The sequence below is a fragment of the Lepidochelys olivacea genome (assembly GCF_965140295.1).
Source record: "Lepidochelys olivacea isolate rLepOli2 genome assembly, chromosome: 5".
NCBI lineage: Eukaryota > Metazoa > Chordata > Testudines > Cheloniidae > Lepidochelys > Lepidochelys olivacea.
This window is the reverse complement of record NC_140415.1, coordinates 84,695,562-84,967,040: the sequence shown is the minus strand read 5'-3', so window position 1 is coordinate 84,967,040 and position 271,479 is coordinate 84,695,562. Positions and strand designations below refer to the sequence as shown.

The 271,479-nt window shown below is 40.2% G+C and overlaps 1 protein-coding gene across 3 annotated transcripts; it reads right to left on the bottom strand.

Moving 5' to 3' along the window:
• Window positions 1-72,257: 72,257 nt before the first annotated feature.
• AUH (AU RNA binding methylglutaconyl-CoA hydratase) lies at window positions 72,258-259,534 on the bottom strand. 3 transcript variants are annotated; one of them, XM_084627716.1, is made up of 11 exons: window positions 259,206-259,534; window positions 246,372-246,439; window positions 246,191-246,278; window positions 228,147-228,197; window positions 209,641-209,727; window positions 178,177-178,269; window positions 177,118-177,174; window positions 86,763-86,950; window positions 78,676-78,726; window positions 75,442-75,489; window positions 72,258-73,667 (listed from the first exon to the last, which is right to left on the bottom strand). In XM_084627716.1, exons 1-11 carry the CDS (start codon window positions 259,411-259,413, stop codon window positions 73,590-73,592), a joined length of 1,017 nt encoding a protein of 338 aa, XP_084483842.1. In that variant the 5' UTR covers window positions 259,414-259,534; the 3' UTR covers window positions 72,258-73,589. The 3 variants fall into 3 exon arrangements, with proteins under 3 accessions (XP_084483842.1, XP_084483843.1, XP_084483844.1); XM_084627718.1 differs by lacking the exon at window positions 228,147-228,197 and having other exon boundaries at window positions 72,260-73,667; window positions 259,206-259,506; XM_084627717.1 differs by lacking the exons at window positions 228,147-228,197; window positions 246,191-246,278; window positions 246,372-246,439 and having other exon boundaries at window positions 72,259-73,667; window positions 259,206-259,529.
• Between the last annotated feature and the right edge of the window lie 11,945 nt (window positions 259,535-271,479).

The window sequence follows — 271,479 nt, the reverse complement described above, 5'->3', positions numbered from 1 at the left end:
TCCATCCTGTCTTGACCACAGTTTCAACATGAACCCTGATGCTGAAGGAGCAATTAAGATTGACTTCCAAAATTTCACACCACCAATGGCCATATTTCCTAAATAATAGTTGTATCCCAACCAACATCATGCATCTCAGAGTGCTTCTCCCTACCCAGGAATACCATACCCTGATAAAAACATAGGATAGCAAGTAAATGCCAAGGCACTACTCACACTGGAACAATTGAAAAGGAGGAAGAGAATTGTGCCTCATCAATATACTGAGGATATCCCAAGCTATGCCTGTGGGTGACTCCCCTTTGTGGGCTTGTATGCATATTGAACTATTTGGAAAACAAATGGGATTCAGCATCCTATAGGGATTTAATGAGCATTTGCCCATAACTACTCCAAAAACCCTCTTATTCCAGGAATGAGTACAGCCACTCATGAACTAAGACTCCACCAAGGACCATAGCTTCATCATGTCAGAGACTGTTCAAAGATCTCACAATCAGCAAGGAAATTCTTTACTGACCTTTACAAGCAGGACACCATCACATTAGCAAGGCATGATATGATGCCATGAGATAGTCTAAAATCTGATTGAAGAGGGTGGGGTTTAAAGCTCAAGTCCAGATGTCCCTGGAACTCTTCATTTATTATATTCTCAATATAACACATAGCGCACAAAACAAGGAAGTTTGAAACAGATCAGTAGTTACTAGTAGGTGTTCATATTGAGAAAGGGTTTCAGGTAATTGAGCGAAGCTAAGCATAGAAGGCATCCTGCCTTCAGAAAACTGATCCACATGTGATCTGAAGTCACTTCACTTCATGTAACTTGGTCACTGTGTGGCTCACCACTGGCTCTGCATCTATTAAGCATTTATTCCTTTCTCAACAGTTATTGCCCTTGTTCACCTTAAAAATCGTCACGAGCTGCCCACTGGAGCTTGTAGGTTCTTTGAACCAAGTGCACATTTAGCTTGCTGTGTATTTGACTAGCTATGCCTGCATGCACTCTGCATCTATGTTTAGATGTAAACCCATAGACTTAAGGAAATGTTCCACTGCAGATGTTCACTATACTGTTTTAAAATAGCCAATTTCTTTTCAAACCAAACGATACAGTGGTTCTCCAAGAGACAGTGTCCTATGCCCAAACCAAGTTTCAAACGTCAGAGGTTTTTGCAAAGACACCACAAAGAAAATTTTAGCCAAAACTGTGAATGTCTTGGAAAGTTAAAAGTGTGTGACAGCAGACTTTCCAATAATGGAAATTGTTTTAAGAGCTTAAATATAGCGAGTGCTGTAAAGCACCTGCTACATAGCAATAAAAAGAAAAGAGACAAATATAATGTATTGAAAGGCACAATGTATATTTTACTACAACTATGGAGACAAATATTATGAAAATGTGCTTCCCATATCAACAGAATACACAGTTACACCTGTATTGTACACAGTTCACTTGCAATAATCAAATAACCTTTCACAAAAAAGGACTAAACCATGAGTCATGAAGGGCAGTGCCTCAATGAACAGCTTTGATGAGCTTTCCCCTCACAAGAAGGTGGGGCCATTTTGTACATGAGCTCCCATTGTCATCAGCGGTTTGTATAAAGAATTTAAATTACATCATGCTTTATTGTGGATGTTATGAATTTTGCTAAAGATTAATGACTGAGGGATGATGGCCAGATGCAAACCAATACCACAGTAGCTAAAAGATTTTCTTAATATTAAGGAGGCAGGTAACTGCAATGAGCTCCCCGATAGATGGCACTGCTGGGATAAGTTATTTTGTGACCCAGTGTGCAAATCAGCTCCAAGAACAGACTGTTAGGACATACCTTGTATATAGTTATAGACTTCACCATCAGAATGCTGGCATTTTCCAGACTCTCAGCCAAACAATTGCTTAGTGAGATATACACAGCTTATGTCTCCACAATTTCCAAAGGGTTAAAAAGGGCTTAATAACTTGGAGCGTGGGATGCGTTTGTGCTATATTTGGGGAAAGTGCTGAAAAGTAGGTCAGGTGCCACAAGAGTAGCCAGACAGGCTACTGGAAGGGGGAAATCAGCTGTTCTAGGCATTGTAAGTTTAGGCCTGGGCAGTTGCTATGTAAGTAGGAACCCTAAGCCTTCAAACAGAGTAGACCCTCTTACTGTAACTTAATGAGTCTTTTTCATAATTTGCTCTTTGTCATTAGTAGTCGCTGACGTAGCAGTGACAGTTTGGTAGATCTACCTCTCTGTACACATCTGGACTTTTACGGAGACCCACTCAAGGAATTGGAAAAACAGGCACTTAAAATGACAAGTGAAGCACAGTTTAAAGCCCTACATGCACCACAACTTTTAGCTGGTTTTATAAGCAGCTCATGACGTGCTTGGCTCTACACACTGTTTATGTCAACAAACAACTCAGTTAATAGCAGGTTAGTAACTGTGGCTGCCAGCCACGTGCATAGGTTGGCACATGGGTATCTTCCTTTAACTAGGCAAGCACAAGGCAAGGCCAGCTCAAGCACATTTAATTGGCACTAGTTTAATTGGAGCCCCCTCCGAAGCAGCATTCAGTGTCCCCAATGCAGGAAAGATGGGGGAAAGCCAGAAAGCAAGAAGAGACCTTTTCCATCCGAGACACCAACAAGTTTCACAGACTGTCTAAATCAGATCTAAAGTTTGGGATCCCTTACTTCTGCCTGTATAACTAATTTGGCCAGTCCTCCTTCCTCCGATCTCTCTGTGCAGTAGAACATCCCCGTATGTTTTTCCCCACCTGCTGCTTGCTGTGTTTATTTTCCACACTATCTCATCTGCTGAAACCCTGTGGGATTGCCGTCCAGATGACCCCCAGACACACTTACATAAACATGATTAGGCAGTGTGGCAAGTGCAGATATGTAAACATGACTGACAAATGGGTGTGTTCTGCAAAAAGCTTCTGTTTGGACACAACTTAATCATGTTGCAGTGGAGTCAGATGAGAGTGTCATTAACTGGTTACAAAACCACGGCTATACTGGCAGGGCATGAATTGAGTTTTTAAGTGTTATTTGTATAAAGTTCAAAAGCTCGATAAATTGTTTTGGACGAGAGGCCCAGGTTTCCTTGAATAACCAGAGAGAGAGCAAACCCTGGGGGACACATTTTGGAACATTGGTACCTCTATTGTGCCTTAAGATCCCGTGTCTGCACCCACCAGGGTTGACATTAGAGTGGCCACTCATCCATCCCAGAATACTGGACATTCCAGTTCTTCTGGGAACAGTGTGCATTCGCCCCCACCTGCGTGACCCCACCCCTGCCAGTCTTGTATGCACAATGTGTGCAAGATCACAGCACAGGAGGAAGCCACTATGAAGAGTACCCTGTCCTGCCCTCTTCAGCATGATGATGCGAGGTCAAATCCTGGGAGATGCCACTTTGAAGAGTGCACCACCCCACCCCTAACAGCATGACCTCACATGCATGGTCATGCCAGCTGAGCCAAGGCAGCGCACTCTTCAAAATGGCATCCTCCAGCTTATACTGTACAAAATCATATCTGATTTTGTCTCAGTACCAGATGGGGGACAAATCTTAAAAAAGCAGGACTTGTCCCATTTAAAACCAGGCGAATGGCCTGCCTAGATGATGCACAACTCACTAACAGAATTACCAAATGGAATTTCAGAGTTACAGACATGTTAGTCTGTCTTTGCAAAAAGAAAAAGAGTACTTGTGGCACCTTAGAGACTAACCAATTTATTTGAGCATGAGCTTTTGTGAGCTACAGCTCACTTCATCGGATGCATACCGTGGAAACTGCAGTAGACATTATATACACACAGAGACCATGAAACAATACCCCCTCCCACCCCACTGTCCTGCTGGTAATAGCTTATCTAAAGTGATCATCAAGTTGGGCCATTTCCAGCACAAATCCAGGTTTTCTCACCCTCCGCCCCCAGCAGGACAGTGGGGTGGGAGGGGGTATTGTTTCATGGTCTCTGTGTGTATATAATGTCTACTGCAGTTTCCACAGTATGCATCCGATGAAGTGAGCTGTAGCTCACGAAAGCTCATGCTCAAATAAATTGGTTAGTCTCTAAGGTGCCACAAGTACTCCTTTTCTTTTTGCAAATGGAATTTAGTACACAGGGCAAGCCAAATCACATCATAACATAACAGTCTATTTTTGTTCTAGTCTATTTAGCTTCTTATATTATGATCCATACTTCAGTATCTGAGCACCTTCCAGGAGTACATTAGGCAACATGATAACATTTACAATGTGACAACTTGATCACGTATAATGTGCAATCAGAATAAAGTCCAGACCAGTAACTATATATATATATAGTTGATGCTTTAATAGGGACAGTTTCACAAAGCTGCAAACAATTATGAGTCATATCAGCTGGGAGGAAGAATTTAATCAAACAATGTGAATAATAAATGGGAATCATTTAAGAACACCTTACTGGAGGCTGAAAAAGCTACCATCCCACAATTGAGGAAGATGATCATATTGGTTAAAAAAACTGACCTGGTTTAGAGGGGAAGTAAAGACAGCTAACATAAACAAATAAAATAATATAAAACCAATAAAACATATAAAGGGAAAGTGGATAGAAATCAAAAGTTAGGAATTGTAGAAAATTGATAAGGGAAGCAAAGAGGCACAAGGAGAATTTTATGGCCTTCCGAATTAAGGACAATAAGAAGGAGTTTTAAAAATATATTAGGATAAAAAGAATCCTGACAGTGGTATTGGTCCATTACTAAATAGAAATGGTAGAATTATCAATAATAATGCAGAAAAGGCAGAAGTGCTTAATAAATATTTCTGTTTGGGGGGAAAAAACAGATGATACTGTCTCACCATATGGTAATGATTCCAGACTTTCCATTCCATTAGTATCTCTGGAGAATGTTAAGCAGAAGCTACTAAAGTTAAATCAGCAAGATTTAAAGCTCAAGGATTTAAAGCTCAAGTTTAGAGCTCAAGCTACTAAAGTTAAATCAGCAAGTCTAAATAATTTGCACCAAGAGTTTTAAAGGAGCTGTCTGAGGAGCTTATTAACATTGATTTCCAATAGGGCTTGGAACACTGGGGGTGGTCAATAAGAATGGAACAAAGCTAATGTTATGCTATTTTTTAAAAAGGATAAATGTGATGACCTGGGTCATTATAGGCCTGTCACGCCTGATATCAATCCTAGGCAAGATAGTGGACTGGCTGATATATGATTGGATTAATAAAGAAGTAAAGTAGGGTAATGTAAGTAATGCAAATCAATATGGGTTTATGGAAAATAGAATTCTGTCCAAGTAATGATATATTTTTGATAAGATTACAAATTTAGTTGACAAAGGTGTTGATGTAATAGACTTAGACATCTGTAAGCCATTCAACTTGATACTGCATGACATTTTAATTAAAAAACTAGAACAAAATACACATTAAATATACTAGAAACTGGTTAACTGATAGGACTCAAAACGTAATGGTAAATGGGGAATCACAATTGAGTAGCTGTGTTGCCGTGCAGTCCCACAGGTATCAGTTCTTGGCCCAAAGCCATTTAATATTTTTATCAATTACCTGGAAGAAAACATAAAATTGTCACTGACAAATTTTTCGGATGACACAAAAATTGGGGGAATTGATAAATAATGAAAAGGACAGGTCACTGGTTCAGAGCAAGCTGGACCACAAGATAAACTGAGCACAAGCAAACAATATGTGTTTTAACATGGCTAAATGTAAATCTATACAGCTAGGCACAAAGCATGTAGACCATACTTACAGGATGGGGGACTCTATCCTGATAAGCAGTGACTCTGAAAAAGATTTGGGGGTCCTGGTGGATAATCAGCTGAGTATTAGCTCCCTCACTGATTCTGTGGCGAAAAGAGGTATTATGATCCTGGGATGCATGAACAGTGGAAGCTCCAGTTATTTTACTTCTGTATTTGGCACTGCTGCAATCACTGCTGGAATACTATGTCCAGTTCTGGTGCCCACAACTAAAGAAAGATGTTGATAAATTGGAGGGGGTTCAGAGAAGAGCCACAAGAATGATTAAAGGCTTAGAAAAAATGATAAACTCCAAGAGCTCAATCTACTTATTATAACAAAGAGAAGGTTAAGGAGTTGTTTGATTACAGTCTATAAGTATCTCCCTGTGGAACAAGTATTTAATAATGGGCTCTTCAATCTAGCAGAGAAAGATGTAACATGATCTAATGGCTGGAAGCTCAAGCTAGACAAATTCCGACTGGAAATAAGTCATAAATTTTTGAGAGAGAGTAACTAAACACTGGAACAATTTACCAAGGGTTGTGGTGGATTCTCCATCACTGACAATTTTTAAATCAAATTTGGATGTTTTTCTAAAAGACCTGTTCATGGAATTAGTTCCATGGCCTGTATTACAGAGGTGGTCTGGATAGATAATCATAGTGGTCCCTTTTAGCCTTGGAATCTATGAATCTACACAACATCTGTCACATGTTCTCTCACCTTCTCCCCAGGGGGAAAAGCACGTAATAGAATGTCTTGTTTTGGAACTTTTAAAAAAATTATACACACGCACATGTTGATATATGTTTATGTTAGAGAAGTCAAGATCAAAGAAATGAGTCTTGTACTTAGAACAGAAGGTGGTCCTTTAGTTCCTGGGAGAGTTCATTCCATAGTCTCAGACTAGCCCTCAATAAAGTCCTGCCTCCTGCACAGATGAGCGTTACCTTTATTGTAGAGAGTTCTATTGGGAAAGAGGAGCAAAGTTGTCAACCTCAGCTTCCATCCCAGAGCTTTCATCAATCTTTAGATACCCTGGGAGGGACTGTCATGTTAAGCCATGTCGATCCTCCCTCTTCATGAAGGGATAAGCTGTCTTTCTACCTACTTAGAAAACTTACAGGAGCCAACATATTGTGGGTGCAGGGAGGGAAAAGATACAGCTTTCTGTATGTTAAATCCCTTCATACTCCTTTGTCTAATTCCATTCAGGCACACCTGTACTTGATACATTGCTTTTTCATCCACTGTCAGCCATTAGCAAGAGGGTAGAAATATATTTTGACATGTACTTAAAAAGGCCTCTCTCTCTCTTTCTTTTCCCTTCCTCTTCTGTTTCAAAATTTTAGAAGCATTTTTGAATTAAATTTTCCAAATTTGTAAGGTTCAAAGAGGTGGCTTTTATAAAAAAATTAAATCAATTACCTATCTCTGTTGAAAATGATTCTCAATTTAAGCATTTTTCACTTTAGCCTGATTAAATACCAACGAATGAACACGTTGTACGCATAACAAAAGGGTCACACATTCACCAGCAACTGAGAAAATCACCTAGCAATGGAAAAATGTAAGCGTATGGAAGAGGATTGTGCCCAAACAATGGGAGGATTATCAGAAAATAAACTTCAAAAGCTAGCAAAGGGAAAATGCATTCTATCCATGGTGCAATATCTGGATGTATTACAGCACCATCTGTCTAGCTGTCTCTATGAATGCTGCAGCAGGGTAACTATTCCTGTCCCCATCTCTATTAAGGGAAGTACCCGTCTCCTTTTCCATCATCTCCAGATCATATTTGTGAAATGTGGGAGAAGGAAAAGGATAGAGTTTCCCCCCCCCCCCCATCTCTTTTGGCTTGCTGAACTTCACTTGAGAAGTCAACAAGGGAGACAAAGGGTGAGCCCCTCCTCCCTGTCCACACCTTTAAAAATGTCTTCTCTAGCCAATTGACAATCAAGCAGAGTCTGGATTCATTAGTATTCCAGACACACTGCAAAGATTTGCTTTTTCTGATTATTTGAGGAGGAGATGGGCTGAAGGCATTTTATTGAGATGTATACTATAGAGGGAATTTTATTTATAGGTTGATATTTATTAGACCCAGATGAGTTGTTCATTGTGTGACATTATCAAATGCAAGTGATGTAAAATCACCCCGCATGTAACGTGGATGTGCATTGTGTGAGGTTTTAGCAACCAAATTACTAACTGTGTTAGTGAGACAAGGTGTGTGAAGTAATATCTTTTACTGGACCAACTTCTGTAAGTGAGAGGGACAAGCTTTTGTGCCACACATCGCTCTTCTTCAGGTCCGAGAAAGGTACGCCAAGCTTCACAGCTAAATGTAAGATGGAACAGATTGTTTAGCATAAGTAGCTAGAATCTGTGCTAAGGGAACATTCAAGGTAGAGTGTGTCAATATCGTTACAGCACTAATGGGGACACTCAACTTTGCTCCATTATCTGCAGTTTGGTGGCCACTGGTTCTAGGTGGCATCACCTGGAAAGATTCCATGTGGAAGAAAATACATGATAAACCCAATTTCCATCATACCTCAACACACTGTTTAACAGGATTGAAATAATGGTAATCAAATAGCAACAATGTTATTTTAATTTGTAATGGAACCTGGAAGTCAGTCAGTAGCACACATTTGCTTATTCAAAAGTGAAACATTTCTCTTTGCTCTAGTGAATGTAAATAAGATGCTTCACTCTCTAACAGCTAGTTCAGGAAGTGTCACTGATGGGGAGGCTAAGATAAAGAACTGGTGTACACTGACAATCATAAAATAGGGAGAATCCACCGTGAAGGATAACAACATTAGCACACACCGTCTGATTACACAAATGTTGGTATAGGAGCTGCTTCAGGGAGGTGAGTGAGGACTCTTTCTGAAGTCAGTTAGGAGAATAAGTACCCAAGGCCAACTACTTGCTGTCAAAATAGCAAAAACAGAGAAAAAAGTATTTTAGCACATCAGCCATTTTAAACCCACTGAAAAAAACAGAGTTTCTTATAGCTGCAAGTATGCATAGCTCAATTAGCTAGTCATATCACTGGCCATCACCACACACTGTGTGGTGTAAAGCTTACTGCAGTGTTTCCTCCCATGATTTGTTGGCTGACACAATGTTCATGATCAACTGATCTAAGTTCCAGCGCAAATGTTTTCGGTATTGCTGTTGCATCAGTGTCAGAGGGCAAAATATTTTGAGTTTTTCTACTCTGCTTTAATATCTTTCTGGAAGGCACCAACATGAAATGTTCCATACACATCCAGCGTGGAAAGAAACGGCTTCTTCTAAAACAAAGACACATCTGTCACTGTTATACAGTATATGCATTTCCACAGTCTGCAGAGTGGAAAAAGCTCTTTCGGAAAGTAGTTTAAGTTGAGGGAGGCAATAAAAGAACAGCATGAAGCACTCTATAAAATGTCAACAATAATTAACAGAGCGTTTTAAAGTCTGCCAGTGCTTCCCAACAGAAGGCACTATCAGGTGCTGGTTCGGAACCTTCTGACTTTACATTCTCAAGCCCCTGACTTCTAGTGCCGTATGCATATGCCTTTAACACACAGGCTATAAATAATTCCCTTACATTATGGACATTCAGAAACATTTTCCCTCAGTGTGATTTCCTATCAATAGAAAAATGGAGGGGGGAGAGAAAGGAAGCATAGGAGGTGAAGTGAAACATGGATGCAGGAAGACTGGGCTTTGCTACAGACTTGCTGGGTTACAACGGGAAAATCCCACATGTCTTGATTTTTGGGGGCGGTGAGCATCCACTGAGCCCATTGGCTTCAGCAGAGTGGTTGGTGCTTAGCATCCCTGAAAAAACACCACATTAAGCTCTGTACCTCAGCTTCCCCATGGGTGAAATGGCAATAGCTTGCCTCCTTATCTCACCGGGGTATTCCGAAGCTTTATGCATGCCTGAAAAGCTATTTGAAACCCTATTATGGAAGATGCTGTAGGAGTGCCCAGGGGATGAGCTGATGACATTTTCCCTTCCTCTTGTGTTCACAAAACCCAGAAGTGAATTCAGCCCATTACTGCTATGGATCTTCACTCTAAGGATCTCAGACAGCTATATAAGCATTAATGAATTAAGTCTACCAATATTCCTGAGAAGCAGGAAAATATTGTACTCCCCTTTTCACAGGTGGCAAAACTGTAGCCTGGTCTACAGCAGAGAAATCTCCACTGATTGAAAAGCACCTTGTAGCAAAGTACTTCAAATGGTTCTCAGGAGGCAACAACTGGTGCAACTTATCATTGAAATCTGTGGGGTTAAACCTGGAGTCTCAGTTAGCTGAGTGTCAATGACTTGCATGCAAATGCAGATGCAGTGCACTGGCAATCACTGTACTGTCAACACTGATAGCTCCTTCTGCCAGTGAATCTCCTTCATTCACTAGCACCTCTCTGCTGCCCACATCCCCAACAACATTCCCCCTCAGCCCACAAATCCCCCTAGCTATAGTTCCTCCTACTAGCTATGCCCCCACCTACATTATCCCACCTTAGAAATTCCTTCTTCTTCAGCTTTGCAGGCCCTTGGCTAATGATCCCGATGAAATATAGATCAAGGAGGACCACCGCCCCATCTGAATTGGTGTAAGGTTGGCCCTATGGCAGATGCAAGGGCAAACCTTACACCAACTGGGGTTTTTGGAGCATATGCCATTAACTGTTTTACTTAATCTATGCAAAATAGCTGCTAGAAGCACAAATGGCTGAGTGCTCTTGTGTAGACAAGGCTGGAGGCACAGAGCAGTTAAATGACGAGCCCAGTATGCCAATGGCAGAGGTCAGAATAGAACTCAGAGTCCTATCTCTAGACCACATTGTGAGCTCCTTTTAACAGCGGAGAGTAAAACCACTCTGTGCAAGATATATGTCATCATGGAAATTACTCTTGAGTCACAGGCTCCGCATTATCACATCACAGCACGATCAAATGAAAAGGAGATGATGAGCACTGAGGGAAAAAGAATGGTTAGTTTGTGTCATTTACTTCTATGGTCTGCTAGACAAAGTCACAAAGGACAAACATTTTTTTCAGGCAGATGCCCTTTACCCAGACATCAAACACTTCTCATGGGTGTCTGTCACAGACATCTTCCTATCAAAGGCTTGGCATTTGTTAGATGTTTGTCTGGATTTTCCATTACAAAGTTCAAGATGATCGTACTGGGCCACACCAGAATAGCAGCAGAAGCAAGCCAAAGTAGCCAAAATCCAAAATGGTTTAGTGAAACTAATCCAATAGGGTAATGTGATCCCTGACTAACACAAAGGGAGAGTAGAGTTTCTGCAGCCTCAGCAGACATCACGAAGGGAGGAACCACAGATCACTTTCAGGCAGCCTAGCTCTGATACCACTGAACTGTAGGAAAACCAGTGCTAGGAAGTGGGTGCATTCCCTAATGGATTTTACTGTTTGTAAAAACTATGTGTCCCACGAACAAGGCGTGTAGGAGAATACCTTTTCATCTTTACTATTTATTCACTGTGTCCTGTGTATCTATTTTGACATGTATACAAAATGTTCAAATGTATTTAAATATAAACATATTTTATAAGGAGCCAAAGGAGCAGGGACAATAATGAAAAACACCTGGAAGTTAATAAACTTAACATCCTGTTACATGCTACCTCCACCCCTAGAGCAATGTCCATAATGCAGTCACATATTTTTTCCCTCTGTGCACCACATTTGTCAAGGTTCCTTCCCCACTCTGAACTCTAGGGTACAGATGTGGGGACCTGCATGAAAAACCCCCTAAGCTTATTTTTACCAGCTTAGGTTAAAACTTCCCCAAGGTACAAACTATTTTTCCTTTTGCCCCTGGACTTTATTGCTGCCACCACCAAGCATCTAACAAATATATAACAGGGAAAGAGCCCGCTTGGAAACGTTTTTCCCCCCCAAATCCTCCCAAGACCTATGTCATAAATATAAAGGGAAGGGTAAACCCCTTTGAAATCCCTCCTGGCCAGGGGAAAGCTCCTCTCACCTGTAAAGGGTTAAGAAGCTAAAGGTAACCTCGCTGGCACCTGACCAAAATGACCAATGAGGAGACAAGATACTTTCAAAAGCTGGGAGGAGGGAGAGAAACAAAGGGTTTGTGTGTCTGTCTGTAGTCGTCTTGGCCGGGGACAGAACAGGAATGGAGTCTTAGAACTTTTAGTAAGTAATCTAGCTAGGTATGTGTTAGATTATGATTTCTTTAAATGGCTGAGAAAAGAATTGTGCTGAATAGAATAACTATTTCTGACTGTGTATCTTTTTTGTAACTTAAGGTTTTGCCTAGAGGGGTTCTCTATGTTTTTGAATCTAATTACCCTGTAAGATATCTACCATCCTGATTTTACAGGGGGGATTTCTTTATTTCTATTTACTTCTATTTTTTATTAAAAGTCTTCTTGTAAAACACTGAATGCTTTTTTCATTGTTCTCAGATCCAAGGGTTTGGGTCTGTGGTCACCTATGCAAATTGGTGAGGCTTTTTATCCAACATTTCCCAGGAAAGGGGGGGTGCAAGTGTTGGGAGGATTGTTCATTGTTCTTAAGATCCAAGGGTCTGGGTCTGTAGTCACCTAGGCAAATTGGTGAGGCTTTTTACCAAACCTTGTCCAGGAAGTGGGGTGCAAGGTTTTGGGAAGTATTTTGGGGGGAAGGACGCGTCCAAACAGCTCTTCCCCAGTAACCAGTATTAGTTTGGTGGTGGTAGCGGCCATTCCAAGGATAACGGGGGTAATATTTTGTACCTTGGGGAAGTTTTGACCTAAGCTGGTAAAGATAAGCTTAGGAGGTTTTTCATGCAGGTCCCCACATCTGTACCCTAGAGTTCAGAGTGGGGGAGGAACCTTGACAACCTACATCCCCTTTCCTGGGGAAGGCTTGATAAAAATCCTTACCAATTTGCATAGATGAGCACAGACCCAAACCCTTGGATCTTAAGAACAATGAAAAAGCAATCAGATTCTTAAAAGAAGAATTTTAATTGAAGAAAAAGTAAAAGAATCACCTCTGTAAAATCAGGATGGTAAATACCTTACAGGTTAATCAGATTCAAAACACAGAGAATCCCTCTAGGCAAAACCTTAAGTTACAAAAAGACACAAAAACAGGAATATACATTCCATTCAGCACAACTTATTTTATCAACCATTTAAACAAAACAGAATCTAATGCATATCTAACTAGATTGCTTATTAGTGCTTTACAGAAGTTCTGATCTGTATTCCTGCTCTGGTCCCGGCAAAAGCGACACACAGACAGAGAGAACTTTTGTTTCTCCCCTGCTACAGCTTTGAAAGTATCTTATCTCCTCATAGGTCATTTTGGTCAAGTGCCAGTGAGGTTATCCTAGCTTCTTAACCCTTTACAGGTGAAAGGGTTTTTCCTCTGGCCAGGAGGGATTTAAAGGTGTTTACCCTTCCCTTTATATTTATGACAACATTTGAGACCCAACACCCAAAGTACTCTGGCTGGTCTCCTCATTGCCTGAAACATTTTCCTTTCTTTGGCCACAAGCAAGTGGCCGTGGACTAGGAAAGTGCTTCCAGCATCTACCAAGGCCACAGACCATGGTAAGGAGAGAGATACATCCACTGAGAGTTAACCTCCACAGAAAGTTAGGCTATCTGATTCTCTTTCTCATAGGGAGAGGGAAGCCAAAGGTTATGTTATAGGAGTAGGTCAGCTTTCCAGAGCTCTCCAGTGCTAACATTTGGGAGCATCCAAGTCACCTAGGCAGATACCACCACCCCTTCTATTTGAGCTGGCACAGAACATCCCTTAGGAGCTCAGTAAGCCCAAATATTTCCCTTTAGTCACATTCCGTCAGGAGACAGGAAGATTTAACATATCCCTATCCTCAACAATGGAAACAGATGATAGGTGCAGCTGGTAGAGCCTTCCTGGATTCTGAATGGGCATCCTTGTCCTTTCTGGTTCCTCCTTCGTGTCCCAAAGTGTCTTCATTCTTCATTGTGATGGCTCTTCCATCTGTCGAAATAGAGTCTCGTCATGGTGGTTTCTCATGTGACTGAGCCTCCAGATTCTCATCCAGTAATTTCATGGCCTTTACCAGTTTATTCTGATGGTGCTGGCACACCCAAGTCTGCACTCTCCCAGGCAGACTTTTCAAGTATCCTTCCAGCATCAGTATGTCCATTAGTTCCTCTACTATTTCAATCTTGAGTTTGAGTCTATAAATTGCCCAGTCGATCAGCACCAACAAAGAGGTGTAGTACATGCCCACAGACATTTCAAAACCCCCACCAGTACTTCTTCTAACACCATGAATCAGTCCAAACTAACAGTATCCTCACTTAGGCCCCAGTTCAGGGCTGCCAAATGGGTAACTCAGGATACCACTTCTCACTGAGCTGCAGTAGCTGCCTGCGTGAAAACGATCAAGTAAAGCTATGGTTCATTTTCCGGTTCCAGTGTGGATAGGAAACAGCTACATACAAACTAGAGTTTGCTGGCAAATTTCTGAGTCTTTAAAAACTGTTGCTCCTCCTTTTTCATATATTGCAATAAGCCTGGTCAGCAACAGCCTGGGTTTGATGCTGCTGTTGTCTCTGCTGTCCCATTCTAATTTCAGGACCAATTCAGTTTTACCCACTTTGAGCAGAAAGTGTTCAGTTCCACCTCAACATCATCCGTAAGCAGGTGCAGTTCTACTTGCTCTTAACACAGTACGCACACTGGCTAGCTTTCACATTTACCCCTTCCATCTGTCTTTGTCCCTAATTTTAAACCACACCAACCCTCCTTCCCCTCCTGCCCCCACCCCCCCCTTAAAAATTTCTCGTGAATCTGACTGTCCTATTTCCTTTCAGGGCCCTTCTACCCATGCCCCTGCTTCTCTCTGTCTCTGCCTCAAGAGAACTCACACACTTTTACATTCTCGAGTTCGAGCTAATAGGACCAATTTAATCTGACATCAGGTTGAATCAGAAAAGAGCTCTGTATTTCTATGCAGCGTCCTGAAATCTGATTCCCTACAGGTAGTTACACTAATATTTAATTATGGCTCTGTACAGATGTTTTCCACTGTGAGGAAGTCACTGTTACACAGGTTTTACAATTTACCATTGAACATTTAGTACAATGTATATCCCAAACCACTCTCTGCTCCAAACAGTGATGAATATTAAACACTTGGCTTCTATCCTCCATTGTAATGATTCTGACCTGCATGTTACAGAAATAAAGAAACTCAGCACAAACTCTCCTTACTTTACCTGGGGAAAGCAAAAGAAAGAAAAAAATCTTTTTCCAAGAGATTCCAAAAGGAAAGATCAAGATAGCTGGAAAGAATGTGTGGCATGCTGGGAAAATTAGTTTATCCCATCATAAGATCATTAAACTCTGCCTGGATTTTTTCTGAGAGTTTTTTTGTTTGTCAGTTTTGTTTTTTATCTTTTCCACATAATCTGCTTGTTAGTTGGCATATTTTCAGAAAGAACTTTCACATTTAAAAGTGCTATAGTTGTGACTGAAATAAGAGCTTGTTATGCTCAGAAAACCCCTTGGCAAAGTGCCTTTTCAATGATAGAAAATCCAGCTCATTACAGAAGTAACAGTAATGGGAAACTAGTGTAAAGGAGAAAAAGAAAAAAATAGATAAGCATTTCATTCTGGATGTTTTTTCCCTGTGGGACAATATGGCCTCTTGGACCTGTGATGTCACCCCGATCTTTAAGTAATCTAGGGCTCGTCTACACTAAAGGGCTACAACCTCTGTAGTGTGTCTGGTGAAGATGTTCTAAGCCAATGGGAGAGAACTTGCCCATCGATTTAATTACTCCACCTCCACGAGAAGCGGTAGCTATGTCACATCACTTTGTCTACACTGGAATTTAGGTTGGTGTAATTTACGTCATTCAGAGGTGTGTGAATTATTCACCCCGAATGATGTAACTTTTACCAAAGTAAGTGGTAGTGTAGCCAAACCCCTAATCTCCAAACAAATGAGCGTAAAAAGATTTGAAGAAAATATGTTAATAATTAATGGTAGAGATTGGAAGAAACCCAACAATGAAAGCAATTCTTGTTTTCTAACCTGGAGAACAAGTTTTCTATAAACACACACAAGGAAAGAGATTACCACATAATGTAGCAAAGCAATGAAGTGAAACAGGATACACATCCTATACTTGAAAAGGTTTCAGCATTTCAGCTATTCTCAGCCAAGATGCAAGCTGTCTAACAGAGATATATTTGGGATGTAATGTCACAGTAAGTCTGTGGAGATTCATAGATTCCAAGGCCAGAAGGGACTATTGTGATCATCTAGTCTGACCTCCAGTATAACAGGCCAGAGAACTTCCCCAAAATAATTCCTAGATCCCTGCCATTTGATTGTTATAATCTGACAGCATGTGCTTCCAAAATAGGCCTGTTTGTTTCTATAGCTATTCCTGAATGGAAACATCTATCTCATTTGTATTATCTTTCTAGTGCCTTATAAGTCAGCAGTTGCATAATGTTACCATATCAAACCTAATCTTTTTTTTTTTAACTGGATACTTGAATTGCATCGGTACTTTTTAAAGTATGTTGTTTTTGCACTTTCACTTCTAGTTCTCTGACTGAGCCTTTAGTTTAGATATGAGGGTGATGGGTGGAAGTGTGGTTTGGGTTTACATTCAGGTCCAATTTTTTTCTGAACCCTAAAACTTAAAGGCTGGGTGGTTTGGATAAATGGTTCCCATTTTTGGTCCACATCTATATAAAATATGAGGCAGGGGTTTATTTTAAGAAGCTAAAACCAGGATGGTTTGGATATAGGTCTCCAAACAGAAAGTTTGAATTGGAGGATTCAAATACACAGTTCCAGTTTTTCCTCATTCTATTTCTGGGTAGTTTTTATCCTACCTTTTCTGTGATTTTCTATTCTCAGCCATTGTTTACTTCCCTGTGTTTTCAATGGAGCTTAAAATTAAATTAGATTAGTTTTACTTCTGCCTTTGCAAACAAAGGTCCGAAGTCCCATATCCAGGTGTAGTTCAACTCCCAGGCTGAGTCAATGAAGTTAGTCTACATCTGTGTATATGTACTACTTTACACCTGTGTACCTGCTATCAGAATCAGGACCCCTGGCTTCATTTCTCTTTGGAGAGACACAAACAGTACTATGTGGAATAAATTCTGAACTCAGACTGGTGTGTAGCTATTTGATTTTAATGGATTTATTCTGGATTTATGACAGTGTAACTAGAAACAGAATTTGGCCCACAGTGTCTCTCTCTCTCTCTCTCTGCAAAGTCTTCATGGTCAAAATACGGAATTTCATCAAGAGGCAAGTTGGAAATCTGCAAGCTCGCAGCAATTACTTCTTAAAATTACTGCAAACTTTGTTTCCATTGTGTATGTTGATACTGGCAAAATGCTTGTTTTGGTTTTCGGCAGTCATTTGTGCAAGACAGTGCAGCCACTCTGAGCAGATATACATTTGAGAAGGTCATTTTTATTCAAGTGACTCTGGACTGGAAACCTAAATAAATGAATTAAATATGTCAGTGGGCCCATTCTTCCATCCATGCCAACTTATGAATTGTATAGCACTTGCCATTTCAATTAGAGGAAAGAGTCAAACCATGAGTATCTCAGTTGGAGGAAAGAGGATATTGCATTTTCTTCTTAATGAGGAAGACATGGAATGCTGCTGCCTTATAATGGCCAAACACATCCTTGAACTTCAAGATATTCAAAGGCAAGAAAATGGACACAACAAAAGCAGCTCTGAATATTAGATTCACTTTTGCACTTCATACCCAGGCAAAATCCCTATTAATTACACTGGGAGTTTTGCATGAGTAGGGCATGCAGGATCAGGCCCATTATATTGTGGAAGATAGAAATTCATAACTACTTAGAGTGTGCCTTATTACTTTTCATAAAGTAGAGTATGACTACATGCTGCACTCGAAAGTGATATTACAGGGTAAGAAAGTGTGTTTTTAATTTGGCAGGTTTGTAATGTAAAAAGTTACAAAACAAGTCACTTTTGTGAAGTACTTGTCTTTTACACTCATTAGATTGCAATCCAGTGATGACTGAACATGATATTTAAACAGTGGTGATTTGCCAATGAGTTACATGATCAACAAGAACTGTTAATGTTTTTTTATTCTAAACCTTCTCAAAATGTCAAGTGTTCTTGTCAGCTGCGTGGAAGTGGCATAAAAGTAACTTTTGAAGATGCTGTTGATGAGTTACACTGGGGAACACACTATATAGACACTAAAATCATATTCACAATATGTTCTAATCTCTTACTGATGCAAAAGGATTTATGCACTTAATTCACATTCCCATTGATGGCAGTGTAGTATAGCCTGAGTTTTTCCTTACATAAAGACACTGAACACTCTTAGTTAACACCAAATCCTACCTACTTCTTGTATCTATTCAGGCCCTAAGAAAATAAAAAAATAGGACACACCAAGGACATCTCTCTCTACGACCCTGGTCCTGGTGATTCTGACACAGTCCTCATAATAGCACCATTTTTAAAATCTTCTCTGCGCAATTCCAGGGAGCTCCTTCCTATAGAAGTTCACCATATAGTCCCTTATGGGTTATTTCAGAGGAGGGATGATACAGTGGTTATGGCATTGGTATAGGACTCAGGAGATGTGGATTCAATTCTCCGCCCACCACAGAATTTCTGTGTGACCTTAGGTAAGTCACTTAGTGACTCTGTTCCCCATCTGTAAGATGAGGATAATAGTGCTTCTCTACCTCCCAGGGTGTTGTAAAGATACCCACATTAAAAAGTCAGAGGTTTTAGAAGTATCTAAGACATAGACTTACCTAAGACAGAGCAAGAGCCACCACCCAAGCAAACCCTGTTGTTTAATCCCTACAGGTCCTGGTCCACCAACAGTAGATACAGGGGGTAGGCAAAGTGTTGTTGGCCCAGAAGGATCCCTCCTGAAGCCCTATGCTCCAGTATACCCAGTCACAGGAGTTTGTCTTTGTCCAGCTTGTCCTCATCTATCCCTCCACAAATGTGAGTCAACGCCACACCATTCCATTTTGTTGCAAGCACATTCTTTCCATTTCCAGCCACAATGTTTTGTCATGGGATTGGCACAGCATGTTTTCAGGCTACTCAGTGATCGTTTGTGGTCTCTGGGATCCAGTGACTGATGTGGGTTGTCCACCTATTGTCTTGCCTGTGGACTACATGACCTGCCCATCTCCGCTTTGCGTCGTACATCGCCTGCACTACATCGGTCACCTCTGATCTTCTGATTCGCCTTCTGATCTTCTCATTTGGTATTTGATCACATGAGTTTAGGCACATAAATCTCCCATGCCTACTATAAACATGTAAACAGACCCCTAGAGACTCCATTTTTCACTCAGTCTTTCCTCAAGCTGCTATTTAAATCGATGGGTGCTTGTTAATGGGAGTAAAAACGGAACAAGAACTCAGAGCTAGATTATACCTCTATATAAAAATAGGGGCAGGAAACACCACAAGGTTCTCCACAGAGTTTCTTCTCCATTCTTCCTTTGATACAGTGGGGTTTCTCCCTCACATCCTGTGGAAGAAAGTAGTGGTCCACCCCACAAATGCTATAGACCTCAGGCATCCACAAGGAAACACAGTGCTATCCTTGTGAAAGTCCTGTGGTTCCTTGGCAGAACTGTGCTCCATGCTGGACTCACATTTCCAGGAATTCCTGGGTCATAGGTGCCCCTGAAAGTCCCATGTGCAGAGGTGCTCAAGGGAAAGTCAGTACACCTGCTGGCTATATTTACTTTCCTTCCTGATTTCCGCTGGGTGTGGGGCAGAAGGTTGAGGGAAGACAGGGAAAATGCACATGCTCCTCCTTGGTCTGCACATTGCATCTTGAGTCCTTCTGCTCCTGCACTCCATCCACACGGGCCCCTGGACCCACTAGGAACCAGGAGAAAAGGAAAAGCTGCCACAAAGGCAGCTGTCCCCATTTCTGTGCAGAGCAAGAGAGGTCCATGTGAAGATCCAAAAAGCATGAACAGGCCCTGTGAAAGTTATTCAGGATACAGCCTCTAATGAAACAATGAAATACCTATTTTTTCTTAGAAAGAAACAAAGTTTTTCGCTGAATGACACTTCAGTCACTTCAGTCCTGAAATCTGCAAATGCATCTTCCCTATCATCGTGCTAGGCTGAATCAGGACCTTGGCTTAAAAACACACAGGAGCTTTGGTGTATTAACAATCCAGATCTGGAACTGAACTTTGCTGCTTAGATATATCTCTAATCAAAATAGATTAGGTCCGATTCTGTAGCATGCCTCCAGAAGGACCTTCACCTCTGAGCTGCTCTAAGGGTTCCAATGGTTCCATTGTATTTCTTACAGCAGCTTCCACCCCTGAACTACATTGCCATGTGTCCTATCCCAGGGCTTGTGAGGGCAATTTACAGTGACCTTGGTGAGGGAATTTTCCCCTCTCACCACCTGTATCTCTTTTATGGCAGCAGAGAGGGGCTGGAGTGGGGAACAGAATCTGCCACAGTACATGTGCAGAAGTATGTACTGCAAATGCAAATGCTCTAGATACAAAAGTTCTACGGCATAAGGAGGAAAGATAACGCTGGGTGACCACACTGAATTTTCAGGTTTCAGAGTAACAGCCGTGTTAGTCTGTATTCGCAAAAAGAAAAGGAGGACTTGTGGCGCCTTAGAGACTAACCAATTTATTTGAGCATACGCTTTCGTGAGCTACAGCTCACACTGAATTTTAATTTCTAAATCCTATTGATTTCATTTTTTCCAAGCATCATCATAATTTTTATTTTATTTTTTTTATTTATTTGCTGGTGTAACACCATTAACTTCAGTGGATATATTTCTGATTTATACAAGTGCAAACAGAGCAGGAAAAAAATTCTGTCTTTGCAGCATGGTTGTCCTGTGTCAGCCTCCCTGTGGCCAGGGGCATCAAGACATTTGGTTGAGCCCATTTACAAAAGTGAAATATGCTGTGGTGGTGGTGTGTATTGGGCTGCTGAAAGCTACAGTCAGAAGACAAGAACCTGCTTCTGAAGTCTTACAAGATAACACCCGCACTGATGTCGTGGTCCAAGCATTAGAGCGACAGCCTTAGGCCAGAAGGGCAAGATAAGGATTCCACCAGACCCTATTAAAATATCTTTCTTGACTAACGAGTAAGGTTTTTTCCTCAGAGTTTCCCAAAGATTCCTGTATTAAATACTGGATCTTTTGAGACACGTGGCAATATGGTTGTGTGCCAGAGATCTGAATTTGACAGTTTTGTCACACATCACCAGATCCATCCCTTATAAAGAAACGTGTTTGAGCCCAAAATGTCTGCCTGCCTCTGGGCACTACCAGCAGAACTACTGCTTGAGGCTGCCCTTTCGCAAACAAAGATCTGGTTGTGGGAGCGGTTTGTGTATCTGCACTTTAGACATATACGGGGCCAAATTCATCCTTCGGTTATACCACCAGCCACCCAGAGTAACTCCACAGACACACAGATTTGGCCACAATTTGGCCCAGAGCGTATGTGCCAGAGTGTTCACAGAGATGAGCTTTATACATAACTGCACTTCAAGGATATTCTGCAAACAAGCATAAAAATCTAGCTGCAGTGTGAGATTTTATGTCTATTTTTAGTATCTGTAATTTTGTGTCTACATCTTTTCATGTGACCTGTAGCAAATATTACTGCAGGTATTGTTTCCATTAAGTAAGTCTTTCAGAATTTGATTACTTTCAAGAAGCTAACAACTCCTTTGAAATCAGTTAGCAACACTGGTAGCTTCTCCAGAGCAAGGAATCCATGGCCAACCTACTTATCGTTATTTAATCTAAACATAAAGACAGTTACACAAATATAGCAAATATTTTCATAAACATTGGAAGAACCAGTAAGCCACCGATATTTGCTGTGCTTCAAGGTCATTATGTATATTTGATGACTTCTGCTTTTGTAAACATGATGTGCATTATTTGGTTTAAAACCAAATGTGCCATCAGTTAGTTATGATACTTTATAGAATTACAGATTCATTTACAGATATAGATATATACAGCACATGGATTGACGGACATACAAGGATATGCAGCATCTAGGTGAACCCACCTCCAAGAGTACACAGTGTGTGGATTAAATATAAGTGAAACAGTTAGAGCTGCCACATCAAGGTTAATGAGATGCTTTTAGGTTCCCAGTCCATCATCACTTCTTCTGGCTTCTCATGTAAATGGGGCAACTGAGCCAGTTAGTGAGGTTGCGTAGCAGTATACTGTACAGCAGACCATGGCCACCATGCACATTTTCCCATCCTGTCAGCCACACCTAACTAATGCTATCCAGACAATAATAATTTTGGGCAGTTTGGCTCTTCAACTAATTAACTAGAGGGATTGAAATATTCCTCTACAGCATTAAAACAAAGCAGCACCACTCTACCGTCATAATAGTGTTCACAATAAACTTCATGAACGACCAAGCCACTTACCCTGCAAAAAGAAAACCCAACAACAGGACATGTTAGCTGACTTGAGCAGAGTTATTTCCTTTGACTGAGGACAGGTCAGAAGCAAGAAGCTTCTACCAATGATGAAGAATACTTACTTATCATTCATACCTTTATCTTCAGATACTTTAATTAATCCTCACACGCACTGTGGCAGAGAGAATAACTAACTTGGTCAAAGCTACAGACGACGTTAATGTCAAAACTGGGATTAAAATTCAGGAATGTCTAGCTCCCAATCCCGTGCTGAGACTACACCTCTCTCTTTATAATGATAACTGACTGTCACATGCCAATCACGTTTGTTTTCTGGTGCTTTTAAAGGACTCAGTCCTGCTCCCACTAAAGTCAATGCCCAAAATCTGTTGACTCCAGCCTCAGGGACAGGGACGGTGCACAGTCTCTATGCACAGTGTCTAGCATAATGGGCTCCCAGTCTCAACTGGGGCTTCTATACTCTACAGTAATGCAAGCAAAATAATAATGTGGCGGCCAGCATAAAACTGATGTCTGGAAGAGGCCATCTTGCAACCTACAATTATCTGGGTTGTTAATATTTAAAGCTCAAGCATCTGCCAGTTAATAATGTGGTCAATTCAATCATAAAGTAAACTAAAATAAATATTACAGTTTAATAGTATTTTGAATGTAAATGCAAACTTTAAAAAATAAGACTCTTGAAGATAATTATCAATTTCAACTGTTGCCTGACTGACTAGTTCCTGGAGATTTTGTCACGTAGGGCCCAGTTTTCAAAAGAGAGCACAAGTGCAAATGCAGAAATCCACAACTGTACATAATGGGCAGTTGTGCATTACAATTTGGGATGTGCATGTTTAACATACAGATATGTGCTATTACCCAATTTCTGTGTGAAAAATCTGGAATTGTTAATGGCCTAGTTTGCGAAAGGGCTGATCACATGCAGCTCTCATTTACTTCATCTGGAGTATGAAAAACAAGCCCTAAATGACTTGCCCAAGCCCATATAGTGAGTCACTGTCAGTGCCAGGAAGGAAACCCAGAAATTCTCCCAGTCCCTGAGTCCAAACACTAAACACTCTCATCTGTACAATAGGTTGACTCCTCCCTTATTCCTACCTTTATGTATTTTACTCATAAAGTTAAAAAAAATAGGGCATACAAACAGCTCCATCATCTTTAATGAATAGCAAATAATGCCAACTAGGGCAAGTAAATGTGTGAAGCACCACTCGTACACCCAGTAACTTGCATGTGTGTCACAGATGGTTTTATTGAAGAGCCAAAAGAGAGAGAGAGAGAGAGAGAGAGAGAAAAGAAAAAACAAGTTACAAGCCACATGAAAAGAGGCAAAAAGAATTTTGTGGTATAAGAAATTAAAAGAAAAATTCAAAGCCTTTCCCTCTCCTTGAGAACATATAGACTAATCTCTACATAAGTAGAAATAACAGCTCTTTGAAATGGCAATGATTTGCTTGGAAAACATTCATTAAAAACGTCCTGCAATTATTGACTCTATCATTATTTCTTGGCAACATCTGAGTCTTGATGCATCTTGTGTTTTCCATGAAAAGCAAAGCATTGTTTCGGGGAGGAGGAGGAGCCAAGGACACTATATTTGAAATATGCGCTTGGTGACATGAAACTGATTGCCCAAAGGAATCAGGATAATATATATTTGTGTTATTGTACACGTGAGTAGCTTGAATCATGTACTGCTCTCTCTCTTTGTTTGGATTATGCAGCTCGCCTGGGCAGCCATCCAAAAGATTCACATTAAATTCTAGCTATATTCAGCACAAAAGTCATCTAGCATCAGAGGATCAAAGTTACATCAACCAACAAGCACTAAGGAATTGATAAGCCGCTAAAATTAGGTCATCTCCTAGCAGCTGCTTTTGATGGATGAAGTGGAATTTAGCCTCAGGTTTTCTATTTAAAGATCTGTTACAGCATCTTTTCCTGCAGCTACAGTGAGAACACAACAAAGTATAAAGCTTCTGATTAAATGTTTAATCATTTCTATTTACTCTTCTGATTGTTTCTGCCATGCCACAGATTTACAGCAGTCTGTATTTGGAGTTTTGCTAGACATTTTAAACCCACACTGCAATATTTAGAAAGCTTTATATTCCTATCAGGAAAGGCTAACAGGGGATATTTTTCTTCTATTTGGAGTAAATTTTGCAAACATGTTTACTTACTTTAAAGGAGTATATTGGCAAATAATGGGCTTAAAATGAACCTATCTTCAATTGTCTTAATATTGTGTTCCATTACAAAAAAATCTATCACTTCATCATTAGGAAATTTTTAAAATACTAATTTACAAGGATCTACAGGAATCTTTTTGTGTGGTTTTATGCTCTTTTTGTGATCCCTTCAGAAGTTAGCTAATAAAATCTTATTGCGAAAACTGGTTACCTTATCAGTGAGGGTGATTTTCAGACAAAATGGATTCATGCTGACTTCTGCCCCATTACAAAAAAGAAGAAAATCTGAATTGCTAATAGGGACTGATTATAGGATCTAGTGCTAGCCATTCTCTAGAGCAGTGATTCTCAAACTTTTGTACTGGTGACCCGTTTCACACAACAAGCCTCTGAATGTGACCCCACCCCCCTTATAAAGTAAAAACACTTTTTTTATATTTAACACTATTAGAAAAGCAGGAGGTGAAACAGGGTCTGGGCTGGAGGCTGACAGCTTACAACCCCCTATGTAATAACCTCGTGACCCCCTGAGGGGTCACGACCCCCAGTTTGAGAACCCCTGCTCTAGAGCACTGGTTCAAAGAGGAGCCTAAACAGTTAGTGACTGAAAATTGTTAACATGACAACATAGTGTCCTACGTGAGTTAGTGGTTTCAATCTAGTACCAAGACCTCACTATAACCTCAGCCTGCAATTGGCTCCATCATTAGTGTCTTAGCAGAGAGATCAGGGATGAAATGACCATGAAAACTGAAAAAGTCACTTATCAGTAAGAAAAGAAAGCTATGATTACTTGACCTACTAAGACAGGAGGATCTGCTTCATTTCGACTTCCTTTTCTACATGAGAGTAATTGGACTGTCATGCTCATGTCTTCTCTGAAGAGCAGTCTGTCTCATTTCTCTCATTTAAGTGTGCTGAGGGTTTGGCAGGGAACGTTCTGCTCTTCTAAGAGAGAACAAATGCCATTGCAAGACCATTGACAATATTTCATTAGATTGTATGCTTCTCTACTTGTCAGTTTAAAAATCTAAACCAGATCATCACCATTTCCTGGTTATGATTGTGAGTTTATATGACCCCATTCATTAGGCAATTTGTATTACAGAATACCATCCGATTATAAAAATCAAGTAATGAAGGAACAAAGGTGTCTGCTAGACTGTTTGGTTTATGGCAGTGTGCTTTGTGGAATCAACATTATTTGCTGGTCTTTGAGAAAACAGCTACAGTACTTTAAACTAAACTAAAAAAAAAAAAAACAGATGAAAAGAACATTAAGGTTACAAAAGTCAAGCACCCAAGAGTTGGGAAATGCCAGAACTAAGGTTGCCTGTGCAACTTGAATCCACCCCCTCGCACATACGCATTCTGACACAGGTTTTAAGGCTACATGATCACACACGTTTTTTTTGGTAGGATCTCCTGCCTCATTCAGTGAGAGGGAAGCTATTAAATATTTATTTTTACCCTCATCATTCAGTGTGTCCCCCCGGGCTTTATTTACTGTACACCATTCAAAGCCTGTACTGAATTCAGAATTGTTATTATTATTATTTGACTTTTCTATGGTTCTTTCATCATAGTATCTTGTTCTTTACAAACATTAATGAATTTATTTTCACAACATGCAGGCAAGGTATCTCATTTTCAACACACGGGGATCTGAGGCACAGAGCAATTAAGGCCAGAGTTGTCAAAAATGTAAACTAATTTTGAGTGCTTAATTTGAGATGCTTGTGTTCTGATTTTACAGAGAGTTTAGTGTCTTATAGAACTTTATATATGCAGAGCCGAGCTCCCATTGAACTCACTCGCCACGGTGAGGGCTCAGCACTTCTGCAAATCAGACAGACCCCAGAGTTTCAAGTTGGATACCCATAGAATGAGGAACGTTACACTGGTCATCCATCCATATAAAAACTTTGGTTGATATAACTTGCCCAGCATCACACGGAAACTTTGTGGCAGTGTCAGGGATAGAATCTAATTCAGCTGCCTTAACCATGAGACCATCCCTTCTCTTCTTGCAATCCCCTGCCTCATTCACAACACACCTTCCAATTTCTGCAACAAATGAGACGGGTCCTACAGACAACAGTCTCCTTCACTACACAATCCTGATTCATACCCAGAGCAGGTCCCTCTTGCGCACTGAAAGAGGCAGGGGTCCTGTGGGAAAGCTAATATGTGATCATGTAATTAAAGACTATCATAATACATACACACAGGGGAATCTAATTAAGGGCACAAGCAATGTCAATTCTGGCATTTCCTAACTTTTAAGTACTTGCCTTTGCAACCTTAATGTTCTTAGAACATATTTATTTTTATGAAAATTCCTATGCTTAAAAATATATATGTAAAAAAATTCTATCATATGGAACCATATTGACACCCTACATGGGTCATCATCAGGGTTGGGACCTTTAAATCCATAGCAGTCCTCTACCACTCAAGCTAACAGAGTAACTGGCAGTAGAAGGCTATTAACTTGTGTGTGGATCTGCCACCATAGGGGGATGGAGAGACAGACTTTGCTAGGCAGAAAAGGACTGTCAAGACATGGGAATAAGGGGTTCAATATCAGGTTTTGTAGGTGAATCTGCTCAGTGATAACTGACCAGTGTATCTTTGTCTTCCCCAGCCTCTCCTTCTACTCTAATCCACAGCCTCTCCCAATCTCCTGTCCCCTTTGTTTCCATCTCATCTTCTACCCCCTCTCCTCTTGCCCCTGTCCCCTAAATGACCCCCTCAAGGAGTGAACTCACAGCCCTGGCTTTAGCAGGCAAATGCTCAAACCACTGAGCTATGCCTCCCCCCCCCCCCCCAAGACCCATAAGATAGAGAAAATGGTTGAATACGAAGGGGAAAAATCTTACTGTCAGGAAGTTATTAGATTTTGGACCAGACTTCCAAGTGAAATGGTAAAAGCCCCCTTGCTTGACAACCTTGAAACTAGACTGGACAAAACACTGATCCTGCAAGGGCTCCCAGGGGCTAGCCTAGAAAGATGTATCCTAACAGAACTTTTCCAACTCAGATTTCTGGATTCAAACCGGTCTTGTATAGCACAGTTGGAAACATTACAATGATCAGTTATGCCTGGCCATACTGGTCAAAGAACAGAAAATGCACAGCTACCACTGTGGTGCCTTTCACACCTCTTTGCAATGGTAATAGCAGAATATGTGAAGTATCTCACACCCCCCTCCCTTGCCATAGATAGGAGTTATTCAATCATTTATCAAATGTACACAAATTCCTTTTCATATGCAAATATACCATTTGCCTCAGAGCTCTAGCCAAACAGTTGTGCAGTGCTTTGTCATGAAGATAATATCTTTAATCACAGAGTCCCTTGTTTCCATTCTCTTGAACAGGTGTTGCATAATGTCAAAGCTATTGTAACATCATATTTATTTGTTAACGGAGTGTAATGAATATGTTGTAAGGACATGAATGTGTCAGTCTCATGGTTAGGGTTAGTGGTTTCATGTGATGTGGTATGTGTAGGATAATGGCATAGACTCAGAGATGCAGGAGTACATTACAGCAAATTTAACTGATGTGGCCTGTTTTAGCTCTTCTCATTTTTGGAAAGAAGAGAATACATGAAAGACTTCATTGAAAATGAATACGTTGTTCAATGTGGTTAACTCTACACTTTGGCTCCACTCCCATCTCCTTTATAGGTGGAGTCTGTGTGTGACACTTTTCAAAATAGCATCATCTAAATACAACAGATTTATGTCATATCAGAACAGATATATGGGTCCACCTTATCTGGTATCTTGTTTCACACAATGGTCTATCATCAGATGTAGCAGAGAAAGTTGACTCTCTCTCATCCTCAGAATCTAATTTTTAAAATGTGGGTATTTATGGGGAAAGTTAAAAAAGCCTAGCATCTGTAATTACACTAGCAAAGGCAAGCATTGCAAGATCAATCTGTTCTTATGCTTCATGGCATAAGCTGCTCCCAGGCCAGGGACAGTCACCTTCCTCTGAAAGATCTGATGATAGACCATTGTGTGAAACAGGATACCTTACTAGCTAGACCATGTACTTTTTCTGATATGTCATGTATGCACCTACAGCTGAAAGCACTATAACCAGCACTGTTTTCACGGTCCACTTCACCCCTTTCACACACTCAACAATGCCAGCCTAAAGGTCTCTTTCATTTCCTTCTCTTTCCCTGCTATATTCATGTCTTCTCCTATGAAGTCACCCCCTAACCTGGTGTATGAAATGACCTCCAAAAACCCAGAGCAGCAGACCCTACCCTCTCTCATCATTTAAATTCCATCTAAAGACCTACTTCTTCCATAAGACTCATAGATAACAGAACTATGATAAATATTCATTATTATCCATTATTTTATTTATTCTTCCAAATAATTCCAACAGGTTAGAGAGGCATGGGGAAAAGTCATGCAGGTTTGGTTTATATCGTACTTGGCTCATCTACTATAGGTGCTGTATAACTAGAGTTTATAACAATATTGATATTATAGTAGTGCATAAAGGCTCCAACCCAGATCAAGACCTCATTGTGCTGTGGAAACACACTCTGAGCTAGTCCCTGCCCATAGCTATTAGTCAAAAACATCAAAGGGGAGGTCATTTGCCCAGCATCCCACAGCAGCTCATTGATGACAGAGCCAGGACTAGAACTCAGGTCTCCTAGCTTCTAGTCCAGTGCCCTCTCCTCTAGACCATGCTACCTCCCCAGCTGTCTCTCTCCATCTCTCTACCAAACTATTTATCAGCCTTGATAATTGGCCATCATCTAGTTCTCCAGCACAATAAATGCAATGATAAACTAAACATTTTTGTTGTTTGTTTAACTATTGATAATTAGTACCCACTGAATGAATGTTCTTAGGATCTAATGCAATTTAATTGCATAAGTCATTACCTTTTTCTCTGATAATGCCTCAGGTTTATTACCTGTAAAGAGTAACCTCAGGATAGATATTTAAAGCATGTCAGTTATATAAGTCACATGAAAAAATCTCATTACGAAGTGTGCAACTAACAGCAGAATCAGGCTAAAGCTGAAGAACAAATGAAATGCAACCCTTGCTTCAAAGGTAGGGATGCCATGGGTTGCTTAGTGAATACATGGCCTTGAGCAGACTTGGATCTTGGCTATAGCACATGGAGGCTAATTAAAGCCCATTTTCTACCAGAGGTATATCGACAAGCAGGACAAAGGCGGGTCTCACACCTCTCCCTTCCTAAAGAAAGTGAAAAACACTACACAGAGTCCGCCAAACTGATAGTCCTGTTGAACTCATACACAACCCAAGTTTTTCCATTACATACAATTTTGAGACGTGAAGTATCTGTGGTCAATAATCATTTTCTATCAGATTGTCCAGCTCACCCAAACCATTAAATGGTCATATTAGCAGCTCCAAGAGAAGTCACTGATAATTGGTGGGCAAAAATGCTTTGACAACAGCTCATAGCAGGGGAGCAATACCGATTGTATGTGTAAACACAAAACAAAAATATAGACAGATTGATAGAAAGGGGGCAAATTCTATTCCCAATTATATGTGTGTAGATTACTCCAGTTGAATTATCCTGGATCTACACCAGTGTAACTGAGACCAAAATTTGCCCAGTAAGTATAGTGTATTTATCTTATTATAAATAGTCAATAACATGCTTACTGATATCCAATGACTATTAAATTAAAATAGTATAGCAGCTAGAAGGCTAGGAGGCTTTGCTGATGTAGGTTTTCCAGAAACATTTTCCCCTGCAGAAATAGACTGAACAACATGTTCTAATAGTAAAATCAATATCCTCCCTCTATTAATTTAGAAACAATATTTTTCATTCATGGGATTAACCTATTAGGATTGCACTGCATCATTTAAGTGATGATGGGAGCAACATCCCATTTTATGAGGCAATAACACAGGTCCAAAGCCAACCTGTCTTTTATCCTTAATTGGAAAGAAAAACTGGAAATATTACTGGAGAGAAAAAGACCGGGCCCTTCTTTTTCAGCTCTTTCACTAGAAGCCTTTTAATATTTGTTTTCAAATAAAATGATTAAGATTAAAGTCAGTCTAAGTAAATCTGCAGTGGAACAAGAAGCTGTATAGCAGGAGAAGGCACAGAAAGCTCAGCCAATGTAACTCTGGCTTTATGAAAATTCAAATATGTCTGAAGGTTTGGGAATCTACATGAACAGAATGCAACTATGGAAGGTCCCTGGCCTTTTAAAGTGAGGAGACATTAAAATTATTAGAATGCTGAAATGATGTGACCCGCACACACAGATAACAAATTACTTTAAGGAGTCTTAACATCAAGGAAGAATCTTACTGGCAACAAGTGACTGGATTGGTTGAGAGAGTCTAACTGCAGTGTAATTCAGGGCAGAGATACTCTAGCCATTGTGTATAACCCTTAAAATAAACAGAAATAGAGCCAGGATTCCAAAATTATTTTTTAAAAGAGTTCCATAACAACAGTCTCCACCAAGCCAGCTATTAACTGCTCCATAACACTCACTGATAACTCTTAAGGTTTTGCTACCATGATCTCATCCTCAATTTTCATTATAGAATAGACTAAGAGTCAGTTTATAATGCTGAAAAAACTGAGGCCCTAAGTTCAAACAGCACAAAGATATTAGCTGTTGTGTTTCCTTCCATTATGTCCCCAAAGCTGTGTTTCCTTGCTAAGAAATCTTGGAGCTTTCTCTTTTCTTCTATAGAGAAGTCTTGGGTACCTACAGGTTAAAATCAGACTGAATGTAATAACTAGCACGATGAGAATCTCCACATTTGTAAGGCACTATTACTCCTGAAATGCTCAGCAATGACACTTAGAGCAGTGTAATGTGCTGTGTTCACATGCAAGACAGACTTGGTAAGAGATAGGATTCAAGAAACAGGACCCCAAAGCCGAGTTGTTTGTTTGAAACATCTGTTGTTACCTGAGGCTGGCTTAACTAACATGTCATTCATGAAAAAGTGTTAAAATGACTCTAAAGAAGTTTCTTTAATGATATTTACCCATCAGGTTTTATTTATCCATCCTCAGTCAAACACTCCCCAAACTTGTAGCTGACAAGCTATTATTTCACTCAAATTATGCAGTGTTTCCGCAAGAGCTTTCAGATTATAAATGGATTTTGTCCAAACAGGATACTGCCATGTGTCCCCAAATTATCAACTGACCTGTATTAATCCAGAATTTGTGAAAAGTTATTTGGCAAAGCAGCAACAGAGCTATGGGAGCAGAAGCTACACATATTACTGCACCCCAAGCAGAAGTGACAGCACTAAATTTGCATTACGGAGGTATTTCAAAAGGCTATACCTACTGGGTGTAAGTAAAGAACCCAGAGGAAGTGTTAATTGAAAGTCAGAGAGGTAACAAGCTATGAAAATAAGATTAGAAGAGTTCCAAAGAAAAAGACAGGCTCAACACATGACAGAGAAATTATTCATAAGACCAACCACTGTACTTGGAAAAATTCCATAAGCAACTGATTATACCTTAATATATTTATGCTAAATTCAGAACTGTGAAAGACAATTATTGAAGATGCTAAATCCACATACTGTAGAAGCCACATGGGGACAGATTGACCCTGCCTGAAATTCAGGATAAAGTCCAGAGAGGTTCTACTATTTCCTTTTACTTGCCCACTATGCTCCATTTTGACGAGTGGTAGTATGGTCAGTGCCAGCAGAAAGACTTACTGCAACTTGAGACACCCTAAGTAGCAGTTGTTTGAGTGCCATTATGCAAGGCAGGCTTATCTAACTTATAGGTTTTCAGTTTTATTTTTATTTAGTGCCTCTAGTGGTCATGTGATAAAAGAATCTAAAAACCAGCAAACAGATGAAGAACTTTACATCATCTTCAAACATGCTTAGTCTAGTGAGGACCGTTGTGCCTGCCAGAGTGACCACGGTTGATGGCATCGCGCCAGATATTGTGTAGTGAAGTTCCCAGATCTGGCTCGCTCCTGCGAGTTCATGAATCTCTGGGGCAGCCCTGCAAGTGACACCAGATAGGGCCACAGGGTATGACCTTTGCACATGGATGTAGAGCTTGAGAGCACAGTATGCTGGGGTAATTTTGTCCATCCTGGTGACATGGCTGAAGAACATGCAATGCTGCTTTTGAAAATAATGAATGATTGAAGGAGGCCAGATCTTTGTAAGATTGCCCTTGTACAGAGATACTATGACACCATCTTTCCATTTTGCTGGTACTTTTCCTGATGCACACACTATTAATAGATGATGCAGGCTGATGTTCACTGGTTCCAAGGCACCTTTGAGCTACTAAGGTGGAATAGCATCAGATTTCATAGAATATCAGGGTTGGAAGGGACCTTAGGGGATCATCTAGTCCAACCCCCTGCTCAAAGCAGGACCAATCCCCAATTTTTGGCCCAGGTCCCTAAATGGCCCCCTTAAGGAGATGCAGCAGCATGTCCATTCTATAGCTTTTGGATGGTTTTGGTACTTACTCGAGTGATGGAGGACATTACAGAAGCAGCAAATACATGATGATAATAAATTTCTATATAATAAATTGTTCTATTTGTTGTAAGTTTTTTTGATAGTGCCCATCACAGGTGTATCTAAGTAGTAACTGCTGACATTTATATCCCCTGCTCATTCAGAGAAGAACTAATTTGATATATTATTAGTGTGTCTCACTGGAGGATTTGTTGTGACTGGAATTCACAATACTAAATACGGCACCATCCATTTGCATAGTGCTATCGCATTAAATACGTCCAGTGCTGCCATGGGGTTGAGAATATTCTTTGCTCTTTTTCTCCCCTCCCCGTATTACCAACACTGGGATTCTGGTGGCCCCTTCTTGCCCTCCCCATTAGTTTTGCTGGAGCAGTAAGATTAACAACAGTTCTGCAGCACTAGGGGTGGAATCCTATCCCCATTGAAATCAATATAAAAACTCCCATTGACTTCCCAGCAGCCAGGATTTCACTCCACTGCTATTATGTAGTGCAGCAGCCTTTTGTACATCTAGGTGGACTGTTCAAGCCCTATTTCAAATATATTTTAGTTGTAAACCTACCCCAGAAACTGTGGAAGGCCCTGACACCCAAGAGGCTGTGTGGCGGTTGGACCTGCTGCCACCAAACGCAAAAGTGTCAGGCTCCAAGAACTGCCTCCTTACCTTTGTCCTTGATTTGCCTTTAGGAGAGGGACAAGGCAAGAAGTAGTGAGGGCAACATACGAGAGCAGTGGCCAGCAGAGGTGGGGAAAAGCTGCCAAATCCCAGTCTCATTGTAGGTATCTCCTCTTCTTTCTGGGAAGAGGTGAAAACAGCTAGTGGTTTCCTGCAAACTCTTTGTTTGTCTGCCCCCAAACTCCTGTGGTGGCCCTCTGGAGTGGCACTTATGGCAGGCAGACACTCACCCAGGGGATGATCAGGCAATGTTCTCTTTTGGCTGCCACCAGGAAAAATGGGCAAAAGGCACTGAAGAGTGATCAAGGTTCTGAGAATGGGGAGTGGTATGGGAAAAGATCAGCGGGTCAGGGCCACCAAGGACTTGTGCCTTGAGAGGGTGGTGTGGGTTACAGTGAACATGTTGGGTGGGTAGCACAAAGGGAAGGGCATGGGAACAGTGCATTTCAAAGGTGTCTGTGGGTGCCCTACTTAAGTATGGCCTTGGGGTACAATCTGAATATCATTACACCCAACTGGTCTTGAGTTAGTTAGTGGTTTTAAGCAAATCAATTAAACTGTCTGTGTCTTAGTTCCTCCACTTATAAAATGGGGATAATATTTGCTTATCTGCCTCACAGAAGTGTTATGAGGTTTCCTTAATTAAATATCTTCACAGTTCTTTGAAGATGTAAGGCACTATAAAAGTATCATTTGACTATGTACAGTCACATAAGGTGTGCTTTCACTTTTCCCTTCTTCTCTCATTTTATACGCACAATGGTCAGGAAATTCAGTTATGCTCCCCAAAGCATGTGTCATTTTGCCACAAAACACACATATAATAGGAAATGCTACATGTGAGCAAGGAGGACTGAATTATAGTTGATGTGGGAATCATAATCTTGTATATTTGTCTTGTGGGTTTATACAACTTCAAGCATAATATTGTAGGGAGTTCTCAGCAGTTAAGAACCATGCAGTCTTGTAGCTAGCAATCTCATAATTTTGATATATCCTCCCCTGGTTAAGAAGTCAATTGAGTCATGCTGATTTACACCAGCCAAGATTCTGGCCCAGTTAGCACAGCTGCTTAATTTGAAGACTGATTCTTATAAACTGTATTTTCATTTTACTTGCACACACACAGTTATGTTAAGGTGATACTCCTAAATTGAAGGCTCTGTAGAACAGTCCTCATGAATTTACCATGTATTTAGCAACAGCAAATACACTAGATGGAAATGGAGCTGCTCATTCTATTTGTTGTTGTTATCAAAGTACTTAACCTTGTATAAAAGCCCAGCTTTACTTAGCATGGAATAGTTGCCTTCCAGTATTGAAGCCTATGTATTTCTGTGGACCTGTATCCAGCCATTTTAAGTCAACAAACATGTCTTTTCCCTGACCCTTTTGAGCTTTTGTTCAAAAGTCTGAAGGCTGCTTACTGACAAGTGATTTGTTTCCATTAGAACATGCCTCATTCCAGCCATCCGTGACCATTTTGTACTTAGGGCTTTATAAGCAGCACGTCTCAACATTCCTAAAATCCCAGAGAGGATCTGAAAATAGAATAAGAAATGAGCATTTAAATTAAAAGCAACAGCCCTTGCATGAAGCTGCCAGGTTTTTATGGTAGATAGTGTCTTTCTGCCCCCCTTCTTCACAGGATCGTAAGCCGTATTTTCCATAATATTTTGCAATGCCATGGAGGTTTGCATTCACTCATCTATTTATAGGAGTCTGTTTTAAAGTGAAACAGGTGTCAAGTTGAATGAGGTTGTTGCCTGCATACATGTCCTTTCTGGAGAGGGTTGGGGGGAGTTTTACTACTTTCTGCACTTGGGGGATTTACAGTTCTATTGCTAATCTCTCGGTGAAATAGAAAGCAGGGGAAGGGGAACCTAGGTTTCTACTAAGGTCTCACTCCTCACACCATAGGGCCTTTGCTTTTATTTCTTAATTTGTTTAAAGTGAATTTAGTAATTGAGAAAGATGCCAGATGGCCCATCCTGAGGAATTAAATCGTCTATACAGCCACAGAACAGGTTTACCACAGATAGTGGGAATACATGTTCCCACCCAATCCTTGTGCCACTCAACCTTGTCCTAAGAGGATCATCTCTAAGACACAAATGTTAGTCCAATCACCATGCATCTTCAATCCATGGCCTCTCTTATGTTACATTACTCATGTCAAGCCAAGACTACAACTCTGCATTTTTTTATGGACATCTAAGATGTTGAGCTGATTCCCCCACTATTTCCCCTCTTATTGCTGTATTACCCTATTGTAATTTTCCATCTAATGCTCTGTTGAGGTTACTTTTAAATACTTACCTGTGGGCTTTTGTCACCTATCCCCTTTGAATCCATTTTTAAAGCCCTCCTCACTAGGTTGGGAAGTCTGTGTCCAAAGAAGAAGTGGACCCCATCTCTTTCCAGCAGTACTTTTTCCCAGAGCAGCATCCCATTGACACCATTGGTGCAGCCATGCATTCATCACCAGGATGTGTGTGTTCCTGCATGGGCTCTGATGCTCAACTGGGAGGTTGGACAAGAAAACCACCTGCACCCGAATCCTTCATCCTTACTCCCAGAGTGCTAGAGTCACTGCTGGTCTGCTCAGGGTCAAATCTGGCAGTATTATTAGAACCCACGTGGATGAACAACATGAGGTAGTGGTCAGAGGGACACATGAGCCTTAGCAACCCATCTTTCTCTAACAACTTGGATGCAGACTTTAGACAGGCAGCACATCCTGGGACATCAGATCAGATCAGCAGAAGAATGTCTCCATCTACCTCAGGAGGGAGTCCCCAAGCACCACCACCCTACCTCTCCTCCTCTTGGGTGTGATAGCCATGAACCTCCCAGCCTCGGGGGAAGGTGGTTCCTCTTCTTCAGCTACTGGGGGTCTCCTGTTGCCAGTACAGCATACTGTTTTTTGGCCTCAATAGATGGGTGGAAGATGGAGTACTGTCTACTGCCTAAGGTAGCCAGAACCCAGTTTCCTCCCCCAGTTCCCTCCCTGGTCAAAACCAGGATCTGCGTTGAAGCCTTCAGGGTCAGGATGACTGTTTGACCAGGGCTCCTAAAGGTGCAGACAAAGGAAGAGCTAGCAGCATCAACAACTATCCCAAGCTTCAAACTGGATAGGGACTCAATCCTCAGTTGTAGCTAAAGGAATCATTTCCCAGGACAGCAACAGACAGTCTGTGCCACCACTCCTATGCAATATTTCCATCCGCTCATATCCAAGCAAACTCCTCTAGCTTGGATAAAATGAATTGGAACAGAAACAAATATAGCCCCTGGTGGCTGTAACGTTACTGCTGCCCATTTTTAGGGCTTCATCCTTGACACCCTCTCAACCTGACAATTAAAAACCAAGCCCCAAAAGGATCAATTTCTTTGTCACTAATTGCACCTACTGGTCCCTATCTAGGGCTTTCCCCCCATCATCTACTCCCCAGCTCCTACTCACAGTGGTGCCTCTTATACTGGCTCATCCCATCCTACACTTCTATTCAGATTACAGAGATTCTGCCTGTTAACCTCTGCCAAATTTCCTCACCACCTTAAGCTTGAGCGTGACGTATGTCTACGCTGTTCTTTCCATTCATTATGTATTTTCAGTGTCTGAAGAACAATGTGTCTCAAGGGTGGCAGAACTAGACTGAGAGTTCCTTGACACTGGGGAAGTAGTTTGAACAGTGCTGAGCACACTGTCGGTGCTCAATAAATAACAAAATAATAAGTACAATAAAAGCAAGTAACGTGCTGCTAAGGCTGCACGCTCACCTTTCAAAGACGTGTCACCCTTAGGGAGTTCATTTACATTAACATAAATATTCCATTAGTAGAACCATTTATAACATACTTCTCTCTCAAGAGGCATTTAGCAACGTGATTCTTCAACCACTTATGATTGACTAATGTATATCACATTTGAATAATATAATAGGACAACTGAGTTAAGTGATTGACTGCCTGGTGAAAAACAGTGCTAATTTTCATTAAAAGCGAACAGCAGTCTCTTAATTTTCTAGAAAATTTACTGCAGTATTTGGCTTACAAATAAAAATATTTCAAGAAAAAAATTCAAATGCTATATTTGTTTTTTAATGAAAATCTTTGGAATTACCACTTCTGTACCGTTTCCAAGTTATTTCCATGATCCAGAGCCAAGAATAGCCAAGTTCTACATGTTTGATCATTACCATTAACATTACCTAGCAGCAGCTGTGAATGGGACAGTTTTTACACCTGAGGTTAAATCCACCTCTAAAAAAAATTAGAAAAATATATTGGGAAAAACGTTCTTCCTCATGAAATCCTGCACCGATCTCTAAGGGTTGGAAGAGACTTGTTAAGAGAGAGTGAGTAGAATATTAGAGATGGGCTGAGACAAAGTATCTGTTCTGTCTGGGCTACTTGCTGGTGTGATACTTCAGAAACCATTAGTAATAAGGATAGTAACAAGCTGTGGCTATCTGGTTAGATCAAAAATATACCGTGACTAATAAGAAACTCTGCCCACCAGTACCCAAAATAGAATATCTTCCTCCAAATAGAATGTCATCATAAAAAAATCCCACCAAAATGAACAAGGTGGTAGGGGAACAACACTAAGTAAAGAATATATTACAATTTAAGTTTAGCAAGCCTGCTAGGCCAAGCTTCCTACAGAGAAGCTTCGAACACACTCAGCTAGTTTAAAGTGGCAAAGCTCCACTGATTTCCATAAAGCTATGTCAATTCATTACATCTGAGGACCCGGCCCTTGAGATGCACCACTACTCTGATGTTTTACATTACAGCTCACTGAACTAGTGACACCAGATTTCCACTCCAGACAGATGGAAATCTGACATAAGGGTCATTTAAAGTGTAATTATTCCCACTGTATCACAGTTGCAGAACGTTTATTTGTTCTCTGCTGATTTACTGTGAAAATTCAAAAGCTTGACTTCTGCTAAAAATTTAGTGAGGTTCCAGCAATTATATGGAGATGAAATTATATATATATATATATATATATGGAGCCTTGAATTAATGTTCCTATATCCTATAGGAACATTAATTCAAGGTTCCACAAAGAAGTGTTTGCTCTTTTCTTCAGGCTTGCTACCTGTAAATATATCTTCATTTCTTTTCTCATCAGCGTAAGTCTTTGCTTTTGCATAAATTAATTTTTAAAATCCCTAAAATGAAAAAACTTGGAAGAGACATTTTCATTTTAAATCAAATTTAACAATTACTCCTCTACTGTAATAGCTTTAAAGCCACAAAGTGTTTTTACTGAATAAATCACATAATTTCTTATGCTTACAGCAGATGATGTTTCCACAGAATTTCTCCATTGTATTCAGAAAGGTAAACCTCAGAAAAATTACCTGTTTTTAATTAGTTTCTTGGACAGTCATGTAATCTCACTAGAGAACCTTCTTTTAATACAATTAGGCCTTCCGATACTAATGGCGAGCCTTTTTTTTTTTTTTTTACAACACACTTATAGCTGGCTTTATTTAACTTTTTTTTTTTTTTTGAAGAGGGGCCCATTCACTTCTCATATCCCTATTTGTGATCACAATTACTGCAAGTGGGTGAACAACCTGAGTGTTCATTCATGCTAATGGCCATTTGACATTTGTTCTGTCCAATCTGTGCATGTGCATATAAATGCACAATCGCATGTAAAAGGGGACATCCACTTTAAAAAAAGGAAAAAAAAAAGATTTGGCTCTTAAAAGTTACACACAAGGCAAAAGACAAGTTAGGAGTATATATGTATGAGATTTTTCTATGTATAGAGCCTTATAAGTTAAGTGATCTCTACTATCTCCGAGAGTCACGCCAATTACAATCTATTGAGAGTAGGAGTTTTCTTGGCAACAGCTGCTGCAGGAAATTATTTTAGTTTATGTGACCAAGGGTCCAATATTTTCAACTGTGTGTATATAAATTCCCTTTGTTGGCTGAACTACCGGAGCTGCTCTTTCAGGCACTGCTTCAGCAAAGTACCTATGCATACACCTAACTTTAAGTATGCAAGTATGTCACATCCTTAAAGCTAGGCAAATGCTTAAGCTTCTTATTGAATCAGGGCCTTAGTAAAGATAGGTTTACCTACCTTACAATGACTGGAGATCTTTGAAATGCTTTTGTCCATTAGATCCCACTGTAGGTATGTGCACAAGGCCAGAATGGTTTAGCCAGCAATGTCCTTTGGGCTGAGCATGTACCATATGCTCCCTCACACCCCCTTCAGTGATAGTAATAAAGGTAGAGTAGCCCCAGCTACCACTCAGTTCCTTCTCTAATATAGAATATCTAAATAAGGACTCTGTGTCAGTGGGACAGGTGAGCAGGTCGTGGGATCATTGTGGAGAAAGTCATCTCCAGGAACTCCAGTTACTCTAAGTTAAGTAACCTCTCTTTCATCTTTGAACATTTTTCCACATGGCTCCCACTGTAGGTGAATTACTAGCAATTACCTTTCCAGGAGCAGGGAGACAGGAGTCCTATTGAAATAACAATTTTAGGACACCCCCACCAAGTTGGGCATCTGATCCAAAAGCTGGCACACTGGAATAGAGACTGGTAAACATATGGACAGAACTCCAAGTAGCTGCCCTACAAAGCTCAGAAAGAGGGTCTCCCCTGAAACAAGCTACAGCTGTTAACTGAGCCCTAACTCGAGGGGTGTGTGTGTGTGTGTGGAGTATGTAATTTTTATTAAGTATAGAAAATGTTAACGCAATCTGTTTCCTGCTTAGAGAGGTTTTGAGAGGAAACAGCCTGCCCTTTAGACTTATCACTAAAGCCTACAAAAAGTTCGGATGATTTATGAAATGGCTTTGTTGTAGACAGGTAAAAGAAAATAAAGCCTGTGGTGTTTAGCCCCAGGAGGGTCAGGAAACCCTACGGTAAGTGGATTTTCACATAAATAAATTTATACAAAATCATATTTTGGTAAACATTTTTCATGTGGCCTGAACATAATTCTGTCTTCATGACATACAGCCTATGGAGGGCCAACCACCAAAGGCTGAATATCGCTCACCCCGTGAACAGAGTTGATAGTTACCAAAAATGTGGTAGTAACAGAGAAGTGATATAATGAACATGATGACATGAGTACAAAGGAAAGGACCATCAAAGACCACATTCAAGTTCTAGGAAGGAAATGGCTCCTTAACTAGTGGTTCCTTAACCATGAATTGGGCCCTTTAAAAATTCAGAGCTGGGAGAAGTGCGTGAGGGAGAGGAATGGTCCTCAGCAGGTGGGTCATATGCAGATATAGCAGCCAGATGAACTCTAACAATGCTGATAAAGAGTCCTGAATGTATCAAAGACAGCAAGAAGTCCAAGATAGTCGCAATCTAAGAGTCCAAGGGCTGAATGTGTCTCTGAATGGAACACAATGAAAGAAACTTCCATTTAGCTTTATATGTCCTCTAGCAGAGGCCTTTCTGCTCTGAATCAATCTCTTTTACAGCCAGTGAATAGTTTCTGTCCACAAAACGTAGCCAGTTACCCTCCATGCTGTCAGATGTAGACATGCCAGGTCCAGACTTAGCACCAGGCTTTAGTTCTGTGAAATGACACCTGGGAGGTTCAGAAGTAGAAAAGGTGGTCTGATTAACAGATGCATTTGGATGGAATACCAGAACTAATGTGCCCAAGCAGGAACTATCATTACCTAGGCTTTGTCCTGACTTACCTTTCTGAGGCCTCTGGGAATTAGCAGAATGGGAAGAAAGGCATAAAGCCTTCTTTTCCCAACAAAATCTATCTGCCAGAGATCCTGGACTTACTCCTCCTTTATAGCCGAATGCTATAATGTTCACATTGGTAGCAAACAGGTCCATTGAGGAAACCTCCCAATTTAGGAAGGCTTGATCTAGAACCAAGTCTCATAAATGATGGAGCTTTTTCTGCTTAGTTCATCTGCCAAATGGTTTGGGGTATGCAGAAGATGGAGGGCTATCAGGCTGATCTGATGCAGGTGTACCACCTCGTGACATAAAAGGGAGATGATCTCACTCACCCTTATTTACTAGATGAGGAATAATTATTACTCATAATTTGTGTCAGACTGCATTTGGATTGAAATTGGAATTCAATTAAAAGTACAAAAACAGCATTTTAAAACGTTTCTATTAGTTAAATAAAATACTTTAAAGGTGCAGGATGTGACAGAGAGGGCAATTTCCTCCAGTATGCCGGACAAATCTTATTGAATTAAGTTAAAGCTTATTGAATTAAGCTTAAGTATTTTAGGAACTCATTGAATTAAAACACAATGTTTATGTGTTATTGTGGTATTGTATGTAACTTGTCTAGGATTCATAACTAATGTAAATGTTGGGAAGTGTTATGAACTTCAGTGGACTGTTTAAAACAATAGTTTAAACCAATGAGTTAAGAACAAGAATGAACTGTTAGTTGAGTAGGTTTCCTGGGACATATTTAGGAGGAGGGGGATGCAAATCCTCTAGATCCATCCTTGTGAAGCTGTGCCTTGAGCAGGAACCCATTGTCTGGCTGACTACCTATTCAGGGTCTCTTCAAACACCCAAACTGGATAAAAGAGTGACTCTCAGTTCAGAAGGGTGCCTGTTCTGAGCTAACAGATGGTATGGACTTGTGATCATGGAAAAACTTCAGGGTGGGAACTGAAGGACCTTCTACTAGCTAGAGCCCCTTGTTGGAATCAGGGGGTGATTCTCTGGTAAGCTTATTGGCATGTGTGTCCATGGTAGCCAACAGGGGGACAGGAGGAAGGGGATGATTGCTATTGATTTCAGTGGGAACAGGATTAAGCCCTATTGCAAAAGAAGAGGATTTGGATCTGGTTTAGAAAAATAACTGGCAATAGGGAGGGGTGCAGAGAAAAACTGCCATGGGAAGCTTCATGTGAAGGCAGGGGCTTGTGGAATAACCACAGGAAGTGGCTCATGGGACAGTGTGAAACACAGGAAAGATGAAGGGAAGTGGATTGACAGGCATGGGGGCAGAGTGTCAATATGCACAGAAGGTAAAGGATCTGGTCCAAACCACCCCTTGCATGCTATAAACATTTCTAAGAGCAACACTGGGCTCCCTGTGGCAGACAGTTCCAGAAACATCCTGGAGCACTAAGAGTTAATATGCAAGACGCTGTTTAAGCTTGACGTGTCAAGAGAAAAGCAGCTGAAACATATAAAAAACAAAACAAAACAGAAATTCCAGCTCTTAAACCATACAGACACTTAATGCCTGCAACCTGGTTTAAAACAACAAACTCCAAACAGCTGAACGTTCAGGGGACATTTGATCACATACAGTTATGAAACTGTGTCAGAAAATATGAAGCTTTCCAGAGAACTTAGCTTGCAAACTTGCCTGGGGGAAGATGCTCACCAGTTACGTCTGCTAACTACACAAAGTACTTATGCTAAGCAGTGTTTGTAGTAATGGGCTGAGCCACTTTACAATCCTGCAGGTGCTGCTGAACATGGGCAAGCTGGGCAGCCTGTGGGGAGGTCAGGTGCCTTTTCCTGAACATGCCTGGAGAGAGCTGCACTAACTTTTTACGAGGTTCCAATGCAGCTATGTAATACCGATGAGTAATAAACAAAAGCCTTTACTGCAACTACAGTGAGCTCTTATCTGAAGATAATTAAATCCAGCATCCTGCTAAACGGAATTCGAACAAGGAAGAACTTTTAGTGCAAAAACATTCTTCATGAACATTCATTCCATTTACAAATGGCTGCTCAGTTTAACCATATTTGTGCTTCTTTTTATTTGCTAGTCATGTTCTCAGAAATATGCAGGAAATGAGCTGTTCTTGTACAAGTACCCTTATTCATATGCAAACAAGGCTGTTTGTGCACGAATAAGCATGTTCACTTTTATTATTCCTGCAAAAAACATTTTAGCCATCCTGTCAAGAAGCAGAAATACCATGTGACTTAGGTGACCTATTACATTACAAAATTAGGTCATGTCTACACTACATCTTCTTCCCTAACAATTCTCAGTATCGTTATCAACATAGCAACAACAGTGGGATCTCTCGTGTAAACAGGGGGACACCAGCTGCCAGTGTTTTAACCACCATATCTAAATTAGCTGTGAACAGGGTTAGACAACACAGCAGTAACGATTGGTGCTACAAGTTAGTAGGACGGGTGGTAGCACCTTTAGACAACTTTTCCTAAAGTTTCCCAGCATAGTCACAGTCATAGTGATTCCATAAAGTGAACAGTTAGCAAACGGCCCATAGGCTGAAAATTAATTGTCCATACTGTCACAGATACCAGGCTAACTGCACGGCTTACCTCTCCTGATCTCTTCGAGTATACCCTTGCTGTGGTCTCAGGCCTCTGGCCATCAACTTTCTCAGGATGAAATCATGCCATTCTCGTACTCTCCGACTCGTTGCTAAGTTGCAGTCCCCTGTTTATCAACCATGATTTACCTCAGCAGGCCTGGCTTAGGCTCAGACTCTGCAGTTCTGGTCCCTTCTCTGAGAGCAATGACAATGGTACCCAGTGACCAGACAGACTCCTTCAAGCAGAGTATTATTTATTAGAACAAAAGCTATCTGAGAAAACGATCTTAAAAACAAATAAACCAGCCTATACTCATGCCTGCTTTTCCCTAAGGATTACCATTCCCTGGAGCTGGGATGGACCAGTTCCTTCAAACTGCCTCTGCAGAGCCTTTCCCTGTGTCAGTTTGTCTCCCTGGATAGCTTCTGACAATTGACCCTCCTTCTTTTCCTGAGAAGGGTGTTTTAACTATTTAGTGTTCTTTTGATCTCCAGGCTCTCAGCTTCCACAAAACAATGCTTGCAATTTGTTGGAGACAGGATCCTTAAAGCTAACAGTTTGTCCGATTGTCTTTCAATTCTGTGCCTGAGTGTTCTTATCAGGAAAGCGATTGTGTTGCTTTCATGCATAGACCTCATTCAGATACAGTATTATAGGCATATAATAAATAGTCAACTACTCCCAATGTAAGTTAGATCAATACAGTCATAAAGGAAATTTTAACAACCCACTCTAATTATACAGTGCCTTTACTTCCCTGACCAGGTCACACAGCGTTCATAAAATTATTATATCTCAGTCTTCTTGGATTGTATAGCAGTTCCACAACCATGACACACGCTATTCGGAGATTACTAATGAATATCTGTGAAAATATTAAGATGATTTGTGCACTGCAAGAATTATCGATTGCATAATTTATTCACAATGAATAATTCAAACATCAGGAGATGCAAATACTATAATCAGGTAGCATAGGTCCAGCACAACTGCATGTCAAGCAATTATGGCATGCATACATAAAAATACATACATTTTTCCTGATCTTTAGCTTGTAATCGCAATAATAAGTTTAGGAGTACAATGTTTTCAAAGGACTAACTTCTTCTCCCCTAGCTAGTCATTAGTCCCATTAGTATCATTTTTTCAATGGTTGTTTATTTAATTTCCTTAAAAATTAGTTTGACGAGGTCTTTATTTTTAAGTCACTTTTAACTGACCTCTTTAGTCATTTTTACTCATGGTGAGCATGGCTTAGCATCCTTGATCATGTTACCTCATAGATCCTCCTTAATTTATAGGACTTGATTCTCAGAAATGCAGAGCTGCCGCTCCCATTGAAGTCAACAGGAACTGAGTGCACGCTGTACTTTTGAAGTTAGGGTTCATTCTCATTTAGGTAGAGATGATTACATTTCATATTAGTGTGCTAATGTACAATTCAGAAACCTCTCTCCACTATTGTGGTAGTTTCAGTTGACTGCGATGATTTTGCTGCCTGACTTGAATTCCTGATGCGGAGTCCCTCATCTTAGTAGAGGGTTCTTGACTCTGGAATTCACTATCTCTTGCACTGTGCAAGAACCTGAGTTTCGTAACCTATGGGCCTGGTGCTAGACACACACTTTCACCTTGCCCTTTGATTTGAGGTGGCAACTGGGTAAACATTAGTCCACAAAGGAGTGGAAAAAGTAGTATGGCATGTGATCTGCTTAAATTGCAACAGTTCTTTTACAAATTTTATATGCACCCAGATAGTGACCGATATTGCACGCATCAAACAAAACATTAAACTATATTTTTTCCTTTTTTTTAAAAATTACATGAATCTACTTTTGCTGATGGGTAGCTCTAAAGATTGATCTCTATTTAGGAACAGAACACCTATAGCACAGTCAGCAGCAGTGTGACTTTCTCCACAGTATCTCCCCAATGGACACAAGCCTGACAGCCTCTCAGGGTCAGCGCTGGTAAGTCCCCAGCAGTGATGGTGTGATTAAAATAAAAATCACTCAAATCCAAATAGTTTTGAAGCTCAAAAAAGTCCCACTCACCCCTTAATGGTAAAATCCTGAACTAATACCCCAGGCACCATAATCTAAAAACCAGAGCATGCCTAAAAAATCTCTTAAATTTCATTTATTGCCGGGGTTCCCCATGTATTCTGTACATTCAAACAACGCTACTGGGCAGCCCCAAAGCCTGAGTAAAATCAAAGCAGTGGGGTGGAACCCTTTACCCCTGCTGCTGCTGGCCGTGTGTTGGAGTTCCCCACTGCCGTGAATGCTAGGAGTGCAGGGTAGGGCTACTACTCCTTCCTCTTACAGATTTGACTCCAGTGTGAGTTTGGTCTGTGTAAGGCCTGCAGGACTGAAGCCCCAGTGAAAGTGGGCAAAATTAAACTCTGGTGTAAGCCTGGGGAGTTGTACCTGGACCTAATACGTGGGATGTTCTGTTTAGCAGCCACCTTTAAAAAATATTATTATACAGACAAAATATGTTTATCATTCCATGTTCAATCAAAGATGGGGGTTATGTAAAGTGATATAACACACACACACCAAAGAGGTGGATGACTCACTGCCTTTATGCAAACTAAGTTGTATAAGCCTGTTTTTCACAGCAGTTTAAAAAAACCCCATAAACAATGCGTTGAAGTTCTCAGTTATGAAAGTTAAAAATGTTTAATAAAAGCAGAACTCACTCAGCTTTTTCAGGGTCCTTCACACCCACGTCTGGTGCAGTGTTTACTAACTGCTTAAAATAGAAAGTTGGAACTTAATACACCCTTACATTTATCATAGTATTTGAGAATCTATCCAAACACCAAGCATCACGGAATTGGAATTCACTTCAAACAGAATAGCCCTGTAAATAGTCAGATCATCAATTTTACATTTGCAGAGAATGTAATTGTATCCACTGAGATTCCACACCTACTCCAGCTAACAGAGGCAGGGTGGAAAGAGAGAGAGAGAGAGCAAGAGAAAGAAAATTTCACTTTATAGAATATTCCATCCAAACTATTAAGTTCAGGCCAGTTTTAAGATGACAGTTATCATGGGGGTTGTTTCTTTGTAACAAAGATAAAGTGTTTTTCTGTACTTTTTATTTATTATTATTAAACACATTTCTAAGGGACTGATCCCCATAGTATCTGGTTGGCCAAACTTAAGGAGATTAATTCAGCAGTTAATGAATGTGTAACACAAATTGGGCTTCCCAGTAGGTTGTCAGTAGTGTGATCTACAGTAATTAAACAGAGATTCAAGAAAGATGATTACAAATAAGGTAAATGATTTTTTTAATTGCAGTGATTACTACTGAATTTACAAAATCAATAGGATGGCATCAGACCAAAAAATTACAAGAGTCAATCAACCTGCTATCATAGGATCCAATTCTAACTCCCTTACGTCCATGAATAGTCCCATTGATTTGAAATCAGGCCCTACAGGTGCAGGTTCTTTGAATGAAATGTGAAATCAATGGAACTGCTCATAGAGTACGTTTCTGCTCAGCATGACCAAGGGACATAGATCTGTGCTCATCACAAGCATCACTATTCCGGTGACATTGAGCAAACAGCCAAAGCATAGGAACCAGAACAATATGTAAAGTTCCTCTGATCATGCTTATCACAGAGCTGTTCTTGTGGTAAGTAAAGTGGCATTGGAAACAAGGGGGAGTAAGAGAGTATGGCAAGCAAGAACACCAAGGAAAAGGGTAGAGGAGGGGGGCAACAGGAGCCTTGAGAGCCTGGGGAAAGGAACAGGGAACTTGAGGGGAGAAGAAAACATGATTTAAAGACTCAGCTCTATGGATTATATAAAATAAAACAGGCACATTTTGAATTACTAGCTACAATTCTGTCTCAGGGTTCTCGTGCTTATGTATGCCTTGTTGAGGTTTGTTTCTGGTTTTTGACATCAGAAGAACCCACTGATGAAATTCTAGCCCCATACTTCAAAGGCTGCCTGTTTTGTTTTATATAATACACAGACATGAATTCTGGTTCCGTGCCCACTGCCTGTTATTTATTCAACATGACAGCCACACAGAAAGAAGTACAGAATATATTTAGAGGGAATAAAAGCCTAGACACCAATGCCACAAGCCACAGCTCTATGGGTGCGGGAGATATTTTTAGCAAAGCAGTGTTCAATGTTGTGGTAAATCAACATTCTTGATTTGAATAAAAGCATTGGTTTGTGAGCAGCAGAGTTCAAGTCACAGACTGTAAAAACCAAGATCTTGCTCTCTGTCAGTACAGGAGAGTTGGATCAAAATTCGTTTCCAGAGATTTCATTGCTAACCAGACTTCAGGTTTCAGCTCATCTCAGTTTATCACCTTTGAAGAATAGGTTTAGAGTACACTAATAACCTGACAGCATGACTACATTTCCTGCTGCAGACACTGAGAGCTGGTTTGCTATAATTCAGGGACCACTTCTGATCTCACCACCGCTGATTCTACACCGCAGTAACTCAATCGGCTGCAATATTTTATTCCTGATTACTACCAGAGCAACAGAGAGGAATCAGGCCCTCAGATGCTGAAAAAATTCTAAGCACAGGTCTCTGTTTGCCCCTTAACCTTACGTCAGGCTCATTTAATCCTAGATTGGGAGAAAAAAATCCTTCAGAATTCAAGAACACCCTAGGTTTGACCTCAATGAGCAATGAAATGCCTAATAGTATGTATAGTCACAGAAGATCTTTACCCTCACTTTTAAGTATACATCAGTGCAGGACATGACTGAACAGGAAAAAGTACACTAGATAGCAAGAACAACAAGAAAATGTCTCTGAAGAGCTAATGCCAATCAAAAAAACAAAGCAGCTTGGTGAAAAGTGTTCCAATAAGAGAAATAACACTAAAAATTTAGCCAATTAATTTTAGTCACCCACAAATTTTCAGGAAATTTATAAAGTCCAATTGTATAATCAGATATAAAATCAACTTGGCTGACAAAAAAACCAGCATGGCTGAGGAGGACACAAAGGGCCTGGAAGAAACCACAAGATGGAATAAGTCTAAGGTCTAGCGTTAACTTAATCCTTTCACTAGTTGTGCAAAGTAAGTCCAATATCTACACCTACTTTGCAAAAAGCAGTGAAAGGACCAGGTTGTATGTAAAATATTTCTTAGGCCTAGATCCTGTGAAGGCTTTCACATGCTTAACTTTACAGAAGAGTAGTACCAATGAAGCCATGTAAGGTTGGGCACACATACAAGTCTTTGAAAGTAGTGACCTTAGATTATAAACTCTTTGGGACAGGGAATGTGTCTTTCCTGAATGTGTGAATGCTCAGTATAGTATGCGTGATACCAGAGTATGAATAATAATACTATTTCAACATATTAAACTTTTCATTGGAATACTGTCATTTGGAGGAACATCTGATAAAATATCTTCATGCATTCCATTCTTTCTGAGGTAAACTGGAAATGCTAAGTCAGAAATGTTTGACATTTCATTTTTGTGATGATTTCATTTTACTAAAATTAATTTTGCTAAGAAGAGATATAAAAAAAGGTCCTTGTGACTGTAGTTTTAAGGCCTGAAAAAGCAAGAGGAGTTTCAGGTGCTCAGCATGTCTCAGGATAATGTTCTCCATGATGATATTCCTGATAAGCATATTTGCTGCTTATACTTATCTTTAGAAAGAACAGAATCTAGGCTCTCTGTTACCCCAGACTTGAGGTACTATTTCAAGTATATAAGTACTTGTATATATTTATTTCAAGCTTATAAGTACATTCAAGTACTATTTCAAGGATATAAGAATTAAAATAGAATTCAATTATTTAATGAACACAAAGTTGCATTAGATGATTTATCTCTGAACTCTTCACTGATTCTTAAAATCTGTTATGCTGTAAATGTCTTACTGTTTGGTGACTAGAGTATATAGGGCAAAACTGTTACTCTACTCACACTCTGTGTGTGTGTGTGTGTGTGAGAGAGACAGAAGTTGACCAGAAAAAGGAAGGAGGGAGTGAGCATGGGCTTTTCTGTTAACTCTGTTGACAGTACAATTAAGGACATGAATGTGTGTTCTGCAGACATGGTGGTCCAAATACCAAACTACATAGAACCCTGCTAGGATGATATCATGATACTTTTTTAAATAGATGTTTTCTGCATGCTCTTGCTCAGAAAATGAACATGTAGGTCTTACAAGACACCAGGCATTCACCGTCTGAAGTTGGATGTCCCTGATATGGTGACTTTTCTACACAAGCAATGTATTATGGCTGGGGAAACGAATTAGCTGAGTTTTTGGTTGTTATTTTTTTTTCAATCTCAGGAGTGATGGCTGTATGGTGACACATGCAAAATGAGTTTGTGATGTTAATGCAGTCATAGTGGACAAGTGACCACATCATTAAAAACCATCATTATGGACATCCATTTTCAGCAGAATAGCCAAAAGATGAGGATCATGGAGACTGAACCAGCCTTTCAACCCTAGAGGTCTTTCCTGCGTAAATGTTGCTTGGCAGCATCCATTTGAACTATATGTGAATAGAAATAGTATGCAAGCAGCATGGTCCTGTACCAGTCTTTCCAAACAGGGCTTTGTAAACTAGAGCTCCTTTTGCTGGCTCAGTTTAAAGAGCACATGCTATACTTTTAATTGATATTATTCCATTCCAGACATTAAAATCATGTTGAGTCCATGTAACTGATAATGAATTTATTCCACATCTAAAACCAGAGCCTTCAACTAAAGAAGGGAACATTAACAACAAACCTCAGGTCACCTGAGTCAGGTGTGCATTGTGCATGATGCTGCTTTTGAGGACACTGCTAATGTCAACAATTCAAGCAGCCCTCTGTGAACATTTTAAAAATATTAATAAAGGAAAAGTTAGGGCCTGATCCAAAATCTATGGAAGTCTTTCTAGAGATTTCAGTGAGATTTGGATCAGGCACTCAAGGAGAAAGGGATGCCTCTCCCCCAGAATGGATGGATAATCCTAATGGTAATATTACTGGTAATGGGGAATACAAGGCTTATAAATAAGTTGACTGGAGCACTGATGAGAACTGAGAAGAGAGCTGCAGTTTAATGGAACGCTTCGCTGACCCAGTGTTTGCTTTGTTGAATCCTGAGAATGGACATTTGTTAATTTTAGCATGTGCCTTTAGCAAGTACGCATAGGGGTTTACATTTTTGCTGAGCCAGCCTAGATCGGTAATAAAAACGTAGTCACATACAGCAGTGAACTGGCATTTGAGCAACTCAACCCATTTCGTAATCTTTGGACACAACTGAAGCTGTGAGTTCATTTGAATTCAAATATAAAATGATTTGGTGAGCGAGACAACACTACTCTGCAATTTTCTACTTTACATACTTATTAGATAGATATATTTGAACTGCTACTGTATATTGCTGGTGCTGATAAAAATTGTCACACGTGCATACAACACCTCTTTTATCCTCATTTCTGAGGGTAACTGCAAACTCTCATCATCCACATAGTTGGAAGCATAAGCAACAGAATATCTCACTACTGACATATGCAAGACTTGCAGCCCTACAAGTAGGTCCAATGGATATTTAAGAGAACGCTGATGTGAAAAAGATAATAAAGGGGGAAGAATGGATAATCATGGCTGTCAAGTCACACATGCTGTGTGGGTAAGACCTGCCCATCAGTGGCTTCATCTACAGATCCCATTAGCCATCTACAATCTAAGCCCAGATGGTTGTTGGCTGGAGTTGGAGATGAGTTTCTTATCAAGGTTTAGGCATACTTCTATCACCATCTAAGGGAGTCCTGACCACAGAACTCTGCCTTCCTCTTAGCCTAAAGCCCTAAGATAACATTAGGGAAGAGAAGAGGGAGAGATGGGATAACATATCTCCAAATATACATTGCAACAAGCCCATTTAATGTGCTGTAGAAATATGGCACCAGGGTAGAAATGGACTATTTCAGACCTATGGCCAATTGCAGTAGAACTACTACTACGCTTTTCAGAAGATCTCAAAGAGATTTAAAATCATTAAACCTTTCACATCACCCTTCTGAAAAGAGTATTATCTCCATTTACATATGGGGAAAATGAGGCACAGAGCAATTAAGTGACTTACTCAAATTTACACAGCAGCTCAGTGGCAAATTCAGAAGTAGAGCCCAAGAGTCCGTACTGCCAGGCCTACTCTCCAAACCACTAGGTCACATTCTTTCCCCACAGGACACGTGTATGTCTGGCTGACCCCTCCATTATTCCTGTTAATAAAAAGACACTCTTCTAGCAGGAAAGGTGGAATTTTAAGGGCCCCAGACTGTATAAAGCAGGTCAGAGACAGGCAATGAGATGGGGAAATTAGTTCTTTCCATCTGCACAACCCAAGACTGGCTTTTGCCCTGCAGAACCTTAATTGCTGGTGATGATGTACAAGAAGGAAAAATAAACTCTGTAATCTGGGTTTACGTTCATAGAGCTGCTTGTTAGAAACGAAATATCTTTTTGCTTGGAGTTTGAGCATAGTTGCACTGGAATCACTGAGACAAGAAATAAGGAGCCCCACAAAGCCATTTATGACGTTATTTTTCAAGGTCAGAACCACATTTTAACTCAAAACAGCTATTAGAGGCTACACTGCTGTAATGGGATGAGTGCTCCCAACATCCTCCTGAGGGAGAGTGCTCTGCACCTCACAGGATCAGGCCTAGAATTTCCAGCCTCATGTGCACTGAAAAGTTGAGAAATATGCCCTTTATCCAGGAGTCAATTAGGGCTAAATGTTTTGCATGTACCAAAACTGAGCACATTTCTGGCCTATGTTACCTCTGGCAGACACTTACAATCTCCCCCTGGGATAGGCTCCTCAGCCCAGTTCTCTTCCCCACCCCACCCCCGTCAAGACGGCCAGGTTATCCTCTCAAGTAAGGTGGCCCATCTCACCCCAATAAGCACACAGCAACCAGCTGTGATGATATGTTTATTTAGCCTTTGACACACTCTTCTGTTAAAGCCCATCTGACCATGGGGGCCTAGATGTTTTTACAAACACACACACTCACTCACTCACACTCTTCTCTGTGTTTATAATAATTAGCAGTTTTCCCTTAAGGGTAAAATGTTCTGTAGAACAACTGCTCCTTATTATGAAATAATGTAAACGCTGTTGGTGTGGTAACCTTTTGTAACAGTGTTGCATTGTGCAATTAAGGCTGTGTGGTTCACATAGATTACAATGCACCTGGAGACACCAGTAATGTCCTGAAGGCTTGGAACAGTAAATAATATATTTACTTATAAAAAACGATCCAACCCCTAGCACCTGCCTACATCCTTTTACAAGGAGTAATTAATTAGGAAAATGGAGCTCCATGGAGTTTCCCTTACTATAATTATCCACCTGGCTCCACAAACATACTTTTCCCTTTTATTTCCCATTGTTCCCTTCCCCCTATTACCTTGTAAATATTAAAAAATAAAATTAGGACAAAAGACAGTTGTTCCTCTTCCCCCCTTTTCCTTTAAGGAAGTGGGGCTGGATTCTCCAACCCTCACATGTGCTAAGAAGTACTTGCTTACACAAGCAATCCAGACTGTGCACATGAATAAGTGCTACTCAGGACAAGGGTCATAGAACTGGGCTCTGTTCTTTCAGGCTCCTTTGCTTTGCGTTAGCATCTCTTCCTCAGCCCTGCAGCTGAAAATGTAGAAACTTGCCAAATGCTTATGTTAGCAAAATGAGTCCTATTGCCAGGCACATTATATTTTATTTATTTAACAAGGGGGTATTTTTAAGGCAGTCATTGGGATAAACCTGGGCAGCAGCATGAATGAAATAATTCTACAGTATAGAACATTTTTTCACCTCTTCGTTTAATTCCAACAAAGAGCAGAACTGTTCATGGCTAATTTTACAATCTCTGCATAACCAAAGCTTCCATTAAGCACACTGCAGACCACACGGCTGTGCCTGCACGAACACAGCTGGCTCTAGGCTGCAGCCTATCCCATCCCATCAAATATTGGCACTATGGCTGCCTGAGGATCCCATCTCCAGACAGAATAACGGCTTCAATCCCACAGTCACCACATCTCCATCTGGGAGAAGTATAGCCAGTTGTTCAGCTACCTCAGTGTGCCTCCAGGTTTCTTAGTGTCAGAAGGCAAAAAGGGATAATTAGATCATCTAGTCTAACCTCCTGTAGTCTCACAGGCCAGAGGATTTCACCCAGATACTCCTATATTAAGGCCAAAGATTTTAGTAGACCGAAGCATTTCAGTCCTCAGGAGATTTAATTGGGTGCCACAGGCAGAGAGGAGGAAACTGCAGTGCCACCAATGCCCATGACCCCTGCAATGGCAGGGAATTCATTAGGTGAGATATGCCTAGGAGATCCAAGAAGGTGAATCACACCCCATGCTACAGAAGGCAAAAAAAATCCAGAGGTGCTTGCCAATCTGACCTGGGCAAAAATTCCTTCCTGACCCCAAATCTGATTATCAGTTTGACCCTGAGCAAGTGAACAAGACGCTCCAGTCAGGCATCTAGAAAAAGGATTCTCTGAACCATCTGAGAGCCAGGGCCGGCTCCAGGCACCAGCGAACCAAGCAGGTGCCTGGGGCGGCAAACGTAAAGGGGCGGCAAGACGTCGGGCGCTGGGGCGGCAATCCGCCCTCGGCAGCAGTGGGAATTTGGCAGCCGCTCCGTCAGAGCACGTTTCGCACTCGGCAGCAATTCGGCGACAGGGATGTGACTCTTCTTCGGTCGCCGGCAGCAATTCAGCGGCCGCACCATCACTCCGCCTCCATGTTCGGCGGCAAGGTTTTGGTTTTTGGTTTTTTTTTTTTTTTTTGCTGCTTGGGGCTGCAAAAACGCTGGAGCCGGCCCTGCTGACAGCACTAGTCCATCCCACCCAATGACGCATCTCCAATGGTGGCCAATCTCTGATGCTTCAGAGCAGGGTGAAACCCCCCTCCCCCCCTCAGAATATATCTCATGAAATGTACATGGGTGGGGATTCCTCCCTGACCACCCCAAGTGATTGACTGAAACCATGAAGCATGAGATTTGATTATAGTCATTATCTTAATGCAAAGCTGCAAGTGTTACAAGAATGCTGTGGGTTATGTTGCCAATCCTGTTCTCCCCACAGCCTATGAAGGAAGGAATGAACTGGAGACTCAGATTCACAGATTCCAAGGCCAGAGAGGACCATTATGACCCCCCAGCCTGTCCCCCCCTTTCCCCTCACACACACTCACAGACCACAGGATTTCTCCCAGAAGCTAGATTAAAGCATATTGTTCAAAAAGATATACACTCTTGTCTTAAAGACTCCAAGCGATGGTCTACCACTTCCCCTGTTTCAATGCTTAACCGCTCTCACAGCTAAGAAACTACATTGTATTTCAAGATTGGATTTATCTAACATTAACTTCAACTGTCTGGGCTAGGGAGTTCCATTACCAGGTCCTTCTTATCTCAGGGTTTGGGGCTAGTGACATCACTGCAGTATCAAAGTGCTCCTACCAGAAAAACCTGCAGCTAGTGCGAGAGTAGTTTAGAGGCTCTCCAGACAACCGTGCATTACTGCAGGGTTCCAGGGCAATCAGTGCTCGGAGAGTAAAAGTGGTGCAGGTTGGAGCAGGAGCAGGTTTTACAAAGGAGATAAGTCAGGGATAGGTGAAACCTGTGGTAGGAAAGAATGAGGCATATGTGGAGTTGGCAGGCTAACAAAAGTTTTTTGTTTGTTTGTTTTTTGATAGAAAACTCTACTAACACCTCACCCTTGAAATACAAAACTGGAATCTTTGTAAATCAAATTATTTTAATACTGTACTTCTTTTCTTTGCTACTTTTTGTGAAAATGAAGATTGTTCTATGCCATCTTGTCACTTCCTTAATCACATGGAACCACCTAACCCGCCTATGCTTTCTCCTTAAAAGATCAGAACTGCCTGAATCACCTTCAGAAAGATGTTAAGGAATACTATTTTCTTCATTCTCAGACTGAATACTCTAAAAATAATCTATGTTTCTTTGGCTTAAAAAAAGCAACAGTTTTTATCCTCAATTATCTAACTGGTACACTGGTAACAGTGTGATGTGTCCCAGTTTTCCCTCCTCCTGCCTCACTGCTACTGCTGTGAAAGCTGTTGGTTACTCCCATATATATCATTGTCCCTTCCTCAAGCTAATGTCTGGCCTGCATCCTTCCCTTATTATTATTTATTTGTATTACAAATGCAATAGGCACCCTATTGCGCTTGGAGCTGTACAAACATTACAAAACAATCCTGCCTCTGAAGATTTCATAGTCTGCTGCTGCTGCCATCGTCTGTCTTCTGTCCATATTCATTTCCTCTTCTGATCACAGCTTTGCTTCGTCTTCACATCAGAACCCAAATCCACTATCACTTTGACTGCCCCTCCTTGATTACTTCCATGGCCCTTACTACTGGATCATCTTCCCCCAGGACCCAGGAACACCAGGTGAGGGAAAGGAGAGCTGACAGAGTCAGCAGGGGGAGTCAAAGCTTACTAGTATTGTTATGTGGCTGTAGCCCCTGGCAGAGCCATCAATGAGTTGCGCTAGGCACACAGCTTCCAAAGTTTAGTTATGCAGCTGGATTAGGTTTGCAGTAGCTAGTGCAAATGTGCAAGCCTACAGCCATATACCCAACGCTTGTGTGGCTTACTGAGGGCTCAGAATTACTAACAAAATTCTCTCTCTCTCTCTCACTCTCACACACACTTGAAAAACAAAGGATGCTGAATAGAAATCAGATTCTTTAAAGGAATTATGTTTTGGAGCATAACATGTTGAACTCTTTTCTTTAAAATAGCTTATAAATGATGAGACAAAATAAATTCCTGATCCTGACAACTGCTGAGCTCCCTAGACTCCAGTACAGATGCTCTGCACTTACAAGATCTGGCCTTGAGGAATTGAGGTCTCTTGATATAATACTGCCTGATTATATAACTTTCAGTATATTTATATTTTTTACTACAATAGCAACACCCTACCCCAAGGTGACCCAAGAACCTGTTATATGTTCAGCACCCTGCACCTACTGTTCAGGGCTATCTTCACCAATGGTGCCATATAGATAACAATACTTATTCATTTCTTTTACTTGAAAGGCTTATGTTTGATTCCTCTCTGCACAGGAACTGCCCAGAGTGACAATCATCAAGAACTGAGGTAATAGTGCTACACAGTTGACCTATAGGTACTTCTGAAAAATATTATATTTTCTTATTGTTATGTAAGCTGACTAAAAGCACAGTCAACCTCCCCCACTTCTCTGTCATCCAGTAGCTACTTCATCAAACCACAGATCTACTCCAACAAATGATTTTAAAAGAGAAGTAAAAGCCCTAGTTGAATAAAACGTATTATGAAGGCTTTTCCCACACATATAATTCACACTCCCATTTTAGTTTTCATAGTTACACAAAACTGGGTGTGTTTGAATATCTGTTCAGCGGAGCTGAAGCTGTTGATTTCAGGCTCATTCAGAGATTAAAGTGTAATTCATGCAGTTGCTCCACAACATTAATGGAAGAGAAGGTCTCATCAATCTGATAAAGTGTCTTTACAACAACAGATGGTAATTTGTTGACACTTAAAGCTTTAAATGGACTCTCTTACAAAAGCACTTAAAAAGCTTTCTTTTTTTTAAAAAAAAAAATCACAAGTGTACATATACTTTAACCCAAAGAAATTGCTGACAGATTTGTTTTCAGCCCAGCAGAGTAAAGAGCTGACAACATATTTTTGCAGGGTCTGGTAACTTGGGTCTATTTTTAGGCTTTTTTCTTTAAAAAACATACACCAAAATAGCAGTGGGTTTAAAAATCACCATCTGCTTCTAGCAGTGAAATAATTCTCAGCGGAATGGATAGGAGGCATAAAAAATAAACTGATATTCCCCACAGTAAGTCACAATTTTGTATTTCTAAATGGTGTTTATCTAATTACACAATAAAAGAGAGTCTTAGTTCTATTAGCATTTAAGAAGTCTATTGAGCTATTAATTCTTCACCATTATATAAGCTGTTTACAATTCTGTTGCAAATCTCTGACTGGCAAAAGCCACTGTTATTATTTTATAAGTTCAAATAGCCTTTAGGGCACAGAGCTGAGTCCATCTATTCTCCCTGGCTTTAACAGAGGTGGTGAGCGGTGGTGATTTTTTTTTATTGTCTATGTTCTTCCAATATTCTTTTGGTTCTGGGGTTTGGGTGAAACTGATAGAGTTGTAATTTGTAATAATTGTATCTTTAAATAATTTCCAGGGCATAGAACCATAGTTAGGCACTCTTTTTTGTATAAATTAAAATGAAATGTCAATAATAAGATATAAATTTTCTTCTACTGTACTTCATGAAAGATCAATCTATTTTTTCAGGTATTAACATTAATGATTTTAAACTTTGGAAAACTCAGAAAACTACAATGAACTGTTTTAAACATTATACTGCACGGTTTAAAAACTAACCACCTTTTTTAACCTAATGAACATCAGGAAGAAGCATTTCTGTTTATCTAGCTTGTAGCATCATTTAGGTTAAACTTCACACTCCAGTGCAAAGAGATGGCACAAGCATAGGCCCAGAGGTCCATATAATTTAGTATCCTATCTGATGGTGGCAAGTACCAGATTCTTCAGAGGAATGTACATGAAAACAATTATGGAATAAACTGCCTATAGGGAAAGTTTCTTAATCTTTGTCAATCTGTGATTGACTAACATCCGGAGGCATAAGATTATATCTCTCCTAAAAAATAAACTTAAATGTTACAGTCAACACGGCTTTTGTAAAAGGAAACCATGCTTCTCCAATCTATTAGAATTCTTTGAGGAGGTGGCGGGGGGCCAACAAACAAGTGGACAAGGGTGATCCAGTGGATATAGTGTACTTGGACTTTCAGAAAGCTTTTGACAAGCTCCCTTATCAAAGACTCTTAAGCAAAGTAGGCAGTCATGGGATAAGAAAGAAGGCCTTCTTATGGATTAGGAACTGGTTAAAAGATATCAAGGACCTATACGGGGACCAATGCCGGTCCACACATTTATAAATGATCAGGAAAAGGGGGTAAACAATGAGGTAGCAAAGTTTGCTGTTCTGGGTCCAGTTCTTTTCAATATCTTCATCCATGATTTAGATAATGGCATTGAGAGTACACTTATAAAGTTTGTGACCAATGCCAAGTTGAGAGGAGTTGCAAGTGCTTTGAGGGATAGGATTGAAATTCAAAATGATCTGGACAAATTGGAGAAATGATCTGAAGTAAACAGGATGAAATTCAATAAAGACAAATTCCAAGTACTCCAGTTAGGAAGGAACAATTAGTTACAGACATACAGAATGGGAAATGACTGCCTAGGAAGGAGTACTGCAGAAGGGATCTGGGGGTCAGAGTGAATCATAAGCTAAATGAGAGTCAACAGTGTAACACTGTTGTAAAAAAGCAAACATCATTCTGGGATGTATTAGCAGGAGTGTTGTAAGCAAGACAGGAGAAGTAATTCTTCTGCTCTGCTCCACACTGATTAGGTCTGAACTGGAGTACTGTGTCCAGTTCTGGGTGCCACATTTCAGGAAAGATGTGGACACACTGGAGAAAGTCCAGAAAAGACCAACAAAAATGATCTAGAATATATGATTTAGGTCTAGAAAATATGACCTATAAGAGAAGATTGAAAAACTTGGGTTTGTTTAGTTTGGAGAAGAGAAGACAGAGGGGACATGACAACAGTTTTCAAGTACATGAAAAGTTGTTACAAGAAGGAGGGAGGAAAATTGCTCTTGTTAACCTCTGAGAATAGAACAAGAAGCAATGGGCTTAAATTGCAACAAGGGCGGTTTAGGTTGGACATTAGGAAAAACTTCATAACTATCAGGTTGGTTAAGCACTGGAATAAATTGCCTACGGAGGTTGTGGAATCTCCATCATAGGAGATTAAGAGCAGGCTAGACAAACACCCATCAGGGATGCTCTAGATAATACTTGTCCTGCCATGAGTGCAGGGGACTGAACTAGATGACCTCTTGAGGTCCCTTCCAGTCCTATGATTCTATGAAAATTACTCAAGTTAAAGAGTTATAAAGGGATCTTACAAAACTTGGTGAGTGGGTGACAAAATGGCAGATGAGAAACAATATTAGTATGTGCAAAGTAATGCAGTTGGAAAACATAATCCCAACTATACATACAAAATGATCGGGTCTAAATTATTTGTTACCACTGAAGAAAGATCTTGGAGTCATTGTGGACAGGTCTCTAAAAACATCTGCTCAATGTGCAGCAGTCAAAAAAGCTAACAAAATGTTAAGAGCCATTGGGAAAGGGATAGACAGTAAAACAGAAAATGTATTACTTTTAGTATATAAAAGTATATATATATAACTTTAAATACTATATATGTAACTTTTACCATGGTGCGCCCACACCTTGAATATTGTGTGCAATTCTGGTGACCACATCTCAAAAAAGAGACAGAACTGGAAAAATACAGAGAAGGGCAAAAAAATGACTAGAGGGATGGAACACCTTTCATATGAGGAGAGATTAAAAAGAATGGGACTGTTCAACTTAGAAAAGAGACGACTAAGGAGGGATACGATAGAGGTCTGTAAAATCATGAATGGTGTGGAGAAAATGAATAAGGGAGTGTTATTCACCCCTTTCGATAACACAAGAATCAGGGGTCACCCAATGAAATTAAAAAGCAGCCGGTTCAAAACAAACATAAGGAAGTACTTCTGCACGCAACGCACAGTCAAGCTATTGAACTCATTGTCAGGTTATATTGTGAAGAGTAACTGGGTTCAAAAAATAATTAGATACATTAGCCACAATGATCAGGCACGCAACCTCATGCTCTGGATGTGTCTAAACCTCTGACTTCCAGAAGCTGAGACTGGATGACAGGGGATGGATCACTCAATAAATTGCTGTGTTCTGTTCATTCCCTCTGAAGTCTCTGGCACTGGCCACTGTGGAAAGACAGGATACGGAGCTAATAGAACCTTGTTCTGACCCAGCATGGCCATTCTTGTGTTCTTATGTTAGCTTAAATGGTACATAGGACTTTCTGTGGGATCTCTGCAGAGGGGTCAACTTCACTCTAAGTTCACTAAGAGTTTCAGAAAAAAGAATCCGTCCTTTACAGCCAAGATTCCCAGTGACCTCACTGGGGATTGCATATGCATTAAGAATGCAAGACCAGAATAATATTAGAGATGCTAAGTGTGATCCAGCTCCCATTATGTGAATGGAAAAAAACTCCTACTGGCTTGAATGGGAATTAGATTGAACTCTTAGTTTTAAATATTCACAGGTTATATGATATTAATTACTAAGGATAATTTGACTTTTTATGTATGTATTTATTTATTTAGCATATTCACCATTAATGAATGGAGTGAAAATCAAGTCACATCAGAGATTAAAGATAATGTCTATAAAATGGAAGAAAAAAAACACCCTGAAAACCAACCACGAATGAAAACACACCCAAGTACTCTGCTCTAGTCATACAGATCAGTGGTTCTCAAATTTTTTTTTCGCTGACCACTTGAAAATTGCTGAGGGTCTCGGCGGACCACTTAAAGATCTTTCCAAATGTTGTTTGTACCATTAGCTAACTATTGTAAATAAAAAAAACCTTAATAATAATAATAAAGTTTTTTTTCTACAAATAAAAGCAGCCAACTCATATTTTAATATCTGTAGTCTTACCTTTCTAATGTGATGGATGTGCCCTCTCTCCCCTGCCACAGTAGCCCCCAAGCTGGGGCTGGGATGGAGGGGGTCTGTCCCTCTCTCCCCCACCGCAGCAGCCCCGGAGCTGGGGCTGGGAAGGAGGGGGGTCTCTCCCTCGCCACAGAGTTGAGGCTGGGAAGGAGGCCCATCTCTCCCTGGCAGCCGCAGCCCTGGAACTGAGGAAAGTCGCCTTTTTCTGGCCGCTGCAGCCCTGCACATTCCAAATTCCCCCCACCCCCTCTTCTCACCCCACTGCCTGCTCCCACCTACCCCTTATTCCCCCCAAGGCCAGCACCTCACCTTACATGTGCATCTTCTCCAGGTCCAGGCAACTAATTAGTGGAGCCACACCTGCATGGTTCCACTAATTAGGTGGGTGGCCCTTCATTATCTCGTTTGCAGCCACCCAGGCACGCACCTTAGAGGGAAATATCCGTGGACCACCTGAATGGAGCTCCCACAGACCACAGTTTGAGAACCTCTGATATAGATTATTCCAGGTAATAAATCCCCTACCCCCAAATTATGTAAAACATCATTACTAATTGCAGTGCTTCTCTTTGAAACAATATATCATGCAGTAATAGTACTCTCCCCTCCTCTTACTCTATATTATAAGCTTTTGTTATTTAAATGTGATGCTTCCGATTTTGTTAATTACATGGGATCACAGAATGAGATCCCGATTCTGCAATCTGATCCTCACAGGCAGAACCTTACACCCACATGGGGTTCCACTGAAATCAGCTGGATTCTGCACAGGTACTTGTAGCCTGAACCAAACTGCAAGAATCAGGTAGAATGCCTTCACCCTCTGTTGAACTTAGTGGGTGTTCAGGGCACTCAGCTACGCACGGGAGTTGATCAGCAACTTGCACAATTGGACCTTTATAATGGCACATCAGAGCCATAAGATTTCCTTCGATCATCCATGGATTTTAAATAATATGGACTTCATGATGTGAACAAATCTGTTTTGATCTTTTTTAAAAAAAATTAGTACATGTAGGCTATGTATAAATTGACTCTCCATAGTAATTTCCTGCAAGGATTTAAACAGTGAAATCCCAAGGATAAATAAACTAACATTTCTTCCTTTTTTATCTTAAAAGTGTCTAAAATGAATTGGTTGCTAAAGAAACCTGATAGACTTGTGACACACTGTTTTGAAATCCTTAGTGGAGTTCATCTGAAACCTCAGCATAATTGGCATCTTATCTGCGTACTATTCCAGGAAGAAATGCATGGCATTTCGTCATCACAGCTGAAAAACTAGCTGGCTCTGCACGTAGGCTCAGGGAGAACAAGGGCCCTTAGCTATAATGAGACCATGCTGGTAGCTAATGCTTAGTCAGAGTCTGCTTTCTTGAGCATTTGCTACTGCTTGTAGTAATTGGAATGCAGGAAAAGGCACATATTAGAGAACACACGCAAAAAGTCAATGTTTAACTTCTTTATTTGCTTTCAGTTAAGATTATATTCTAAGGAATAGAACACAAGTGGTAATATGGTAATATTCCTAAACCATCCCTCCTAGTAGAATATTAGTCCTAGAGCCCTTACTCATGCATGCAGTTCTATTTAATGTAACTGGACTATTTGCAAGAGTAAGGATTACTCACATAACTGAAACAATGAGGAGTCCGATGGCACCTTAAAGACTAACAGATTTATTTGGGCATAAGCTTTTGTGGGTAAAAAACCCACTTCTTCAGATCAAGGAGTCTCCATGCATCTGAAGAAGTGGGTTTTTACCCACGAAAGCTTATGCCCAAATAAATCTATTAGTCTTTAAGGTGCCACCAGACTCCTCGTTGTTTTTGTGGATACAGACTAACATGGCTACCCCTCTGATACCTGTCACATAACTGAGAGTGTCAAGAGCAGACAGTTTTCAGGCTGGCATTTAATATGACTGAATAAAGGGATTATAATAAACAGTGCTCTCCTTGTGATGGAAAATACAGCATTTCAAAGAAATTCAAAGAGCAAGTTGATGATGTGGGCTGAATTTCTAAGCACGCAAAACAACTTTTTTCCTTAACAAAGCTATGAAATAGTCTGAACACATAGCAATCAATACCAGGTGTAGAAAATAAGGTATTTTGGATGGATCTTCAGGTTTGAGGGAAAGTGGGAAAGGGACAAAATATTTATTTGTATAAGTTTTTGACCTATAGAAAAAGGGAATGGAAAGCCATGGTCATTCAAGGATTAAACATTCACAGCCTCTGCTTGGTAATGAAAACAGCAGGAAAAGCATGGAGTATCATTTAGGAGACCTAATTAGTATTGCCATTAACAGAGTAGAAAACAATGCCCTGCCTATATAGCTGCTTAGAAATATCACATTGATAGGGAAATGGTGAGAGAAGGGGACTGAGAAATTATGGAGATTTTTTTTAAAGTGATCAGTTTTAGCTATGAAAATTTCAGGAATAAAATAATGTAATATTTTATGTAATATTTGTAATGATGTAATATTTAGGAAGAATCAACTAATTTGTGGCCAAATCCTCAATGCCTTGCTGAGTAAAAACTGAGTCTATACTCTGAATCATAGAATATCAGGGCTGGAAGGGACCTCAGGAGGTCAGCTAGTTCAACCCCCTGCTCAAAGCAGGACCAATCCCCAATTTTTGCCCCAGATTCCTAAATGGCTCCTTCAAAGATTGAACGCACAACCTTGGGTTTAGCAGGCCAACGCTCAAACCACTGAGCTATCCCTCCCTCTGAATTTTTTTTTACCCCCTTCCCCCTGCAACTCTGGATGTTTGCCTGAGTAAAAAGTTACCTCAGCATATTGCCTCTAGACTCAGAACATGTTCTTTTTATTTGTATGTATTTGTGAACTATAATCTTATGTAGGGGAGTAGAACCCATGAATTAACACCAGAGTTGCTTCATTTAGGACCAGTGTTCTCTCATAGCAGAATAAATACAGAGCAACTTCAGCATCTTCAGTGGGGCTATTATAGGTTTACCCTGCTATAACTGAGAGCTGAATTAGGCACACACTGGACCAAATGCTGACCTCATTTATATCTGTTTAGCTGCAATGATTTAAATGGGGCTTCACAGAGCTAATACGGGCAGCTTAGCTCATTTGCTGAACACTGGAAAGAGTTGGCCAAGATTTTCTCAGGAAATTCAAACTTACACAAGCAAAAGAAAAACACTGTGAATGAGATGCTGCTGTGTGCAAAAATTAATCTTGGGTGAAACTTTAACCCCTAAAAATAAATCGTGTTTTCAGTTTCCCCAAACAGGCTTCTCTAGTCCACTCTGAAGCTTTAAAGCAGTAGTTAATCATGTACAGTACACAATATTAAGCAAAGAGTTCAGTTATTCCTGAAACATATTATTTTGAGGCTATGTTTGAGTCTTCCATATTTATGTGATGAGAGTTATGTCACAAAGTTAATCATTCCCAGGACACTAGCATTCAGGGTAATGAAAAACTTCTTGTGCAAGCAGTCATTAATCAGGGAGTATAACATTGCATAATGTTTCCGAAGCATGTGTTATGTGATCAGAGTACAAGGCTGCATAATACAGCAAAGTGTTTGTGCCATATGCTGACCTTTTCTAAAACAGAAATGGAGCCATGTGATGAGTCGCTCTTGCCAGCAGTCATTTATTGCCAATAATTAAGTTTGATGATATGAAGAAACACAAACTTCTATTCCTTTGGAGTTCTGAAAGGAAGAAGCTTTGAAGTTCCTGGTTTCTGGCACAGAGTGGAGTATAAATATGGCCAAGTTGGCTTGGATATATTACTGTTGTCCATTATGAACACCACCCCGTTAAACTGGAATCATACACTCAATTCAAGTGGTTACTGGCATTTACGTTAGAGAAAACACATGCCACTTTGCTTTGTGATCCAGAAAAGCATAAAGGTTGTAGGAACAAAACAGCCAAATGTATGAATGCTACCTCAAATCTCAGTACATCACAGTAACATTTGATGTTCTTGAGCAATAATTTAGTAAGAATCTATTACTTAATCTCCCCTACCAGTATTACACAAAAGAACACTTGTGAAACACTCTAAACAAATATGCTGTAATTACAAGAAATAAAAAAAAAGCTTGTGTAGTACAAGATGTTTTTGTTACCCGGAATACACATATCTGTGGAGGTACAGTTTTAATTAGCTATGGAAACAATGCTTTATAAGCTTCAATGAGCAATCTTAAACCTAAGCGTAGCAGATATAGTGTGCATATATACATATATATCATAGATACAAGTACGCATTACACAAAATGATCCAGATCCTCAGGTATGCTGCAACTGCTTTGTGCTTCACTGCTGGTGAAATCTGGCTATGGTGCTGGAATAACCATCTCCAAATGATCACCCTAGCAAAGAGCTATCCTTAGATTGTGTTAGCACAGCATGGAATCTCCCTATGCAATTTCCTGCCCCCAGTATAGGCGGTGTATGGTTGAGGCTTCCTTGCACCTCACTGATCCCCAGCTCCTGTTTTGGCCCTTTAGGACTGTTGGCAGCGGAGACGCTGACTCCAGGGCTGGAGCACCCATGGAAAAAAAATAGTGGGTGCTCAGCCTCCACTGGCAGCCCCCCCAATCAGCCATCCCCCCCACCTCCAGTGCCTCCTGCCCACCAGCAGGCTATGCTGATCAGCTCCTTCCCCTCCACCACCACCCCCAGCTCCTCCCGACTACCAGTGATCAATGGCATGGAGGTGGTGCTGGGGGGAAGGGGAAAGAGTAGGGGTGGGGGGCGCTCTGGGGAAGTGGCGGGGCGGGGACTCGGGGGGGGTTGGAGTGGGGGCAGAGCTTGGGGCACAGCGGGGGTCGAGCACCCCCCCAGCAAATCATAAAGTCGATGCCTCTGGTTGGCAGCTGGTGTAACTAGGGAGACCAGATCAGCACTTCCAGTCTGTAGGCATTAATATGTGTTAAATAGCTCCTATTCTATTCTATTCAGGTTCTTATGCTGTGATCATCACCATAGTATTTGAACACCTTCCAGCAGTGCATGTTCCATCCCAGAGCTGACTGCATTTCAGTGATCAGGGAATTGCTTTTTGATATATCTTACCTGTGGCAGAGTTGTTTTGAAGCTAAATTAACATTTCTAAGATGTAAGAAACTCCAAAATTACAAAGCATTCTAAATTCAGGCACACAGACTGGTATCTAGTGAAAATATTAAAAGGGGGTCTGTAGAAGTGTATTAAAAGTGTAGGAGCTAGAAACTTTGTATAACCCCAAAAATAAATGGGTTATTTGAAACTTCTGCTTAGATCCACTTCTCCACTCCGGCTTGCAAGACATATGTGCTACTGGGTTTCTACTGCTCCTTCCACTGGGCTGGAGATGAAGTTGTGCCAGGAAAGCAAGACCAAAGGTTTCATACAAGTTGCTCTTTGTGTTCCATGCTCCCATGACATCAGCCATTGGGGAACTTTTCATTTTTACTTATTTAATTAAATTTATTATTTATTTATAGTTCATTGATTAAAACAAAAAATAAAATAAAATAAAAATAAAAATGTGGACCTCATAACTAGCACTAATGCTCATCTCACATCTGTATTGTGGAGTGGAAGGCACTGGATTCACAAAGGTACTTAGGTGCCCTGTTACCCAGTGAAATTCTGAGCCATAAGTTAGGCACCCAGACGCCCCATGCATTGTATGGGGAGAGTTAGGCACCTAAGACAGACATTTTTAAAAGTCAGCAGGCTGAGTGAGAGCAGTCTAAGCTAGCCAGAGGAAAGAGGCAGGGCATAGGGGTTGCAGCCTCACAGGTATTCAGGTGTCAAACTGATGGGCTGGAGGAAGGAGACTGTCTCTGTTCGGTATCCTCAGATATGAACCTTCCCCTGGAGTTAGGCACGTGCCTAACTCTATGGGAAGGTTTCTTGCGGCAAACCAGACACAAAGAGAGAGATATCCCCACTCCATTATAGCCAATACCTCTCTGGTCAAAGCACTCATCTGGGGGGTGGAAATTCCAGATTCAATTCCTAGCTCTGCCTGATTTGAAGCAGGGAAGTGAACCTAGGTCTCCCACATGCCAGATGAGCGCCTTACCTACCAGGCTATTGGGTATTCTACTCAGCGAACACCTATGGGATCAGGCCCCACAGGCAAGATAGGTGTGAGAATGCCAAGTTTGAGAATCCCACTTTGGGGCCACAGGCACTTGGGCTTGCACTATGGCTCCAAGCTGTTTGTTAGCTGTGGGGTGGCATCAGGACTTAGGTGACTGTGCACAAGCCAATCAGTGGAAACAGAGCCATCTATGGGGTTAGGTGGCAGCTGAGTAGAGGTTTTGAGAATGTCAGTGTCACCTAAAGAGGCAGTTAGTGGCCTAAGTACCATTGTGAATCTAGCCCCCGGAACCTATGACACGTCAGGTGCAACTGTATGCTGCGACTCTAAGAGGTGCAGCACACAGACAGTTCAGGGTGGGGGGGCTAAGATGGCCTGGTTCTGGCTATTTCGGGGGCCAGCAGTATATGAGGGCCAGACTTAGGTGCAAGGAAATTCCCTCCCTCATCTACTCTAGACTCTGCCTATAGCTCTGACAATTAGCATGGTAACTCAGCTAATCAGATTCGATTTAGAGCCCTATTGTGAGTAAATAACAGCTATAGGACACTGGTTCCACAGAACGTTTTAAAAAATTCCTACTTTCCTAGCATTTCTACTTTTTAGAATGATGGACTTGCAATTCTTACATACCTGGAAAATACAAGTAACAACATTGTGTAACACGAAACACAGCCCCTACCTTATTAAAGATTCTGATACTGGAGACACTACTGGGAACAGTACTTGCTACTGTGAATAATTCCATCAGAGTCAATGGGGCTGTTCTTTTAAGTGCTATCCAACATGACTAAGGATTGGGCCAAAAGTAGCTCCAATCTTGCAGTTTTTACAATGAATTATACCAATTTACAGAAATAGTTTGACAAGTGTTCAATTTTAGGAAGCCAGTGGAACTACTCCTTGGAGCAAGAACTCATCACATGAGTAAGGGATGCAGAACAACACTCTATCTACAAGAGCACTCGCATATGTTTATTTATATTCAGCTGTAATAAAGCACAGCAAACTTTTCCCATACTATTTAAATATTAAACTTTGTCTTCCTGAGATATACTATGCAGAAGATCCAGAAATAGTTTTTTGCAGAACTTGTACCACTGGCATTTGATTTTTTTAAATATGTTATGAAAATTTGAGCCAAAGATGATATCACAAAGTCCCTTATGTTTAAAGGAAAATGTTAAATCAATTAGAGATAGCTGAAATAAAGGAACGATAATTTTTTGTTTCACACCAGTTTGCAGTGTAAGTTCTTTAAATATAAAACAAAACTTGTTCACGTTCTTTTGAAAGTGATTGTATTATGGAGTGTGAAAGCTGGAATGTACTCATTTCTTTAACACAAATATGATGTTATAAACGTTTTACTAATTAACACACGCTTTAGAAATGATAAACAGAGTTGGAATCACTAATCAGGACTTTGAAGTCTTTTGTGCACACACACAAAAGCAATGAAACTTATAACATTCAAAACACAAACTTGCACAGGGAATTCTTTACCAAGTCAAAGGTTTTTCATTTGAGTGCTTTACGTGGAAACCCAACAGAAACTTATTACAACACAAACTGCAGTCAAGTTCAGGGTATTGAAAGGAACTGCTCCAGTCTGACAGGCCAAACAATTTGTATGTATGCATAATGAATTCTGTAAGATTAACAAAAACTACATTGAATTCTATTCAGAAGCTGAAACTGAATGTGATTTGAAGCTATAATATATAAAATAAAATGATAGTTTCAGATTCAGTCTTTCTGTAGAAAATACACAAACCATTTTTATGAACTTGTTAAAACTGTCCTATTAACACTTATTTAAAGTTTTGTGTTCATGGTGATTAAACTAATCTATTCAGGTTCTCATATCATATCCATCACCATGGTACCTGTGCATGTAGAAGAGAATACATGTCCCATGAAATAAAACCAAAAAATAGTAAAATGTACAGGAGGAAAAATGAGTCCTTTAAGAGAGCATGCATGGAGGAGACTCATGACTTTTTCCTTTTCGTTACTGTTTAGCTAAACATACCTCTCATTTGGTTTATCTGCTTATTATTCTATCTCTTCTGATTGTTTAGGGGTAGCTGTCTCTTTTAAAAATTATTGGTAAAAGTATGTATGACAAGCACACCTTGGAACAAACATATCATCACTCCCCACCCATAGTAACTGCATCATTCCCATTATATGGTGTACATCTGTGTCTTGTTGATGGTGTTATTAGTTGTAATGCTTGAGAGATTCAGGCTTTTGGCCCAAAAGAAAGAAATGAAAGCACAATAAATCTGATCATGGGTGAGTGTACAGCAAAGAAACATCTTACAAACAAAAATAAGAAGTGGCTGTGCATGATGTATACTAGTGCTTATTATTTTGAATGCAGTTGGTTAAGAGAGCTGCTGGACAGCTACAGTAAGAATCATGGAGCAGAACTATGAACAAATATCATTGCTTGCAGACTGACTGACTTTTTACTGATTTGACAGAAACACAGACCAAACCGAAATGTTCCATAAACCAACACATTCAAAGTGATCTTTAACTAGCTCAATAACCTCAACAGAGTCTGAAACATTTTGACAGTGGGGAAAAAATTGTCAAGCGACAGAGTGACTTACCGTATATAGTCGTTCATAAGCCAAATATTTGTGGTAAAAACGTGACGCATCAAAGAGCGGGGGTCAGCTTATTAACAGGTCAACACCAAAATTTGATGATTTAAAAAACTTTATGAAATCATTGAATTGAATATCTAATACATTGTCGTTTTGTTTACCTGGAGCATCTGCAGGCACGGAGCCCCTCAGTTCCCTGTGGCCGCTGTTTGCTGTTCCCAGCCAATGGGAGCTGTGGGAAGTGGCACCACTTCCCGCAGCTCCCATTGGCTGGGAATGGCAAACCGTGGCCACTGGGAACTGAGGGGCTCCATGCCTGCAGGTGCTCCAGGTAAACAAAATGTCCCGACTCGCCAGCGGCTTACCCTGACGGGCCGGGAGCCGAAGTTTGCCAACCGCTGAAATATAGGGTTGGCTTATGAAAGGGTCATACGGTTTTTATCATTTTTACTTATCCATCTTGGGGAGGGGGGTCAGCTTATAAACGAACTGGCTTATAATCGAGTATATACGGTAAGTCATTTAGACACTTTTGAAATTTTTACCCAGAGAGTCAATAAGGGTTATTTACAAAATATGTTAGTATAATAGTAATTGAGAAAAGTCAGTGCTTTAAGATTAATTCATTCATGGATTTTAAGGCTAGAATGGACCATTATGATTATCTAGTAAGATCAGCAGCAAACTAGGGTATGTCCACACTGCAGCTGGGAGCAGGCCTCCCAGCCCAGGCAGACAGATTCATGCTAGTAGGATTGGAACTAACATGCTAAAAATAGCTGTGTGAACATTGCAGCTATGGTGGAGACTCAAGCTAGCCACCCAAGCGCAAACCTGCTTCTGAAGTATTATAAATATGAGTTTGTTAAGAGAGGGGATAAAAGATGCTTATGCCCCACACCCCTGCCACAGAACAATCTTTCAGGAAAGCTAAAGAGAGCATATAAGGCACTTATACTGCAGCTAAAAAAGGAGAGACAGAGTGTATGTAATGGAAAACAGAATTCTGCCAGAAACTGACATGGCTGAGCCCCAGTGTTTGAAGGAGTGACAGATAGCAGGTATAATGAGCAGAGGTCAGATTTAGTGAGAGAATTTTTTTCCCCAGTACCCCAATTCAGGAAGCAGAATTCTAATATTGACATTAATTAATCAAGATGAAGTCATCATGATGTTATTTCACTTACAATTTATACATACACAGAGGTCTCGCATATATCTTTTGCTGAATAGTTTTCCCTCAAAACTATTCCAGGATCATGACTTACAAGAACTTTGGAAAAAAGTCTCCATCTTATACTCACTTTGCAATATTATTCAAACTGCTGACTTCAAGAGAAGGACCTCAAAATGCCACAGCATGGCCACATTTTTCCCTGAGAAAAAGGAATGTTGTAACTATTATGACAGCAAAATATTTTACTTAAATCAAACCTCCTAGCCTAAGTCAAGAATTTCCACTGGGTTGAGCAGACTATTTTTTCTGCTATTGTATTTCAAGTCAATAAAATGTTTTCCTATACATGTACTGAAGTTATTTAATCAGTGCTTGTTAGAAAACTAAAGGAAGCTCAATAACCAGACCGTATATCATACTTATGAGACACAAACCATTCAGCATAGCCTTAATATTTTTTCTCCCATTAACATAATTATTTCCTACTCAGTAAAAATGAAAATGACATTTTAGCATTTTGAAAATAGGAGAAAATGACCTCAAAGGCTTTATATGACTATCAAAACACACACCAGTGCTTTATTTGCAAATTATCATGCATGAAATGGTCAACTCAGCAAGTTTATCACTCAGCAAAGTGCGTGGTCCACCAGATATAATCAATTTACATGTAAAGATATGGCTAGATATGAATTTTAATGAGTTCTTGTCATTTCATGTTGATCAGCTGCTATATCACCATAGTTCTGGAGAGTGACCATAGCTAATGTTGCAGAAACAGCAGTACATGCAGAAGTTTCACAAAGACAATGCAAATCAAACATAAAGGAGGTTTTTCCGTATAAGTAAGTTAACATCTGATTGCTAAGCCACATTTACTTACCAGTAAAGTTAACAGAATATTTTAAAGAGGCCATTTTCCATGGCACATATACACATATAGTACACTTCGAAGTCAAGAGGTTTATGTTCCAACAGAGGAAAAGAGCATTTCAATTCAGAGCAGGTGTTTATTAATACAGTATTATTAGAACCTGAAAAATGGTCACACACAAGATCCAGCATTTTGGGGCATAAGGAAACTTTCTAGCTTTAAGAATGTGTTTAACCACAGCTCCACAATAAAAAGTTTAATACAGCCTGGAAATAAAAAAAACAAAACAAATGGGACAAGTGAATTAAAAGTTACTCACTAGTAGACAGTGTTGGTGAGATGATGTTTTGGAGGAATCTGGGATGAGAGGCAAGGTTTACCATATAGCCGTGTGTGACTGAAGGCTGAACATGAATATAGAGTAACACAGAACACCACTGAATAGTAGTCTCAAAATGAAGTTTATCTTACTTATTACAGTATGAGACAAGTAAATACAGTTTATAATCTTTCAAACAATCATTCTTCTGATTTCCACCAACTTTATTAATAATTTACATATTCAGCTAGAATAGACAGTGAACTATGATTTTTGGTTGATATACAGAATCATTTAGAAATCAGATTTGGTATAATTTCACATTTTTGGTGTGTAGAAATCACTTATTTTGATAAAATGGTACAACAGACAAACATTCCATATTACTTTATAGGCTTTGTCTACTAAAAGAATTTACTTTTTCTTAATTGTGGAATGGTTAGTTTCATACATATGAAATAAAAGAAATGCTTATGAACCTGTGACCTTGCAAATATACAGAGCAACCTTCATAACCAATGCTGAGTATGACTTGATACATATTATTGGGCCAGGCACGTCTGGACACATTCCAGATGTTGTAATGTAGGTAGGGTTTGCTTTTACTTTGGTGGTTGTGATATTCCATGCGCTGAGGCAAAGAGCAGCTGAAAGGTCCTTCCAGCCATGTTTATCTCATTTGTATTTTCAAGGCATCAGTTTCTCCTATTCTCCCTTGTAGCGAGGGGGCCTCTTTTCTTTAAAAGCAAGAAGACCTTCAATTCTGTCTTTTGTTGGAATAGTCTACAAAGAACAGATTAACTTTGTATTATCAATACCAAAATTTAAAAAATAATGTATATTGTCACCTTTCTTTAATGGACGCAATCTGCAGACTAAAGTGTAATACAGAAATTACAAAAAAGTGTGAAAACACTCTACACACAACTGATTTACAGACTGTGGGCCAGATCTTCAGTTGGTATAAATCAGTATCGCTCCACAGAAGTTACTTCAGCCATGCTGACTTACACTAGTTGAAGATCTGGCCTTCTGCGTTTTAGGATAATTATTAAACACACTTCTTTCAGTGCTGAAAGAATATTATAGCTCATTAAAGCTATAAAATAAGAAGACCAAAAAAACGTAATTATTTTAAACCCACAGTTATACTTTCCCAGGCGGTTTAACACTGCTGACAGTAGATGCACGCAGAACTATTGGTGAGAGGTGGGCGGGGGGGAAGAGTTAAAATTCTCACAAGTTCTTGAATGATCAACTACAGTGCCTGCAGTATTTCCTTATGTAACATGTAAATACCACCTTTGGAGGGGATATGGCAATGGTTTGAAGAGACTAAAAAGATGCTGAAGTGATGGGCATATTAACAATCCCTCAGATAGAGTAGCCAGATAACAAAACAGGCTCTTGTTCTACTGTCTAAATGATCAAGCCTCATATCACTTTAGGTCGTCATCAAAAGTTTACTCTTTAGTTTGAAACCCTGCTCACACCTATAAAATTAAAACTACATAAAAACTAACCATGCACTGTACGCTTACTTCTAACCATGCAATTCTACTCACACATTTTATAGTCTGACCTCCTGCATAATAGAGCAAAAGGACTTCCAAGTATAAATTCCTGCTTCAACTCAATAGCTGTACTTGATCTAAAGCAGCCAATCCTGATTTTAAAATTTCCAGTGATGAAGAATCCATCACAACACTCTGTACGTTTTTTCAATGATTAATTACCCTCCTGTTAAACAACTGCATCATATTTTTAGTTTGCATTTGTCTAGCTTCAACTTCTAGCCACGGGTTCTTATTATACTTAGATTGAAGAGCCCTCTATTATCAAATTTCAGTTCCCACTGAGGTACTTACAGACTTGGATCAAGTCACCCCTTAATCTTATACACTAAACAGATTGAGCTCCTAAAATCTTCCACTGTAAGACATCTTTTCCAATCATTTAATCATTCTTGTGGCTCTTATCTGAACCCCCTCCAATTGTTCAACATCATTCTTGAAGTGTGGAAACTAGAACTGAACACAGTATTACAGTAGGGGTCATACCAATGCCAAATACAGAAGTAATATAATGACTCTACTCTTACTTAATTACTTACTACTCTTTTTAAGGGGTTGGGATAAAACATGCAGGGAATCTCTTCCCTCTGTGTAGGCATCAAGGCAGAATCTCTCTAGTTTATGGATGAGATTATGGACCAGATCCTCAGGCATTATATATCAGCATATCTCCACTGAAGTCAACAAGGATATATCAATTTACACCATCTGAAGATTTGGCTCTACGTCCAACTTCCGCTTCCTAAATAGCCCCTTTATACAAAGGGCTTGATTTTGTCTTGAACTCCACTTCCTTCTTTAAGATTTCCATGTAAAAAAAACCGAAATGGCTAAGAGGAAGGGTTAAATTTCATATCCAAAATGCTGCTGGGAGAAAATATAAATTATTTTCAAGCTGCATTTCTGTATGAGTTTCAATGCAGGCTTTAACTGAGGGGTTTTGTTTTGTTTTTTGGGATTTTTTGCATAATTGTGTTACATACCTGAGCATAACAGGCTTCTTCAATTGCTAAGCCTGTTACTAAATCGACCTGGGAAACAAAAATTAAATATTGTAAGAGTGAATAACTTTCTGTACATAGCATACACTTTATTCTCTGACAGCTAACTCAAATACTATATTCCTATATCCCAAACATTAAAGCAGTCCAGCAAAGTCCCTCTTCACAGTATCTTTATGCAGAAATTCTTCACTGTCCTGTGGTTATGGTGTAGGGGCAAGGTTGCGGAAGATTGGCGAGGAGCTAAGTGGTGGACTGAGTACGTGACTGGATGTAAGTGGAGGATGCAGGCAGTTTCAATGAACTTTGTCCGACAGACCCTGCTAAAAGATATTGTAGCATAGCTCAGCATATTTTCCCTGTAAACAAGTCAGTTTATGTAATAAGCATAAATCATACATATAAGAATGTAACCAGCTGTTGACCCTATGTAACCTCAAGAAAAGCACGGAGAATATAGCGCTGCAGAGGACTCCCCCTAGGCGGAGTCCTGCCTGGTCAGCTGTCACGAATGGCCAGAGTCCCTGGCAGCCCCTCCGCACGATCTAGGGGCTCCCCATGCAGTTTGGAGCGTAAGTCCTTCCTTCCTTCCTTCCTTCCTTCCTTCCTTCCTTCCTTCCTTCCTTCCTTCCTTCCTTCCTTCCTTCCTTCCTTCAATAAAGCATAGTTTACTATTCTTAGGCCTGAGTGTCCTCCTTTCGCTGGTATCTCCCCCTCGGTCCTTGCGGGCACATATGGGTTGGTCAGTATTTCTGTAATCAGTTTCCTTATTCTGTGATGTAATCACTATTTAATAGACTGTCCGAAATAATAGGTGAATGCACAATGCATTGTCTTACTACAAATTGTCTTTGGCTAAAACCCATTAATTAGCTGCATATTTTAATTGTTTCAGCTATTACTGGGCAGAAACCTAGACTGCATGTAAATCAGTCATTAATTATGTTTTAACAAACAAGTTTTGAAACAGTTATCTTCCAGGATGAGACTTTCAGTATGTAAGGAAAGCACCTAGAACATGATGAGTACTACTGAAATACAAATAATAAGTTGAGATACTTAATTTGAAAAACTAATTATACCTAAGAAGAAGTTACCACCATACAGTATAAAGAGTTATACCTCCTGAAAAGCAGGCCAGATGCTATTTATGTCAATGTTTATTATGGAACTTTATCTTACATTTGCATCAGAGAAGTGCTCATAAAGCCAACCCATTGTTTTGAGAAAACATGTTTGACCCAACTGCAATTTCAACACTTAAAAAAGGGATAATTTCATGATCTTTTCATACTTCAATATATAGTACATAGAGTAAAGACAGCAATCATATACTCAGACATATTTTTGTGAAATATGGTAATACATTGATAAGGTACATATATTCCTGATGTGATATAATATTTCTTCTTCCATTATTTTATTACATAATCTTATTAATACATTTTACTTATATAAATTGTATCATTTTTACATGTCCTTTATTTGCTGTATCAATAATATGCATTGATATATATATATATTTATTGTCAAGTTTATATATATATTGATATATATATATAAACTTGACAATAAATACATTTACATCCATGCATTTTACCTATTATGATTCCAATGTTGTACAATTTAAAATATACTTCAATTTTAACAAACTATTTTAATGAATTGACTGATATATATATATATAAATATGGATGGAAGTCCAATAAATTACAAAGAAATGCTATTACACAGTCAGCAATCACATGGTCAACAAAAGCTTTGGTGGTGCAATAAGACTGCCAATAACGGACAGATTGAATACCCACGCAGACCATCTTAAGGACCTAGCTAGAGACTGATCTGTAGGAGCTTGATCTGCCAGGAACCTATATCTCTTAAGGATTTGTCTTGATGAAAATATATTTCTCCCACATATAAGGATGAAACCAATTGTGATCTTGGACTGCCTCTGGGACCCTCTGAGATTTCTTTGTGTGGTGGCCTGAACAGCTGGCTTTTTTTCCTCCTCCATTATTTCCTCTTCATTTAGCTATCTCCTTTTCATAAGTGCCATCTATTACATCAGCAAGAAGTTTTTCTACTAGTGTCTGAAAGCTGGGACCTTGTGTACCACATGGGGTTTGTCAACAAGGTCATTCTGACTCACCTAACTACTGTGTCTGGTACTTAGAATTTTTCTTTCAAAAGTTTCTCCCTTGTGTACCACTGAATTCAACCTTGGATTTATACCCTTAAAACACTAATTTGTATGTGTGAGCTTAATTTACACCCTTTGTGTACTTTTCAAATTCATCATTAATGTAACCCTACTGAACTCATTTGTTTGACTAGTTGTATGTCAACCTTTAAAACAAACAAACAAAAAACCTAAAACAGAATACATCCTTAACTTATCCTGTTATATTGAGGTTTTACATTGCAAATGAGCTGTGATCACACTCTTCTCTGGGTCAGACTGTACTCTAACTTGTGATGCTGCAAAGATTCATGCCTGTGCTTAACTTTAAGTATCTGAGTCGTCCCATTGAGTTCAGCAGGAGACTCATAGACTTAAACTTAAGCACAAAAGTGTGAGTCTGCTCAGATCTTAATGAACTCTAGAGCTAGATCAATAGAGACCACTCAGGAGTGGTTACTTGGCATGTCTTTTTGCATTTAAATCAGATTCCTGATATTTTGTTAATACTATTCTATTCTATACTAAATTATTATAAGCAGTAATGTCCTTTTTGGCCTTCAGTTTTACTGGAAAACATTTATCCTGTTGATGATGGGATGGATTTTCATATCATTTAGTTTTAAAACAACGATAGTTTTTACAGCATCCTGCACATGAATTTAGGAAAGCTTTCTTCCTCACCCTTTGACATGAACTAGTATTCAACAAGTTGTATGTTTACTTTCTAACATTAATAATTAGCACATTGTATCAGTTATAGCAGAGGTGGAATTACCAAGTTTTGGTACTGTAGTGCCCAGTCAGCATCAACCATATCTTCAGGAGCAGGATGAAATCAATATGAAGTCACAAAAATAAGAACCATTGCTTTACTATAGACTGGATTCAACCAACTAGGTTTTGAAAGACTATATGGTTTGTAATTTAAAACAAGTCTAGAAAAAACATTAATTAATTTTTAACTCTCTATTTTAGGAACTGTTCCCTGCCATCTAGGCTTCCACTCACTGTTACCAACAAATATATATCCTTACCTCCATCCCTTGATTGATTGCCAATTTTGCAACTCTTATTGCTAGAGGTCCCTAAAATTAAAAATAAATTAGATAGATTTACATGTCAGCAGATACAGCAAAATTATGACGTAAAGTGTCTACATATGAATGCTATCATATTAGCACTCTGTAGGCTTTGTCTACACTTTTGAATAAGTAATATGACCATGATACACACTTTCTTCCAAATATATGTTTCTAGAACTAAAAAATCTAAAAGCAGCATATAATTTTCAAAAACGATATGGTACCAAAACAACATAAAAAGTCTAAATTTTAGAGGTGCTGAACACCAGCAGCTCCAATGGACTTAAACTTGAGTTGTGGGTGCTCAACACCTTTAGAAATTAGGTTCAAAGTAACCAAATAATGACTGTACTATAGGACTCTATATGATCTACTATATTATGTCCTCATGAGCATATAATAAAAAGACATGGAAGCACCTCAACAAAAAGAAAATAAATCAAAGCTAGCCTCAAAACTAAAATGCATGAGCTGTAAAACCATGCCAGCAGTCAGATTATGGTTGACCTCTCTCAGACCGTGCAAGGGAGCAAGGGAGACAATGCAAGAAGCTCAGTCTCCCACAGAAGGGCCAGGAATGATAGGAATCCTTTCATTCAGGGGGTGCAGGGCCGGCTCTAGGTTTTTTGCCGCCCCATGCAAAAAAAGTTTTGGCCGCCCCCCTTCCCCCCCTTTTTTTGGCTTTTACACGTTTGCACTTTGCAATGTTTTTGTTTTGTTTTGACTATTTAAAATTTAAAAAAAATGAAAACAGAATTTGTAGTTAGTGAAATAAAACAATTTCCTACTCGTGTAGTCATTTAATTTTAACAAAATCACAACTACAAACAATTTGGGTTCAACTATACACTGTAATGGAAAATATTAGTGTCTTCCGGTTACTCATAAATTAAAAGAATTTATATGAACTGAATTTTTCTGGTTTTTATACATGCGTAGTCTTTTAATAATTCAGTGAAATCTAAATTTTTTGCAATGGTACTTTCAATGAAATTAATGCGAGTCTTGACAAACGATTTTGAGACATGGTGGACCTCAAATAATTTTTTTAGTAATTTCAGTTTTGAGAAACTGTGCTCACCAGAAGCCACTGATACTGGTAATGTTAAAAGAATGCATAATGCTACAGCAGTGTTTATAGTGAAAAAATCATTTCTTGCTATAAATTCTAATACTTTTAGAGGAGAAGTTTTAGGACTTATTAGCTCAGATAAAGGTATTAATTCATCATACATTCTACTCCATCAATGTCAGCAGCGTTATCAGTACTGAGCGCTAAATGTAGGTCTTGGCAGTGCTTCATGAGGTCTTCTTTGGGAAACTGATTTTTAATATTTACAATATCGTATAAAAATTCAAAAGTTTCACAATGACCATGCAACCGATAAAATCATTCTTCAATAGAAGTTATAGCTACATCAAAAATACAATAGAAACATTCAACTTTAAACCTTTCTTTTGGATCGAGAATAGGATCATCATGAGCCTCATAACAAAACTGTCTTGTTTTTTTTCGAGGACGAATGAACGGTTGAGGTGCAAACATCGGTTCAAAATCAAGATCCTCTATTATTGTTGTTGCTTCTTTGACAGTTTCTTCAAATCCTTCATCTGAATGGTACTTTTAAAAATATTCCAGCATTTTATTCAAAATCATCTTTGCCTCGCATATGTCTATGGTTATGTTCTGAAGGCAAATTAATTTGATTTCGAATATTATGCCAAATAACTGCAACATGAAAATGGAAACTGCATCATTTTCTGAGCCAACGTTTCAGCTTCATGTCGAAATGAAGGATCATATAACAAGTCCTGGCTTATTTCCAATAGTGCATTGTAAATCTCTCCTGATGAATATCGGAATGGACTAATAGCATCCTACTTTCCCATCTAGTTTGACTTAGAGGTTTAAGTGTGAGTTTTTGTTCAAGATGCTTCTTCAAGACTGCCCAACGGTGTGTGAAAGCACTAAAAAAGTTGTAAATTGCTTGCACTGTGGTAAAATATGAAACGGCATTTTTAGATGATTTGGTGGCATCACTGACAACCAGATTGAATGAATGCGCATGGCAAGGAATGAAAAAAGCTTTATTATTTAAATTCAATATTCTTTGCTGTTTTCCTGCATGTTGTCCTTGCATGTTTGAGCCGTTATTGTACCCTGGGACATCTGTGAGGGCTTTCCCAGTAGTTTTGTTCACTTGTATAAATTCTAGAAAGTGTTCACAAATTTTCACTTCTGCATTTTCATCAGTTTTCACAAATCGTAAAACTATTGATGTTTGCTTGGTTTTGCTCAGATCTTGAGTACAATCAACTATAACTGAATAATATTTGGCATGTTTCAAATTTGATAAAATTTCATTATGTACTCCATTAGAAATTAATTGTATTATCTCATGTCATAACCATACAGCTAAGGGTAGCCTAGAATTCCTCCTTGCCTGTGAGGGGTTAAGAAGCTCAAATAACCTGGTTGGCATCTGACCAAAAGGACGAATGGAGAAAGAAGATACTTTCAAATATTGTGGGGGGGGGAAGAGGGGGGAAGATTTTGTTTTGTGTGTTCTCTTGGGAAGCACAGAAGCATCAGGTCAGAAAACTCCTTCTCCTATAAACCATCCTAAAAGTCTCTCATATTACAAAAATTGTAAGTAAAAGCCAGGCAAGGCATGTTAGATTATCTTTTGTTTTGCTTGTGAATTTTTCCTCTGCTGGAGGGAGGTTTATTCCTGTGTTTTGTAACTTTGAAACTAAGCCTAGAGGAAGTTCTGCTGTGTTTTTGAATCTTTTGTTATCCTGTAAAGTTATTTTCCATCCTGATTTTACAGAGGTGATTTTTACCTTTTTTTTTTTTTTAAATAAAATCCTTCTTTTAAGAACCTGACTGATTTCTCTATTGTCCTAAGACCCAGGGGTTTGGGTCTTTGATCACTTTGTAACCAATTGGTTAGGATATTATTCTCAAGGGCTTGGGGGAATATTTTGGGGGAATCGGAACTCCAAGTAGTCATTTCCCTGATTCTTTGTTAAATCACTTGGTGGTGGCAGCATACCCTCCAAGAGCAAAGAATTTGTGCCTTGGGGAAGTTTTAACCTAAGCTGGTAGAAATAAGCTTAGGGGGTCTTTCATGTGGGTCCCCACATCTGTACCCTAGAGTTCAGAGTGGGGAGGGAAACCCTGACATGGTGGCAGTGCGCTGGGATCATTCTGAACCAAAACCATAGTAGGATTTTTAAAAGGACATTTTCCCCCCCCCTTTTGGCTGCTTGGAAAGCAGGGAGGTTTTTTTTTTTTTTTTAAGGATTTTTTTTTAAAGCTGGGAGCACCTGGAGTTCTTTTTTCTCTACCTGAGGGCAGGGTAGTTAACCTCCCACAGGGGAATTCACAAGTGTTTTTTTTTTTTTTTCGTTCTAGCTCTCGGGTTAGGCTACATTAAACACAGAAAGGCTAGGATGACTGACAGTGACTTCCAAAAGAAATTAGAATTAGCCAGATTTGAAGCTGATAAGAGACAAAAAGAACATGATAGACGGATGGAGGCAGAAAAAGCTGCCCATGAGAGAGCTATGGAGGCCCAGAGGGAGGCCCAGAAGCATGCTCAGGAGAAGAGGGAAAGAGAGAGGAAGCATGAACTGGAGTTAGAGATGGCAAGGGCTAAGCAAAATATACCAGACAACCCTAGCAATCTTTCTCCAGGTACCCCGCTTCCCATTCCAGAAAGCTCCCCACCTACAAGGTAGGCGATGTTACAGAGGCCTTCATAGAAAATTTTGAAAGGGCCTGCCTTGGGTACAGCATGTCTGTAGACCAGTACATGGTAGAGCTGAGGCCGCAGCTCAGTGGACCCTTAGCAGACGTGGCGGCTGAAATGCCTAAGGAACACATGAACAGTTATGAACTTTTTAAAAAACAGGCTAGAATCAGAATGGAGTAACACCCAAGCATGCCCGTCGGCCATTCAGAGCCCTAAAATGGAAACTGGACATGGCGACATCTCATTTTGTGTATTTTTACCCAAATAATGGGTGTGAATCTCTCCATCTTTCACTCTTCAAACATGCTCAGCCATAACACTGTCAAATTTTTCCAATAACTCAACCTATTTCAAGAAATTTCCATTGTTATTCTCATATAAAATATCCGAGGATCCATGGAATGCAAGGCACTGTTCGGCTAGGAAATTAATGATTGCCAGTAAACGTTCCAACACAGCTTCCCAACATAGAATTTCTGAATTTAGTAGACCTTGCTGTACCGCATCCATTGTTGTACCGGAACGTAATCGGTTTGACAGCTCAATACAATTTGTCAACGAGTGTAAATGATTTTTTGATGTTTCATATTCTTTCAAATGCTGATGCAAATTTTGCCAGTCATTAAAACCTGCAGTTGCCATAAGAATGTCCGAGTTACAGAACAGTTTGCAGCAAAAACAAAAAACTACATCTTTGGTCTGTGAATACACTAACCACAATCTATTAATTTGTTCCACATTTTTCTCTTCATACTGGATGGCATAAATTGATGATTTGACTCATTAAATGGATATTCAAATGTAGGATCTAGTTTTGGAGGACCTTTTTTCACAATAATCATTAGCATTGTATCAGTAATTATTGTCGGTCTAGTACTTGGATTCCATCCTATGTCAGTCTCTCCACCTTCCAATAATTGTTCTTCAGTTTTAGATTTGGATAACAGTTCTTCGTTTCTGGACTCTTCAGCTGAAGAAGTAAATCTTTGGATGGATTGTGATTGTTCGTCTTTATCAGTTAGCTAAGATAATCTTTGGTAGGATTGTTGTTCATCTTTATCAGTTGAAAAAGATAATCTTTGGTTCGATTGGTCTTCATCAGTTGATGAATAATCACTTTCAATGCATTGCTTACAGCTTTCTCTTGATTGTTGACTTTTTAAAAATACTTATTTGACATACGAGATAGTTTTTCTAATTCTTTTTGCCATTTCTCTCTTTGTTCCCGGTAGGCAGCACTGGAAAGCAGTTTTCGTTTTTGTCCTGGCATTTTAGCCCTATAATCACTGGCACCGACGCAACATGGAAATTGGAGCAAATGGCGCCGATAGGGAGGCACAGTGCACACAAGTAATCGTGATTCCTGATTTAATTAATCAATAACCGTTAACGTTTACACATTTACGCACGTTCACATTATGAGTGACCGTATCACGACGTGATACTTTTCACGTCACACTCCTATCACACTACTGGAGATTTTTTTGATCTTCATGTATTATTTTCTTTTTGTACATTTGTGGATTTTTCCGAAAAAAGAAGGATGGCCAGAATGCTGCCCCTGGAAATGTGCCGCCCCAAGCACATGCTTGCTTTGCTGGTGCCTAGAGCTGGTCCAGAGGGGGTACAAGTACTTTGCATAGCTAGGGCCACCACAGGCACTAGCTTCTACAAACACATGTATTGGCCAAAAGAGCTGGTAGGATGCAGAGGGGAGAGGCTAGTGCATTCTCTTCAATGGTTATTTAGAATTGTATATGAGACACGCCATCAGAGCTCCTATTAGAGCAGTTAACCTCTGCACTGTCTCCAGTGTGAGTCTGTGGATACAAATAATAATCCAGGTCCTCTTTCTTTTAAAATGCATTTTTTCATATGTTTGATAATAGGGTTTTAAAAACAAAAAACAATACTTATTTTCAACGGTAGTTAAATTTACTGTATAATTTGCAGTATTTTCCACCCAAAAAGAGGGATTTCTGCAGTTACTGTGGCAAGCCAAATAAAGTGGTGAAGTAAATGAGAATTTTATTTTAAATGAAGCTCAATATAGACCAGGATCTGGATGGGATTAGTCTTCCCGCAGAGCCTTCAACAGGGAAGAGGATTTATCAATAGCTCCCCAAAAACTCAATCATATTCTGGACACACTGGTGATTCCCCCAAAAATCTTCTCTACTGCCCATGTGGAGAGTCTCCTGAAATGTTCCCCTGAAGATATTCCATTTCTGTTGTGAGCTCAGTATCAACCTGCAGTGCTCAAGGACTGTTCATTTCTCAAGGGCTGTGAAGCACATCAAAAGATTATAAATTTGTTATATCAAATAAATATCAAAACAGTTCCTAACCCAAAGAATTTATAGTCTACAGATAGATAAAGAAAAACAAGATACATCTGGGAGATCCAATGGAGTAAGTGTTGTGCACTTAAAATACATATGTGTATGATTATATATATTTCCATTTTAAAAAATTAAAACATCTAGAATCTCAGACATCTGAGATCAAAGAGAAGAAGTGGCATCTTTTGTGGATTGATGGGACGAAGAAGAAAGATACAGATTAGGCCATGATCAGTTTTCTCATGGATACTGGGGTGGGGAGGAGGGAGAGGAGATTGGTGAAGACTGATGTCTAGGGCAGAAAGGGGGCATGTCACAATCAATCATCACCAAGGTTCTTGCAGCTTTTTCCAGAAGGTCACACTGATTTCTTCCTAGAGTTCTGGTGTTTTGGGGATGGAAAACAGTCTAGTTCCCTCACGTTTGCACCCCACAGTGAGGGAGGATGACATGTTGGTGTATTGGTTGATGGTTCAGAAGAGAACAACTATCGGATGCACTGCAAGCAGAAACACTGATATGTGTGCACTTTATTGTGATTGAGAGACAGAGTGGTCAGCTACATAAACAGAGATGGATTAAGAGTTATCGAGGCCCTGGGCACAAAGAACATTTGGGCCCCCCACACCTTGGAGGCCCAGGGGTGCCGGAACCAGAGGGATCCAGGGAGACCATGCCCACTCACTTTTTAACATGGGCATAGTAGCCTCGGGCATGTGCTGAATGGTGGTGGCAGAGGCTGCACTTCGAGGTGGGAGAGCTGATAAGACTTGCCTAGGACAAGGTGGAGGGTCTGGGGCTCCCCACAGTGTCCTTGGCTCCTTGGGCAGTTCTTACCATGGCCCAGCTCCAGTTTCCAGCTTGGCAGTAGGTGGGGCCTCGGGGGAAGAGGTGGAGGAGGGGGTGGATCCCAAGAGGAAGAATAGGAGCAGGGGTGGAGCCACAGTTCCAGCGGCAGTGGCCCCCCACTTTTACATTGGTTCCGGTGCTCCTGTGCGGGCCCCAAATTGGCTAGGGCCCCTGGGCACAGGCCCCATGGATTAATCCTCCACTGTTCAGAAAAGTTCCCCCACCATGCTCCCTGACTGATTGCCATGAAAAATCAGATAGCAGGTTCTCTAGTCAAGGAGAAGCCAATAGTGACATTTCAAAGTAAGGCAACCCATAATTAACTTATATGAAGTTCTCTAATGCTGAATATTTGGAGTATGGCTGTCTGAAAGTAGTCATATTTCAGGTCTCTCTGCCACTGTTACATCAAGTGAAAGGAAAAGAGGGCACGTAACCTTAAGCGGTGCATGAGAATGATGACATCACTGTGCTGGTGTATGTAGTCCAGAAAGCAAATAAATGAGACTTCCAGTAAAAACAATATGTTGCATAAATGGAAAAAGACATTAATTTTGGAAATAAATTTTACTGTTAAGTTTCCAAGGGGATGTTAGTAACAAATGTAAATATGAAAAAGAATGAGGATTTCAACAGTCACAGTGTTCACTTAATGGATTTTGTACAAGCAGAAAATCTGTACATTTTACTATGGCAAATATATTGAGAAATCTAGACTCCCTGAGCCAAAGGATTAAGAGAAAACTTAATATGGCTAGAATAGTAAGGAAGAGGACAGGCCTCTCTTTTCACTTGACCCTTTTGTCTTTCTCCTATCCTCAACTGTTTCCCAAAGTGTTCAATGTTATTTCAATAGTAATATTGTAGTCTCCAGAATTTTTTAATTTGGTAAAAAAAAAATCTGCAATGTTAATTTGAAAGTAAATAGGAACACAAAACTTAACAGTGCAGACATTAAATCGAGAGAATGGTAATTTTCTTCTTGGTTTACCTGGTTCCTTTTCATATTTACTATTTAACCATTGTACTATACTACTGTGAACTAACCCACTCCAAAACAAAATCAAAATACATCTCCATTATGTTGTACCTGAGGTAAAAATTCTTGTGCTAGGGCTAAAGCTCTTCTGTAGGCAGCATCCCCTGATTCATTCTGTTCCACCACATGACTGACCAATCCTATTGATTTTGCTTCTTCGCCATCTACAATACGTGCAGAGAAGATGAGTTCTTTTGCTAGAGATACACCAATCATACGAGGTAACCTCTGTGTCCCGCCTGTAGTTTGTAGAAAATAGAAAATGCAAGCATAAGTTTTATGGAAGTTTAGTCGAAACACTAGATGCTATGCTTTAAATTGCCTGATTTAAACATTGCCATGTTTAAATACATTACAGTTTATTTTGTGTACACACACACAATTTGTACTAAACTATGATATATGTGAACATAGTAAGATTTTGCTATGTGCCTGAATCACTTTTGAAAATGGGGTCTAGGCTCCTAAGTCGCTTAGGCACTTTTGAAACTTTAACCGTATAAAATCTTAGAAAGAGGTTTCTTATTTACTGATAACAGTTAATATAAATACAGTTTCCATTAATCAGAAGCTCATTTATTCATAATAAACCATAACTTAAAAGGACAGCTACTTACTAGTAACTGGTTTTCTACAAGCATTTTTCCTATTTAATCTGTGTATTTATATGGCATCCATAACCACAGTACAACCACTTTTGCAGATCTATCTCTAGGTAACATGCCACAAGACTCCATACTGCGTCCACTGTGGCCAGACATCGATTCTACCCACAGACTCAAGCACAGTAGGCAACATCTATAAAAAGACTATGTCTAGTGTTGCCACCTGGTCGGTTTTGTACTGCCTTGCTGGTGAAAAGATTAATATACCTTTTTTATTTTCTCACTTGGCACACATTAGCGTGCTCTACAATTGACAACCCTGGTAGCCTGGACCGCAGTACCATGTTAGGATAAGGTAAGAAAAGTGATAAAATAACATATAAATACACATATTGTGTTACTGGTTTGGTCTGGTTTTTAAATGAGTCTCTAAAACATTTTTGTAATAACTAGCTCTAGTCAACACTAGGACCCTTTTGGTTGTTGGTGATGGTGTGGCCAGTGGCCAGTTTTTGTTGGTAGGGCTGTAGCCAGTGGCCATTTTGTCTGCGTCTTGGAGGTGGCAACCTTATCCATGGCCCACACTTTTCCACTTCCATCCTGCTGTTTGAAATCTAGCACAGGACTACAAAGCAACAAGGACATAGTGTGACAAGCATGGATCTGTAGAAATAATATTCTCAGAGAGCTTTAGTTAGTGGTAGTTAGCTTTCCTTTCTACTTCAGGAATTACTTCTGTGAATTCCCACTTTCGGGTGATTAACAAGCAGAAACAATTTCCAGAGAGTGGCTGAAGAGTGCTTAATTGTTCAGAGAATAACCAATTTCCCCAAACAATCATGCAATATGAATGAGAGAGTAACACTGAGTACAGCTCTGAACAGAACTCCACATGGAAGCCTTCAACATCTTACAAATAGATATGTCTTTGAAGGCTAACTGTAGAAGTTACCTTTGCTCTAGTAGAATGGGCTCTAAAACTATCTGGGATTGGGACTCTTGCTTTGACATGGCAGGTCTGAATCAAGTATCTAAGACATTTAGGCAAATTTTAAATAGAGATTCTTCCCATCCAGGATTATTTCCACAAACACATGAGAGCACAGGGCAAGAGAGAAAAAGTATGTGTGATGGGGTACTTATGGGGGAAATCCAGGGAGGCAAGTCTGCACCAACTGAATTAACAGGTGTTCAACCAATATAAAATGGATGTAATTTCAATTTTAAAAATGGCAGACTAAATCAATATTTAATTAAAGCCAATCTGTTTCTTTTACTGCTGTTTTCAAAAGTATTTAAATATGTCTCTGGGAGAAAATAAGCTAATTGGAAATAAATCAAAAGCTTTTATGATTCAACTTTCATTTATTTTTATTATGTGCAACCAGCTTTAGCACTACTGTGTTCATTTTCCTAAAAACATACCTGGTTTTCAGTGCAACATTACCCAATACTAAGATGTGGTTGGCAGATTAAAAAATAGTGGCTTGTAACAAAAATTGAGATATGGGCTTTGGCAAAGGGTGGCTATAGCTGCGATAAACATTTTTACATTAATGAAAGTTAAAATAAAATGTCTACAATAGCAGCGAAAGTGGTTGACATCCCACCTTTTCAAAACAATGGACTTGCTAACACAAGAGAATTTTAATCAAATGACCCCAGTGGTAACCCTAGTCTAGATAAAGGGCCAGCAGCTTTCTGAGCTTTTACCACTACATCAGTTAAACCTGATCAGAGCAGCCATTCTATGTTTGTAATTCCAAACAAAAAGAATATAATATCACAGCAGGTTTAACTGAAACAGTGGTAAAAATGCTAGCAGCTGCTGGAGTACACTAGATATCCTACTAGAGTTACCAAAGGTGCAGCTGAATTTTTTTGCTAAAATTATTTTATAACAGCAGGAGAGAAGAATCAAAATAAAGTCCCTCTCCTGAGGTAAGGTTTATTAACAAAAGGTACTTCCACAATCCTTTGAGGGGGTCAACAAGCATGTGGACAAGGGTGATCCAGTGCATATAGTGTACTTAGGTTTTCAGAAAGCCTTTGACAAAGTCCATCACCAAAGGCTCTTAAGCAAAGTAAGCTGTCATGGGATAAGAGGGAAGTCCTTGCCTTGATCAGTAACTGTTTAAAAGATAGGAAACAAAGAGTACGAATAAATGGTCAGTTTTCAGAATGGAAAGAGGAAAATAGTGGTTTCCCTCAGGGGTCTGTACTTGGACCAGTCCTATTTAACATATTCATAAATGATCTGGAGAAAGGGATAAACAGTGAGGTGGCAAAATTGGCAGATAATACAAAACTACTCAAGATAGTTAAGTCCAAAGCAGATTCCAGAGAGTTACAAAGGGATCTCACAAAACTGGGTGACTGAACAACAAAAGGGCAGATGAAATTCAATGTAGATAAATTGAAAGTAATGCACAATGTAAAACATAATCCCAACTAAACATATAAAATGATTGGGTCTAAATTATGTTACCACTCAAAAAAGAGATCTTGGAGTCATTGTGGATAGTTCTCTGAAAACATCCTCATGAAAACTCAATGGAGTCATTGTGGATAGTTCTCTGAAAACATTCTCATGAAAACTCAATGTGCAGCGGCAGTAAAAAAGCAAACACAATGTTGGGAATCATTAGGAAAGGGATAGAACAGAAAATATCATATTGCCTCTATATAAATCCATGGTACGCCCACATCTTGATATTGCATGCTGATGTGGTCACTCCATCTCAAACAAGATATATTGGAATTGGAAAAGGTGCAGAAAAGGGCAACAAATATTATTAGTGGTATGAGACAGCTTCCATATGAGGAGAGATTAATAAAACTGGGAATTTTCAGCTTGTAAAAGAGATGACTGAGGGAGGATATGATAATGGTCTATAAAATCATGACTGGTGTGGAGAAAGTAAATAAAGTGTTATTCACTCCTTCAGATTACACAAGAATCATGGGTCACTCAACGAAATAAATAAGCAGCAGGTTTAAAACAAACATAAGGAAGTAGTTCTGCACACAATGCACAGTCAATCTGTGGAACTCTTTGCCAGACCATATTGTGAAGGACAAGACTATAACAAGGCTAAAAAAAGAACTAGATAAGTTCATGGAGGATAGGTCCACCAATGGCTATTAGCCAGGATTGGCAGGGATGCAAAACCCGGCTCTGAAGTGTTCCTAGTCTCTGTTTGCCAGAAGCTGGGAATGGGCAACAGGGGATGGATCACTTGATGAATGCTTGTTCTGCTCATTCCCTCTGAAGCACCTGGCATTGGCCACTGTCAGAAGACAGGATACTGGACCATTGATGGACCACTGATCTGACCCAGTATGGCTGTTCTTACTTTCTTATGTATGTATATTCCAAAATAATACAAACCTCAAGACTAAGCCATCCAGAGCACATGACTTATGAGGAGAGGCTGTTGGAACTGGGAATGTTCAGTCTGCAGAAGAGAAGAATGAGGGGGCATTTGATAGCTGCTTTCAACTACCTGAAAGGGGGTTCCAAAGAGGATGGACCCAGGCTGTTCTCAGTGGTACCAGATGACAGAACGAGGAGTAGTGGTCTCAAGTTGCAGTGGGGGAGGTTTAGGTTGGATGTTAGGAAAAACTTTTTCACTAGGAAGGTGGTGAACCACTGGAATGGGTTACCTAGGGAGGTGGTGGAATCTCCTTCCTTAGAGGTTTTTAAGGTCAGGCTTGACAAAGCCCTGGCTGGGATGATTTGGTTGGGGATTGGTCCTGCTTTGAGCAGGGGGTTGGACTAAATGACCTCCTGAGGTCCCTTCCAAGCCTGATATTCTATGATCTCATTTTCAGTGGGAGTTACAGACATTGAATATACGCAGGATCAGGCTCAAGATGAGTTAGCATGTCTCTCTCTAAACCTCATCTCTGTGCCAAAAAATGTGAAGATGCTCTTTCAAAAGGATTGCTTAATACACTGCTGTTCTACCATCATCTTGTAAGTTAAATAACATTTTTGCATTCCTACTGTATGTATCTTTTCATTTTTCATCTGAAGAAACTGTCACACTTTAATCAACGTCTATCCTTGTGAACAATCTAAGTGTGCATCAGTACAGAGCTGATGTCTTTTAGAGAAGAACAGGTTCCTCAGAAGTCAAGCTTTTTACCACAGCCTGTAGCAGAAATACAATCTTGAAATACATCAGATTCAGCTTTTGATAAAAAACAAACTCTTTGTCCAAATCCGAAGGTCAGGATTCTTATATCTACTGACTGCACTTCTTCTGTTCCTTCCTTGGTCACTCGTGCTTAATATATTTTCCTACTTATCTATCTTTTCTTCCTTTATTGTTTTATCTTCTCTGTTACTGCCTCTACCAGGAAATGTTGAAAACAAAATTTAATTGAGCAACAATATTTCATAACTTTGACCAAACAATGGATATGTTTAAGCATGAAACAATGCTTATGGATGAAAAATGTTCTCTTGCCAGTATCTTGCACAATAAGGATTAAAGAGCAATACAACAATACACACTGCAAGGCTGTTAAGCAAACGAGCATGTTCTCTGGTTAACACTCACAGAACATTAGCCAACAGTTCAGTGCATCATTCACATACTCAGCAGTAAACACGGCATATATTCAAAAAAGTGTCAAATTCGATCAAAGATGTACATAAGTTACATAAATTTGCAGGGGAAACAGCAAGAGTATACTGTAGAAAGATGTTCTTTTTTGATAATACATACAAAACATATAGTTCCTGCCAACCTCAATCAGAACTAAAGGAAGTAACACCCAATTTTCAAAGGCCCTACTTAAACTAGTCATTTCATCTAAAAGTAGAACGCTACTTGATGAAAGAGTATTGTTGCATTTTTTCAAATTTATTGCCACATTATTTCATGGACTAGTATTCTGGTATTTACTGACTGTGCTGATACAAAATAATTGATCTGCAGCTGCACTATAAATGCATTCTTACCAGAGATACTGCCACTTAATGCAACTGTAAACATCAGGTTTAGATGACACTCCAGCTGATGTGAAAATCAACACTGGAAAAGACATTTAACTAGTGGTATGAAAATTATTAAACAATGGCATTATTTAACAAAATCTTGATTTTCTAGAGAGATATATTTAGTGTCAGTAATTTATCAATTAAAAAATATAAAAATATAGTACACAACTGGTTTGGACTAACGGAATTACATGAACAGTTCCCAAAAGCATATCCAGAATGATGAAGTAACTAGCTTACTGGAAATAGATTAATCATTCTGGCAAAAGATATCTAAAACCAGAAGTTTCTCAAAGTTCAAGGCTCCATCACAACATATTGAGAAAAATCCTGGGGTGAGAAAAAGTCCAATATTTAATTCAATCATACTGTCATTCATTAAACCACGTAAAAATAATGTTATCTTAGTTACACCAACTTTTTTGATTTACATTAGGCTGGCTTAATTGTGATGCATTTCATTTTTTCTTTTAAAAAGGCCACTAAATATTTATAATATTTTATTAATAACTAACGGTGAGCCAAAGTTCATCAGCCACAGACTTCCCAGTTATTCAGGTCAGCCAAGAAATGTCTGGAATCTCTACTTCATGGTTCCCATACAAAAGGAAAGGGGAGTAACAGACTTTCTCCTACTCATTAAGACTGTTATAACAGTGTGAAATACATATATCTACTGTAAATTATTTTCCATCTTCCCTCAACACACAACTATCTGAACTCATAAGTAAGCTACATAGATAAAAGTATGATAGATAAGATAGAAATATACCACCATTTTTAACCATGTTGCTTGTTTTGTTATATAAACACACACATAATTTTTTTTTATTTTTATTTAAATGTATCTGCCATCTATTCACAATTCAAGATACCTCTCCAAATTTAAACATTAAAAATCAAAAATGTATCAATAGAATATTTAGGTTCAAATTTCCCATTACACAACTACCAGTTTACGCCTTGATCCTGCAAAGATTTATGCACATTATTTAAGCTTCTGTTTAAGCCTTTGCAGGATCAGAGCTCTCCCACAAAAGAAAAACTAAAGATCCAACTCAAGTTATATAGCCTAGATCCCAGAAACAGGCCCCACTGGGATTCAAAACTCCTCCTGCTCAAAGGTCCCTGAAACCTGTGGACACCTAAACTCACTTGGTGCCTAAATTTCTGTTGTAGCTGTTCCCTAGGCACCTATGTTTCTAACTCTGGGAATGTGCATTGCTGTCCCACTGTTGGAATCCAGACACCTAAGCTGCAGTATACTTTTTATGCAGGTTGCCCACCACTGCTCTATGGGTATGTCTACACTGCAATTAGACACCTGTGGTTGGCATGTGCCAGCTGACTTGGGCTTGTGGAGCTATTTAATTGCAGCATACATGTTTGGATTTGGGCTAGAACCAAGCTCTAAGACCCTTTGCCCCCTCCCCACAGGGTTCCAAAGGCTGCGCCCAAAAGCCTACACTGCAATAAAAAAGGCCCTCAGCCTGAGCCTCATGAGTATGAGTCAGGTGGCATAGGCCAGCTGCAAGTTTTTAATTGCTCTGTAGATATATCCTGTAACATTTTGTAGCAGTCTTTCATTGCAAACTCTATTCTTGCTAAAAGACCAGGCAGTTTAATTTACAAATCAGACCTTGACTGTCACACACAGTTTTAATCACATATATGTAACTATTACATAGACTTGGTTGATTTAAACATCCTAGAACACTTCAAATCTTCCCCCTTGCTTTTGGTTTTTTTTGGGGGAGAGGGAAGGGGAGTGAAGGGGTGGGAAGGGGGAGGAAGGGCTTAAAAAAAAAAAAGCCAGGAGATTGAATCAGTAGAGGGCCTAAGAATGTGAGAAAGCTTACAAAATGACAAAAGCTTATGTGACTTATTAACATGAGAAACTCAGATGTAAACATGTAAATACACTTTTTAGAATTCATTGGAAGTTAAATATTCATAGGCTTCATATCAGACAGATTAAATGTTTTGAGTAATTTGTAAAAAAAAGATGAGACTTTTTGATAAAAGCAATCACTTTTTTAAGGGGGTATAAGACTAAGAATGGATTCCCTAAATGCAGACATCTGCCCATGTGAAATGCATGAAAACAGAAAATGAATCTGAAAGCTTGTACTTAGAGATAGCAGATTTGAAGGAGTAAAAATGTCTTTGGGGTAAATGAGTCTTCAAAGTTATAGCTGGGGAACAATCAGATCTATTTGCCTGACATTATTAAACATCTGATTCATCAGCTACAGTAGCCACCATTCATATAGTTTGAAATACTTTGACTCCAGGTAGTGACCTAATGATACAATAATAATTAGCTCATCATGACAATGTACAAATTGACAATGCAAGACCACTTTACAAAGAAATTGAGTGAGGAGGAAAATTATACTTAAATATATTTAAATATAACAAATGAGAGTGCCCATGCATATTTCAAAAGCTACCTGCCCTACAATACAATAGCCCTTGGTGGAAATATTGTTTATATTGTTCTGAAATACTACAGTAATAGAAATTAAAAGAAGCCCCACCACACACACACACACACACACTAAAGCACAATCCCCAACTTGGTGCAGATATAAATGAATGGCCCAAGAGAAAGTGCTATCTAGCCTTATTAGAGCTGTGCCCACATATTTGTGAACAGAATCAGCTCTTGGCAGCAACAGTAAGATGGCCTAATGGAATCTACTGTTATTTTGTATGATTTCCAATCACAGGGACTTTAGCCCTAATATTATTTAAGTATTAGAATTTTTACCTGAATTTTAAATAACTGATTTCATACCTTCTATTATCTCAGTCTCGGACTGGTGGTGCTAATAACAAAAACAAGAGAATAGAAATGCGAAAGTCTTGCACAATAATTTAAAATAGAACAAGCAAAATGCATTTAGATTATCACAGGTGGAAAGGGTATTTCATTTTGGTTTACCTGAGAGGATGAACCCACAACCCAAAACTGGGGCATTGTTTTAAAATCAGATAATCTGAAGTCTTAGCTGTCTGTGAACAAGTAGTCAGAAATTTTTCCCTTCCTCAGCTGACCTCCTCCTCAGGGAAATCTATCACTTTTCTCCCACCTGCCATACAAAGAAATTAATCATTTTGCTGAACCCCACAAAAATACAAAAAGTTAATCAGTTTCTTCTACCCCAAGTTTCATCAAATCCATCTGCTCTCAACCCTCCCCACTGAGAAGTCCATCTGCTCCCAGTCCTCCAAAATTAATCTATAAATGCCCACCCCTGAAATTCTCTGACTCATGTGGGGCTACAGAAGGAGGATTTGCTGACCCTTCTGACTACTGATAACAGAAGTCCAGGGAAAAAGTAAAGCAGCAGGCTGTAGCTAGGACTAAAGCTGCATGCTTCAGCAGCCAAGTACCTTGAGCAGCAGCAAATCTGTGGAGAAGGAGAAGTTCTGTAGCTAAGACAATCAGCACAAATAAATGAAGAGGGAACAGACCAGACCAGTATTCCAAAGAAGGGACCACCAGGCAGGTCAGTCAAAGCCCATGTCCAACTACAGAGTAACTCTACTCATGCTGCTAAAGACAAATAATTATTATGGAGAGACTAGCTGCATCACTCAGAATAGTTCAGGCTGAAACAAGACTTGTGTTACAAGGGCATTTCTGACTACCACCTCCTCCAGTCTCTCTAACTTAGTAAAACTACAAACTTCGTGGTAAATCAGAAAACTGGATTTTGAGAAACCACGTCTGATATTTTTAACTAATCCGTTGTTTTGAAATCCTAACTTTATTTTGCTCTATTTCACTTATTACTGTATCTAAAAACTCCAGAATGACCTTCTGTTCTTTGTCTCTATGAAGAGTGGTCCTCTTATTGTTATTTTGCAGATGTGGTTGATACCTGACGAGATATTCACAGCTGCAATTAAGTACATACAATCTGTAGACCACCATGCATACATATTTTATACATTATTTTTGTATGCATATTTTAATTTGTATCTAGAAAGTGGCACTACTTGCCATTTTTGGTAAGGATATCTCTATGCAAGAATAATTACAGGACATATTTGAAATTCTTTATCAATTAAACAAGAAGTCAATATAAACACAAAATACACACAGCTACCGCATGTATTTTATATGACATATTTCATATACCAATTTTATGTGCTTCACTGATTGTGTATGTAACTTAACACAGTTCAGGCCTGAATTTTCAGAGGTAGCAGGGCTTAAATTCTCATAGGTTCCGAAAGCTCCCCCACCCTCCACTCAACAGGCTATAAAAACTCTCAAACTCTGCACCAAAGTAACAGAAATACACCTTCAAAAATGCTATGTAAGGGACTTGCCAAGCATCGCATATGAATTTTATGGCACAGCCAGGGATTGAACCTAGTTTTCCCAAGTCAGTCAATTGTCTTAACCACAAACCACATCTTCTCCTTTCCTTTTCCTCCTAGGTCTAACAGACAACACCTTACTACACAAATATGAATCATTCGCCCATCTAATGCACTAAATGAATCAGAGCACCTGTGGAAAATAGAATATGATCATTTTTCAGAGTAGCAGCCATGTTAGTATGTATCCGCAAAAAGAACAGAAGTACTTGTGGCACCTTAGAGACTAACAAATTTATTAGAGCATAAGCTTTCGTGGGCTACAGCCCACTTCATCGGATGCATAGAATGGAACATATAGTAAGAAGATATATATATACATTCAGAGAAGGTGGAAGTTGCCATACAAACTGTAAGAGGCTAATTAATTAAGATGAGCTATTATCAGCATGAGAAAAACACTTTTGTAGTGATAATCAAGATGGCCCATTTAGACAGTTGACAAGAAGGTGTGAGGATACTTAACATGGGGAAATAGATTCAATATGTGTAATGACACAGCCACTCCCAGTCTCTATTCAAACTCAAGTTAATGGTATCTAGTTTGCATATTAATTCAAGCTCAGCAGTTTCTTGTTGGGAGTCTGTTTTTGAAGCTTTTCTGTTGCAAAATTGCCAACCTTAAGTCTTTTACTGAGTGGCCAGAGAGGTTGAAGTGTTCTCCTACCGGTTTTTGAATGTTATGATTCCGTGTGGCCTACTAAACCCAGGGTTGTGAGTTCAATCCTTGAGGGGGCCATTTCGGAACTGGGGCAAAAATTAGGGATTGGTCCTGCTTTGAGCAGGGGGTTGGACTAGATGACCTCCTGAGGTCCTTGCAACCCTGATATTCTATGCTTCTATGATTCTGATGTCAGATTTGTGTCCATTTATTCTTTTGCGTAGAGACTGTCCGGTTTGGCCAATGTACATGGCAGAGGGGCATTGCTGGCACATTGATGGCATATATCACATTGGTAGATGTGCAGATGAACGAGCCCCTGATGGTGTGGCTAATGTGACTAGCTGTTATGATGGTGTCACTTGAATAAATATGTGGACAGAGTTGGCATTGGGCTTTGTTGCAAGGATAGGTTCCTGGGTTAGTGTTTTTGTTGTGTGATGTGTGGTTGCTGGAGAGTATTTGCTTCAGGTTGGGGGGCTGTATGTAAGTGAGGACTGGTCTGTCTCCCAAGACCTGTGAGAGTGACGGATCATTTTTCAGGATAGGTTGTAAATCTTTGATGATACTCTGAGGTTTTAGTTGAGGGCTGAAGGTGACAGCTAGTGACATTCTGTTATTTTCTTTGTTGGGCCTGTCCTGTAGTAGGTGACTTCTGGGTTCTCTTCTGGCTCTGTCAATCTGTTTTTTCCCTTCAGCAGGTGGGTATTGTAGTTTTAAGAATGCTTGATAGAGATCTTGTAGGTGTTTGTCTCTGTCTGAGGGATTGGAGCAAATGCGGTCGTATCTTAGAGCTTGGCTGTAGACAATGGATCGTGTGGTGTGTCCTGGATGGAAGCTGGAGGCACGCAGGTAAGTACAGCGGTCAGTAGGGTTTCCGGTATAGGGTGGTGTTTATGTGACCATTGCTTATTAGCACAGTAGTGTCCAGGAAATGGACCGCTTGTGTGGACTGGTCCAGGCTGAGGTTGATGGTGGGATGGAAATTGTTGAAATCATGATGCAATTCCTCAAGGGCTTCTTTTCCAGGGGTCTAGATGATGAAGATGTCATCAATGTATTGCAAGTGGAGTAGGGGAGTTAGGGGACGAGAGGTAAGGAAGCGTTGTTCTAAGTCAGCCATAAAAATGTTGGCATACTGTGGGGCCATGCAGGTACCCATAAAGCCTGGAAGAAAGAGAAGCAGCAGCCGAAGAGCCATTTTGCCTGTGTTCTGACAGGAGGGTCAGTTCTATGTACCTGCTTCAGAGTGATGCAGGATGGTCAGTGAGTTAAAGAGTGTACTCAAGACAAACAGAATGTTCCAAGAATTTAGGAGCAAAACTGTAAAAAGTTCTATTGTGCATGCCATAATGGTGATGTTTGCAGTTTATAACTTAGACACATCTGGAACAGAGAAGGCACCACTCTGATCCCAGGAGTATCCCCCTGCTGAATTTTAAATTCCTGAACCAAGCTCCTAAGATGCAAGAGCTCTTCAAAAATACAGAAAAATTAACTAACATCAGTAAAACTGCTTATATATTTCACATTTCTCATTCTCAGAAACCACAGCACCAGTTCCGTGGAAATTTTTTTTATAAGATCAACCCAAGGCAGACAACAGCATGGTAAATTTCAGCGCAACTTGTTATAGTCTGGTAAAGTTATAAGAAAATGAAAAGGGGGGTGGAGTTGAATGGTAAATGTTAGGCAAACTTAATATACAGGTGGTACCAACACCTACTAAATAAAGCATGAATACTGCCTGTTTTGATTACTACAAATGAAGCCACTTCGTGGCATATTTTTTTATTTACTTACACATTCTGTTGAGGTATAATACGATAATAAGGGTTTAGTACATTTGGTGCATTTAAAATGGTCTCCTTTGTCCTGTACTCATTCTGGTGAAATAGTCTGTTATTTTACTTTATTCACATTGGTAACACATGTTTTAAGAAATGGATTTCATTGATTTCACTGTTTTCCAATTAAAATATTTAAAAGGTCTCACTTGAAATTATATAAACAGTTTTTTAATTGTATCCTCAGCAGGCACAAAGCAGTATAGTTCCATTGACTTCAACGGAGCTAAGCCAATTTACACAAACTGAGACTCTGTCCCTACTGTTTATTGCTTCAGAACACTGACATGGTTTTCCTCAATAGTACTGCTCTTCCACTGTCTTCCTTAGTCTATGTCACCTTCTATCCAATTTATAACATCTACAAAAAATAAAGTTGACCACTTATAGGAAATCAAAAAGAAAGAGCTGAAACAAGCAATTGTTTCTAGGCAGTTGCTGTCCAGCTGTTGGGGTGCAAAGGGGAAAGTGACATCACTAAGAAGGGACCTCTGTTACTCATCCTACCTGCTACTGTGACATAATAATGGAGAGTTAAAGTCAGTGACTAGTTCATAAAATAGAATCCAAGAGGTATGTAGATAATGAAAATTTCCCCTCCTGAACCCTCCAAAAGGGAGAAGTGTCAGGATCTGCTTGGTGAGACTGGGGGTAGGGTTGCCATGCAGATGCCCTTGTCATGTCTTCTCCAGAACAGGAGGGTGGGCACCTTTAGACACTTAGGACATTAACGTTCCATTAACATATATTTTATTTTTTCTTTAAACCCTAGATCCATGATACAAGAGAGGTGTTATTTGGAAGTACACAAGCCAGGCGTCAAAAAGTGGTGAATTTATGTCAGTTAAGCACAAAGAGCTAGCATGGTAATTGGGAACAAATTAATATTAAATAAATAATTAAATATTTTAAAAGATCTGTTACACAGTAGATGCCACTGGGGATAGTTTATATAAAACAAACAGGAACCCACACAGCACATGCCTATCACAACACTGATCAATTTGCATGTATGTTGTAACCTTTTCCATTATAACCTGGCTCTAGCACCTCATCCCCCTCTCTAGATGAATACCAATCTGTTGGGAGTTGACTTCCTAAGCTTCCAATCCCCCTGAGTATGGATAGTGACTCATCAATGTTCCTAGCTCTAGGTCTCTGAAGCACTCCCCAGAATACAGACCCTGTGTCTGACATCTTACTTGGACAGTGGGACACTGCAGTCTGGCCGCCTTAGACTCTGGAACAAGTCAGCCCTCCGGAGCTCCCTGTTGCTTTAAACACATTCCCCCTCTGTTCACTTGATTGTGGGAGCTCTGGTTTCTAGTTAAATCCTTCAGGGATAACATGGCAGTTCCTCATGGAATACAGATTTAGGAAAGGAATTTCTCAATCACAATTACTTTACTTTTGAAAGCACACTAAAGAGTTATAGATATTTGGAAAACAACAGAGTTATGAATGCAGCCCCCTTGAGTCTGATCACATCCCTCTCGCAAATTCTGGATTTAGTCAGCAAACTTATGCCAGGAAGCTTGTCCTGCCTTCTTGGACTGGTCTGCTCACATGTTGGTCAGCACCAGTTCAGAGAAGCAGTCACCTTTTAAAAATGTGTATTTCCCCTTCTTCGTTATGTGCTCCAGGCTGAGGAACAGCAGCACATTTTCTCAGCCCGCCTTCTCTGTAGAGTGTTCTTGTGGGTTACTATTATTAATTAGGATTACGTTTGTGCTTGCTAGTCATGGACCAGGACCCCATTATGCTAGGCACTGTACAAACACAAAACAAAAAGATGGGAGGTGGTAGTAGAGAGAGAATCAGAGCTGATGTCTCTCTCATTGTCAGCCCGCGCTGAAGAGTTCCACACGGAAGCATGAAGACAATGTCCAGAACAGATTGATCATGGGTATTTAATCCAACATGAAGGTTACAATGTAAAGTGAAGTTTGCAATGAAGGTTACAATCACAAAATGGCATTCACAAAACAAAATGCAATTCACAATTGGACACAGACATCTCCCCAATCTGTCATATCACCCTTAAGTTGTCTGTCTTTTTAGATGTAAACTCATCAGAATAGGGATCATGCCTTTCTCTTTGTTTGGAAAGCACCTTAGATGCAAAGGGTGTTACTGCAATATAAATATTAATAATAAAGATATGTATTTTGTGGGTTACTTCATTCCCAGCTGACTTCAATGAAGATAGACTTGGTATGAATTTTGCCCAATATATTGATAGCCAAAAGGCTGGATTCTTAGGTACATCAGAGTTCCACTTGGTACTAATGAGATGGAAAGGGTGGGTAGAGACATAAGAGACCTTTATTTTCTCTGATCCTGGGAGCAGCCAGGAACTAATTAAGACCACCTGCAAGTTACTACAGCTGCAAGTCTGCTTCAAATTTATGACAGAATAGGTCCCAGCAGTCAAGATGGACAACCGGAGTGCAGTGTGTTCCTGCCATGCCTCCTCCCAGGTCCTACGTAGATAGAGGTAATTTTAGGTCCCTTATCTGCTGCTGGAGCAGCACAAATGGCATTACCCTGCATCAAGGATTTGGACTTTTTTATATAAAAGATGCACATAATTCTGTACATCTGCAAACACTATACTTCAATGTTTCAGTGTACATCAACATTTCAGACATACCAAAATTTTAAGGTATATCAAGCCACTTTTTCTCTAAATCTCACCTGAAGTCCTTCTTCTCTTTAGCTGATGTTTAACTTTTGCTGTAAAATATTTTGTGATTCTATGAATAAAGACTATTGTACAAAAATAAATTGTATTGCACTGAGCATATAGTACATGACAGTTTACAAGCAGTTTTTGAGGTTACAATGGACCTTTGCTAGCAGGTCTCATTATTAGTGTAACAAGGACTGAAACTTTTAGACTAGCATCAGCTGTACTTAAAGGTCACTCAGATGGACAATTTTGGTTATCAGCATACTGTAATTCTTTAAAACTTGAAGTTAATATTGATAAGGACATACAAACTAGGACTAAGGAACACTAACCAACTTCTTAATCTGCATTAATGATTTAACTTTAAAAAGAAAAAAAAAGACCAAAAGAGTAATTTTAATTGGAAAAAGTATACATACTTTAGGCACACAAGCTGAAAATACTGCCTTTTTGAGCATCTTTAGCACTAAAATACCTAAATATGTTTAGCACTACATTTTAGATAATACACTGGATACTTATGACCTAATCTGGTACTCATTCCTAAATTTATATTGTGAATAGTGAAATATGTGTGATCAGGCCATCTGCCTTAGATGCTTTTATGTCTGCATAAGGTTGGATCAAGGGATAAATGGTTCTTTCATTTTTCATTGTGTATTACCGTGTAGGAATACCCAGAAATCTAAATAGATTAAATACCAATATTATAGCAACCAACAGTGCATGTATTCTGATAAAAAAAGATTTTTCAAAAACACCAGACTATGGACCAGATTTTCAAAGAGCTTCAAACTGGATTCTAAATTTTGTACATACAAATGCCAATTGCATGAGCAAGTTTTAAACATTTGTACATATAAAAACTATGTTTAAAATAAAATACAAAATAGTAAAATAAAACAGACATTTTACTTTTGCTGGGATTTCAGCTTCTCTCTCAACACATAAATTACATGCTTTAAATTTCATATCAACACCATATTCATTCAAACAATACTACAATATAAAAATCATGGACAATGGGGCATAAAATAGGGTGTTAAAATGTTTGATGTAATATTGAATAACAAATCAACATTTTATTGGTGATTATATTAATAGTAATTATAATTAGGGCTGTCAAGTGTTTAAAAATTAATCGTGATTAATTGCACTGTTAAACAATAATAGAATACCATTAATTTAAATATTTTTGGATGTTTTCTACATTTTTAAATATATTGATTTCAATTACAACCTAGAATACAAAGTGTACAGTGCTCACTTTATATTTATTTTTGATTACAAGTATTTGCCCTGTAAAAAACCAAAAGAAATAGTATTTTTCATTTCACCTAATACAAGTACTGTAGTGCAATCTCTTTATCATTTGAAAGTTGAACTTACAAATGTAGAATTATGTGCAAAAAAAGCCTACATTCAAAAATACTTTTTTTAAAAAATTTTGGAGCCTGCATGTCCACTCAGTCCTTTTTCTTGTTCAGCCAATCACTCAGACAAACAAGTTTGTTTACATTTGCAGGAGATGATGCCCACTTCTTGTTTACAATGTCACCTGAAAGTGAGAACAGGTGTTCTCATGGCACTGTTGTAGCTGGTGTCGCAAGATATTTATGTTCCAGATGCGCTAATGATTCATATGTCCCTTCATCCTTCAACCACCATTCCATGGGACATGCTCAATAACAATCCAAAGCAGTGCAGACCGATGCATGTTCATTTTCATCATTTGAGTCAGATGCCACCAGCAGAAGGTTGATTTTCTTTTTTCGTGGTTTGGGTTCTGTAGTTTCTGCATCAGAGTGTTGGTCTTTTAGGACTTCTGAAAGCATGCTCCACACCTCATCCCTGCCAGATTTTGGAAGGTACTTCAGATTCTTAAACCTTGGGTCAAGCGCTGTAGCTCTCTTTAGAAATCTCACATTGGTACCTTCTTTGTGTTTTGTGAAATCTGCAGTGAAAGTGTTCCTAAAATAAATAATGTGCTGGGTCATCATCTCAGATTGCAATAACATGAAATATATGGAAGAATGTGGGTAAAACACAGAGCTGGAAACATACAATTTTCCCCCAAGGAGTTCAGTCACAAATTTAATTAACACATTTTTTTCCATCAGCATGGAAGCATGTCCTCTGGAATGGTAGCCAAAGCTACAAAAGTGCCATGCAAATGCCTGTTCTCACTTTCTGGTGACATTGTAAATAAGAAGAGGACAGCATTATCTTCTGTAAATGTAAACAAATTTGTTTGTCTTAGCAATTGGCTGAACAAGAAGTAGGACTGAATGGACTTGGAGGCTCTGAAGTTTTACATTGTTTTGTTTTTGAGTGCAGTTATGTAACAAAAAAAATCTACAATCTAGCATGGAGGATAGGTCCATCAATGGCTATTAGCCAGGATAGACAGGGATGGTGTCCCTAGTCTCTGTTTGCTAGAAACTGGGAATGGGCTACAGGGGATGGATCACTTGATGATTACCTGTTCTGTTCATTACCTCTGGGGCACCTGGCATTGGCCACTGTCGGAAGACAGGATACTGTGCTAGATGGACCTTTGGTCTGACCCATTATGGCCATTCTTATGTTCTCATTTGCAAATTGCACTTTCATGACAAAGAGATTGCACTACAGTGCTTGTATGAAGTGAATCGAAAAATACTATTTCTTTTATTTATCATTTTTACAGTGCAAATATTTGTAATAAAAAATAATATACACTTTGATTTCAATTACAACACAGAATACAATATATATGAAAATGTAGAAAATATCTAAAATATTTAATAAATTTCAATCAGTATTCTATTGTTTAACAGTGTGATTACAACAGCAATTAATCACAATTAAATATTTTAATCGCGATTAATTTTTGAGTTAATCGCATGAGTTAACTGTGATTAATCAACAGCACTAATTGTCATTACTCAGTTAATAATAACAGTAATGGATGACTGGCCTGGACAGCTTGCAAGCTAAAAGACATATACACAGAAGATGAGAAACTGGATTGTGCTTGTTTCCCTCCTACATAAAAATTATAAACTCACTTCTTGTGTGCCTCACAGAAGTGGGTTTTTAAGAAGCACGTGAATTAGAAGAATGTAGACTTGGTGTTCAGAGGTAAGTTAACTGTGGCACAAAGAGGATAAGTGAATTGCCCAAAGACTCAAACGATCTTGCCTTTTCTCTATTCCTCCCTGCCTCTTCCACTCTCATCTGTGCCTTCTTCTACGTAAACCTATAAGTCTGAAACACTCTCTTTGACCTTGTTTTCTTTGATTCCTTCCTCAAGGCTTTCTGTGGGCATGTGGAATGCTGACACAGAAAAGCAAAGACTACTTCAGCTACTTTGTAACCATTTTAAGAATAAAAAAAGTACTTAAACTTGAAAAAAAAATAGCAAAAGCAAAACAACCTTTGCAATTCAATCTTATCGATTGAGCATTTTCTCTCACCGGCTACTTACCTTCTCTACTACTGAAGTCATACTCTGAAGCTGCTAAGGCATTTTTTAGCTAACACAACTTCTACCTACCCTTGAAGTAGAAAACTGAGGATTCAGCCTGCCCCAGCCAGTACATAGTGCTGCTTCAAGAGCAGCATTCAGGCCAGGCAGCAGCAAACTGAGGCTCCAGCATAAACTACATTCACACAAATAAAGCAAAAACGTAAAGTTCTGTCCACTTCCAACTACCACACCCTCTTTGAAAGAGTCTGCTTGTTCCCTGATGCCTTTAGAACACAATCCTCTCCTATCAATCAACAACAAAAATCAACCCAGCACAATGGATATGTATTAAACATCACTGCCCAATATATTTGCTTTTTTCTTACATCCCATTATTATTTTTCACCTACATACTGTCTACGTACATCCCAATTCTGCAGACTTATGCACGTGGTGAACTTTAAGCAAGTGAGTAGTTCCATTGACTGGGAATGCTGAGTTGTGTCAATCTTTGCAGGGCCCTACTAATAAACTCTTTTGGGCAGAGATGTTCTTTATATTTCTCTGTAAAGGCCACTGCTCATGTTTGATACTAAGTAAATAATTTCTATTATATTGATTGTTATGCAATAGAGCTTAGGTGTCCTAACTGTCACTCATGTGTGTTAGCCAGAAACTCATCTGACCTCCCACTATACAAACAGTGAAGTCGAATAGTGAATAATATAAATTAATGTATTTTATGGAGTTGCAGGAATATTCAGAATTTCATTTGCTACATTTTTCAATCTATTTGGATTTCAAAAGTTTGCAGTTGTGAAATGTTATACTAACAATTCTTACTGTGTAAATAAAAATTAAATAAAATAAATAACAAGCACAGCCATATTGTGACAGCGATCCTATCTCCTATTAGTATGGTACACAATGGGGCTGGCCATGACAGCAGTGTTGTTCCTCCTGGCAGGACAGCCCTGAGTATTATTCTACCCCAAATCCAAAATGCATTTCACACACTTGTCCCTGTACTTCTTGCCCTCCCTTATCAGACCATGGAAGAATAAAGCAGCTTAAAGTGGTAGGTTCAAATAACACAGGAGACTTTTTTTCTATTTCTGAGAATGAAGACAGTTGTGGCTCTCCTTCAACATTCTGTTCTGGATTTGTTCCTCCACTTTTACCTACCATTGGGACCAGAGAATGATGTGGTTTTATTTAACTGTGTGGTATCACAAGGATGTAAGTACTTCCCCCCGTCTAAGACTGAAGCAGCATTTTCTGTAAGTGAAAGTTGTATGTGCATGGTATGCTATGCCTGAACAAATACAGGCTGGGTAATGACAGTCTCTCTCCCTTAATTAACTGGAGAAAAATAAGATGGCTGTAGACCGGGCAAAAAGCTAAAACTTTTGTGTAGGGAACCATCCTGCTTTGGTCAGAGCTTTTCAAGTGACTCACCATGTTGGCAGATGTCAGAACCCTGCATAAAGCTGAAGTTCTGCTCACTCTGTGGTAACTGCATCTCCAACCTTTACATAAGGGATGTGAGAGAGGCTTTCTAGAGAGGGAACTAGGACAGAGCAGGAATTTAGACCATTCACAATGAGCTATTAGGCCTCTTCCTTTTATAACTGTATTAACTATACACTTATCCCATTACAGCAAAAAGATCCAAATTAACTGAATGCTCTGCCCTCCTCTTTTAGTTTAGATGATTTAAACTTCAAAACCATTTCTTAATCTTCAAATGCAAAACAGACCTGCTTTTTTGTTGAAGCAGCATCAGGATAAGAATATTACTTATCAAAAAACATTTAAGAATATTTAAGTCATCCACCAAATACACACATTTATATCATGTAATTAGTGTGTGCTCCTATTTTTCTTTACAGGCACTCAAACCTTTAGGAGTAAGATTTAGTTGTCAACAGAAAACTCAGACAAAAAAGCATATCAGCCATCTGAATAAAGTTGATTTGCCTACTTTCACAGAGCAAAATGTAGACAACAGTAAGATAAACTCTTGCACAGCTAGGCATTGATATCTCTTTTGGCAATCTTTACTTTTAAAAATAAGTTTGTTTTTTATTATGGTTGACAACTGAAAAATAAATCCTTTGTTGTGGATACCAGAATATAGATGATGAAAGAGGGAGGCAAGGAAAGAAGGGAAGCTAATGTTTCTGAATACTGACACAGAGTTTTGTAAGAGCTGGCTCAAATAAGTCTCTGGAGCCACAATGGTTCTGTGACATAACTCAGGAAACAATATTTCATAAATCGTTTTGTCAAACTTCTTTTTACTGTGAGCTGACTAACCCATGTAGCTGTTCTTTTAAGGTGGACTACATAAATGCCAGTTAATTTGTTGAAATTTCCAGAAGCTTAAGAAAAACACACACACACAGATGAGGATGAGTTAACAGTGGCTATGGGAAGCTATTTTACTTCCTGTCTTATTACACTTATAACTGAGTATGAAAAAAAGTGAATAGCAACTATTACATATTGATGGCAGATCTCAAAATGGGTAAACTATTACACCAAATTAGCTAAACTAGATTTCATAAGATTTAATTTTAATGTATTTCAGGTTTAGTGCTGGAGATAAAAAGAATAGATTTTATATTTGTATATTATGTTGGTCTAATGGAGAGCTCCCGAATACTCCCAGCTCCTCTACTAACTATGAGCAAAAACCAGAAGCCCAGCAAAGTACCAACACTTCAATTTTGGAAAAGGGAAGTGTAGGGTGCCTAACTCCTCCTAGCCTCCAACCTTCATGAAAGTTCTTGAGTAGGATCGATGAGCTGTGGTGAGAACCCCACCAGAGCTCTTCAGCTGGAACATGGTGACCATTCAATATAATTAAGATAATGAAGGTGAACTGAGGTTCATTTGTCATTTGTGGCATAAATCAGGGGCTCTATTATCTTCTATGACTATCCTACCTTATATCACTAATTTCTGGAGAAACTCCTCTTTATTTAATTTGTCCTTCTTGGCAAAAGTACCGTATATACTCGTTCATTAGCCCGTTCGTTTATAAGCGGACCCCCCAAGATGGATAGGTACAAATAGTAAAAACTGTTGGCAAACTTTGGCTCCCGGCCCATCAGGGTAAGCCACTGGCGGATTGGGACGTTTTGTTTACCTGGAGCATCTGCAGGCATGGAGCCCCTCAGCTACCTGTGGCTGCAGTTCGCCGTTTCCAGCCAATGGGAGCTGCTGGAAGTGGCACGCTCCAGGTAAACAAAATGACAATGTATTAGATATTCAATTCAATGATTTCATAGAGTTTAAAATGATCAAATTTTGGTGTAGACCCATTTATAAGCCAACCCCTGCTCTTTGATGTGTTGTTTTTTTACCAAAAATATTCGGCTTATGAACGACTATATACGGTACTTAAAAGTTGTTTTGTTGTTTTGTTTTTCCTGCTCCGTTGCAATTTTATCTTCATAATACTAAGTTTCAATCAAGATTATGGTACAGTCTTACCTCCTGTAATGGCACTGGTTTAGGTGACCACAAATTTTAATTTGATTGGAATTGAGTCTAACAGATTTCAATTAGTAATGAAAGAGGTGCCGGGGCTCAAGCAATTTTTTTACTTTCATAACTGATGCAGCAAGCCCAGAGGTGCCAGGGCTATGAACTATCATGCCTAGGGGTGCTGGGGCTCAGCCCTGGCAATTAGGGTTGCCAACTTTCTAATCACACAAAACTGAACACCCCTGGCCTGCCCCTTCCCCAAGGCCCTGTCCCTCCCCTGCTCCGGCTGGGGGTGCGGGCTCTGGGGTGGAGCCGGGGATGAGGGGTTTGGGGTGTGGGAGAAGGCTCTGGGCTGGGACAGGGGGTTGGGGTGTAGGGGGGTATGGGCTCCAGGTGGGAATGAGAAGTTCAGTGTGCAGGAGAGGGCTTTGGGATGGGACAGGGGGTTCGGGTGCGGGGGATGGGGGGGAGGAGGGCTCTGGTTGGGGGTGTGGGCTCTGGGGTGGAGCTGGTGATAAGGGGTTTGGGGTGCAAGAGGGGACTCAGGGCTAGGGCAGGGTGTTGGGGGAGTACAGGTTTTGGGAGGCAGGTTGGGTGTGGGAGGGGACTCTGAGCTGGGGCATGGGGTTAGGGTGAGGGAGAGGGTTCAGGGTGTGGGGTCAGAACAGCACTTACCGCGACTCCAGGGACCTGGTGGCCACTCCCAAGAGTCGTGCAAAGCTAGGGAAGGCAGGGAGCCTGCCTTAGCCCCAGGACCCCGCTGCTCCATCGACCACACTTTAACAGCCCAGTCAATCCCTTTTCGACCGGGCATTCTGGTTGAAAACCAGATGCCTGGCAACCCTACTGGCAAGCTAGGGCACAAATTAAGCACTGGAGTCTAAAGAGTTGTGTTAGATGCTTCATTTTTTGATACTATTGCTTCTCATTTTGTTCCAGTACTGTCAGTTTACAGCCATCAGCAGCTGTACGTGATCATTAGGCCCCATCCCAGTTACTTACAGGCCTTCTTAGAGTTCAGTTTGGGACCCCATGCTTTTAAGAATTGACATTTTCAGATTGGTGTTAATTATTAATTATTATTATACATTATCTGTACCTATTATTTTTATTATTCTGAAGACCAATGCTCCCCTACTTCCAATCTCCATTTATAGCTCCCCGGTTCTGTGCCGGCATTGATACAGCATGAGTTACAGTAGCCTAGAGCAGGGTTTTATCTAACTTATGTTACTGGCATTAAGCTGAGTACTAACATAGTTAAGCAGAGCTCCATCTGCCCTCTGGTACAACCCTCCGCCCCTTGGGATGCTCTCTAAGTTATAGGGAGTTGGAGAACTCTCTGCTGGCCATTTACAGCCACTATTTGGCCCCTTTATTTCACCTGACAAGTACAAAGAAGCTGGTATACAAAGAATCACATTGTAATCGTTGACCTGATGCAGCTCAGGAAATCTTGGTTTGTGGCTTCCAGTGGAAGCTACTCTGCGCATACAGGATTGACGTTGCATATCCTATTTGGACCTAAATATAGTATGATCTTTATTCTGTAATATAAATTGGCTAGGAACACAATTTTGACTACCTACTTTAAGAATTCACCAGCCTTCCCAGTTGTCATCATAACTTACTACTTTGCAATTACGGATATTACAAATCTATTTAAAAATTAACACCAATAAAACTAAAATTTTGATAATTCCTTTTTGTAATTTGATTCTGGACTAAGTCTGATGATCATCAGACTCTCCTCTTTCCTAAATGACTAGGGGTTTGGAGTGTTAATGGATTTAGCTCAAGGCTCATGTTTGCTCTTCCTTTTCCAAAATGTTTGATTTCTACCCATGTCATTTAACACTGTCAAATGTTCATGCATATTTTTGTAAAATATACATAAAATATAGGTCTGATTATTGTAAACATTGGTCTTCTTACTGTTAAGTCTTTCACCACTGTTCATTTAACCTATTATGGATATTTGAGAATATAATATTGCATTTATTTCACTGGGATCCTGATAAACAACATTTAAACTATGAGGCTGCATTACAGACTAAAAAGTTATTGCAAGCTTTCCTCCTCCTATTAAACTTTCACATTTTCACCATATAATATTGATCAATCTGAGAATGGCAACTACTGGACTTCTATTTTATTTTTACAAAACTTAATGTGAATGTTAGCAGACCTGGTAGTAACACTGGTGGGATTTTTTTTGGTAAAATTCAATAGTGTAGACAAAAGCCACATACACTAATAATGGTAGGCTGTGCGCCCAAATGCTTACATAAGTAACAGTAATGGTTTGGACTTAGTGTTTTTCATCTGTAGATTTCTAAGTGCATTACACAGATTGGTAGGTATTACCACTTCACAGAATTCACAACTAAGCACAGAAATCTGAAGCAATTTGTTTGGGGTCACTATAATCTATTGTATGCATCTAGCAGGCTGGAGATCTGGACTCTGTTTCCCAGCTCTGCCACAACTTTATACGTGACTTCAGGAAAACTGATTAATCTCTCTGTGTCTCAGTTAGCCCATCTGTAAAATGGAGATGATAATATTTGACTGTCCCATGGGGTGGGTATGAGGCCTTACTAAATAAGGTTTGAAAAATGTAAAGCATTAACATGGCCATATAGGAAAAACAGACAATGGAACTTCAGGCTTCGAGCACTCTGTTCCTTTCTGCAGGTCAAAGTGGACATTTTGGTGAGCTGGTAACAGCAGATTTCCTAAAACTCTGACCTGTCCTGGGAGGACACTGTGTCCAGGTCAGTTTGGAATCAGGGCTAAGAGAGATATGGGCAGGCAGTAACAAACAGCAAGGGCAAAGTAAGGGGCAACCAACAGTAAAGGGGATAAAGGTAGTAAACAGTGAAGAGTGGTGGGCAGGTGAAGCAGGCAGCAAACAGTGATGGGGGACTCAGGCAGGGCAGGAGAGGCAGGCAGCAAAATGTGGGAGAGAGGAGATCCACAAGGGGGACATGCACTGCAAGGGGGAGTGGATCATGCAAGACAATGGTGGTGGGGATCTAACTCGTCTCTTTCCCAGTCTGGCTCCTCATCCCAAACCCAGTCTTCTCACCCAGACTGTCCTAGTTTCCAATTCCATCTTCTCATCTCAGTGCCAGCCTCCTTGTCCAGTCAGTCCCAGTCTCCCTCTTCCCCCGGTTCTTCATCCGATCTCTCTGTCCCTCAACCCTGGCCCCCAGTTGCTTCCTATACACACACATTCCCCATTCCTACTGGCTCCCAATCCTAGTTTCCCTCCCTGGGATCTTCATCCAATCTCAGTGCCCCCGCTTCTCCCCCTGACTCCTTTTTCCAGTCTTTCTGGGCAGAAAAGTCCAGTTCTCTCTTCATAACCTGGCTCATCATCACATATCTCCCCACTCCTCACCTCCTTCACCCTGTCTCACTGCTTCTCAGTACCATTCTCCTTGCCCAAATAATCCCAATCTCCACCCCCACCATCCACTCATAACCACCTCCTCATTTACTGGCTCCCAATTCTCCCCATTTCCCTTCCCAATTCCCAGTCACAGTCTCCTTGCCCAGCCAGTCACAGTGCTCCCACCCTGGGTTTGAGTCCGCATTGCACTGCCCAGCCAATGGGTCCCACATAGCTCCCTGGGGGAGGGATAGCTCAGTGGTTTGAGCATTGGCCTGCTAAACCCAGGGTAGTGAGTTCAATCCTTGAGGGGGCCATTTAGGGATCAGGGGCAAAAATTGGGGATTGGTCCTGCTTTGAGAAGGGGGTTGGACTAGATGACCTCCTGAGGTCCCTTCCAACCCTGATATTCTATGATACCCTGCCCTAGTCTTCTTGTTCAGGCAATTCCAGTCAGCCCCTCTCACCTCAACTCCTAGTTTCTACCGACCCCCCAGGCTCTTTGTCCCAATCTACTCATCCCACAAAACCAGCTCTTGTCCCCTTGAATCAGGCAGCTTCCTCCTCCATGCTGCCTGGGCCCAGCATGTCACTGAGAGAACAGGGGAGACAGGCTCCCTGTTCTCAGTTCAGATGTCTAGGTCTGGCATGGCCCACAACAGTCCAGAACTCCACCTGCAGGGAAATTTCTGCTCACTCCTGGACTGCAGCATGCTTAGTGAAGATGGACTTTAGCTGCTAAAATTGAACTCTGTATTGAACATGTGCAAACTGTGATTTTGCAGAAGCTTATAACTTGGACAAAACTGGGAAGATTTTCATGGTGATGACCAAAGGCCCATTCCTGACACAGAGGTCATTCCACACCAAATTTCAAATTCCTGCTCCAAAGCATGGGGGTCCTTGACCTTCTCAAAGGAAGGTCAACATAATTTTTTTAATATGGGCCAAACAACATATTTTTCCCTTCCTTTGTTCTCAGAAATGGCTGAACTGTTTTGGCTGCATTTTTATTTTTTTATTTTTTATTTTTTTGAACATTTCACCCTGAGGCAGATACTCGGTCATGAAAATTTTAGCTCAAATGATTAAAGTTTGCCAAAGTTATAAGTAACCAAAAACAGGGTCTTATAATGGAAAGGCAACCTTAATAACAGACAGTGCTAACAAACCCCGCTATAAATAAGCATAAATTTGTTTAGCATAGCTGGAATAGCACAAATTAATTTCAATGAAGAAATAATATTATGTTACAAAAGTAATGTGAATTTTGAAATGTGTTTCTAAAAATGATAGGAATTTAGTTTCCTATATATATCACCTTTGATTTGAGAAAAAACGGGTATAGGAGGCACAGAAGAAGAGATATGTCAAAACCATTAAAATTAGAATGATCTACCATATTACAAAAACAATTTAATGTGTTTACACTGCCATGTCATGTAACACAATGTGATATGGATACATCATCAGAACTCATTACAATGTCATATGAAGTGCAACAAGATTATTATGAGATGCTCTAAGAATGAAATGAAATGTAACAAAGTAATGCAGTGCGTTGATGAAATTTCATCTCCACTTTAAATATTTTAGAGATTTTTCTTTTTACATCCCCAGTTGTCATCATGAAGTTATTTTGTATCTTATCTTAAATACTTCAGTGCTCCAGTTTATCCTCATGACCACAATGGTACAAGGAGGTCAGGACAACCTGCTCTGGATGACAGGAAGCACAAAAATAACTCTGATGGCTAAATATAATATCAACAATAATAATAGATACTGTGGTAATCTCAACAAGATACTATCAGTTTGCTGAAAGTTAAGTGTTGGGGTGGAATCTATTCAGAAATCCCTTTGGTATTCTCTTCACACAGAAGCCTAGAAACTATTTTATTAAATATTAATAACAACATAAAAGACATTTGGGCTTATTTTCATTTTAATTAGCCACAATATATATGCCATTCACTTTGAAACCAAATGCTGTTCCTTTGAATTAACCTGCAGGGGGTACTGGAAAAGTGAGGCAACCAGAATTTAGATATTTCTCCTCTCTCCAAGAGATAATTAACATCTAATCTTTGTAAACCATCCTAACATTACCTGATCCCCATATATGAATCTTATATTGATTCCAAAAATTTAAGCACTATGGGTCTATTATAGCACCAGGTCAGGCATGTCTTATAATCCAGCAGAACTCAGTAATTGAATAAAGATACTAACACTGCATCTAACTGCTGACTCTGCAGAGGGAACAAGAATTCATACTGGATGAGACAAAACTTACAGTAATCACTGAGGGAGGAAACCAAACAAGCATATATAGAGCCAGTTAAATTTTTCAGGGAAAGATCAGGGCGACCAAAGCACAATGACCTAATGCTAGCCAAAGCAGCCCAGGGGAATAAGAAGGGTTTTGGAAAATAATACTGGGATAAAGAATGAGAAAGTTAGATAATCAAAACACAGAAGAAGAAATCAGTGATAATTATAAAGAGGCTGAGATACTTATTTGAATCAATCTTTAATAAGAAAAATAAAGAAAAGCAGATATAAAATATTACCAAGTAATGAAGACTTTTCATTATAACTTATGAGCAAAACAACAATTTTTTCACTAGCCTTATTCTCAAACATCTGAAACATTTTGGCTTAACTGCCCCTCTCCCCACCCCACAAAAAAATCAGTCTGAGACAGACTTGGCATAGAAAATTTCAGTCCAAATTGTTGAAGGTTGGCAAAGTTATAAGCAACTGAAAACAGAATCTTATAATGGGAAGTGTCAAGCAAAGGCAGTGCTATGATCCCTCCCTATAACTTTGCTACGAGCCCTGCCTATAACTAAATACAGATATACACATATATATATACACACACACACACATACGCACATATATACACATTCACACAGGGACAGTGGAAGAGTTTTTCACCTCCGCTCTGGCCCCTGGGCTGCAAGGCCTGTGCTATGCCTAATAAAGGAGCAGAGCAGAATCTCACCCATGGTTCTCAATACCATATGCAAGCCAAAAACCAAACTGACTGAGATCAAAGAAATCTAACGCTTTTGTTGTCTTGTCACAAACTTCCCTAAAAACATGTTCAATCCAATGCTTATGATGCAGAATTTTAAGTGTTTCATAACCTATCATACGTAAGAAAAATGGGTAAGACCTGACAAGTTGAAATTGACAAATGAGAGTCTGGGTTGTTCATATGGCAGTCAAGGACTAATCAGTTTGTAGGTTTGGATACAAGTAAGTTACTGGCAACAAGTAAGTAATTTTGAGAACCTTTTCCATCCACTCTCACTACAATTTTAGTTAATGGAAAACAGCAATTCAATATGAAAGACTATTAGTAACACCGTGAAAAAGATTTCATAAGATCTAATTACAAAGAATCTATTTTTACAAGTTAAAGCACAGTAAACATAATAAAAAGGAAAAATTAACAAAAGACAATTAACAGAGAGCAGCCATCTTGCAGTCTGGTGATGTAGGTTAGGACAAAGGAAACAGCTCACCATTGAAATAAATGAAACATCGGACAATTTCAAAGTTGTTGTAAGGCGATTACTATTTTTTAAAAATTTGGTTAATTTAACAGTAGTTAAACCCTTTAATAATAATAATAAAAAAGCATTAAGAACTTACAACACCTTTGAAAAAATCTGATTTCCCATCCATTCCACTGCAATGGTGAAATGCATTTCTTTATCTCAACCTACTTAACTGGAATAGACTTCTTGCTGCGAAGTATCAGAAAAACATCAGCCCCCACAGAGAATGACTCCATCACTATTCACTGAATGGAGATATGGAAAATGATAAGTATTTCTAAAATCTTTTGAAAAATATTTTTGATATATACAACCTTACGTAGCATGTACTCAATTTAAGTATGCATCACAGTTTTCCTTTAATAAAAACATTGCTTGGATCTCTGTAGGCCAAACATTAAAAAAACAACTAAGAAAAAAATGCATCACAGGACTTATGAATACTTTTAAGTAATAAATTTATTTAAAGGTTTAGGCAAAAAGAGAATGTCTCTTTATTGTAACATATGGCCTTTTAATACTGATTCATAGAATACTAAAATTATCACACAGCTATCAGACCTAAATGAGCACGAGAGTTTGAAACAGATGAGAACCTGAGAACACTTTCCTCTGTTACAATAAAAGACAGTTATCTAACAGTTCTACATATAAGAAGAAATTCACCTCACTGAAGAAGGCCTGCCCTCAGAACTTGACACCACCTAAACCTACTTAAAACCTCAATATAGTGCTTAATTGGGGCTTAAGTGAATGCACAAGGATTTTGCAGGCCATCTGTGCTAGAATGAATTTCATCCAAAGGGCTCTGGTGGTGACAAGGGGCATGCAAAACAGCCCTAGGCACGGAGGTGAATTTCACCCTTTTCAGTATTTCAGTGTATCTGCTGATTAGAGCGGTGTTCTGAACAGCCTAAACTCTTAACTTTGTTCCTGCAACACATTATTTCTCAAATTAAACGTATTATACATGCAAAACTCTCAGACAAGAGCATTTCTAATACACACACTCTCTCTCTCCCCCACACACATACACACACTTAATGCTTCCAAACTACAGAACCATTTAAAGCATTTTAACAATCAAATAAATTTGCTTATAATTAATCTTGTATGTTTATTATACACATAAGTGTATTATATGAACTGCAAATCAAGCCTATTTTAAATATAGTCTTGTTAAAACTACAATGATGAAATTAGGGGGATTTGGGTTTTTTGGTTTTTTTTGGTTAAATACAGAATCCAGTTTAATAGTCAACCAAGACAGTAAATAATTTTTAAATGACTGGTGATTATAATATTGGTTAATAAAGTCAAAACAGCATATAAGACCTAGATGTACAAAACTAACATTAAAAGTTTCATGAAAACACAAAAATGTTTAATACAGTAAATGCACCATCATTTTAAACATTAGCAAAGAGCTTGGACTAAACATTCAATAATCTTCAAGTAGTATGTTACTGGCTTCCCATTGACTTCAATGGACTCTGGATCAGGCCCCAAATGGCTCTCTCCATAGACATACAGCAGACAGATGACATTTTAAAACAGAAAATACTCAGAAAGTGACCTAGCATCTCAAACCACTTTGAGGAAACCTTAATTCAAACTATCACAAAAGCAAAATACCAGATAAAAGAAAGCCGATGAACCGGCTATTGATTGTCTATGTCAGAATTCTCTATAGAAATACGAGCTTTCTTTTTTTCCATCTTGTGTTTCTCTTCTAGTTTTTCTTTATGGGATGAACTATATGTTTTCTATATGTTTTGATGTGCTAGGGTGCCTTCTGAACATTTGCCATTTGAGCTTTTTCTTCTTCTTCTTCTTCTTCTTTTTAAGTACCCAAGAAGCAGGCTGGTTACCCAAATTATTAAAACAGTTTGCCTATCAAGTCACTTCTTTTTACTGGATTTGTTTTAAAAATTAAACTGCTGAGGTTTACTCTCATTTGCATTGATCATAGAAGTATGACATTTCACATTTCTTTTAATTGTTTTTTTTTAAATGTGCCTATACAGAAGTCACCTCCTGCAAATGCTTGGCTCATAAGGGAAGTTCCATAAAATATTTAAAAGAACACAGTATCTGTTTCTAGTAGATGTGCTTACAATGACTAAAAGTTTCTATAGTGACATGTTATCTTCATTACTTAAAGTTCTGACACCATTTCTATTATAAGCACCTATGATTTCAAGGGTCTAGGAAACAATCATGAAAATTTATGCTGAAATATGATGTAGAAAATCTAAGGCCAATAGTAATTGTTTTTAAATCAACTTTTTGATCCCAAATACACAAGGTGGGGGAGGTAAAAAAAAGTATATTCAAGTTTATTGCAGAAAGGAAAGGAAAGGAGAAAAGGCCTCAATGGTAGCACTCTCTGAAATGCTCCCATTCCATGTCTGTGGCCAGTTAAACATGCAGTACTGCAGGGCCTGAATGCGTGGACAAGATGATGGTGCTTTGAGGAGGGATTGTGTGGTTTATTAGTAACTGGAAAACCTTTTGGGAAAGGAGGCGCCTACACAGGATGGGGGGGGGGGGGGCTCCACCTAAACCAAAATGAGCAGACTCTGACCAGCAGAGGAGTTTTTGAACTAATGACTGGGGGAAAGCCGACAAGTGTGGAGGAACACACACTTCAGACAGAGAAATCCTTTACGGGAGGCTTTATTAAAGTGAATAATCTATATCCTAGTAAAGGGGCATAAAAGCTTATGAAGTACCGGTAGGAACTAAAGAGAAACAGTCAAATGAAAAAGAGTCCCATTCAGTTACATCACATGAAGGCAGACAACTAAATGTTGACAAATTTTATAAATACTTCTATACAAATTCTAGAAGTCTAAATAATAAGATGGGTGAACTTTTGTAACTGGTATTAAATGAGGATACTGATATAATAAGCATTCCAGAAACTGGTAGAATGATGATAATCAGTGGGACATGGTAACACCAGCATACAAAATATACAGGAATGACGAAGTAGGTCATGCTAGTGAGGGAGTGGCACTATAGGTGAAATATAGTAAAAATCTTAAATGAATCAAACTGTACCATAAAATATCTACGGATAGAAATTTCATGCTTGAATAATAAGAGTATAACAGAATGAATATACTACTGACCACCTAACCAGAATGGCGATGGTGAGTTTGAAATGCTCAGGGAGATTAGAGAGGCTACATAAAGAGACAACAGATTAATAATGGAGGAGTTCAACTATCCCCATATTGACTGGGTATATGTCACCTCAGGATGGGATGCAGAGATAAAATTTCTAGGCACCATTATGACTGCTTCTTGGAGCTGCTAGCCCTGAAACCCACAAGGGAAGAAGTAATTACTGTGGATACTTATTGTATCCTAAGTGGAGCACAGGATCTGGTCCAAGAGAAGCATATAGCTGAACTGCACAGTAGTAGTGACCATAACATAATTAAATTTAACCTACTAGAGAGGGGAAAATACCAAAGAAACCAACCACAATAGCATTTAACTTCAAAAGGGGGAATTACACAAAAATGAGGAAGCCAGCTAAATGGAAATAAAAAGGAACAGTCACAAGAATGAAATGCCTGCAAGCTGCATGGAAACTATTTTAAAACATCATAGTAGGGACTCAAATTGTATGTATAGTCCAAGTTCAAAAAACAGTTAGAGGACAAAAAAATGACACCATGGCTAAACAACAGAGTAAAGGAGGTAGTTAGAAGCAAAAAGACATCTTTTAAAAATTGGAAGTCAAATGCTACTGAAGAAAACAGAAAGGAGCATAAACTCTGGCAAATCAAGTGTAAAAATATAATTAGGCAGGCCAAAAAAGAATTTGAAGAGCAATTAGCAAAAATCACAAAAACTAACAGAAAAATTTTCTGAAGTACATCAGAAGCAGGAGGTCTGCCAAACAATCAATGGGGCCACTGGATGATCGAGGTGTTAAAGGAGCACTCAAAGATGACCAAGGCCAATGCACAGAAGCTAATGAATTCTTTGCATCAGTCTTCACTGCAGAGGATCTGAGGGTGATTGCCACACTCGAGCCATTCTTCTCAAGAGACAGAATGTGGGACTGTCCCACACTGAAGTGTCAATACAGGGGGTTTTGGAACAAACTGAAAAATTAAACAGTATAAGTCACCAGGATCAGATGGAATTCACCCCAAAATTCTGAAGAAACTCAGATATGAAACTGCAGAAGTACTAACTGTGGTTATGTAATCTATTGCTTAAAAATCAGCCTCCGTTCCATATGACTGGAGGATAGCTAATGTAATGCTGATTTTGAAAAAGGCTTGAGAGGAGATCCTGGCAATTACAGGCTAGTAAACCTAACTTCAGTACCAGGCAAATTGGTTGAAACCATAGCAAAGACCAGAATTATCAGACACATAGATGAACACGGTATGTTGGGGAAGAGTCAACTTGACTTTTGTCAAGGGAAATCATGCTTCACCAATCTAAGAGAATTCTATGAGGGGGTCAAAAAGCATATGGACAAGGGTGATCCAGTATCAGTAACTGGTTAAAAGATAGGAAACAAAGGGTAAGAATGAATGGTCAGTTTTCATGGTGGAGAGAAGTAAATAGAGGGGTCCCCCAAGGATCTATACTAGGACCAGTGCTGTTCCAAATATTAATAAATGATCTGGAAAAAGAGGTAAACGGTAAGGTTGGCAAAGTTTGCAGGGGATACAAAATTACTCAAGATAGTTAAGTCCAATGTTGACTGTGAAGAGTTACAAAGGGATCTCACAAAATTGGGTAAGTGGGTGACAAAAATGGCAGATGAAATTCAATGTTGGTAAGTACAAAATAATATACATTGGAAAACATAATCCCAACTGTACATACGAAATGATGGGGTCTAAATTACCTGTTACCATTCAAGAAAGAGTGTCATTGTGGCTCAGCGTGGCAGTGGCAGTCAAAAATGCTAACCAATTTATTTGAGCATGAGCTTTCGTGAGCTACAGCTCACTTCATCGGATAAGCTCACGAAAGCTTATGTTCAAATAAAATTGGTTAGTCTCTAAGGTGCCACAAGTACTCCTTTTCTTTTTGCGAATACAGACTAACACGGCTGTTACTCTGAAATCTAGTATACAGTATCTGTTTTTTAAAATTCAGAATATATATTTGGACATAATGATCTCAAATGAATATATCTCCACTTGTATTCCATGGAATATTTTTCCTCTTGCATCTTTAGCAACTTTATTGGAAACTGAATTTAAGTGGATCTTAAAATATAGTCCTCGTTCTTAGCCAGGGAGCACTGAGTCTAGCATATACAGTATGAAAGCCATCATGCACTATTCTGAAAAACATGGAGAATTCAAAGACAAACTGAAGAGGAAAATTTCTATTTTTAGTACAACCAATCACAAAACCACAACATTAATAAAACAAATTATATCCCCAGCTCTGGTTCCTTTGCATCACACCAGCTATCCAAGAGCTGGCATAGATGGCTCTACTCTCCCTTGCTTGACGTAAGGGGCATATCAGAAGGCAAAGGGACTGGGACCAGGATTTAGAGCGTTCAGTACCCAGCAGATTCCTGCCCCATCCACAGCTGTGCCAAACAAGCTCTGGCATGGCTGAGGATCTGGAACAACATCTCAAACATAAATCCACAAATTAAATTAAGGCTAACAGAAAACCTTAGTATTTTTCGAGCATGGTCTAGGAAGCACTTCCCAGGTAATTTTCCCCACCCCACTAATGAGAATTATTCTCCAAGGATGAAATCCTACTCACCCTGAAAACAAGGCTGAAGAAGAGGCAAAATGCAATTGTTCCACTGTATGGGCGTGAGGGTAATGGTAAGTGTTGATGTAATATACTTAGACTTCTGTAAAGTATTGGACTTGGCATTTTGATTAAAAAACTTGGAAGATATAAAAATAACATGGCACACATTAAAAGGATTAAAAACTAGCTAACTGATAGGTTTCAAAATGTAATTGTAAACAGGGAATCATCATCAAACAAGTGTGTTTCTAGTAAAGTCCCACAGGGATCAGTTCTTGCTCTATGCTATTTAACATTTGTATTAATGACTAGGGAGAAAACATTAAATCACCACAGATAAAATTTGCAGGTGACACAAACTGTCAACCATCATACCAAAGTGGAAAAATGCACCATCCGCAGAAAGCAAGGAGAAGTGGAGAGGGTTTTGAATGGGCTAGGGGAGGAGCATGGGCATAGCCAGTGGGTCTGTGAACTGCATGGATCCACTCGTCATTGACTTAAGTAGGAAACAAGGAAGCAGGTTTAGACTTTTGGAATATCCTATGGGCTGTATCAGAACCTGCAGAATGATTGCACAGGTATCCTGTATATAGGTTAGTGGAAAGGATTGCATACCCCGAGCCTTGGTATAATCATGTACACAAAATCTACTTGCTTAGGCTTTGCATAGGTCTTGGAAATTTCTCTTTACATATTTTATAAAGTCTGCTTTTTAGCTCCAGCTCCTGTAGAGACAATGCCTTAACAACTTCGCTCAGTAAATTATTTTACTGTCTAACCTCACATATGACTTTTGCACAATTGCACCGGTGTACACATTACCCTACAAATCTGAACTTCACTGAAGAAACTAAAGGACCCTGTCCCAAAGAGCTCAATATAAAACCACATAAGTAAAAAGAAGTACCAATCTTTTTATAGTGACATGTAACATGGCCACTGGGATGTACATGTCTTAACTCTGCCCTCTCCTTCCCTCCAAACAGGATATCATCCTTCCAGCATCTCCTTTTCCAAACTACCCTCTCTCAAACCCACACCTTTGCACCAACCATGTACAATTAATCACGTTGAAAGGCAGTAATTTGGTAATGGGGTGTGTGGAGAAGCGAAAGTTGATGGGGACAGAATTAAGATTGCAGTACATGTTCTATGGTGTATGGTAGCTGGGTAATGATAAGGTGTGAGTCTGAGTCAAGGAGTAAAAGGTTTTTACTATTAGGTATCTTAAATTTTCATTTCCTTGTTCTTGTGGGTGACAACAAGGAATGTTACCATGGATGTAGCAACTCTAACTGCTTCATTACCAAGGTTTTTGTATGTTATGATAATAGCAGTAATAAATGCTTCATTTTTTATATAATGCTTCTCATTTGCAGATCACAGACTTTACACAGAACGGTATCACCGACCCTTTTTTACACCTGGGTAAACTGAAACACAGACTGATGAAGTGACTTGCCCAAGGTCACCCAGCAGGTCAGTGGCAGAGCTGGGAACAGAACTCAAAGTCCTGTGGTTTATCCACTGGAGACACCCTCAGACCGGTTATAAGTATTCTAAAATATCATTAGAATACTTGTAGATATTAAAAAATTGAACAGGACTGAATATTTATACACATTACTTCTTAAATTGGTTAAATATGCAACAAAATGTTGCTGTTTAATGAACTATAAAATATAAAAGGGACAGTGCAACAGATATGTTACAAATTCTTTTATTTTCTACCTATATAAAGTCAGATTTTCAAAGTCAGGCACAACTGCCCACATATACTACTGTGTACATAATTTATGTGCCAGATAGGGGCTTAATGTGCAAATGCAGTACCTGATTTGTATAAAATGTGACCCCTAATATGATTTTGCATTACAGGTTTTAGTGGCAATACATGCAGTCCTTCCCATTTCCATGAAGTCAAAAATCAGATTCTTGAGATACATCATGAGTTATTTTCTTCACAATTGCTACTCCCTCTCACTGAGTCTATGACTTATGCTTAAAGCACCCAGAGTCATCACACAGAAAAATTACTGATCCTATTCTGCTGGCTGGGAATGTACGCTTGTCCATTAACCCCCTGATTCATCGAACACTTTAAATATGTGCTTAAGTTCCACTGAAGTCAATGGGAGTCAAACACTTGTGTAAGTGATTTCCTGAACTGAGATCTTAAGAATAAACATAGATCAAGCCACTGGTATGATACTGCTGTATATATTAGTTAGGATGACCTCTTTTTTTTGCTTAAATTAGATACTTGTCACAGAAGCCCAGAGTTTTCAGCATGGGGGCTTTCCAGGTTATTAAAACTAACGGAAATAGAAAGCATTTTAAAAGGGCAAGCTCAAGATGACTCTTGGCACAATGACATATTGTATTATTGAGATATTTTTCAAAAATCTACTAGAACAAGCAATACAGATGTTTTACTTATTAAATGCAAACTCTGCAGTAATAAAATTTGATGGTAAAAATATGTCAACTTCTACTATGTAGTGCAAATCCTTTGTCAAACACCATCATGTACCCAGAACTCTGAACTGCTGCTGACACTTCATGAGAGAAAATTCTGAAAACAATTTTGTTTTGAGACTGCTTTTACAATCCTCCGTAGGTTTTAGAAATGAAGGCGTTTACATTCCATCTTCTCCATCTCATTTAATATTGCCCTGACTGAGCTAAGTATGGGCCCCAACAGACACTCCTTGAATGCCAATTAACTTTAGTGAGAATTCTGGATGATCAAGAAATGCAGGCGAGGTCCCTGATGTAAGTGGCCAGGGCTATGGAGTACACTTCTCAGATTGCAGAGGCTAGTGGAGGCTTTACCATGCCGCATATGGAAAATATGAGTCATATTTGAGTTAGTTAAAAAGCAGCAGCTATTTTCTTCCTTCTGACTGCTAGCTCATAATCAGTATTAGGGAAAGCTTAGTGTTCCTGAAAGCATTTGAAGTCATCTGGCAAAGCGTTTCTATCCATGGAGAGTCAGAATATTGGACCATCTTATTTAGTCTCCCACTTCCAGTCCAATATGATTTCAGCAACCTATAGCTCACTAACAAGATGAGGGGGAGGGAGGGAGAGAGAGAGAGAGAGACTAAGGGCTTGTCTACACTTACAGTGCTGCTGTAGTGCTTTTTGAAGATGCCACCTATGCTAACGGAATAGATTCTCTCGTTGGTATAGGTACTCCAGCTCCCCGAGAGGCAGTAGCTATGTCAATGGGAGAAGCCCTCTTATCGACATTGTGCTATCTACACCAGGAGTTTGGTCGCTGTAAGTGGGTCACTCAGGAGTGTAGATTTTCCAGAGCTCTGAATGATGTAGTTATACCAACGTAAGTTCATAGTGTAAACCAGGGCTTAGGTATAGATTGTCACAAGCCTTTCCTGAAAACATGGGGGATTGTGGGAGAGAGAGAATAAGAGGAAGAAGCTTCTCCTTTTATATCCCTGTGCAAAAGCTAGCAACAATCAGGATAGGCAACACAAGCTCTCTACTAAGCCAATGCTGCTGCTAAATCTAGCTACCCCAAAAGGAACTGGAAGACTGTGGCCATCTTTCACCTTCCTTGCTCCCCGCATTGGCTAATCGAGTCAACTAGGCATGCTGGACACAAGCAGCATATGTTGTATAGTTTCAAAGAGTTGCAAATCTGATTCATGGGTCACACCCTAAGGAGGAATTCAGGTCAAATCTTCAGGAAGTTCTCCAGTGGCACTTGCTGAAGTGTGACCCTACTCACACTCTGTCTTTCAAACCACAGTCTGACCCTGACGCTCCATAAAGCTTGGAAGCTGGGATTCCAGGCTACTCTCAGGTCATAAAATGGTATTAAGCATTTCTAGCTCTGACAGTTTGAAAAGACAGAGCATATTTGAATTAGGCTGGAAGACAAGCAAGCTAGGAATTAGAATATTAGGATCACATATCTGAGAACCTGCTAGCGCTAGAAACCATACCATAGCCTCATACATTCAAAAAATGACAATCTGAATCCATTTGCATAATCAGTAGTATCCAACCCTGATTATTTTTGAGATATCTGATATTAAGATTTATTATTGGCCCCTAAATCTAACAGCACTGACTATAGCAAGTCCCAGACCTCAGACCAGCGTAACTTTTATTCCTTCACTGAAGTCTGCTTTATGAAAAAGAGAGGACAAGGACTAAAAAAGCACCTTCCATGACTAAACCAGTTATCCAAGCATCATTAGGAGACATGGATGGTGCATTAAGGCATTTTTCTAATCTGTTGTGAAATTTATTTCTCTTTAGGGAAGTGAGGACTTTTATAGTATTTCACATGGGAGTTAAGCTTCTGCTACTGCTAAACCACATGTTCCCTTAGGAGAACCCTACAGGTAAAATGTTACTTATAAAAACCTGAGTGGGGAAACAGTATTAAAGAGCTTATTTACTGGGACACCTTGGGGCTGCCCACTGTAACCCTGTAAATTAGGGAGCCTGCACAGGTGGTTTGTGTTATTATGGAATTGAGCTGGCTGAGAATGGTGTAAATTGGAATTCATATCCAGTGCTTTCTGAAACAACATCACTGGCAGACACAAAAAAATAAAGACCTAAGATCCTGAGAAGTACAAAAAAAAGTCAGAAAAAGAGAGTTCCTAAAAAAATATTTTGCAGTCAGAATTTCTTTACTAAAGTTTCACCTTTCTTACCTAACTATATAAATACACTGATATGTCCTGAAATAATTTTTTATCATTATTATTTGTATTACTGTAGCACCTAAAGGCCCCAGAGCTGGAACCGGGAGCGGGGAGGCAAGCAGCCAGGGATAAAGGGTCCGAGGCTGGGGCCACGGCCGGGAGTGGAAGCCATGGTTGGGGGCCCAGGCTGAGGCTGGGAGTGGAACCGCAGCTGGGACTGAGGCAGAGCTGGGGATGGAGTGGAGCTGGGTGATGCTCCCTCCCCGCCCACCCATGGGGACTGGACCAGGCCCTGCCACACCCCACAAATGTTCTTCCCTGCCTCCCTAGAGGGCATACCCCACAGTTTAGCTGTTCTATACAGACAAGTTGTATGTGACTGTAGGACATCTTGATGTCAACTGCCAAAAGGCACAAGGTACATAGGGGTACAGGATCCCCTGGGTTCACCAGAAGAATGTCAAGTAAAGACTCAAATAAAAGCCTGCGTCACACTGGTCATCATAATCATTGTAAAATGTATGTAAAGAAAATAATACACACACACAATTAAGGATGTGGAAAAAGCTAATGTACTCAATGCTTTTTTTGCCTCTGTCTTCACTAACAAGGTCAGCTCCCAGACTGCTGCGCTGGGCATCACAAAATGGGGAAGAGATGGCCAGCCCTCTGTGGAGATAGAGGTGGTTAGGGACTATTTAGAAAAGCTGGACGTGCACAAGTCCATGGGGCCGGACGAGTTGTATCCGAGAGTGCTGAAGGAATTGGCAGCTGTGATTGCAGAGCCATTGGCCATTATCTTTGAAAACTCGTGGCGAACCGGGGAAGTCCCGGATGACTGGAAAAAGGCTAATGTAGTGCCAATCTTTAAAAAAGGGAAGAAGGAGGATCCTGGGAACTACAGGCCAGTCAGCCTCACTTCAGTCCCTGGAAAAATCATGGAGCAGGTCCTCAAAGAATCAATCCTGAAGCACTTGCATGAGAGGAAAGTGATCAGGAACAGCCAGCATGGATTCACCAAGGGAAGGTCATGCCTGACTAATCTAATCGCCTTTTATGATGAGATTACTGGTTCTGTGGATGAAGGGAAAGCAGTGGATGTATTGTTTCTTGACTTTAGCAAAGCTTTTGACACTGTCTCCCACAGTATTCTTGTCAGCAAGTTAAGGAAGTATGGGCTGGATGAATGCACTACAAGGTGGGTAGAAAGCTGGCTAGATTGTCGGGCTCAACGGGTAGTGATCAATGGCTCCATATCTAGTTGGCAGCCAGTATCAAGTGGAGTACCCCAAGGGTCGGTCCTGGGGCCAGTTTTGTTCAGTATCTTCATAAATGATCTGGAGGATGGTGTGGATTGCACTCTCAGCAAATTTGCGGATGATACTAAACTGGGAGGAGTGGTAGATACGCTGGAGGGGAGGGATAGGATACAGAAAGACCTAGACAAATTGGAGGATTGGGCCAAAAGAAATCTGATGAGGTTCAATAAGGATAAGTGCAGGGTCCTGCACTTGGGACGGAAGAACCCAATGCCCATTACAGACTAGGGACCGAATGGCTAGGCAGCAGTTCTGCGGAAAAGGACCTAGGGGTGACAGTGGACGAGAAGCTGGATATGAGTCAGCAGTGTGCCCTTGTTGCCAAGAAGGCCAATGGCATTTTGGGATGTATAAGTAGGGGCATAGCGAGCAGATCGAGGGACGTGATCGTTCCCCTCTATTCGACATTGGTGAGGCCTCATCTGGAGTACCGTGTCCAGTTTTGGGCCCCACACTTCAAGAAGGATGTGGATAAATTGGAGAGAGTCCAGCAAAGGGCAACAAAAATGATTAGGGGACTGGAACACATAAGTTATGAGGAGAGGCTGAGGGAACTGGGATTGTTTAGCCTGCAGAAGAGAAGAATGAGGGGGGATTTGATAGCTGCTTTCAACTACCTGAAAGGGGGTTCCAAAGAGGATGGCTCTAGACTGTTCTCAATGGTAGCAGATGACAGAACGAGGAGTAATGGTCTCAAGTTGCAGTGGGGGAGGTTTAGATTGGATATTAGGAAAAACTTTTTCACTAAGAGGGTGGTGAAACACTGGAATGCGTTACCTAGGGAGGTGGTAGAATCTCCTTCCTTAGAGGTTTTTAAGGTCAGGCTTGACAAAGCCCTGGCTGGGATGATTTAACTGGGAATTGGTCCTGCTTTGAGCAGGGGGTTGGACTAGATGACCTTCTGGGGTCCCTTCCAACCCTGATATTCTATGATTCTATGATTCTATGATTCTCTAGGTATGTGAGTTGACTCCGGTCACCAAAAGGTTTTCCACATACTTCTGGCAGTCAAGGGGGAAGAGAGGCTTATCTCACTCTGCCCATCATATGCAAACTGCGTACTGTATCATTCGCAATGAATGCACATTTACAGTCTGAGCAAAATGCTAATCAACAGATTACAAGGGCTGGAGGGAAAAACAAAAACAGCAGAAGTTATCCTGTTTAGGAGTAAGACAATGAACTTTTGAAAGTATATCTGTGGTACAGATGAACCTTAGATATTCCTTCAGTCTATGAGGACAAGCTGCCAGCAGGTTTGATCTTTTGAGAGGGGGTCTCAACCAAAGTGGTTGAAAACGCTGGGGAAAGAACTTGGGATACACTATCATGTAGGAGATAGGGAAAATGTCTTGTTAGTTTACTCTCTAGGAGATGTGTTGTGATTTTGTTTTATATGTAATCATTTGTTTCCCATATTCCTACTCTCTATCACTTGAATCTCTGTTCTTTGGAAATAAACTTATACTTGTTTTCACTGTATTTATATCTATATCAAAGTGTTGTGTGTCACGCAAAGTGGCGATCCTGAGTTGAATCTTATAAGCTGGTGTGTCAATACTTCGGGAATAGCTGATCTAAGAGTTCTGTGAGTGTTCAGTGGAACAGGGGCTGAGCACTCCAGAGGGATACCTGGAGGACTCGGGGGCTGGTGTGTGCCTATGAGTAACCTATACAGAGAGAGCAAGGCCTGAGGAAGCCTGGAAGATAGTGCTTATGTTGCCAGAGGCTGGTAGTTTCAGGGCGTTAATCCACAGCAGACACAGAAAAGGTTCCCTCAGGCTAAGGGCAAGTGCTTATGTTGCCAGAGGCTGGTAGTTTCAGGGCGTTAATCCACAGCAGACACAGAAAAGGTTCCCTCAGGCCAAGGGCAGGTTGTGGTAAGGTGCCTCACAACCCAGGTACCCATGGGAAGCACCACAGAGTACAGACGGTGAATGTTCTGCCATGTATCAGGGGGTAGCCGTGTTAGTCTGTATCCACAAAAATAACAAGGAGTCTGGTGGCACCTTAAAGACTAACAGATTTATTTGGGCATAAGCTTTTGTGGGTTAAAAACCACTTCTTCAGATGCATGGAGTGAAAATTACAGATGCAGGCATTATATAATGACACACAAAGAGAAGGGAGTTACCTCACAAGTGGAGAACCCAGTGTTGACAGGGCCAATTCAATCAGGGTGGCTGTAGTCCACTCCCAATAACAGATGAGGAGGTGTCAATTCCAGGAGAGGCAAAGCTGCTTTCGTAATGAGCCAGCCACTCCCAGTCCCTATTCAAGTCCAAATTAATGGTATTAAGATTTGCAAATGAATTTTAGTTCTGCAGTTTCTCTTTGAAGTCTGCTTTTGAAGTTTTTTTGTTGAAGGATGGCTACTTTTATATCTGTTATTGAATGTCCAGGGAGATTGAAGTGTTATCCTACTGGCTTCTGTATGTTACCATTCCTGATGTCTGATTTGTGTCCATTTATTCTTTTATGTAGAGACTGTCCGATTTGGCCAATGTACATGGCAGAGGGGCATTGCTGGCACATGATGGCATATATCACATTAGTAGACATGCAGGTGAATGAGCCTCTGATGGTGTGGCTGATGTAGTTGGGTCCTCTGATGGTGTCGCTAGAACCATCCATCCTTATCGAATTAGCCCTACATCCACCCTGATCGAATTGGCCCCGTCAACACTGGTTCTCCACTTGTGAGGTAACTCCCTTCTCTTCATGTGTCATTATATAATGCCTGCATCTGTAATTTTCACTCCATGCATCTGAAGAAGTTGTTTTTTATCCACAAAAGCTTATGCCCAAATACATCTGTTAGTCTTTAAGGTGCCACTGGACTCCTTAATGTTCTGTAATATAATCTTCAGTATTAACTTTCCAGGGGAGGGGGGTCCTTCCGATATTAGGACAAAAACTATTTCTTTGATTTTTCTCTAGTTCTCAGAGAGCCATATACCAAGTTGCTTAATAGCAAATGAAATAAGAGTAAAAGCAATATGGTCCATCTTAAAACATAGGTATTCTCCAGCTGAAAACTAGCTGAATCTATGCGTACTATAAACCTTCCATTCTACACAAGCCTATCCTTTATATCTTACCTCCCTGGTATAGTTACCTAACTGAATCAAAGAAACAACTAAATCAGATATACAACAAGAAAAATCTACTAACCAGAAAGTCTGGGAAGATTCACAAAAGTTACAAGAATTAGGCCCCCAAAAAATGAGTGCTTGGAGTTAGGCTCCTAAGTGCTGCTTTGAACACTCAAATAAGGAGCTTAAAGCCGAACTTTAGTTACCCGTTTTTGAAAATCTTGGTCATCAATACATAGAATCAGCTAGTTTTTACCTAAGGCATAAGTGTCAAAATTATTTAATACTGTTTTTTTCAAATCTTTATACAAACACTTTTAATAAATTGTGAGCATTTTTAGCACTAACTTGATTGCAATGACTTTTTGGTATACCATCAGGATTGATTTCCTCAAATATAGGCATCACACATATAAATCTAGTATTTACAGCCAACAGAACATTAAAGTGATATTTTGGATAGCTGTGTACTACAACCTGTTCCTTTGTCCTTCAAAAGAGCTTTAATTATGTCTAAGAATTTTTTCCAGTCACTACAATCACTGCTGCAGTATATTTTACAAGTCTGAGAAGAATCATTAAAATCCTTCCTTTAAGTTGCTGACAATCAGATTGCTGAGGCTTATGAATAGGTCTTGAAAAATGTCAAGATTTTCAATGTTAAAGCACCAATAAGACTTCAGTTCAGGTTGACATCAGCAGTCTGCAATTTAGTTACCTACCATTGCCAAAGTCATGGAGAGGTTAACAGAATATTGGGATTTTGACCATCAATCTCTTTGTAGGCTCATCTCAGAAGTTAACCTGTCAAAAAGCCAAGCCTAGCTTCATCAGAATGGCTTGGCACAATATATTTTTTTAAATCAAAACTCCAAAATAAAAGGGAAATTTCATCAGACATACAAATGATTTATTTTAGATTCATGCACAGAAACCACATTTTAGAAATGGTGATAGAATACTCAAGTTGTTCTTCCCCCTTTTCATAATACTGTGAAGTGTTATTTACTATATAACATTGAAATGATGACGCTTTGTTCCCCTTCCACCAAAGAACATCAGAAATGGTTTAATCATAAAATACTTTTGAGTAAAAATACATGTTCCTTTTGCTTCCATTATTTTCTTCCCCATTTCAATAATTAATCTCATAAACATGTATGTGCTTTGGCTTGGCTACAGAAGAATGCAGACTAAAAACACAAAACTTAGCACAGCTGCTAGCAATAAAACATAAAATGCTTCTCAGTGTGGGCTGATTAGGATAAAGGTAAATATAGAAATAATAACATGCATATGTCTGAATTGGGGCTTTGGAATAAAGTTGTTTCATTTATTCCCATAGACTTCCTGACATTCAACAGCCTTCCACAGTGAGATAAGTTACTTACGGTCATTCTCTGAACCACAACTGAATCATACACAACTGAAGTTCCATCCACTGAGATCAAAGCAAAAAATCTTACTTTGCTAAGCATTAAATCATTAAAGTCTAAAACTCACTTTACTTCATCACCTAAGACCTGAAACCTTCAAACAACATTCTAGACTGTCCTCAACCTTAATTCAAAATGCTTCAGGTGCTAACACCTACACAATCTGTGCCTATAAATTGACTTATCATACCCACAGAGCAATTCGTCTCTTTAGACAAATGCTCATGTGATAAAGCAATATCAGGTAAGCAGTCTCTATTTAGGAACTTCATGATTAAATGGCTTTGGGTTCCAGTATTTTAAATTTCTTATTTAAAAAATATTGAAGTTGTCTAATTTAAGACGTCAGCTAAAAAAAAATCAGAGCTTTTTCATATAATGTGCAAGATGAAAAATACAAAATAACTGTCTGCAGTAAGTGAAACAAACATAGTCAGTGTTACGATAGGAATTTTGACTAGCTCATTAATTTGGTTAGTGAGGCTTAAATTGTGTTAAACATATGTCTATTGCATCTATCCAGACTGCTGTAATTAAACTTGCTAGGGTTTATTGCCATAAAATAACTCCACATGAACAGTGCAATATTTTTTAATTTCCTTATATTGAAATTAAATATACATTTAATAATAAAACTAATAAAAGTACCATAAAAAAGACATGAACTGCTATTTTTACAATTCTTCTCTGAATTAGTGTTAGATACAAATTTAACCACCAGAGTTCATAATTCACTGATAAAAATGTTAGCCATCAGTCATGTATTCAGCAGTTTGGTTTTTTGAATGCAATGTTTCCTATACAAAAAGAAAATCCTAATTAAAAATTCTAAAACTATTTGTGTACATTTTAAAAACATCTCAGTGCCACTCAATGTTTTTAAGCTATGACAACGGAAAAATTAACTAGCATTCTGCAGTTTCATACACAGAGAAAGGCAGAGACAACCATTTTTAATTTAGAAACAAGTCAATTACATTTTCATGTAAACTCTTAGAACATATGTAACCAATAAGAATTATAATGGAGCTGAACTGTAGCCTTGCCAAAGTGTTCTACATATACCAGGCAAGATTTAGTTCTAGACCCAGTCTCTTAGAGCTTGAGATAGTAGGAGCTAAGACTATGGAACAAGGAGCATACTGAAATGCCTGTGAGCAGGGACTTCAGGCTGCTGAACGCAAGCCATGTGGTCAGAGCAGGCTACTACTCCAACTGAAAGCTATGGGAATTCTTGCAGTAACTTCCACAAAAAAGAATTGGGTCTGAAGAAGGCATATTGATAAGTTCCTTCTGCAGCTAGGAGGACAGTGAATGCAATATAGAGCCTCAAAGGAAAACAAGTAATAGTAGGGAGAAAATGGTAGAGTCTTATGGTAAGTCTACAACAGAGAAATAAATCATTTGTACTTTAACCAGTTAAATATAACCAATTAAATTCAAACAATTCAGTGCACCCATATTGGCCATGTGGAGCTGGTTTAAGCAGCATTAATGACTGCCCCACATCCATACTATTATCGTCTAAATCAATTCAGGTGCAATACATCCTAGGTACCTACTCAACAATGCACTGGCCAGCCTAGGAATGGAAGGTTGCAGAGTCAGGGGGAGTGTGAAGACCAGAGCCCTCAGCTCCACTTAACTGGCAGCTGCTTTCAGTAAACCACCTATAGTTCATCTACTGAGGATCTCCTTTCAGTATACCTCATCCACACACCTTCTATGCTCCCACATAATCTCTTTCTCTCTCACACAAGCACACAGATGACATCTCCACTAATGCTCTGGTTCAAAATGTCCTCCGCTGGTGAACTAAAGTTGGTTTACTACAGGTGCCCTCTACATATCATCCCCTCTCCTTTGTGTTTCCCCATCCATACTGACCCCTGCCCCCTTTGCTTCAATTCAACCCCAGGCCCAGGGAAAGTATTTATACCTTCTGCACCTTCAGACCAGGACTTGCAGCCAACAAAGCAACTGTAGTGTGTCAGCCACACGTAGAGTCAAATGAATTAATGGTGGATGAAATGAGGGTATGAAGGGCACAGACTGTGGACCCTCAACTGGCACAATATGGAAATTTGATCAACTGAACCAGTTGCTTCACAGCCCTTTCCCTGCCCCCATTGCGCCCAGAGAGGCTACATCTACATTAACTGGTACACTGTGAATGATTCTTGGAAGATTACACTCTCCATCCACTCTGGCATCTGAACAGTTCAAACCGAACTACTTAGGCTTTAACCAATTTGTCAACTTGCCAAGAGGTAGTCCATTCAAACCATTTGGGCATCTGCATTGGAAATGAATCATTTTACACATGTTCAGAGGGCTTTAACCAGCCATGGAACACTGAATTACTCTGGAGAAGATAAAGCAATTCCTTCTGTCAGGAATATAAAGAAAAACTAACACACATACTGGGGGCAATGGAGGGTGGTGAGAAACAACTACATAGCCTATAAAAATTAAAGGCCTGATTTTCAGAAGTGCCCATAAGACACTGAAGTTGAAGGTGGAGCTAGATAGGAAACTGCTTTCCTGTCCCAGGAAAAATTTTGAGGATTTAACATTTTTTTTTCTCATCCTCAATCACCATAAGATGTTTAAATCTAGAAATTCTTTGTAAACTGTTCAGGTGAATAAAAATGTTTCATTTAGATAATTTTAAAATGTTTCAATTTGATTTTGAACTTTTCTTTTATAAATATTTTACTAAAAATTACATTTTAAAATAAAAAGTCATTTTGAACTGAAAAACAGAACTTTTCATTTAGAAAATGTTTTGATTATTTTGAAACTTTTTTCCAAACAAATTTAAGAGGGAAATTTGTCAAAAATGACCTCTCATGAAAAGTTTCCATTTTGAATCAGTACCTTCTACAGAAAAAATGTTTCATTGAAAAATGTCTGAATCTCCAGTTGTAGGTAGTTCGCATTCAGGCCCTAACTACAATTAGTGCTGATAGGAAAAATTGGTATGAAAAGTTGCATGACTGCAAGTTTTAAGCAACAACATACTGACAGGGTACACAGTTAGGTAATCCCCGCACACCTTGGGTGTGTTGAGACACAAGGCTGTTTAAGCTTCACTTAAGAAGCCTGCCTGTCCTGTTAGTGCTGTTTTTTCTTCAAAGAGTTATTTTGTTATCACAGCTTCTCATTTCTATGACAGACTGTGAAACAGAGTTACAACAATTTCAAAGGGTTCTGCTTCTATCAGAGTTACCAGCAATTTTTAAAGCACTTGTTTGTTAAAATGAATTCTACAGTCTTAAACCCACCTAATTATTTATAGCTTTGCTAAATGCTCTTTGCAGAGCAACTTCAATTTCAAAATCTTCCTCTACCTGTGCAGAGTAGAGAGTAATGAAACACGGAATTACTCTCCTGTGAACAGTAGTGTTTGTTGGGGGATAGTGAGACAGAAGTGTATTGAGAGAAGATCATGAGTCATGAAGTCCTCAGTTCTAATCCTAAAATATGAACACAATTCAAAGGCCCCAACTGATGTAAAATGTATCTGCCCACCTCCATGGCTCAGGCCAACTTTAGTACATCAAATTTATGCTCTATTCCCTTCACTGGCTCTTCTTCTAATGCTGCTCCAAGTTCAAGGCCTTGGTCCTAATCTTCATAGCCATACTGTAGCAGGTCCCAACTACATTAGAGACTGCATATTCATCTAGGAAGCTTCAAAATAGCTGTGCTTCAGTGGAATAATGCAGATCACAAAGCCCTAAACAGAGTGCATGAGTGCTTGAGAAAATTAATTATTAGTCAAGATATCCCAATTGTGGATACATTTCCATAATAATTTAGAGGATTCCAGATTCTGATCACTTGTAGAAAATACTGCAAAACTTGCCTCTTCAACACACCTTTTCCACCAGAAACAGAATGATTTTCAAAACAATAGCAAAAACAAACCCCACATACAATTCTGCCCTCTATATAAGATGCATAAAACATCTTAATGTAGTTCGTGTAATTATATACCTAGTCCATTGCTTTCACTGAGCATTCACCAAAATACTGCACCACTGTCCCTGTTTAAAGAAACTGAAACCTGCAAGTACAGTAAACGACACGGTGTAAATATATATATATATATTATATATATATGCCCCCAAGCAAAGATTTCTTTAACAGAAAAAGGGAGAAGAACCAGAGACTCCCTAAAGACCACTACGTATGTTCAGGACTGGCTCTAGGCACCAGCAAAGCAAGCATGTGCTTGGGGCGGCACATTTCCAGGGACGGCATTCCGGCCATCCTTTTTTTTCGGGGCAGTTGCGCTCTCGGAACTGCGCCACTTAGACGGGGCGAGGGTACCGCGCCCCCGGCTGCAGCGGAAAGGGGAAGCCCCAGCCCCGGGATGCTGAGCTGCCAGGGCCCAGCCGCTACCTGGGGAGGAGAGGGTGCGTCCTGCTGGGGAGCCGGCGCTGCGCCGTCTCATCTGTGCACTGGCTGCTGTGCTGCCTTGTGCCATCCCTTACATTGGGGCTTCTCTGCGTGGCCGGGGGGAGGAGGGGGTAAAGCCCCTGCAGGAACTGGGAGAACGTGACATCACTCCCCCACTTCCAGCGCCACCTGCGAGCCCCAGCCCCACCTGAGCTTGGGGCGGCAAAAAACCTAGAGCCGGCCCTGGGTATGTTGCTACTGCAAGTATACTTAATGTGCTCAGATACATAGTGGGATTCCACTGGTAGCTTGGAAAATGTGGTCCTTCTTCTGTTATGACAGCTGCAGAACAGTTACATCCTCCAAAGCTTCTCCAACTTGAAATAATGTTGAAAGCAATACTGGTAAAAGGCATTATTACTACTGCTATTACCAGGCTGGAGATCTTCAATCAGATCATAGCTTCCATCCAACCCATTTTATAAAAGCGAAGGAAGATCTACACCAATAAGATGAACAATGTATATATTTATTTTTATACAAACTGGATTTATCTGTGCACATTTTATAGTAATGGAAAACTGAATATTCACTTATTACTATTAAAGTGTTTATATTCCAGCTGTTAAAACTTATAACATTGCTTTTCTTATAGTGTTAATACACCAAAAAGCTCAGCAGGTAATGAAAAGCTAACAATTAAAATTGTATGTTTAAAGATCTTCTGCAAAGGATATTATACAAACTGGGCTTGTGCCCTCATTTGTTTCCTTATGATGTACAATGAAGGACTGAAAAGTTTCCCCCACTGCTTCCTCCCTCCCCCCCCCCAAAAAAAAATAAATAAAGAGGGCAGGATCTATGTTATAAACATGTTTCCCTCTGATTTTTCACCTTGGATATATCGGGAATGTCAACTGTGTTTTCCCCTATTTTTTGTTGAAGGACTTGTTGAGCGCCTCAAATGATGTATACTGTTAACTTTCCCACCTTCATAAAAGGGGTGGGATATTGAATCTTCAACAAAGGCTTCCTTTCTCCAAAATACCAATTAGTCATTGAAGTAAATAAATGTTAACATAACCAAACAAAAAACAGGTTGTAACAAATCCCTTTCCCTCTCAACTGCTCAGCTTTTAGTCTCTTGCCTCTTGTGATGTTATCATTGCACTAGTTTCTACAGCAAAGAAAACTCATAAAATCAACCCCTACAGGACTTCTTTATACTTCAAAGAAGTAAAATAATGCACAAGCTCAATTTTGCTTTTCTTGAAAGTCACCTTTAAAATTGTAACATAAGTCCCAACTTAGAAGTGCACATGCTAGCTGGAAAAATATTAATTTTTTTAAAATTACTTCTGTAACTTCATTACAAACCAGTTTTTCAAGTACAGATATATCATATTTTCCTACACATAACAAAATTGCCAAGTTCTACTGCACTGTTAAGTATGTTAATATATAATACTCAAGTGCTGATTTGCAAGGCTATAAAACAGGAGGCTGATGATGAGGACCACAGTTCAACCAGTCTTTATCCCAGTGAGACCATGTGATTCATATAATAGACATTTTCTAAATGTCTGAGAAACTATTCCACATAAACTCACCCATAAAAGAAGAATTAAAGTACAATACAAAACCTTCACTGGCCAGAAGGCCTGACGCCCAGAGACCTGAGAGTTGATGGGGTCAAGCAAACAGTGATCTAATACCAAAACTATTTAGTTACAGAGACCTATACGTGAATGCTAAAATGTCCGTCTTATTTGCACATGAACACCGAGTAGAATCGCAATAGAAGAGTTATTTTAGTATGTTGTATACGGGGATTCTCATTTTATGATTAATTTATTAATCTATTTATTTTGTATTAATTCCACTTGTAGTTCCAACAGACTCCAGGAAACGTGCTTTCATTTCAGAAATTTGGGTTCTGCTGAACTCAACGCACTGGAAAGGCCACAAGATATCACAAATTTTAACTCTGTCACCCATGTTTTTTGTTTTTTCCAGAATACCAGGTATCCAGCAGTAGCTAAATCAGCTGTATTAAAATGCCTTGTAATTGAGCTATTTCTAAAACTTTTACATAACCAGTGATAACTAAAATATCAGAGATTCTGTAACAGCAACCAGCAATACTAAGCAAATGTTGATACAACTATTTGCTCTTCAAAGTGAATCTCTACTTTATATATCTTAATACATTATGTGCTGCTTAGATGCACAAAACATCTTAATGTAGTTCATGTAATTATATACCTAGTCTATTGCTTTCACTGAGCATTCATTGCAGTACTGTCCCTGTTTAAAGAAATTCAAATCTGCCAGTACAGTAGATGATGCTGTGTAAAAAGAGCCACATGTCTTTCGTTAGGTACTTGCAGTTTTAGTAGAAATGATGGAAATACTTTTCTCTCTAGACGAAATGCATGTACTATATAAAAGCACACAAATATTTCAGATGCAATATGGCATTATTCAATCTCTACTATATGGTCATCTAGTCTATTCTTAGTCTAACCTATACTACCTCAACTACCTAGCTTCAGTAAAGCATTCACAAACGTCACTTCTGTACCAGCTTACATGAATTTAACCTATGTTATGGACCTCACTAAGTTACATTTCCAAGCATATGGTAAAGCTGTGTGAAATTCCAGTCTAATCATCCTGAATCAATCATGTCTACCAACCATCATGCAAAAGTTCAAGCAACTGAAGCTCTCTGATATAGAGTAGAAATACACAGTAGGGACTCAAGGCAAGGGACATTATCCTTGATCTTAATGTCTCCAAAACTTTTCTGGCAAACTACATTCAAACTAGATGTACTGAAATATGAGAAAGGTAAAGATTGAGTAGATTACAGAAAATGTTGTTTTTAGTTATCTTTTTTTTTAATTCTGAAAGTTAAAAAAGTATGATTAGATAGAAAGAAAGTTTCAACATCTCTCTGGTATCTTGGCACTGCTTATTGAGGATTATTATAATTTTGGTAATTTGCTTCTATCATCTTAAACTATATTTACCAAAACATGACATTATAAGATTGCCTTTCAAAGACATATTACATTGGAGTTCACATACTCATAGACTACAAAGCAAGATGGGACCATTATGATTATCTAGTAGTCTGACCTTCTGCACATTGCAGGCCACAGAACCTAACCCACCCACTCCTGTAATAGACACATCACATCTGGTTGAGTTACTGAAGTTCTCAAATCATGATTTAAAGACTTCAAGTTACATAAAATCCACCATTTACTCTAGTTTAAACCTGAAAGTGACCTGTACCCCATGCTGCAGGGGAAGGCAAAAAAAAACCACAGCGTCTCTGCCAATCTGACCTGGGGGAAAATTCCTTCCCAATTCCATATATGGAGAGCAGTTGGACCCTGAATATGTCGGCAAGACCCACTGCACAGACATCTGGGAAACAATTCTCTGTAGTAACTCAGAGCCCTCCCATCTAGTGTCTTATCTTCAGCCACTGAAAATATTTGCTACTAGCATTTGCAAATGGGCCACATGCCATTTTTGGCAATCTCATCATACCATACACTTATCAAGCTCAGTCTTGAAGCCAGTTAGGTTTTTTTGCCCCCCACTGCTTCCTGTGGAAGGTTATTCCAGAACTGCACTCCTCTGATGGTTAGAAAGCTTTGTCTAATTTCAAGCTTAAACTTGTTGATGAACAGTTTATACCCATTTGTTCTTATGTCCACATTGGCGCTTAACTTGAATAACTCCTCTCCCTCCCTGGTATTTATCCCCCTGATATATTTATAGAAATCAATCATATCTCCTCTCAGTCTTCGTTTTGTTAGGCTAGACAATCCAAGCTGCTTAGGTCTCCTCTCATAAGGTTGGTTTTCCATTCCTTGTGTCATCCTAGTAGCCCTTCTCTGCACTTGTTCCAGTCTGAATTCATTTTTCTTAAAACACGGGAGATCAGAATTGCACACAGTATTCCAGATGAGCTCTCACCAGTGCCTTGTATAATGATACTAACACTGCCCTGTTTCTACTGGAAATACCTCACCCAATGCATCCTAGGACTGTGTTAGCCTTTTTCACGGCCGCATCACAATAGCAGCTCATAGTCATCCTTTGACCAACCAATACACCCAGCTCTTTCTCCTCCTCCTGTCTCTTCCAACTGGTAAGTAGCCAGTTTATAGCAAAAATTCTTGCTGTGAGTCCCTAAGTGCATGACCTTGCAATTTGCACTATTAAATTTCATCCTATTTCTATTACTTCAGTTTTCAAAGTCCTTTGAATCTTCTTGTATGGTATTCTGGTCTCCCTATATATTGGCAATACCTCCCAAGTGTGTGTCATCTGCAAATTTTATTGGCACACTCCCACTTTTTGGGCAAGGTCATTAATTAAACTGTTAAATAAGATTGGTCCCAAGACAGATCCCTGAAGAACTCCACTAGTAACCTCCCTCCAGCCTGCAGCCTTTCAGTATGACCTGTTGTAGTCTCCCCTTTAACCAACTCCTTATCCACGTTTCAATCTTCATATTAATCCCTATCTTCTCCAATTTAACTGTATCAAATGCCTTACTGAAATCCAGATAGATTAGATCTGCTGCATTTCCTTTGTCTAAAAAAAGACTTATCAAAGAAAGTGTTCAGATTGGTCTGGCACCATCTAACCTTTTGTAAAACCATATTGTACTTTATCCCAATTACCATTTATCTCTATGTCCTTAACTACTTTCTCTTTCAAAATTTGTTCCAATACCTTGCATACAATTGATGTCAAACTAACAGGTCTATAGTTTCCTGGATCATTTTTTCCCCTTTCTTAAAAATAGGTACTATATTAGCAATTTTCCAGTCATAGGGTATGACACCCAGGTTTATGGATTCATTAAAAATCCTGGCTATTGGGCTTGCAAGTTCATGTGATAATTCCTTTAATATTATTGGATAAAGATTATCTGGGCCCCCAGATTAGGTCCTATTAAACTTTTTGAGTTTGACTTCCACCTTGGATGGTAGTTTCTGCTTCCACATCCTCATTTGCATTAGTCACTTTGCTACTACCCCTAAACTCCTCATTATCCTTATTAAAAACTGAGGGAAAGTATTCATTTGGGTATTGGCCCACACCTAGATTATCTTTAACCTCTTCCCCCTCCTCAGTGTTTAGCGGCCCCACTTCTTCTTTCCTTGTTTTCTTTTTATTTCTATGGCTATAGAACCTTTTACTATTGGTTTTAATTTGATTTGCAAGGTCCAACTCTGCTTGGCTTTTGGCAGTTCTCACTTTAGCCCTACACTTTCTGACCTTCAAGAGATAGCTTTCCTTGCTTATCCATCCCATCTTCCTTACCTCGTAGGCTTTCTGCTTTTTCTTAATCACCTGTCTGAGATGCTTGCTCATCCTGTTTGGTCTGCAACCCTTCCCTATGAATTTTTTTCCCCTTGCTTAGGGTGCAAGTTCAGATATCTTCTGCAACTTTGATGTAATCTAATTCCAAGCCTCTTCAACATTCAGATCCTTGAGTTCTTCAATTTAATCCAGTTCCCTAACTAATGCCTTTAATTTCATAAAATTTGCCCTTTTGAAATCAAGGAACCTAGTTGCAGACCTATTTTTGTTTATCCTTCTGTGACGTTGCACTCTATATGATTTTATGAAAATATGCTAATGAGTGTTAATATAATGTAACTGGAATATGCTTCATGCAAAAGGTCTCTTGTAAGGTATCGTTACAAAGCTTATAATCTACTGAGTGTGGTATAAATATATCACTGTTGTATCTAAAAGTAGAAATATGAAATATAACTCTGAGGTCCTACTGTAATTATGCAAAGTGTGGGCCATTAATGGTGGTTTGGAATTTTGATGGCTCCCATTAACTATGTCAATTGACTGTAGATGGCTTTGTTTACTTGTAAGTCTTCCTGTATACTTGTGTGCTAGCAAGTGGGCAATGAAGTCTTACAGTGACCTGTGATCATGTCACCTGAACTGGAATTCATCTTTAACCTGGTGCTTTTCCATTTAGAAGGAGGGGTAGGAACCCAGAAAGGGACAAAGGATTCCCGCCTTGTGCAAAAGATATTTAAGGGGGTGGAACAGAACAAAGGGGGCTGCAGTCATGAGAAATCCCCTAGCTACCACCTGAGCTCGAACAAGGGCTATACCAGGGGAAAGAATTGTGCCCAGACTAGGAAGGCATCCAGTCTGTGTTAGAAGCTTATTGAAACATCTCAGAGGGTGAGATTTTATCTGTATTCAGTTTTCTTACTGTATTAGGCTTAGACTTGCGTGTTTTATTTTATTTTGCTTGTTAATTCACTTTGTTCTTTCTGTTATTACTTGGAAACACTTAAACCCTACTTTTTGTATTTAATAAAATCACTTTTTACTTATTAATTAACCCAGAGTATGTATTAATACTGGGGAGGGGGGGAAGGGAGGAACAGCTGTGCATATCTCTCTGTCAGTGTTATAGAGGGCGAACAATTTATGAGTTTACCCTGTATAAGCTTTATACAGGGTAAAACAGATTTATTTGGGTTTGGACCCCGTTGGGAGCTGGGCATCTGAGTGCTGGAGACAGGAACACTTCTCAAGCTGTTTTCAGTTAAGCCTGCAGCTTTTGGGGGATGTTGTTCAGATCTGGGTCTGCGTTTGTAGCAGGCTAGTGTGTCTGGCTCAAACCAGGCAGGGCACTGAAGTCCCAAGCTGCCAAGGAAAACGGGCTCAGAGGTAGTCTCAGCACATTAGCTGGCAGTTCCCAAAGGGTTTTCTGTGATCCAACCCGTCACACCTTCAATCTAGTTTAACCTAAATTAGCTCACGATCACTCACACCAAAGCTGTATTCTGCAACCAGTTCTTCAGTGAGGTCCTCATTAATTACCAATACAAAATCTAACATGGTATCACATTTTGTTGGTTTGGTGACTATTTAGTAAAGAAATCTATCGGCTATACTGTATCAGACCAGTGGTCTGTCTAGTACAGTTTTGTGTGGCTAACAGTGCTCAGTACCAGAAGCGTCAGAGGAATGTGAGACAAATTCTTCAGTAGGCAGTTTTGGAATAATCTGCCTATAGGGCAAGTTTTTCCTTAACTCCATTTAGTTAGTGTTTGGCTTATGAAGTATAGGGGTTTATTTCCTTTCCATTTGTTTAAATTTTTTTTGTAGTCCTTACTATAACAACTTGATATTTTTGTTATATAAATGTCCAATCTTTAATTAATCTTGCTAACCTCTTAGCCTTAAAATCTATCTATCTGGAAAGAATGAGTTCCTCAGCTAATTGTGAGTTGTGTTACAAATCATTTTTAATCATTTTTAAAGTTGCTGAGTTTCAATATAATTTATTATATTAAATCAACCAACTATTTGATTTTGCTGCAAAGCAATATGTCTAATGGCCCTTCTCACAAGGAAAGTGGCTGAGTAAATGGCACTAAAAAATGAGGTAAAAGAAGGGAGATTGATAACCACTAAAGAAATTTGTTTGACTGTTTGGTGGAATATGCAATTTGAAGAACAGAGTGTGATATATATAGATATAAAATTTTTTACAAGTTAAGTTTTGTTTCCTTAAATGAAAGTAAGGCAAGTTTTCACAACACTGATAAAAACCACAAGTAACTTCTGACAAAAAGTGTCTCAATCATTACTAAAAATGAAAATATTAGTCATATGAATGTGTCTAGCATTTAGATGAACTGATATTCTAATGTAGTTCTTGGAAAACATTTTTCTCCTACACACATTCTTATAGCTGATTTTTTTTTCATTATGGAAATGATTACTACTATAATACCACTGCTATATTTCTGCATACTACTACACCACTTCCACATTTCTGTAATGGTTGATATAATTTACTTAAATCAGATGCTCGCACAGATGAAGCTGCATTGCAAATGACAAATATCCCAGTGTCACTATTCCCATAGTTACATAGAATTAGTTCATGGATTATTTTGGATTTGTAAAACATTTAGAAATTTCCTTACTGTTAATCTATTTTATATATGATTAGGTGTTACAAATCATAGAACTTTATTTTTATAGTATCTTTCATGCAAAACTGAATATCCAGACTCTTTTTCACAATACACAACAGTCTATGTCTGACTCCAAATTATATTCACTTCCAAAATCTTCATTAATGCAGAGTTAAAGTTCACCTCATATCCTTCCAGAATGTTGAGTGCACGTAATATTGAAAGCTCTAAAATGAGGAAGGGAAAGTATAACAAACATTTATGAAAACTGGAAAATGCAAAGGTAAGGTACATATCACTTTGACTTCACAACCTTAACTCTTTCCTCTGCATGGCACCCCGCTTCACCGCAACACACATCATAAAACACTATCCTTCCAAATGATTTGGAGCACTGCAGAAAAGAGCCTAAATAAAGTAGAAGAAACTTGTTTTCACTAAGGTAAAAGTTGTGTTTAGGCAGGTTGAGGAAACACCAGCTAGCTACTACGCCTGTCCTATATATACCTGATCACCACTTCGTGTACTTCACAAAAACCACACCAGTACTGCCAGATGTTACCCACCCTTAATCATTGTCTCATTAATTCCCTCTGGAATATCACCTGTACTTACCTGTGAATAAGCTCTGTAATACATCACAGTGCACATGCAGAATGCTCGACACTGGATTTATGGCTTATTACAACAATCTGTATCTCACTAACCCCCACTTTTTGTCCTATGACTGCAGAGGTGTTAACAGGACACTCTACCTTGAATGGTCTGTGAGAATATGTGCTACCTGCTTATGTCCCATCTTGCATTTAGCTGTGACACTCAGAGTACCTTTCCCAGACCTCAAAAGCTTTCCTCTCACCAACAGAAGTTGGCCCAATAAAAGATATTATCTCACCCATTTTTTCTTTCTAATAGCCTGAGACTGATGCAGCTAAAACTACACTGAATACAGAAATCCCAATGGGAGGAACAGACTATTGTGCACCTCTACTTGCACTATCAACATAATTAAGCACAGAGAAGATGGTTCCATGATCTCTCTGGGTGTAGAAAACCCTCTCCTCATATTGCTGAGAGTGCTGTGGCTATGTGCTGCAGGTAACCCCTGTAACCAGTCAATACAGCTATCCCTAACACAGTGAACAGCAGCTGAGAATATAATTCTGTGGGACACAACACACAAAATAGGACATTTTGTTAGTCATTCTTCATGTATGCTTATTATTGGACACCACTGGCTGGACCATTTTATTCCCAGTGACTATTGTCACTTCATAGTTCAGAGATATCCCACCCTCATCCAGCAGCCTTACCTTTGTGTTGCCTTGTTTTCAGAGGTTTTGGTTTGTTTTACTGCAACTCTATTTCCTGCATTTTAAATGTTTAAACACTGGTGCACTTGGCATCACATAGACTTGGTTGGATAAACCATATGACTGCAATATTGGTACAGAGGGGCATAGCTTGTTCAGTAAGGATAGGCAGGGTAAAAAAGGAGGAGGTGTTGCATTATACATCATGAATATACACACGATTCACAAAGAGGTGAAAGGCAGAACACTTGAAAGTCTTTGGGTGAAGATAAAAGGGGAAAACACAGGGGCAATATCACGGTAGGGGTCTATTATAGACCACGATACCAGGAGTAGGAGGTGGATGAGCCACTTCTAGAACAAACAACAGAAATATTCAAAACAGAAATCCTGGTAGTAATAGGGGACTTTACCCAGACATCTGTTGGAAAAATAAAACAGAAAAAACACAATAAATTCTTGGATTGCATAGAATACAACTTCTTGTTTCAAAAAGTGGAGGTAGTAACCAAAGGTAGAGCATTTTAGATATGATTCTGACGAACAGGGAGTAATTGGTTGCAAATCTGAGGGTAGAAGGCAATTTTGGTTAAATTGGTCATGAAATGATAAGACTTCATGATGCTAAGGAAAGGAAGGAGTGAGAGCAGCAGAATAGGGACAAAAGATTTCAAAAAAGCAGACTTTAACAAATTCAGAGAACTGGTAGGTAAGGTCCCATGGGAAGGAAATCTAAGGGGAAAAGGAGCCCAGGATAGCTGCTAGTTTCTCAAAGAGACAATATTAAAGGCAAAACAGCAAACCATCCTGATGTGAAGGAAAAATAGGAAAAATAAGAAGAAGCCAATATGTCTTCACCAGGAGCTCTTTAATTATCTGTAAATCAAAAAGGAATCCCACAAAAGAGGAAACATGGACAAATTGATAAGGATGAGTACAAAAGAAAAGCACAAGCCTGTAGGGACAAAAATAAAAAAAGCTAGGGCACAAAATGAGTTACATCTAGCAAGGGACATAAAAGGCAATATGAAGAGGTTTGATAAAAACATTAGGAGCAAGAGAAAGACAAAGGGGTAGGTCCTCTACTTAGCAGGTAAGGAGAGCTAATAATGGATTATATTAAAAAATGCTGAGGTGGTTAATGCCAGTTTTCCTTCAGTCTTCACTAAAAGAATAAATTGTGACCAGATACTTAAACACAATCAATATTAACAACAAGTGGAAGGAGTGCAATCTAAAACAGGGAAAGAATAGGTTAAAGAATATTTCCATAATTTCTATGTATTCAACTCATCAGGGCCTGATGAAATTCACCCAAGAGTACTTAAAGAACTAGCGGAAGTAAACTTGTAACAGCGAGTGATTTTCTTTGAGAACTCCTGGAGAAAGGATGAGGTTCCAGAGGACTGGAGAAGGGAAAACATAGTACCTATCTTTAAAAAGGGGAACAAAGAGGATCTGAGAATTATAGACGAGTCAGTCTAACTTGGATACCTGGAAAGATACTGGAACGCATTATTAAACAATCAATTTGTAAGTACCTACAGGATAATAAGGTTATAAGTAACAGCCAACATGCATTTGTCAAGAACAAATCATGCCAGACCTACTTTCCTTCTCTGATGGGGTTACTGGTCTAGTAGATGGGGCGGTGGGAGCTGTAGATGTGATGATATATCTTGATTTTAGTAAGGATTTTGACAAAGTCTCACATAACATTTTCCCAAGCAAACTAGGGAAATGTGGTCTAGATTAAACTGCTATAAGGTGGATGCAAAACTGATTGAAAGACCAGGCTCAAAGCACAGTTATCAATGGTTTGCTGTCAGTCTGGGGGGATTTTTCTAGTGGAGGTCTCACAGGGGGTCTATCGTGTGTCTGGTACCATTCAATATTTTCATTGTCACTTAGATAAGGAGTAGAGAGTATGCTTATAAAATCTGAGGATGACACCACGCTAGGAGTAGTTGCTGGCACTATGAAGGACAGGATTAGAATTCAAAATGACCTTGACAAATTGGAGAATTGGTCTGAAATCAGCACGATTAAATTCAATAAAGACAAGTGCAAAATACTACCCTTAGGAAGGAAAAATCAAATGCACCACAACAAAATGAGGAATAACTGGTTACGCAGTAGTACCATTGAAAAGGATCTGGGGGTTACAGTGCATCACAAATTGAATATGTGGTATATTAACAGAAGTGTCATATGTAAGACATGGGAGGTAACTGTTCCACTCTACTTAGCACTAGTAAGGCCTCAGCTGGAGTACTATGTCCAGTTCTTGGCACCGCACTTTCAAAAAGTTGGGGACAAATTGGAGTGTGTTCAGAGGAGAGCAACAAAAATTATAAAAGGTTTAGAACCTCACCTATGATGAAAGGTTAAAAAAACTGGGCATGTTTAGTCTTGAGAAAAGAAGACTGAGAGGTGACCTGATAAGAGAGTCTTCAAATATGTTAAGGGCTGTTATAAAGAGGATGGTGATGAATTGTTCTCCGTGTCCACTGAAAACAGGACAAGAAATAATGGGCTTAATCTGCTGCAAAGGAGATTTAGATTAGATATTAGGAAAAACTTTCTGATTATAAGAATAATTAAGCTCTGGAATAGGCTTCCAAGGGAAGTTGTGGAATCCCCATCACTGGAAATTTTTAAGAACATCTTAGACAAACTCCTGTCAGGAATGGTCTAGGAATACTTGGTCCTGTCTCAGCACAGGGGGCTGGACTAGATGACCTCTTGAGGTGCCTTCCAGACCTACATTTCTATGATTCTATGACATTCTGGAAAGGTAAGAGGCATTGCTGGTCCCTAACTCGAAATTAATTGTGGTTCTGATAGTCAATTTCCCTTGTTTAAGAACATGATGGTAGGGAGGGGCATGATTTTAGAGCCCTTGTTGTGAGGATGGGACACAAGGGGTCTTAATAAACACAGGTTAACTGTGTTATCTATATTTTGTCTTGATTTATGGTGGATTGAAGCAAAACAGGCGTTAGAAACCTCACATCAAGAAGGCTGAGGTTGACAGGTTTTGGGAGCCCACATCAGAAGTCCAACAGTTCCTTACACTAATTGTGGACACTACTTGGCACTATGATAGTTCTGGGATACAGTAACTCCTCACTTAAAGTCATCCCGGTTAACGTTTTTTCGTTATTAGGTTGCTGATATATTAGAGAACATACTTGTTTGAAGTCGTGCAATGTTCCATTATAATGTTGTTTGGCTTGCCCCGTTCTGCCTACCCGGCTTTCCAGCCGGGGAGCAGGCAAGCCCCCAACCTCGCTCCCTGGCAGGAGTTCTGGGTGGGCAGAATGTGGCAAGCCCCCACGCCCTGACCCTGCTACGCCCCTGTCTCAACCAAGCTTCACAACCATCATTGGTAAGTACAGGATTAAATTGTTTGCTTAAAATTATTTAAAACTTATACTGTATATGTATATAATGTCTTTTGTCTGGCAAAAAATTCTTCCCTGGAACCTAACCTCCCCTATTTACATTAATTCTTGTGGAGAAATTGGATTCACTTAACATCATTTCACTTAAAGTAGCATTTTTCAGGAACATAACTACAACATTAAGCAAGGAGTTACTGTACATGAAATTTTCCTTCGTTCATGGTTCTTCCTTCAGAATGTACTTGAAAGAGCAAGACAGTTCCCTCATAAGAATGTACATAAGAATGGCCATACTGGGTCAGACCAAAGGTCCATCTAGCCCAGCATCCTGTCTTCTGACAGTGCCAATGCCAATGCTTCAGAGGGAATGAACAGAACAGGTAATTATCAAGTGATCTTATAGTATATTTATTAACTTGTTATTCTTTGCTCTCTGAGTGCTGAGCAACATGCAGCTTTGTGGCCACAGCTTTATGTACTAGGTGATCTAGCATTCCAAGGAACAGAGTAACAGCTGGCAGGACATTTGGCACTTTCAAGTCCATAGTGTAACTATCCAAGGGGCTTTCTACTGCATAAGTGGTAATAAACCTGGCTGGGAATAAGTTTCAGGGCTGCAACCACTCCAGCAAAAATTCTGACCCATAATTCTTCACTTGTGGTAACAAGTGGGAGCTCCATTGTGGATAGGGTGCTAGTATTTTTACCACTGTGGATCCAGTTCTGTAAAAGACTGACTGGTTTTATTTCCCGTGTATTTAGGTCTAGTGTAGGGTGCCCTAGTGTGTATTGTTTGCTCATTCTATAAAATCTGCAGCAAATTTGACCTACAAGCCATGTGTCATCTTATTCATAGCCAACTTTTCAGCAATTAATTTATGCATCTGGTGTCAAACTTCAGTAGATTTTAATCAACGCCCGACAGCTACCAGTGCTTTTTCAGATAGAGTAATTATAGAAAACAGCATTTAGTCTTAATCTTTCTGCATTTTTTTCTATCCAGAATGCAATCAACAGGATCTTAAATAAGTTCTGGTTTGTTCTCCTCCTTTGATTTTTCTTTTGTATTAAGCAAAATTAAAGTTCAATAAGAACACACAATTTAAATTCAGAAGATAAGGATGGAAATTCACTTTGTTTTTATATTTTATTTCCTATTATAACAAGTGTTGCTCTGATCCCTGCTGTGGCTTTTCTCAGACAAACTTTTTTGGAAATTGCTAGCTAAGTCCACAGAATTTCCATTTGCTGAATTTTATTTCTCCACCACAATATTTTTCTTTATCCTCAAATTTTCTGTGTAACGTTAATGATTGCTCATATCAAAAAAGATGAAGCTACTGCATACACTTCTATGCTATATGTTCTTGGCCAGATTTTTAGAATTGCACTCAGATTTATTGTGACGGTGCATCCAATCTGGGTTATTGCATAAACAAATGGCCAGGTGATCAACTGTTTCTTTGTGTACACAAAAACTATGACTGCATAAGCTTGTTATTACCAGCATAAATTACACACATACAAGTAAAATATCTTGCCATGTATCTTGCCATAAAAATATCTTGCCATGTTTGTTTTCTTTTACTCCAAAAATAAGGGAGTTCAGCAAAAAAGCAGGCAGTTTCTTCTGAAACAATATGACATTAGGAGCATGAGCTATGCTGTTATAATTTGTATCTGTACAAAAAGTACATTTATATAAATTCCTCCTTTTTCATTCAAGAACACTGAAACATTCTATAGACTATAAGGCTTATAACACAGATTATGTCTTCTAACTGAAGCATGAAAGTAGGGGATCCTAGAGACAATGGGTGACCCTTGGCTCCACTGTGTCATCTAGGTGCCAATGTCAACATTTACATCTGAGTCCAGGTCTGGGAGGAAGAGTCCCCTTGCCAGAGTGTCTGGAGGGAATTGAAGTTGTCCTAGCAAGCTCCTGGAGTCCACAGGAAGATTATAGTCGTCCAGTTCAGAGCCACTCTTGCCCACCTTTGGGCCTGGATGTGGCAGTATTGCGTAATACTGTGGCAGGAAGTGGGTTGAAGAAAATGGTTGGTAGAATAGATCAGTTACCAAAAGTTCTAGGGGAGAGGCACGAGAGAAGCATTTTTTGCTATCCTTCCCCAGCTCCTTCTGAGACGAAGCTTCCCCTGTGCACCCAAATCCTCATCCATGTCATTCTGTAGCTTTGAGGAGGCCTGGAAAAAAAGATGGTTCCTGAAAAAGGTTACAGCTTTTTCTAGGAAGGCAAGAAAATATCTAGGGAAGTCTGTACATTTGGAGTTGGAAAAAGCGAATATGAAAATTGTGCATTTGGCTCACCAACACAGGCCTGACTTAAGAGATGAAGAAGGCTCACATATTCATTCATCTATGCTGGCAGAACCTATATCACAATGTTTTTTTTTTCCAGTTTAGACAACATATAAACCCACTCCAATTTTAGCTGTATTTGAGTCTGAGGCAGCAAGGTTGCCCAAGGGAACATCAGATTGATCCTATGACACCATAACTTGTTTCTGCTACAAAGGCTGTGGAGCAGAGAAAGCTTTGGATTTTTGAGCTCTCAGAATCAATAGGGCTGAGGTGGATATAGTATCCTCACCATCCTAAGGGTTACCTCTGCAACTAACTTGAAACCCTAAGGGAACCTATGATCCAGGCATCAGTTCTTAGCCTGTCAGAGCCTCATCAGCTATAGTCTTGTGAACCGAACCCTGGATGCCTGAATTTCTGTTACACAATTTAGCCCAAAGGCATAAGATGGAAGCCCAAGAGAACCTCAACAGGCACTATGCAGGATCAAGGGAACAGAGAGCTCTGGAACCATGCAAATTGGCTTCTAAGATTTCTAATAGTAAAAGAGTCTATGAATGGTTCTACCCCTTTCTACTCACCTACAAGGCGAGAGTCTGATAGATAGAGCTTTGGAAGGAAGGAAAACCCTCTCCCAAAAGCAGGGTGTCAAGTTTTTGCATCTGAAAATGCAAACAGGAAGCACAATGTAAAAACACTATCCTGGAACAAAGAATCACAATCCCAGATCTGATCAAAAGCTTGTAATAGAAAATACATTACATTTCAGTGTTCTGAGGACCTCCAAACCAGATCTGTTTGCTCAGACCCCTAAGTTGGGCACAGAAGCAGTAAGGCAAGAGGTTCTGCAAAGATCATGGTAATGGAAGTACAGTACTGGACTTCATTGATCTGGGTGGATCTGGGGCCTCAGTGGTACAGAACCACAAGACAAGTGACTTAACAATTAAAGGTGCTAGATCCTCACGTTGGCTGGATCCCTTCTTGGCAGTTGTACTTGGTAATCCTTCATGTTGAGCTGTCAAATCTGGATTCAGGTTCTCACCCTAGATCCATGTTTGGCTGCTAGCGCCCAAAGCAGGCTTGATTTCTGGCTCCAGATCCATACTTGTCGGCTACAGATACATGCTCAGTTTGCTTTTGAGGCTTCTTCTTTTTTTTTTTTTTTGGTAGCTCTGTATCTGTGCCCTTTTGTGGCTGCCAAATCCATGCTTCATTGTTTCATCTGGATTTTGCAGTCCCAGATCTATGTTTGGCTGCCAGATCCAGATCAAGACTTTGCCACCTCGGATACATGCTCAGCTGCCAGATCCAGATCCAGGCTGTGCAGCCCAAGTTCTGTGCTTCTCTGCAGGTTCTGATCTGTGTGGCTCTAGATCCCTTGGAAACCAGCTCCAACAACCATAAAACCATTTTAGGCACACAGATAGGTCTCCAAGATCAACCTGGACAGAGCCAGGAACCTTGACAGTAAACAGATTGAGGAGCCTCCCTCACCAGCAGAATTGTGTGAGACAGCCAAACCCTGACCTAAAGCAGTGGTTCTCAAAGCTGGTCCACCGCTTGTTCAGGGAAAGCCCCTGGCGGGCCGGACCGGTTTGTTTACCTGCCGCGTCCGCAGGTTCGGCCGATCACAGCTCCCACTGGCTGCGGTTTGCCGCTCCAGGCCAATGGGGGCTGCGGGAAACTGCGCAGGCCAAGGGATGTGCTGGCCGCCCTTCCCGCAGCCCCCATTGGCCTGGATTGGCGAACCACGGCCAGTGGGAGCCGTGATCGGCCGAACCTGCGGACGCGGCAGGTAAACAAACTGGTCCGGCCCGCCAGGGGCTTTCCCTGAACAAGCGGTGGACCGGCTTTGAGAACCACTGGCCTAGAGGACTATCTTTGAAGCCAATGCTGGATTTATTCACTGATAGTTTAGCTGACTGGGCCTAAGGAGCTTCCTATATTAGCAGGGATGTTTGAGGCAGCCCTCCCACTCTTGCCGGTTCAGACAAAGTCTGTGCTGGACAGGCATCTCTTTTCTTTTAAACAAAAAACCTGACTAACTGACAAGCTATAAACAACATTTCCCCCAAAGGGTAGAATGAGAGGAAAAAAAAGAAAAAACAATGAGGAAAGTGTTGAGGATGCTGTGAACAATCCAAGCTTGCCTCACCTTTGGCAGTTAGAAGGAACTGAGGGGCAGATTGGGGCCGCTCCCCCACCCCCGCCCCCGCTTTTATACCTTCAGAACCTCCAGGATGTGAACGGGAGGAGGGGAAAGTGGCCCTAGTGGACACTGCTGTCCAGAAGCTCGCAGCGCAGGTATCTTGGATGCACAAGTGGGAATATGCAAAGGCTACTCACAGAAGAAACCCAAATACCATGAGACTTGTGATAAAAATCACAAGAGTTGGCAACTCCACCACTGAAGAAGAGATAGGTCAGCACTCAGCACTTTGAAAATCCCACCACTGGCACATTAAGATATTCTTTAATGTTATCTGGCCTGCCTTCATTCCATAGACCAAGAACTATGCAGAGACTAGGCCAGGGGTCTGCAACCTATGCCACTCGTGCCAAAGACGGCATGCGAGCCAATTTTTAACGGCACGCTGCTGTCTGCCGGGGACCCCAGCAGACAGCAGCGTGCCACTAAAAATCCTGCCCGGCCCGGCCCGCTCTTCTCCACCTCCTGCCCACCACTCTCTCCTTGCAGGGCAGGCAAGCTTCTCCCTTCCCCCAGCCTCTTCCCCACAGCATGCTGGGTTCCTGCCCCTCCTTCTCTCCCTCCCTGCGGCCAATCAGCTGACGGCCCTTGCTACGGAGGGGGAGGGGGAGAGGGAAAAGCAGATCTCGTGCTCTCTGCTCTGGGGACCTTGGGGAAGGGGGTGGAATCGGCATATCCCCTCCAGCCCCCTGCTGTGAGCCGCTCAGGGCAGGGGGCTGGGAGCACCCCCACAACCCCAGCCCACACCCCCAGCCCTCTGCCCTGACCCCTGCACCCCCCTCACACACCCCCAGCCCTCTGCCCTCACCCCTGAACCCCCCCCCACACCCCCAGCCCTCTGCCCTGACCCCTGCATCCCCCACACATCCTAGCCCCGTGCCGACCCCTGCACCCCCCACAACCCCAGCCCTGACTCCAGCACCCCCCACAAATACTCAACCCCCCCAGACCTGACTCCTGCACCCTACTCACACACCCCCAGCCCCCTGCCCTGACTCCTGCACCCCCCACACATACCCAGCCCCCCCACACCCCATGCCCTGACTCTTGCACCCCCCACATCCCCACCCTGAGCACCAAACGGGAGTTCCTGCACATACACACACACACACACACTCCCACCTGCACCCCTCCCACCAAATGGGAGCTGCCCAGGTAAGCGCTCCACACCCAAACTTCCTGCCCCAACCCTAAGCCCCCTCCCTCATTCTAGCTCCTGGCCAAACCCTGCACCCCAACCCCCAGCCTGCTCCTTCACCCCAATCCCTGTACTCAGCGCACTCCCACCCTCATTTCAGTGCAGAGAGAGGAAGAGAATGGCTAGAACCAGGGAGAAGGTAGGTACCCACTCTATGTGGACAGGGCCAGGACCCCAGATTGGCAGCGGGGCTGAGCGGGGCTGGACGCAGGGACCCTGGCTGGCAGGAGCCGGCGGACGGACCCCCAGACAGGCAGCAGGCTGAGCGGCAGCAGGCTGAGCCGCTCAGCCCACTGCTAGTCTGGGGTTCCGGCCGCCGGCCCCGCTCAGCCCGTTGCCGGTCTGGAGTTCTGGCTGCCGGCCCCTTGCCAGCCGGGGTTCCAGCCTCAGGCCCCGTTCAGCCCGCTGCCGGCCTAGGTAAATGAAACCCCAGGCGGGCAGCGGGCTGAGCGGGCCAGCGGTGTAAGATCAGCATTTTAATTTGTTTTTAAATGAAGCTTCTTAAACATTTTGGAAACCTTGTTTACATACAATAGTTTAGTTATATAATATATAGACTTATCGCGAGAGACCTTCTAAAAAACGTTAAAATGTATTATTGGCATGCGAAACCTTAAAGTGAATAAATGAAGACTCGACACATCACTTCTAAAAGGTTGCCAACCCCTCGACTAGGCAAACAAAATAACAAGTCTTCACATTAAGATGGAATAATATACTTCCCCTCATAAACCTAACCCCTAATTAGTTGTTTTACCACAAGAACCAATAGTGCATGACACAAATGAACATATACTGTACATAAACCATACTTTATATAACTGTACTCTAAAAAGTGCCTTGAAAAAAATTCTGCTGTGTAACACAAAATAATTCTAGCAACTATATTTTTATTTTATTTGATAAGTTCACAATAGTAAAACTATAATGCATTTTTAACACATTAGATTCTTAAAATAATCTTAGATGCCCTAAAAATACTGCTTCAGATTTTTTCCTCAAAGTTATCCAGAATGTGTGACTAAGATATCCACCAGCAAAAAGTTCTATAAAGCAATCACTTGAGGTTGCTTATCCCCTCAAGATATTTATCAACTACAAATATTTTTCTCTGTTTAAGTAGCTAGTTGGTTTTCGTAAGCAGCTAGGCTCTTCAACATGATCAAAACCAAAATACTACAGTGTATGAAAATCCTGTAACTAATCATCTAATAGAGTGACCATGACTATTGCCAGACGTTTCCTCTGCCTTTGTAAACTAGCGACGGATTGCAGTTATTAACAGGTCAGTGAATAAATTAATTCCAGGGCACTGGAAATTATGTTCGTGAAATGAAAAGTGGCCTTGCTGACATTGCATCGCTATTTCTAGACAGTGTGCTTGAACACAAAATAAATCTCACAACTTGGATGAGTGCCAAAATCCAGTGACCTAGTTTCATTAGGGTGGGAAAAGAATAGCAAGTGGTCCTATGAGGGGAGATTATCAGAATAACTCTATATAGGAGAAGAGTTACATTCCCTAATTTTATTTTATTTTATTTTTACATTACAAATGATCCATTCTGACAGATCACTGAGAATCCCCTCCCACACAAAAAAGGCATGGACTTCGTGAGATCTCTTAGAATTAAAGTTACTTTAACATTACATTACTCACACTGACATCCCTGTATTGCATTCACATGCACTGTATTAGAAGATTTTTTAGAATTACTTTTACTTCTCATTCATAATATCTTAATATTGTTTTAAATCAGATTGTTTTTTTATTTTCCAGTGAAAAATGTAACACTTCATCCTTAAACCAAAGAGAGCATTACTAATAAAAGTATGTCTATTTTTAAATATTCAGCATACAGTAATCTGCTCAGTAATCTTTCTTGATTAAAAATTCCTTGGCTTCTCTTCAAAAAACACACGGAGTGTGGATGAGCTCAACAGCTGCCAACATAATTTTTTCAAGAACTCACCAAGCATTACTGCTTCTATAAAAGGCCCCATTTATAGAATGAAGCATATACTATAGAAATCACCTCCCCTCTCCCATCCCACCACCACCATTTATATTGAGATGAAGACATATTGGTGAGAAGTATCATAACAATAATATGTAGCAAAAATCACTACATCTTAGATTGATCATCTTTTGAAAACCTCTTACTGTCCTCTGCAAATTGCTTTCCATTCACTAGCAAAGTAAAGTACAGAAGATAAATTGGTGTATTATGTAAAAAAGACTGTTCTTGAAAAACTAAAACATTTGCAGGACTTTTTTACTAACCAATTTGGGACTATGACATAATTAACACAAGGTATTGCTTTCAAAGAGGTGTCACTTGCAGCCCAATCCAGCAAATCCTACTCACGCAAGAGGTCCTTAATTACATGAGTATGCCATTGCCTAAAGTGTAACTATTCTCTCATTGCATAAGATTTACTTGTGTGAAGAAAAGACCACATGACAGGTCCAAATTTTGAAAAACAGAAGCATACGATTCTTATTAACCCACTATGATTTACATTACCAGATACACTGCTACTGGACAAAAATCAAAAAAATTTCTCAATTTTTACACAGCCTTTACTCAGGCAAGTTCTCATGGACTTTTATGTGAATTTTTACTGAGTAATGACTTCAGGATTTGTGCCCAATTTTAGAGGGACATTTTGGTACTCAGTGATGTATTTTGGGATTCTGAAAAAGAAGTAACCCTATATTATGTATAAATTTATAACTACCTTTTTTAAAGCTTTTTTAAAGGAAATTAAATTGGAAAGTTTTAGCATTTTGTCTTTGTTCCTTTTATCTATATCTGAGACAACACAGGTTGATAAGACAAGCACAATTTGTCCACATATTGACAACTTTCTGAATAACAAATGTAAGTTTCCTCACTCTTTCTCCTTTACCTCTTGCATCTTCCAGGTTATAGTTTCATGTCTGTGCTAAAGAACGCCAATATTGATTAGTAAAATATTTAATTATCCATAACTTTGCAATAAAAACATTGAAGACAGACAGACAGACAGACAGACAAACAAAAACCCTACAAAATAACAAGGCATCTCCCCAAAAACCCTGCATGGGATTCACCTTAGAATCACAGAATCATAGAATATCAGGGTTGGAAGGGACCTCAGGAGGTTATCTAGTCCAACCCCCTGCTCAAAGCAGGACCAATCCCCAACTAAATCATCATAGCCAGGGCTTTGTCAAGCCTGACCTTGAAAACCTCTAAGGAAGGAGATTCTACCACCTCCCTAGGTAACCCATTCTAGTGCTTCACGACCCTCTTACTGAAAAGGTTTTTCCTAACATCCAATCTAAACCTCCCCCACTGCAACTTGAGACCATTACTCCTCTTTTTGTCATCTGGTACCATTGAGAACAGTCTAGACCCATCCTCTTTGGAACCCTCCTTCAGGGAGCTGAAAACAGCTATCAAATCCCCCCTCATTCTTCTCTTCTGCAGACTAAACAATCCCAGTTCCCTCAGCCTCTCCTCATAAGTTATGTGCTCCAGCCCCCTAATCATTTTTGTTGCCCTCTGCTGGACTCTTTCCAATGTTTCCACATGCCTCTTTTAGTGTGGGGCCCAAAACTGGACACAATACTCCAGATGAGGCCTCACCAATGCCGATTAGAGGGGAATGATCACGTCCCTCGATCTGCTGGCAATGCCCCTACTTATACATCCCAAAATGCTGTTAGCCTTCTTGGCAACAAAGGCACACTATTGACTCATATCCAGCTTCTCGTCCACTGTAACCCGTAGGTCCTTTTCTCCAGAACTGCTGCCTAGCCATTCAGTCCCTAGTCTGTAGCAGTACATGGGATTCTTCCGTCCTAAGTGCAGGACTCTGCACTTGTTCTTGTAGAACCTCATCAGATTTCTTTGGGCCCAATCCTCTAATTTGTCTAGGTCCCTCTGTATCCTATCCCTACCCTCTAGCGTATCTACCACTCCTCCCAGTTTAGTGTCATCTGCAAACTTGCTGAGAGAGCAATCCACACCATCCTCCAGATCATTAATGAAGTTATTGAACAAAACCGCCCCCCAGGACCGACCCTTGGGGCACTCCGTTTGATACCGGCTGCCAACTAGACATGAAGCGATTGATCACTACCCGTTGAGCCTGACGATCTATCCAGCTTTCTATCCACCTTATAGTCCATTCATCCAGCCCATACTTCTTTAACTTGCTGGCAAGAATACTGTGGGAGACCGTATCAAAACCTTCCAATTGTGGGGTCTAACAAACTAATAAGAAACTAGCAGAAAGGACATTCGGTCCTATTGCCAAGTGTTAATAGCTAGCCTTGAAAGAGTAATTTAAAAAACTTTCAATATGTGCAGGACCAGCTTTTTTTTTTTTTTTAAAGTAAGACTTGTCCACACTATTTGCTAAGTTGTGTTTAACACTGTGTGCATTAAGACATTTTATAACCCTATGCGTTTTTCCAGTGTAGACAAGGCCTAAGGACTGGTGGTTGGCAACAACAAATTTCTGCTAGCTTCTGTTTGTACAACAAAGGTGGGTTCAAGCCTTCCCCTGGTCATCTCAGTGGACGAGGAGAAGTAAACATTTCCCATCTTGGTAGATCCACTCCTGGCTTTTCATCTTCATAGGGATTAATCAGTATCTCTACCAGACACTCTCTTCAACCCGCCTGCATTCTCTCTGTCTGTCCTGCCACTAATAAGCACAGCTCTCTCTCTTTTGTGCTTCTGTTACCATAGAGACAAGAAGAATTAAACAGAGCTGCGTTCACTAGCAATCAGTCTGCCAGGGAAACAGAAAGGGAGGGTTGTGGGGAAAAGGGCATTGCAGGGATAATGCTTAATCCTTGCAAGGCTGGTGAACAGGGAATGAACCTCTTCATAAAGATATGGAACCAGAATGGAAAGATGATTTTAAATCTTCATGAGCTAAAGAGTAAAGGATGCTAAGGCTGACAATACTTGAACCTGTATTTTTCTATATTTTCTTTATTGTGTCCTGAACCATTTCACTGGAGAGGGGTCTTGAGTGCCCCAAAAGCATAAGAAATGTATTAAGCCGATTGTGAATTGTCTCCACATAGTTTGCACTCTTCCTAAACTTGGATTTCTATTCAATGTCCCACAGACACTCCTATGCTTCATTATAGAATTGAATTATAAATACAAAAGTTTGGCGTTGCTTAATTTTTCAAACATTCTCCCTTTAGTCATCAGTGTCATGGAAAACTACAATGAAACAATCTCAAAAAGAAACCAGTGACATGGTGCAACCCACACTCACTGAGGCAGAACTTGAATGGGACCTAATGCTGTAGGTGTTATGGAGGAGGGAACAGGTCACACCTTCTATCAGTTATTCATGTAAAGTGAGCAACACATTAGTTTCAAACTGACCAATACAATTTTTGAAAGATATGAGGAGAACTGTGTGAAGAAGAAACAGCTAATGACAACACTACCAAAGGGAAATGAGCTCACCTCTTTTTAACGTATGTTGGGAAAGGAAGAGATTGTAACACAATGGATTCAAGACCCCAAACTTTTGGGTTTAAAATTCTAGCTCAGGTCACAAAAAACAACACTTTGGAGTTCTAATCCTAACCCTGAAGGTACACAGCAAAAAAAAAAAAAATAAAAAGAGTTGTGGCAGCAAGCCTCAGAGCCTGAGTCAACTGAGTTGGACTTGTGGGTCTAAAAATCAGACACTGACTCCGTGGATGCTCTGGGGTGGGAGCATCCATGAGGAAAAAAATAGTAGGTGCTCAGCACCCACCAGCCACAGCTGTTCAGCCAGGGAGCACCCCCCAAGACAACTAGACGTTGGCACCTATGCAAAAAATAGCAGCTTGGGCTCTGAGCTCTGAAACCCAGCAAGGGGGAAACGTCCCTGACCCTGGACTCTAGCCCCAGACCAAACATCTATACCACTATTTTAGCCCTGCAGAGTGAGCCTGAGTCAGTTGACCCAGGGTCTAAAACTAACTGCATGTTTTTTTTCCTGTGTAGATGTACCCTATCTGAACATAGCACCCTGAACTCTGATTCTCTATAAGGAGCAGGTCATTGCACTACCAATAGTTTGGTGAAACATTCTCAGTTTATACATAAAGATGTTGCTATTGTACAATTGTATTTAAAATTTGGTAAACCGATTTTGAATATTAGCATTGTGTGACATTTTAAAACTCTGACTCCACACCAACATCGTTAGAACTGCTCAGAAAGCCAAGTATAAAATGACTCATTTGGTGAAAGTCAGCTTATTTTTATTTAAGAAAAAAGAACAAATCATATGAACCATAATTCTCCATAACCTACTGAGGTAGAACTAATTTACCTCCCGCTATTAGCATTCTACATATTTTGTTTAATTACTTTGAGACAAGAGTGGATGTTCAAAACATCTGTTTTCAACACTATTAGCATTTTTTTTTATTTGAGGCCATTTATTTAACTTGATAAAAAATAAATATTACAAAATATTAACATGCAAATAAGGCTCTATAGATTTGTGTTGATTGAAGAAAAAGCCAATAGATGTTCACATACCAAGTTACTTGTCTTATTACAATACCAAATCATGATAGCTATCATGAATGCTCAACATTGGGACAAGAGACAAAGTGGGTGAAGTAATATCTTTTATCGGACCAACTTCTGTTGGTGCAAGGTACAAACATTCGAGCTTCACAGAACTCTTCTTCAGGTTAGCTCTGTGAAACTCCAAAGCCACTTCCTTCCCCCAGAAAATGAATCTAAAGCAAAACAGATCCACCTTCTATTGATATGTTTTGTTTTCTCATAGTATATACTAAGGACAGAATACAATACTTTAAACAACAACTTCTAATCCGGCTCTTCATTCCGGGAGGATTAAGATGTTAAATTTCTATTTTAGAAATTTGAAAGTTTTTCCCCTAAAAGTTTTCCTTTTCTTCTCACATTTAGCCTGTCATTGTATCATAGAAATTAGAGGTGGAAAAGAGCAATCAAGTCTTCTGTTACATCAGCCTGCCAATGCAGGAGGAGTCTCGGCAGTAAATAAATGATATTTTTCATTATCTGGAAGGCAAAATGTTCTATTTTATTTCAAATATTCTTAAATTAGCATCTGAGCAGAGAAAAATTACAAATTGTTTTTGATGTTGAGAGTCCTGTTTCCCTCCCCTCTCTGCCATTACCAAGTTGTACAATACTTTTCTACTTTAGCAGAAGCTACAGTATTTATAGCTAGAAGATACTCTACCATAAAAATGTGGGTCAAATTTCAGGCTCAAAATACAACAGTCTTTCTTTAACCTTTTACACCTGCATAGTTAGTACAACTGCTGTTTGCATGAATGCATTTTGCATGAGTGTCACATCTGGAAATTCCCCTCGTATCTTACTCATCACAAAAGGAATGCTTTTCAATTTTAAGGCAAATCCATTAATACAGAACTTTATTCTGGTTTTAACTGCGAAAAGGGAATAATTTAAGGGATGCTGAAGATTCACAAAGATCCACTAAGACCAATTAGCACACTTTCCTTCATTTTCTTTTCATACAAAGAATAAAACTACCCATGTTCTTCCTCTATATTCTTAGAATCCACAATCTGATAGCTCTGACTTTCTACAACAGGTTGTCAAATCAGCAAAAATGGTCAAAAATAAGAAAAAAATGAACTGTAAAGTTTTCTGAGGTGACAGTTACCAAACTGGAGAGAAACAAATAACCTTTAAAAGCTTCAATTAATTCTTCACTTGCTCGAAATCTGCACCACACATTCAAGAGACAATAAGTCCTATGTATCTAGGTACATATGCTGTATACAGTTGCATCGCTGGAAAAATTTGAGACTTGTTGAGAAGATGACAAATGATATTTATAGGGTTAAATAAAGCCTTTAGGGTGAAATATTTATCATAATTGCAAAAAATGTCAAGAGTTAATGTACAGAGGAATTTTTTTAAGACACCACTGTTCTTCAAGACTTTGTGGCAGACAGCTGCATAATGAAATAATCCTATTTGAACTAAAGGAAACAATGGTAAAATTTGATCTTTGATGAAATATTGCAAATTAAAATGCCTTTTTAAAGGGTTTAGAAAGCTGTAAGTATGCAACTCCAGTACTAGGATTTCATCTAGTTTGGTCACATTTTCTGTTGACATAACTCCACTGACTTTACTGGTGTTATGCAAGAGCATAGTTTGTGTCTATCGCTGTCAATTTTTCCAAAGAACTCAACACCCCATATGCAATCACACCAAGAATATTCGGTTAGTACCAGAAAGTACCTCCTGTTTTTATCATAACAGTATCCTTACTCTGTCATTTCCTATTAGCTCAGTAAAGTATTTGTGAGTCTACCAGAATTACAAACTAACCAACCACACATTGTTACTCATGTTATGTTCCCACAGTTATGTTCTTTATTAGCACTTTCATGTTCTCATGACACAGCTAAAATCCAGAGCCTCTTAAATAATGTACTACACAAATGGAGGCAGTTCTGCTGACAAGGAACCCTCTGAACATTACAGCTCCCAAAATAAGTTTACAATGCTAACCAAGAGAGAAATAATAGCAATAAACTATAAATCAAAATAATTCAAAACAGCAACAAACTAGAAAAGGGAGAAGTGTTCATATACATGTTCTGAGAAGAAAATTTCCAGATAAGAACAAAATTACCCTATTTTCATATATAGTTTCTGCCTAAGTCAAGAGGTACTACTGGAAATGACATCCAGATACTGAAAGTGTATTTTTCTGTGCTTTAGTTTAGGGCATAGCCATAGGACAGAGATGACTTATGTGGAAAGGAGAGATGAGTTTTATAGGAAATCTAAATCCATGAAGAGTACAACTTTTTCTTGATAAAGCTGAAAAATGGCTTTGAGACAGAGAGGCCAAAAAGCTCCTCAGTCCTCTGAGCAGCAGTAAGACTTGAGAAAGGTTACATTCACTGATACAAAGTGACGTTATCTCATGAGATTCAAAAAGGGGGATTTCATAGGGGTATAGACCAACTAAGTTCAAGTTCCAGCTCATTATAGGTTGTCAGGTGGCAAGTCAAAGTCTGGTGATTGCCTGAGGAAAATCTTGCACTGTGGTAATCGCAGACTAGATTCCCTTGCCAATGTAAGACCTTAAAAGCCCTTAACATTGTGATATGGACCTGGAGAGAGATCAGGTCCAAACCCTTGTGAAGTCACCCAAATTAAATTTTAGATAGTCCCCCTTTCTAGGAGCTGGGGTTTAAACTAGCAAAGAGTTTTTAAATACATGAAGAATACTAGAGACAGATCTTGACTGCACAAGACTGTCCGCCAGTAGAGATGAGTAGCCAAAACCCAAACATTTTAGCTTTCCACAGTGTCTGTTTCACCAATGAAAATATCCCTGGGTCAGAACACAAGATTGGCCCCTGTAACAGAAAGACCTTGTGTGACTGACTGACAATAATCTGTAATATCCCAAATGAAATTTACCAAATTAAGTTAAATCTTATTGAATTGGGTTAGATGCCTTAGGGGTCAATCATATTGAAAATGAAATTGTTTCTGTGTTATTGGAGGACTGCATGTAACTTTTCTAAGGTCTTGACTAATGTAACTGTTAGGAACTTCAAAGTACTTTGGGGGACTATGTGTGTATAGTGGATTTCCTAGGAAGTACCTGGGGGATAAGAGGAATGCAAATGACGCATTTCAAATACATCCTGTAAAAGTTATGCCCTGGGGAAGAAATCCCATCGTCTACTAATTACCTGCTCCTGGAGTTACCCCTGAACTGTGTAAAGGGTGAACTAAATATGTTATGAGTGTGCTAGTTCTAAGCTGAGGCTGTGATGAACTTGTGACCACAAAGGAAACTCCAAAGGACTGCTACTGACGGAGCCCATGTTGGAGTTGGGGTGATGTCTAATTAGCTTGCATGTAGGTTCTTTTATTGTTTTTAATGTTTTCTCAGTAATCCCTTTTACCTTAAGAATAAAGTAGGTTTGCATAGGAAGTGCTGTGTGGTACCAGCTGGTGTCCTTGGGCAACCTGTCTGTGCTGCAAATAACACAATAAAGGCAGGGAACTGCGCAGCTTGGAAATGCCCCAGTTAGACACACGAGCTTCCACCCACGAAAGGCAACGGCGCTGGGGTGCTGGAAGCCTGAGAGCAGGTGCCTTTGCTGGACCACTGAAGGGAAAAACAGGTACAGTGCCAGTTGCCCTGAACTGTGACACCACAGTTACACGTGGGCAGTATCCATGTAAACAGAGGAATATCTCTACTATATGGTAAACCATGTCCTGCTAGGCTAATATGGAGCTATGGACACTATGAAGATTTGTCATTCTGATCTTTATGGCTGCCTTGAAAGGACAGAGACAAGGCATAAAGGGCCTGATTCTCAATTACAGGAAGGCCCATTTACAACTGCCAGACCAGTGTAAACAAGAATCAGGCCCCAAAAAGAGTTCTCATACTCAAAGGAGAATGCATCCACCTTACATGTCTTGTTTTCCAGGTATCTAAAGCAGACGAAGCTTATTGTTGATGAAAGATGGAAAGAGGCCAATCATCTGGCATTCCCATTTGAAAGGACAAAGTGCAAAACTTGTTGATTCTTTTTACATTCAGAGATATTCACATGAGTTTTCTTGTCATCTTAAGTACTTAGCTTTCCTTAGGTAGAAGGAGCCAAATTCACCAAATGGAGTTACACAATGAATCTGACCAGGAAGTTGGGACTGTCAGCTTATTATCTCCATGCAGTGAAGAATTCGCAGTACTTTTGACCTAAAAGAGGGACTCTGTTCCTCTTCACTTCTTTATGTAAGTGAGGAATGTACAGTTGCCACTTTGTATTAACAGAGAGTTGGATTCAGAAGCATTGTGAACATCCTAAGGGTATTTCCTGTGATTCTGAGTTCCAGTCAGTTACTACTGTGTGCTCTTGTGAGGACCATTAGCTCTGATGTGTGGTGGGTCACATAAGCTCCACAGACCTGATGGGTGTCTATTCTGATTTGTTTTAGTACTGGTTCAGTCATTCATCTTCCACCTGATATTCATGTTGAGAGCCCACCACTTTATGAATCATGAATCTCTGGGGACGAGCAGTCCAGGAATTAATTGCATCCTTTTGGTAATCCTAGACAAAAGGAGAATAAGAATAAGAAGGGTCTCAGGTGGATGACAGCTCATCATATACAGCCATTAGAATAGCTTGTTGGAGGATCTGACAAATAGTAATGTTTCTGTGGGAAGGAATAGATATTTGGCCAGAGACTTGATACTGGATACTTCCTTTTGAAAAAAGAAGCCATGTATAGGGCTATGCAGAACCTGGAACATAGGTCACAAGAGATCTTATCCCTATTCATCACAAATCCACAAGTCTAAAAAACAAGAGGAGGCCTGAAATGTGTTACTTTGATCCATGGCGATTAACTGTTGTTAATCTCCCATGTATATTTTTGTGAAACACCTGACACACTAATTGGTGCTTAAACAATAAGGTTGTCCAAATAATGGAAGACATGAAGTCTCTCTTCTCTCATAGAAACCACCATGGCTGACAATGAGCATGGAGAACATATGTGAGGCTGATGAAAGATGAAATGGCAAGGCAACAGATTGGTAGCAAAGACAATCCATTGAGAAGCAGAGGATTCTGAAATGTACCTGTGAGAGGGCAGGGAACATGAAGATACAAATCCATGAAGTCAACTGAACATAGAAAATATTTCATCCCACAATAAATCTTGTATAGGGAGATTTTCCCACATGGAAGAACCTGGTTCATTTGACATATAAAGGAGACATCATATCCCGAAATGGTCAAATACCCTATTCTTCACTGGAACTAGGAAGAACCAAATACAGATCCCTGAAACCTTCGCCTAAATTGGGGATAGCTCTCATACAGCATAGTTTCTGTGTTTGTTCCCAAATACTGTATCTTGTGTTGTTTGAACTATTCTCATAAAAAAGAAGAGAATATTGGTGGGGGCGTTAAGTTTATTAGGTGATCTCATTTTGTGTTTTCAAAGTTGAGAATCCCCTGCGGGATATATGTACTCTTTCAGCCTGTCCCCTCTTAGGCTACGGTCTGAAATACCATGCCCTGCTTCTGTCTGCTGGTGGAAGGACCAGCCCTGATCATTTAATGACTTTTGAGAGCTGAAGAGAGACAATAATATTTTTGGGCTTAGTGGCATGAAAGATTGATTCCTGCTTTTTCACTGAAGTATTTCTCTTCTGGCTTGAGCAACTTATCACAGTCCATTGCCTTCTGAACACCAGTATCCAAGGCTCTTCTAGATATCTTTTGCCCATCAAAGGCAGTATGAACCAATTGAGACCTGAAGACGGACTCTATGTGCTAGAAACCAAGCCAATCCATAGATGGCAGAGCATTGAAGAGAGCAAGTTAGGAACCTAACTGATGTTTTAGGTATATAAGAATGAAACGAAAACAATTCTAGATGGTTCAGACTCTCTGATATGGACTGTATGCAGGGTTTATACCCTGAACCAAACAGCAGTGTGGCTGAGCTGATAAGACTTGGGTCTACATATGAGATACCAGGATTCTATTTCCAGCTCTTCCTGAAGTGACTTTTTACCTTTTTTGTAATTAACTTGCCAAAAACTTTATTAACATAGAAAGAAAAGGAGTACTTGTGGCACCTTAGAGACTAACCAATTTTGGAGATCTTCGAGGTGCTGCGGAGCCTGGATGTGCAGCTGGCGGAGCTGTACCATATGCATCCAATGAAGTGAGCTGTAGCTCACAAAAGCTTATGCTCAAATAAATTGGTTAGTCTCTAAGGTGCCACAAGTACTCCTTTTCTTTTTGCGAATACAGACTAACACAGCTGTTACTCTGAAACCTATTAACACAGAGTTAAGGTTGCCCAGTGCTGCCTCAGGACCATCCAGAATATGGAAAGCTGGCTCCACTTCTCTTCCCCAACCAGTATATCGCTGGATGAAAAGGTGTCCAACCTTCCCCCTCCCTGGCTCCCCTTATCATTCTGCTCTATCAGCGCATCTGAGCTCCCAGAAAGCAAAGGTCCCTCTGATGACAATCCCTTATTCATCAAAGGATCTTAGGAAAAACTGCTTTTGGAAAGTCAGTTGTACCTCAAAGCTCATGTCAATGGACCGGGTTTTCAGAACCAATGTATGAATGGTCATTTACACCCCCGCCCCTGACACTGCTCCAACCACTCCAACATTCCCTCTAGCATTCCCATTACTCTGAGCCCCTCCCATACCCCCACTGCACTAAGTCCAGTTCTACCCCCCCACACACACACACAGACCAGCTCCACCCTCCTCCTTCCCACTCCATGCACCTGTTAACCTGGAGGAGAAGGGAAGGTGGTTGGGTTGTGAAGAATGCATGTACCAGTTGGAGGCAGGAAAGGGAAGGAAAGTAGAGATACAGTGTCCCTGTCTGGGCAGAGTGTATGAGGAAGGGACTCTGTGCATTTATCTGAAGTATAGAAGGCTCAGAGAGGTGTGAAGTGCATCATTCAACTCAATAAGATGTTCTCAACTGAATGAGAATACACCACAGAGATGAATACACTCTGGAATGATAACACTGAGATGTGTGAACTGCTCCACTCATCTCATCCCCACCCCATCTCTGCAGTTTCAGCACTTGTGCGCGTAATGTGCATAGCACACAAATCACCTAAGCAGAGGATTCAACCTCACTGTCCTTGGGATAGCACTTGTACCCTTAAACTACCAAGGGATTACGCTGATCAGTGTGTGTCACTCACAAAAGTTTCAGAGGAAACAACAGCTTGCACAGATGTTTTAAGCAGAGGTAGTAAATGTTTTGTAGTGCAATAATATTTGAAATATTTCTAAACTGGTCTTTAGTCCCATTTAATAGCTGATCTCAGGGACAGTCCATGCTATAAACTAAATGAAGGTGGCCTTAGGATTTTCCCTTAGTCTACACTAAAAAAAAGTGATAAGAATCTTAAAGTGTTATCAGCAGTTCATTTTAGGGGGGCTGACTCAACAACTCGCTTTTCTTTAATCGTATTCAGTCCCACTGTTAAGGAAATGGTTGAGGAGCACAAGTCATGATTACATTACCCTAACTGCTTCCTAGAGTCTCATCTTCCCTCTATTTAATTAATGCTAATTTTCTTGACAATATTTCTCAAGTAAAATCAGAATGTGTGTGTGGATCTTAGAACACTTTGAAATATCAGCTGTTAAAGCAGATTTTGGGCAGGGAGCAAGGAACATGAACAATATACATTCTCTACCAAGGGAAGGATGTGAACTCAGAGTACATGGGTGTTGCTTAGGTTCAGTGGGCACTGCATGTCACCTTGAGCCACGCTGTTACTCTGACATTGGGCTGCCTGCAAAGCTTCTGACTTGCAACAGAGCCCTAGTCTTGATGCACACGTACATTTCCCTTTCTGTGGCATTTCAGTTTAGCTTGAACCAATCTGCAGTTACAATTTAACCCTCAATATCTTACTCAATATTGCTTCTTCAAAAGGGCAGTGGGTGCCATGAACTCACTGAAACCAATCTTGAGCATGTGATATCAGGTTGCAGAAGATGAATACAATAATTTGAGCCACAGGAGTACACAAACCAGATGATTTTGTAAACACATGATTTATTTCAGGGGCCTATGTCTCAGGAACCACCCCCTTGTTTAAATTACTCAAAATAAATCTAATAAATCTAGGTATCTAATAATACAACACACACATACACTTTATAGATAGATAAATTACACATAAAAACACTACTTTAAAAGATAAAAAAACATTATTAAAGTGCAAACTCAAAGAGTAGGAAATGTCAGAATTAGGATTCACTGTGCAACCTTAACTCACCCTCCTTGCATTATGATACCATCATTAATTACACGATCACATACTATTTTTATCCATTCAGTGTACAGGATGGATGGTGCTTGATATTTTTGTTTTCTCCTCATTATTCAGTGTGTCCCCATGCTTTATTTACAATATACAATTCTAACCCTGCTTTCAAGATAGACATATTAAACTTCCTCATGAGTTTTCCTATTGGGCTCATCACGATAGTATCTGAGTGGTTCACAAACATTAATCAATCTATTTTCACAACACTTCTGTGAGGTGAGGCCATGATATTTATTCCCATTTTACAGATGAGGAGCTGAGGGCCAGAGAAATTAAGATCAAAAGTTTTTGCTAATTTTGTGTGCCTAATTTGATATGCCTAGGACCTGATTTTTCAGAGTCATCATTTTCTTTGATTCCCATCCATCAGTTCAGCAGCTATGATGGGACTGAATGAAGTCTTTCCACCACTTTCTATCTTCACCAGCTTCCTTTATCTTTAAATCTTTTTGCTTTATCTCCATTCTTCACCATGTCTATTGATGCATACTTGGTCTTCCTCTATTTTTAGTTCCTTGCACTCTGGTATTTATTGCCATGTATGGTATCCTTTTCAAGTCCATTCCTGACACATGTCCAAATCATCATAGTTGTCTTTCTTGAATTTTCTCTAACAGTGTTGTTTGTTGCCCTACCCATTTTCTTATCAACTTCATTTTTTATTTTCTGCAGTCTTGGAACTCTTAATACTGGCCTTAGCAAATATCTTTCATTCACGGACTTTCCTCACTCCAGTATTCTGACCCATACGGCAGTATTGACACAACAGTTGTCTCATATATGTTGATTTTCATTTTAATCAAAATGTCTTTAGACTTTCAGATCTTGCAGGGTTTTTTTGAATGCCATAGTGGCTAGTCTGATTCTTCTTTTTATGTCATTTTCACGATTCCCATTCTTCAGTACTAGTCCTCCAAAGTACACAAATTCTCCCACTTGTTCTAGTTCTTTGTCTTCAACTTTAATCTTTACCTCTTCCTCTTGTCTTCCAATTGCCATAAATTTTGTCTTCTCCATGCTGATCTTCAGTCTGAATTTTCTGATTTCTTGGTCCATCTTGTCAGTTGTTCTCTGTAAATCCTCCTTAGTCAATGCTATGAGGCCAGTATCATTTGCAAATCTAAAGTTATTTACTGTCCTCCCACATAACATGACTCCTCCCATTTTATCTCTGAGTGTTACCGCCATTACTGCTTCCAGTACCAAGTTGAACAAAGCTGGCAATAGTGTGAATCCTTGCATCACTCCTATGGTCATCCTGAACCATTCCATCAGCTTCTTGTCTATTCTCACTGCTCTCATCAACTTGCCATAGATATTCTCTATCAGCTTGATCAATTTCTTGGGGTGCCAAACATTCTCAAAACTTGCCATAGCCCTTTCTGCCAAATGCTATCAAAAGCCTTTATGAAGTTTATAAAGTTGTTATAGGTTTGGTTGTGTTTGATGTACTTCTGATACCTATCTTATCACAAATACTGATCTACTGTAACAGATCCTGGTCTAAATGTAGCCTGCTCCTCTGCAAGCACCAATTTCACACACTTCATTCTCTGCAATGTGTTGATAAATGATTTTCTGGGCACACTCAATAAGCTGATTCCTCTGTATAAAAAAAGTCATCTAATATATAAACAGTACTATTATCACTTTTCCCCATTCACTAATTTAATAGCTTTTCTCCTCAATTATTTTTGCACCAGGATCGAACGAAAGAGGATTTTTCAGAGTACTTAGCATAATACAGTACTTTATATGTTTAAAGCACCGCTCCCGTTGACTTCAGTTGTAGCAGTAAGTGATCAGCACTTCTGCAAATCAGATCCCAGCGTGATCATGTAATTAATCATGTAATTATGATGATGTAATTAAAGATCATCATAATGTATATACACAATGGGGCTGAATTTAAGGTTGCACAGGCATTATTAATTCTGGCATTTCCTAACTTTTCAAGACTTGACTATTCAATCTTAATCTTGTTTTTTCAGTTTACTTTGTGTGGGTGTCTTCAATTTCCTAGGTTTTAAAAAAAGCTGACTGGAAATAAAGAAGTCTCACCATGTGTCACCAACTACATCTTGGTCATCAGCAAGGTTAGAACCTGTATATTAATCACACAAACCTCTGCTACTTGAGCTAACTCAGTAACTGATAGCAATAGTATGTTTTCCTCCTCTATTTGGAGCAGCTCTAGAGGGAAGATGAATCACTCACTTTGCCAGTGGGTTTCACAGCTACTTGCTGACAGCAAAGGAATGGTGAGACTCGGGAATCTTGGTTCTATTCCAAGCTCTGTAGGGGTGTGAGTCCTAGTGGGCTAGGCTCCCTATTCTCAGTTACAGCCCCACCCTGTCCTGAAGCAACTAGAAGCAGCCATTACTGGGAAAAGTCTGGCTTTGCCCCTGTAGCATGTAGACTCACAGACTTCAAGGCCAGAAGGGACCATCATGATCATCTAGTCTGACTGCCTGCATACTGCAGGCAACAGAGTCCTGTAAAAGACCCATAATCTCTGGCTGAGTTACTGAAGTCCTCAAATCATAATTTAAAGACTTCAAGTTATAAGAGAATACATCATTTACTCTAGTTTAAACCTGCAAGTGTCCTGTACCCCATGCTGCATTGGAAGGCAAAAAGCTCCCAGGGTCTCTGCCAATGTTCCCTCTAATTTTTTCCATCTATGTATGGAATGAATTTTGTTATGTGCACCAATATTAAGGTAATGTGAGGATGTGCGCCACCAGTAGACAAAAAAACCCTAGATATAATATATATTTTTGAAAAGTTACCATAGGGATAATTACTCCAGGCAGGACAGGTTAAGCATTTTAGAACTCACTACTCAAAGAATTAAATTTAAGTGTAAGAGAGAAATAAAAATTATGAAATGCATAGACCAGTCAAAAAACTAAAACAGCAGCACTTCGAAAGAATAAAATTACAGAGAATATACGTGCATTGCAGGAAGTATCACGAAGTAACAACAACAATAACACAAGTATGTGCTGGGAGGTAAGTGTGTGAGAGACAGAGAGAGAATGTGTGTGTGTGTGAGACACACACACAAACACACACAGTGTGTGAATTAGAGACAGAGTGTGTGTGTGCTGGCTGCTGGGGAAGTATATGAGAGACAGTGCGCTGTCTCTTGAAGCGCAGCCACACTCACCAGTCTGAAGGCTCGTTCGGACTGCAACAGACACAAGTTGCCGGATGTGCACAGCTATACCAATCAAATGCACGGCACTCAATTTACTTTTGTGCAGCCACGCAGGCATGCAGCTTAGAGGGAACACTGTTCTCTGCCAATCTGACCCAGGAGAAAATCAGTTAGACTCTAAGCATGTGGGCAAGTCCTACCAGCCAGACACCTGGGAAAGAATTCTCTGTAGTAACTCAGAACCCTCCCCTTCTTGTGTCCCATCACTGGCCATTGAAGATATTTGCTGCTACCAGTCACACATCAGCTATATACCATTGTATGCAGTCTCATCATAATGTCCCCTCCACAAACTTATCAAGCCTAGTCTTGAAGCCAGTTAGGATTTTTGTCCCCACTGCTCCCCTTGGAAGGCTGTTCCGCAACTCCACTCCCCTAATGGTTAGAAACCTTTGTCTAATTTCAAGCTTAAATTTGTTGATGACCAGTTTATATCCATTTGTTCTTGTGTCCACGTTGGTGCTTAACTTAAATAACTCCTCTACCTCCCTGGTATTTATCCCTCTGATGTATTTATGGAGAGCAATCATATCTCCCTCTCAGCCTTCTTTTGGTTAAGCTAAATAAGCCAAACTCTTTGATTCCCCTCTTATAAAGTAGGTTTTCCATTCCTTTGATCATCCTAGTAATCCTTCTCTGCAACTGTTCCAGTTTAAATTCATTTTTGTTAAACATGGGAGCCCAGAACTACACACACTATTCCAGATGAGGTCTCACCAGTGCCTTGTATAATGGTACTAACACTTCCCTGTCTCTATTGGAAATACCTTGCCTGATGCATTCTAGGACTGTATTAGTCTTTTTCACAGCCACATCACATTAGCAGCTCATAGTAATCCTGTGACCAACCAATATACCCAGGTCTTTCTCCTCCTCTGTTGCTTCCAACTGGTAAGTCCCCAGCTTATAGCAAAACGTCTTGTTGATAGTCCCTTTGCACTATTAAATTTCATCTCATTTCTGTTACTCCAGTTTTCAAGGTCCTCCAGAACTTCTCATATGATATTCCAATCCTCCTCCGTATTGGCAATACCTCCCAACTTTGTGTCATCTGCAAATTTTATTAGTACACTCCCATTTTTTGTGCCAAGGTCATTAATGAAACTGTTAAATAAGATTGGTCCCAAGACCAATTCCTGAGGAACTGCACTAGTTACCTCCTTCCAGCCTGGCAGCCTTTCAGTATGACCTGTCTCCCCTTTAACCAATTCCTTATCCACCTTTCAACCCTTATATTAATTCCCACCTTCTCCAATTTAACTGTATCAGATGCCTGATGGAAATCCAGGTAGACTAGATCTACTGCATTTCCTTTGTCTAAAAAGGCAAGTTATCTTATCAAAGAAGGAGATCAATATACCTTTTATAAAACCATGTTATATTTTATCCCAATTACCATTTACCTCTATGTCATTAACTACTTTCTCTTCCAACATTTGTTCTAAGACCTTGCATAAAACTGAGGTGAAACTAACAGGCTTGTCATCTCCTGAATCACTTATTTTCCCTTTCTTAAAAATAGGATCTTTATTAGTAATTCTCCAATCATAGGGTATAACCCCCGAGTTTACAGATTCATTAAAAATCATGGCTAATGGGCTTGCAATTTCATGTGCCAGTTCCTTTAATATTCTTGGATGGAGATTATCCAGGCCCCCTGATTTAATCCTATTAAACTGTTGGAGTTTGACTTCCAACTTGGATGTTGTAATTTCTACTTCCATATCCTTGTTCTCATTAGCCACCCTGCCACAACCCCTAAACTTGTCATTATCCTTATTAAAAACTGAGGCAAAGTATTTGTTGTGGTGTTGGGCCATGCCTAGATTATCTTTAATCTCCACCCCATCCTCAGTGCTTAGTGATCCCACTTTTTCTTTCCATGTTTTCTTTTTATTTATATGGCTATCAAATCTTTTACAATTGGTTTTAATTTTCTTTGCAAGGTCTAACTCTGCTTGGCTTATGGCAGTTCTCACTTTATCCCCACATTCCAAGAGGCAGCTCTCCTTGCTGATCTGTCCCATCCTCCATTCCTCGTAGGCTTTCTGCTTTCTCTTAATCACTGTTTGAAATGTTTGCTCATCCAACTTGGTCTGCAATCCTTCCCTACAGTCACAGTCCAATCACAAGTAGGAGCAGAGAACATATGGAGCATGCTCAGTCACTCTGTAGGGGTGGTGTAAGTGCAGTGTGGTCAACACTAGGAATTGTGAGAGGTTTGAGCAAGCTCAATGAGGATGGAATCTTCGGAGATTTTAGCTGGTAAAATGAAAGAAGTCTCTACCGAGCATGCACAAACTACAATTTTTCAAAGGCTTATAACTCAAGACAGATTTGGGACAGAATCCACGTCTTCATTGCAGACACATCCCTGACAGAAAGGCATGGGGGCACTGGAGCTGTTCAAGGAAAAGCTCACTAGAATTTAACATGGCCAAAACAACATGTTTTTCCCTAGTCTCATTCTTGAAATGACTGAATATCAACCAGCCACTGCTATACTAACTTTGGTTTTCTGCGTCTAGGATGCCATCATCCTCAACACCACCCTGTGGGAGCTCTCTGAAAGAAAAGAACACAGGTAATCAACACCTCCTTCACCTACTCGCACTAAGATCCACTGGTAAGGCAATAATATATCATGATCAACAGCACCACAGACAACTGATAGACCTAAAAATATGTGTATGAATACCTCATCTTCACGCACGGCTAAGAGGGGATCAAACATCAGGATAACCCAGTGCTGTACCTATGACAAACAAAGGTCTGAACTCAAACTGAGAATAAACTAGGAGATCTGAAACACCTAATTAAGCTATTGTGAGATGTCTCATCACAACTTCCTCAATAATCTTAACCAATAATGGAAAATTTGAAACAGGACAAAAAGCATCCAGACTGTCAAATTCAAGTGGTTGTTTCTTATCCAGAGGTTGCACCAATGTTTCCTTAAGGACAGTTGGCACCCTGCTCTCCCTGCTACAAGCATTGACAATTTCCATTAGCAACAGACCTAGTATTTCCCCAACAGCCAGAAAGAACATTACTCCAAAGCTGAAGTAAAAAATTCTCAAAATACTTCCAGCAACATTGGCTAAAGCCCTAGCAGAGAAGTTTTGTTTTCTCAAGATATTGTTCTTCTAGGCAAATAGGACAAAGGCAAATAGCTTGGTTCAAATCAGGGCGCTTTTATCTGGAAAACAAAAATAAATGCCATTCACAGTAGAAGGGACTCAAATCAAACATCATTATTATCCTTTTATTCTTTTCAACCACCCTGAATCCTGAGTAGGGCCAAGTGTCCTTCCAAGTGGAAGAGGGTGTTAAAATAAAATAGTAATCTCTGTCCTCTGAAGATAAAAAAAAAAATCTGAATGAGATAGAGTGATACATACACCACACTTTCACAGTCAGTATCTTCATATAACTGATTAAAAAGCAGTACAAAAGTTGAATTAGTGTCCTAAAGGAACAGATTTAGGAATAGATTGATTTAGTTAGGGTTGGTCCTGCTTTGAGCAGGGCGTTGGATTAGATGACCTCCTGAGGTCTCTTCCAACCCTAATCTTCTATGATGCTAAGACAGTATACAGTGTTGGATCATCAAATTAAATTACCATTTCCGCTATACTAATAGTTACAAATTAATGTTTTTGCACATGCCCCTACACAAATGACATCAGCCTTCAAAGACATTAATCCCATTTACATAACCGTTAAGGCAGGCATCCATTAAAAAAAAAAAAGCCTACATAACTCATTTCTTTAAAGACATCACAAAATCTTTTTACTAATTTTCAGTAGGAAATATGGTTTGAAACTATGTTAATAACACTTAATAAAAAATGCAAAGTTAAACCTAAAATGCATAACCAACAATGCAAAATCACAAGCACCAAGACCACTGGTTAGCAGTTGGGTTATCGTCAGTATTGTACAAGACATAAATTCATACCTGCACCTGGAATGATTGCCAGCTTTGTTTCAACTAGACCCATTTTAGCAGAAGATGCTTGAAAAGAAGCATAAAATGTAATGAGTTCTTGATATAATCTATAGTAAATAATAATTTGAAAAAGTTTATACAAAAGAAGATTCTTTACAACAATCAGTTAATTTATTAAACTTGTCTTCCAAACAACAAACCATCACTTAAAAAAGCATTTGGCTATGGAAATACAGAAAGACACCAAATTGATTTGCATTTATTAAAAGAACTAAGAAGCTATTGCCGTCAAGACAGGCTCTGTACCTCATTAATTTTCACACAGGAAGATTGCTGATGCAAGTAAATTATTTAGATCCAATAATGCAGAGAATTATTTGTAGATTTTAAAGCACTAAAAGAAAGTGGCAATGTTATTATTTAACAACTTGAAATGGTGGGGAAGTCTGTTTCTGACGATTATGAATTCTTTAGCTGACTGACTACTCCCTCAGGGTCAAACAGCTTAATATACTATGAGTATGCTGGCAACTGCTCAAGAGCAAGTTTCCATTTACTTTCCAACAAATGGTTTTGCAGTTCTGACAGCTGGATAGATCAAGGTTCCTCTTTTCATGTGCTGTTGTCACTTTTATTTTATAAGAGCTTAATTGCTTGTTTAATAATACACTCACAAACTAGTTTGGCCTATTTCCTGCAACCTGTTTGTATAGTAACAAATTTTGACGACAAGAGCATTTTAATTATAAAAAAAATTCTCAACCTCTGCCCTAGCCTTCTGGGATCACTGCTAATGATATAGTGAAGACTGCTAACAATAAAATGAAGATCATAAGAATAAATTAAAACAGGCAACAAAAATGCTCTAGCTATCAAGAGTAAGTGGTATGAAATTAAACATCAGCAATGATTTCAGTCAAGTTTCTGCTAAATCACATAGAAATAATTGAGCATATGCAATGTCAGAATATAAAACCAGTTTTATAAGGACTGTTGCCAAGGCAAGGATTAGTCAAGCCTTCTGTAATGCTAATAATCTCCTGTTCATGTAATAGGATTCAGTCTTACCTGCCACTCTTATGTCACAGGCTAATGCCAGTTCTAGGCCACCACCTAATGCAGTCCCATCTATCGCAGCAATTGTTGGTACTGGAAGATTAGCTGCAAGAGAAAGTATCACTTAATACCTGCTCACAATGAACATTTGTGAGTCATTCCTGTATTATCTCTTGTTCAAATTACAATCAGATGAGGAAAAACAGTAACATATCTTCTTCAGTGACGATGCTGATCTTAAAACCAATTGTCCAGAATGATTGTTCAGTGAACATATGACACTCAATCTTTCTGCAACTAAATTGTATTGCAAACTTTCCCTTCAGCAGCTGCTCAGTTCTGCTCTTAATTTATATTGTAAACTCCGAAAGCACAGTCCCTGGCATTACAGAAATAACAAAACATTTAAAATTGTTGTATCTGCAGATTTCAGAGTAGCAGCCGTGTTATTCTGTATTCGCAAAAAGAAAAGGAGTACTTGTGGCACCTTAGAGATTAACAAATTTATTTGAGCATAAGCTTTCATGAGCTACAGCTCACTTCATCGGATGCATTCAGTGGAAAATACAGTGGGGAGATTTATATACATAGAGAACATGAAACAATGGGTGTTACCATACACACTGTAACCAGAGTGATCACTTAAGGTGAGCATTACCAGCAGGAGAGCGGGTGGGGAGGAGGAAGAGAAGAACTTTTGAAGTGATAATAAAGGTAGGCCATTTCAAGCAGTTGACAAGAATGTCCGAGGAACAGTGGGGGGTGGCGGTGGGGGGCATAAACATGGGGAAATAGTTTTACTTTGTGTAATGACCCATCCACTCCCAGTCTCTATTCAAGCCTAAGTTAATTGTATCCAGTTTGCAAATTAATTCCAATTCAGCAGTTTCTCGTTGGAGTCTGTTTTTGAAGTTTTTTTGTTGAGGTATTGCCACTTTTAGGTCTGTAATCGAGTGACCAGAGAGATTGAAGTCTACAGCCAAGCTCTACCACACAACAGCATTTGCTCCAACCCCTCAGACAGAGACAAACACCTACAAGATCTCTATTAAGCGTTCTTACAACTACAGTACCCACCTGCGGAAGTGAAGAAACAGATTGACAGAGCCAGAAGAGTACCCAGAAGTCACCTACTACAGGACAGGCCCAACAAAGAAAATAACAGAACGCCACTAGCCATCACCTTCAGCCCCCAACTAAAACCTCTCCAATGCATCATCAAGGATCTACAACCTATCCTGAAGGACGACCCATCACTCTCACAGATCTTGGGAGACAGGCCAGTCCTTGCTTACAGACAGCTCCCCAACCTGAAGCAAATACTCACCGGCAACCACACACCACACAACAGAACTACTAACCCAGGAACCTATCCTTGCAACAAAGCCCGTTGCCAACTGTGTCCACGTATCTATTCAGGGGACACCATCATAGGGCCTAATCACATCAGCCACAATATCAGAGTCTCGTTCACCTGCACATCAACCAATGTGATATATGCCATCATGTGCCAGCAATGCCCCTCTGCCATGTACATTGGTCAAACTGGACAGTCTCTACGTAAAAGAATAAATGGACACAAATCAGACATCAAGAATTATAACGTTCAAAAACCAGTTGGAGAACACTTCAATCTCTCTGGTCACTCGATTACAGACCTAAAAGTGGCAATACCTCAACAAAAAAACTTCAAAAACAGACTCCAACAAGAGACTGCTGAATTGGAATTAATTTGCAAACTGGATACAATTAACTTAGGCTTGAATAGAGACTGGGAGTGGATGGGTCATTACACAAAGTAAAACTATTTCCCCATGTTTATCCCCCCAACCCCCACCGTTCCTCAGACATTCTTGTCAACTGCTGGAAATGGCCCACCTTGATTATCACTACAAAAGGTTCTCCCCTCCCCCATCCCCCTGCTCTCCTGCTGGTAATAGCTCACCTTAAGTGATCACTCTGGTTACAGTGTGTATGGTAACACCCATTGTTTCATGTTCTCTGTGTATATAAATCTCCCCACTGTATTTTCCACTGAATGCATCCGATGAAGTGAGCTGTAGCTCACGAAAGCTTATGCTCAAATAAATTTATTAGTCTCTAAGGCACCACAAGTACTCCTTTTCTTTTTGTATCTGTAGCCTTGCCAGAGCACAGTTGAAACATACATGTAAATAGCAGCAACTGTAATCAGGTTAGAGCTGGCAGCTCTGTGCATCTGAGCATTGCCAAGTATGGTATCCCCACATCATGATGGGTCTTTTCCAATGTACTTGACCATGGGGGAGCAGCTACTAGATGGCTGAGTAGGGTGAAGTACGGGAAGGAATTCTCAGTCTAGTGATACTAATCTCACCAAACATATCTAACAGGTTGTATGGTCACCAGGGAACTGTGAAATCATGATATTGTTTGCATATCATTTTTATTATAATATATGCATATATAATTGTGATAAAAATATAAGCATCCATCCTCATCTTTATTGATTTTAGGTTCTTTCCTTTCATGTTCACGGTGCACTAAATGAAGACTGGAGGAGAATGCTATTCTAGGGTTTCCTACTTCTTCAGTGTGTGGATCACAATTTAACAAAGAGATAGTAGAGAAGGCAACCTCTGACCAGCTCCCCTCCTATTCATGAGCACATAATATCTCTTTGGAAAATACAGCAATTGGTTACAGAGAAAAGTATCAGGAAACTAATTCATTTTTAGGTGTCTTTATTGCAAAAATAACAGAAACAAAAAGGAAAGCCAGCACAATTTGTACAGCCAGCAGTCTTTAGACCACCAATAAGCAGTCCATAGATCACCTCTAGTTCAGGACCAAGAGTTTTGAAAGTTCTGCATTATTCTATATTACATCTATGCTATTACAGCAATTATTGACTCGTTGAAATTATCTGTGAGTAGTCTTTTACTGCCAATAAAAACTGGCACCAATAAAGCACCCTAAAAAATATTTGTCACTCCAGGCATCAGAAGTTACTTGCAAGGCTCCAAAATAGCTATTACACACACCAGCTACCAGATAGCATATAGGGAGTAAAGGATCAGGAACCAGGCCTACCCAGGTCCTATCTTTGTTCGTCCACTTTTCCCATATATTGTACGTGAAGATAGAAAGGACAGACTTCTCTAATTCCGTTCAGGAACTGAGCTGCCAGCATGATAATCAGGAACCCATATCTATGCCCTTGTATACTAAGCATGACAGAATCTGGCTTCAAAAGTTAAAAGTTGCCATAGATCAACTAACAGAGATAGATAACTGAAAAATAACTCCTGGACCATTGAAAGCTTAATTGCCAGTAATCACAATTTTTAGTGATTATTACCTACATTACTCCTGCGGGAATTCTGTGCCACTGTGCATGCACATAATTTATGAGCCTTGCACATTTTTATTTTTGCGCAGAAAAAGCTTCTGCTGAAAAGTTGCTGCAGTTCCGCCTTTTGCCCACTAGAGGGTGCTGTGACAACAGCCCACAGCAGCAGCTCCCATCAGAAAATAACTTCTGCAGGTCTGCCTTTTGCCCACTAGAGGGCACTGTGGCAATAGAACACAGCAGCTGCTCCCAGCCCAGCTAGGGAAGAGAAAGAGCCTGCAGAGCCTTCTTCACAGTACCTGTAGGGCCAGGTCAGGAGACCAGGGCTATGGAGAGATAGACAGTGTGGGGATGCGGGGGGGGGGGAGTCAGACAGGGGCTCATAAGGGCTAGTCGGGGAGGGCAGACTGTGGCAGGGGCTCAATGGGAGATGAGGCTTAGGGCCAAAGCGGGAAGAGGTGCAGGGCCACATAGGGATGGGGGAATGGCTGAGTGGGGGCACAGAGACACATAGGGATGGGGGACAGGGTGCAGGGCCACATAGGGACAGGGGGTGCTTGAGTGGGAGCACATGGGGACAGAAGGAGGGGGTGCAGGGCCACATGGGGATGCAGAAGTGGGTGTCTGAGCGGAGATGGAGTGACACATATGGACAGGGGGTGCAAGGATACATGGGGATGGGGAGTGAGTGTCTGACTGGGGGTGGAGGGACACATGTGCCTGACTGAATGGGAGAGGCTAGGGGTCAGCCAGGGTCTGCATGGGGGGAGCTCCCTAACAGTCCTTCCCTTCCCCTGCCCCCATACCCAACAACCCTCCAAGTTCACCCCCAGGCTCCTTCCCTCTAACTCAGCTCCTCTGTTACCTGACTCCACCCAGCCTTTGCACTGCTTCTGGGGTGTGTGGGAAATATGGTTCTGTACTGTAGTTTAAATGAATTATTGCTCAGAGTTCTGCATTAATATGCCTACTAAGGAATCTACTTGTCAAAAAACATTTTCTGATGTTGTTGTTGTCTGTATTGTTACAGACATACTTGCTGACAAGTATCTTGAAATAAAGGACCAAAAATACTTGAAACTGGTGTGATTATATTTGAATTATTTATTTTAACAAATAAAATATGCAGAATTTTGCAGAATTTGAAAATACTGTGCACAGATTTTTTTCATTTTTTGTTGCAGAATTTTTTATTTTGGGGGGCAGAATTCCCCCAAGAGTACTAAGAGGATTCTCTTGAGAGGATAGCAAATAATCACAGCCTCCATGGATAATGTTCTGAGTACTAACTAAATAATGACTGGAGGACTCAAAGCTAGGCTGCTTCATTTGGTGGTAAAGTAGATTAGTCATTTAGAATGTTAGCTACAGTGCAAACCAAACACACCATCCCACAAGGAAATGAAGACTCAGGAGTAGAAAAATATTATAAAATCAACTTGTTTTAAAGAATTACAGCTAAAGTTCCTAATAAGCAGTTCTAAAATTCAAAACTCAGAAATAAAAAGGAGTTTGGTTTTCTTTACCTCGTGTTAGCATGCTATGCCATCACTTCACAATGAGTTTAATTCTAAAGAGCCAATTGCAAACTGGCAGTTGACTGAGTGACACTTGAAAGGTAGTCTCTGAATTCTCCATAGCTGCTCTGTGCTAATCTGTGACATGCACATATCAAAAGAACAGTAGAATTATCCATTTTAACATCCTTTCACATAACAGAAAAAAATAAACATAAATGTAAAACTGTAATTGTTTTGGATAAAAAAAATTGCGTTCCAAAGTAGTAAAAATTAACATCAAGGGTACAGCCTGCTGGAATATTCACAGATTGCTTGTGTTATCTTCATTTTTGAAATACTGTATGCATAAAACAGTCCAGTTCAAAGCAATTCTGATCAAACATTTGAAGATCAAGTCCTGCAGATTCAGTTGATTTGGATGCACTCAGATTTGAAGAATGCTAAATTGAGCAGATAGTCATGTCAGTCTCAACAATGATTTTATATGGCAAGACTCAGTTGCCAAATGGTGAGTGACAGACAAAATCTATTTAAAGCCTTTTCCAGCAGCTTGTTTTATTCCAGAACATTCCACAATTTCAGTCACTCTCTGGAATGGTTTTGACACACTGTAAATAAAGGCACACCACATTAAGGCATGTTTTGCATATCCTAGTCAGCAGCTGGGCAATAGGAATAGATTTCAAATGTGATTAGTATTTATCAATGCAGAATCACAAGCTGCAAGGTGCAAGTCTACAGAAGGAATTAAAAGTATGGTTGGGTGGGCAGATTAATGAATAATTTAACAGAAAAATAGAGAGTGCAAAATACAGACCAGATAGGTAAAGTAATCTATTCTAGTATAGAGCTGAAAGTTGTCTTTAGAGGGAGAAGTAGTAAAAACTTTAAAAAAAGGTCTAGGTAATAAGGTAACACATTAAAATATATACAGAAGTTAGGGTTGTGTCAAAGTATAGCAGAGCATCAGAATAAGGAATCAAAGGCAAAATAAGGCAGGTCATATAATGAATTTCTGAAGGATTATTTCACACATCACATACACTGTGAGTCACGAAGCAAAAAGGCCAAGGACCTTAAGTCATCTAAGAGAAACAATAATTCACCAAAAATACAATTCAACTACAATTTCTAAACAAAAACTTGATGGGAGAGGTAATTCCCTGCATTTATTTTGTATTACTGGCAAAGGTACAACATTAAGGAACTCAGACACCACAGTGGTGGATACAATATAAAAACCTAGGTAGGTAGATCACACAGCCAAACAGAAAACTTCAAAAGCTGTGTCCAGAATTGAGGATTCATAACACTGCAGATTGTTATAACAACACTGGTAGGTATATGGACCTTCTAGTGTATGGTAGCAGGGTCATACAGCCAGTTAACACATGGCAAGCTAGTGCGCTGTAGATTTACACCCTGGCTTTCCACCCAAAAAGCGTCCACGTAAACAAGCCCTAAAATAACTGTCTGATTGGAGGTGGGTAGTAGGAGTCCTAACAATAACTGCAGAACAGTCCTACTAAAGTTGGCATCTGGTCTGGAAGCCTCTACTTAAGAGCAGTGTCTTGTAAATGTGTGGACCAAAGCTCCACTTAGCAAATTTCAGAAATGGGGCCTCTCATCAAACAGGGCGCATAGGCTGCGTGAGCTCTAGTGCAGCAGTTTTCAAACTGTGAATCGGGACCCCAAAGTGGGTCGTGATCACATTTTAATGGGGTCACCAGGGTTGGCTTAGACTTGCTGAGGCCCGAGGCCAAAGCCCAAGCCTCACCAGCTGGGGGCCGAAGTCCAAGGACTTCGGCCCTGAGCAACGAGAATCAGGTTACAGGACCAGGCTTCGGTCCCACCCTGGAATCGTGTACTAATTTTTGCTGTCAGAAGAGGGTTGCAGTGCAATGAAGTTTGAGAACCCCAGCTCTAACGGAATGAGCTCCAATGTGACTCTAACCAGGCTAACTTGTAACATGCCTTTAAACAGTTGAAGACCCATTTAGATAATTTCCATGAGACTATTGCCTTCCCCTTAAACTTTTCTGCAAAAACCACAAACAGTCTAGGTGTGTTCCTGAATAGTTTTGTCCTGTCAATGTAAAAAATGATAGTGCCCTTACCACATCAAGTGTTTGCAGGTTAACTTCCCCAGAGATGGAGTGAGGCATGGGGATGAAAATTGGGAGATAATTAAACTGGTTCACATGGAATTCTGAAAAAACTTTGGGCAGGAACTTGGATGAGGACTAAGTGACTCTGTCTTTATGAAACACTGTATAAGAGGGACCCATCATTAGGGCTTGAATTTCCCTTACCCTTCAAGATGATGTAATGGCCAATAAAAAGGCAGTCTTTGTAGATCTATGGTAAAGGAAAAAGGCCTCTAGGGGATTAAAGGCAGAACCCACCAACCTTGCTAATCCTATACTGAGGTTCCAAGAAGGACAGGGATCCTAAACTGGGAAAATATATGAATAAGGTCCCTAAGGAACACGACCATTGCACAGTGGGAAATACAGTATGACCCTGGATAGGAGGATGATGTGCACATACTGCTGCAAGATGGATCGTTATGGTCCACCAGCTGTTAGAAAGTCCATTTTGTTTCAGAGCTAGTAAATAGTCCAATATTGCTGAAACTGGTAATGTCAAGGGTGACAACTGGTGCTGAAATGCCTAACTAGAAAACCTCTTCTGTTTAGCTTTATAAGTCAGTTAGTCTAGCTGAGGATTCCTGCTTTGGAGCAGAACATTCTGAACTTCAATTAAACAGCTTCTTTCAGTGGATGTCATCAAGACAGCTTCCAGACTAACAAATGTAATAAAGGTGGGTCTGGATCTGATGGTTGTTCCACAAGACTAGAGCAGGTACAGTCATGTCAGCTAGAGCAGGTACAGTCATGGGGGGCTGTGTTGAGTGATTCATCAGATCTGAATACCAGAACTACCTGGCCCATGTTATTATAATCATCAGTCCAGAGTCTTGCCTCAATTTCCTCAGAACCTTCAGTATCATGGGATGGGCAGAAAAAGCATATATTAGTCCCAGTGACCAAAGGATGAGAAAAGTGTCTGCCAGGAGCCCAAACTCAACACTTCTCTGGACCAAAATGTTTGAAACTTGTAGTTTTGGCTTGTAATAACCAAGTCTATTTCTAGGAATCCTCACTTGCAAAAGATGTTCTGAATATTTGACAAACTACTCAGGGTTGTTTGAGAATTACTGCTGAATTTGTCTGGTAAGGTGTTCCAAAGATCAATAAGATTTTGAGCCACTGATGTGATTTGATTTGGAATGCACCATGTCCAGAGCCAGATGGATTCCAGACAAGAGTCGAGATGACTTGGTTCCTCCTTCTCTGTTCATGTAATGCACAGCTGTGTTGTTGTCTGTCAGCACCTGGATTGTAGCTCTTCAGAGTAAAGGCAGAAATACATTGCATGCCAAGTGGAAGGCTCTGCGTTCCAGGATATTTATATGCAGATGAGCTCCCTGAGGGGACAACATGCCTTGAGTTATTAAGTAATCTAGATGAGCTCACCATCTCCATTGTGAGTGTAGACATACATCATTAGTGCCTTAGTAGGTAGAAGTGCAGAGAAACTTATTCCCTTGCATACCTGAAGAGGAGCTTTCCACCAGTTTAACATGACAGCTTCTTGACCAACATGTCCATGTGGTTTCTCCTGGATATATACACTGTTTTCAATCATCCTTGCATGGAACATAGGTGAAGTCTTACAAACTGCATCATACAGGTGCATGAGGCCATGTGTCCCAGATATCTAAAGTATGCTCTTACTGATGGTTTTGGGTGAGCCTGAAGTTGGTTAATGAGGTTTACTGTCACCTGGAATGATTCCTACGGAAGATCAGATCTCACTGACCTGGAATCTAACAGTACTCTAGTGAATTCTATGCTTTGTTCTACAATGAACAAGTTTGGATTTCTCTGTTGACTTTGAGTTCCAGGTTGTGAAGAGCTTTAATGGTCACCTGTTGGAGTGATCTTCCTCAAATCAGCCAGTTGCTGAGGTATATATAGCTTTGGACTTCTTTTCTCCTTAGATCATCCTCATAACTTGTCATTCCAAAACTGCAGCCAAGACCTGGTGTTGTCACTTGTCTCAAATAGTTCCTCAGGGGTAGGATGTTGACGGGGACACAGGATCAGGCAGTGTTCAAGTGTTTGCTTTGGCTCTTCACTTTTGGGGTTATTCCTCAGCTTCTACTTGATCATATTGTCTACAGTCTTTGTCATCCTAACTTGCACTCAATTTAAGGTACAGCAGTATTTTCATTCAAGATCAGTGCTTGGGGAGGGAATCGTTCTGAAGACAGGTTCTCCAGGATCATTGGAATATCTTGCCATTTTGTTACTCTGTAGCCTTGCACAGAGGTATTTTGGGGTAAAGGATTTTCAGAGGCAAAGTTTTTTGTGGACTTTAGCCTCTTGCATGGTCATATGTGCCCATATAGTCTCAAATTTTATGCACCTGGTTTTTGTCCCTCCTTTCTACTGAAGGCATCCTGCCTCACTGATGATGGTGTAATCCCTGTGAGGCAGTGTAGAGACAGCATCCAGGTCGGTTTCAAAGTACCTGTGATGATCCTATAGGCTAGACTGAGTTCAGTATCAATTGTGTGTGCATGGCTTGAACACGACCATACCAGAACACAGTACTCTACAGCTGAGTAACACAAGTCAAGACTGGTTGCTCTGTGTATTTTGAGGTCAGCTCCCCATTTTGTACTGTGTACTCCTGAGCTAGTGCAAGTCTGTCAACCAACATTGGGAATCACACCTCCCAGCTGCAGTGTAGACATACCCTTTGTGTCTTTCTCCCAAGGTGTTGATTTGGGAGGCCCTGTCTGCTGCAACCTCTCAGACAGCAGCTACCACAAATAAACCTGGTAACTACATGGAAAAAGTATTCAAATCCCTTGGAAGAGACTTTGTACCTCCTATCAGCTCACTTGGACATGGCCAGAATAGATGCTGGTACGTGCCACAGGCCTTTCACAAGCTCCAGCAGTCCCTCATTTATAAGTATGATGAGCCCTTCCCCAGGCATGGAAAGGCGCAAGATGTTCAGAAGTTTGTGAGGATGTTCCTGCACCACTTCCAGAGGCATATCTAGAGTCGTTGCCATTAGCTTAATGAAATTATCAACTAAAGGAACAATTGAGGGATTTACTGCTTCACTGGGAGACGAGGAGGAGACTGGAGCAGGAATAAATTGATCTTCCCATACAGATGTAATTCCTCATCACTTTCTCCTGCCTTTGCAGGATCTGAGGCTGCACTAGCTCATCTGGCTATGTGGGTTTATAGTGCCTCTTTGGGAAAGGTGATCTAGGCCTAGAATGGTTTGAAGATGCAGGCCATGAATTGTGAATTTGGCTGTTCCACGAGGGCATTCAGTAGGGCCAAAGCTGATATAGGTATTGGTACTGGGATAGGGGACACATGAGGGGAGGGGGGAGTACAAAAAAGAATGCTCCCTATGAGCCCTGGGTTCTTTCCTGCTCTCCCTTACAGATCCGTCCTCAAAAATCTCTTCCTGACTCCCACTTTGCCAACCTAGGAGAAGGAGGAGGCTGCTGCTATGTAGGAGATGAGTCCCAAGTACATACCTTGGAATGAAGGTGAACAAGTACACCATTTTCAAGACAGGCACCGTCCTGTGAGGAATTCTCTGTTTCTGCTGGGCTCCCACTAACAAGGTAGGGCATGAAGTCTGTATCAGAGATATCTCCTTTACCTACCATGTCAATAGACTTAATAGCCAGTGGCTTAGTTATCACCTCTTTCATTCAGGAAACCCCAGTACAGGGACCACTGTTAAATCACTTGGTACCATACATGTGCTGGGTACTAAAACACTAGGTACCAATGCGCTGGGCACAAAGGAACAGAATTCCAATGTTGCCTGTACAGAAGCACCATTTGCCAGCATGCTGGGTTGAAGAACCAGTACTGAGGTTAGTGGGTGCCATCAGTGCTCTCTTAACAGTTGGGACCAGGGCACCAGAGGGATTCTTCCCAGGCCATTGGCTGCTTGACTGCTGAGCCCCAGTCAACATGACTTGTGTCATAAATATAAAGGGAAGGGTAAACCCCTTAAAAATCCCTCCTGGCCAGAGGAAAAATCCTCTTACCTGTAAAGGGTTAAGAAGCTAAAGGTAACCTTGCTGGCACCTGACCAAAATGACCAATGAGGAGACAAGATACTTTCAAAAGCTGGGAGGAGGGAGAAAAACAAAGGGTCTGGGTCTATCTGTATGCTGCTTTTGCTGGGGACAGAACAAGAATGGAGTCTTAGAATTTAGTAAGTAATCTAGCTAGGTATGTGTTAGATTATGATTTCTTTAAATGGCTGAGAAAATAGCTGTGCTGAATAGAATGAATATTCCTGTCTGTGTGTCTTTTTTGTAACTTAAGGTTTTACCTAGAGGGACTCTCTATGTTTTGAATCTAATTACCCTGTAAGGTATTTACCATCCTGATTTTACAGAGGTAATTCTTTTCTTTTTACTTCTATTAAAAGTCTTCTTGTAAGGAAACTGAATGCTTTTTCATTGTTCTAAGATCCAAGGGTTTGGGTCTGTGGTCACCTATTCCAATTGGTGAGGATTTTTACCAAACCTTCCCCAGGAAGTGGGGTACAAGGGTTGGGAGGATTTTGGGGGGGAAAGACGTGTCCAAACTCCGTTTTCTCAGGAACCCAGATAAAGTTTGATGGTGGCAGTGGAAATCCAAGGGCAAAGAGTAAAATAATTTGTACCTTGGGGAAGTTTTAATTTAAGCTGGTAAAAGTAAGCTTAGGAGGTTTTCATGCAGGTCCCCACATCTGTACCCTAGAGTTCAGAGTGGGGAAGGAACCTTGACAACTTGTGAATCCTATACCTCAATTTAGTAGACACCAGACAGAGTGATCTATGGCTTAGTTCAACTCTGGAGTATTGCTCCTTCCTAACCTTGCCAGAGGTCAAAACTGGAATGGAAATGGATGACAGGGACTTCTTGGTTGAGGTAGCCAGAGAGCTCAGGGTGGAATCTCAACTCATTAGAGAGCTCAAGGACAGGGACTGACAGAGGACTGAGGGACCAGCTGCATCGTTTCTTTTGATGTCCAAGGTAGCTTGCATAAAAAGATCCAGGAGGAACAATTTTAAGTGAGCTTGTCCACCTTTCTAAATCCATTTAGAGAAGGAATGACATATGGTAAATTGCTAAGGAACATGTCCTTCTCCTAAATGAAACTTGTATCTAGAGTATTCAACATTAAAGTACTGAAGATTAACAGAAGGAGCATGTTTTAAACCCCACAGATTTTGCTTCTACTGTTGAAGTAGTAGAGTTCGTGTGTGGGGAGAAAGGATAGCGGTCCTAGCCTAAAAAACAGAACCTGACTAAAATGGTTGCTTGGGTTTGTGTTGGTAACAGACAACAAAACTAACAACTAGCACACTGAACAGAGAAGCAGGCAGACACTGCAAGAGTTCCATCTCGCTGCCATGGACAGTAAGAAGGAAGTGAGGGGTGGCTGGGCCCTCTTTGCCCTTTATGCTTTCAGGTGGGGGACAGGAAGACAGAATGCAGGCATGGTCCCAGCAGACACTGCTGGCTAAGAGAATCTGATTAAGCATACAAGGCGCATACGCACAGGAGTGGACTCCACATGGATAATCACTTGAAGAAGAACACTATAGATATTTGTTCTGTGCAAGGGTATGTCTACACAGCAAATAAAAACCCATGGCTGGCCTGTGCCAACTAACTCGGGCTCGCAGGGCTCAGGCTGCAGGGCTGTTTCACTGCTGTGCAGACTTCTGGGCTTGGACTGGAACCCGGGCTCTATGACCCTGCAGGGTTGGAGATTCCAGAGCTCTGGCTGCAGCCTGAGCCCAGAAGTTTACATAGCAATGTAATAGGTCCGCAGCCTGAGTAGGCTGGCATGGGCCAACTGCCAGTTTTTCTTTGCTGTGTAGAAATACTCTAAGAGGACAATTTATGAAGTCCACTCATCTTCAGAATGTTGGAAGCTATCCCCGGTAAGCTTCAGAAATTTCTGAAGAATTTAAGTTTTCACTTATGACCAAGATTTTCAAAATTAACTAGTGATTTTTGGTACCTCAATTTATGAATGCTCATCTTCAGACACCCACGGAGGCTTGATTTTCAGAATGTGCTGAGCTCCCACCTCCCAGAAAATTCACTAGGATTGACCATGAACACCTTTAAAAATGTGCTAGCTGATAAGTCTATAACAGGTGCTAAGTGGTGTTTAAAATATGTTAATTAAAACATGCTAGCTACAATACAAGCAAATTTCCTAATCTATACAGGCCCATAATCTCACAGGTATTTTTCACTTTGGTTCAAAGTCTTAGGCCATGTCTATATTAGCACTTACATTGGCAAAACTTTTGTCGCTCAAGGGTGTGAAAAAACATAAGCCTTGTGCGCACAGCGCTACGTCAGCAGGCTACCACCATAGCTACCGCTGCTCGCTGAGATGGTTTTATTATGTCAATGGGAGAGCTATCCCCCATTGGCATAACATGGCTACACAAGTGCTCTTACAGTGGCACAGCTGTATTGGCACAGCTGTTCTGCTGTAAGCTTGTAAGTGTAGACATGGCCTTAGTTCTCATGCTAGCACGTGTCAAGTAAATGTTTTCAGGCCTTAATAATAAAGTCTCTACACCAGAAAATTGTACTGAATTAACTAAAAGCTGGTCCACACAGAGTGAAATTGATACAAACACTATATTAATTTAGAAACAGATTGATATAGTTAAATTGGTGCAACCCCCTAGTGCGGTCACAGTTATACTGGTATAAAGGGGATTATATCAATATGGTTTATTTCTGTAAATTTTCAAAAGTGTAAAAATATTGTGTGTAGACAAGTCCCTAAGTCAACTGAGAAACCAATTTAGTTAAATTGGTGCAACCTCTTTGTGGAGACATTCTTAAAACCAAACTAAATTCTCACAGAGATATGGCGTATGTTTCTGAGGACTGTAGTCAGACATTGCTCTGATCTTTGTTTTGCAGGATGAGTTTGCTGAGGAGTGACAAATACATGCTGCAGTAATCACTGCTACTTGATAGAGTTTATATTGCTAATAGCCTTGCAAAGGAAAAATTATAAAGTCAATAAAACACAATAAATGCATATGCAGATCAGGAAGTACTATAAAGTATTTTGAATATGGATTCACAAGGATTTCAGTTATTCAAATACAGACTGGAATAACAATGGTGAAAAATCACTGAATGGATATACATGACATGGCAGTGCACAACAATTTCCTTACACAGTCTGTTGAGCAACTAACAATATCAGACGGTATTTCTGACTTTATAGTGGCAATTAAAGTAAGTATGACAAATAATATAGCACTCTTAAAGCCTCGCTGTTTCTACAGCTACTAATAACACTGCATTTTAAATACTTTTGAGACTATATTAAACAGCAATTATCAACAGTTGAAAGAAAACATTTCAAAACAATGTGCAATGAGTTTTTCTTTAAAACAAAACAAAAAAATGGTGTTATCTGTTGTCTGGATCAATGGCTACACTTAAGTTAATCAGACTGACATAGAAGGTGCAAATCTAAGGTCATCATGATAGCATCTAGTTCAGAGAGATGGGCAGAAGAAGAATATAACAAATCTCACAATACAACATTGTCCTGGCTCTAAAATTGCAAATGTTCTGGCTCCATTTCTGAAAAACGGGTGGCTGGCATAGTTTCCGACTGAGATACTAGGGGCAACTGACTTCAGTATTGGTGACACTACAACTGGGTACTAATCTGAAGAATGGAGTGTGGATCAGAATAGGGACAAAATACTTTTCTAGTGTACTGTTTAGTTGAACACTAGTCCCAGAAGAACTAGGAGGATATAATCCTACTAATTCCATACCTACTCTTCTGGTCATGTGAATCATCTTTTATATATTGTACACAGTGAAAAGAGAGAAAGGAATGTTGCAGCTGGAATGCATTTGCAGCTTGTTTCCTATCTCAAATAATGGATTTTGAACTACATAAAGACACCAGGGTCATCTGATTAAAAATGGGTTGCATCTGTCAATGATCTATGCAGTACTGGAGAGTCATGCACTGTAGACTGAGAGATATATAGAAAGTGCTGCAATTCATTATGAGTGTAAAGACATACGGAAACAGTGACAGATGTACTACATACGTATGCCTGAGGCACTAGTGAAGAGGGAGAGCCTTCTAATATTACCATACTCAAAAGACATCTCCCTCTCTAATATCTTTCCTAGTATATTTATCAAGAAGGCCTAAGGAACAGTGGTGCTCTCTAGATAACTAAGTGATTGCCCAAAAGATGATTAAGTAGAGCTAGTCATTGTGTCACAGTAAATTATACAAAGTGATGGTCTTATCACTGGGAGAATGAGAAGAAAGAGATAAAAATTACAATATCCAGTAAAAATGTCAAATTATGACTTTCTTCAAATGTTATTTTATTTATTAATATGTTAAAAGGCATGTTTATCAATATAATTTATTTCATACTGAAGACTTCTTGTAACCACTTAACATTTAAATATAGCTTAAAACTGCAACTTCCACCCTGCAGGCTCATTCCTACAATAGTGGCAGTGAAGAAAGATAAGGAGAAGAGGCTACTTCTTTAGTGCTGATTTACTACTTCAACCTCTGCAAATCATCTGGATGCAATTAGCAAAATATTTTCAATAGGCCATAGATTTACATAAGAGTTTTGACTCTAGACTGGTGATGATTTAAAACCAAATATTAAATTAATGTAAAATTGCTATAACCACTAGGGTTTTGGCTTTACGATAATTTAGTTTGTGTCTAAATATTCATATTCCACCATTCACGGTTACTTGCATGAAGAGGCTTCTCTTAAATATGTTCATTAAACAAGTCTACGCACTCAGGAGCAACAGCTCAATAAGAGGTTACCTTAAACTGAGATTTTAGTCTCACAAAATATAATCTACTTTAGTGAGTGGCAAGCACATTCAGTTAAAACAACTTAAATGGTCCTTATATTAGGAACATTTTTTCTGATTTCCTGTAAAAAGATTAAAAACAAAAATAATTTTAAATCTTTTTACAGGAAATCAGAAAAATTAAAATATCACAAGAGACAGAATTTTAGCCATTAATTCATTTTCTTTATTCTCAAAAATAACAATATCAAATGCCAATGCACTGCTTTTTCAGATTAAGACCCCACATATGTTCAGGTTTTGTTTGAAATGAAGAATTAGATGTTGTGTATACTATGGTTATCAAAAAATGAAAGGTAAATTTACAAATCTAATAAGGGCTTAACAACACTAAAATGCATATAACTTCATAAAAAGGATATGCTGGATTCTCATTCCTGGAGAGTAAGAAGGTCAAGGGATATCTCAAAAAAAAAAGAATAGCGCTGCAAATAGTACAATAACAAGGCTAATGCCAACAGCGTAAATAGGGAATGAGTTTGTGATTCTCCTGTTGTTATACATAGCATAAACATAAATAGGAGAAATCTATCTTTTACCAGTCCAAAAGCAAACACGACCTTCAAGTCTACAGAGAATTCACTCACTGGCCAATTAAAAATAAAGGACATCCTGAAATAAACAAGAACTTCTTTTCAGAATGGGAAAGTTAGTTTCTTCTTCCCTTAACTTGAAAACAAGTTCTGTAATGAAAGTCTGAAAAAGATTCACTCCTGGAGGTCCAATCCAAGTAAGAATGCTCTTAAAATGCTAGAGAGAGAAGAAAGTATAGCTACTTTGCAGAAGTCTGTGATGCAAACATCTGGGAAGTGGACCCATAGTAGCAATCTTCCCACAAATCCAGCAAACCTATTCTCAGGTTAGCCAGGCTATAACAATGCAAAGTGCAACCAGATATCCATTTAACACAGTCCGCATTGCTCAGCAAACTGATGCTAAAAGAAACAAGAACTTGAAAAGAAGGGAAAAAAGCTTTATATTAAGGGCTTAGTCCATTCCAAATAGAACTCTCATAATATTTGACACCGAGACTATGGAAAGGAGCTTAGTATGGGTATTGCAGGGATGAGAAGAATATTGGCAAGCCAATTTAAGGCAGCACACCAACCCCAACTTAGAGAAGAACGTCACCTGAGTTTGCCGCACCACCTTCACCTTGTAAAACTGATGATATAAACTTGTAAAACTGATGATGTAAAACTGATGGTATAAAGCTCAGTCAGTCACTAAAGAGTGAAGCTTTACTCAGATTCTGAGCTGCAGCCACCAGGAAAAGGACTTTCTGCATAAGAAACTTAAGCTCATAGGAACTGAGTGCTTCAAAAAGGTGCTTTCATCAGTTTTTATCAGGACCTACAAGACAATGGGCTCCCTGCTCCCAAAATTTCAAAAGTGTCAAGCCACGCAAGAACCTCACTACATGGGCTAAAGAGATGCTAGTTCAACATTTAGTTTATGATAAGGTGAAATAGCTGTCAGGTTTATCTATATGGACTTAGTTTTTAAGTTAAAACAAGACAGATGAAAGTTGGTCAAACCATTTTTGTGCAGGGCAAGCGAAGGAGATCATTTGTGCCTGACTTCATCCCACAAACCTTTTCCTGTTGGTGTTGAGAATCTTTTTGATAGGTGGCTTCAAAGATGTCAGAGACACTTTGCCAATGGATCTCTACACTGTCAGGAACCAAGCTGTCAGGAAAAGCGCTCTCAGCTTGGTAAGGACAAAGGTGCCTTGGTTTTTAATGATGATCTGAGACCAGGCTCTTAGCCTGATAGGATCTGCTTTGACCACATGCAACAGAGTTGATAACCTCACCCATCTGAGCATGGGGTTGTTAGAAGATAATGAGCCCTCATCTGTACTGAGCTTTGCCAGAACCTTTACTAGTAGTAGAAAGGTATATAGGAGTCACCTTTTTCAGTAAATAGAGAAAATGTTACTTGCTGATACAGACTTTTCTTATTACTAGGAGCAGATTATTGCCAGTATCTTGTTCAGGTGAGTTAAGAAGAGAGCTACCTCTGGTGTCTCCCCAACTGGAAGATCTGGTCTCCTAATCTCCAATCCATAGACCATGTGTTAGATCAAGTTAGTTTGCCTGTGATCGTGTTTTTCTTCCCTGTTAAATGTGTGGTAATTAGGAATAGCCTAATACAGGAGATGCAACTTTCGGCTTGTTTCTGTACTATACTGTGGCCCACCTCTGTCTGACTCAGGACCACCAGGTATCTGAAGGTCATCAGTGCAAGCAGAACATTTATAAGAAACTACTCTTCCCAGAGAGACATTTCCCCAGAAGTGAAGACTTTCAGCATGGGCTTCCCATCCTAGGTTGGTTATATCCATGGTCACTACAAGGTGGTGTTTGGAAGTTCTTTCATAATTGCTAATTGTCACTGCACTGCCACCAGGTCAGAAAGACTTGTTAGAAAACTGTGTAAAAATTGTGTTAGTCAAATAAACATACTAAATAATGTTAGAGAAATGATTATATATATTCTTATCATTATATATATATATATATATATATATATATATATATACTATATGTATATATAGTAATATAAGAAAATATAAAAAGGAAGTTTTGCTTTTGTATGTGTCTCTGCTGATGTAGCATTTCAGAATTTAGCTGAAATTGCTTCAGGGTTGTGTAAACCATGAAAGCTGGTTTGTGTGCCTTAGCTGTAAAACCTTGTCCTGTGTAAACAGCAGAGTGAAAAAGTGTCCTGAAGCAATTGTTAACTTCAGGTTCCCCCCAAGACAAGCTAACCAGCAAAAAACCAAGGCCACAAAACCAGACCAATAAGATAAGACCTGGATGAAGCCAGTGAGGTTAACAACAAAGAATAGGTGGTATAAGTAGACAGATAAAAGTAACTTAAAAAAGCAGGATAAGCAAAAATGTATTAATTTAGGTTACTGGGATTTATGCATGAGTGTTTTAATTAGGGGGTTAGAATAGATAGGTACATAGATGAAATAACTGAGTAAACAGCCTGTGCAAAGTTACAGAACAGATAGGTGTTAAAAGATAGGTGATTGACAGCAGGAGAGTGGAAAAGACAGAGGGAAGAACATAGAGACCAGAGATTTGAAAAGAATCACCCTGTCCCCAGGAAAGGTAACTTGTTCAATTATCTTTCTTGTATTATCTGTTTTTGCATTTTTATGTAATTCATAGGTGTTAACAGTACTGTTTTAAAATGAACAAAAATAAAGGCTAAAAAAAATGTTTAAGACTGAATTGAAGTGGATCTCATTTGTCATCCAACAGATTTGAGATTATCCACTACTCATGTACAATGCGAGAGCAGAATTATTCCCCCTATTAAAAACAGCACAAATCTTTCATATCTTCTCCATTAAAAAGAGATACATATCTTGAGAGTTTTAACATCATGATACTTGGACTTGACACTTTTAGAAACAGTAAGCATCCTTTGGGTATATCTACATTGCAATTAAAAAACACAGCTGGACCATGCCAATTGACTCAGGCTTGCGGGGCTGGTTCATTACAGTGTACACTTCCAGGCTCAGGCTGGAGCTCGGGCGCTAGGACCCTGTGAGATGACACAGGCCAGCAGTGGGTCTTTAACTGCAACGTAGACATATCCTTAGTCAATATATAAGCCTAACGGCACAGAGATCCCACTTATTTTTTTAAATGTAGGGAGAAGATATACATACATATGCCCATATAAGTCCTTTTTACTACCCATTATTGTACTTGGAATCACTAGAATCTTGTCAATCTTCACTTTTCTGTATTGATACCTATGAAAATTATGTCCATGGACTTGCATTCATATAGACTCTGATACAGATACATCAAGAGTCAAGAGCAGTATACATTTCTATTGCTGAGCAACTCAGATTACAAAAGATGTAGCACGGCAAGAGGATCAAGATATGCAGCACCAAGCCAGAACAAGATGGTACACAACTCTAAGGAAGAGTCTCCATGGATGACTGAAGAAACTTCAGTTACTGGTAACTAAAGCAACCTCCATTTTTTCCCCATGTACTATATATATCTTCCTACTGTATTTTCCACTCCATGGATCTGATGAAGTGGGTTTTAGCCCATGAAAGCTTATGCACAAATAAATTTATTAGTCTCTAAGGTGTCACAACTACTCCTCGTTGTTTATACCAAAATAGAATCTAAGTTAATCAGATCATCTGGATGCTGTACAGTAGGCAAAAACCTGCACTTCCTTTTGTGCTCACTACTTGCCATGTGCTGACAAAGATGGCTGTTTCAACTTCTTGATTCACTAGATGACAGAAGAAAAGATAATTCAAATATATCTCAAAAAGTAGATATTTACTATGATAATTTGAGGGCTCTTCCTCTTAACTCTATAATATGCATATCTTGGGCTAACACACCTTGGCCTAATGATCTAATCTAGTTCAGTGTATGTTCCCGCTCAGAATCAATAAGCTTCCTCAAATACCGAAATAACCTTTTCAAAGAGGGCTCTGTCAGAAGTCTCACTATTTAAAAAAGCAAAAGAAAGGCTATTCGTGCAAGATGTTAATATCTTAAATTAAAAACTAAGTTCTTGCCAAATACACAAAGAGAACTCTGTGCATCCAAAAGCATGCCCAGGCAAATAACCTGCAATGAGTCAGAGTATGCACATACACAGTTTTTATTTTCTCTGTAAATGATAAAGAGAGAAGCCTTGCTGTTTGATGAAGAAAGTAGATACTGTAGATTGTTTCTCGCTGAGAGAATATCAGACAAACTATTACCCAGTTAGGTTTCTCCTCTATGCATCAGAAGCTACTAGTGAAAGAGGATGTCCTCAAGATACAGTGTTTTTCCTTCTCTTCTACAAATTTCTATCATCGATGGAATGAATACAGATTATTCTGTAAGCAGCTTTTTAACGTTACAAATCAGTGTTTTCTATACCAATGTAGAAACATTCATACAGACCATGTATGAGAATGAATTAATCAAAATAGAAAATCAAGGAATTGATGGAATTAAGATGGATGTTTAAAGAAGACCCTCTAACTACAAATATTGAACATATATTCCCTGATTTCCTTACATCTTTTTGTACTAGGGACAAATGTTTACTTTTCATTTAACCTGGCTGACATGTTGCAGTCTCTTTATGCAAGAACCCGATGTGCATCCATATTTACTAACCTGGGGCTCCGATTCCTAGCTATTGATTTTTGTTCTAACTCCTGTTCCTGACTCCTGATCAGGCTACCTTGCATGACAGCCCACATCTGGGTCACATGATAGTGGGGTTCCTGAACTGTGGTAGAGCAATAACAGGAACACTTATCCCTATTCTGGCACCATCCAGTGAATACATAAAACAAAAGGGGTACTTTTCCATGATTATGCAAGTGCTAGTGGATCACCAGACATGCTTCACTGACATCAATGTAGGCTGGTCTGGGACATAGATTCTGGAACAATAGGTGACGGGTGTGCAGCAGCATCCCTTGGCTTGAATTGGTTTCCATGATATGGAAGGTTTAGAGTTTGGTTCCATGGTTCTCAGCAACCCCATTATACAAATTGTTCCAGCATCCCATGTGAGGAAAGGTGCATGCTGCTTGCATTTTTAAGAACATGGGACTTTTTCCAAAAAATGCAAGCAGGAACATTCTTCCCTGACTAGCACATTCTCATTAATGTTGTTGAAATGTCAACTGATTCTGGGGGACCCAATTTATGCCTTGCTCCCCTGCTCATGAAACTGTACACTTGCCACCTCAACAGAACGAAGGAAAGATTCAACTAACAGCTGAGCAGGTGCAAGATGACTGCTGAATATGCTTTTGGTCGATTAAAATCTCATTTGTGATTTTTAGAGATTAGGTTGGATCTCAGCAAGGCAAACATTCCTATCGGTTTTGCTGCATGTTGTGTATTATATAATATTTGTGAGGTGAAGGGGGAAAGACTATTGTAAGATCGAAGGGTGAGGTGGACTGGCTATCTGCTGAATTTGAACAGCCACACACAAGGGCTATTAGAAGAGAGAACTGTGGAAGTACGTACAGCAGAGGGAGGCTTTAAAAGAATATTTTAAGCAGTTAGACATCAGATTATTATGTTATGCTTTTGAACTTGTGTGCCTTCATGTGCATAGACTTTAAATATGGGTGGGTTACTGACTCCCATTATGGATTTTATAATGTGGCATACATGCTTGCTGCAAATCTATAATTATACTCTGAGTTTCACAAAATACAACTTTATTGTGTACAAATAAACAGGAAACAAAGTGAAAATAAATATTTTAGTAGTGCTGTAAGAGGGTAACCCAAACTTATAAAAAACACAAACAATAAACATACATGCCTACATATTAAAACATATAACAAAGTTTTATTCATGATAAAAACTAGTGCACTTTACTTGCAGGCTCATCCTGTAGTTATTGCAGGTCAGTGAGTGTAGGTATAGTCAAGGTTCTCCTTGTTTTCCCTTGACATGGAGTGACAGAAGTAAGAGTTCATGCCATGCTGTCACCTCTTATGCTGGGGTGGGGTTAATAAGAGGCAGCAACCATGAGTCTTCCATGGGCTGGAAAGTCTGCTGTGCATGAGGCCTTTGGGCATTCAGCTCAAACATATTCTCCAACATCTGTTTGTTTCCTGAGCCATAATATCCTGGTGCACTTCCCATGCACCTCTCTGTCCTTTTCCCTCTCCTCCAGCAACTGCCCTCCCCCTACTCCTCCAAAACATCATTAGATTTACAATCACAATGGAAAGATAAGTCCCAAAACTCCCTTATTAAAGGTCTTATGGGAATAATGTAAGAAATTCTAATTGCAACTTTAGTTTTGGAGCACCTCATTACACAACTGTTTTGCAACTCAAGCCATGGTGAGCATGGGACTAGCCGGGACAAAGCAGGGGTGGGGACTGTTGCATGAGAGGTTTAGAAGCTGGGTGCCTCTGAATCTGAGTATAGGGAAAGTGCAGTGAATATTGCCAATATTTTCACAGGCAGTGTGATTTTGGCTGATCTCTCACTCATGAGGGTGACAGAGGCCCACAGAACACAGCTGTTACTCACATCTTGATGCTGCCCGGGCCTATATGCTGCTGCCGATTTACTGCAGTGGTGCCGGTGGAAATCATAGCAGGGGCATTGGAATGTCTGCTATTATGGGGGAAGACATAAAGCAGCCATCCCTAGAAATGTTTGGGAAACAACTGTAGAGTACCTCCATGAAAATTTCACTGAGATTGTTCAAGAGGATAAAAGGGATGTCCCTGTTCCGATAAAAAAAAGTATTCTGTTTGGGATAGAACTGTGGACTCCTTCCCCTCCGCCCCACCCAGTCCAACAAGCCAAAGAAAGGAAAAGCAAACTCCACTTTTACTTTTTTCTTCTAACCTCTACCAGATCACAGGGCAATGATCTGATGAGGACTGTGTAATTTGGCTGGCCATACTAATTTTTTTAAATTTATTTTCTAACATATATTAGTTGATTGAAGTGGCAACTGCATAAGCACTCCGAAGCATTAACTTTAATTATATTCCCAGGGGTGGTTTTACAAGTAAAATGAGGAATCAAAAGTTGACACCTTTGCTCTCTGAACACATGGATGGGATGGTCGCCATTTTTAAATAAGGAAGAAGGGAGGGAGAGACAGGAGGTATCAGACAACAAAAAGAGGGGAAAATGCTTATAAGGAATTATGTATCCACACACTTACCTGAGCTTCCCTTCCCCTCCCCATCTGTAATTGCCTGGCAGGACTGGCTTGACTCCAACTGAGTTCTGAATACCTCCTGGTTCACTGCATGGTTTGCATGCCCCCTGTCTCCACCCACCACCTGCCCCATGCACTGCAGCGATTTCAACATCCATCTCTCACCAAGTGTCCACAGTCATGGTGCTGGTGTGGTCCCCACCAAGTAAAGCAGCAGGTCTGCAGGGGACAGCTCCAGATTTGTTGCTGCTCTCCCTTGCCTTATGATGGGCCTGCTAAAGTTTCTTGGCTTTCACCAAGAATTGCTGCTCATCCCTGTTGTGCCTCAGATTTAGCAACCCCTGCACAATTTGGAAGTAGCTGTCTATATTTCTTTGGGTGCACCTTAGGGTTAAGGTTAGGGCAAAGGAGATCAGTGACTTCTTTCCCGCTCCAGGCAAGAGCACATCTACTAGCTTTCTGTCTGCGTGGATCTTGCATGGTTGGATGCTTGCAATGGTGGACAATCAGCAAAAGGCATTTCAAAAAGAAGCTGGAGGATTTAAGGTGTAGGCAGACTTAAGGTATCAGTGACCCCTGGGCAGTGGCCTTCAAAACTGTGACCTGAGTGACCATTTTTGCAGCAACAGGGGCATTGTGGGACAGCTCCTGGAGAACAGTTAGGGTCGACGCAGGTAATGCCGTGTCTACACTTGCACTACGTCAGCAGAAGTAGGTCAACTTTAGCTATGTGTCATCTGAGGAGGTCGTGTTATTACAACAATGAAACAGGGAACTTATGTCAGTGAGAGGCAAATTAAGATGTGGACCCATGCAAAGTTATAGAGAATCGTGTTAGGTCAACCTAACTTTGTAATGTAGACCAGGCCTTAGATCCTACCTGGATCTGGAAGATTTGGGACATTAGTATCCACATTTCCTTACCCATCCTTACAACAAATTTTAGAGTCTTATTAAGAAAGGGAAAAAAAGTATAACAAAAATCCTGTAAGCAATGTTGTTATGTAAATGGATAACAAACAGCTTGGATGGAGAAGTTTAATGATGCATTCATTGGCATGATCAAACTTTATCACTGCATTTTTTAATTAAAAACAATCCAATGAAATTTGACAAAGCACATAATTTCAGCTCCGCAGGGACAGCACTGCCTACTTAGTTAACTGACAATACTTAGTTATTTCTTATATAAAGAGTAATTTAAATTAATTCAACATTAAAAGAAGCAGTAAATCAAAGCTACTGCTGGAAAACAACCAAGAACTCAGAAATGTGTTTCAGCCTACTAGCAATTCTGACTACATTAGCCTTGCTCTATACTTCTGCTGAACAGGCACTGAACTATCTACAGCTGGAAACACACTGGGCAAAACCCTCCCCCCTTAACATTGAGCAGAAATGAGAGGGATGGTGAGCCAGGGTAGGGTCAGATATGAGCCTGTTATGGTTCAGGGGTGAGCGTACCTATGATCTTCTTCATTCTTTCTGTGGGTACTCTTTAAGTAATAGGCCTACACCTGCACTTGAAAGAGTGCCCACAGAAACAGTGGAACCCTGCAATTCGCTCCACTTTAGACTGGATCACCAGGCTACCCCCTGTTTACCAACCATGTTTCACCTCTCTGGAACTGTGATCAGCTGATAAAAGCAATGGCCCCCTGCAGTGTTTAGCCATTAATCATGTTTTTAGCCAGCACAATATAAGCACAGATACATATTTAACATTCATAGAAATTAATGCAGATTATTCCCATGTTCTTCACAGTGCCCCAAACTAGATAAACAACATTCTGATAGGATAATGTATTATAGTGTTTAATATTTTATTTATTTTCTTAGCATTGGTCATATCAAAATTGTGTTATTTACCAGCAAGAGAGACTGGAAGGTGGGAGGGAGGAGGTGGGGGGGGGGAGGGACACAACAGATTTATAGCATGACTATTATAGAATTCACTTTGCTAGGTTTAATTATATATTAAAATTTACTTCAAGGTCTTGACGTGGAACCAATTTTACATCCCTCTTTGAGAGATATTCTATGCCCTTGATTAAAACCTATGGATCATTTCTCATACCTCACCCACCTTCCACACAAAAACCTACAATCTTCCAGCTGATTGGAACAGATCTCTGAATATATTAACAGCTTTTAATCATCCAGATAGATCCTTGCTAGGCAAAGGAAAGTAAGCCCTCAGGTCTGGGTCACTGCCTCCACAGTTACACTATGTATTATAAAAGTAGCATCAGTAGATGTACTACAGCCAACACGAAGGATGTACAGTACAATGGTTACGTTTCAGGCAGAATGACTGTCGTTAAACAGGTTTCAGAGTAGCAGCCGTGTTAGTCTGTATTCACAAAAAGAAAAGGAGGACTTGTGGCACCTTAGAGACTAACAAATTTATTTGAGCATAAGCTTTCGTGAGCTACAGTTGTAAGGTGCCACAAGTCCTCCTTTTCTTTTTGCAGTTAAACAGAGTCTCAAAAAGCATAATTTAATTGATTTTCATCTATTCTAGTACTGCTCTGACAATGCAACTCCCTTCTTCACATTCTTTCACTGGCTTCCTCTTGCCTCCTCCTTCAAGGCACTTCACCAACACCCAATCTCTGTGTGTATTACCTCTTACTTCTCCTTCTACTGCCTACACTATCAAACCCATTTTGCATAACCCTTTATTGCCTTCTTCTCCCATTCCCATTTTTGTGGTTTCTATGTTTGGAACTCTCTTCCTCTCCATGCTGCAGCAGGTGATGTTCTCTTCATTCAAATCACTCCTTTCAAAAAGGAAAGAAAAAAACCCACTTTTACGGAGTCTTTCAGCAATAATCCCACAAGGATTATCTTCATTGTTTCAAGACTGAATGTTATTCACATTATTTTATGTGTCTGAAACTACTGTACCATCTAAGTTAAAACAGTACATTCCTTGAAACAGAGACCATTTATTTTTGTTTCCTCAGTATCAAGCACACTATAGGCACCCAAAGACATTGTCAAAGATATTTACAAACAATAATCCACAAAACACCAGCAGTATTGCCACTATCCTCTCCTGGAGGGTTCCATCACCACAGAAGCTGGTTAGGGCATCACCTGGCCAGGCTGAACTTGACCCTACCCAGGTTGGCTCTGCCTACTTTTGAGGCTGCGCCAGCCAGTTTTATAAATTGAGAAGTGGTGATCGATGGCTGGTAAAATAGGGGTCAGGGCAATTTATGTGGTTGTGCATTCTTGGGGGCTAAGGGACCAAGTTCTGCTGGCCAGTGCAAATAAGAATTTATGGCATTAATTTGGCATAGTACCTCTTTCTAGGCAGGAAGGATGTAGAAGATTAGGAAAAGAAGATTTCAGAGGATGAGTGATTCTTTCCAAAGTCTGAGCAAGGACTTAAAGTTTGGAGGTGACACTTGGCAAATCCTTAAAGAAAAAGGGATGATAGACGGAAATTAAGAGAGAATAAAAATGTGCCTTTCAGGAAGTTCTCTAGAAGCAACTATTTGCTTAGGCTCTGAATATTGATACCCCAATAACTAGTGCCATTGTTCAGGGAAAGCAAATGAAAATAACCAAATGTATGGCCTTTTGATCTGGGAAGGTCATAGTCAAAGAATAAATTAAAAAATAATTGAGGAATGTGAAAGCTATCTCCAAACAAAATAACTGCATATAACCCACTGCCTACAGCCATAGCAACCACCTCAGGGTAAAAATTAACTAGCGCTTATAAGCCAAACAGAGTATGGTTTATTTGGTATTTAGATGGAAGATGTAAAACAAAAACAAAAAACCACCAGTTACTTGCAGTAATACAAAAAATTTGGTAGCTCTCTTCGTTGAGTTGCTACTGAATCACTGATCCAGCATGGTGCCAGGAAGCAATGTGCTGCTGTAACCCAAACACCTCCTGGGTGCGGTGCTCTGTCCCATGTAGTAGCACTGAGACTACTTAGAGCAAGGGTGGGCAAACTTTTTGGCCCGAGGGCCACATCGAGGTTGCGAAACTGTATGGGGAGCCGGGTAGAGAAGGCTGTGCCTCCCCAAACAGCCTGGCCCCTGCCCCCTATCTGCCCCCTCCCACTTCCCGCCCCCTGACTGCCCCCCTCAGAACTCCTGACCCATCCAACCCCCGCTGCTCCTTGTCTCCTGACTGCCCCCTCCTGGGACCCCCGCCCCTAACCACCCCCTCCTGGAATCCCACCCCCATCCAACGCCCCCTGCTTCCTGTCCCCTGACTGCTCCAACCCCTATCCACACCCCCGTCCCCTGACAGACGCCCAGGAATCCCACACCTATCCAATCCCCCTGATTCCCGTCCCCAACCGCCCCCCCCCAGAACCCCCAACCCATCCAACCCCCCCTGCTCCTTGTCCCCTTACAGCCCCCTCTCGGGACCCCCCCACCCTAACTGCCCCCCCTGGAATCCCACCTACTTCCTGTCCCCTGACTGCCCCAGCCCCTATCCACACCCCCATCCCCTGACAGGCCCCCTGGGACTCCCACACCTATCCAACCACTCCCTGCTTCCCGTCCCTGACCGCCCCGCCCCATCCAACTGCCCCCTGCTCCCTGTCCCCTGACTGCCCCCCGGAATCCAGCCCCCCCTCCCCAGCTCCAGAGGTCCCAGGTTTGATCCTGCCCGACGACGCCCGGGTTCTGTCAGTGTTACACTGCCTTCAGACAGAATATAAAATCAAGGCTGACCACTCTTGGGCTGGGCTTTTCAAAGGCATATAAGAGAGTTAGACATCCAAATACCACTGAAATTCAATGGGATTTGACTCCCAATCCTTAGGGATTTTTGCACATTTATAAAGGTTGTGGCCAAACTCCAACTGGAGTAATTACATATAATACTGCCAATTTTTCATTCTCCCTTCTAAACAAAGTGTTTTGCTGGCACAGAATGGCTACCATGTTCCACCCCACAAGGAGTTACATGTTATTTTATAATTAGAATCTCACTGGATGAACTGCACTGTGTAGATATAAAGGGACAGATCCACAGTTGGCATACGCAGACATAGCACCATTGACTTCGTTGTAACTATTTCAGTTTACACCAGCTGAGGATCTGGCACAAGGTATTATTTATTTCCAAAGCATCAAAAAAGGGATGCATGTGTGTGTGCCAATGAGACTTTGCTTTAGTTTAGCCAGAAACCCTTTTGAAACTGTATACAACTAGGCAGATCTACTAATGTTTTCCCCTCTGAGAACTTTCAGGGTAAAAGCAGCCTTATGTCAGTAATGCAGAATCTCAAGGCAGAATATAGTAATGGACAAGTAGTCTTACGTTCCTGCTCTATAAAAACAACCCACACAACTCTGATATAATTTTAGCAAAAGCAACTAGTGCTAAAAATAGCGGCATGCTTTGATTCCCCCGTCCCCAACTTTAAGTATTCAGAGCTACAACTAGGAGCTCAGTACAGTTTCTTCTGCTCTTTTTTCAAATGCTTATTTTTATACCAAGTGATATTTAATGTAATCTTAATACTTCCCCCAAATTTAGCATGAAGTCATAAATTAATCCCATCTACAATTCTATTTAAAAACTGTAGCAAACAAGTGCAGTATGATTTTAATTTATAGAAAATACTTTCTGTTGTTACATTCCTAATTAATGATGCTGCATCTTCAAAAAAAAAAAAAAGAACTGGTACAAGAACAAAAAATATAATCAAATTGTCAATAACTACAAAAAGCTAAGACCTACCAATTCAAAAGGCTGATTTTAATAGTTATTAAAGTCTTAAGCAATATTTATCTTTCATCTATTTTGGCTATACAGTTAAATAAGTTATTTTTCTTAAGGGCTCTGAAGACACACTTTGCTTTAAATGTATCTCCTTACTAGGTCAAACGTCTGAATATAAACACTGTTTTCATAATGTGTTCTATTTCTGAAGAGCAGAAAGTAGTGCACATTTTAAACTGGTTTTCATTATTAACGTTGCATAGTAAAGGGACAAAAACAGGAAATTGAAAATATGGTGCTACAGCATTTGTACAATGACAAATAAATAATTGTCGGAAGATATTTTCCCCTTCGTGAAGTGTCTCTTGACATTAGGGTTGCTTCTGGGCAGAAAAAAAAATCTTCATCTGCTTGTTTTCAGTATACTGATTCATTGCCAGGAATCCAATGCAAATACACTGTCCCACTTGCTCTACTAAAATTAGTTTTTGTAATGCTAGACTACTCCTTCAGAAGAAAAAAAAGAAGAACTGAAAACCTGACTTGTTAAAAGATTAATGTTCACTTCCATTTGTAAAGGCATCATACACCTCACACCACACTGATCTCCAATTTCTGAGGTATACTTTTTATATATATATTTTTCCATCAGCTTCATGATGGAGAAGACAAGTTGCAAACTATTTTGCAGAAATGTTTCAGAATAAAAGTTATATTTATACTGTCATGGCATGTACTGTTGACATTGAACATTCAAAACAATAATGCCCATAATATGTAATGAATATATTACTTGAAATAATTAAACAAAAAAAAATTGTCAAAAACACAGAACATAAAAATAAGTGAATAGCATTATGTGTGGATGGTTTCCTGGTATAACCCTGGAACAATCTATTCCCATTACCTTTCAGGTATATAAAATTAGTCTTTAAAAAGTAATTGGCTCCTCTAGAGCAATTTTGAAGTATTAATAATTCATCTTTTTAAAGGTGAAATGAAGATCTAGCCCTAGCTCCCCATGATAAAACCTAAAATCTTACAGATCAACCTTTGGTATGGTTTACACTTCATTGGAGCCCATTGATTTCAACCAGGTTATGCAGAGTGTTACATCATGGCATACTTTGGCTCACAGGGTCTACATTTTGCTCCCATTCTTACCCGTGTAAATTGGGAACAACTCCATTGTCTTCAACGGCTCTCTGACTTTTGGGCTAGATAACACCTTCCCAAACTTCTTAATATTTAAAATAAACAACACACACAGTCCTATAATTTAAGATGTTTATGCTCCAACATTTATTTTCTTTAAAAGGAATGTAAATCCCACACAGTAACCCTGGAGGAATACACATTTAGTTTTTAAAAGAGTAATACTTTAAAAAATGTTGCTTGGGTCATCAGGCACTGTCAAAACTGCACATGATTGGATTCTTTAACCCCATAATAGTAATTTTTGTAGGTTAAATTTATAAAGGGGATTGCTACAGAGATGCTATGTTAGATTGACCTTCTTTTAATAAAAATACATTAACAATATCCTGTCAAAACCAAACAGATTAAAATCTACAGAAATGTCACTTTTGGATGTAAATTTCATATTCCAAAATGCACAGGCAAATTATTAAGCCCTTAAAAGGAGTACTTACCACAAAATGGAATTTAAAACCAAAACTATCATTACTAAAAGGCACCATTATAACAAAGTAGATACAGATTTAACAATATTTTGCAGTGCCATAAAACCACATTTTCCATCAACAGCAGATGTTTAAAACATTTATGTGATATAAATTTAAAACAGCATTTGCTACATCCAATAGAAGAAGGGGATAATATAAACAAACCCCACACCACCGAGGGGGCACAGAACTACAATTCTTCCTCCACAAAAATATGATTCCAAACCACTTGGCTATATTGTTAATCAGTCTGTGAAACAGCACCTTAATTTATTCTATAAGAAGTCAAACACTATTGTGCACATTTTAAAACACAATGTGCCAGTGACTCATAATTATCTCATTGACATAAGTAGTTTGGATATCCCACCGCGTAGCAAGAATTAATCATACATGTTTATATCACTTCTTTGATCTGACCTTTAGAGGTTAAAGAAGTCTGAGCTGTGCAACTGTTCAACAGTGAGTTTATTTTACTTACCCATTTCATTAATAGTTGCTCTTGCTTTTGAGACAAAAGAACTAACTTCACTGGAGTGCATTTTGGCTCTTTCCTGAAGGTCAGCACCTGTAAGTGACATTTCATACACAAATTAGTAAACGGTAAATAGCATTCAAAGCTGTGCCAATAAGATTCAAGTGGACTTTGAAATACTGCTTGTTCAAATTAATCAGTTATTCTCAGTCTTCTCATAGTTCAAGGAAAATATAGAATTGAATGAAAACAGTGAAATACAGACTATCCACTTTGATCAATTTTGCTCCAACTGAGACTTCTCCCGCAACTTAAGGGCTTAATGACAAATCTTGATAGACAACACAGCCTCAATACATTAATGCAACTGTCATGCCTGTGTTCACTTTTTTCAACTGTGTCCCAAAGCCAGGACTCTATTTTTTCATGTTATTAAACACATGAATAGAAATTCTTTGTTTCTTTCATAAAGTATATACTAAAACACTTCTAGCAGCTTACTTATACAATATTGTGATCATTACAATGTGTGTTATAAAATTTAAATGTCCTTTGAAGCTTGCTCCATGAAAAATGCCTTTTTTTCCCTTATGGAAAAGAAAGATATAGACAAAATCACAGTATCTAGATATGGAAGAAACCTATCAAATAGAGTCCATCCCCCTGCAACAGTAGAATATCGTATAAATGGAACAGACACAAGCAGTCAACACATGCGCATGTATTCTCCAGACAACATGTATGTCATTCCCACTAGGATGAATGGAATATTTTTCTCTGATTTGTAAAAATGCTACTATCAAACTAGTATTTTGGCACATGGACAAAGAGGTTAAAAACAAGATATACAACTAACGATACAAACTGAACACATTTGCATCCCAAAAATAAAACTATTCCCCACAATCAGCACCTCGCTCATTTAGGAAAAAGCTTCAGACTCTGATCCAGCAAAGCTCTTAAAACACATGCTTGAATACTTTACTGGATCAGATGTTCTTACTGGGCTCTATTCTTGGCCTCCTTCTCTCCTCCTCCTATACCCTCTCTCTAGGGTCTTTCATACAAGAGCACGGCTTTAGCTATCATTTTTATACTAACAAATCACAGGTTTACCTCTTCCCTCTCTGATCGTGTCTCTTTCAATGCAAACTCAAATCTCAAACAATCTGGTGTATCCTTGTGGATATGCAGCCATCATCAAATTCAACGTGGCCAAAAATTAGCTCTAATCTTCATCTCCCACTTCCACTGTACCAAAGATGCCAGCTTTTGCCCCCAACAATCAAATTTCCCCTCAAGGTACTTCACATTTTCTCCCATGCTCCTGTTATGCACTGGGGAGAGAGAGTGCGGGTATCTCTCTGTAAAAAAACAAAAAAGCCACTACATTACTGTCCTCTAAACCTATTCTTAAAGTCCACCTATGCCATGAGGCATAGAACACTCAACAGCTGCAGTAATGCAACTACTGCTTATAATAATAATCATAATTGTCTCACTGTTTCTTTGACCTCCATCTGTTCACTCTATTTATTTGTTGCGCCTAGTCAGACTTGTGCTGTAACCTTTTGGGGCAGGAACTGTCTTTTCATTATCTGCATGTTCAGTGCCAAACACAATGGGGCATCAATCCTGACCACTGCCTCTACATAATACAAATAAATAATAATATAATATTGTCTACAGCTAGCACTGTTAAGTTTAAGTAGCGCTATTAGATACAGGCCAGGTTTCCAAGTTTAAGGATAGCTCCATATTGACAACAGTGAAATAAACTAATTGGGTAGTCATGAAAAGTGGGGATTACTGTGGTCAAAACTGTATTGGAGAGGAACGGCTCCAATCATCTACCCCAGTAATACACAGACTTTTCATACCAAAAACTTACCAGGAACCTGAAAATCAAACAAAATTTGCATGTGAATGCGCATAAATTTGGGTATGATTTAAATCATAGACAAATGCACCCAGCTATTCTTTTTATTTATAAAGCTCTAACTGAAGAGAGTGCTTTATAAGACACCAAAAGGAAAAATATATTTTAAAAGCTGAAGAGGAAATGGTGTGAATAAAAACAGTAGCACTGTTGCTTTGACACCAACTTATTAATGTTTGGCTTTAACTCTATAACTGTATCTAAAAGCAAATTACAATTGTCACTTAAGAAAAACAATCCTATACTTACAGACTGAAAAAAGCATACGATTACTTAGTTAAAAATCTGACTCAAAACTTTCATCTACCATACAAACTGAAATATACTATTTACTTCACACACACTTGAAAAATGCATAGAGCCAACTTTAAAATGAGCACAACCAGTGACCCTATGAATGCATCAGACATTATAGAATATAGTGTCATTATGAGTCTGAGAGGCAATTGTAGGGTTTTGTTGTTGTTGTTGCTGTTAAGATTTATAGCAGAAATGGTTTCCAGCATAAATATAAGTACTTTGAAAGAGACCTGCATGAATTGCAGGCTTCTTACTTCACATAGAATATTTGTCTTTTGGGACAGATAAGGGGGATGAGGTAATCTCTTTTATTGGACCAACTTCTGTTGGTGAAAGAGACAAGGTTTCGAGCTTGCACGTAGCTCTTCTCCAGGTCCTTTGGGAGACATTCATAGAAATTCAATCAATTTTCTTCGCAAAACTTGGATAAGAGCAGATAAAAGGATTGTAAGTGTATTAAAAGGGCCACTGTCAACCTGAAATGTAATTGCTAAAAAAAATAGTTCAAAGTCCATTTCAGGTACTATATTTGCTCTTGAGTACCCTGACCAATTTCTGTGGTTTTACAATTACATTTTCCTATTTTAAAAAATGTCTCTGCCCTATTCACACAAAATGGTGTCAAATTCCCACAGCAAACAAACTGAAAAAATAGTGTGTTTTTTTCTAATCTCTTCCTTTTTTAGTAATCTTAGATGTTGTAACAATAATAACTAAAAAATTTTCAGAGAGAAGTGCAGGTTTTAAGTAGACGGTGTTCTTTTAACTTCAGCTTCAGCATCTTTTAGTTCAGGAGAGAGTTGGATTGCCAACAATTTAATATATTTGTCCTCTTTAAAAGAATCAGCCATTGATCAAACAATTATTAAAGTATCTTGATCCATTTTGCAAAGGAATTACTCAGAGATATTTCTCAGCCATTTGTTCACAAGTCAGAAAGTGGCAAAGGTTATGTTACCAAAGGCAGCCATGAAAAAGATTGCAGCTACAAGCAAAGGCCTCCATTCCCTTAAAAGATTAATATTTTAAAGCATCTGAAAATAATACTTTGTCAACTCCTCAGAATCAAGAAGTAGCTTCAGATTTTCAGACAACAGACAGCCTTGCAGAATGAGACTTCATAAGTTTCCTCAGCGGACTGCAGCTGACGCCCCACGTTCTGTTCAGCCTAATCCTTCCCAACACCCACTCTCAACATACCTCCAGAGGTTGCAGATTGTGAGATAGACTAGAGGTCATGGGCAGCAGGTATAGTAGGCAGGGGAAGGCTGTGCCTCCTCAAACAGCCTAGTGTGTCCCCACCCACGCTCCACCCCCAGACTCCCTCCTGCCTGCTGTTCTCTTCTGTGGTCCAGAGGCTGCGGGGCCACGGTGTGTACAAGACCACTGGGATAGGGCCACGCTGTGCTGCACTGCGCTACCCATCCTCCAAGCACTGGGACCGCGCTGCCCACCCAGTGCTCTGGACATGCCACCCACCTGCCCAGCGTTCCAGGGCTGTGGACGCTCCGGACATGCCATCTGCCCGCCCAGCACTGGGAGCATTCTGACCGTGCCACCTGCCCATCCGTACTGCGCTGGGGTTGGGGGCGCTCTAGCCATGTCTCCTGTCTGCTCACCCAGCGCTGGGAGCACGTGGGGAAGGGGCCGGCGGCCGCAAGCAGGGGCTGCTCTGGGCTCCAGCAGGGGAGGCAGGGCAAGAGTGGGAGGGGCCAGGGACTAGCCTCCCCCAAGGGTGTGTTCACCCGCTGCCCATGCTAGAGCTCATACATCATACTCTGAATAGGCCTTTTCCTTCTCTTATTTATGATACCAAACTACAACAGAGAAGCATAAGACCAACTTTAATGTTTAGGATAGAGCTATAACTGTATTAAACACACCTCGCAGTTCCCCTGTAAATATCTTTGCCCTCAGATACACGTACAACTCCCACTAAAGTAAATGGGTGAAATCTTGGCTCCACTGAAGTCAATGGCAAAACTCCCATTGATTTCAACAGGGTCAGGATTTCACCCAATTGGAGTTATCCATACATATTTAAGGGGAAAATGTATAGCCTGCAAAAAATCAAACTTGGGAAACAAACATTTAGTAATAACTTCTTCCTCACTTTGACAGTAATTTTTTATATTTTCTAATATCTAGGTCTTATACAAGTTCAGTCAAAACCAAGCTTCTTCTGCTTCATCCTGCAATGAATTCAGAACCTTGCAAAGAAACTACACTATTGTAATGTAACATACACATTTTACTGAAAGATCAAGAAAAAATAGATAGACTGTGGAGGAATAAAGCCTTGTTTGAACAGAAGTAGCATGTTTGTTAATTATACAAGTCACAAAAATAAAAATTATGATAATTATTCTACAAAGTAAACAGATTGTGCTTCGATTTAAATCCCATAAAAGTTTCCCTCAGTAAAAAAATTCTCATTTAAAGCTGCTGTTAGTTATTTCATCAAGCAGTCTTCTATATGGACAGCCATTTGCTTGACAAACCACCATAGAAATCAAAGCCATCGAAATCTTTACCATTGTGTCTAAAACCACTTGCAGGAATGAAAGGAAAAACTCTTATGCTTTGTAGACCAAATATACGTGTTTGCATAATTAAAATGTGACTCTAAACTTTCAGATACCACACAGAACATCCCACTCGCTTTACAGAAATAGCTAATTTATACATTCAGAATAAACCTTAAAAGGACAATAAATCAGTAAGGTACAGAATATACTTACCAAAAGTAAAATTAAAGTAAAATCAAAATAACCTAGTTTTATGTTGAATTCAAAGTGAAAAAAAATGTAAAGAGGACTTCACTGGTTGTCACTTACATACTGCACAAAATTCCATTTAAAGAAAAGTGACCAGTGGCAGGTAAAGTAAAAATAAAGGTTACTTTTATACCTGTTAAAAAGCATATATACAAGAAATATTAAATAGAGGGACAGACTGAAGTAATTTCTAAAAACTATTACCATTTAACTCCATGGCTACCAAAACAGTAGTTGAATAAACCTTTCATATATAAAATGTATTTTTTTTCCAGTCAGAAAATGGAAGTCACCAATAAGATCAAATGAATAATGACAGTAGTTGTAGCTTAATATTTATCAACAGAATTTTCTATAGTATTTCAGGATTAGTAACACATTTTGTTTTTAATATTCTATGTGTGTTTTGTTGTAATGTTTAGAAATACACAGGTAAATATTTACCCCTTCTTAACATTTCAGTAATGTGTAACCATTTCATCTCCAACTTCTGTCACCCAAAAAATGTTTCTAGTACAGAAAATCGTAGTTGTTAAATCCTGTGTGTTAAATTGAAGGTCAATTTTCATTCTTACTAATATTAGGAAACAACATCAAGAGTTCACTTAAAGTGCAGTTTTACTCTCAAAAGTAACTGTTTGAACCCCATAATGCTATTTTTAGAGTTGACTGTCCATCAGTGATTTCAGATCAATTATGACTAATATACTAGTAAAAAAAAAAAGATGGTTTTGCTAATTGCTAGCTTTGCAAATTCAACATATGATCTAAACGGCAAATTGTGTTCTTTCTAATACTAGTGATGATGCATGAGCAAATCAGGTTCTCTGGCCATGTCTACAGTATAGAGACTATAGCCACATAGCTGCAGCAGGTATAACTCTGGTAGCGTAGACACAGCCTATAGCAATGGAAATGGTTTTTCAGAAATCAAATACCAAGATCTGCTGAGTAAAAAACGTTACTTAACTTTACAGTAACTGGAGTTCTTTGAGATGCATTGTCCAGAGAGAGAGAAAGAGCACGCACACTTTTAATGCACATGTGCACCTCGTGCCCGCAAGTCAGAGTCTTTGGGCAAGTAGCATCAGTTGGAAGCACACACATGCCTTGACTGTCTTTGTGCTCCTGTACCAAGGGCATAAAGAGCAGTGCTGACCCAACTGCCACTCAGTTCCTTTGCCACCACAGAATGCTAATGTAATAGGACTCCATAGTAACAGGAAAAAAGGGTGGTTTGTGGAATTTATGTACATGCACAACACATTTCAAAGAATCCTATGATGATATGGGAATCTATATGTATAATTTATTAATTCTTTGTGAAATTATAAACTATCTGTATGTACCTTTACCAAGATGCAAACTCCATTTTGAATGTGAAGCTTGTTTGTCTTTTCTGTGGGGTCTCTTTCTCCATTTTGGATTGAGAGTCCAACAGGGGTAGTGACCAAGGCCTAACAACAGAGTAATTAAACTTTGACAATTGTGCTTATAAATTACAAAGAGATGGCTGCTGCCCAAGGCAAGCCCGGTTTTCAAGTCTGAAGTGGGGTGGGGGGTTGCCGTGGTAATAAAGTCACTTGGTAGGGGTCTCTGATCACCTGTGGAGGCTGAGCAGGACATCACCTGACAAAGAGGGCTACAAGCTATAAGCAGGCAGGGGCTGCTCTACTCAAGGGGCCTTTTTTCTCCAGCTCAAGATGAGGGAGAAGCAACCCAGCATGTAGAAGCCTGATGAGGCAGAAGATCCTGCCTACCTTCCTGAACAGATGGTCCCTCAAGGACTCCCAAGGGTAAGAGTGAGCTAGTGAAGGGCACTACAGTCAGGATGTTTATTGTTTTCTAAATGATCTGTACTTTCATGGGCTTTATCTGTAAAAGAGAAATGGTGTTAGAATCTGTGCAAAGTATTGGGAGTTATATGCTTTACACTTACTATGTGCCTCCTGAGAGAGTTAAACTGTAATCTAGAAAGCTCACACCTTTGAGTGGAATTGCGGAAGATGTTATGTTTAAGCAACAGGGCACCTAAAGGGTTAGCACTGACCACGGGGACTAAGCAGCTGCACAGCAAGTTTCAGCTCGGCTAGAAGGAGTGTCAGACAGACGGCCTGCACCCCAAGAGTGCGCCTAGGGACTCCAAAGACTTGGGCAGTGACTGGGCTCCAGTCACACATGAAGGCTTGAAACCCCCAGGGACCCAAGGGCTGGGTTTCCCACACACACCCATCCCAATATAGTAAATAGCAAATAGGGGGCACTCAACTGAGGCCTGTGACAAACCCCAATTATTATGAAGATAAATAACCTTCCTTTTTTAAGTGTTTGTCACTTATCTATTCCCCTGTTGGTGATTCCCAACTAGTGATCTAATAATAAGGAGGTGGGTACTCAGGATCTACTTAAAGATTACAGCACTGCTCTGCCAAAAGAAGCATCAGACCTAGATGTTTACACTATGGAAAAGTGCTTAGCAAAAGTATGCATTGACAATTGGAAATTTCCAAACAATTTCCTTACAGATGACCAAAATGGGAATGCTTTACAAGGAAGCAACAGAGGAGGTCTGTGCCCGATAGAGTTGGCTCTAATAATAGCTGGGGGTTCTGAACTACCTAACTCACCACAAAGTTTAATACATCCAACAATGCATTTAGCTAATCTCTGGGATGAAACCAGTTGACCCTTCATTCTTTCAGTAAAATATTGCAACTGATTTTGGGGAAGCTCTGAAGGGTTTGGTACTTTGCAGTAAAATAAAAAGTCAAAGCCTTACAACCACCTAGGGTATGCAATTTAGCATCTCCTTGATTAGAATGAGACATTGACAGCACTTCTCTTTAAAAGCCAGACCTTTGGAGCCAGGATGCCTGTCTCAACTACCGAGTTGTCATAGACCGTGAAATTATATACTCAGTGTCTAGAGCTTCCTGTAAAGACATTCTAGTGATCAATGGTCCCTTTTTATAACTAAAGATTTAAATCCACTCTGCTTTCCTAAGATAATTTATAAATAAGATCGAAACATTTCATGCAATTCAAGAAATCATAACAGGCCAACAATGCTTCAGTTTAAAAATTCTGAATTACGAACTGGCAGAGGAATAACATTACAACCGAGTAAGTCAAGACATTTTGGTTCCCTTTCACCTGGAGTCGTTCTTGGTTAATGCTGTGGTTTTTTCATGAGCTGCCAATAGTACCAACATGTCATATACTGGATCTATATAAAAATATTCTGGGCCAGTAGATGGCACCTGGTATCTTTTATTTGCTCTCAGAGATGGGACGACCATCACAGAACTTTGCCAAATGTGTGTGGCAGAGTCCAAAAAAGCCTCATTAATGGGGAATGCCACATGCCCAGGAATCCAAGCCTGGAGCTTGTATGGAGTTTCCTGCTATGCATGTGAGCAGCTCTTGGATCTATTATAGTCACTTGGGTGAGACAATGCAGCTGTGATTACTGCCTCCTCCAGGGATGAGGCCAATATAGTTACAAGCAGTGGTGAGCTGGAGCTGGTTCGCACCAGTTCACGTGAACCGGTTGTTAAATTTTGAAGCCAGTTTAGAACTGGTTGTTAAAGGGTGGGCAAACTCCGGCCCGCGGGCCACATCCAGCTGGGGAGGCTCCCCTGGCTGAGAATCCCTTTTTAATTTTCACTCACCTGGCAGCACTCCGGGTCTTCGATGGCACTTTGGCGGCGGGTCATTTACTCGCTCCAGGTCTTCGGTGGCACGTACTTCAGGGCCGCCGAAGACCCGGAGCCGAGTGAAGGACCCACCGCCGAAGTGCCACCGAAGACCCGGAATGACTGAAGGAACCGGTTCTTCAGATTTTGGCAGCTCATCACTGGTTACAAGTATCTGTAAATCTTCAGTCTGAGGGTGTTCATCCTCCAAATTTTTCTCCATTGACTGAGGATCATGTGTTGCCAAGTAAGGCGCCGTAGATTTTTGGTTTGGAATAGGGGATGAGGTATGCAGCCTAGGAGGTAATCAGGGGAATGATGCCTTGCTCCCTATGGACCCCAGGGTTCCAATATGACAACACTGGCAGATTATAAGGACCCAGGGGGCACTGAGAAAGGGAGGGTATGTCCTCATCCTCATAATTCCTATGAGAACTAGATCAATGTGAATTTCTTGACACCCTCCAAGAGTCACATTATTCATAACAGGAGTCCTTGGGGAATAAGTAAAGGGGCCTCCTCAGTGTGTTGAGATTCAGATGATGAGATATGAGCATTCTATCACTAAGGAAGGGGCTGCTGATGCTGGACAACCAGGTTGTAAGGTACATCTAGAGATAGCCAGTCCTGAGAAGGCACTCAGTACTGGAGAAACAGAATTGGCCATCTGTACTGTGGACTGGATGTTCAGCCCTAACAAAAGTAGATTCCAGCTCCTAACATCCAGTGCCAGACACTTCCCCATTACTGAGGCCAGTGCCACGAATGTAGGTGAAGGAGTACAGTGCACTGAGGTTTATAGAACAGAACGTAAGAGCAGCCATACTGGGTCAGACCAAAGGTCCATCTAGCCCAGTGTCCTGTCTTCTGACAGTGGCCAGTGCCAGGTGTCCCAGAGGGAATGAACAGAACAGGTAATCTCACCAAGTGATCCATCCCCTGTCACCCATTCCCAGCTTCTGGCAAACTGATAGTGCTGACATGCCCTGTATTGATTCACTCTGAGCCAAGGACCAAGCTTCAGAAGTGCCAAGGAAGCTGGCACTGTAATAGTCAGTGCCAAAGCACTCTGTGCCAAACTAAGCCCCACCAGGGCTCTAGCCTTTGTACTGGAGGCAGCGAGCTTTGGATCTCGAGGTCTTAGTACTGTACTGTTACTGGATGTGCCCGTTACTTTGGGGTATGCTCATTTATTAGGTTTACTCTTCTAGGGGAGGAGGGGGGGTTCTGTAATCCTATTAATGTACTGCTTATGTCACTTATGTGTTCATATGGAGCTCTACTCCTTCCTTCTGCAAGTCCCCTCCCAATGGAGCTATCCTGCAGGACCTAGGTTCCCCAGAGCTGGGTTCCTCCAGCCCTAGAACTAGATGAACACACGCACACACTAACAGAGCAAGTCTGAGCGGACCGGGTCAATCAGCACTCTCAAACGGATACCCTCATATGTCCCTGTACTCAATGGGCTGGGCTGAGCAGCACTTTCAGCTGCCTCCGCCCCCCCCGCTTTACGTGCCACAGGCTTAGCACGTCCCTAGCCCACTTTCACGTCACAATTGTACTGGCAGTAACCCACTTGATGAGCAAACCCCACCGTATTTTTGAGCCCTATCGGGATCTTTAGCTTAGGTAAAAGAAGCATTGTTGTAGAGTAAAAAGGGGAAGCTAAAAACACAAAAGAGTAAAGTTCAGAGAGAGAGAGAGAAGCAACCAGCTTAACCATAATAGTTATTTACTGAATAATAGTGATAACTACACAAGGAGGGCTAAACCAACATAACATACATTATCAAAGGTTAATACCTAAGGTAGAAAGGAAAATAGAGAGAGAGAGAAAGAGGGGGATCTCACCCACTTCATGAGGCTTGAACTGGCCGGGGTTCCCAGGTGATGGTGGTAGCTCAGGGTCCTGAGTGCTGGAGACTAGCAGAGCCCCCAGCACGATCAGTCAGAAGATGGATTCCCAGTGGAACTGATGCATAGCTTGGATCTAAGCATCAGAACACTTACTTGGTCATAGGTAGGGGTTTTTGTAGAGAAAATACAATGGTTCAAGGGAGAACACTAGATTTGTTTATGGGTAAACTGATGATTTAAGGCTAGACAATAGGAGCTGATCACTCTTGGCTATGGGTGGTGTTTTCTTCCAGGGAGCTCACAATGCAACTAGGCTGCTTCAAGAAAAGTGCCACAAGTACTCCTTTTCTTTTTGCGAATACAGACTAACACAGCTGCTACTCTGATAGGCTGCTTCAGTATTTTAGATATCAATCAAGGATTTATTATTAGAATTGGTCTGATAATTGCTGAGCTGGGTGTGTGCAGGCATAGGTTCATTAACATCTGGAGCAGAGATTCCCATGATGCTGTGCTTCCCTGCCTTTCTGATTCCAGAGTTCAGTGCGGTTCTCTGTTCTCCATTCTGTATGCAAATTGAGATGTCTCCCTGTCCCATCTTTCATGCAGGTGAGGCTAGGGGAGTTGTCTCTGTTTTCCATTCTGTATGCTAATGGAGATGTCTTAATCTTGTCATCGTTGTCAGGAGGGGTCTAGGTGTGTCTCCCAACGCCCTTCACTGCTCTCTACAAGCCTTTTCTCTGATCGGTTTTGGTTCAAGAAGAGCCTGGTGGGGGGGAGAGGTCTTTCATGTGTCAGAAGGCTAGATACTGCGTCCTGGTTCCCCAAAAACACAGAGCTGACAGGCATCAGTACTCCCAGGGTACACAATCCATCCCACGGTGTCTCTTTTCAATGGGGATGATAAGGTGACTTAGACCTCCTTCTAACAGAAGTTCCCCTCAGGGATCTGCACCTCACTTTAGCAGAGGAGTGATGCTCCTTTTCTTCTGAGGACTAACATTACCCAACTTATCAGATTCTAAAGCTAGAGCTTTCACAGATGAAGTCCAGGAGCTAACGGAACCAGATCTCACATGGGGACTTCTGGAATCAGGCAAAACTTCCCCAGGAGGGTCTGCCATGCCCAGATCAGAGGGCAGCCACATGGGGCAGCCTAATAAACACATTTTGAGGCGCACCTCCCTAACTTCTAAGGTCCCTTTTTTAAAGAACTTGCACACTGAGCATTTACTGGAGATATGGGATTCCCCAAAACAAAAAAGACATCTAGGGTGCCCAACATTGATAGGAATTGTCATTTTGCAAGAGGGTCAGTATTTCAAACCAGGTGATTTAGGATGAGACATCCTAAGCTCTGGTACAAGAAAAGATCCTAATGCAGGGAAGAGGGGGGCAGGAAAAAAAATCACACAGAAAATAATGAAGGAAGGTAAAAACATGCTACATTATCAAAAAAGGAATCTATTAAAAATAGACAACTAGCAACTCTCTAATGCAAACATATATAGTATTAACCTTAAAGCTTGGGAAAAAAGTGCTGTGACTAGACATGGACACTGGAAGCTTTGTCTTCCAGGCTCGGGAGATAAGAAAGAACTGAGTGGCAGTAGGGCTTCTACCTCCCTTTTTGTCCTCTGTACAACAGCACACAGACACTCAAGGCACATGTACAGCTTCAATGGACAATGCTGGCCACAAAATTCTGATTTTGAGTGCATGGGGAATCTGCGCACAACAAATGGAATATATAAACTCAAAGAAGGTACCATTTTTACATTTCACCTTTCAGAGAGAATCTACATTTTAAACAATAAGCCACAACAGGCTGTTCATTCTTGAGTTACTTGAGTCACTGATGAACAATCACACAAAAAATCAAACCATAAGTTAAATAAAATATGAGAGGAGGGAACAAAGAAAATTTTTGTGTAACATTCTTTCATTATGAAAGGAAGGATTTGTTGAAGGATAAAATTAAAGGAGAAGGTATTTATCTTCTCTTTTTTTAATTATTTATAAATTTTAAAAAATTGGCAGGGGAGAGCATGGTCTTTAGGCATCTTCTTCTTCCTTAGTCCCCTTTTGGTCTAACCACCCTCTCAGTAATAGGGCCCAACAGCTCATTTTGAAACTTACTTTCTATTCCAAAATCTACATTTGAAGTGTTAACCTGGCGCTACATCTTCCTCCAGCTCCTGTTCTCCCCCCACTCACTGCTACCTCAGGCTTGCCTCTTTGGTTCCTTTTTCATCCCCACCAGCTAGCATGCAACTGCATAGCTCCTCCCCCAGGGCAGGAGAGCCAGCCAACTATACTCAGTCTACCGACTCTCATGTCCCCATAATGAGGGAGTGGGGGTGGGGGTGAGGGAGAGAGACTTACCCTACAGTAACTGTGGTTGTTCAAGAAGTGTCCACATGGATTCCAGCCTTGGTGTACATATTTCCCAGCCTGCCTCTTCCACTACCTTACTGCACTGGAGATGTTCTGCCACAGCTACCACAAAACTCACTTGACTCTCACGCCGCTAACACTCAACACTAATACCAATTCCTAATTTAAAAAACAAAAATCACGTTGTTAAGCAGATTCATATTTAGCTTTTATAACAGAAAATGAGATTTAAAAGTGGCTTATGAGCTACAAACCCCTCCTCTTGAAAGGCAGACAGTGGGCACTTTTAAGAATTTAATTTTACTCAAAAAACTCGTTTGGAAATCTGAAATAAGCCCTCAATTCAGGATTTTATTAAATGTTAGCTTTTAAATCCCAACTACGTAAAACCGTGCATGAAAATTAGAAAGAAAAAAAGCAGTCTTTCTCTGAAGTAAATCTTTTCAAGGGCAAGCAGAACATCACAGCAACCTAGTGGTATGTCACACATGATACTCTAGCTGAGGAAGTGGGAAAACATACTCCAGCTGCTTTCTTTGAAGTTTGGCCACCAGCACTACTCAATGATCAGACAGAGTTGCTATTTTGGATTTCAAATATAGTTTCTTTTCATTTCCACTTCAGCCCACACAAATTCTAAGCATCCCACTTTGGGGCAGATAAGAAAATCAATTTCACTTTTGAAGGAACACAAGAAGTACTATGCTAGACAAGAGTATTGGACAATTTGGCCTGGTATCTTGCTTGCAACAGTAACTCATCCCTTCAAAGACGGCAAAAATATCACTCCCAAAATGTACTTCAACAATTGTGCATTGCTGTACATGGTGACAAACTCCTTCTTATCCCCTGCTGGGGATTTTACACCTCTAACATGGGATGAGATTTCCCTTATTGTTTTGGTGTACATAGCTAAAAGTGACACTAAGGATCATAAAATCAAACAGTCCTTTTTTAAATCCAGCCACAATATTTGCCTTGACAACCTCCTGAGCCAGTGCATTTCACTGGTTAACTATATGTCATGTAAAATAGCATTTCCTATTATTGGTTCTAAATTTATTGCTCTAATTTAATGTAGTTCCTCTTCTACCATGACCACACACTGAATTTCTTCTTGTTTGATATATGACCTGGTAAACAAAACAAAAACCACAATGGCCTTTACAAACATTTAGTCAACTGTTTGTCACTTGCTCTCTCTCGGCTCCATACAATGTCTGGGAGGAACCCTCTTCAGTGCGACAGCCCTTCTCAGGGGTCCACTCTCGGGATGTAAGCCGTAGACCCCTTCACCTCCTAGAACCGTATGTCCCAGAGACTTCAGCATCCCTGTCTCTCACCATGGGCCCACTCAGGAAGTCCACTCGCTCTGGACCCCCGGCACCTCCACGCACAGAGGGAATAATGCAATCCTGATCTCTAGATTGGAGTGACTCTCAGTCAGCATAACGCAGAATGGTTTACTCAGCATCTGAACTCAACACAGAAAACTCTCTAGGCCCTCAAGCCTAGCATCCCTCAGCACAGTGCATCTAGGTCTCTCTTGCATCCAGAGGGGCTTCTGAACTGCTCAATTTAGTGTCTCCTCTTTGGACAACATAATCATAGTTCCTATAATTTCCTATCCCACTATCCTACTAAACATTAATCACTTCTCTCTGTTGATCTCCTTTTCATCTCAGCTACATTTTTAATACAAAGAAAAAGAATCTTACTTATCCTACAGTAACTATAGTTGTTCAAGAAGTGTCCACATTGATTCTGCTCTTGGTGTACATACTCCCCATGCATCCGAGATCAGAGTCTTTTGGCCAGCAAAGTCCGTTGACGCTGCAGCTTCACCCTAGATATCCTCACCATATATGCCCTGGCTAGTGGTGGGGAGATAAAGAGTGGAGCAGGCACAACAATCCTTCAGGTCTTTTACCAATACAGAATCCCAGAGGAGCAGGACTCCTTGGTAACGGGAAAAGAGGTCAGGTCACAGAATCCATGGAGCCAACACATCTCAAAAGAACCAGTTACTCTAGGGTGATTGTTCACATGGATTCCACTCTTGGTTACTACCAAACAATTGTCTGTTTGCTTCCCCAAAAATTGATGAGGCTTGGGGGAAAAGACTGAGAGATGAACAAACAGGTTGATATGAATTTCCAAAACAACCTTTGGCAGGAATGTGGGATGAAGCCTGAGAATGAGCCAGTTCTTCTATAACACTGTATAAAGGGGAATATGACCTTCCATAAGGGCCTGAATGTCCCCTACCCTTCGTGCTGATAAAACGGTTAATAAAAAGTCTTCATTGACAAGTGGTATGGGTGCAGGTTGTTAAGGACTCAAAGGGGGGCACTCATCAACCCTGCTAATACTACATCGAGGTCCAAGAAGGAGGGTGATCCTGAACTGGGGGAAAAACATGAATAAAGTCCTGAAGGAATCTTCACTGTAGGATGGAAAAACATAGTGTGGTCCTGAAAAGGAGGATGGTGTGCAGATATTGCTGCAAGATAGACCCTTGTGGAACTGGTAGAAGATCTAGATTGTTTTAGGACTAGTCAATAGTCTATTATTATTGAAATTTGTGTTACAAAAGGGAGACAGCTGGTACCAAGATGCTTAAACAGAAAAATTGTGTACATTTAGCATAATAAGTCAGTCTAGTTGAGGTTATCCTGCTTTGGAGCAAAATGTGCTGATCTTCAGCAGAACATCATCTTCTGATGGATTTCAGCATACAGGCTGTCAGATGTTACGAGCTGGGGTCCAGGTGTAGGATCTGACCATTCAAAACTATGTCAAAGCAGGCAAAATGATTGAGGACTACATTAAGAGGTTCACCAAATCAGAGTTCTAGAACTGACTGGCCCATGGCGGGGCTATCAATCCAGCATCTTGCCTCAGTTTCCTCAAAACCTTCAGTGTCGGGGGATCAATGGAAGGCATACCTTATTCCTGGAGTCTAGGGGATGCGAAAGACATGCAACAGGAAACCCAGAGTGGAGCCCCCTCTGGAAAAGAACACTTGGCATTTCTTTTTCTAGTCTGTGGCAAATGGGAATACCTGTCAATAGACCTATTTGCGAAAGATGATCTGCAACAGTGGGACCTAGATCAACTTGGCTAGTAGAGGTGCAGAGAAGAGTACTCCCTCACACACCCAAAGTGGGTCTTTCTGCCAGTTTAATGAGGAGAAGACTTCCTGTGGATCAGTGATCAACAGGACCACGCAGTCTGCTGGTTAACCACATGGAGCACTGGTGAAGTCTGGCAAACTGTATCACATAGGTTCATGAGGCCATATGTCCCAGAATTCTGAGGCAGGCTCTTAGTGATGTCTTTGGGTGATCTTGAAGTTAGCTGATGAGGTCCACTATAGTTTAGAATCTTTCTTGTGGAACATAAACACTCACTGACCTGAAATTTAAGATGGTCCCTATGAACTCTATGCTAAGAGTAAGAATAAGTGTGGATTTCTCTTTGTTGACTTTGAGGTCCAATGTGGTGAAGAATTTCAAGGTTATGATCTTTGATAGATCCCAAGAAGAGGATATGGGAGACTCAACTGAGCTACTACTGAGAAGAGTCAGTTCCCAAGGAAAGGAAGTTAGCAGATTTAGCTGGTACAGCATGCACTGTTTTCAAAGCAATATAGAGGAGGCACCAGAAAAATCCATCTAAGGCCATTAGCTGTCCTTAGGCTTCAGAGCTTGAGACAAGTCTAACATGTCAACTCTTCTGCCTCGGTTGCAAAGGTCCCAGAGCAAAAGACCTACGTCTCAGCTCATCTCTGGAGTGATACTACTTCCTACCCTTTCTTGAAGGGATTGACAAATAGATCGAAGTCAACCACTGGGGTCTCCTTAGACCTCTTAGCCTTGGAATCACAGCTCACTGGGGCACTAGCCTAGAGAGAATAGAGGGAGGACTAACAGAGCCTTAGCTATGTTTCTTCTTCGTATCCAAGGAGATTTTCACAAAGCACACAAGAGGAAATAACTTTAACCCGTTATTCCTAGCCTTCTGAGTCTACTTACAAAAAGAGTGACACATGCCGCAACGGTCAGGGATATGCCTTTCACCTAAACCAAAAAGGCACTTAGAGGGCCCATCACTGAGTGGCATAGTGAGAGGTGGAGGGGGACACCAAGTCTACTAACAATTAAAAGTTAGTAAAAAGAATTCTTTTAAAAATTCTTTTTTTAAAAAAAGCCAACAAACAACCTAAATTTTACTACCTACCTAACAACTACACTAACTGCATCAGAGTCGCAGAGAAGCAGGCAGACACTGCCAGGTTCTGTTTCACTGCCACAGGAAGTAAGAAGGATGGTTAGGTCCCCTCCACCCTATACGCCCTCAAGAGGGAGGGCATAAGGTCATCTAGGTACAGACTTACCCCAAACAGACACTGCTGGCTAAAAGAACCTGATTTCACATCTATGGATGGAAATCATGTGGGCAATCATTTGAATAGGAAACCAAAATTAGACTAAGATTATAAAATTATACCTCAGATAAGGAATACCATTGTGATTTATAGTCACATATTCCAGTCTTAACAATTCATTCAAGTATCTCTTCTTTAAAAACAGAAAAACAAAAAACCCCTCTTGTTGTGTGCCAGGCAGACATCTACTTTGAGCTATCCACTATAGTTTCTAAGTCAACATGTGATACTAAATTTAGAGAAGTCTGTATTTCTATTTGCAAACAGTTATATTTTCAAGGGGTAAAGAACAAATTAAATCACAAGAATCTCCTAAACATGTGATAGCAGCACAAATTTAAACAGGTGTAACAGACTGAATCTGGGCCCAGAACATTATTTGATACCAACAATTTACAGAAAGTTTTAGATGAGGCATCCCCCTATCCAGCTGAAATTTAGACAGGCTCTGGAAGCACTTCTCATTGTGTGCTAAAAGGACATCTTAAATTTGAATATCAATAGTTTTTGAATGGTCACAATAGTTTTATTTTATATTTCAAATTAATTTAACTTGTATGGAAGGTACAGGTAGACCACTGGAGTAATGTGTCATTTGAGAAAATAGGTCTCCCAATGTGATTCGACCACCAAAGCAGCACTAACAGATATAACAAAGAAGCACACTTATTTTGTTCTCAGCCAACCTCTTCCAGTTCCCTTCATGAAATAAACAATTAACTAAATAATTCTGAAATAGGATCAAGGTACAAAGTTATTCAAACACAGTGTGAAATGTTGGCTATAAACCATTTAGCATCAGACTGATAAATAACTACAGTAAATTTGGGTTCCAGTTGAGCCAAAGGTTCAGTTAGATATTCTAAGGTACAGTTATCAAGTAACGTAAATCAGTTATATAAATTTTAATTTTCCTTCACTATTGAAACAATTTTAAAAATATCTGGAAAATTGGAACTACACTGTAGTTTTATAGACAGAAGGGTAACTACAATCAAATGATGAAATCCCAGCCCCACTAGCGTCAGTGGAAATATTGCCACTGACTTTAAGCAGGCCAGAATTTCACCCCAAATAAACATTCTTCCTAGACTCACCATTCCACTCCATTCCAGACACTTCAATTACAAATACTGGACAAAGTGCATCTGGAAATGAAAATAAATTAAGGATTTTTTTATATACAAAAAACAAAACCCCAGTATGAACTTCAATGTTCTTTAGAGACCCATTAAATTGGAAAGGGTAGCAGGTCTAAACATTAAAGTTTCTTGTCAATCAGCATCTTATATAAGGCACCCCCACATGCGGGTATAACTCAGACAGGCTCCGGAAGAAACTGTTACATATTTTATATTGATTTACTTTGAAATGAGTCTTCAAGATGGTCCGTGCATGTGGATCCCACATATGGTGGGTTGGTGCCCCTGCACAGGAACTTGGAAGTTTTTCTCTACTAGTTTCCTTTAAGGGTCATGCATGTGTGTCTCATGTTCTCACAGTCCTTCACCTGAGAGCTTAAGGGGCAGAGTGATCCCAACCAGTTCCTCGGCTACCCAGAGCATTAGTGACAAGGCTCCAAGCTATGAGAATGGAAGGCAAGTCATGGGATCCACATGCACAAATCATGTAAAAGAATCAGTTACTGTAAGATAAGCAACCATTTTTTCTTTTTCAACTTCATGTGCATTTGGATCCCACTCATGGTGGCTACCAAGCACTGTAATTCCTTCAAGGTGAGAGACAGGAATTTATCAGAACAAAGATTATAGAATTGCTCTTCCAACTTGAGCATCTGCTCATGAGGAAGCCTCTAACGAGTAGTTCCTAATGAACATATTAACTGAAGACCATGCAGCAGTTCTACATATTTCTATCAGATGGATCTTGCTGAAATATGCTGTTGAATAGGCCAGTGCCTGGTAGAATGAGCTGAAATGTTTGATGGAGGGTTTATCTTATTACTCTCATAGGCTGTACTAATGTAGCTCACAATCTACTTAGTCTTTGGGACTACACAGATGTACACTTAGCTCTGCCACTAAATGCTACAAACAATCTAAAAGTTTTTCCTAAAAGGTCTCATTCTGTTCAAGTTCTTTTAACATCTGAGGTAAGAAGTTTTGATTATGCTGGAAAACTATGGGATCTAGGGAAGAAAACTGGTAGGTGCACATACTGGTTAATATCAAAATCCTAAACCATCTTTGGTGGAACTTAGGTTGTGACTCCATCAGCATGAAAAACAGTGCATGGAGGGTGAGACAGGAGTGCTTGGATTTTACTAACTCTATGGGCAAAAGTAATAGCTACTAAAAACACAGCCTTCATTCATAAATAGTGAATAGTGCAGCATGATCAACAGTTCAAGGGTGGTTCCATTATACCCAAAAGCACTAAATTCAAGTCTCATGAAGGAGAATTTTGCTAAGTGGAGAAAACATGAGATTTAATTTTTTTAAAAATCTGATGATCGTTTGATAGCAGGTTTCTCAGCTTTTCCCTGTTGGTGGGTAATAAGCCGAAACTGCCACCAAATGAATTTTAATACAGCTTAAAGACAACCCAAGTGTTTTAAAAATAAAAGGTAACCTAAAATAAGTGGAACAGAAGAGGAGGTAGGAACACATCCTTTTATTTTCACCCAAATTAAAAATCCCTTCTATTTTCTCATGCATGTTTTCCTAATGGAGGGTTTTCTACTCTAACAATACAGAATGTACTTCAAACAAGCATTCCTTATCCATTGGTGTTAGCCAAAATTCTTCCATGCTGTCAAATTCAGAGACATAGGGTCTGGATGAAGCACTAGACCCAAGTTTCAAGAACTGATGTCCTTTTGAGGAGGAAGGATTATTAGTTGATTCCTTGGAGCTTGAGAAGATCTAAAAACCAGAACTGACAAGGCCATGCTGGAGCTATGTGGATGACCTGAGCTCTGTCTTGCCTCACTTTCCTTAATACGCTTGGGTTTAGAGCAGTGGTTCCCAAACTTCTTCCGCCGCTTGTGCAGGGAAAGCCCTTGGTGGGCCACGCCGATTTGTTTACCTGCCACGTCCGCAGGTTCGGCGGATCCGATGGATGTACTGGCCGTCACTTCCAGCAGCTCCCCTGTCGCCCATTCCCAGTTTCTGGCAAAAAGAGGCTAGGGGCATCATCTCTGCCCATCCTGGTTAATAGCCATTGATGGAACTATCCTCCATGAATTTATGTAGTTCTTTTTTTGAATCCTGTTGTCGTCTTGGCCTTCAAAACATCCTCTGGCAAGGAGTTCCGCGTTGTGTGGAAAAAATACTTCTTTTTGTTTGTTTTAAACCTGCTGCCTATCAATTTCACTGGGTGACCCCTAGTTCTTGTGTTATGAGAAGGAGTGAATAACACTTCCTTATTTACTTTCTCAATACCAGTCATGATTTTATAGACCTCTATCATATCCCCCGTTAGTCATCTCTTTTCCAGGCTGAAAAGTCCCAGTCTTACTAATCTCTCCTCATAACGCAGCTGTTCCACACCCCTAATAATTTTTGTTGCCCTTTTCTGCACCTTTTCCAATTCCAATATATCTTGTTTGAGATGGAGTGAACACATCAGCATGCAATATCAAGATGTGGGCGTACCTTGGATTTATATAGAGGCAGTATGATGTTTTCTGTTTTATGATCTATCCCTTTCCTAATGATTCCCAACATTCTGTTCACTTTTTTGACTGCCACCGCACATTGGGTGGATGTTTTCAGAGAACTATCCACAATGACTCGAAAATCCAAGTGAGTGATAACAGCTAATTTAGACCCCATAATTTTATATGTATAGTTGGGATTATGTTTTCCAATATGCATTACTTTGCATTTATCAACATTGAAAAAAGTGGACTTTCTGTTTTGTTTTGTGTTTCCAATGCTGTTGAGCACATCTAACCTTCCATAAACTTCAGTGGGCTTTGTGGGTGCTGCTCACTTCTGAAAATAAAGCCATTTATTTTTGTTTCCTAAAATATAGATTTAGGAGCTTAACTTTAGGCACTCAGTTATGAAAATATGGCTATGAAATTTCAGCTTCATAAGAATGAATGCATACAGCTATGTTAGCATACTTGAAAGTAGCACAGTTACATGTGATCTTGAGCAGTTGGACTGTTAGTACAGCTTTTTGGAATACCTGAAATTAACATTATGCAAATTATCTTTAAAAGATTATCAGTGATAAGTAATGTATGTCCTGGGCAAAATTTTATAGTGACTTGGGGTATGTGAACTTGCCTTGAGCAGCCAGGATTTATACAGGGAAATGACATCTGGTCAAGATGACCTGGAGCAGTGGAGGGCAGATAGTTAACAAGACAGCTTCATCCAGATGTGAAGCAATACAGCGTAGAATAGCAGTGGAAGGACTGCCTGAAGCAGTATACTGAATTCAGAAACAGGAAACATTCACTTATAGTGGTATAATTCATTACAAAATAAGAGTCATGTCACTACCAAAGCATATTGATTAAAGTGGGATACAACACCAGAGAAATAGAAAAAAGAAATTTTGTGCATGTGGACATAAGGCAGCTTATGCTGTAAAAGCTAAAGGCATACCAGAAAACCTTTCCCATACAGGCAAGCCCTTAAACAGTGGTGTAAGTTGCTGCATACAAGATGATCTGAAAACAGATGTAAGTATTAAAGTAGTAATTTGAACATGTTAAATCTACTTCATTCACAGAGGATAGGAGAGCTGAGTGGAGCAAAAAATGGCTGGCTTGAAAAAGAAGTGTGTACAGCAGGAGAAAGTATCTCATTCATCTACGTGAGGTGATGCAGGCAACTTACACGTGGACATTCATGCTTTGAACACTGACGTCACCACATTAGACTTCCCAAAGCTTTACTCCCCTTTCATGTTACAGGCCTATATGGCAGAAACATTAGCTAATGTATAGTAAAACTATATCTTTGAAAATGTATTTTCAGTACATCAAGATCATATGTTTATACTACTGATTATAATCATATATACATATGATGCTATAATTTACTTTGATATATAACTGTCAAATTTATTTTTATCAGGTTTATATATGATTAATGTCTCAGAAGTGTGGCTGGATATATGATTCACTGAGTTGGTCCATGTATTTGTCATCTCTGCAACATGTATTATGTCGTGGTGACCCTATAGGCAATTGGAAGCTGTTGTTAGTAGGGTGTGTAGTGGTTCACCTCCTAAACACAGTAAACTGATATGAATGAATCATACTTTGCAAAGGTTTCAGTGAATTAGGGCCCAGCTGTCTCAGTGACTCTGCTCTTTTCCGAGGCTCCTGTGCTGTCAATGTTTTTAGCTGATAGAGCCAAGATTTGATCTTTGGATGCTCAGAACAAAGTATTTTTAGTGGAGAGCTCATGACTATAGGATTCATTTTTGTAGGAGATAAGACTGAGCCTGAATTTCACTTCCTTAAGAATACAATGCAAGATGCACCTTTTTGAAAGGACATTGTTTGTTTACAATGTATGTTTGAGTTGACAAATTCTTTTACCTCTTCTATTAAAAACTCCTTACCATATACACATTTTAAAAATATATAAGAACACAAGAACAGCCATACTAGGTCAGATCATAGGTCTATCTAGCCCAGTATCCTGTCTTCCGACACTGGCCAACACAAGGTGCCCCAGAGGGAATGAACAGAACAGGTAAACCATCCACTGATCTATCTCCTGTTGCCCATTCCCAGCTTCTGGCAAACAGAGGGTAGGGACGCCACCCCTGCCCATCCTGGCTAATAGCCATTGATGGACCTATCCTCCATGAACTTGTCTAGTTCTTTTTTTGAACAGTTTACATATTTATTGTCTTTATTGTCTGTATTTCTCTTATTGGACAATATAAATAAATTGTCACACTTAACTTTAGCTAGTTACACTTTCATTTTCTTAGAGCTTCTGTTTCAGACATTTCAGGGGAATGTTTCTTTACAAACTGTTTTTACACTGTGACACTTAATGTTGTGGAAACATTTCTCTTGGCCTTAAGTTTTATAAAAAGCTTATTTTTACAAAATTGTAAATTTGGGCTTTAAAGCTAATGTTTCCCCAAATAGCATCCTAAGATGCATAACTCACCTCTCTGGAAGTCAAACATTGACACCTGATCGTTGAAAAAAATCTGCTAAGGAGGAGGAGGAAGAAAGAAAATTATTTCTTGAGAGAGAGTGACTGGTTCATCTTTCATATTGTATGATGCCAATTGCTACACTGGTGGTAGCATATAAAATACATTTTCCATATCCTCTCTATATTATAGGAGTTCCACCTTTATTATAATTGCATTTTTAAGGCTTCCACCACCCTAGCATCAGGCACAAAATAAAGAAGGCATGTGTCTGGCTGAGGACCATGCTCTTAACTTTTTTTTATTGTGCAGTCACTACTGTTGTGCAAAAGCTTGTGCAATTATGAGTCTTGCATTCTGCCATAAAGGTTGAAAGATTTGGGCATAAGCTTCTCTCTTGTGGTAGATAATCATACAGGCAAAGGAATTCTCCAGTGAATGCCATGTCCCTGACCTTTGAGAGTTTTCTCCTGGGCTCTGTGAGAGACCATCTCCGTATTGTTTGCATCTGTTGTGATAAGTAAAAGACATAGTGTTCTATGCAGTGGTGGCTTGAGGCCATTTTTATTGTGGGCACTAACTTGATTTGGCTTGACTCGTGTTCATTATTTTAAGGACACTTTTGAGACCTCCTCTCCAATGAAATCCTTCTCCTATTTGAAGCCTCTTACAGGAATATATGCATATGTACTATAAAACGTGATGCACTGGAACAGCTGTCCCACTGGTATCCTTCATCTGAAGGAGCTATTCCATCAAGTAACAGCTATAATAGTATAGACTGGGATCAACATACATTTATTTTACTTTCAATTTATTTTCTCCTTTTTCCAAGGTGGTTAGTGCCTTGGGCCACAATGGGAGAACCTCCACTGGGTCTATGCAATAACTAGGCACTAAGCTGTTGTAGACTGTAAATATTAGAACCAATATCTGAAAATTAATCCATAATTGTAAAAGGAGCCAGTGTCATATGAAATCACTGATAAGATGTGCAACTTGTTTATTTTTTTTACAGAATAGGTGAGCTGATATGTGCTGAACCCAACCTGTGCTTCCAGGAGTCACAGAGTTCTTCTCCAAAGAGGGCCTTATAGGAGTCAGCTCTGCAGGGCATGATTGCTTGGATATATCTAGATCAGGGGTGGGCAAACTTTTTGGCCCAAGGGCTACATCCGGGTTGCAAAACTGTATGAAGGGCCGGGTAGGGAAGGCTGTGCCTCCCCAAACAGCCTGGCTTCCGTCCCCTCCCACTTCCAACCCCCGACTGCCCCAACCCCTATCCTTACCCCTGCCCCCTGACAGGCCCCCCGGGACTCCCACGTTTATACAACCCTCCCTGCTCCCTGTCCCCTGATACAGATCAGGTTTAAAAACTATTGGAAACTTTTTTATTGTTTGAGTTTAAAAACAAAATTTTAATTAAAAAAAAAAACATCATGACTAGTAGTCAAATCCTGCTGGTTTTACTCAGTGTGTAGTTCCATTGCTTTCAAGGAGATTATTTGCATGATTAACATGTACAGAATGTAGTTTTCTGTAATTTCAGTTTCAGGATTTCTCATTTCTGCTGTCAGTAGTTTACATACATTTTGAAGTACCAGAAGGTTTTTGTGGGATGGAAGTACATTTCGGTCTAGAATAAGATCTCATGCATATCCTGGCATCTTATGAATGTCTTGCTGTCTACTGAAACTTAACATGACCAAAGCTGAGCTCCTGATCTTTTTCCTAAAGCCTTGCCTTTATCTATCCTGCGTCACCCACAAATGTCTGTGTGCTTTCTCACGTTGTCAGTTATACGTTGGAAAAATTCCCAGTCAAAATCTCGAAAGCTAATACTTTACAGTATTTCTCAAGCCTTTCCTCAAAGCTCACCCTTGCCATAATGTATACAGAAAACAGCTATCTGATATGTATAGTGAAGTGATGCGTTGTATTTACTGATTGGCTAAGAAATAGGCACACAGTCTGTGCTAAAGCATCATATTATTGCTGTTGCCTCTGTACTTCTCATGACCACTTGTTTGTTTAACTCTCTCTTATGTCTTGTCCTCTTTAGATGGTAAGGTTATTGGTACAGAGGCTGTCATTTGGTATGTCTTTGTACGGTGCCTAGCACATTGGGGCCTGGACCTGCTTGAGGCCTCTAGACACTACCACAATATCAATTGCAAATTATAATAGTATTAAATAAATGGGGTAAGCAGGAACCCAGTGATATTCTCTCCAAGGCAGGGGGCCAGTTTAGGAGGGGGCATCGCTTTTAACATACCTATTCCTTCTAGCCTTCTTGTTTTTGGGTAAATTGGAGAGTGTTCAGTGTGAATGTTTGCACTGTAGTGTTTTAAGTTGCAAATATCAGTGAGAGAATTAACTTTTTTTTTTTAATGTAAAAAGAAACAAAATGGTGGTTTTAACTTATCCCTTCAACATCTTATCATTATCACTTTTCAGCAGACTAAATGTTTCAGAACCAAATTATGCAGACTTAATTCAATCAAAGCTTCTTTGGGATTTGTGACTGAATAAAGATTTTAGGATTTTGCTAGGAGAGATTTTAACTTTCCTTTTCGTACCCCATAACTTCTTCCTCTGTGAGTGCAGCTCATAATCTGATTTTAAAAAACAAACCAAACATGCTATTTGTTAATTTTTTTGTAGTTATTACTAATCCAAAATAGGTATACCAAGAATTATTAATTCCTAGTAACAATATATTGTTTTTAAACTCACTTTTGCAGTAGCTAAATGTACAGTATGTGCAAAACACTTGAAACAATCATCTGCATCATTTCAGTGAAAGGTCTGTTTGTAGTAATTACATGATTTACTAGAAATCAAAGAGGAACGAACCCACTGAGTTACACAGAATTTTAAATGAACTCATTTCTCTGAATTGCAGGGTTTCAGTACCAGTTACTAAGAACACATATTCTGAATACTACCTTGCAGTCTTACACAAATTTTAATGTTAAAAAGGGGAAGGGAAAGAACCTCATCGCTGGTAAACTTTAGGAATGTTGACTCTAATTAAAATCAGAAAATTATGTCTGCAGTCCTGTCACTATGTGGAGCAGCAAAAACAGTGCAAGTGCTATAACTGAAAGGCAGTGTTACATTAATGCTGTTTATTCAGTAAGATAGTGTTAAAATAATTATATATAGTTAATATATTGTGTCATGTCTTTCTTTAGGTCTAAATTTAAGGCACTGGAACAGCCAGGGTTAGATTTTCTTGAGAATTGAGACATCCAGATTATAGGATAAACAAAAATCATATTTTTCCATAGTAGGAGAACTTAACTGTCCAGTTAGTAGGGAAAATGCCTATTTTAAATGTATAGTCTAAACAAGATTACTCTATCAAAGAAATGATAAGGATAGAAAATATCATTCCTGTTTTCATCGAATGAAACAATGAAACCAGTGATCTTTTGTTTATAGCGCTCTTGGGCTTAATGAGTCAAGGTTTTAAGTCTTTATTAACATGTTGAATATTAACTCATTCTTCACCTCAGACTTACAACATGAATACCATAAATGTGCATTTAAGTTCCCTTAGCCTATGCCTCCGGATACATAACACTTCCTCCTAATTTTCATGAATGCATATACAATTATTTTTACTCATTTCAAAGCACTATGAACCTGTGTAAGTATTAGTTTGTAAACTGAATTTAGAAACCTTACATACACACAACCAATTAAGGAATACAGAATACTTACAAATACCTTTCAAAATGTCTCCTCCACTTAATGTTTGAGAAAATATTTTGCTTTTGGAAGCATCTTTTAGTATGTTAATGATTTCTTCATCCTAATGGTCTGTTTTCCATTTAATTTGTCTGATAGCATACATACAGTAGTACATGCACTAAAATTTGTTTTGCAAATAAAATTCATACTAGACTCTCAAGGAGCACTGATAATCTCTAACATCAAATTAAATGTAAACAAATAGGACAAAGTAAGTTATAATAGTAATTCAGAACCCTGGCTTGAACTTCAAGGTGGGGAGTGAGACAAAACTGAGATCCCCTGGAACCCTTTTTCAGCTTAAAAAAGAAGAAAAGCTCTAAGATATTCTTGAGATTGTGTGTGCATGTTTGTCTGTTAACAGAAACCTTGAGTTCATAACTCCTTTTTAAGGAATAAAAAAGTGAAAATCACTAAGGAATAGGAGGTTGCTTGTGGTATGTCTACACTTAAAACACTACAGCTGCACTGACAGGAGGGGTTCTCCTGTTGGGATAGGTAATCCACCTTCCCGGCGTTTTATGTGAGCTTAACAATGCTGCTTAGCAGTGTGGATTTTTCACATCCCTGACCAACACAGTTAAACTGACCTAATTTTCTAGTGTAGTCCAGAATTTAAGGTGAAAAAGAAAAGTGAAACAAATCCATTGAACATCAAATACTGGTCTAGGTGCTTGTTTTGCCAACAAGGTATTATTGTCACAGTGCCATAACTCATCTCTCAGGACAAGCTATTTTTCATGTAAACTTCAACCTTTATTTGGACACACATGCCCACAAGTTGACAATATGTTGTCTTTCTGATTTACAATTTATGTCACATTGGATGGATCACTTGATGATTACCTGTTCTGTTCATTTCCTCTAGGGCATCTGGCATTGTCGGAAGACAGGATACTTTGGTTTCACCCAGTTTAGCTGTTCTTATGTTCTTAAGGTGCTTAACTTAAATTTAAGAACATAACTTTAGGCATTCATGTATGAAAATTTTGGTCTACTTTTGCAATAATTAACTTTTTTTAAAAAACAAACCCAAAATCTATATATAAACAGGTCATATAATCAAACAAATAATAGATGGTATGTGTTTTACATTTAGGAAAGAAGGGTACAAGTTCTTGTTTACAGAAGGATATTGTCCAATTAGCTACAAAAAGAAGATTGTTGGGTTTGGAGGTTTTGGTTTTGTTTTACTCATCAAAGTAATTATAGTACTATGGAATGATAACATGAAAAATATTAAACGGTGAAAACACACTTTTTTAGTATTTTATCAGCAATTCAATCTTTTTATAACTATCATGGTATTATTCAATAGCCAAAGGATATAAAGTATATGTCTTTTCAAAAATTCTGTTCTCAGAAGATCCAGTGTAACTCACAGAAGCTAATGAAAATTCACTCGTGTTAACATAGGTTATCAGGTGGGTTCATGGTTCAGCATGAAGTGAGAAAGGATTAGGAAAGTGGTGTGTCTGAGCTATTTGCATTCAATCTTAAATATAGGACTCTTCCCACTCCAAAGCTAGACCTGAAAAAGTATGTCCATTATATGTACAAAATGGAAATATGACTGTACTATAAACCAATACTAATCCTACCCATTGCACTGCAGAGTTTACCCTTGAGCTAAGAGTTCCATCATGCATTGGTACAGGAGTCACCAAGCCTGACTGTTCTTGGTAAGTTAAATGTCCGTACAGATGTACACTGTTCTAGATTTGCTCACTTTTTTTATGGTCATCATGACAACGATAGAATCATTCCAGGTGATTTCTGGCTCAACTTGGCAACAGCCGGGATCTCACGTCTGAGTTAAAAGAAGGGGAGAGAAGGGTCATTCTTTTGTGATGGATCAACCATTGTCTTCTCCAGCCTGAGGGTCAGGGCACACGTTTCTCACAAGGGAAGTGATGAATAATGAGTCTATTTAAACAGGTCTGCACTCGAAGACTAAGACAGACAGTGTAATTTTAAGACTGTTGAGGGAAAATATTGTCAAGCCAAGAGATCACTCTATAGGTCATCTGGTAGAACTCCATAATTTATCTTTAACCTTGATTAAAAATAGGCTGACCCCTAAATTCCCTATTCACCAGTTTTGCCCTCAAGTCACCATGAACCATGGTATACAACTCGCCTGAGACAGATGAAGCAAGAAGGAAAACTGCACAAGATATCCACCATTGTCACTCTACCCAATCCAACGATTAACAAAAGCGCATTTTTGAATCTTTATGCCAGGGCTATAAAAAGAATGAAAACAGATTTTTTTTACTTCTACAACAGCCTATGGGAAGCTCTAAATGAGGAGCGAAGTTCAACGTAGTGGGCAATGTTGTTAATTCAGCGGTCTTCAAAACAGTTTCAGTGTGGAGTTTCTCTGCAAGATACTAATACTTTTTCCCAGTGGATCTTAGAACATCTTGTATACTAGTTCTTGTGAGATGTTGAAAAACTTTACATACCCAATGCAATTTTCAATTTCATAATTGTTTACAGGCCATAATCTGATTTCAGTTACACTGGTGAAAATCCACAACAATTCCATTAAATTTGCCTCAATTACTACATGACATGAAGAGCTGAAAAATATACAAATGCTTTCTTAAGATTACATTCCCATGTAAACAGTTTTTGTTTCCCACAAGAATATTATGTAATCACACATGAAAAAGCAGATAGACAAAGAGAATCTCTCTTTAAGATATGGCTCAGGTTATGAAAAAAAGTTTAGAAACCCTAGTGTGAGCAGTCCAGAATATAGTTGGAACAATTCCATCTGCCTCCTGAGTAAGCAGAGTCTCTTCTGTTGTATCAGAGTTCAAAAAGAAAAAGAAAAAAAAGGAATGTTTGCTCTTGATGGTAGGAACCTTGTATTCTAAACACTGCCTCATCCAAGGATTCCCTATACAATTTACCTCTTGTGTATTTTATGTAGCTAGCAGATGATATACATGGTTACTGCACTGGCAGGCACTGATCTGGCTAAAGACAGGGTATCCATTGACTTACTTCAAGGAACTAGCTGCTGGGCCAACAGACAATTATGAAACTTACTATTAGTGATACCTTGTCAGAAGGTTGTCAAAGTAAACATGACCAAGATATACACACTGCTATACATCATTTGGTAATGGGGGCTCATTTTAATAAAACAAAATGCAAAGCCACACATACACCTAGGATCAAAGAATGAAGATACATTAGGTGGAGGTCTGAATCCTGGAATGCAGCAACACTGAAAAGGACTTACAGGTCATGGTAAAAAATGTAGCGAGAGTAGCTAATGTAATCTGGCATGTATCAACAGAATATCAACAAGTAGGAGTAAAAAGATGACAATACATCTGTCTGCGACATTAATGAGACCATTACTGGAATACTGCATCCAGCCCTGGAGCTCCCACTTCAAAAAGGAGATTGACAAATTGGAAAAAGGTTCAAAAACCATACACCAAAATGATCTAAGGTCTGGAAAACGTGCCTTATAGCAAGAGATTTAAGAAGCTTCATCTATTTAGTTTATACAAGAGAACGATAAGAGGTGACTTAATCATGGTCTATAAGTATCTTCATTGGGAAAAGGTTTCTGATAGATGACTCTTTAATCTATCAGAAAAAGACATAATTGTGATCCAACGGCTGTATCATGAAGCTAAAATTCAGACTAGAAATAAGATGCAAATTTTTAAACAGTGAGTGTAACTAAATTAACCATAGAAATAACTTATGCAGGGACCTAACAATTATCCATCCTCTGAAGTCTTTAAATCAAGACCTGACCTATTCTAAACTTCTTCTACAGCTCAAACAGAACTTTGATCTTGAATTTGATGCAAAACTACTGGAGGAGATTCTATGTCTTGTGTCACGCGGGAGTCAGACTACAGGATCATAAATGGTCTTAAATATTTATGAATCTTTTTATCCCATCTTCATCCCACAACGCTACTGTGCTACACCACAAAATGCTGCAACAAGGCTCCTTAAACACAAGATTTTTGCACACACACACACACACACACTTAGGGACAAAGTTTTTAACAAACAACAAAAATCCTTAAGATCTATGCACAAAAATGTGCATGCATGCACTCACCGCAACAATCTATCAATCTACATAATTAGGCTTGGGAGAATTTAATTTTTATATCATTTTGACAAAATAGCAATGTTTATTTTTAAGCTTTTTTTTAAAATCAATTTAAGTTCACTATTGTGCAAAATTATGGGATTTATTTATTTTGATTTAAATTTTCAGTTGGGATAATTGGGGGGGTCAGACTTATGTAATGACAGCAGATATTGAGATTCAAAGATAAAGCTTTATAATGGTCAAAACACAAATTGTCAACATCACATCATATATACAAAGTAAATATCCTTAAATCAAATTCTAATACGGTCTCATGCAGCATTTTTCTTATTTTGTCTTTCTGTAAATTTCAGTCATCAATGGAAATACTTTTCATCCACTTGTGTGTGTACAGTGAAACCGACATTTACCAATAAAAATCTAATCCTTCCAAGCCTATATAAAAATAGTATTACAAAACAAAATATTAAGGTTACAAATTCAAGCACTCAAATTTGGATATGGCAGAATTAAGGTTGCTTGGACAATCTTAATTTTCCCTCCTTGTGCATATGCATTATAATCCAGTATTTAATTACAGTCATGTACTTTTTCCACAGAATCCCTGCCTCTTTCAATGCCCAATAGGGACGTGCTCTGAATATGATTCAGAGTTGTGTAGTGAAGAAAGCTGTTGTCTGTAGGACCCTTGTTTTACTTGTTGCAGAAGTTGAAAGGTGTATAGTGAATGTGGCAGGTGATTGCAGGAAGAGAAAGGAGGGTCTCATTATTAAAGTAGTTGAATGCTGCCCTCAAGAACTGGATTCTATCCCTGAATCTGCCATAGAGTTCCTAGAAGGCTAAGCAAGTCACTAAACTATTGAGAGGTGGTCTTTAATTGTGCATTCCCCATTTTCTGGGTCCCTGACTTGTGAGACTGGAGTGGGATTTGTAGAAGTGTTGAGCACTCACAGCTGCAACTCAAGTCGATGGGAGCTCTGCTTTGAACACAACATGCTAAGTCCCCTGAAAAACAAGATCTTGGGCATTTCAAACACGGCACTCAAAATTAGTGGATTTTTTTTTTTTAACCTTAATCTCTCACTGCTCAGTTCCCGGTCTGTAAAATGGAGATAATGCCTTTACAGACCCATCTCTCAGAGGTAGTGTGAAAGTAAAATTAATGCTTGTGAAACATTCAGGTACTATAATGATGAGTGCCACAGAAAAAAAAACAGAAGGAAATTAATAATTCTATCTTCAGAGCAGGGTCTGAACAGCATGCACTAAATAACATATGGGCTAGGCTTTGAAAAATTAGAAGAAAACAAAATATTAATAGCTGTTCATTAAGTGAGTACCATCCATTGTGTGCCGTGACTATCATAATGCATATGCATAAATGGGCCCAATTAAAGTTGCACAGGCAACTTTCTGGTATTTCCTAACTTTCCAGTGCTTGACTATTCAACCTTAAAATTGATATTTTAATTTAGTTTGTGTGTAATTTTCCAGGTTTTTTTAAAAAGAGCAAACTGAAAAACAGGAATTCCACCTTGTGGCAGGTAGACACACATGTGGGTTATCAGCAGGCCTGGACCCTTTAGATCCACACCAGAGACCTCTGTCACTTGAGCTAACAGAGTAAGTGACAGCAGCAGTAAATATGCATCCTCTATGTGGACCAGCACTAGAGGGAGACTGGACGTGTTGCCAGTGGGTTTCACAGATATTTGCTGAAAGCAAAGGAATGGCAAGACTCAGGAATCTTGGGTCCCATTCCAGGCTCTGCAGAGAAGCGTGCTCTAGTGGGCACAAAACTTTTCTGACCAATTCCCCCAATCCTGACCACTTCTGCCCAGTCCCCTCCATCCTGCCCCATCCCAGTCCTATCTCTCCTGTCCTCCCCAGCACCTCAATGCAGTCAGGCCCAGTTTCCACACAGGCTTTTCATCCCATCTCCTTGCTCTGAAGTCCTACCCTCATCTCTCTGGACACAGCATCCCATTCTCAGTCCCCCACATCAACCCACTAGCTCTTTGACCTGTTCATTTGCCCTAGCAGTCCCTCCCCACCAGCATTCAGTTGCCACTCCTTCCCATATTCCCTAGTCCCACCTACTCCTAGTCCTACTATTGCCTCTTTTTATCCCTGGTTCCCAGTCTCCTTGCTCAGCCAGTCCCAGTATTGCCACCACCAGCCTGCCTCCAGTTTCCCTCTCCCAGGTCTGGCTCTTGTCCCCTCTACACTTGAATCAAGTAGCTTCCTCTTCCACATTGTCTGGGCCCAAAGGGAGGAGTGGGATGTCACTGAAAGCACAGGAGAGACACCTGCTCTCAATTCACGTGCCTGGCTCCGGACTTCACACAGCTCAGAGCAACAACTGTAGGGAAAGTCCTGCTCAGTCTGGGCTGAAGCATGGCCAACATGGATGGAACTTCAGGGAATTTTACCAAGAAGGTCTAGCAAGTCTGACCACATACAAACTGACATTTTCCAAAGACCAAAATAACTTGGCCAAAGCTGACCCAATTTGCACAGGGGATGTGCCAAAAGGCACATTTGATACAAAAATCCACTCCCCAGCTAAGTTTCAAGTCCCTACTCCAAGGCATGAGAGGAGGGCAGACCTTTTCAGGAAAAAGGTCACCAGATTTTTTTTTTTATATGAACAGGTAAAAACCATTTTCCTCTAGCCTTGTTCTCAGAAACAGCTCAACAGTTTTCACTGAAATTTTTAAAAAAGTAATTCAACCTGAGGCAGAGACCCAGTTACAATCTGGCAAAGTTATAAGCACCTGAAAACAGGGTCTTAGAATGGGAAGTGTTGTAATTTTAATAGGTTGTGCTGTCAGCCCCACCTACAATAAAAATGACATCTGGGATAATCTCTATCCTAAACTACTGAATAGAAACAAGGGAGCTAAAATGAATCATGAATAAGTGTAAACCCCAGATCCTAACAAGCCTAAAGACAAACAAGATTACTGGTGTATATAATCAACCTCCCATTATATCACTCAAGTTTGGAAACGATGGTTATTATTGGATCTTTAGCAAATTCTGTAAGTCCAGATAGCAACAATGGCCCAGGCAGCCTATTTTACCACCTTCACCTATCTCATATCACATGATCTTTTCTCTGAGAAGTAAGCCTGGATACAGTTCTTTGTACCTTTCTCACCTCCATACTGGATTATATGCAGTGCCATTTACTTGACAGTACCCTTGAAAGCTACTCAATTTTTAGCTACTGCAAGATGTGCCTGCTGCCTTAGTAATGCATCTCATATGGAAATACATTAATTTGAGTAACATAAACTGTACTTACTTTCCAGCTATTTTCAAGGGTGATTTGAGGTTTATCACCTAACTCCTTTTGGTTTGGGGCCTCTATTTCAAAGAGAGTGAGAGAGAGAGAGATGATACCTCCTTATACATATTCTTACCCAGCAGTCAAAGTCAAGGGGGACAAATCAGCTGACAATGTCATTATTTTGATGGCTATGGAAAGGACATTTCTGAGCTTTAGAATCTAAGCTCCCTCCCTAGCCCAAATTTGTTAGCCCTTGAGGGCACCAAAAACTTATCCACAGGTTTTCCTGAAAATTTTTCTGGGGGTGAAAGAGAAGCAAGGAAGAGTCGCCATATTTCTGAGATTGTTGACATATCAACATGGACTTAGGACTGTTCTATGTAGTTTTAAAAACTGAGCTGAGACATTACTATTGGTGCATTATATACACTACAATAAAATATGCAGTAGCAATTTAGGTATCGATCAACGGGATTTTATTACTATAATACACAGATTTAAGGACTCATGTTTTAGCATTCTTTTAAAAGTAGATTTCCTTTTTGTTTTAAAGGTAAAATGCCCACGATCTATACACACAGCTCCTCCTCCAGAAATATAAGCAGTGCTTCTCTTTAGATATTTTATAGCACCTGAGGGTGTGCTACACACTTTATAGCAAAGCATGATCCCTGCCTTGAATAGCTTACAATCTAATTTTACACTTCATGCAGTTAGTGGGAGGTAACAGTATAAGGAGAGGGAAGGGAGTGATGAAAGATTAGGGTTAAAGCAATGAGATCACTTGGGTTTCTCACCTTTTAGACGTGCACATTTTGGTGGTTCTGTTAGGCATACATACAAAAGAATAGCCTCATTTCCTGTAGTCATTGCAAAATAAGAGACCTGAGATTTGAACTAAGTTTAAGAAATAGCTTGGTGGATCTCACCTCTCCTGGGTTCTGACCCAAACAGCGTATCAGTGTTACCCATAGTGGTCTCACTATTCTGAGATGAACTTACTCCTGTTCTCTCTCCACTGTCATCACTGACCTACTTTTCCAGCAAGGAGGACAGGCAAGAAGCCTATTCAAAGTCAGAGACCAATGCAGCTCTCTAAACTTGCCAACAAGGGGTACTGGCACAGCGAATAGAACCAGGTGTCCTTGAAGCCACAGTACCTCAATTCAATAACATATCTGGGGCTTTTTCTGGGAGTAAGACAACTGATATTTGTCACCTCATGTTTCTCATATCACAGCCATCAAGATAGCCACTTAAAATGTGTCACTTTAGAAAAATATGCTTTTGAAAACCTTGATTTGGTAACCAATCCCACCTAATGGCTTCATATACCCAAATCACCCATCCCACACATTACAATGCATTTGTATGTATTACTAGTGAAGGCACAGGATCACATTCTTTAATAAATTACCCACATTTAAGGGAATAGCCAGTTAAAGTTTGCTATCTGTTTTTAATGCTATATAGTTTGCCTAATTCCACAAGTTGTTTTAATGGATTTTATACCTCCAAGTTGAAAGTGAAGACAGCATCCTTCTCTATTTACCATTCATACTCTACCAGTCCCATTAACCACTTAGCAATATTAGGCTCTAATTCCAGAGTATAAGCAAGTCTTAAGAATTCAACAGAATGCATTTATCCACTACTTTGAAAAAATCTACTACATATTGTGAAATGTTCTTTATGATGCAGAAAGAAGAAAACAGAATGAAACATGTTTCTTTCTTGTTAAAAATCAAGGAAAATCATATGAAGAGGTTTTGCTTACAACTGAGATGAATGTGACAAGATACAATGCTTCCTTGGAATTTGGGCCATTTCTGCTACAATGTTAGATTACAGATATCCAACTTCATAGTAAAATTAAGTTTGCATACCAGCACAGAATATCCCAGGGACTTCACTTCGGAATATAACAGTTCGTACTTTCTTATCAGATTTCAGAGCATCCACAGCTTTTGACATCTACAGAAAAAGGAGGGGGGGGGAGTTTTTTTTCAAATATTTAATTCCAATACATTGCCTTCAAATTAGAAGCAGTTAGTTTTTCCCCCTTACCATTTTTATAAGATTTTTATTAAGTGCATTTTTGGCACGAGATCTGTTTAATCCAAGTACCACAATTCCTAGAGGAAAAAAGAAGAGTTTGAATCAGTGTCATATTAAAAATATAAATTAAGTACATACTTGTGTCCATGTTATTTTGTCTCTAAACAGATATTAAATTAGGACTGTAAGAAAATTGACTCGTGTAATTATTTTGACTGATTTGTTTTGTTTGCTTCCTTTTTCAGAGTGTTTCAATAGCCATTAGAAATGACAATCGCTTTAAGGACAGACTCAGAACTCATGACCTGATACACATGAAATTACCACATCTGTGCATGCAGCCTGACTAGGCCAAATTTGCGAAAGCAAATAATCATAATATTTTCCTGAACAATTAAGCATGTACTTTAAGTACTTGGTACTTAAATGTAGTCTTCAGATATTTCTTCATAAAGCATTTTTTAAAAAAAGTTTTTATTTAAAAAAGAAAAAAACCACAAAGGCACTGCCAGGCCCAAAATGTATGTATGTATGTGTGTGTGTGTGTGTGTGAGATGCATATTTTAGCATAGCACCCTCTTGGTCTTGACAACTCATTTCACTACACAAAAAAGCCGGGTTCATGTTAGTTACAACAACAACAAAAAACCCACCACCAGCAAGGTACTGGTACTTTGCATGTAGCACTTTTCCTTAGCTGTATCCCAATTTATTCCTTATGTCAAAATTATTTCAAACAAATATTCAGCTTGGTCATAGAATCATAGGACTGGAAGGGACCTCGAGAGACCATCTAGTCCAGTCTCCTACACGGATGGCAGGATTAAGTATTATCTAGACCGGGGTAGGCAACCTGCGGCACGCGAGCTGATTTTCAGTGGCACTCACACTGCCTAAGTCCTGGCCACCGGTCTGGGGGGCTCTGCATTTTAATTTAATTTTAAATGAAGCTTCTTAAACATTTTTAAAACCTTATTTACTTTACATACAATAGTTTAGTTATATATTATGGACTTATAGAATGAGGCCTTCTAAAAACGTTTAAATGTATTACTGGCCCGTGAAACCTTAAATTAGAGTGAATAAATGAAGACTCAGCACACCACTTCTGAAAGGTTGCCAACCCCTGATCTAGACCATCCCTGACAGGTGTTTGTCTAACCTGCTCTTAAAAATCTCCAATGATGGAGATTCCACAATCTCCCTTGGCAATTTATTCCAGTGCTCAACAACTCTGACAGTTAGGAAATTTTTCCCAATGTCCAACCTAAACAACTCTTGCTGCAATTTAAGCCCGTTGCTTCTTGTCCTATCCTCAGAGATTAAGGAGAGCAGATTAAACATACACAACTGTGTGTACATGTAGTGAACAGAGTGGGCCTAGAGCTCTGATTTTAGGTTTAAAGCTATGCTGCAATTCTTGTTATGGAAAGGTTTAAGGATTTGGATGATACTATAAAAAAAAACTTCTGAAATTGTGTGACCTTTTCACCCTTTGTGACATCTTTTTTAAGTAAAACATGTACTTATCTCCAAATAAGGATGATCATTGTTTTCTAAATTCAGTAATAGTAATACAATACTGGAAAAGATCCCCTAAATAGCCATAATGAAGCACTTCTACTCTGCCATGTCATGCACACACGTCAATAAAGCAGCTACAGTTCTTGTGGACAGCTGAATTTTCCCTGTGTGTTTTTCTGTGTTTGTCATTGGATATACGTCTCACTAGGAACTACATAGTTAACACTGACAACATCCACTCCAACAGAATCAGAAAATTCTCTAAGATGTTCACATCAGCCTTCTTTCTTCCTTTTGTTTATTTACAATTGATTTTCATATAGTGCCTGAGAAGCAAGAAAAAGCCCTAGAGACAGAAAAACGTGAGATTTTTTCAGGTATGCCGTGTACTCTAGTTCTAGTATGTGTTACTAACAAGGCACCATAATAAATTTCATCACTTAACACAAAAGTATAGGAAAGAGTTGACAAATATGGTTCAGAACCTTACAAAGGTTTTTTGTTTGTATTGGTTGTACCGAATATTTTGACTGCACTGAATTGCCCATCTCGTCCATGATAGACACAGACTAGGGAGAAAATTAATATTCATGTTAGCACCTTAATTAAGAATGTTCCGACATAAGGATTAAAGTCGTTAAACACAAAATATAACAAGTTCTCTGCAAGGGGAAAATCCCTAAAGAGAAAAAAACAAGTGTATAAGCCAATTCCTCCTACTACTCCCACAAATTTCACAAGTCATAACCCTACCACTTTCTTCTCCCACTCAAAAAAGTGACAAATGCTCAGCAGCCCTCCACCCAACTTTCCAACCTTCCTATTTATGGAAAAAAGTGATGTGAGAATTGTAATCAGAAATGTGTGAAAAGATTAACATAGCAGGCATAGAATGTGCAGTCAGGTGCATAGAGACATCTTCCATAGATTCACCACCCCACCCCTTTTTCTTTTTTTAAATATAGCCATATCACCGTAGTATCAGATCACCTCTGACGATAAATTGTCAGGTTTATCGTTATAGTGGCAGTGTAAGATAAGGAATGTATTAAATTGGTGTCTGAAGTACAGAAAGTCAAATGATTTGCCTGAGGTTGCATAGGATGTCTGTGGCAAACCAGGAACTAAATATAGTCCTCCTGAGTCCCAGGCCAGTGATTTAACCATAAGATGATCCTTTCTCCTTTTTTCCTCTCTTGAATAGCTCCTACTCAAATACCAAAGAGCAAATGTTGATAGTTTTAGGAATTTGAGAAGATTATAGCCATTGGCAATATGGATACAATGTAGCCATTTTATCTGCTGTCAAAATTGTGAGATCAGGAGCAGAAATAACTGGGTTTCCCTCATACCACTATACGGCGACACTATTAAGCTACAAGGCGGGGGGGGGGGTAACACTACAGTAAAATCTGCCAAGAGTGACCACTCATAAAAGTGGCAATGTTAGGGAGCTGATGCCCAGCAAAGCACACTGGAGGCAGGGGGTAACTGGGTGACTCACTGTCGTGATATCCCAATAACTGTCACAATAAGGTAAAACTGTTTCCTGTGTTTTAGTTATGGCCAAAACAAACTTGGGCTCTTGGCTTCAGGGCCCAACAAATTAAATTCTGCATATTAAAATAACATATGGTGAATGTTGTAGTAAAGCAGTGTCTATAAACGCCATAGGGAATGAGGCTTGGGAGTGGAGGAGTCAGCTTTCCTGCCACACTCCACATCCTGCATGCACTGGTGGAGAATAAGAGAAATCTTTTGTCCTGCTGGATGAACTGGTAAAGAATATAGCAGTGTTGATTTTGTCATCATTAGACTTCAGGATTAGTATTTCTTGGACATGAATAGGACCCTACAAAATTCATAGCCATGAAAAACACATCACAGATCATGAAATCTGGTCTTGTGAGTGCTTTTACCCTATACCATACAGATTTCATGAGGGGAGACCAGCATTTCTGAAGTTGGGGGCCCTGACCCAAAAGGAAGTTGCAGGGGGGTCGCCAGGTTATTTTAGGGGGTCATAGTATGTTGCCACCCTTACTTCTGCGCTGCCTTCAGAGCTAGGCAGCTGGAGAGCAGCAGGTGTTGGCCGGGCCCCAGCTCTGAAGGCAGCACCCCGCCAACAGCAGTGCAGAAGTAAGGGTAGCAGTAACACAACCACCTCCAGCACCTACAATAAACTTGCGGCCCCTTTTCAACTTCTTTTGGGTCAGGACTTCTACAATTACAAAACTGAAATTTCAGATTTAAATAGCTAAAACCTATGACCATGAAATTGACAAAAATGGACATGAAGAAGGCAAGTCATTCCCTGTTTGGGTTATTTCAGGGTATTTGCAGGCTGAAGAAGACTGGTTCATATCCAGAAGGCTGCATATTAAAAAGTAATTATTTGCACACCACCATATTCAGAAGGCCTTCTTTGCAACCATAAAAGAGTAGAAACATAACTTCCTGATTTTTAAATGAGAACTTAAATTCTGAAGAAACAGAGCAGCTCATTAGAGAGGTGTTGGAATGAGGTTCCAATTCTCCTTGAGCCCAGTTGGAAATCCAGGACACAAATCTCTATATGCTAGAATAAGACTACATTAGAAATGAAATGTAACAGTAGTGTCTTGAAATCTTTTTAGATTAAAAAAGATTCTCTCACTTCTAGAAGCCATTTTAACTCGAATTTGTCAAGAATGAAAATAGCATTATTTGCTTTAATTCCTGCAAAATACTGGAGAGAGAGAATTGTGAGGAAAGTGGTCATATGATACAGTGTGGTTGTTATTCATAGTGTGATCATCATAGAATATCAGGGTTGGAAGGGACCTCAGGAGGTCATCTAGTCCAATCCCCAACTAAATCATCCCAGCCAGGGCTTTGTCAAGCCAGACCTTAAAAACCTCTAAGGAAGGAGATTCCACCACCTCCCTAGGTAACCCATTCAAGTGCTTCACCACCCTCCTAGTGAAAAAGGTTTTCCTAATATCCAACCTAAACCTCCCCCGCTGCAACTTGAGACCATTACTCCTTGTTTATCATCTGCTATCACTGAGAACAGCCTAGAACCATCCTCTTTGAAACCCCCTTTCAGGTAGTTGAAAGCAGCTATCAAATCCCCCCTCATTCTTCTCTTCTGTAGACTAAATAATCCCAGTTCCCTCAGCCTCACCTCATAAATCATGTGCTCCAGACCCCTAATCATTTTTGTTGCCCTCCGCTGGACGTTTTCCAATTTTTTTCACATCCTTCTTGTAGTGTGGGGCCCAAACTGGACACAGTACTCCAGATGAGGCCTCACCAATGCCGAATAGAGGGGAATGATCACATCCCTTGATCCGCTGGCAATGCTCCTACTTATAGACCCCAAAATGCTGTTAGCCTTCTTGGCAACAAGGGCAAAGTGTTGACTCATATCCAGCTTCTCATCCACTGTAACCCCTAGGTCCTTTTCTGCAGAACTGCTCCCTAGCCGCTCAGTCCCTAGTCTGTAGCAGCGCATAGGATTCTTTCGTCCTAAGTGCAGGACTCTGCACTTCTCCTTATTGAACCTCATCAGATTTCTTTTGGCCCAATCCTCTAATTTGTCTAGGTCCCTCTGTATCCTATCCCTACCCTCCAGCATATATACCACTCCTCCCAGTTTAGTGTCATCTGCAAATTTGCTGAGGGGGCAATCTACACCATCCTCTAGATCATTTATGAAGATATTGAACAAAACCGGCCCAAGGACCGAGCCCTGGGGCACTGTAGCTCCACACCGCTTTTTACATCGGAGTCATCTTACTACTTGATAGGAAACGTGATCTGCACTCTAACAGAAATTTTAAAAAAGTGGAAAAAGAAACTGCAAGGGCCAGTCTATTTGAATTCCTACTTTTAATCCTTTATAATTTCACTCAAGCTTAGGCCATATCTACACTGGGAGCACTTTCCCCGTACAGGTATATTATACTGGCAAAGTGCTCCTACTGTGGATGTACCTACATTGGCAAAGCTATACTTCATGCAGGAACGGTAAACTGCACCTCCCCATCACTTTGCAGGTGATTGAAACAAACTATTTCAACAAAACTGCTTTTACTGGTGTAACTGTGTCTGTATTAGGGATGTATGTCAGTGCAGCTATATTAGTCAGTGATCACATCCCTGACTAACACAGTTATGCTGACAGAAGTCCGTAGTGAAGACATAAAACATACATTAAAGCTAAGGTGAGATTTTGGTTTTTTGGAAGCTTGCAAGAGAGTTTCAAGTTATCTTTTAATTATATGGCTGAGGCATATTTTTCATGTTTCAGTTTTTCTAAAGTGACTTTTTTTAATTATTTAAAATACTTTTCTGAGAGCTGTCTAAGGGCTGGTCTACACTTAAAAGTTAGGTCAACATAGCTACAGAGCTCAGCGATGTGAAAAATCCACCCCCCTGGATGCCGTAGCTATGCTGGCCTAACCCCTGGCATAGACGTGGCTATGTTGATTGAAGAATGCAACCATCATTTGGAGAGGTGGATTAACTACGGGGATGGAAAACCCCATTCCATCCCTGTAGGAAGCATCTACACAGCTGTTAGGACTGTAGCTGTAGCACCTGTAGTTAGACATGGCCCAAAGGTCTGAATGCTACAGAAACCCATTTTAACCCCTGATGTTCACTGGAAACTTGATGTTCCTAAGGACATAGCACTACCCCAACTGGATGCTGTTTGATGACCCTCTCACCTACACTGTTGTATCTTTAAACCCAACAGCACATTTACATCAATTATACATCTTGCTATGTAACAAACATTAGCTGAAGTCACCAGACAAGCACAATAAAAGCCCAAAACATCTCATTTATATCATTCTTAGTTGTAGTTTTAAGTTAGCTTTACTCAAAATAGAGTATACCTAATGAAGACCTTTCTTTCATAATGTTGGTCCAACCGTCACTTTCTCCCTACTGACTATTCTTACTCCTGAAACATTAGGCATTGTAATATAAGATACAGCACTGATTTCCGCTAATGGCACCTGTCCTTCTCTTGGCCCTACCCCAAATCCTTTGCCCTTCTTTACTAACAGAACAAGACTTGCTCCTGTGTGAAGATGGGCTCTTCTGGTCAAAGGCAAGTGCAGAAAAGATCTCTTCCTCAAATACAGTCTAAAAATTAGAAAGATATTTCAGTAGAATTGCTTCCATATGATGTCTACAGCATACTCGTTGCTCCAAAATGCCAATTCCCCCACTCAGACATTATTTGTTCTTTGATCCTTGATCACCGTTCCCTTGTGTGTTAACGAGAGGATATGGCTGATATAGAAGAGATAGTCTTAAAAGCTAGAGGCGAAGCAACCAAGGGAGTTTGAGAAGGAGATCCCCTACTGAAGGAGCAAGCACTACTTCTTGTGGTGAGTGAGCTCATACATCTGTTTGGTTCTTCTTTTGGCTTGCTTAAAGTTCATAATGTGGTCTGTTGGGGATTACATTGGAATGGGAGCCAGAGGCCTATCGGCCGCTAGCTCAGTGTGCACTAGCAAAGCTCTAGCCTGCTGTTTTTCTCCTGTGTGTTAGAGGGGGTAGGGCTGACCCAGAAGAGAAGAGTTTAAAAGCCAGACACTAAGCAACCAAGGGGAGCTAGTGAACGGAGGCGTTTGTAGGATGGAGAAAGAATAAAAATCACCATGGTTTGAGATGGCTGCAACACCAGTGTCAACACTGTTCCTCCACCTGTGTCCAGACAGAGAATCCAACCATGGGTGCCCCTACCCAGTGTTGGTGTGTCTTTGCAGAGACTGTGGCCTGCATTTCCCTGTCACGGAAAGGCAGGCTGGGAAGACCATCAGCGTGAGAGGTGCTTACTGGTAGAACCTCTCAGAAAGCAGGTGAAGGCCTCAGGAGGAGGTGGCTAGGCTGAGGAGGATCCATTGAAAATACACATATGGAGAGCTCCAAGATTGAAGAAGCAATCCAGCTGGAGAGGACTGCAGTAGCACCATCAGGGAAGGGTGAAATGGCTCTTTCACAGGAAAGAAGATGCCTGCTGACTACTACTGGCAGCGCTCCACCCCTGCTCCCAACTTACAGTCCATAGAGATTAAAAAATGGTACACTGCCCTTGCATCAAGGGATGAGGAATCTCCCCCAAATGTAAGGGAAGAGAAGCCAGGTATCCCAAGGCTGGGAGGATCATGGCTATAACTTCTAAGAGGAAAGGAATGGTGGTGGTGGCCAGTGACTCCCTAAGCAGGGGCAGAGGCACCCCTCTGCTAGCCTGACTTGGCATCCTGGGAGGTGTGTTGCCTGCCAGGGACCCATATACAAGACATTACGGAAGGACTGCCAAGGATCATTTGACCCTCTGACTACTACCCCACACTGGTCTTCCATGTGAGTACTAATAATTCTGCAAGACGTGACTGAGTAGATCAGAAGTGACTACACAGTTCTGGAGTGAGTGTGAGGGAATTGGGGCACAGTTGGTGTTTTCATTGGTCCTTCCAATCAAGGGTAGGGCCCAGGCAGAGAGAGATATCCATGGCTGCATGGATGATGTTGCCAGGAGGGCTTCCGCTTCCTCAACCATGGGACACTGTTCTGAGAAGATGGACTGCTGAGCAAAGATGGCAAAGAGTCTCTTCAGATACAGACTGGCAAACCTACTGAGGCAGGCTTCAAATTAGGTTTGACAAGAGCAGGAGACATATGCCCACAGGTGAAGGGATGGAACCTGGGGCGGGAACATGGGCAATCATAACAGGGACAAAGGAGAGTCAAGAAGAAATATAGAAGGGAAATCTAACAAACATCTTAGCTGTCTGTCTAATCTCCATTCTTTTTGCATTAGAAAATAGAAAGAACTAGAAATATTAGTGACTAATCAAAATTACAACATAATTGGCATCACAGATCTGACTTGGTGTGATAATTCGGATGACTGGAATATTGGTAGAGAAGGGTATAGCTTGTTCAGGAAGGACAGGCTAGGGAAAAAGGGAGGAGCAGTTGCCTTGTACATGTATACACTTGCACTGAAGTCACAATAGAAGGGGAAGGTAGACCAGTTGAACATCTCCAGGTAAGGCTAAAAGGGATAAAAGAGAAGCAAGATATTATGGCAGGGGTTTACTATTGACCACCTAACCAGGAAGAGAGGTGAATGAGGCTTTTTTTAAACAACTAACAATATCATCCAAAGCACAGGACTTGGTGGTAATGGGGGACTTCAATTCCCCAGATGTCTGTTGGGAAAATAAAACAGAACACAAATTAAACAAAAAAGTTCTTGAAATGCATTGAAGGCAACTTTTTATTACAAGAAGGTGGAGACAGCAACTGGGGATAGCTTGTTCTAGATTTGATTTGCACAAACGGTAAGGAACTGATTGAGATTTTGAAAGTGGAAGGAAGTTTGGGTAACAGTGACCATGAAAGGATAGAATTCATTATTCTAAGGAATGAAGGAAGGAAAACAGCAGAATAAAGACAATAGACTTCAGGAAGGCAGACTTCAGCAAATTCAGAGAACTGACTGCGAAGATCCCATGGGAAACAAGAGAGGTGGCAGTTTTTTAGAGAGAAAAATGATTAAGGGCACAAGAGCAAACTATCCCAATGTGTAGGAAAGCCAGGACATATGGTAAGAGACCATACTGACTTAACCAGGAGATCTTCAGTGACCTGAAACAAAAACAAACCCCCCAAAAAAATCACACAAATAACGGAAACTAGGATAAATTATGAAGGATGAATATTAAAAACAAAAAACGAACAAGCATGTAGGGACAAAATTAGAAAGGCCAAGGCACAAAATGAGATTAAACTAGCTAATAAATAAATGGTAACAAGAAAACATTTTCCAAACACATTTAAAGCAAGAGGAAGACCAGGGACAGAGCAGGACTATTACCCATGGAGGAGGGAAAGACAACAAGAGAAAACGCAGCAGTGGCTGAAGTGTTAAATGCCGTTTATTGTTCCGGTTTTCACCAAAAAGCTTAGCAGCGATCAGACAACTAACATAGTGAACATCAGTGTAAATGGGGTAGGATCTGAGGCTAAAATAAGGAAAGAACAAGGTAAGAATTACTTAGACAAGTTAGATGTCTTCAAGTTGGTAGGGCATGACAAAATACATCCTAGAATTATTAAGGAACTGGCTAAAGAGATCTCTGAGCCATCAGCAATTCCCAGAGGACTGGAAAGGGAAAATATAGTACCTATCTATAAAAAGGGGAATTAGACCAGTCAGCTTAACTTCAGTATCCAGAAAGATAATGAAACAAATAATCAACGAACCAATTTGGAAGCACCTAGAAGAAAAGAAAAGTCAGTCAGTCAACATGGATTTTCCCAAAACAAATCACATCAACACAATCTAAAAATCTTTCTCTGACAGGGTAATAATATCTCTCTGCTTTAGAATGGTTTTGGATGATGTCTCACATGACCTTCTCATAAGCAAACTGAGGAAATATAGCCTAGACGACCTACTACATGGTGGGTGCAGAACTGGTGGGGGAAATCATACTCAGAGAGTAGTTATCAATCGTTCACAGTCAAGCTGGAAGTGTACACTGATGTAATAGTGTTGCAAAAAACAAAAAACCAAAACAAACAAACAACATTCTGGAATGTATTAGCTAAAGCTGGGGTAGGCAACCTGCAGCATGCGAGCTGATTTTCAGTGGCACTCACACTGCCAGGGTCCTGGCCACCAGTCCGGGGAGCTCTGCATTTTAATTTAATTTTAAATGAGGTTCTTAAACATTTTTAAAACCTTATTTACTTTACATACAACACTAGTTTAGTTATATATTATAGACTTATAGACAGAGACCTTCTAAAAACGTTAAAATGTATTACTGGCACGCGAAACCTTAAATTAGAGTGAATAAATGAAGTCTCGACACACCACTTCTGAAAGGTTGCCGACCCCTTGAGCTAAAGTGTTGTAAACAAAACACAAGAAGTAATTCTTCCATTCTACTCAGCACTTAGAAGGCCTGATTTAGAGTACTATGTCCAGTTCTGGGCACCAAACTTCAGGAAAGATATGGACAAATTGGAAAGAAACAAAAATTATTAAGGGTCTAGAAAACATGACCTATGAGAAAAGATTGAAAAAATTGGGTTTGTTCAGTCTAGAGAAGAGAAGACCGAGGGAGGATGTGATAAGTTTTCAAAAGGAGGGCAATAAACTGTTCTCTTTAACCACTGAGGACAGACAAGAAGTAATGGGTTTAAAGTGCAGCCAGGGAGATTTAGGTTAGACATTAGAAAGAGCTTCCTAAGTGTAAGAGTAAGAGTGGAGCAAATTACCAAGAGAGATTGTGGAATCTCCATCGTCTAACCTGTTCTTAAAAACCTTCAAACACCTGTCAGGGATCATCTAGATAATATTTAGTCCTGCCTCAGTGCAAGGAACTAGACTAGATGACATATTGAGGTCCCTTCCAATCCTTCATTTCTATGATTCTATTTTGTTTTGACTAACAGGGATGGGTATATGCTGGGAAGGAGGAAAGCATTTAAAAACAAAAACACCCAACACTCTTCAACCCCCTGTATAATGCAATCTACAGTACACCATCACATGCATTCAAGAATAAACTGAAGGTAAATGCAGTACTGTATGTCTTGTATCTTTGATCACCTGACTCACACTCTAACTAGTAATCCATCTTCACTGAAAGTACAGGACTCTGTTAACATCGTCAGCCCCTGAGCAGCTTCAAATAGTCACTATTTCAAGCACTATTCAATCATGTGCCAGTGAACAATTTAAGGTCAAATATTTCACAACCCCACAAGACTAAATATGGGTGTTTTATAACATTTAAAAGAGGGATTCTCAGTTTCCCAACAGGGCACAGGATGTACTTCTAGCAATGCACTGTCACAATATACTATATATTAAAATCATAACCCTTTGTAGGCATAGTTATTATATAATGTTTACAGCTGGTTAGACAGGAAACATTTCACCAACACTTTGCCAAGATCTTTACCCCTTTCTTCCCCATAATTCAAAATGTCACTGAAATTTATAAATTTGAAAAATTTCAACACTTTTATAGCTGGTTGCAAAATGTGGACTGTAGCAGCAGGATCATCATGGTATTGGAAGAAGATGAGAGCAGGCGTATCAGTGGTGCAGGGACAAATTCCAAGGCGAGATTAAGCCACTGGCACAAGAGGCCCATACCTAGGGCCACAACACCTGAAGTCTGGTGATGAGGTCAGAATCTTAGCTTTCATTTAAGGAAAAAATGTTTCTAATGCTCATGGTTAAGAAAAGCATGAAAAAACAACCCATGCATAACTACTGTAGTGATCAAGTATCAGAGGGGTAGCTGTGTTAGGTCTGGATCTGTAAAAGCGGCAAAGAGTCCTGTGGCACCTTGTACACTAACAGACATATTGGAGCATAAGCTTTCGTGTGTGAATACCCAACACGAAAGCTTATGCTCCAATAAGTCTGTTAGTCTATAAGGTGCCACAGGACTCTTTGCCGCTAATGTAGTGATGTTTGCCTGAGCCTACAGAAAGCTTGAAACAACTGGTGAGAAATGTAGATTGCACCGAAAATCTCAGTATAACTAACTTCAAGACCTACTGCTCTAGCGATCTTTGCCAACCCTATCCCAGCAAAGGGCTTCATCTGTGGCAGAAAAAGAGTATAGCAGACTAGGATCACCACTCAGTGTAGACACACCCCTGCCACGGAAGGGTATAGCAGGGCCCCTACTTGCATGCCTGCTGCTCCCAGGGTGCGAGCGCTCCTGAGACTTCTCAGACGCTCCAGGAAGAGGGTGGGGATGATAAAGTGCCCCACGACCACTGTAGGTGCGGAAGGCACTATGTTATGGCACACGGGGGGGGGGGGGTGGAGATTCATGCCCTCAGAGCAGCAAGGCCTGGGAGCGCGGACGGGCTAATTCAGAGGGGGCTGGCAGCCTACGGGGTTGCTGCAGCACTGCGGTGTAAGTGCAAAAAACAGCTGCTCCCACTCCACCGCCCATCCGCGCCCCCCCTCCCCAGGGGACGCACTGCGCATGGGCAGCGTGTGGAGGCGGAGCAGCCACTCGTCTCCCCCCTCACCGCCATGCATTTAAAGGGCCAGCCCCATCCATCAGCTGCCCCGAGATCAGCGCGCTGCGCCGGGCGGGTGACACCACGGGCCTCCGGCGGATCGCACTGCTGCACCAAGCGAATGGGGGCGGGGGGTGACAGCAGTCCCAGGGCTCTCTCTGCAGCGTCCAGCGCGCAGTGATGGGCAGCTGCACCCCTGGCCCGCAGTTCTCGGCGGAGCAGCCTCCCCCCGGCCCGGGCTGCCGTTACCTTGGTTCTCCTCATCCAGGTACCGGACCCGCAGCTCCTCCTCCCCCTTGGCCTCGGAGCTGTAGCCCCTCCCGGTCGTAGAACAAGCGGCCCCTCCCCGCACCAGCCCCTGCAGGCCCGGCCGGCTGAGAGACGAGGCGGCAGCGGCTGCCGCAGCCAATCTGACTCTGCCCTGCAGGAGGCCCAGGCCGCCCAGGGATGCCGCCATGCTGCTCCCTCTTCGTGCCGCGGAGCCACCCCTCCCCCCAACGTTCACACACACCACGTGACCCGACGGCACGCACCGCTCCCTCCCACGCGCGACCCCAGACAGCGGAAGGCACGGTAACGGTCACCCTGGGAGCGCGAGCGCCCCGCCCACCAGTCGCCACGCGCAGAGTCAGCCACGCCTCGCGATCTGGGCCCCGGCCCCCTGCCTCCCCCCCTCATGCCAGGAGCCTTCCAGCCATGCCCGCTGTGGCTGAGCCTGTGTGACCAGGCACCCAGGGACAGTGAGCGGGGACCATTCCCCGGTGACCCCTTGGCTGCTTGGAGGAACCCTGCCCCTATCATTGCTCCTCCCCACTGGCACACGGCGCAAGACCCAGCCCCCCTGCAGTCACCCCCTTCATAGCCCCTCTGAAGCACCGCGAGTTTGGTTTCTGGTCCCAGAGGCACAATGCTGGGGCCGCGGCTTGGCTCAGATAATAATTGGACCTAGATTTTGTAGAGCATTTTTCATCAGTAACAGTCAATGCACTTCGCAATCCTTAATGGAGTTAGCCTCGCAACACCGCTCCCCCCAGGCAGGGAAGTATTCTATTGCCATTTTTTAGATGGCGAAATGACTTGTCCCAGGTCGTTAAGAGAGACAAGGTGGGTGAGGTAAAACTGTTGGTGAGAGAGACAAGCTTTTGAGCTACACAGAGCTCTTCTTCATGTCTGGGAAACTAACTCAGGCCTGGTCTACACTACAGAGTTAGGTTGATATAAGACAGCTTATGTCAACCTAACTCTGTTAGTATCTACACTACAATGGTGCTCATGCTGATGTAAGTCACCCACTACACCAACTTAATAACTCCACCTGCGCGGGAGGCATAGCGCTTAGGTCAAAGTAGTTAGGACAATGCAGTGTCTGTGTAGACACTGAGTTACTTACATCACCTGTTGGCTGTCACCCCTGCCGGGAGCTCACAGCTGTAGCCCTCCCAGCCCCAGGACTGACAGCCAGAGTGGAAATGAGAAATAATAGCAGCCATGAAACTGACAAGAATATCAATTTCCCTGCTGTGAAACTGAGCCTTGTGCTGGGCTCAGGCTATCAGCCTGCAGGGTTGTCAGCCCCCTGTACAGCTGTCAGTGCCCCACTTCAGTGCAAGTGCCCCTGGTGAGGATGCGCAATACCAGCAGAAAGAGGGTAGTGTGGACACCAACAGCTGATTCAGTGATGGTGGTGGCCTAATTTAAGTCAACCTAATTTTGTAGTGTAGACAAGCTCTCTGAGCATCACTGCTAAATACAAAGTGAAACAGATTTTTTAGCACACATAGTTGACACATTTCAAGATACCATTCAAGGTGAATTGTCCAAGGCCCCACAGGGGACTTGTGGCAGAACTGGGAATTCAACTTGTGTTTCCGGAGTTCTAAGTGTAGGGTCCCGACTGCTGAACCATCCTTCCCCTCCAGCGATGCCATGTTAAAATGCTTTTGAACCAGTTTTTGGTGTGTTATTCCACTAGTACAGACAGAGCCTTTGACAGTACACCTCATTTCTATGTCTGATTTTCCTCTTGTCTCCTAAACTTTGTTTGAGTGACTTAGAAATATGTCTGTTTTTTCATGTGAATGATTAAACTAAAAGATTTGTAATCAAGTTGTAGTCAAACCTCTGGCTTGCCTGATGCATTATGTCTCTTTTGTCTGTCTTCTAGGTCCTGATCTTGTAACTTGTTCCATGCAGTTCTAGCCACATGGAACAAGTTGAAGGATATGAGCCTGAGAATGTAAGCTCTGCAGACACAAACCATCTTGTACAGTGCCAAGCACTTTGCTGACACTTTATAAATCAATCATTACAATCAAATCACTGTAGATAGGGGCTATTTTTGCAGTGGTTTCTAACCACATCTCTCTAGGTAGAGAGAAGAAGGCTCAACCTTCTTTGATTCTAATGCAAATTTATAATTTTATAGGTTTTAAGGACAGAAGGGACCATTATGATAATTTAATCTGACCTCCTATATAACACTGGCTAGAGAATTTCATCAAGTGATTCCTGCATCAAGCCCATAACTTCGCTAGAGCATATCTTTTTAGATCTGAAAAAAATAAATTCAATTCAGAATTGTTTCATACTCATAGGGGCTAAGGAAAGTTGTTAGAGCTGTAATTAGTGTACAGTGGTGTGGCCCTCAAGGGGGATTTAAGAAGAAAATTAGAATTTGATTATGGATTTAAAATGTATCCCCAAAGCCACAATATGTGATTTTTAAACTGAAGTGTTTTAATCAGATCCCCCCTCCCTGTATGGAGGAAGTAAGTAGTACCACCACCCACTGCGGTCCTGATACAAGGAGTAGTCTTGGTATGAACCAGAAGCTCTTGGAGCAGCTGCAGTCCTTTCCCTGATGCAGATGCTCAGTAGTGCCCCTGCTGGCTGCTTTCTGATGAAAGGAAATCTCTGTAAAATAGTGCAGTTGTTTTCTATCTTTTTTCATGTATGTACCCTTAAAAAGTTTCAAATGGAGGTGCAGACCCCTTTGAGAATTGTAGACTTATATCTTTCTGATATAACAAAATCTGTAAGATTGATTTTTCAATACTTTGTGTAAAGTTAAAAAACAAGAGAAACTAAGCATATATGCTTCTTAAAGTAGGTCATTCCCCTCTTTGTATTATATCACCTTTTACCAACCGTGTGACATTCATATAACTGTTTTGTTTTTGTGCCACAATGCAGTTTGCAGTATATCCAATTCCTTTCTTTAGACTGGCATTTTAAGCATGAGTCAGAAGATTTGGATGGAAACACACTTTTCCATGTATTCTAGTTCCCTGATATTTCACTGTGGTTTAGTTCTTCCCACACAGTGTTAAAGTAAGAGTAGCAAATGGAAGACAAGTTTAGTTCCAAAAGGGTTAAAAAAAGACTTTTATTTGTAAAGATTTTCTGAAAATATAGGCACTGATGCTCCTCATTAGTGAAATAATTTCTTTATATAAACTCCAATTGTGGAGGAAGAAGTTATAGCACATGGAAAATCTCTCCAAGAGCTTCACTAATGAGTTAACACTACATAAAGCTCAAGTGTTCCTGTTAACTGGACTCCATCCACATACCAAAACCCAAACATTTCTGTGTGTTGGTGGTAGTAACAGATGCTGAGTGACACAAGTCAACTGAGCCTCTCTCATTCGCTATTAACATGACCAACCTGTAAGCGTGGACATAGGTTAGCACCGCTACACAACAATCAAGAGCAACTTGCCTGCCAGTGACTTCTCACAATCCCCCAGGGTGTCCCGCCTCCTATTCTTTTATTGCCATGATCTGTTTCCTGACTAGAAGTCACTTACCTCTGCATATAGTTCTGCTCAGCCTTAGTTCCACATATTCATATCTGGCTTCCACTACCAGCAACTTCACTCATACATCTATGATACAGAGATCCTTTTTTTGAGGCCAGCCCCCAAGAAGACATCATCTTAGCAGGCTGCCACCTGGCCAGAGGCCTCTACCAAAGTACTGGTGGATTTCTGGTATGTTTCTGGCACGGCCTACAATTTCAGGAGCTGAAGCATGGGTCTGAGCATGGAATTCAGCAAACAGGACCTCGGTGCTGGGAGAAAAAGCAAAGAGATTAAAATGTTCTACTGGAAGATCAAGAACCATATTTTCCATTCTGGTAATTATCTGATAACATGCTCATATGACAATGAGATGGATCACATTATTAGCAGCACTACAGTCATGGACTCTGCTTTCACAATGGACAGTTTAAGGGCTTCAGGCAGGGTCATTGGGAAAGGAGGAAACATACAGACCCAGAAGACAGTGGGTTAGACCAAGAGGAGCTGGAATCTGGTCTTTCTGTGCCTAGCCTGTCAGAGTTCAGTTGGAGTCTCAGGACCTGTTTGGGGATGAGACCAAGGTGATAGAATAGCCCAAGACAGACACATCAGAAAACTGGCATTGAAGGCTGGTAAAAAACACACCACCACACTCATTGCTATTGAGAAAATTATGCCATGTTGGTGGGGAAGGGGGAGGTTTACCTGTTAATGGCCACTCTTATAGTTATTTTTGCAGTAGTGGTAGTTTCTTCCTCTTTTCCCTGCCACCCCCTTTACTCCCCATGACCGCCACCCTTCCTAGATGCATTGATCAAACTCAGGGGGGTGAAGGCATCATCCATTTCTGAAATCAGAAAACAATAACAAAATCTTTAACATGTTTTCATGTATATTTCTATTGATATTAGAGTTTTCAGGAATCCAGCTGCAAAATTATGAATTACCTGTACAACAGGGTGGGGAGTGGGAAGGAGGACCTACTATAGCCCTTGAGTCTCACAGATTTTTCTACATCACTCAGCAATTCAAGTTGTAGTTGTCACAACCCTCACCAGGCTGCTGTGTTTGGAGCCGAACACTGGATGTGTGCTTTTAAGCTCCCCTTTGGTCTTGGTAGTCTCAAAGCACAGTCTCCTTGGTCTCTAGGCTTGCTCTGTGGGCATAGATTCTATCTAGTAGCCTTGCTCAGAGGTGGGACCCCATGACCTAACCACCTTTGCCCCCAACCCTGTTGCTTAACCACACCCTTTCACCAAGTTCCACCCTTGCAGGCACTGTAGGATCCAGTGCAGTCTTCTGTCCAGGACTGCACTGAGTCTCTGCGGGTGTCCTGAGCTTCCCATTGGAGGAGGATGGACAGGGTCTGCTCTGCCTTTGCAGTCAGGTCCCTGTCTTCTGCCTCTAGGCTCTGCAGAGACTCCTTTATGGCACACACCTTCCTCTACTGCCTCAGAGGTCTCCGATATGACCAGCAGCTTTTCTATCTCCACCCAAGGGGTCTCCCACAAGACCTCTCTGAGCTGCTCGTCTTTTACCAGGACCACCTCCAGACCTGGAAGCTAGTCTTGGCAACCAGCTCTGTGGTGGGCACTAAGGGGAGGGCCTCCTTGCAGAGCACCGGCTACACAACCCCCATCTAGGTGTGCAGGTGGCTAAGTTCCCCTTGGTGCATCGGAGGCTGGTCCTGGCTAGTAGTATCAGGATTGGCGACTTCCTGGACTACAGTCAGGGGGACTCTGTAGCACTCAGCCAGCGCATGGGGTTCTCCACCCTTTGTGTTCCCCATCACATACGCCAGGAGTGCGGTCTCGCCCTCCTACCCTCCTCTCATGTTTTCCTCAAGCGGGTCTTGTGGGAGGATGCTCCCTGCCCTCCCTTTACTCCTGACCTTCCTGGCCTTGCCATCTCCACCACTCCCCAAGCCTCTCCAGCCACTCCGTGATGTACCATCTGAGTTGGCGGGGAAACATGCAGCCGGTCCATCTCCGAACTGCCCCCAGGAAACAGCTGTGCAGCTACCGCTTTGTTCTGCCTGTACATCTGGCTTACAAACTTGCTGATAGTCCTTAATGACTGTCTGCCTCTGAATGAGACATTCAGGCACACCTTCCTGTCTCTTTAGCACAAAGAGTGTCTCTGGAAAAAAGTTAACTTCAGATCAAGTAGGTGGTAATACAACAGTGAGTAGGTAAACTGAATCACACAATTTCCCACATTCTCCACTGTAGTTAAGTAATCTGATCCTTCTGTGGATGAGTACATGTGAAGTTAATGGCAGTTGTTCACTAAGGAGAGAAGGGACTTCAAAAATGTTTATAGCAAAATGCATATTCCTTCTGAGTCAGTTCTTGCTTTTTAGGGTAAACCACTTGTGCATTTCTCACAAGGTGTAAATTAATTGTCTTTGTAAAAGGTCTGTTCTGTTAGGGCCTTTATCCTTCTGGCTGTCAAGTTGTCTGGAGTGGCTCATGAATGTGGGTGCCAACCTCAGGGTAGAGTTTTACAAACCAGGGCACAAACCCCAAGTTGGTTGTGTGTTCTATCATTAGATTTCACCAACCATCAAGTGTGAACTCCTCAAACACTGTAACAGCTTTTATATGGAGTCTTGGACAGTCAAGTCTATCTTGCCATCCAGGCAAGCCTGCTTTGTGATAGATGGTCCCTTACATCAAAAATCACAGTAATATTCAGGTTATTGCCATTCTCAAAGGACAGTCACTTACCCCAGTTCAATTTTACCTAAGATCTCTCACCAAAGACAGTGCTTATAGCCAACCCTGTAATAAACTAACTAAAAGATTTATTAACTAGGAAATAGATGAGAGCTCTTTAAAAGGTTAAAGCAGGTAATCATACGCACAAATGAATTACAGTCTTAAGCTTCAAAAGTAATACAAGCTGCTGTAATGTACAAGCACTGTATGTCCTTTTAGGGCTAACCCAAGCTAAGTATATTGAGGATCCCTTGTTTATGCTTAGAAATATTGCACTTTCTAAATTCCAAACAGCATAGTGATAGTTAACATAAGAACAGCCATACTGGGTCAGACCAAAGGTCCATCTATCCCAGTATCCTGTCTTCTGACAGTGGCCAATGCCAGGTGCCCCACAGGGAATGAATAGAACAGGTAATCAAGTGATCTATCCTCTGTCGCCCATTCCCAGCTTCTGGAAAAACAGAGGCTAGAGACACCATCCCTGCCCATCCTGGCTAATAGCCATTGATGGACCTATCCTCAATTAATTTTATCTAGTTCTTTTTTGAAGTCTTGGCCTTCATAACTTCACCTGGCAAGGAGTTCCACAGGTTGACTCCACATTGTGTGAAAAAATACTTCCTTTTGTTTGTTTTAAACCTGCAGCCTATTAATTTCATTTAGTGACCCCCTAGTTCTGGTGTTATGAGAAGGAGTAAATAACACTTCCTTATTTACTTTCTCCACACCAGTCATAATTTTATAGACCTCTATTGTATCCCCCCTTAGTCATCTCTTTTCCAAGCTGAAAAGTCCCAGTATTATTAATCGCTCCTCGTATGGCAGTCATTCCATACCCCGAATCATTTTTGTGGCCCTTTTCTGAACCTTTTCCAATTCCAGTATATCTTTCTGAGATGGGGTGACCATATCTGCACACAGTATTCAAGATGTGGACGTACCATGGATTTATATAGAGGCAATATGATATTTTCTGTGTTATTATCTATCCCTTTCTTAATGATTCCCAACATTCTGTTCACTTTTTTGGCTGCCCCTGCACATTGAGTGAATGTTTTCAGAGAACTATCCACAATGACTCCAAGATCTCTTTCTTGAATGGTAACAGCTAATCTAGACCCCATCATTTTACATGTATTGTTGGGATTATGTTTTCCAATGTGCATTACTTTGCATTTATCAACATTGAATTTCATCTGCCATTTTGTTGCCCATTCACCCAGTTTTGAGAGATCCTTTTGTAGCTCTCTGCAGTCTGCCTGGGATTTAACTATCTTGAGTAGTTTTATATCGTCTGCAAATTTTGCCACTTTGCTGTTTACCCCTTTTTCCAGATCATTTATGAGTATGTTGAATAGGACTGTTCCCAGTACAGACCCCTGTGAGACACCACTATTTACCTCTCTCCATTCTGAAAACTGACCAGTGATCCTTCTGGTCAGGAATTTTTATTCCCTTCCCCCAGAGTTCACATTGTGATGGGACAAGTAGGGTTGCCAACTTTCTGATTGCAGAAAACTGAACACCCTTGCCCTGAGGCCCCACCCCCGCTCACTTTCCCTCCCCCCTCACTCACTTGTTTATTTTCACTGGGCTGGGGCACGAGATTGGAGTGCAGAAGGGGGTAAGGGCTCCAGTTGGGGGTGCAGGCTCAGGGGTGGGCCCACAAATGAGGGGTTCAGGTTGTGGGAGGGGGTTGGGCTCCAGCTGGGTGTGGGGGTTCTTTTGTGGGGCCAGGGATGGTGGGTTTGGGGTACAGGAGGGGGCTCCGGACTGGGGCCAAAGGGTTTGGAGTATGGGAGGGTGTACTTGTTCTGGGAGGGAGTTTGGGTGCAGGAGGGGGCTCAGGGCTGGGGAAAAAGGTTTGGAGGGCTGGCTCCAGGTGGCGCTTACCTCAGGCGGCTCCCAGAAGAAGCCGGCATGTCCCTGTGGCCCCTAGGCACAGGGGCAGCCAGGGGGCTCCATGCACTGCCCTCACCCACAGGCACTGGCCCCACCGCTCCCATTGGCCACAGTTCCCAGCCAATGGGAGCTGCAGAGCCAACGCTTGGGGTAGGGGCAGCATGCAGAGCCTCCTTGGCTACTCCTGCACCTCAGGGCCGCAGACAGAGGTGGGCGAGTTATATGGGCCCCATGGTGCCTGGGCTTCAGCAAATTCAGGGCCCAGGGGGCCCGGCTCTACCAATCTTTGGGGCCGGGTCTCTCCCCAGGCCCCGCCTGCCACCCCCATGCACCTCCCCCAAGCTGGCTGCTGCCAGCGGGGAGAAGGATGCGGGGAGTCCTCCTCTCTGGCCCCCCACCTCAGCTCCAGGGTAGCCTCCCTGCTGTTTCCCAAACTCCTCATCCCCGGCCCAGCCCCGCACCCCGTGCTGCACCCCAACCGTCTGTCCCAGCCCAGAGCCCGCACCCAGCACCCAAACCCACTCCCGTACCCAGCACCCCAACTCCCCTCGCACACCCTCTCCTGCACCCCAACCCCATCCTAGCCCAGAGCCCACACCTACCACCCAAATGCCCTCCCAGAGCCCACACCCCTCCCACACCCAAATTCTCTCCCAGAGCCTGCACCCCACACCCTCTCCTGCACCTAAACTCCCTCCCAGAGCCCACACCCCCTCCTGCACTCCAGCCCTCTGCTCCAGCCCAGAGTCTGCACCCAGCACCCAAACTCTTTCCCAGAGCCTGCACCCCAACCACCCCCCCATCCCTCCCAGAGCCTTAGGCAGGTGTGGGGGAGGTGGGGACTTGGACCCGTTCTGGGCACCACCAAAAATTATACAAGCCTGCTGCCCCTGGCTGCAGGGACATACTGGCCGTTTCCAGGAGCTGCACTGAGCCAGGGCAGGCATGGAGCTTGTCTTAGCCCCGCTGCACCGCCAACAAGACTTTTAACGGCCCGGTCAGCAGTGCTGATCAGAGCTGCCAGGATCGCTTTTTGACCGAAAACCGGACACCTGGCAACCCTAAACAAGGGTTTGTTCATATCCTCTCTTCATGGGTGTGGGGGTTTCCAGTTTCATAGCAAGCACTTTTATAGTTACAAAGCAAACACTTAAATATTATCTTCTAACATGGCACAGAGATATAATAAGTGAGAGTAATGCATGCAGGAACTGACAAGTATTTCATAAGGTCCAAACACTGAACACATTTCTTATAAACTTAACATCTATTTTAACAATACTAACACACAGGTGAAACTGACTTATTTCCAGCTAGGCATTTGTCAGTGTTCAGTGAGGCTTAGGAGTCTTAGGGGTCTGCCAGCACCACATTGGCAATGAGCTCTATTAGATGTTGTCTCTGACAAAGATTGTCTTAATTTCACAACACCTAGTTGGATGTTTTGTCTCTTGCACTCTTTAACATGTTGCTGTTAAAGTAATGAGTGACAGAGTTTTGCTGCCCACTGGGTCCAAGCTTGGATGGTTGGCCTGAGCCTTTTCCAGAGCTCCAGTGTCTATGATGCTATTTTTAACACACTCATTGAAGCTGAGCTAGCACAAGTCTGTGTACCAGTGCTGGGAATCACATCTTCCAGTTGCAGTACTGACAGGCCTATAGGCTCTTTTGAAAATTTTACCCATACACCATGGGTAAAATCAACCATGCCACTACATAGCTATCGATGTTGTTAAATGTAGTTTATACAAGACCTTAAAGTCTTACTAACAGAAGAAATCTGTTTTCTTACTACAGAAAAAGCTGTAGGAAAGTTCCAATAGGTTATGCAATAAGACTTTGTCCTCACTATTGTACAGGAATATGGGAGTTCAGCATGGGGTAAGACATGAGCAGGGATAAGGGAGTTAGGTGTGTGAAGCCCCTGCTGCCAGGGAAACAAAACAAACATTCAAGCAAACAATGAAAATTCCTAAAAATTGAGATATTTATATTTAATTACAACTCCAAGGCCTTGAATACTTATATGCCTCTTTCTCCTGCTGGTGCTGGTAAAAGGCCTGGCATGTTTAGAGCAGCTCAGCAGAGAGGACATTTAACTAGTTACACACATTGGCACACGATAACTCTGTTGAAGAATTTGATCTAACAGCTGTTTCTGATTTTGGATGTACCATGTACTCCACTTAGGAAGGAACAATCAGTTACACACATACAAAATGGGAAATGACTGCCTAGGAAGGAGTACTGTGGAAAGGGATCTGGGGGTCATAGTGGATCACAAGCTAAATATGAGTCAACAGTGTAACGCTGTTGCAAAAAAACCAAACATCATTCTGGGATGTATTAGCAGGAGTGTTGTAAGCAAGACACGAGAAGTAATTCTTCCACTCTACTCCACGTAGATTAGGCCTCAACTGGAGTATTGTGTCCACTTCTGGGTGCCACATTTCAGGAAAGATGTGGACAAATTGGAAGAAGTCCAGAAAAGACCAACAAAAATTATTAAAGGTCTAGAAAACATGACCTATGAGGGAAGATTGAAAAAATTGGGTTTGTTTAGTCTGGAGAAGAGGTACATAAAAGGTTGTTACAAGGAGGAAGGAGAAAAATTGTTCTTCTTAACCTCTGAGGATAGGACAAGGAGCAATGTGCTTAAATTGCAGGAAGGGAGTTTTAGGTTGGACATTAGGAAAAACTTCCTAACTGTCAAGGTGGTTAAGCACTGGAATAAATTGCCTAGGGAGGTTGTAGAATCTCCATAATTGGGGATTTTTAAGAGCAGGTTGGACAAACACCTTTCAGGGATGGTCTAGATAATATTTAGTCCTGCTTTGAGTGCAGGGGACTGGACTAGATGACCTCTCGAGGTCCCTTTCAGTTCTATGACTCTCTGGTGTATTTTCAAACATTTACAGTTTTTGTATTTAGAAACCAAACATTTCTAAGTTTGCACATATAATACTAATTACTGTGTTACATTTTGTGGGTTGGGATACTGGACTGGGACACAGGAGATCTGTGCTGAGTTCTTGGCTCTGCCATAGACTCCTTTGGTGACCTAAAACAAGTAATTTAATCTCATTGCCTCAGTTTCAGATCTGTAAAATGGCGATAATAATTTCCTGCCTCAGAGAGGGGTTGTGAGGATAATTAATACATACAGTGCTCAGACTTATTTTATAGCCCTCATCACTACAATAAGTATCGAAATAGTCCTGGCCATGTACCATTCATACATCTGTGTAACATAATCCCAGTAAATTACCTCTATTGATCTGGCACATTTCCTGATCACCAGGTAAAGGAGGAAGTTGAATGAAAGGAGGACAGCAAATAGCAGAAATTAATTCAGCTACATGGATGTGTGGTGTGGATGGTCTACCATATCTATCTTTGTTTACATTTCCTTTAGTTACCTGGTGTTAAAGTGGCATGTTTCCCTGGGATTAGAATTCCAGAACAGATGAGTGTTGTCACCCATCTTCATATAACTCTGGTCCTTTTCTCTGTTGATACCAGTGATGGTCATCCTTTTGAAGAGCTCCATCCAGGGAAAGCTTTGGCAAAGTTCCTATTAATCATATACTTGAGGTCCTACGCTTTGCTAGCTGAGAAAGTCTCCTCTTGACTGCAGGTGGAGAGTACCTTCCAGGAGCAGAAGCTGCACAGTACACAATAACTGAGGCAGAGCACTGTGTTTGATGTGATAGCATGGTAGAATGGGGATGTTGTTACCAGATGGCTTTTACCCCAAGCACACACAATCTGGGCCACTGCTTGGCAGGCAACAAAACTTTCCTCTTTCCATGGAAAAGCATATAATGGATGGACCAGAATTATGACATGAGCCCAAAAAAGCAGGCATCCAAAAAAGAACCTCAGTCCAAAAGGTGGAAATTTCCTCCAATCTGGCATTCAGTTAAAATGACTCACTTTAATCACATGCTTATAAGAAAACGGTTTCTTTGCACAATGATCAGGGATATCTTACTAGAACCCTCAATAACACTGTTTAAATATCATTAGCATGGTTTCAACCATAGTGTGCACAGGGCCTACGATACAAGATCTGACAATACAAACATTGTTGGG

What these genes read in the sequence shown, in the direction of transcription:
- AUH (XM_084627716.1), bottom strand. Translation starts at nt 259,413, where the DNA reads ATGGCGGCATCCCTGGGCGGCCTGGGCCTCCTGCAGGGCAGAGTCAGA. An exon ending in ATAAAAATCTTATAAAAATG is followed by an intron (nt 246,279 to 246,371) that starts GTAAGGGGGAAA and finishes CTTTTTCTGTAG; the next exon opens with ATGTCAAAAGCTGTGGATGC. An exon ending in CTGTGACATAAGAGTGGCAG is followed by an intron (nt 177,175 to 178,176) that starts GTAAGACTGAAT and finishes CTTCTTTTCAAG; the next exon opens with CATCTTCTGCTAAAATGGGT.